General features: G+C 39.8%; 14 protein-coding genes across 24 annotated transcripts; 5 read left to right on the forward strand and 9 right to left on the reverse strand.

Moving 5' to 3' along the window:
* Positions 1-11,249: 11,249 nt before the first annotated feature.
* On the reverse strand, positions 11,250-19,379 carry spata18 (spermatogenesis associated 18). The gene is made up of 12 exons (XM_084722171.1): positions 18,928-19,379; positions 16,921-17,026; positions 16,195-16,310; positions 15,912-16,030; positions 15,629-15,724; positions 15,405-15,539; positions 14,803-15,034; positions 14,121-14,279; positions 13,844-14,019; positions 13,368-13,491; positions 12,331-12,399; positions 11,250-12,041 (listed from the first exon to the last, which is right to left on the reverse strand). Exons 1-12 carry the CDS (start codon positions 19,012-19,014, stop codon positions 11,985-11,987), a joined length of 1,476 nt encoding a protein of 491 aa, XP_084578297.1. The 5' UTR covers positions 19,015-19,379; the 3' UTR covers positions 11,250-11,984.
* Positions 19,380-20,565: 1,186 nt separating this feature from the next.
* sgcb (sarcoglycan, beta (dystrophin-associated glycoprotein)) lies at positions 20,566-26,240 on the forward strand. Its single transcript, XM_084722788.1, has 6 exons — positions 20,566-20,643; positions 21,928-22,137; positions 22,256-22,441; positions 22,977-23,168; positions 23,807-23,938; positions 24,934-26,240. Exons 1-6 carry the CDS (start codon positions 20,629-20,631, stop codon positions 25,132-25,134), a joined length of 936 nt encoding a protein of 311 aa, XP_084578914.1. The 5' UTR covers positions 20,566-20,628; the 3' UTR covers positions 25,135-26,240.
* Positions 26,241-26,488: 248 nt separating this feature from the next.
* Positions 26,489-41,572, forward strand: lrrc66 (leucine rich repeat containing 66). The gene is made up of 6 exons (XM_084722787.1): positions 26,489-26,586; positions 27,965-28,449; positions 31,425-31,594; positions 33,330-33,663; positions 33,754-40,323; positions 40,459-41,572. The coding sequence occupies exons 2-6, from the start codon at positions 28,014-28,016 to the stop codon at positions 40,719-40,721; spliced, it is 7,773 nt and encodes a 2,590-aa protein (XP_084578913.1). The 5' UTR covers positions 26,489-26,586; positions 27,965-28,013; the 3' UTR covers positions 40,722-41,572.
* dcun1d4 (DCN1, defective in cullin neddylation 1, domain containing 4 (S. cerevisiae)) lies at positions 41,173-50,271 on the reverse strand. Of its 4 annotated transcripts, none has more exons than XM_084722790.1 (11): positions 50,200-50,271; positions 48,806-48,876; positions 48,657-48,696; positions 48,385-48,472; positions 47,524-47,612; positions 46,962-47,032; positions 46,474-46,565; positions 46,197-46,305; positions 44,719-44,823; positions 43,463-43,565; positions 41,173-43,364 (listed from the first exon to the last, which is right to left on the reverse strand). In XM_084722790.1, exons 1-11 carry the CDS (start codon positions 50,216-50,218, stop codon positions 43,309-43,311), a joined length of 843 nt encoding a protein of 280 aa, XP_084578916.1. In that variant the 5' UTR covers positions 50,219-50,271; the 3' UTR covers positions 41,173-43,308. The 4 variants fall into 4 exon arrangements, with proteins under 4 accessions (XP_084578916.1, XP_084578918.1, XP_084578915.1 ...); XM_084722792.1 differs by lacking the exon at positions 50,200-50,271 and adding an exon at positions 49,584-50,178; XM_084722789.1 differs by lacking the exon at positions 50,200-50,271 and adding an exon at positions 49,203-49,528.
* Positions 50,272-50,559: 288 nt separating this feature from the next.
* On the forward strand, positions 50,560-56,730 carry ociad2 (OCIA domain containing 2). Of its 2 annotated transcripts, XM_084722795.1 has the most exons (7): positions 52,705-53,173; positions 53,256-53,340; positions 54,402-54,455; positions 54,569-54,616; positions 54,720-54,870; positions 55,829-55,900; positions 56,152-56,730. In XM_084722795.1, exons 1-6 carry the CDS (start codon positions 53,084-53,086, stop codon positions 55,896-55,898), a joined length of 498 nt encoding a protein of 165 aa, XP_084578921.1. In that variant the 5' UTR covers positions 52,705-53,083; the 3' UTR covers positions 55,899-55,900; positions 56,152-56,730. The 2 variants fall into 2 exon arrangements, with proteins under 2 accessions (XP_084578919.1, XP_084578921.1); XM_084722793.1 differs by lacking the exons at positions 55,829-55,900; positions 56,152-56,730 and adding an exon at positions 50,560-50,635 and having other exon boundaries at positions 53,063-53,173; positions 54,720-54,906.
* A 15,422-nt stretch (positions 56,731-72,152) lies between these two features.
* Positions 72,153-142,982, forward strand: fryl (furry homolog, like). 6 transcript variants are annotated; one of them, XM_084722796.1, is made up of 63 exons: positions 72,153-72,804; positions 75,323-75,388; positions 89,699-89,907; positions 90,475-90,528; positions 92,354-92,493; positions 92,646-92,742; positions 93,566-93,645; positions 94,721-94,801; positions 94,965-95,133; positions 96,106-96,198; positions 96,305-96,403; positions 97,393-97,494; positions 99,819-99,863; positions 102,166-102,269; positions 102,396-102,504; positions 102,608-102,694; positions 102,782-102,953; positions 103,328-103,460; positions 103,566-103,673; positions 103,769-104,006; positions 104,089-104,265; positions 104,388-104,474; positions 104,978-105,246; positions 105,578-105,785; positions 106,003-106,127; positions 106,315-106,372; positions 106,466-106,557; positions 106,668-106,840; positions 106,965-107,125; positions 107,235-107,345; positions 108,730-108,884; positions 108,996-109,095; positions 109,206-109,374; positions 110,428-110,696; positions 110,806-110,946; positions 111,055-111,223; positions 111,334-111,418; positions 111,807-111,919; positions 112,010-112,160; positions 112,266-112,369; positions 113,084-113,266; positions 113,450-113,651; positions 114,003-114,124; positions 114,226-114,413; positions 115,139-115,233; positions 115,354-115,949; positions 117,033-117,301; positions 117,389-117,529; positions 119,100-119,300; positions 119,420-119,581; positions 120,953-121,063; positions 121,249-121,425; positions 123,142-123,342; positions 124,857-125,048; positions 128,218-128,630; positions 131,350-131,557; positions 131,707-131,856; positions 132,895-132,993; positions 134,508-134,576; positions 136,808-136,825; positions 138,332-138,442; positions 139,558-139,751; positions 141,027-142,982. In XM_084722796.1, exons 1-63 carry the CDS (start codon positions 72,576-72,578, stop codon positions 141,265-141,267), a joined length of 9,675 nt encoding a protein of 3,224 aa, XP_084578922.1. In that variant the 5' UTR covers positions 72,153-72,575; the 3' UTR covers positions 141,268-142,982. The 6 variants fall into 6 exon arrangements, with proteins under 6 accessions (XP_084578922.1, XP_084578924.1, XP_084578923.1 ...); XM_084722798.1 differs by having other exon boundaries at positions 120,953-121,027; XM_084722797.1 differs by lacking the exon at positions 136,808-136,825.
* Positions 142,983-144,021: 1,039 nt separating this feature from the next.
* Positions 144,022-147,564, reverse strand: zar1 (zygote arrest 1). The gene is made up of 4 exons (XM_084722172.1): positions 146,117-147,564; positions 145,085-145,177; positions 144,464-144,538; positions 144,022-144,389 (listed from the first exon to the last, which is right to left on the reverse strand). Exons 1-4 carry the CDS (start codon positions 146,813-146,815, stop codon positions 144,246-144,248), a joined length of 1,011 nt encoding a protein of 336 aa, XP_084578298.1. The 5' UTR covers positions 146,816-147,564; the 3' UTR covers positions 144,022-144,245.
* A 229-nt stretch (positions 147,565-147,793) lies between these two features.
* slc10a4 (solute carrier family 10 member 4) lies at positions 147,794-150,748 on the reverse strand. The gene is made up of 3 exons (XM_084722173.1): positions 149,838-150,748; positions 149,359-149,569; positions 147,794-148,550 (listed from the first exon to the last, which is right to left on the reverse strand). Exons 1-3 carry the CDS (start codon positions 150,341-150,343, stop codon positions 148,026-148,028), a joined length of 1,242 nt encoding a protein of 413 aa, XP_084578299.1. The 5' UTR covers positions 150,344-150,748; the 3' UTR covers positions 147,794-148,025.
* A 3,707-nt stretch (positions 150,749-154,455) lies between these two features.
* On the reverse strand, positions 154,456-174,581 carry slain2 (SLAIN family member 2). Of its 2 annotated transcripts, XM_084722802.1 has the most exons (10): positions 173,858-174,581; positions 169,471-169,613; positions 162,604-162,771; positions 162,062-162,235; positions 161,624-161,977; positions 160,378-160,524; positions 158,317-158,403; positions 156,592-156,630; positions 155,873-156,083; positions 154,456-154,706 (listed from the first exon to the last, which is right to left on the reverse strand). In XM_084722802.1, the coding sequence occupies exons 1-10, from the start codon at positions 174,340-174,342 to the stop codon at positions 154,643-154,645; spliced, it is 1,872 nt and encodes a 623-aa protein (XP_084578928.1). In that variant the 5' UTR covers positions 174,343-174,581; the 3' UTR covers positions 154,456-154,642. The 2 variants fall into 2 exon arrangements, with proteins under 2 accessions (XP_084578928.1, XP_084578929.1); XM_084722803.1 differs by lacking the exons at positions 156,592-156,630; positions 158,317-158,403 and having other exon boundaries at positions 173,858-174,580.
* A 933-nt stretch (positions 174,582-175,514) lies between these two features.
* On the reverse strand, positions 175,515-185,779 carry anapc4 (anaphase promoting complex subunit 4). The gene is made up of 28 exons (XM_084722806.1): positions 185,523-185,779; positions 184,619-184,734; positions 184,438-184,543; positions 184,209-184,341; positions 184,044-184,118; positions 183,926-183,952; positions 183,774-183,818; positions 183,606-183,690; positions 182,413-182,520; positions 182,156-182,326; positions 181,685-181,749; positions 181,536-181,578; positions 181,338-181,414; positions 181,149-181,249; positions 180,698-180,749; positions 180,509-180,564; positions 180,365-180,411; positions 180,209-180,265; positions 180,064-180,120; positions 179,878-179,971; positions 178,569-178,666; positions 178,254-178,315; positions 178,113-178,151; positions 177,931-178,032; positions 177,774-177,851; positions 177,501-177,668; positions 176,366-176,489; positions 175,515-176,137 (listed from the first exon to the last, which is right to left on the reverse strand). The coding sequence occupies exons 2-28, from the start codon at positions 184,724-184,726 to the stop codon at positions 175,898-175,900; spliced, it is 2,418 nt and encodes an 805-aa protein (XP_084578932.1). The 5' UTR covers positions 184,727-184,734; positions 185,523-185,779; the 3' UTR covers positions 175,515-175,897.
* Positions 185,780-190,077: 4,298 nt separating this feature from the next.
* LOC146323709 (flavin-containing monooxygenase 5-like) lies at positions 190,078-198,642 on the reverse strand. The gene is made up of 11 exons (XM_084722805.1): positions 198,549-198,642; positions 195,643-195,786; positions 195,311-195,499; positions 194,968-195,133; positions 194,696-194,838; positions 194,316-194,515; positions 192,792-193,025; positions 190,912-191,033; positions 190,753-190,825; positions 190,585-190,654; positions 190,078-190,502 (listed from the first exon to the last, which is right to left on the reverse strand). Exons 2-11 carry the CDS (start codon positions 195,772-195,774, stop codon positions 190,140-190,142), a joined length of 1,692 nt encoding a protein of 563 aa, XP_084578931.1. The 5' UTR covers positions 195,775-195,786; positions 198,549-198,642; the 3' UTR covers positions 190,078-190,139.
* Positions 198,643-200,038: 1,396 nt separating this feature from the next.
* LOC146323710 (flavin-containing monooxygenase 5-like) lies at positions 200,039-204,191 on the reverse strand. Its single transcript, XM_084722807.1, has 10 exons — positions 204,049-204,191; positions 203,729-203,913; positions 203,457-203,622; positions 202,813-202,955; positions 202,512-202,711; positions 202,154-202,289; positions 201,839-202,058; positions 201,670-201,742; positions 200,652-200,904; positions 200,039-200,551 (listed from the first exon to the last, which is right to left on the reverse strand). The coding sequence occupies exons 1-10, from the start codon at positions 204,182-204,184 to the stop codon at positions 200,402-200,404; spliced, it is 1,662 nt and encodes a 553-aa protein (XP_084578933.1). The 5' UTR covers positions 204,185-204,191; the 3' UTR covers positions 200,039-200,401.
* Positions 204,192-210,928: 6,737 nt separating this feature from the next.
* Positions 210,929-216,336, reverse strand: plpp6 (phospholipid phosphatase 6). The gene is made up of 2 exons (XM_084722808.1): positions 215,496-216,336; positions 210,929-211,524 (listed from the first exon to the last, which is right to left on the reverse strand). Exons 1-2 carry the CDS (start codon positions 215,986-215,988, stop codon positions 211,157-211,159), a joined length of 861 nt encoding a protein of 286 aa, XP_084578934.1. The 5' UTR covers positions 215,989-216,336; the 3' UTR covers positions 210,929-211,156.
* A 1,630-nt stretch (positions 216,337-217,966) lies between these two features.
* On the forward strand, positions 217,967-226,266 carry prdx6 (peroxiredoxin 6). The gene is made up of 5 exons (XM_084722809.1): positions 217,967-218,127; positions 221,647-221,803; positions 223,261-223,404; positions 223,819-223,965; positions 225,916-226,266. The coding sequence occupies exons 1-5, from the start codon at positions 218,036-218,038 to the stop codon at positions 226,039-226,041; spliced, it is 666 nt and encodes a 221-aa protein (XP_084578935.1). The 5' UTR covers positions 217,967-218,035; the 3' UTR covers positions 226,042-226,266.
* The last annotated feature ends 62,092 nt before the right edge of the window (positions 226,267-288,358 follow it).

Raw genomic sequence — 288,358 nt, forward strand, 5'->3', positions numbered from 1 at the left:
CTCAAATCTTCTACCAGCTGGGGAGTTTGTGGCTGGGGCCTTTCTGTGTGGAGTTTGCATGTTCTCCTCGTGTCCGCGTGGGTTCTCTCCGGGTACTCCGGCTTCCTCCCACAGTCCAAAGACATGCAGCATAATAGGCTAATTGGTGACTCTAAATTGTCCATAGATGAGAATGTTTATCTGGCGATACATGAATGAATAAAAAATTAAAATATATATGCATGTGTATGAGTATGATTCACTGTTTAAAGATTCATTTTGTTTTTAATGTATGTACTAAAATAGCATTTTTTGTCTGTTGCCTCAGGGCAATATCGTGCAGTTTGTTAGTTGTTACTGAACTAAAACATATTTAATGTTATTTTTTGGGATTGTAAATGTTAAATGCATGTATTTTTTTTCTTCAACAAATCATCATGTTTTATTAGCTCTTCATGTTTTGTATGGATACATTCCAGATTATACCAGTGACCACGTTTAGGTGGGTAAACATGCTGGTAAAATAAGCAAGTGGCTAGTAGATTTGTGTCAATAATGAATCAAAAATAACCCCACATTGGTAATCTATTGTGGCTGGCAAAAAAAAAAAGAAAAATTGACTAGCTAACTGACAGGTGGACAAAAACATAAACTGTTAGTAACCAAAGCTGGCGTTGCAGTGAGATAAAGGGTACAACATTTCCCTCTGAAAGTTTCTGAATTTATAAAATAATGCGTTAGATTACTAGTTACTGCAAAAAATAACGGCGTTACAGTAAGGCGTTACTTTGTAATGCGTTAGTCCCAACACTGCGTACCACACACATGAATTACAGTGTTCTAGGAAAGCTGCCATGAAATCGGGCATTTTAAGATCAACAATCCCCCCCAAAAGCCTGTGAAATCCTGGAGGGACTGAACAGTGTAAGTTTGACGTAGATGGAAGAATGTCACAAACTCAGGACAAACAGAAAACTTCCATTACACAATGCTGTTAACAAGACATGAGGGAGGCGTTCAAACAAACACAGTAAATACAAACTCACTCTGAACGCACCAATATATGACATGATATGTCATGACTAATAAGACCCAATCAGGAAGTGTCTGCATCATCATTTCCATACTGAAAGGTAGCCAGCAGCATTTCCAAACATCTCCATTGTAGAAGTACAATGCCAGAGTGGACACGAGCTGTAAACATGAGTTTTAATACAAAAACATAGTAATGTGAATGTAGCCTTTGAAAGCTACCAATTACTTCACACCAGAAGAAGTTGAATGGCAGAAAAGATACAGTTTGGTTAACTAAAGCTACTTAGAAAAAGAAGTTCAAACTACTTTGTAAAAAAAAAAAGAAGAAGAAGAAGGAGAAGAAGACAACACACATGTGATATGAAATCCTAACAAAATATAATACAAAAAAGTCACATACCAGCAAAAATACCACTCAACTGAGTTTATTACAGAAGGTCCACAGGTTGTAAACCAGGATAATTAAAATAGCCCACTATTCTCTGGCTTTAGATTTGTGTGTGATGTCTTGAGAGTACATCCACTCTCAGCTTGCAAAGTTCACAAGTAAAAACGCAGATTTTGTCAGTTGAACTGCTCAGTGTCTTAGAGCAGTGCAGGGAAGTAGAGAAGCAAATGTAAAATAAAAATAAAAAATCATTGTGCTCCTTTTATGCTTCAAAAATGTTTGTAGTTTCCATGGTCGCCTACACAAAATGTTAATTTAATTGCATGTTGTTCATTACTCCCCGACACTGTTCTCTTGTGGACACACTTCCTACTCCACGCTGTCTCAAAGAAACCCTGAACTCTTCACAGTCTGCTTTTCACATTATTCATGATTCACCATTCAATGATTTGGTCCTAAATGCTTTTAAAAAATTAATTAATGTCTTTTAAAAAATTCTAAGAAAGAGGTAGACCTTCCAACTGCCCCCACCTCACAAGGCCTGTCACATCTGAGTACAGAGATGGTTCCTGCTCATGAAAGGCTTTTGAGATTCATATTTGCAGAAATCTTTTTTTTTTATTCATCTGTTGAGGTAGAGATGTTTCATTGGCCTGATGTCAATTATTGTTTGTAGTAGCCTGTACTAACACGTGATGATGCCCGGATTGTCTCGTTAGTTGACCTCGAATAACAGAAAAAAGATCATGAAGCTTAGAGCGGCATCCAGACTGTTAACATTCTGAATTATTGTCCCTCAGGTCCCTAACAGAGTAGGGTCTTGAATACATCCAGTTATGAATCAGTATAATTCATGTTTTCCTATTATAAAATACTGCCACGTGAACACACAAAGACCTGTATAAAAACCTCACAAAAATGAGAATACTTACATTTACATGACATGTCACGTAATGGAAAGTTTATCCCTGACGTAAACATATCTGAACATTAAGACCAGCAAATGTTTTCAACAGACTGGTACACGGAGAGAGGATTATGTTCGCAATTAAACAAATAAATGGAGTTTGTCCTCATCCTCATTTTCTCCAGTACTTGTCTTTTAGATGAAGAGGCATAAAGACATAAAGACATGGTAGTGAACTGACCTTCTGTTGCTTCATTACATAATACTTTACTGTTCATTTTCTTCATCGCACACAGGAAGAGTAGATTTCCTTCAAGCTCTTGTAACCACATTATCTTCCTTGGAACACTTCCTATTACTTTTACTACGCCACAAAATCAGCTTTGGCTCTTAGTCAGAGACGTCTAATGACCAGAGTCATGAGCAGTGACCGTGACGTCCGTTTTGGTCAAGAGGAGGAGCTACCACAGCGCTCCAACATGTCATACTCTCTCCAGCTCCTCTATTTCTTAAAACTCTGTGACAAAATAATAATTACGCCTTTTGGTAACACCTAAAGTGACGACAGTGTTTGAAAGAAGATTGTGAGTTCTGGGTGACACAGGACATTATAAAAGTGTGTTATGTGCATGATCAATGGACCTGCATCTTGTCCAGAGGTAGTCTCACATACAATTGGACCAATTAACCTCATTTGTTTAGTGCACATTTATGACTTAATTGAAAAACCTTTTTTATGACTTTTACATAATGTTCTTATGGCTACAGGCGTTATGTTTTCATCTCAAGAACACCAAGTCAAGGTCATGGTGACCACACTAAACACAGATTTTTAGCCATTACTCAGGATTTCATACTCTAATTATAACAAACTTAAACACAAATGTCTAATAGGATGAAATTAAGAGGTGATGACATTTGATATCAAATGTCAAAGGTCAACTTCACTGTGACTTCTAATACACTATGTCTACCACTTATAATAATTTATCAACCTTATTGTATGTTGTTAGAAACATTTAGAGTTTTATTAAGCCTGCATTTTAATGTCTGCCGAATGTGTTATGTGTTATTCATTAAAGACATGAATTTCATAGAAAGTGTTACCAAACTATCTTTCTACCCGTTGTTGGGCAGTGACTCTTGGGAAATACAGGGGGGCATGTAGTAAAGGTACTTAACGTCCCCAAACAGCCCTGTGTTGGTTCAGGGGCCCCGGGCAGACAGCATGCATATATCACAGGAGAGCAGCTGGAAAATGTTTGTCCCACTAGTACAATTAGCAGGTTCATGTTAAGTGAGACGTTCACCAAGAAGACAAGCTTATTGATGGAGTGGTGCTCACTGTAAACACTGCACTGTAACAACAACGCTGTTCAATTTACAGTCACTTATTTGCAGCAATTAGCTGGTAAGCTGCTGTTATACATTTCACAGAATGATAACTTTGAATCAGTATCACAGTACTGTAAATGTTATTGCAGTAATAATCAGCATGCTGTATTTTTATCACAGCACTAATTCAGCTACTGTAAAAGACATTACTGTATTCATTTTAATACAGTAAATTACTCACTGCAGCATGATTACATACTGTAAAATGAAGACACTTTTTAATCACAAAAATGTGATTTATTTCATCAATTCACTGAACTTTTAAATACAAACATTTTTATGTGTTTCAGTTTGGCCATTTCACATTAATCAGAGTTCATATTAATGCTGAATGTTCTCTGAATGAGTGTCTGTGCATATTCTGAAAAAACAAATACTATTTTGAGAGGGAAAAAAAGTGTCCATAATTAAAGATTTCCACTGGTGATGCAAATTCAGGTTCCCTCTGTCATTCATTTAATCACCTTCTTGAAAAGCACTGCAATATTTGTGCACATCCAAAACATGTTGAGATCCAAAGTTTAAAATAATGTTTGAAAGTAGCTGTGTGTCTCCTTCCAATCACAAATGTGAGATTTTCTTTTGTGCATGTATCTCTACCCCAGTTCTGCAAACTGTACAGTACTTATAATAGAGGATTTTCTTTTAGTATTACTTAATGATCTGATTTCTGTGCTCTCCTCTCTGTAAAGATACATTTAAGTGAATTATAGCGCTGAGCTGCCATCTAGTGGTAAAAATACATGATTGTATAAAAAGTATTACTGGACATATTTCTGCAAATTCTGCGGTTGAAAGGTCACATGTAAACCAATTCCCTTCTCACATTTGATCAAATACAACAAACAAACCAATCATAATGTTGTCTTATTGATGTAGTGTTGTAATTATTTTGTCCCAGTGTCTTTAATTTTCTAGTCTTTGAAGATCTCTTTTACAGAAAATACATTTAATTTTTGGCTGCTTCCCCTTGATGAGAGTTTAACCTTTTTACATCTGTTCAGTGAGACAGAAACAGACAAAAGACAGAGACAGACACATTCAAAGACATGGCAGTGTGTTCAGTCAGCGTAAGTGAGGCTGTAAAGCCTCAGCAACCCCGGAGGTCAACCCACAGCCACAAGAAAGTTTCCATATATTTAATAGTTGTACGTGTTCTCTGTGAGGCCGTTGTTATTCCAGCTCTCCACTCCACCAGATCTTTTTTTTTTTCTTTTTCTCTCCCTCATAATGTTCCTGGTCAGGGTGGGGGTGCTCAGCGCCCAGGCCAGTCGGACACCAGACCGGTGCCAGGTTTGATCGCCTGTTTCCGTGAGAGTATCAAATCTGAGAAAAGTGTAACAAGCCCCAGCGGAGTAGCAACGCTTAAAACTCACACCTGCGTCCACGGCACTCTACCCTGCCAGTGCTACTCTGTAATGTAAAAGGATGGCTGTTATTCCCATTAATCACATCATCCAGATGTGCTTTTACACGAAGCATTCCAGCATCCAGGCAGGACTCCCTTTTGAGGACATGAAGAAGGTTAAGTTCAGCACAGTGCAACCATGTAATTACAGCACAGATTGACGTCTCTGTTTAAAGAGATTCTTCGACCTGAAATGTAAATAGACCAGACCCTTCAAAACTCATTGACATGTAGTTGACCCCCCCCCTTCCTTGAGAGAGAGAAAAAGGTCATGACAGCCTCCGAGGCTTTAATGATGTGTTAAAAACAATTCTGTGGAAAACCATGAACCAGATCACCTCACTCTCGCTCTGCGTTTGTGTTGCTGCTCTTTCAAGATCATGAAAGGCAGGGCACATGATTACCAGGCCAGGACTGGTCTGGACTGCTCGTTAGAAAGCACCTATGCTGATTTCATGAGGAAAATATTACACAGCTGGATATTTTATGCACTTCAATTGATAGCATAGGCGTTTAATCTAACCCTAATGTCAGCTGATGTCAGGAAATCACATGTTCGTTAATATGGCCACCAGCCTTAGTAAGTATAACAAAACTTTACATTGTTAGTTAGCCTTGTTAGCATGATCACTCACAGTTTAAACTGGAGTTTAAAATTTGGGTGCAACTCAAAAAAAATTATCTAGAGTCAGAGTAAAGTGATCTTTCTTAATTTTAAGATAGTTTATGAGATCATTTACAGTTAAGTTATGATTTAATCAGGTTGGTGAAGCTCAGTCCAAACTAGTTGACTCATGTATTCTTAATTGACCATTGCTTGTGATAGCCCAGATGTGCAACAGATGATGGAGCAGGAAAAGGAAACAGTCTGGACAAATGTCTGCGTTGGGACAAAGAGAGTCCAAATTCTAAGTCGTTTTTCTTTATTTGATATGATTGCCGTCATAGAGAAAGGAAGGAAGTATTTATCCGTGGTATCTCTGGCAGAATATTTGGCCACTTGACTTCTGATCTCACTGGAGCTGAGAAGAAGATCAGCAGTCACGCCTTTTTGCTCCTCGGCGGCTATTGGGCCGATGCCTGCAGCCAATGACCTCACACACTCGTTGGTGCCAAGGAAATCGCCCTTTGGGTGTTCCAGCACGGCCGAGAATAGGAATAAAAAGGGTGGGGTTGAGTTGTCCATGTGGTGCACTTAGAATTATTCACATACAACATTGCACTGATGTATGAAGCCACAGTCATGAGTGCACCGTCTTCCCCTCTACCTCTGGTTTGTCCCTCCTGTCGTAAATTGTGAGGTCCTCCTGTGCAAAACCTGCATCCTGCTCCATTCCAGATGTGTTTAACGGCCCTCTGTGGGCCGCAGACAGCACTGCCTCAGAAAGCCTTGTTGACCTGGAATGACTCAACTCCTCTGTTGAAGGGTGACTCCACAATCACAGTCTAAGATGACTGGTGATACTGATTCACATTTAGTTGTTATTTGCAAACAATACGCTCCTCTGTCACATCAAAACCGGCCACATCTGTATTTTTGTATCCTCTGCCTTGATTTTCTGCTCTCTATTTTAATATTGGCTTTGATTTACACACTGCAGCCTGCTCACCCATAACCATGTCGTCATGTGCTGTGATATACAGCCCAGTTAATATTCCCCCTCTGGTCTGGCTGTGGGATCAGGGCGGGTGCTCATCAAGCTCAAGCTCCACAAACTCAACTCTTGCCAGTGTTGAGCACATTAGGAACGTCCAGAGGAAACATCACATGGTCCAGCAGCATCAAGTCAGGCTTCTTCCACCACAATAAAAACTCTGGTTGTTTTTTCAGCGCTCAGTCTGTTCAGGGTGAGCTCCAGCTACTGTCTCTGTTTGGGCCATGAATTAAGATTTCACCTCTAGCAGCACCTGCTGAAGCCTCATCACTCTGGTCACAGAGGAAACACTGGTTTCATCACTTTGCTACCAGTAGACAGCTAAATCTCAGTCTATTCGACTGAGCTGTAACTTTTCATCCATGAGCAGATGCGCTCGGAGGATACGCTTTCTCTTGCACGATGATACAGTTGTCAGGTGCAGTTCGACAAAAAACAGTTCCAACAAACTTCGCCAAAAAGTTCTGGGGAGTATCTCAGAAGAGAGACATGGTTGAATTTTTCAAATGTATTTTTTGACATTCGAAAAGTTCCATCGTATCCAAGAGAAGGTTGACGTTTCTCCATCCTCCTCTGGTGGTATGTGGAGGAAATGTCAGGAATTTTTTTTTATTAAATTAAGTATATTATATGAACTATCAAAATACTGCAGAATTTCCAAATGTGAGTTAAAATAAGTTTAGTCTTTCTTGTATTTTTATTTCAATATCAGCTTGCTATGTAGCCATCATGATGTATGTAGCTTGAACAGACATCATCCATGATTACTTGTGGTTACAAACTAAAAACTGATGGCAAGATGATGAGTGAGCAGAGATAAAATGTATAAACTGTAAATGAATGGTTCAAAAACACTGGAACTATTCAAACTGGAACTATTACAAAGAGAGGTGTGGATCAGGAGGAGAATATTTCAAACAGTCCTGCTGAAAATGGTGACAGCACAGTTGATGACAGTGAATGGAGCACAAGTGCCAGTGATGTGTCCATAGCATCTGGTTTGGATTCAGTCAGAGTGAGACTGCACGTGCACGTGTGCGTACTCGTGTGCATACATGCATGTGGGTGTGCGTGCATGTGACCCTTGCATAAGTCAGTGCCCCACTTGGGCCACCCTGGTCAAAAAAGTGTGGAAACGCCCCTGCGTAGCTGAACATGGTACAGTTACACTGCAGTAATTTAACATTGGTCACTGGTACTTTGGAGAGCTCAGTATTTTCTGAGGTGGCATGCAGTGTAAAAAGACTGAGAAACACTGATCTGAGATGGATACATAGAACAACAGGTAAGAGTAAAAACATGTATTTTTGATTTTAGGGTGAACTGTCCCTTTAATGCTCTCTCGCTGTTAAATGAAATTACATCTTCTGGTGTTTTATTCCATTTTTGTCCATAAAAGAGGCAGAACACAACTGTTTTCAATCCTCTCTCTCGTCTTCATCCGTCCACAGGCTGGGGTCACTCTGTCTATGACCACCGGTCACCACAACACACCTGAGTAAATAACTGCCCCACCAGGCTCACAGGAGGACAACATGAGCTGAGACGCACTCTGCAGGCTCCCTCCCAGTTTTATCATGGTAGCAGGACCTGGCCTGTGTCCCAGGAGCCAGGACCTCGCTGAACCGCTGCACATCAGACAAGACGCTCATTGTGTGGGAATGTGATGAGGAGGCACAGCCAAAGTTTCCATGACATGGGTTCCTGCATATTCTACACATTTCTTTTCCGAAGATGCTCTCCAAGTCTCTCAGTTTTGCTGATGCAAGAGTTAACAAAGGATATTCTGTATTTTTTGCCTCTGGTGAAATGGTATACAAGTTTGTGTGAGCTTTTTGTTTACACTGGATATTGTTACCCTCACTGTGGGTAAAAGCAGAAGATGATCTTATGTGAGCCATGCTGTCCTTAGTATTCAGGATGTTTTGTTCTTGACACAAAATCACAGTCAATGCAGCATCCTGTGATGTGGGATATTAATCCCAGCAGCTATGAACACACCATGTAATCTTTAATCAGTATCGGCACAAATACTGTTCAGCTGAGTGTTATCACAAGTAGATCAATACAATTTCCATCCAGTCTGCTGCACAAATTAATTTCTGAACTACTCATACAGACTACAAAAGCAGTGTGTGAACTTACTGTTCTTAAAGGAGGCCTGCTGGAGATCACTTTCTGCTCTACAGAGCAAATGTCTGATTTTAGATATTAGATCTGGTTTGAAGAGCTGACAGTATAATTGGTTTGTCAGGCAAAGGAAGGACTGGCTAATGCCTGGAGATAGAGAGAGCTAATTAAAGTGTATTTATGAAGGCATCATGACTGGGATGTTGCTGCTGGTGTTCCCTCAAGGATTTTATTCAAATGTACACATACTAGTGCACTCATATACATGGACGAATGTGTACGAGTGAACTAACACGATGTCTATCTGGATTATCTGGATACTTTTCAGAGTATAGTTTATATGAAAATTTGCACATACATTTTACACGTAAATATTTTGTTACTTAGAGTGCAGAAGTACATTATTTATTGGTAGTTGGTTTATTTGATAGGCAGGCCTGGGAGTAACAGATTACATATAAAGGGATTATGTAATCTGGATACAAAAAGGGTAACTGTATTCCATTACAGATGTAATCAGATTAAAGATACGTTTAGTAAAAATGGGGATCATTAGCAGGATTGCAGTTTTAAAATAAAAAATTATATACTAATATGCACAATGTATACACAGTTACCAATTCATTATCATAGCCTCTAGTTGTCTTTAAATCAATCAATCAATCAATCAATCAATCAATAAATTGGGCACAACAAAGAAAGGAACAGTTGGACAAACTAATAAACCTAACAACAAACACAAAACACTCAGAGCTGCAACAATTAATGTATTTTTGATAACTATGAAATTAATATACATCTATTCTGATAATTGATTAATTGTTTTCAAAAAATAACAATATTCTCTAATTACAGTTTCTTAAATGTTAAATTTCCTGGTTTCTAGTTAACTGAACATTTTTGAGTTGAGAAGAAAACAAGACATTTGAGGACATCATTTTGAGCTTTGATCAACATTTTCACCATATTCTGACATTTCAAAGTAATCAGGAAGCATTCTGGGACTTTGCTTCTTAAAGCTTATAAAGATGTTTACAGAATGAAACTTTACAGAAGCTGCTCTGGTGGATCTGTAATTTCTTCACAGACATTTTTATTTTTATTTTTTTTATTTTTTTGGTTTTGCACATGTGTTACTGGATGATGTATTGTTGTATATTGCATTACCATGAAACAAAAAGCAACTAACCTACTAACTATTTGGAAACTACTTTTGCTGATACTGCAGTGTTTTTACTCTTGGACTCACTTTCATGATGGAGTAGCAGCACCATCTATTGTTAAAACAAAGTAGTAGTAATACTATGAAGTAGGGAAATGTAAGTTGTGGGAATTACTGAGCCTATTGTTGTACAATAGTACAGTGGAATCATTTGAAAACCCAAAATACAAGAAAGAACAGTATTCATGACTAAACAAAGTGTTTGTTATGAATGTGTCCCTGCTGGTGTTCAATTCTAGTTGCTCTAACTGTCTTACCACGCCATTCAAACATTGGTTAAGCATTTATTTAAGTCTTAAAACTATAATTTGTCTGGTAAACATTCATGGCTTCATTTTATGGTAAATAAAGCAGACATTCTTAGCATTTTTTTTTAAATATTGCCAAGTGTTGCCACACTGCTGGCAATCCAACAGAAAAACAACTTGGAGTTGGCGAAAGCTAAAGGTTTGTGTTTATTCTTTAAAAAAGCAATCATAAAAGGCACAGTCAAGTCACACAACACAAATCAAATCATAGTGAAATCAACATGAATTTATCCTACAGCATCAACTATATTTTGTAAATTCAAGCCATTTAAGGAAAAAGTACAGTAGTATGATAAGGTAAGTGGTCGTATAGAGTACACAAGTTGCATATGAGAGAAAAATAAATAAATAGAATTGTCATATTGAATGCATACAGACATTTCTACTAAGTAACTGCTGGTCTATTCACTCTTGTACACAGTAACTAACATTAATCCAAATTTGATTTAAAAAATATTTCAACCATTTCCAATTATTAATGTCATAAGCATGTCATATTATGTAATTACACAACTTTGTTGAATACTCAGCTCTGATTGGTCAGTTACAGCATTCTAAGGTCCATTATTTTGCTGCGTTCAAATGGAATTCGTGAACTCATGTTTACGACACGGTGAAGTTGTGTACACGACGTTGTGAACTCAGACCTTTCAGAAAACTTCCAGTTCACAATGCTGTGAATACAACATGAGGGAGGGTGTTCACATGAGCTCATCTTGCCCATAATAACCAATTTTTAAATAAAAAATTGGTGTCAAATTATTCATTTTTCGGTAAGTAGCCTCATAATAAGCAGGATGATGTACAGAAAATGGATCATTATGGCAAAATAAAGCCTTTCAGGGTGATGCAGGACCCCACTGGTAAATCTGGTAATCCCAGCTCCAATATGTCTTATTTTATCTCAAAACACTTTTCAGAATATAAAACAACAGCACCAAAAAACAAAAATAAAACACACACACACACACAGCAATCACTGACACTAAAAATCATAATGACCAATATCAGTCACTCAAGTACTGCAGGAGCTGAAGTTAGCACTGACCACTAGCACCGTACACTGAGTGTCCTACAGAGAACTCTGCTACATGATGTTGACCTCTGGTGAAAAGCAAAGAGAGGAGTAAATGTTGAATGTGTTTGCTATAGTTAACTGTCAGACTAAGAAAGTGCTACTGTGCAGGTTGAGTTTTCCCCTGAAAAATGTACTTTTAAGTTTCTGATCATCACTAAAACACTGTCAGTGTTATGTTAGTATTATCTATCATTTAGTCACGGAGTAAATATAAGAAACTAAGATAACTATTTGGGTAGCTGCCAGACTAATTTACTTTACTTACAAAGTACTGACTTCTAGTTACTGTCATTGTGCCTTTAAACTACAATCCAACAATGTAAACTCTGAGCAGCCTTTGGGTGGCACAGTCTATGAAGATGTTTTGGGTTTGTTTGGTGGAAGCATAAGTGTAACAACACAGATAAAATCGGAAGTAAAAATACCTCAGACTTTATTTGACTGATATGAAGACCAGGTGTGGACAGAGAGGCCGGAGTTCACAGGTGCCGAGCTGTGAGACGTTCAGGAGACAGGCTTCTTTTGCCATTAAATGCCTGAAAAAAAGATAAGAATGTTGATTAAATTTACAACTTTTGAGTGAAATTAAAATACAATAAATCCAAATAAATAAAGCTAAGATTCTGAAGTACATACCCTTAAGAGCCAGGGATGTGCATGCATGTTGTGAAGTGGAAAAAATGATATGTCTTAGTTTGAAATGAGTCTGAAGTTTTATGAGAGCCCAAAGAAAGGACACAATCCACTTCGTGAATAAACACCAAAATGGTGCCTGTACAGCTTTCTGTGTGTTTGGTTGTACTGTCAGATATTATAGAGACTTACGAGACTGCGAGACGGGCTGAGGGAACGAGAGCGCACAGGACTGGCGCTCCTGCTCCGGCTTCTACTCCACTGCAAAAACAGACATGCCACCAGTAAACACATGAGCCTTTCCATGTTCTTAGATTATTCTCTTGATCAGTGGTTCCCAACCGTTTTCTTTAAAGAACCTCTTTTCTGAAAAATTCACATTACACTCAAGGCACAACAATGAAAGTACAGAACAACTGATAAACTGTACAATTAACACAAATGATGAACACAATAACTGCAAGAGGTGTGTGGAAAACAAGTGATTTGGATGAATTCTGAGCAGATTATTTCTTGTGAATGAATGTCACAACAGAGATGAGATCATTGTTAGGGACCAATTTACTATTAGATAATTTTTTGAGACTTTATTTTTTTCAAAAACGAAATATGTCTTTAAGTACACATAGTATTAGCCTGTTTGTTCTAAAAAAAAAAACAAATATTAAATTTAGACACTGTGTAATCTGCTGTGAAGCATCTGTGAAGCAAGTGCAAAGACGCTCCTCTGAGTCACAATGGATCATTTTGTAATTTTGCAAGCAATGACTCTAACATGCCCTCCAGCTCAGACACCAGCGGCTAAAGTGCAGAGGGTGAGGCCAAGGCGGGGAACATTAGTCATGCTACAACTGCTGATGACTTAAGAGCTACAAATAAGTGCAAACAGGAGAATGTCCGGAAATATTTAATGCAGTACGTGTGGTAGGGGGTCCCTGCTCTGTCTCTCTATCAGCTAAAGGGTCCATGCCCTGAAAAATGTTGAAGACACCTGATCTAAACTTTAAAAACAACAATTTCATTTTGTTTTCCACATAGAAATGAAAGGAATTCTGAGATATAGATGTAGTGCTTATATATGTATATTTTTTTAAGTTTTCTTGCACCCCTTTAAGTCAAGAAGGTTTCATGACCCCTATGAGGGTTTGCTGATCCCTAGGTTGGAAACCAGTGCTACAGCAACACTTGTATGAATTATGATGTTTTAAGAACTATTACACAATCCGTACCAGAGCACCTCTTCTCGTCACGGCCTCGCCCTTCACTATGACAGCATCTCCTTCCACCAGGGCTGGCCACACATGGTACATGACCAAAGGAGCGGTGAACTCAGAGTCATAGCTACGACGATACCTGTCAGACAGAGAGGAGGGAGAAAAAAGTTAGGAGAAGCTGTGACTATTTACTGCATGTGTGTGAAAGCCATATAAGTGTGGAGGGTGACATCTGCTGGTAGAAACAGCAAATAACCAATAAATTCAGTGACAGGCTGTAATAGTTCATAGAGTGGTGTTTCACAATGATTGTCTGGAAATGTAGCATCAAACGTAAACTTGAACTCTCTATTAGGACAATGCATTAAATTTACCAAATCAACTTTAACTTGTCTGACAGCTTTACTCTGAAACCTTTCATAAGACCCTTACTCCTGTAAAAATACAAACTGTGTGAAGCACTCAGACACAGAACTGCACAGATGACTGACTTGGTGTCACTGTAAAGTTCTCCATCGCTGGCAAAAGCTAAGTCAAGCGGGGGATCCAATGTCTGCATGGCAAAGGCCACCCTGCACGTGTCCCTAATCAAGGCACTGATGAGGACAAAGTCCACCTCTGGCGGGAAAGAGATCCGTGGGTTCACATTCATGGCGTTGATCACATCCTGGAGAGATGAAACGCACACTCAGCCTTCGTCAGTATCAAACTACATTCATTTGTTCATAAATGCTGCACAGGATATATGGGAGAAGTGTTAAGTCCTACATTGACACTGGCTTGAACGTCATAGAGGTCCAGGTTCCTAACGATGTAGTCCACAGCTGCATCCTCTAGACTCTCTGGCCCAAAGTGGGAAGGAGACAATGTCTTTCTCACACGCAGCTTAAACTGACGGTAAGCCAGTTTTGCTGTCTTAAAAGATTCCTGAGAAAATATGAACAAACATATCAAATAGCAGCCAATCAAATAAAACCCTGATTAAAGGACCAGTGTGAATGATTTATTGCCATCTAGTGGTAAGCTTGCAGATTATAAACATATTACCTCACCCTCCCCTTCTGAGTATGTCAGAGAACCTACGATGGCCATGAAACTCATGAAAAAATGCAAAAGCCAATCTAGAGCCAGTTTTGGTTTGTCCATTCTTGGCAAAACATGGCAGTGCAACATGGTGAAATCCATGGAAGAGGACCCCACACCCTCTAGAGATATAAGTGGCTCATTCTAAGGTAACAAGAGCACAATAATTCTTATTTTCAGGTGATTAAACACCAATTAAAACAGACTTATGAGCATTATATTTAATTTCTGCCATATTCTCCCAATAAATCCCCCTAAATCTTACACACTGGACCTTTACTGGACCTCTGCAGTTTAATTAAACAGATTTGTCGCTCATTTTCTCTGCCCATCCCTGCAGGTTGCTCTACAATAATGACAGTCATACCACGACAGCGATGAAGATGATTTTCTGGACCATCTCTAAGTCAGTGATGTAGCGTCGAAGCAAGGTCTGGGCCTCCAGACGCTCAACAGCATACAGGTCACTGAAGCGCGATACGAGGCGTGCGTGGCGGGAGGAGTTAGTGAGCTGAGCTCTGGTGGGTGACTCGCTCCTTATGGGGCTGGAGGAGCGACTGAGCCTGGGTAAGGGGCTCGGAGAACGACTTCTCACCAACCTGAGAGGGACGGAGAGAGCAACACGTAAAAGTCATCATTTGTGACACTGTTCTCTGTGGTAATGTCTGTGTGTATTTATAGTATGTGCATGTGTATATTAGGAAGGACTGAAAATAACAAATTACAACGACTGGAATTACTGTAATTAAGTCATTTTTTGGGTGAGTGATTTTGACGGAAGATTTGAAGAAACAGAAACGCCTGCTAATTGAATGTCTCCTGCTGATAATGCATTAAAAATCAATGGTTAAATAGTAACTAAACTAACTGAGTAGTTTCTGAGAGTAATACTTTGTATTTTTACTTAGAATTTTACTTGTTTATTGTAAATGAGTGATATTTCAGTAATGAAGCTGGGTGCAGGCGTACCTCTCCTGCAGCATGGCCTTCTCTGTGCTCAGGTAGGACACTTCATCTCTCAGCAGGCGAATCTGCCGCTCGTAGTCATCAAGAGCATCCAGCTTCCTCTTATAAATCTCCACCTGCTCACGTGCCGATTGCAAACTGAAGCACAGACACACCTCACATTAACATGAACATGTTGCATTTTTAAAAGTGAATATATTAAGGCTGTATTTAAGTATATCACCCACTCTGCTTTCAGTTGTAATATTTCTTCTTCTGTGGCCAGCAGAGTGGTTGCCGATTTGCTCTTTGTCTCATCCAGCTCCTGCTGAGCATGGACCAGTCTGTTAAAACAAAGTAGAAAGTTTCATGTATGTAAATACATGTACTTCAGGTGGGAGGGTATAATGGATGAACATATGCAAGCAACCTATACACCCCGCTGTGCATGTATCCATACCGTAGAATTTCTCACTTTTCTCACAAACTATATCTATACATGAGTGACGCATGCTGCGGTAAGAAACTCACTCTGTTCTGATGGAGTCCAGCTGCAGGCGAGTGGAGCACAGCTCAGTGTCCATCTTCTGCATGTTGCTATCATGGGAAGCAGAGAGCTCCCTGATCCTCCTGTCCTTTTCAACTGACTCCTGATAATAACAGATGATACACTACAGTAAATATAATATACAGTTCCACAACACCATACACACACAATGAAATGATCAGGACATTTTGTGTCAATTGCACAGTGCTTGAAGAGCTTATTAATGATTTGTTCTGCGCTATGAAGTGTAGTAACAGATGATGTCACCTGGATGAGCTGTAGACTGGTGTCACTAGTGACTGAGGGTCTTGCCATTGAGAAACAGGTTCCAAGCCACGGCAGCAGGCGCATTTTAAGTGTGTCCACTCCAGCATAGTGTCCACCTGAATGTGCATTGAACACTTGATGAGCGATTACAACCTGGTTAATTCTGGGGGTCTGAATCTCCAGAAGCCCCACGATACAATATTACTGTGATTTTAGACATCAACTGCAAAGTATGTCCCCAAAAGAAAACTTTGTAAAAATCGGTTTTATCTTGTGAGGTAAAGTTTTCAATCTGTTCATCTCCTATCAGTAAAATTGGACTTTCAAGCAGACAGACTGACAACAACTATCAGAAAAAAATCAAGTGACCTCTTCTGACTTCACCAGAAAATAACTCCACATCATCTGGTGGACTGACAAAGCAATTCAATAACAAAAAAGTTTAATCTACATTTTCTGAGCTGTAGCTCAGTCGGTAGAGCGTGTGACCCATCTACAGACAGACAGACAATTAGTCCTCCGGCTGCTGGTTTGACTCCCGCCTGCAGCACATTTACTTAGTGTTATCCCCTCTGTCTACCCCCTTTCCTGTCATATCTTCAGCTGCCACTATATTTTATATTGCCATGTAAAATATCACGACACTATGCTGTATGGGTTTTTTCCCCCATCCATAGTCAGTGCTTTGTAAATGTAAACAAAGTCCTAAAAAAGAGTAAATCTCACCTTCAGCAGCTGTGAGGTTGAGGATAGCGAACAGTTGGCCCTGGATCTTGGCAGTTAGTTCAATCAGCTCACAACATTTATTTAGATTCTGGTCACAAGATATAACCTAGGAGGGTAAATATGACAAAGAAATAGATTAATGATCAAGATGATGATGGTTTTCTGTGTGCTCTACAGCCAGTGCTGACTCTAACCAGTCTAGTCAGCCAGTTTTTACACGAATCATAACTGTTTATTCCTTTATGACATAAATCAAAAGTCAGTCTCTCGCTTCCAACTGAGTCAGAATGCAGCAATTCAGCTTCTCGTCGGATTGAATACACAACATCACATCAACCCAAATCTTGGCTTCTCTCTTGTGGTTCTCAGTTCATTTCAGAATTGATTTTAAGATTTGACTTGTCACTTTTTCAAGCCAATCTGGGTGCAGCTCCAGGCTACATAGCACAAATGTTACCCCCCCCCCCATGAGCTAATTCACAGCCTCAGATCCTCACGTTGAGGTTTAAATCTAAAGGTGACTTGGTGCAGTTCTGTGTCTGCTTTTCACATCAGGACCTCTCATCTTTGGAAAACCTGCCTGAGCAGATAAATCACTTCTTAAAACTCATAGGGTTGCATTTATGTGAGGTTGTCTGCGATGATATCTACTGTGATATTACATGGTTAATTATTTTATTTTATTATTTTGTATAAAAGGACTGCTTCTGATTGCTGCATTGGATTATTTTTTGGGCAATTGTACGTACATAATTCAAACATTTGCCAGTCAATTCACAACATTTCACGACAATTTTTTATGGGTCAAGGCTGGGTAATTTTTTAAATATTTTATTTTATTAGACGAGGAAAGCCAGAAAAAGGAAATGCAAAAAATGCTGTACACATCATGTTTAATATTTAATAAAGGACATTTTAGTAGTCATCATTTTTTTTGTTTTTAATATTGTAACAAATATTGTATCATGGTGGTATTATCGTAGCTTGAGTTTTTGGTATTGTTGCATGCATCCTGCAGTTCACTTTGTGAATGCTGTTTTTAAAGGTGATATATTAAGGTATTATTATTATTAATTTTATTATTGTTATCATTGTTTTTATTATTGTTAAGAAGTAAAATGTGACAGCCTGCATAGTGTAAGTTTATTTTTGTCCATATTTATGCAGATAATATAGCTAAATGTATAGGATATATAGGCTTAATTGTGTGGATTTCTTTTCTTTTCTTTTATTTATTTATTTTTATTCATCTATTTTTTACTTTTTTTTATACCCAAAGACAGATGAGAGCAGATTCCACTGTAACAGACCATAGGAAGAGGCTCTCCAAAAGAAGCAACAGGTGAGCCAAGTTTTGTTGCAAGACATTATGAAACCAAAAAAAAGTTTTAATTCCATTCATTGACTGTTGTGTTATTTATGGTGTGTTGATGTTTAGAACACTAAACTTCACTTCTGGTCTCTCTGCAGGGCGCTGTTGCGGTGCAGCAGCCACCCAGCGGACTTCTACAGGAAGTGATAGGAAGTAAACTATCTTGACAATAAAAGATCTTTGGAATAGTCCGACAGTAGTCATGGCGACTGGCGTCCATAGCAACCAAACTCTACCAGGAAATCAATGTAATCTAAACAAGTGCATTCTTTTGCTGTATGTTTGATATTATGTTTTAAATTATTTAATGCATTTAAAAACCTCTGTGCTTCAACTGCGTTGTCAACAACTAAAATAAAGATCGGTTTAAAAAAAAATACAGGAGATGGTGGAAAAAATCCCCAGTCTACATGAGCAAACAAAGCAATTTATCATTTAAAGAGGAGGAGGGAAATGTTATCTGCAACGCTTTGACTAAAACTTAGCTATATTTCCACTGTATGCTGCATAACTATAATATTTTGCCACTAATAAATGAAACAAATAACCGTGCAACAGATAGCCAGGCTGTCCGAGGACACTGATGAAGTGCTTTGGTCAGATTTAGGTCGCTCATCACTTATTAATGAACTTACATGGTAGTCTTTGTGCCAGCTCTCAAGCTTGTCTTGTAAGACGCTGAAGGAAGACGTGTTTGTCAGTCTCCTCAGGGTGTCGGCCATGTCCGTCCACAATAACCAGCCTAATGGGTTTAAAGTGCCCCAGGAGGAGGACAGCAGCCAGCCGGCGGTATAATCTCCGAGGGGAGTGCAGTAAAAATTCCTGTCCCGGCAGTTTTTCTCCACCTACGACGCAGATGCCAAGCACCGCCTCAGTTGTGGCAACCAAGTGAAGAGACGAGCTGACGACTCAACCACACACACACACATACACACACACGCTCACAGTGTTTTAAATAAATACCCTAACTCGTTACGGATAAACTACGAGCTCTCTCTGCTGTCGCTCCTCTGCAGGTACTGCTGTCTGGTGATGTAAATACGATTGTAATGTCATACTGTCAAACGACACCAAAGTCCCGCAGAGTTAACCCTGTGGCTCAGTAACATGCTGATGTTTCAACAAACGAGCTGGATTCAATCCGATTATAGTAATAGTATAGTAGATATAGTAGTGGCCATGCTAGTGTCCATTTCTCTAGACATATGCGTATAATAATATTACTAAGAAGAAGGAGAAGAAAAAGAAAAAGAAGAAGAAGAAGAAGAAGAAGAAAATCATTTGTGAACATTTAAAAAGGTTGAGACCAGAATCACAATAAACCATACGAATAATTAACATACCGGAATATCTGTATAATATCATTTCAAACCATACAATGTCCAGACCTGATACAGCAGCCACACACCTTTGCCTCACACTGAAAGAAAAAAGAAAGACAGAAGATAGCAAGAAAGAAAGACAGAAAGAAACTTTGTCTCATACTTTGGTATCCAAATCTGCTTTATCAGATTATTGTTAGACAATAATCCCAATAACATTAATCCATCATACAAGGATAAGAACTGAAGGAAAATTAGCCAATATACTTGAGCATACATCATCAATGTATGTGTATATTATTTTCTATATGAGGTGTTAATTAATGTGTATTTGTTTTATTTTATTTTTCGTATCTAGGTGTGTTTGTTTTAATATTAAATTTGGTATTATAACTGCCTGTAAGGATTTTTCCTTATATAAACCCGTTGTTTTGTATAGGCAGTATGAGAGGGAATGAGGTACAAAAGGGGATTATTGTTGGTGTCAAATGTACTAGAAGGCAAAATACATTTTTGATGGTACTTTGATAAAGTCTGCTTGCGCTTTGTTAAAGTCAAGACATGTTCTGACTACAGTTTGAGCTAACTGTTGAGCTTTACCATACCTGTTTAATAATTTTATATGTTACTTTAAAAAATATATATATATTGCTTAATTATTCTTTTTATAAAAACGAAATCTTGGATAAGACATTGAGTGTTATTATGGCCCGTTTAGCAGTTTACCTATGGAAAATATGAATGGGCATGTTATTCTATTTTAGGATCCATCTATCATTGGGCAGTTGAACTTGGAACGGACCATCTTTTATAATCATAGAAAACCTGACTTTGTGAACACGACCAGTGAAAAAGTGCCATTAGTTTGTTCTCATTCCTGTTAACCTGGCCTTTTTATTTATAAATAAATGTCGTCTTATCAACAAGAATTTACGACATAATCCGTTTCGCCCCTTCGACTGTGAAAAGTGGTACATCCCCTGTCAGTCCGCAAGCAGGAGAGGGAGGGTCAACATGGCGTCTGAACAGGTCCGTTACCTTCAGTATTTGTTGTTATTTATGTATTTTACTCAGTTTTCTGCGAAGATGTGCGTTAAGAGAGCAGTAATATATGATTCGTAGTAACCAAGTGTAGCAAAATAAATGTATTTGGCTTTGTTGTCGGCCCTGTGATAATATCAGTGTAATAAATACTGGCCTCCGCTTCTCATAGCGTTAAGTGGAAATAAAAATGGTTTTATCGTAGCTGGTCTACTGTTTGACAGCAAAATTATTTTGCTAATTCTAAGAGTATAAAGGTTGTATCGTAGTAGGACTGTCGGTTTTTTTTAAATGTTTTACTGTTAAAATGAGCGCAGTTTATTTTTAGTTAAGGCCACAGACAGACAGTCGCGGGCCATTTAACTGAGATGCATTCCATTGCAGTGCACTATATGGACACTATTAGTCTAGTAAGAACTAAGACCTCGAGTTTAAAGTGACTATGAAAATTAAATGTAAATTTGCTCAGAATTTCCTACACAGAGAAAGCCGTGTTTTAATTCCAGCGAAAAGCATGAAAACAATATATCAACGCTATGTGTCAAATTACACTGTGACTTTGAGCAGTGAATATGCACGGGAAAATTGATTATAAAAGAGCAATACCATTTTTCTCCTCCAGTTACCGATTCTGATGCCTGAATTTTGTATATCAACCAATACGGAGTACCGATCCGGGCTGCATGCTACTAATCCTGTATGGATGTGATATGATTGCTATCATTGTTGTATGACCTGGCTCAGGTTAAACCCTTTGTAAAGCATGAACGTATACATACAGAGAATGAATGCCATAGAACATGACTTTGAACATGACTTTTTAGTCATTGTAACTCTATATATAACTCTAGTGACAAGACTATGATAGTAATTATAAGTATTTCATATTTAAGTCATGAATTAAGTCATTACTTTGAATTAATTGCTGATTCTTTATGGTCAGTGATTATTAATTTTTAACAGGTGTTAACAGGCTCCACAGTGGGGTGGAGCTGGTTTGATTCATTCTGAAACTAGCAAACCAAGTCATGAATGACCCTTTTGGTTCTAACTTGCACACACCTCAGTCAGATAAAAGATAAAGTCACTCTAACTCAACTAAACAACCCTTCTGCCCCTGCAGTTTCTATGCCACTAAGGGAAGGGGAGGGGGGGTTGGCAGGTTAACAAGGGGGGTGACACACCCCTCAAATTACCTGCTGTTTATGCTACTTGTTACTGTAAAAAGTCTAGAATTTGCTGTCATGTCTGAGAGACTGTTTTGCCTTCCAGGAGAGTTCCAATGGGCCCGTGAAGAAGTCCATGCGAGAGAAAGCTATAGAAAGACGTAGCATCAACAAGGAACACAACAGTAACTTCAAAGCAGGCTATGTGCCCATAGAAGAAGAACGTCTTCACAAGACAGGGCTGAGAGGACGCAAAGGGAACATGGCTGTTTGCATCGTTGTCCTCCTCTTCCTCCTTGCCTTAATTAACCTCATTGTGAGTAATACCAGACTAATTGTATTTGACTCTTTCCTGAAAGTCACGGTAAAAAGTTGACACAGAATGATCATTATGTGTTATTGCATGAATCTGCAACAAATCTACTCTCTCTCAGATCACTTTGGTAATATGGACAGTGATCCGTATCGGTCCGAACGGGTGCGACAGTATGGAGTTCCACGAGACTGGCCTGTTGCGCTTCAAACAGAAGGCCGACATGGGCATCGTTCACCCACTACACAAGAGCACCGTAGGAGGCCGTAAGGATCAAGACTTGCTCCTTGTTGGCAACAATAATCCAGTGAGTAACCCATATGACATTTACAGTGAACACTGACAGTTCATCACAAAATTAGAAATACATATATTTATATTTATTTATCCATCTAGATTTTAGACTGAGTTGCAGAGTTTTGGATATATTGGCTGTAGGGGTGTCTGCACTCTCTTGATTGCTTTCTTTTTACCATACAAACGAAATAGTTCCTACATAAAACCACTCACAGCAAGGTCTGTGGATGATCTCGAGTAACCAGTCAGGATTTCTGGAAAGAGACGTTGCTGTTGAGATATTAAAATTTATTTTTTTGAGCACCACAAGCTGAGTGCCATCTACTTCCATGATATTAGAGAGAGGGCAGACATCTACAGGGATATCTCCAAAACTCCCTAACTCACACTAAAACAATCTAGACAGATTAAAAAGTACTACAAACCAGAGTAAAAACAATATGTAATTTAGATTTTTGGGCGAACTGTCCCTTTATATAAAAGAAAACGTCATATTGTGTGCACAGACAGAACTCTTCTCTTATGTTTTATGTATGTTGTTCCAGGTTGTGTTCCAGCAAGGCACTACTAAGCTGAGCGTAGAGAAGGAGAAGACGTCAGTTGTCAGTGATGTTGGCATATCCTTCACAGACCCTCGCACACAGAACACGTTCTTCAGCACGGACTTTGAAAATCACGAGTTCCATTTGCCAAAAGGAGTCAAAGTTCTCAGTGTGAAAAAGGCCTCCACAGAAAGGGTACGTGTAACACAAATGACACTGCATAACTGTTACAAAGTTTTTCACAGCTTGTGCACAAAGTACAATCAATACACAGTAGCCCATAAGGGTTAAGTGAAATGCTACTTTTAGAAATTTTACAAATGAATAAATAAGGGGTTAACAGGCGATACTGAGCTTCAACAGTGTGAACTGGAGGAAGTTTAGACTTCCTCACAATTCTTGAATATGTTCAGAATAAATATCTGAATGTCTGTAAGTGATCCGAACCATAGCTCAGATTGGAAATGTGAATATCCAGAGAGAGACGTGAAGTTTGCAGTTCACCAGTGCGCCGTGGCTGATCTGACTGAGCCTGAGAGAATCTGAAAGAGAAGCAGGTGTAAAGCTGATAAATACAGAGCCCAGAATACTCAGAGCTATTTTTACAATGGTATAGGCCTTAATCTGAGTATAGATGAGGAACATTTTATTTTATCTTTGATAAATGTGGAAAAATCATTTTCAAAACTTGGTTTCACATTGCTATTGTGCAGTATTGTGTGTGACACATTTTTACATTAAGTTAATACACATGTGGAGTCTAAATAATTTGTAGACCTCTGTACATGCTGTTTATAGTGTTTACAAATCTCATGCTTTGTCTCTGATTTTAGATCACCAGCAGTGCAGCATCTGACCTGAACATTAAAGGGGACGGCAAGGCCATCATTCGTGGAAACGAGGGTGTCAACATCATGGGTCGCACTGTAGAGTTCAAAATGGGAGGAGGCATCGAGCTCAGGGCTGTAAGTATGGAATACAGCGACATATCCTGTTAATATGGTCTGATGTGTGGTGCTGGTGTTGGGGAGTGCATGTTTTCTGACTTTGGTAAAACTCTTTCCAAATTGGGGTTGTTTGTAGATGCACTATTCAAGTAGGTATGTTGAAAATGTCATGTCACAATTATAGTGACCAAAATGATCATGGTTGTCAGTATTATTGTGGTAATGTTAAAATACACAAAAAGTACCAATAAATACTCTAAAATCATTTCACCAAGTTATATATTGAAAACCTCTCAGTGGTTTGAATTGGTATCATGTCTTTTGTGATGTCAGCATCAATGTCACGATTTCATTTACACATGTAGCTGCTGTGTGGGAGACTGTTGCTAACTTTGGTTGATGCAGGACAGTATTTACCACAAGTTTTTCAAAGTGTGGTAGTCAAACACGGTTATTATGATAACTAAAATTTGAAATGGTAATACTTGTTGTTGGAAAATGTATTGAAAAAAGTTGGCCACTCTTCCCTGCCTCAATGAACAAGAAAGAGGAAGAGAGAGATTCCAGAAAAAAAAACAGGCCCACACCTCCAGACAATGCTAGATTTTGCACGATTAAAACCCAACCGACCCTCAGTCTGCTCTGCCTGTGTGTGTGTCTCTCTCACTACAGCTCTCACAGACCGAGAGCAGAGGAAAGAAAAGAGATTGTGATCAGACTGTTGGTCATTATGTTTCCTGTTATGAGTCCTGACCTCAAAACCTGCATGCTGTATTGGCCAGGGGCGACACACCACTGCCAAACAGGCTGAAGCCCAAAAATATCCTGAGCACAGAAAAAAAAATACAGGCAAAGGGCGGGGTCTCTGCTGAAACAGCCACCACCACACACTTCTAGTGGATGGTGACTGACAACATCCATGTTGTTTTAGAAAAATCCTGCATTGTTTGAATTAAAGCTGATATAAACTAATATGTGAGGATGGATTATGGATTTCCCTTTTTTCTTTGCAGGAGAACAGCATTGTCCTCAATGGATCAGTCATGTTTAATGCAACACGCATCCCTAATTCTGCAGGAGATGTGTATTTCGATGAAGGTCTGGAGAGGTACAAGCTCTGCATGTGTGCAGATGGGACTCTGTTCCGTGTGCAGGTGAAATATCCCAACATGGGCTGTCAGACTTCAGATAACCCGTGTAGAAAAGCTCACTAGGAGACTTTGACTGGAGTCTGCTGTTACATCTCCCTACGGTCTGTCACCACTGAAGTCAGATTACAAATTTACGTGTGTAGAAGTTTCTATAGGCCAATTTTCATGACTTGCACATAATAATACCTCTGCAGTTCACCTGACTTATTCTGTATTCCTCATTTTGTTTGCCAAACAGGAGTTGTGTTACAGATTATTGCCACTTGGCCAAAGATATGAACAGACTTGTAAATGCTTAAGTATTTTTATTATTCTGCAGGTGTGCCAACTTTACCTAAAATTTATAATGCCATATTGGTGCGTAACACTCCTACATTTAACATTATACTGTGGTTTAACACTTGCCATTGACTACAGTATTTACTTTTTGCCTTACCGTCCAGTATTACTTACTTACAACCCTTGTAAGGGGGTTGTGTATGATTTTATTTGCTGTTCATTGTTTCTGGCAGCTGTGTTTGATATTGTCTTTATTCTGTTCACTGACAAGCGTGAGACACTACATGATTATAATGATTTGTGTATTGTTAAATTTGGGAAGTGTCAAACATAAGATATATTTTAAGCCATCCCGTAATGCTAAACAGAGTAGGTCTCTTTCTGCACATCGTGGACTGCCCATCATGCACGTGCCAATGGATTTACATGGGATGATGTGGAATATAATATATATGTAATATTCTAATTTTGTTGCAAAGTCTTTTTTTTTTTTTTTTACAACAAAACAATATAATATTGAAACACTATTGAAAAACAGAAAGAGTGTATGCACTAAGTTAAGCTACAGGTTGATGCAAATCTCTTTAAATGTTGATGTCCATAAATGTCAGCAACGTTTAAATCATCAGTAGCTTGGTTTGAAGCCTATATTGAGTGGTTTGAATTTTGTGCAATATGTTCTAAAAGGTTTAATTTTGATTTTGCTTTGGATTGTCTTGTCTGTTTTATAATAGTGCTGATGTTGAGAAATATCATGAAGCTTGTTGTGAGAGTGTTTCTGATCAACTAAATTAAAAACAGGAGAAAAAGGCAATGAGCCTTATTCGAAAAGCTGTCCAACATTTCATTGCTATGTTTGTTTCAATAAAGAAACATGTTGCTATGTGAAACTTGTTATCAGTGAATGTCTCAACATGGTCATTTAAAATCATAAAAGAATACTGTGCCTCGTAATGCTCTTTTACAATCTAATAGAATGTGCAGGTGCCATAAACTTCCAGGAGTGTGGTTATCGATCATACATAAAGAGGAAAACAATGACAGTAAGACATTAACCAGACACGTAAATGATTGAATGAATCACTGAATGGCATCTTTGGGGTAGGTGCATGTTAAGCTCGACACAGCAAAATATTCTTCAGACTTTGATCAGAACTGCTGGAGGGTGATATACTGACAGGCATGAAAAGACAGTCACAAGTTTTCAAGTCAGCTGAGCAAAGAGTGGATACACAGGTGAGTTTGATGTTTTTAGTTAATTTACTGTTTGTATTACAATATGTCATCATGGATTTCTTTTAATTTAATTAATTGCTGTTTGATAAGGAGTAATATATATTTTGCTTATAGCATTTTATGATTTTAATATTGATTGTGCAGACAGACTGGGTGCCACCAACAAAAAACAATTTTATCAAAGATTATTTGTAGTCAGAGCTCATCAAAACTTGGGTAAACATTAATCCATGTTTAAAATTTAGGTGCAGCTCTTACACAATGAAAAATTAATCTCTGTGTAGTAATTCAAAGTTTAGTGATGTAAACCCAAATTAGGAGCATGACTGCCTCTGTAGAGTTTTATCAACATAAAGTTGATTGCTTATCCAAAGTAAAGAAGAAATCTGTACTGTAATAAATCATAAAATGACCATGATATGTCATCAGAGATTAAGTAAACATGACATCACGACTGCAGCTTCTGTGTCCTCCTGTCACATTTCAATTCTGGGCCGAGATAACTTTTTGTACGCCTGTTTCATGTTAATTAAACTTAAAAATGAATGCTGAACGTTTCCCAGATGAGTGTCTATGAGTCATAAGAAATGATCAATAATCTTGTTGAAGGTGTAGATGTTTGTAACGGTTAATTGAGCAATATGTTAATGGAGAGTGTGTGTATTCAGAGCAGTGGGCTTTTGTTTTCAGGATAACAGGCTACTGATCAGCTTACAGTGGAGGACTTGTCTTTGCTTGTTATTGTCAGTTCACAGTGTTTCATGCATCCTGCGCTCCTGCAGAGCTCTTGCAGCTCGCCTAAGCCTCCCTGAGTCTGGGGTGGAGGAGCTGGGAGTAAACAACTCGCTTCAACAATAGACTGTATATTAAATAGGATTTCAACCTGTTTAAGAAACAGTCTAAGTTGAGCACCATTTAGCCCCATTATATCGGAGAGAAGGCAGACATCTCTATGGCTGATATCTCCAAAACTCAGCAGCTCATACCAAAAAAAATCTAGATGGATAAACAGCAGTACAGGCCAGGGGAAAATCTGTAAATATGTATTTTTGATTTGGGGTTGAAATGTCCCTTTAAAAGTTAAACCTCCTCAAGTCTAAGTATAAAGTTAATACTGGATCACATTTTAAATTGGAGTTCAAGTTTTGGTGCAACAGAATTCAACTCAATCTGGATTTAGAGTAAAAACTAATCTGAGGTTGAAAGAGATGTTTTAATCTAGTCTTAAATTTTAAGCTAGTTTAAAAGTTTGGTGCAACACAATATAAAAGTAAACCATGATTTTGAAAAATGAATCCTTGTTTGTATAACTAAGCCATAGTCTGCCTTTCTAACATATCCTAATAGTAAAAATGGATCCTATTTTTCTGTTTTTCAGTGAATCTCCTGTCATTCAGAATCTATCTGTACCCTCGGGGCAGGCTGTGATGGCAGTGGCACGGGGGCCGTTCTTGGCTGCTGTGCTGCTCCTTGTCTCCTCGGGGCTCCTTCGCTCCTCTCCCCTACCTGCCTGCACAGATCCCTGCACCTGTCAGAGAGCTCCCCTGCTAAACTGTTCCTCCTCTGGCCTCTCCCTGGTGCCACAACCCATCCAGGACTTTGTCACCGAGCTAGACTTGTCTCATAACCTCCTTGACTCTGTAACTCTCGACCGACCCCATCGTAAACTCAGAAGTGTATGGCTGGGAAACAACAATATCACACGCTTGTCTCTCTGCGTAGAGAGAGACCTGGGGGCCCGTCATGTCAGAGGTAGACATCTACATCACTTGAGACCTTGGAGCAGACAGGGGTGTGTATCTTGGGCCCCCGCCCTGCAGCTGCTATCTGTTGAGAGGAATCAGCTTGAGCAACTCCCAGAGGGTGAGTCAGTGTAATATCGTCATACACCCATATCTGTAACACTGTCACAGCACATAAACAGCTCAATAACCACTGCTTCCTGTGAGCATAAAGAAAATGTGTAAGTGTATTAAGACATATTTACTACTGTCAGTGTCACTGTTGCATGCTGGGATAGATGTCTTGTCTAACAAAGGTGCACACGCTGGGATCAAAATATCTTAAATAGATAGTTTCTCAGATATTTTGAAGTGAGGATGTATGAGGTACTTAAGTGTAGTCAGTGTATCAGTCATTGTCCGTTTAACACATTCACATCTAACACACATATTAACACTCAAAACACTTCCATGTCAGCTGTTGTTATCTATATATTCAGTGCATGAAAGTACAATGACTTCCTAAAGTCAGCAATTTTGATCTATGAAGAATTTTTCATGAGATCAAACTTAGACTGCCCATTTCAGTCAGATTATTTACTTAAGTAAAAGTTGCAAAAACGTAGTCTAAAAATACAGTAAAAGTACAGCAGTATTGGCAAAACGTAATAAAAGTATCAAAAGTAAAAGTACTCATTTGTAGGGTTGGGAGGGTTACTTTAAAAATATATTCAAATACAGTTACGTTCAACTGCTAGAAAATGTAATCAACAACCTAATGACAGCATCACAGAATTAAAGTAACTTGATCACTTTCCATTACTTTTGGATTACCTCAATACCAAATGGCGACATTGTTTGGCCTTATATAATGTTTTATGTTCATTGCTAGGTTTGTTAATTATTTGTCCAGATATTCCTTCCTCTGTTATGTATATTTATGTTAACAGAGGTAATTATGGACATTTACATGTACTTTGTTAATTATGTTTTTCAGTAAGTAGTAGTAGCATAACTGGATTTCTGTCTAGCTAACGTTAGCAGTTGATCTGTGTAGGTAATGTTTGCAGTAGGTCTGTATAGCTAATATTAGCGCTTGGCCTGTGTAGCTAACTAACGTTGTAAGTGTAATGGATTACAGTTACTTTTTTCCTAACCTGATATAGAATGTAGTCCACATCAAAGGATCACATAGAAATTGATGATGTATTCTTTATGTAATATTTTGCTGTTCAGCAGATTTAGTGGAATCTTATGATGACTTACAAACACCGTACATGTCCAAAGCCAGATGGTTACATAAAATGTCTATTGACTGGGTGGAAGCCAACATACGTATACGTTTATAACTGTATTATGAATCTTTGCCATGTGGTTTTAGTAGATCTGATGTGCATACTGTATATCTGTTTCAAACTAAAAGCCCTCGAGCATTTAATAAATGGTTGAGCCATATATTAGGTTTTGACCTAGTTTTGTTTCACTGTACAAGTGGCTCCAAAACATTTTGGCTTGTGACTCCTTAAATAAAGCATTACCTTATTTTGATCTCTTACCCCACGTATTGCATGGCTAAAGGGCATATTTTACAAAAAAAATGATGAATTATTATTAAGAATGATTTTATTGCTCCTCCAGAATGAAGGGTCAGGACTGTGTCCATAACAGTGATCTGTTATACACAGCAATGATCTGGTGTTTAGAAGTAACGGACATTAGAATGCTGTAATTAACCAATCAGAATTGAGTGTAACAAATTTTACAAATCTTTTGGGGGGAACTGTCCTTTTCCGAGTATTTGCCTCCAGACCCTTTACTTTGTGTTACTTAAATAAATGTTACAGGCCTGAAAATTGAAACTATGGAATTTATTTTTGGGATGAGCGGATTACTTTGTTTAGGACAACTTTTTGAGGTTCTTTCCTCTCCCATTTGGTGTCTTACAATCTATCTTGTAGCCTGCTTGACAGGACTGAACTCTTAGGCTGTGAATCGCTGGCCTTGACATAAATACCCCGTTTTGAAAATCATTTTTGTGTGGGTGGTTATGGATCCAATAGTGAAGTTGCAAAGTCAACATGATGAACAACTTTAATTACCCCCTGGAATGTTGTTGAGAAATGTCAATGAGTCAGGCCTGAAAGATACAGTAGCTCCACTTCGTAGACATATTGTTTGAGATATTCAAAAAGTAGTATGAGGTCTACTAAATTCAGTCATATAGTAGAGTATATCTACAAGATGTGTGCATTGCTGTTAGTGTCCTTTCATTTGATTCTCACGACTAAACAAACCCTCTTATTGATGGCCTTTATCTTTAGTACTTTGCTCCGCTCAGAAATAATTAAACCTCCCAAGATAATGACACTGTGCACCCTTCAGCCAGTCACAGTTTTTATTGACATTCCAGTAGCTCAAAGAAAGGTGTAAACATGCAGTCCAACTTTTACGCTTTCCCCTACATCGTGTTATTTCATAGAATTCCTTGAGCTTGTTTGAACATATGTGCGTTTCAGAGAAATGCATTCACCACAGTCCTTTTAAAGCCATGTGCGGACAGCCCATTTACTTAGTAAGAGCTGTGTTGACAGCCATAGACTCCTTTCCTGTTTGGTATTCAGCTCACAGAACCCTCGGTGCCTCTCTAATGAAGCACAGACCCACAGTGGCTTACTTCAGCCCAGCAGTCTCAGCGAGATTGTCTCTGGCGAGTGAAAAGGGGGAGACAGCAGGGGAGAATGAGCGCCACAGACAAATTCTTAGCCCCTAATTAGTCATATTGTAAGAATGTTCACATTGAAAATAAGCCAGAAGAATTTGGATGCATTTTATAGGTGAGGGGTAATTGAGACATTTTTACCATTCACTATATAGAAGTCCAAACAGAGAGTCAGTTTACATTATTTACTCTCCAGTGTTGAAAACTCTGCATCTTGCAAATCACAGTAAAAAAAAAAAGATAAAGCAGTACAGGTCTGAGAAGAGAAGAGACACTCTGACCTCTAATATTATAATTGAAACCCTGTAACATTCAGCACATTCCTCGCTCCCTTCAGGAGCCACCCCATTATGGTTACTGTTGAGTTCTAATTGAAGGTCTTGTTCTCTGTGATCCAGGGCTGGACGGTAGTGAGTCGTTACAGGTCCTGCAGCTGTCCTTCAACAGGATCTCAACTCTACGATCAACAGACCTCGGTCACCTTCCGCAGCTCGTAGAGCTTCACTTACAGCATAACCTAATCACAAGTCTCCATCCACAGACGTTCCAGGATTTGACCAAGCTCCAGGTAACACCGATTTTTGGATCAAGTTATTTAAAACATGCACTGAACATTCAGTATTCCAACAATAAACAGTGATGGCACATGGCATATTCATTTATTTATTTGCAGTGGCAGCTGGTAAATTTTTGGGGAGGTGGGTTGGGGGCCTATATTAAAAATAAGGCAAACATCTTAAGGTATCACATCACTGTATGTTGATATACAAAAAAAGGCCTGTAGTTGTATTTGCCAAACTAAATTAACATTTTTTAGGCTACTGGAACTTGTTTAGTTAAAGTAAGGTTGAGGTAAGTTATGGTAGTTCAATTAGTGCAAATACTTCATAATAATTACATTTCGTCTTACATATTATGCTGAAAGATTGAAGTAAGCAAAACATACCTCAACATCCCACAAACCTTCAGACAATGAAAGAAAATTATGAACACAGTAAAACCTATTAGAAAATAACAAGATTTAAATATGGTATTAGATTTGAAATTTAAAAATTGCCATGTTATGGCTTCAATTTACTTTTTGTGCATAAATTCTCCTTGGAAGATGCAAATTTCTCAGTGACTGTGGTTAAATGTTTTTGACGAGTTTCTACAAATTACCTACTTTAAGGTGAGTTGCCCACTTTTCTGTGCAATACAGTACTATTTAAAAGGACCAACACCACACATTCAGCTTCACACATCATCTCCAGTGGGTGAATGTAAATAATAATATTTACTCAAGTACTGTACTTAAGTAGAATTTCATCCAAATTATATTACTTTATTGTTCTACTCAACTATTTTGCTCCACTATTTCCCTGACAGGTTCACTTACTAGTTACTGACAGGCAGCATTTTACTGCACAATGGTTACTTTTACTTTTCATACTGATAACAGCTGATAATGCTTACATACCTTTACTCAAGTAAGGTTTTGAATGCAGGACTTTCACTTGTGGTGGAGTATTTTCACAACGCGGTATTAGTGCTTTTACTGAAGTAAAGGATCCGAATATTTTGTCCATCATAACTCACCCCTCTGCCGATCACCTGGTCCCAATGTGAGGTGATTGTTGTTCTCCACAGAGAATTTATCAGCTTCCTCAGATTGCTGTTGGTTTCTGATGTGGGGCTGATCAGGTCCAGCCTCTTTAACTCTGAGCTCTAATGTTCTCCTATCAAAAAACGTTATTTATGGTAACTTGACAGATTTTTTCTCCATTCTAGCTTGGAGATGCACTAAACTTCAACTATCAACACTTTCAATTAATTAAATTAATTGTCAAATGTAGATCGAGCTGCTCGCTCTCTGCTGCCACCTAGAGGTTGGTTGTGAGTAAACCAGCAGCATTCAAATGAATTCTGAGGGTGCAGGTAATGTGCACCCCACCAAGCTCCTATCTCTTGCATTGAGAGGATCGAACTGGGCATGCACAACTTACAGCAAGAGTCAATGGGCAATAAAACTGCAGCCCAAGTCAGAGACATGTGACCTATCCATAACAACGTAGAAAACACATTTTATTGCAGATTATACATTTTACCCACTAACTACACAATATTATCATCGCTCATTTAATAAATATACAGTATGTGTTTTCAAAGTAATTAAGTCTTCTTCTCTGAAGTTTTAGGATGTGGGGAGAGGTGGGGTGGGGCTTAGCGCACTATATTGACCAGCCACCATTATTTATTTGTTATAGCAATCATATTACATGTCTCAACATCTGCTGTATGTCCATATTGTGTCCCTCTCAAAGGTCCTTGATCTGAGCTTCAACAAGTTCACCAGTCTCCATCCTTTGATGTACCCTTCTCTGCATTACATCGGGGTTGATGTTAGGCTGGGTGGGAACAGGTGGCAGTGTGATTGCAGGATGCGCAGTCTAAGAAGGTGGATGACCTACGACAGCAGCAGAGGCCTGCAGACCTGGAGTGTGGTGTGTGCTTCCCCCTCCATCCTGTCAGGCAAAGACCTGCTGCAGTTGGAGGAAGATGACCTGAACTGTTCTGGTACAGAAAATAGGCCAGAGCTCCACCAGGATGTGACCGTTTACAGTGGCTCTGAGATACTGCTGTCTTGCTCTACAAAAGGTAATTCAGTCAAAAGAGTGTAAAATAACTTAATACATATATAACAATGTAAATCAGTCTAACTGCATGTCAATGTTGTCTTTTTTGTAGATTCAACGTGGTGGACACCCAGTGGTCAAGCATCTGCGAGCAACCCTGAGGCTGGTCTGCTCATCAGTGACATCACAGAGAGAGACACAGGACTGTATGTGTGTTTGTCTGAAGAACATGAAGTTGCGTCTGTTTTTAACCTCCAAATCAGTAAAGTAGGTGGTGCAAGAAGAAAAACAAGAAGTTTACCCAGAACCAGCCAACAAACAATCCCACAAGATGCCCAAAACAGGATAGGCGAAGAAAGGAATCAGGGAGCTACCCAGTCTCAATTGGCTCTGGCTGTGTGTCTCTCTATTTTATTCACATTTCTGATAGCCTTTATCCTTGGAGTCCTAGCAAGACCTTGTATAGATGTTCTTTGGAGAAGGATAACCAAAAAGAAAAGAACTGAAACTGAAGCCAACTCTGTCTCATCTGCAGAACAAAGACAATATGACAATGAGGCCTACTCCAATGGGGAGGAACAAGAAGAGAGGCCTGAAGGCTCTCACAGGGAAAGGAGAGTCACATTTAGCACGGTAGATTATAGAGAAAGCCCCAATGTACAATATTATGATACCGTAGCCAGTGGCGATCAGGAAAGCATTAATAGTGATTCAGAGGTTGAATGTGATGCAGCTAAGGCTGAGAGGGATACAAACACAGCTGGAGATTCAGGAAGTGAAAACAGCTTACAACAGAGTAGTCCAGACGAAAACCGGAGAGATGGCAGAAATGTCTCAGACCGCAAACATAACATAGAATTTGAACACATCCCAGATCCTGTTGAGCTGAAAAAGAAGAGAAGCTCATCTTCATCCTCAGATTCTTCACTATCTGACAAAGTATTTAATGAGGATCAAAGGCCCCAAAGAGACCACACAACACAACACAGCAAGTCTCGGCTGACAGAGGATTCTGTTCAGCAGAGAGCTGATTTCAAGGCAGCAAGAAAAGTAGAGGTGCCACAAATCTCCGTAGAGGGCAGTGAAATTCCTGGATTTACGTCTGAGCCTTTTGCAGATTGGTCACCACACAGGAAGGGCCCCAACTTAACAGACCCTGATCTGTGGCAAGAGACTGAAGAACAATTTGAATTTAGTGATCAAAGTAGTACTGTGGCACCCACCTCAGATAAACAGAAGAGGAATATGTCCAGCTCCAGCTCCTCTGTCAGTGAGGATGAAATTACAGAATACACTGTAAACTCAGACCAAGAGGAGCAGGAGAAAAATATAGACAGGAACCACAATAAACCTGACATCACTAATGCTTATCTTAAACAGGATGCTAGTTTTCAACAGAAGATCTATGGTGTAGACCCTATCATGCCTTCAGTGGGACTTAATCAGGGTGATTACAGATATGACACAGAAAGACGTGCAGAGAGACCAAAGCTCTCCTCTTCCTCTCATTCCAGTGACAGTGATGGGGAGGACTACACAGTCAAACAAGAAAAAGATAAAGGGAAGGGTAAGGAGAAGTCCCGTGGTGTATCTGACAGGCTAAGCAGCAAGATAGTAACAAGAGAGGGGGATACCATGAAGAAAGTTGAACCCATGCCACGCACAAAGTGGCCTGTACCTAATTTGGTTATTAAAAGTCAAGACAAGAGTCTGGATGCCAGAGCATCTTCACCACCAGCAGCTTATTCATCCTCTTCAAGCAGTGAGAGTGAAGCAGACATTGCAGACCTAAAAATGGAACAGAATACAAGCAGAGTGAATGCGGGGATCAAAATCAATCAGCCAGGAACGCTGTCAACTGACCTGGATCGCCAATGTATCCCCCAAATCAAGAGGTATTCGGATGTCAATGCCCCATCATCAGCATCTGATTCAACTTCTAGTGATGAGAGTGCAGATGAAATAACAAAACACATAAAAAGGCAAGAGAAAGGAGGTGTGGATATGGCAGGGCTTCCAATTAAAGAGTATCAATCTTTAAACTATGATTATTTGAACCCACCACGGCCTTCCCAAAATCTTGGCAATGTTACTCCCATCAAGAGGCATATGGATATCAGAGCCCAATCACCACCTCCTGATTCATCTTCTAGTAGTGAAGATGAAACACACCACAGAAAAAAGCAGGAGCAAGGGCAGGTGCCCATGGCAAGGCTTCCAGTTAAAGTATCTCAAACTGTAAGTCATGACCCACAAACACAGTGGCCTCTCGTAGATCTTGAACACACTACAAAAGTCAAGAGGCGTCTAGATATCAAAGCACCATCAAAAGCCTCTGAATCGTCATCTAGTAGTGACAGTGAGGACGAAACAACACACCACACAGAGAGGCCAGGAAAGATGGACATTGCAGGACTTCCATTTCAAGTATCTGAAGAAAAACATCATGATCCAGAAATATGGTGGCCTCTCATAGATCTTGAACACACTACAAAAGTCAAGAGGCATCTAGATATCAAAGCACCATCACCACCTCCTGATTCATCTTCTAGTAGTGACAGTGAGGATCAAACAACAAGCCACAAAGAAAAGCAGGAGCAAGGGCAGGTGTACATGGCAAAGCTTCCAGTTAAAGTATCTCAAACTGTAAGTCATGACCCACAAACACAGTGGCCTCTAGTGGATCTTCGAGATATAAAAGGGCCATCACAACCTTCTGAATCGTCATCTAGTAGTGACAGTGAGGGTGAAACAACACACCACACAATGAGGCCAGGAAAGGTGGGCATTGCAGGACCTCCATTTCAAGAATCTCAAGCAAGACATAATCCACAGTGGCCTGCCCTAGATCTTGAAAATACTACAAGTATCAAGAGGCGTCTAGATATCAAAGCATCATCGCCACATTCTTCTAGTAGTGACAGTGAGGATGAAATGCATCATACAAAAAAGGAGAGGCCAGAGCTGGGGACAACTGTAAGGCTTACATATCAAGAATCTCAAAAAGCAAGTCATGATCCAGATACCCATCTCAAAAGGGATGTAGATATCAAAACACCATCACCCGCTTCTGATTCGTCATCTAGTAGTGACAGTGAGGATGACGCAATATACCACATAAAGAAACAGGAGCAAGGGAAGACAGACATGGCAAGGGTTGTGGTTTCTCAAACTCTAAGTGATGTCCCACAAACACAGTGGCCTGCCCTTGATCTGGAGCATACTACACGCATCAAGAGGCGTCTAGATATCAAAGCACCATCACCTGACTCTAATTCATCTCCTAGTAGTCACAGTGAAGATGAAACATGCCATTTAGACAAGCAGAGGCCAGGAAAGGTGGGCACTGCAGGACTTCTGTTTCAAAAATCTCAAACAGAAAGTCATGATCCAGAAACACAGTGGCCTGCTGTAGATCTTGGTAATATGATTCGCATCAAGAGGCGCTTGGATATCAAAGCACCATCACCAGCTTCTGATTCATCTTCTAGTAGTGACAGTGAGGATGAAACAACACACCACACAAAGAAGAAGGCAGAGCTGGTGGGAATTGCAGGGCATCCATTTCAAGAATTTCAAACAAAAAGTCATGATCAAGAAACACAGTGGCCTGCTGTAGATCTTGGTAATATGATTCGCATCAAGAGGCGCATGGATATCAAAGTACCATCACCAGCTTCTGATTCATCTTCTAGTAGTGACAGTGAGGATGAAACAACACACCACATAAAGAAACAGGAGCAAAGGAAGATAGACATGGCAAGGGTTCCAATTAATGTCTCTCAAACTCTAAGTGATGTCCAACAAACACAATGGCCTGCCCTTGATCTTGAGCATACTACACGCATCAAGAGGCGTCTAGATATCAAAGCACCATCACCTGACTCTTATTCATCTTCTAGTAGTGACAGTGAAGATGAAACAGGCCATTTAGACAAGCAGAGGCCCGGAAAGGTGGGCACTGCAGGACTTCCGTTTAAAAAATCTCAAACAGAAAGTCGTGATCCAGACACACAGTGGCCTACCCTAGATCTTAAGCATACAACTACACACATCAAGAGGCGTCTGGATATCAAAGCACCATCACCAGCCTCTGATTCATCATCCAGTAGCGGCAGTGAGGATGAAGCAACACACCACACAAAGAAGAAGGCAGAGCTGGTGGGAATTGCAGGGCATCCATTTCAAGAATTTCAAACAAAAAGTCATGATCAAGAAACACAGTGGCCTGCTGTAGATCTTGGTAATATGATTCGCATCAAGAGGCGCATGGATATCAAAGTACCATCACCAGCTTCTGATTCATCTTCTAGTAGTGACAGTGAGGATGAAACAACACACCACATAACGAAACAGGAGCAAAGGAAGATAGACATGGCAAGGGTTCCAATTAATGTCTCTCAAACTCTAAGTGATGTCCAACAAACACAATGGCCTGCCCTTGATCTTGAGCATACTACACGCATCAAGAGGCGTCTAGATATCAAAGCACCATCACCTGACTCTAATTCATCTTCTAGTAGTCACAGTGAAGATGAAACAGGCCATTTAGACAAGCCAAGGCCAGGAAAGGTGGGCACTGCAGGACTTCCGTTTAAAAAATCTCAAACAGAAAGTCGTGATCCAGACACACAGTGGCCTACCCTAGATCTTAAGCATACAACTACACACATCAAGAGGCGTCTGGATATCAAAGCACCATCACCAGCCTCTGATTCATCATCTAGTAGCGGCAGTGAGGATGAAGCAACACACCACACAAAGAAGAAGAAGGCAGAGCTGGTGGGAATTGCAGGGCATCCATTTCAAGAATTTCAAACAAAAAGTCACGATCCAGAAACACAGTGGCCTGCTGTAGATCTTGGTAATATGACTCGCATCAAGAGGCATCTGGATATCAAAGCACCATCACCAGCCTCTGATTCATCTTCTAGTAGTGACAGTGAGGATGAAGCAACACACCACACGAAGGAGAGTCCAAAGTTGGTAGAAATTGCAGGACTTCTGTTTCAGAAATCTCAAACAGTAAGACATGATACAGAAACACAGTGGCCAGCTGTAGATCTTGGTAATAATACTCACATCAAGAGACGTTTGGACATCAAAGTCCCGTCATCATCTCCTGATTCATTATTAATTGGAGGGAGGACAATCCATACAGCGGAAAGAAAAAGTTCCTCATCAAGCAGCTCAGACGAGCAAGGGGAGGGTATGGAAGATTTAAGCAACCCGCCAACAACAGTAGAACCAGATCCAGATTCAAGATGGTTTCAGCTGGGTCTTAGCAGTGCCTTCCATGTCAAAAGACGCCTGGATATCAAAGCACCATCACCACAACCAGATCCGATTCTTAGTAGTGTATCTCCAGGCTATCAACAATCTGAATTGAACTCTTCCAGCAGTGACTGTGAAGATGAGAACAGAAACCATGCAAAACTAGGAGTATCTGCCATATCAAAGACCTCCAGATCTCCAAAGACCCCAGTGATAAACACTCCTCATAGTCTAAACACAGACTATATCAAATTAGAAAAGTATACAGTCATTACAGATGAAGTAGGGGATAAAATGACAAGTGACAACATCATGGCAACACCACTAATAAACCCAGAACTTGAGTCACGGTGGGCCACAATGAATCTTGGAATCTCCCGCTTCAGAAAGCGTCTTGAAATCACATCACATACACCACCTGAACCGCCAAATCTGCCCTCATCACCTCCACCCGACTCCTTCTCCTCTTCCAGCAGTGAAAAGGAGAATGGGAGTCAAAGCAGCAAAACAAGACAAAAGAGGAAGGGAATTGCAATGCAAGGAAACATACAAAGAGAATCATCTCTAACTCCTAAAAACAAACCAGTGGTTAAAGAGGGATTAAGGAAAGACTATAGCCTGACCAAAACTAAAGAAAAGTCAAACATCCCCAATACCAAGAGGTCTCTGGATATCAAAAGGGAAGCATCCTCTAGCAGCAGTGAGAATGAGACGATGGACCACAGTGTACCTGATCTCAGTCGTGGTGTCCCACGAGTTAAGACAAATCTGAATGTGAAAGCACCATTACCAGGTTCAAGTAATTCCTCATCTTCGAGCAGTGAAAGTGAAAATGAGGTGACAGGAGACAGCGCAAAACAAAGCAGACATGCATCAAATATGTCAGGAATGACAGAAGACTCTATGATCACATATAAGCGTGTAATTTTCAAACCTTCATCACCAACTAAAGACGATACAAACCAAAGACATACAGGGGTTGAAGTTATAACTGTTGCACACCAAAGTCCATCCCATGGTGCAGGAGGCAGCAATGCATCTCTTGCCCCAAGGAGAGTTCCCAGTATGAGCTTTGATGATGTCGTAAAGAAAAGGATCGAGGAGTCCAAAAGCACGACAGATGTGGATGTGCCACCTGAGATAATGTGGACTGGCCTTGGTTGTCAACTGCCTGACCTTTCTGTTTCCAGTCCGAGGAGACAACTGGATGTAGGGTTATTGACTCCACAGCGGGCTCCACCTAGTGATTCTCTTGCATCCATCAGAGCTCTTAACACATTTGAAAACTCATTCAGAAGCACGAATGAGGGGGCTGTGCCTGAGGATAGGAGGGAAAGGAAAGGCCTCAGTGCCCTAAAAGCTATGTCATCGGAGAGACGAAAGTGGGACACTCAAGGTGAAAATTCAGGTAAGGGTGCATCTACTCTTTTTGAAGACCATGGTCCACAAGTTGCTACCAGTTTTAACAATCAAAAGTCTGTAGAGGACATCAAGCCCCTTGCCAAACAGCCACTAACACAATTACATCTTTCTTCTATTTCAGTTACAGATTTGCTGGATGGTATTCCCCACTACAGGAGGCATGACATTGGAGGTACTGAACCACTGCAGCAGGCTCCACCTCCGATTCCAGCAACACCACCACCATTTGAGGCAGTAGAGCTTAAATGGAATTCTCCACAGAGCAATAAGAAACAAGGCTCAGATGGCACCAGATACAATCTACAACAAGAATCTGACCCTTCTTCAATTATGTCACCTGACGTATCAGTCTATTTTGAATCCTCAAACATTAGTCATGTTTGATAAATAAGTTGTTACAACCTAAATGCTGACAAAATTAGCCAATTAGTGGAATTGTTTGGTCTTAATTTGGCTAGTGTATCACACAAATAATGTGAATTATCTATTCTATATCTAAGTATTAACCTTGAAATGAAATGTAACTAAGAATTTATTGTATGGACTGTTGTGGTGTGCTGTAGAGTACACCACCTTTATCTTTCAGATTTGCCTTATTTCTGTAAATCACAAATGTCTTCCTGTAATTACGTTTGTAACAAGAATCCATATCATCTTCATAATCATGCATTATTAATACACTTTGGAGACCTTCATATAACCCTGTCTGTAAACAATATGATGCAGGGCCTTTGTTTGTAGCAGTAAGTACATTTAAGTAATGATGATTGTATTACTGACAATGTTTAATATTTTTTGTTATGGACAAACTATTAAGAACCCAATTATAAGCCAGTAAGTTAATAAACCCTTTTATTTATGTATATAGACATAGGTTATAGTGAAAACAGACATATAGACACTTACATAGTTTACATACATATATACAGTTGGGACAAGGGTGTTCATCCTCCTGCATTGTCATGGGAGAATACTAAAACATTGATTTCTACACAGTATTTGGTAAGCAATCCAACAACTACTTCAATCTTTGATGTTATGCTGATGATTGATGCATTGTAATGACAAATAGAGGCTTTCATATAATTTCAACTGCACTGGATTTCAATGACATGAGAGCTGATGTATGTTATCTTCACAACAAAGTCCAATGTGTATTTCATGTGTCATGACAGTGGAGTGTAAAAGTTGCAAAAGAAGCAATGTACTTCCAATAAATAAAATAAGATTCTGTATACTGGCTGCAGCCACTTAATGTTTGACAGCATTTGTAAGAATGTAGATGATGGGGTAAATGCAGGAGGGAACTCCTGTTCCACCGTGAGGTTACAGGTGTGTTCCAGGTCTTAATAGACACAATCATGTTGTTTATCAGAATTAAGATAACATGATCGTGACTATCAAATTAAGCACAAAACACTTGCACAAATTCCTGTACAAAACAAAAAACGCATTTGGAAAAATGTTTTCAAAAAATCTCATCCATTCACAAAAGGCTCTGTTGGAGCATGCATGCAAATATTAAATCTGACGTTTCAGCATCACACCACAGCCAAAGACAAAAATTTATACATGTGTTACAAGAACATTATACTAGGCAAAAAGAACAGCATAGCATCATCACACAGTTCCAAACTGTCAGTGTCCATTGATTTGATTAGATCCTACGGGTGGTACAAAGCAATGCTGTCAGCAAACCTACCTTTCTACTCAAGCCTTAAGGACCTCGTCCTGAGAGGGTCACTGGTCTTCCACTGTAGTTATATTAACACTGTCAGTGTTGGGAGAGATGCTACTAGTAAGAGGAGACCTGAAACTATCAGTGGACTAAGGGGGACAAAACAGATGCCACATATCAAGACAAAATGGACACCAACTAGCTCTATGTCAACTTATAACACAGCCCAAACAGTCTGAATTCATCCTGAAATAATCCCTGACCACTCAGTGTGTCTGTGTGTGCATAAGTGTGTGTGTGTGTGTTGTATGTGTTCACATGTGTATATACATTTGGGTTTATTGGTATGTGTGTGGGACACACGAAGTGATTTCCATGTTTTGAGGCACAATAATACTCTTACCTACACAACGTAGATACATAAATTGGTCATTAGACCAATAAATGCTGATCAGAGCACTAGTGGCTCACCGCTGTACTGTAATAAGAGTTAATAAGCAGCAATGCTGATTTGTTTGGTGTTATGAGGTCTGAAGCCTTTGCAGGGGGTTAGCAAACTGTTAGCATTAGTTGGAGCAAAACAGCAGGAGGGAACAAAAACTGGAGGGAGAAAAAAAAATCACTGGCACAAATCAACAGTAAACAACACAGGTATCAGAAACCTGTGATCAACCATTTGACACAGTGTGCTTCTTGAAGAACTCCTATATAACTCAAAATATGACGAACAATAGTTAGTTCCACCTGTCCAGAAAAGCTCAAGTTCAAGTTCATTGCACAGATATACTGTAGAATATTTAAATGTGCCCAGGTCAAAGTGACCCTGTTTAAGACTCAGACACAATGCATGAATGGTCACTTCTGTTGGTTTCTCTGTGCTGAAGACAAGGGGGGAGGAGTGGTTCTCCCACACAATACCATTCTGCTTCCTTCATCATCATCCACGTATGATACCATGTTATCCTAACACAGACAGCAATATGACATGTCACAGTGAGAGAGAGCAATGCCACTGGGGATTGCTGCAAGCTTGCCCACTATGCAACTTCGGTAGGGAACATAACTCCACAATGGCAGCTCTCCGCCTCCGTGCTCTGGGCAGCAGCATGCACCCAGGCTGCAAACCCAGCATCCCCACCCTAGCCCACCCACAGCCCGAACCCCTCCTCTACCAGGAAGCACCCACTGTCACTGCTTTACCATTTTTATATTGTTTACTTATTGGTTGTTGATTCTCATAGTCGTTGTTGTCACAGTTGTGTTTTTTTTCCATTTTTCCATTTCACTCTGCTCCTATGACATCTGTCTTTCCTTGTACCATTCCACAAACTCGTCCAACAAAACTGGCCCTGATGAAAGAATGAAACAGGGTATAAGAGATTATATCTGTGTGACACTCACATAAAGCTCTGTTGTCATATTTATGTGTAGATGTGTGTTCACTCACAGGCACCATCTTCATCATAGTTACTGAGGTCCAGGTTGATTGTCCTGCTGAACTCTAAAACATTGCACCATTGGTCTTTGTTGATGACTTTGTACTTGGATTGCTGAGGGATAATAAATAAGGACATTATATTACTACAGGACAAAGACATTTAAGTTTCAACTGAGGCGGCAAAATTTATCAAAATTTTATCTAAATTGCAATTTTGCTGTCTGCAAGGAGGTGCAATATTTGCTAAAGCAAAATGTGTTTTAAATGAATGTGAACGTTATGAGGCAGATATTTCCTGTCCTACACATCAGATTCTACAAACTACAAAAAAAAAAGAAAACATCTTCATTTGGTGCAGATTCCTGGGGAAAAAATCATGCAATTTCAGTCCAAATAACTGCAATTAGATATTTTTTCAAAACCACTCAGCAGTAGCTTCGACAAGCCTATTCTAGGTCAAACAGATTTCCAAACTATCTTATACAGAAGTGGTTCTTAACCTGGGGTTTTGCCCCCCCCAAGGGGTTCACAAGACTTTCAGGGGTTTGCCAATGGCTATGAAGAATAACATTTAAATACTGTAGCAAGCAACATGGAATGAGAGCCAGTAAGCAGCTCTCAGTAACATCAGCCTCTTAAAAACCAGACAAGAATTCAAAAATATGCAAAATACAACTGGCCTCAAGAAATGCAACAGCCCACTCACTAATGGTTAAATCTACGAATCAACACAAACCAAAAAGTAACATTTGTATTATGTAACATAAAACAGCAAACCCAACTACTCAGTCCAGCAGAGTAAGCATGATGGGAAATGTGGGCTGTATTTTAGAGAATGGAGTAGTTTTCACATTGCACCGTCTGTACCAGCCGTAAAATTTTGTCAAGCAACTCTAGCTAGTTTCATTAACTACCATTTGCAACAACTACTATGGAGCGATTCCTTCTCAGATAAAGTATTCCAGCACAAGACTCAAACCAGCAGGAGACTGGACAGGAAATGGAGTCTGTGTCTCAAGGTGGCTAACCTGAAAGTCAAACAGTAGCACCATCAACTGAGAAATGCAAGGCGCCGGCCTTCTCAACCAAACACAGAGCTCCCACCAAGCTTCAAAGATATCACCCGGACTTTCTGCAAATATGATATTTTGTGGGGGTCACAAACATCAGCCTGATTATTCTGGGGGATCATGACTCCAAACTGGTTAAGAACCACCGTTACAACTACTGTATGCGGTGGAGGAAACTTTGAAGATGACGCTTACCTCTAAAAACTGGTTAAACACAGGAAACAGAGGCCACGTCTTTCCCAGAAGAAGCCCCAGCATGCACTTGGCTGTGTTCAGGTCCAAACTCCTCTGATCCTTTTCCTGTCCAATCAAAACACCCAAAGCTTTGTGAAATCAATGCATCAACTTCACATTTGTCTCATAACATCATTATCATCAACATTAGTCCAACACAAAACAGGCTCCCTCCTGAAAACACTGCTGTTACTATTAATAAAATCTAACACTGTTATCACGATCACTGTGTCATGTTTTCATTCACCATTTGTATTTTCATTCACGGCATCAGAGTTGCTTTCCTTAACCCTGTAGACCCCTTGTAATGTTAAAAACATTCCCAGTGCATAAAAACACAGAAAATTAAGTTCTGAGCTTTGTATTGTAGATACTAAAAGTTGTCATCGGGTACCAGAATCATAACACAGAGATCAGTGATCTTTTTTCAAGGGTTCAATCTGGTTTCCACGTGCAAATCTATAAAAAGCACCCCTCTCTTTATAATCTTATGCATGCTATAAGATTTTGTTGTAAGACAGATCCTGGCCCACTATGCATCATGGAAAGCGATGAAGACATAAACTCAAGCTCTTTGCTCAATATCACATCACATAATCACCGTCAGTAAACAGCAGGACCTACTCGTCTCTCACTGATGGAGATGGATGATATTTTCTAGGGGAGGACTGATCGGGTCACAGTGACTTTTCCACATCTAAATTAGAAAATTTCAAATTCTCACATGATGTGCCAAAAACAATACCTACTATCCAATTACTGTTGTTTGTTGTTATAACATAGCTGTGTGGGTTAAAATGTGGGACATTTTATTGTGAAATCCTAGCGTGAGCCACTGACAGATTTGTTGCTGTCAGACTCTGAATTTTGTCTCAGGAAACAGAGAGGGAGAAATATTTCTCTTAGACTAAATTCATGTTATCATAGCTATTAGCAGTTTTAGTGCTACTTTTTGTTGCTTTTTTGAAATATGTTGAATCAGACTTGGTCTAAAAAGCCACATAGGCCACATACTTGGTATTAACTTAAAGAGGAAGTTGTGTTTTTAAATTGAAAACAACTGAGATAGAGTCGTTTGTCTGAATCAAGTATGAAAATGCTCATTTAAGTGAGGATTCTGGGGGAACTGCAGCAACATAGTTCTACTGAGGTCTAGAGGGTTAAATCATGGTTCAATATCTACATGTGGGAAAAGTCAGTTCTAAGTAAATAGGCAACACATTTGATAAGTGCGTGTCCCAGTCAAACTGGAAAACGATCTTGACCTAGTCACAACATGAAGATGAAGTCTGTCTGAGGTCTACCTTGAACAAGGCTACTCAGGAATTTCAATCAGGGTAATTTAGCACGGATTTTACATCTTAAATGAACTGAATTAAATTTGTTTAGGAATGCTGCGCATGGGAGCATTTTTGCAGAAAGGACGTTGCTTGACTCACCCGAGCAAAATCAAAGGCATATCTATAAATGAGCTTAAAACTGGTGCTGTCGTTTAGGACTGATCTCAGGTAGTCGAGCGAGTTCCTCAGCCTCTCTGTGGAGTCGCACCTGACAACAGCAGAAAAAGTGCCTTAGACATACTTGCGAGTTCAGCACATGTTCATCTGAGCACCAAGGAAATTCATTCTAGAAAGACATGACAAGAGACAGAGAAAACACAGCAGTCTTGCAAACAGCATGCCAAAATAACAGACAAAAAGTAGGTAAGTGACATACTGCAGTGAGCCCATGCCTCTCAGCCACTCCTGGAGAGTGAAATATCCCATACTCTGGGCATCCAGCTTCCAAGCCAGAACCAGCATCACCACCTGGGCACAAATGACAACCTTTATAGCCACAGACATCCTTAAATAGAAGACGTGTCAGTCCATTTTATCCATCTGTCAAATTAAATGACAAGTCTATTACATGTCAAGCACAGAAAACAACTGTCCGCAATAATAATTAAAACAGCGAACAAGAATGATTAAGTAGTGACCTTGAAGTGACACTACATCTACAATTTTTTTGTGAATAAATAATTACTGACTGTATAATTATATATGAAATGAAAAGACATTGTAATCACATAACCACAGCCAGAAGGACATCAGAAATATTTGCTTGGTCTGACTGGCAGAAAGAGAGACAAACAGTGACACCATACAGATGTAACCTCACTGCAAGACTTGTCTAAATAAGCAAAAGTCAGAAAATATGCTTACATTCTCTGGCTCCACGCCAATGTCCTCGCAAAACTTCTCCATGCCCTCTGGACCCACCACATCGTCACAACCTATTTTAGACAGACAAGCGTCAGGCCACATATAGCCTCAACTGCACAAGTGGAGCTAAAAATGTATGCCATTGATCAGCGGTTAAATGTTGGAAGGGCTGCAGACATTTTTTTTTTTATTATCGATTGATCTGTCAGTCAATTTCTCAATTAACTGATTAGTTTTTGGGTCCATAAAATGGAAGAAAATGATGGAAAATTTTGATCATTGGTTGCCAAACCCCAAGGTGACACCCTCAAATGTCTTGTTTTGTTCACAACCCAAAAATATTCCGTTTATTATCATAGAGGACTAAAGAAACCAGAAAATCTTCACATTTGAGAAGCTGTCAATCAGAGAGTCTAGACATTTTTTCAATTACACAAGATGATTAATCAATTGCCAAAATAGTTGGCAATTAGTTTAATACTTGAAAATTAAACAATTAATTGATTAATAGTTGCAGCTCTAAATGTGAATAAACCAAGACTGTAGTGACACAGAACCTCACCTGCATATTCATAGAACCACTCCAAGCATCTTTTACTGGAAAACGTCTCCTCCTCGCGGATTTGTGATGTTTCATGTTTTCTGAAAACACTGCAGATGAAAAGAAAGTTGTGGTCACAAGCTCAGGAGCAAAACTACAAGCACAGTGCAGAAGTGGTTACTGGGAACTAAAAAGGGGTTTTCTATTATAGTTAGGGATGCACAATAAATATCAAGGCTGACTACTAGCTGATAGTGGGAGATATATTATATTTTATTAGATATGTTATTATTTATTACATTTATTTATTATTATGATAACATATGATATATTTTACAGATAATGTAACCATTTAATTTTTTTCTGTGAAATGCTCTATAAAAGCCAAAGTATATCTGTGAAGTTTCTTAGTAGAAAAAAATAAATTAACATTTGAAGAGTCAGACTTGTTCTTTGTTTTTGTTGTAATCGTGATGTCAGATTTGGTTCAGTCAGAGTTATGGAATATTATATCATCCATCTTTTCTCACTAAATCGTAGCCTTTCTTATCCTCGGGTTTGCATGAACTACAGGTTATATGAAATTCTTTTTTAAAACACAAAAATGTGAAATTATTGATAATCTCACCTGTATCAACCATGAGAAGCATGTAACTCAGTTCAAATCAGTATTTTGGTGTTGGCTGATAAAACCATCCATATTGTGCATCTCTAATTATAGCGTTCCTAACAGCAAGACGAGGACTACAATCTATACGCACACATTCCTTTTTAAAACCCACAATACTGAAGTGCTCCTACAAAAATGAGACAGACACTGACTTAAAGGTATGCTACCTAAGTGGTTGTTCTAAAAAATGTTTAAAACTCTTCTTGTCACACCTGTCCTGACGACTTTTCTTGGCTGACATGTCATCTCCAGCAGAGGGTCTCCTCTTTTTCCTAGGAGGCATGGCTCTGGAGCAACAAGCTAGTGGAGGAAGTGGAAGACAGAATAAAAGTAGGGTAGTTGTAAGCAATACATTGATGATGCTTTTTTCCATCTCTTGCTAAATAGCCGACAGTCCAATTCAAAAGGACACACCATTTTGGCAGTAGTTTGATGACTGCCAGTGTTTTACTATGAAACACACAAGGCCCAGCTGAACTATTACCTGAGGGGTGGCTGTCCTGTCCAACGTCTTCTGTCAGGTTCTATCAAAACAAATACATAAAAAACACCACATGCTTGTGAGCAGCAGGACATACATGTACACAGTGCACACTCATATGTAGAATACACAAGCTGCCAATATGTATTTACCAGCCTGTGCAAGGTGTGGTGGATCTTATGGATGCTGGCCAGTGTAGTCAAGTGGGAATTCAGCTGAAAATCTATTTCCAACAAAAATAAAAATAACATCAAAAAATCAAACTAAAGCATAAGACAAAACCTCCTGCTCCTGATCAAACTTGGTACAAGGGTACAAGAAGGTTACATCATCACAGCAACATCAACAAGAACCTATGATTTTAGTTTTATGTCAGTAATCAATAAAGACTCTACGGGGATCACATTATTTCGCTCTGATTTTTAACTCAGGAGTTTAACGTTACGTTTCAGAAAGCGACAGGAAAATATATCACACGAATGCGGGAGTGACTCTCTGCATTCCTTCAAAGACATACAAACTCGAAAATACATAGATCGTGCATGCTACCTTGCCGCCAAATGTCATCTATACATTCCCGTTCAGAAGCTGTCATCAAAATCCGACGCTTTTAATTGATTTCCAGAGGCCAGAACCACGCAAAAAACACAGCCGAGCAGATAGCACTAGCTGCATACCTAAAATAGCAGTGCAGACGCGCAACTTGCACAGAGTTTACAAAGTATCTAGAGAGTTAGGTGTATGGGCGTTGTAGTCCATTTCCTTCAAAGAAGACATTGGAACCTAAGCGGTGGTTGGGATACTAAACTACAACTCCCAAGCCTTCACAAACAACTACTTCTTTCAGACCCCTCTACCCCCCAACATTTACCCCAACTGATTGAATGCATTTTACATTGTTTTTAAAAAAAATTAACATACTGTGCTTACTAGCAGATAAGCATTGCGCAGACGTTTTGCAACTGGTGGCGTCGGTGCCGCAAAGCCGGACAGCGCTGCTGCTGCACCAGGCAGGCAATGAAACATGTTTTACACAACTGCGTCACAATTTTCATTCTCTGTAATAGTCCGCAGTTGACCAGAAAATTGACCTATTTACAGTGGCATAACGTTGAACCCAAGTTTGAGGTGAAACGCACAGTGCATCCTTAGTAAAGATGAATATAAAGACCACAACGCACCGATTACCATCGAAAACCCTGTGAAATTAACTAACGTCGGCTGCATTCAACCGAGCACTGCTAACGCTACACAAAAAATAACTTCAGGAAAGCTGCCGAATCAAATATAACCTCTTGCAGTTCCAAAACAAGTGAAATTACACAAGCTATGCTTCCTTTGTTGTCGCCCAAGACAGCACTGGCAAATACAAAGAGACCAGCAAATAGCACGGAATTCATTCGTTCTCATCAAACCCTACAGCACAACGGGCTAAAAGTAGATGTAGAAACAAAAAGCGTCTGTCTGCTTCTCTACAACTAACTCTCCAGTCTTCCTCAAGGCTCGTAATTTGATGCAGAAAAGCCTCTATAACGTTACTACTTACTTGCCGCATCAGAGTGCATTTTTATGAAACATACAACTGTCTGTGGGAAGTCCGCAGACCGGCCAATAGGCGGGCCTTGTCAACGTAAACCACGCCCGAGGACGATGATTGAAACCGAACCCGCTTACTTCCCGCCCACACTCACTGTTGATTGGCCATTCAAGCTGTCATCTCATGTGAAGGAGGAAAAAGAAATAGACCCCTCCCACACTCAAATATGATTGGTCAGATTTCCCAAACAGGCTGCGCTACCTTTGTCATTCATTGGTCTAGAGATTTTTATGAGCACGTCAATCACCAGAATTTCCTCGTGCAAGCTTAAAACCAGCCCACGATGAAATCTGATTGGTCAGTTTAGTCATAAGTTGACCTCCCAGAGTAGGAGCTGTGTGTTCTCTGTCAACTCAGCCGGACGGAGGTAGCGTTTCTTTTGGAGGTGCGTTTGTTAAAGTGAATTATGTTTTATTTTTTATAGCATGGGGATACTCTTCCAGAACCTTTCTGTCCCCGTATAGTAAAGGGCGGCTAAAGTCTAGGATGTGAGCAGAGGTCCTGTCTTAAAAAAAGACTATAGAGTTAGCTACTGCGTAATGTTTGACAGGTGACTTAAATCTTAGTTAATATTGAAAAGGAATGAATGCACTCAAATGCAGCTATGGTGATGTCTCAGTCTGAAACATTGCTATGTACTATATGTGTATATCATGTCAATTGAGTAGCTAGTGACCTGTGCTGAATATTTGACGAGTAAGTTAACACAAGTTGGTCAATTTATTAAAAAAGACCTGCCCCCTGAACGCCACCATTTTTAGTAAATTCATATAACCTTTAAAGTCTGCTGCCTTGACCACTGCAATGTTTGTTGAGACCACTGTGGCAATGCTGGTAGTGCCATCTTACAGCAGTGAAATGTACTTCTACTTTTTGTTATTAGTTTTTTAGAAGTCGACTGATAGTGGGTATTTTTGTTGTTGTTGTTTGTTTGTTTGTTTTATTTTGTTTTTTTTGCAGCTATTAAAATACTATTAGCCAGGCTGATGTAAACAAAAACAAAAACAAAAACTGGATAACTACATCTACATCAAAGTAATTAATAAAGAAATATGGAAATGAACACAAATCAGTCATTAAAAATCTTGGTGGGAGCCATATTTAGTTTTTGAACTATTAAACTGAACAGTTTTCTCTCCATGCAAACACATGCAGATGGGACTTATGTACTAATTGCATTTTAATTATTTCTTTTAAATTTTAAGTTGTTGAGCGCCAGCTTCATAATTAACTGAGTGCCTCATGATTAAAATGATCTGTAGTAATCAAAGAGGCTGACCTTTGACCTGAAGGTCGAATGTGTAAGATATACAGGGATTTATTGGTAGAAATGTAAGACAGTTTATGTAATATTCATAAGCACGTTTTCATAGCTAACCACTTGAAAATAAGAATTATTGTGTTGTTGTTTCCTTAGAATGAGCTTTTTATATCTACAGAGATATAAATATGCAAGCTCACCGCTAGATGCCACTAAATAATCCACTGGTCCTTAAACATTTACTATACAGGGCATTGCTTTCACTGTGCTTGACCCTTCTCCAGAATTTGTGCTTAGTATACAAGAAAATAAGAATAGTTTGGAAATAGGAGCATTTGAATTAATAGTCTATAGAGAAAATAATAATGGAAGGTCTGCATAGTGAAATGAGAGCTTGCTCTTAAACTGAGGAACGTGGCCCGACCTGAGCAAGACAGAGAATCTATGCCAATATTAGGGCACTGACCTTTGGCTCGTAGGAGTATGCTTCAGTATTCCTTTACTGAATAATATAGGCTATAAAGATTAAGTATATATAACATATTTTCATATTTAGTTTGAATATCATTCAGTAAAATTAGATGCATCATAAAGCATGGAAATATTTATTTATTAATGGAACAACTGTCTCAGGTTTGAGGCAAATATGACAAACTGCATATACAATAGGTATGATTACAGAATGCAGTTTATATGAATGGATTTTAAGGTAGCTGTCAATACATATGTACATTGCTTGTGTGTGGTACATTATAAAATATTTTACAAAACCTGCACAAACCATGACAACTATACCATTATTATGAAACAATATATACAGTACCAGAAAGACTGATTGATTATATTTAAATTCATTCTAATGTAGGGCTGTATCCAAATTGCAGGAACTGAAATGTTATGATAAAAGTTAAATGTGTGACAAAGCGACATTATAATAAGTATAAGTAATGTAGTGCTGCAGAGATGTTCTAGCCTTAAAATCTTATCAAATCAAAATAAAAATTGTGATGCAAAAATTATTATTGCAACTAATGGTGAATTTGATTGAAATCACAATATGATATATTTTTTTTACCATAGAGTGCAGCCATAGACTAATGTTCTGCTACACGATAGCATAAAAGAAACAACTACTCCAAATAAAGGTGTGTCTTACTTGGAGGTGCACATGGGTGTACAGGGGTGAGTGTGAAACATAATGTGTGTCTTTCATTTCAAATGGAAACTGCAGTTGGAAAAACAGTTTTGTATGACAGAGCTTCTGACTTTTTTTTTTTTTTTCAAAATATGTCATATTTTAAATAGAATATATCATTCAGTTTTATTTTTCATGCACAATTCTATATCTTAAGAGTTCTTTCTTACCCAATGCCTTATTTGTTTTATTTTGAAAAGCCTGTAACGTATGTGGCCTGTTTTTTTCCCATCGGGGCGGAGATATAAACATAGTACGGGGAGGAGCAACTACAATCAGATAGATATGAGGCACCGAGAGAGGGGAAGTCCACAGTACGTACCTGAGAAATTTCAAACAGTTCGTTTCTAAACTAGAGTGCTGGGAACCTGTGAATCATGAGTTCTGAAACGACGGGACAGACTATAGTAGTGAAGACTGAGGAAGCACCAGCAGCTGGTCCAGCTGCAGGGAAAGGAGAGTGGAAGGTACGAACAAATAATTTGTACTTGACGATGCAGGCTATAGTGGGCCAGATATGACTCTTAACCTGTCCTGTGTGTCTTCTAGTGCCCCATGGGTGATCACCATATCCACCGAGATGATGTGAGAAAGGTGTGGAAAGAGTGCCAGGAGGAGAGCTTCTGGTACAGAGGTACACTGGACATTCAATAGACACATACATACACTTTGTGCTTATTTTATCATTGTAGCAAACAATGGATCTGTGAAATGACTTGTGGTGTGAGACCACACTATATGACTGACTAGGGTATATTTCAGATGATTGCACCAGTCTCATGGCACCCTATTCAACGCCCTATTCATTCAACGCTATTTGTTTACATTCCTCTCTGCTGACTTCAAACTGGGTTCTCTCAAAAAAAAAACTCCTTTGTAGTAAACTCAGAGACTTATTTCGACCACGCTCTTGTTTTAAGTTACTCTGGCGTTGAAGACTTGGTTTCAAGTCTATCTTGGGTGGAACTACTGTAGGGAGTGTCCTGAGGCTATCCAAATAAACATACAGTAACCTAACTGAATTGAATTCTGACTTTAAAAATGACCTGCTCCAACAGGTGTAGCAAAACTAACAAGAGATTTGAGGATATGTCTGTTATGCACACCCACACAGTTCTCAGGCTTACTATCAGACTAGAGTTATTGTAGCAAGGTGAGCCGCGTTGAAAAGCAAGGAGGACGAGAAATAATGTGGCATAAGCTGCTAGAATTTAGCGTGGCTAATTAGCTGCGATCAAGTTTCCACGATCTGAAAATGATCCCTGTTTTCTCTGTCAACACTTAATTGTGTTTAACCTCTATCCCTGTCCTTCCACACACTGGCAGCCATGCAGTTGCTACTTGACCAGGCGGTTACATAATCTTGCAATCATGAAATGGCAACAATCAGTACTTCCTGAATTAGGAGTCAGTCCAGTCTTTTCTCTCAAATAAGGCGTACAAATTGTCAAGTCTTACTACTTCATGGGACAAAGTTCAGTCATATTGAACTCATGCCAAGCCAGGCAGGATCAATCCATGACCAGGATTGAATGAGTCTGGATGGGAGTTGCAGTCTTTAATCAGTCAGAACCTTTGTATGTCAATTGTACGGATATTGTAATAATTTAAACTTGATTCTTATTCTTCTACAGTATAGATTTGATCAGCTCCAGAGCATTGTTTTATTTGACTTTGTTTTATTTCTTTATTTAGCTCTTCCCTTGTCTCTGGGAAGCATGGCTGTCACTGGTGGTCTTATCTACAATGGTAAAGCACTGACATTCAGACCCTTTTCTTCTATCACATCATATTTACACATGTAATGTTATCATTTTTGGAATCATCTTATTTGGTTTAAGTTCAAGTTTATTTCCATGCAGGCGTCTGGAAAGCATCAAAGCGATTTGGTCCCTTTCCAAAACTTGCAGGTGTGTACCATACACTAGTTTGGACTCCAGTTTCTAAGTAGCAACACCGTTTAACAATCCCTTTACAATCACTGGTTCCTCATTATGTTTTGCTTTTCTTCAGTTGCTGGGATCCTTGGTTATGCAGTGGGGAAAGCATCGTATGCTGGAACTTGTCGAAGCAAGTTTCAGGCACTTGGCTTTGGAGAAAAGGATGGGAGAGGATTTGGACCCTGGGCTGAGGGAGGTCGCTTTGGACCTGGTCGTGGACACAGGTGGGAAATACACTGAATTTCAAAGTTGTATATGCAGTATTGTTTGTAAATGCACCATTCATAATTGTGCCAGTGTGCCTTTAAGGATCTCACAGTTTTGATAGGGATCAAGGATCAAAGATCCTCACAAAATCCTGCTTCTTTTCATCCATTTTATCGTGGCAGAGGCTTATCCTCCAGGCATGTGATGCTGTGTTAAAGTAATAACAGTTACTAACGTGCACATATTCTGTTAAGAGCAGGGTGATAATCTGAAGAAGACAAGACTTTAGTATAACATTCTTTTTGTAGCTCCATTTTTTTTGTTGACATTTAACAGGATAAATGGCTTTTAATTAAAGCCAAAAGCCATTATTGCCTACTGCACGTCTAGTGACCAACAATATTACACCACAAACCATTCAAGCTGTATAATGTAGGCCTATTCAGTTGGCAGCCCAAGGGCTGCAAACATCAAATAACATCAATCTAGCCCTTGATCATTTATAAATAAAGCAAATCACTGTGATTTTGTTTTAAAAAAAACTGCTAAGTATGTGGGTGTATACATTGTTTATTGGACGATCATCATTTAATCAGTAGGCTAATGATTCCATTCATTGGTTATGTCTGTTGTTAAGCACAGAGACGTGTATTTTAATTTTTACCTCAGGCAGCTGAAGCAAAGAGGATTTAGGAAAGTCAAATTGAATGGAAAAAAGATGCTAAATAAATGCATTAATAAATACATTTATTAATATTAAAACAACAAGTCACTTACACATTTTAATTCCTAACTTTACAGGTCAGACATAATGTAAACCTGGACTTTACTTTTTTCATTGCCCCCTGTGAAAAAGTAATTGAATAGGCCTCGTGTAAACTGTCATCTTTGTTCTGCAACACTTCTCTTTAAATAGATTTAAAAAACATATCCTTACACCTCTGAATTTCACTGACTGGAAAGTTATGCCAACAGATGCCACCATGTGTGTGAAGAATGTAAGAAAAAGGCTCAAGCTGCACCTGCAGAGGAATTGAAAAGCTAAAGGTAAATGGATCATATTTTGACAGAGCTATTAGAAAGATACAGAGTAGCGCACAATGCAAACAACTGTGATGCTATGAAAAACACATTCTAGATAAAGTGGCTAGGTGGTAAAACAAACATGTAAAATAGCAAGTCCTAAATAAATATTTGCAATACATGGTCAAGTATTTGGCAGTGTAGAGCTTTGTATATAGACACACTCATGTTAAAATATCCTGACTGTTTTGTTTGTGTTCCATTTTGTTTTTCAGGCTCTTCTGAAAAATGAAGGACTAACTGCCAGCCTTGATGTATAAGTTGCAGCTTTTCTGTTTCTTGAATGTCAAAAATACATGCATATAATTTGTTCAAAGTGTATTAGTAAACTGTTCTGACAGTCGTTCAAGAGAAACCATGCATAGAATTGCCACTAGGTGGCACTACCATCCTTTCAGTCTTAGATAATCCTTACTGAAGTTCCAGTTTTATCTGAACAAGTGTCACTTAATTTGCAGGAGTACAAAGTTTCTTATGGGGAGTGCAACAAATGGATAAAGCACAAGTCATTTGGTTTGATTATCAGTTGTAATATACCTGTGGAAAATAACAAAACAAAAATAATATTGCCTAAAATATGAGACAAGTTAGTTTTAGTTTTCAGCATCATTTAGCAATGAGAAAGTCAGGCCATTATAAGGAATGTACAAATAGACATTCAGTAATATATGGAACATAATAAGGACAATGTGCAAATTTTAGGAAATGTAACTGACTGTGTTTGTTATAATCATCCCATTTGTTCTCACATTTGCTTGTTTTGACTAAAGAAAAAAACAGTGTATTTGACACAAGTCTCGTCTCTTTTGACATTGTTACATAGAATGAGTAGAGTGTTTTCCCTGTTTTACCAAAGATCACCATCTGTTTGGAGACGGGTATCTCCGAAGAAGGTCTCAGCAGAGTTTCATGTTTGAATGATGGAAACAAGCTTCTCTTTTTTTAGGTGTCTTATCATCCAACTTACAAAAATGAAGAAGCTTTTAATAGCCCTAAAAATTACACAACAGAGCATGGTTGAAGTACCATATAGATGATATGTCCAGGGCAAACTTCAAGATATTGTACATAGAGACTTAGAGTTGCTCCGCCATGTTTAATTTTCATTTTTTGATTAGTAAGCAAACTAGTCCCAGGTTGTAAAGTTCATAGCACAGAAGTAGATCAGAGATATATTTTTGCCCTTTGAGCTTTATAAGTAGTAAAAATATTTAAAAATCAATCTTTTGACACCAGAGCTGTGACTCAAGAAGTAGCTTTATGTGCTTAGCTTTTTTGTTTTAGTAAGAACTCAGGTAATTATTTTTTACCCCTAAATGGGCTGCAGCTATCTGACTTCTTCTTTTCTGAAAAATCTTGTAGAGACACCATTTCAGCAGACCAGCCTAAATATCAATCATATGACGTCTATGCCAAGATATATAACTTGTCTTGTAATCCTTTAGGACTCAAAGTAAGGTATTTGCTATTTGGCAGGAGCATTTTTCCTTTGTTTGGCCATTTGTTTTAGGACCATGGTCACTGTGTCATCAACATAAGGTAAGAGATGCTGCTTTGCATCCTTCCAGCTGCTGGGTTGTGTGAAGATTGAACAGAGGTCAGAGAATTGATCCTTAGGGAACTTTTTGTTCACTTAAATATATTACCAATATATTGTTCATAGGACTGGACAAAGGTAGAACTGTGACAGAAAATTCAACCCAGTATACCAGCCTGTCTAAGTAACATGATATGAATGACTGTGCTGAATGCAGCAGAAACAATCGATAACACTGCAACTGAGATTTGCCACGGTCTATGTTCAAATATATTTAATCTAAAAACGAGTATTCTCAGTGCTGAAGTCTGGTAAAAATCGAAGTCAAATTGAAAATTATTTGTTCCTAAAACCATCATTTTGGTTTGTGATAGGCCTGTAATTGTTAATTACAAAAGCAAGCTTAATAAGAGGCTTAATAACTGCACTGTCCAAACTCTTTGGGAAACACCCTGGTAGACTGGACCCTGTTGATTTGATGCCAGTACAGTTAATATAATATAAAATCTTATAAAAGCTTGGCAGCAGATTTAGATGTAAGTTCCTTGTTGGGTTTCAAAGAATGACATAAACTATTTTAATTATCTAATTTTAACAATTAGATAAAAATGAAGCAAGTGAGAGTTTATTAGCTTGCCCACAGTGGTGAATAAACAACATGTGAAATTCCCGTATTGTACACATGAATTTGATAACACTGTACTTGAACCCGCAATATTTAGCATTTATAAACAATGTTTTTAATACACTATAATGTAATTGTAATGTATATTATATATGTAATTATATATGACATAGAACTATAATTAACTATAACTGCATTATAGTGCATCATAAGCAATCAAATAATTTTTATTTACTACCTATAAATGGTAATTATTGAGTAAAAGTGTTTAAATTATAAATGTGTATTCTCTTTTTGACATTATAAATCCAAAAACTTAGATTTTCACTACTTTTTGAGAATTTTAACAATTTAATGATTAAAAGTGGTGCTGAAATAATTTTTTACTTCAACATAAGTCCTTCTTTTGGCCATGTGATGTGTCAAGGCACAAAAACTTGGTATGGCTTTGATTCATATACCTGTCACTGCAGTTCGACTCCTCCAAGTAGCCGCCTCCTCTTGCCGGTGTCGGTGTAACCCGGTTGGTATGTAAAGTGCACCCATGTAAACGTCATCGTTAGGACGTCATCCAATCAACAGGTCGTTTTCTTAGGATTGCCACGTATTTGGTGAAATAGAAAGCTGCATTTTATGTAGGCGTACACCACTTCAGCCAATCAGAATCGAGGAGGCGGGACAAACAGGCTACTGACTGCTCTGACAGTGGAGCCCTCTCAACACCGAAACAGACCGAGGAAAAAAAAAAAATCACACCACTACGCAAATCCTTCCAATGGAGGAGGGCCAGGACGTTGAAGCTTGTTCGGCAAATGAAAAGAACGTCTGCAAGCTAGCTACCTAGCTCAACTAAAGGGAGAGGAAACAAAAAGTTGTGAGTAATGTCAGCCTAACGAACATTAAAGTAATTGAGGACATGGCGGTTGCTATCTAATGTAGTTAACGTTGGCGTACGCCAAGTTCCGTGATTAACTTTGTCGTTGAGGTTAACGTTAGCTTTCCAACTGTGGTACCAAAATTGGCTGCGGTAGCATGCTAAAGAAGGAGTTTGGCTGCTCTGCTAGTGTGAGTTAATCGCCTAGCTACCTTGCAAGTTTAACCATAGGCACCGTACAGATTTGCTGTTGTCACTTGTTTTGTGGCTGCCAAACAGATAGGTTATTTGGGCTGTTATCATTGCTATGATTCAGTATGCTGAACGTTAACTTACAGTTGACAAGTAGCTGGTCAGCTAAGTTGCTGCTGCTAGCTAGCCTCCTGCTCAACATTAGCCTAGCAGTTTTCAGTTTTACAGTATCAACACCAGGCTAGTTGCTAACTAAAAGCTACCACAAACGTTACCTCACTATTTGTTAGCCAACTTTAACGTAGTTGGTTCTCTTTTTAGTCATAATTATGGCTTTGCAGGAAAAACTAGTCATGTCACACAACAAAATTGTTTGGTATGTTAACCTGCAGTTTCAAAATAACCACGCACACACAGTCAACTCAGTGAACATAGTGTATTTTAATGTACTAGACTAGATTTATCTGGGGCATAAAACAGTAAAATAAAGTTAAGTTATTTTGCTTATATCTAACAAAATACTTTGGTTTGTGTGAGGTCACACTTTAATGTGGATGCGTTTGAAGGGACTATAAGCCACAATATGTCCAAGCATGGTGGTTCCATGCATTGATACAACAGTGAGAGAACTGTCAGCTTTGCATCTAGCATTCCTCTGAGAACTTCATTCTCCTTGTTCAGCGTGCATCTGACACACAATGAAGCATTTGTTCATTTTCTGGAGAGACACAAGCAGTGGCACTTGGATACAGACAGAGAGGAATCTGGTCAGTCTGCTGTGTGGCTGAAGGTGGAGATGGCCAGACTACTTCAGAGGAAGGCACAGTGACAGAAGAAAAGTCATTTTGTGTTCACTCATGGGCCCACATGAGGGTGGACTATGGTCCAAGTAATGAGAACTTTGCTGTAGGGCTGGGAAATATGGCTTATGAATAATATAACTATTTTTAGGCAGAGCTGTAATATATGATATATGTCTTGATAAACATTTTCTCTAAAATAACATACCGTAAATTCTCTAATAGTGATAATCTTATAGAAAATTGTGCATTTTTCTGGATGAAACTATTCAGCAACATAGAAATTATGGACAAAGGGAAATGTCATACTATTGACCAAATATCTCATTTGATATTGTGACTATATTGTAGGGATTAGAGCTGTGTATTGGCAAGAATCTGACATTACAGTACGTATCACAATACAAGGGATAAGAGTCACTATATTGTAATATTCTAAGCAAGGAGATGTATAACATTTTTTTAAATCAAATTTTTAGGAAAAGTGTCACAGTATAAAGAACACACCACCGTATGGATAAATGTTAAGAGTTTAATAAAGTGTTAAAACCTTTGCTTTTTTTAATGCAATCAGAACAGAGAAGATAACAACATTGCTATTATCTAGCGGGTCAGGGTTTACACAACACAAAATGAGCCACTGCCACAAATATTTGCATGTATCATGATAGAGTGTTTTAGAGAAACAATACATGATTGAAAACATAATATTGTGATACTTAAGTGTACTGATATTTTCTTACACCTCTAGTAGGCTACAACAGTCTGGTGAGTTCAGAAATTTACATCATTTTACTGTAATGCAGCCTTACAAATCAGGAAAAGACAACACCTATGCCATATCAATTTGCAATGGTATCCAAAATCTAAGATGATATCTAGTCTCATCATTATATCGCTATACTGTACTTTGTTGTGCATTTTTGCATTAACGCTGTACGATTAATCTTTAAAAAAAAAAAAAAATCTCAACTGCTATGTCTATGTGATCTTATTTCTAAATGATGAAGATTCACTTGCGTCAATAGGAAATGCAAACCACTTCACAAAACTCCAGCTGCCAGGCCACACAAACCTCAGTAATGCAAATGTTATACAATGCATCGCCATTCAGTTTTTATATGTTCAGCATAATCACTTTGATTAAGTGTTCTAAAGTAAGAGAGGAAAAGACACTTGAGGTATTTTTTGTTACAGGAGACTTTAAAGTTTAATCCAGCACTTTGATACATGTTTATGTTGTGTATTTAAAGTCCTGTAGACAGCAAGCATCTCAGGCGAGTTTTTTTTTTTTTTTTTTTTTTTTAACTTGAGTGTTCAAGAGTGCAATAAATGATTCACATTTTAGCAAGAATAGTGCAGCCCTAATTTGTTTTTTACAGTTTAAGGATTAGTTGTATTACAAGAAGGTGAAACTAAACTAAAGTTTTGCTCCTCTTATTGTGTGTGACTTTTGCTGTGCCATGTATGCCATGTCAGATTGTTACTGCAGTGGCACTGCTGTGAAGTGGCACACACAGTTTAAGCGTTTTATACATAAGACTTTGCAGTGTTGTGCTATCCTGGGTCTACTATATCATCAGTCTTCACAACTGGCTGATCCCCCTTCAGCCCTGCCAGGATAAGCTTCTGATGGCAGTGCAGATGTGTAATTTATTCTCTTGTACATGCACAAACTAGAGGGAATCCCCCTAGATTGCAGATAGCTATCTATCTGTGATTATCTGAGGCCTAATTCCAATGAATTAGTGTGTTTGCTCTAATCTGGTAAGACATTAATGGCATTGAAGAGTATGGGGATGAAAACCCAAGCTCTGTAAAACGCCCCCACAGTGGCCCCTCACTAAGCTGCCCCTTGCAAGGATTAACTGTTAACTCAGCATTTCAGTGGTGACTACAAAAATATTATGTAATACAAAAATAATTCAATTCTTAATTTAGGGTTTTCATCTCACAATCCTATTAATCCAAAAAGTTGTGGTATGTTTAAAGTCTGTAGTAGTGAGTGATTGCTGCACAGTTTTTGGGTGTTCATATTACCAGCAGTTTATCCAACTTATTTTGTCCTTTAATTCCCCCCACCCCCAGATTTCTAACCTTTAACCTGGTTCCACTGATTGGTAAATTGTCATTTCAAGAATGATTGCACAAGTGTCCCTCTTTTAACAGGCTTGACCAAATGTCAAGGATGATTCAGTACCTGCCTCTATGCTCCTTGATCTATCTTTCATCGGAAATCCTAATTGACTCTCTATCTGAGCACTCCATGTCATAAAAAATTAGCCGTCTCTTATTTGGCCATATTACAGTAGATGGACTCTTATCTAAACCTAGTCTGACCAGTTGAATCCAGGTGTGTGTGTATGTTTGTTTGCATTTGCACATGGCTAAATTATTAACTTGACAACTGAACAAACAGTACTTTGCAGAATTGCACCTAAATTTGGCTGAACCAAATTAACCTTGCTGTTCAAGTAAATATTGTTCCCAACCAATAATTCCTCTGTATGCTGGCACCCATCTTATTGTCTCATTGCCCTGCACTGAGTTTTGAATCCAAGGCAAATTGTATCTCTAGAGCACTTACAATAGCATAGCATTGCTGTGCCCTTTCATTCTGTTTGTGGCAAATTCACACACTACAATGAAGGCTTCCTGTGAAGATAAAAATATTCATGAGTTGGTTGAAAATAGTTGAAAGTGGTGACTCTATCCCAAAATGCTTGATAAAACAAAAAATAAAATAAATTGGGTTGCATTGTAGTATGTAGTAGTCTACAGAGGTCAGGTTAACAAAATTTTTTGTTTTCATACTTATTTTTTGTGTTTGTTGGTAAAGAATGATAGTTGTGAAACTGTGTCAGAAGTTGATGATAATAATAATAATAATAATAATAATAATAATAATAATAATAATAATAATAATAATAATAATAATCATCATCATCATCATCATCATCATAATAAGCACTTGTATAGCACTTTTCAAAACGATCACAAAGTGCTCTACATAACACAGGACAAAACAATAAAATAATATAAAAATAAAGTGTCAGTTAGCAAAGCAAGTGTTACATTGGCAATTTCAAAAATAACTAAAAATGGGTAAAACCGGCATACAAGTAAATAGTGTATATAACAACCAAAATAAAATAAGGATAAAAGCATCTGAATCAAGAATTAGGAGCAACTCTCCATCTCTGCAAACAATCTCTCTCTCTAACTCACAGAAGTCTCCTTGTCTTTCTAGTGCAATGTACTTTAAAGTACAACATCACCTTCTCTGATTTACAAGGGTTAAGCATTCTTTTCATTGATTACACTGAAAGACTTTGTGTAATGTAGCACACAATAAGAACTGAGTCTAGCTAGAAATAACCTATAATTGAGCCCTGCTGAGGAAGATTATCCTTGGCTTTGGGAGCGAGGTTTTGGAGCATAATTGATGTTTGGGTCTGCCTTCGCCAAAGAAACCACCCTGTCTTTGCCCTCAAAATGGCCTCAGCTGAGTTGGTGGTGTTTTTGCCATGTTTTTAGATCCACTGGTGGGACATTAATGCTTCATATTATATGACTATACATGTCCACCAGAGCAAGATAAAGATAAGAGGAAAATGTGTTGAAACATGCAAAAATAGTGTTTGTTTATGCACTTCCCTTCTCACTCGGAAGAAGCCAGTAATGTTTCCGCTCAAGAGGTAGTGATTACGGCAGGGCAAGGCCTGTCATTTAGTGTTGGAGGGAGCTAGATATAGGCTATTCCCCCTTTGTCCAATTTACTGTAGCACACTGCCTGTTACTGAGAATGAGCAAAATGCGACAAGACATTCTTGAGTTTTTTTTTTCTTCTAAATTTTTAGATGCAACTGTGATTTATAAGATGAGTTTGAAGGACGCCAAACAGAACTGTTGCAGGCTGCTGGAAGTCGATATGTGGCAGAAATTGAAGGGAACACAGTGAAATGAGATGGGACAATCTTGCCTTTGTCAGGGATATCTCTTACTTCCTGGACAGGCTATCAGCCTCCTATTTGCAGCATCCTTACTGTGTGCTGGAAATTGCAGGGTGATATTAGATGAAGTCAAGTTAACCATTGATCAGATCAGTTCTGCTCTGCTGACCTTTATCCCTTCTCGCGCATTGCAGTTACTTTAAAATGTACAATGTTTAAACTCCCATGCAACGTTCTGTTAGAAGAATTTGCGAGGTATGTTGAGACATGAGATATGTTTTTGTGCTACCAGAGAAATGTGTGTGTTTGAGAGCATAAATATAGAGCAGGAGCTCTAGTCTGTGGCTGTGTTTGCTACAGCATTCAGGATGTGCACAGGGTTTGGCTTACCCTTTTTCTGTGGTCATACTTTTTCGTTTTTTGGAGTCGCTGAGTTGGAACAGGAAGTCAGATGTATTATTCACAGGTCTGTCAACGTGAGAAGCGAGTGATTGCGTCTGAGAATTTTTCTTGCTGTGTTTGTGGTGGGTGGGATGAAGGTACGTGCGATGGTTTGTTGCTGTGACATGACTTTTGGGCTGTCTAGGTTTTTGTTTTGTTTGGTTTTGTTTTGACTTTGTATCTTCACTGACCTGTTCTCACCATCTGTCCCCAGTGTTAGAGTGGAAGTTCTCACACCTCAACTTCTCTGTCTGGCTGCTGTGTGACTCAGTGGCTTGTTCTTCCTTCCTTTGTTTGACTATAGTTTGATAATGGTTAGAAGTTTTTAGTCTCTTGTACTTACTGTGTTTATTTATGCCAGTTGAATGTCACTGGATTATGTTTCCGTATTGTGTTTAAAAAAATGTTGTAAATACGCTACATTCTGCTCTGAGACAGACGGTAACAATGATTGTATGACTCTGTATGAGATTACCTGACTATAAAAGGAGCCCCTTTCAGCCACTATGATGATAAACTGGAAGGAAAGTACAATTTTGGAGCCACTGATCGCTTATGTAACTGCCTCTTGGATGTAGTGTGTAATCTTCAGATTATTACTCTGCTCAGGAGGAGGTTTTAATCCTGTCCCAGCAGAGAGCAAACCAGGCTGAAGCCAGCATTAGGTCGACCTATCACTTTGCTGTGACCAAGACTGGACTGTCCAACAGAAAACCGCCCTAACAGCCCTATTATTATTATTCAGGATGTTTTTTATGTCCTCATAGCAAACCATTACTGAACAACTTAAGTAAATGTAGAATTGTATTTTTGAAATGTTGTGGTGACTGAAATAAGGCACACAAAGACATTATTTCCTATGTCAACACGAAAGTTCCAAGACACAAGTATTGAATGATATGCTCTCATAGGTACTAAATATAGTACTGCTAATATTTTGTGATCTGTCAAAGGTTAATTGGATCTACCTTAAATTTCAGGTTAAATGAGGTTATTGTGTACTGAGTAGTTAGAAAAGGGTGTCTCTTTTCTTGTCAGTGTGCTGTTTTCTTGCTAAATACATGGGTCTTGTGCTGTCTGTTTCAGATTCTTGTGCACTGAACTTGTGGACCCTCCTTTCTCTCTCCAGTTGCAGCCCCTGCTCTATGGACTTAAGGTACGTCACACAGGCTAAGTGGGTAGTGTTCCACTGTGTGGTCTGGTTTAGGTTTTACAGAGTCTGTGAGCTAAGTACTGTGGGAATGAACAGGGTGTTGGATTAATCATGTTGTTTGTTTTGCTGAATTCTGTGGAAGAAAAAGTTGATTTTTCTGTCTTTTGTAACTGGCATTTAGTTTCTCCTGCTGGCTGGATAACTTCACTTGTATTCCATCAATAAATGTTGTCCATACCAAGTTGAAAAATGCCTTATTCTACTCTGTCTGCAGTTATACAGGATCTCCATATGGGCTAAAAGTTTGAAGTAATGTTCCCATCTACTGGTACTATTTGTGTGTAAATTGTGTATTTACTAGACATGCACATGGAGTGTTAACATCATGAGGCAAAGGCTGCTTGTTTGGCTCATACCCTTGTCACAGCAAAATAACAACTGTCTGTGTCATTATTACTGATTATTTTCAGCTTAAAAAAACAACAAATTAGTAAGAAAAGTAGTCACATAAAGAAAACAACTTTGTGTAGTTAAATTTCCTCACAATAAACAGTTTAACGCTTTTGTCAGAGGGAAGAAAGGGAGTGTGTTTATATCAGATTTAAAACCTCCACTGTTTATTATAAGAAAAATGTAATGAAAAAGCAGAATGCCTCACCTTTATTCACTAGTGGTTGATCAATATGTTTGTCAATGGCCAATGCTGATATTTAGAGAGTAGGGTGGCAGATAACCAATATTTAATAATATCAAAACAGAGAGAAGTCATGTATAATTTCTTTATTCCATGCACATTACAGTGTAATATATGTTTGTCTTAGCCAGTAACATATTGTTTTAGATGGAATTATTATTAATTAATAATACATTGGGTTATGCTGTAGATTTCAGAAGATGACTGGTATTTAAAAGGTCGCAGAGTACAGTATATCAGACTATGATGACTGAGAAAATTTAGGCAAATGTTTACAGTGGGCTGTGTGAGGGTTATAGTACAGGACTCAAAACTAACTTTTGCCACCTGTACCAAGCTTCAATCAATGTAGATTATCTCAGAGTGCCAGATAATTGCCCGATTACCTCTATCACTGTTTATATCACGTTATCACATTTACCAGCTGAGTTGGCAGTCCCCCTCACACATATGACCTACCATACTCTGTAGAAGTGGCAACCAGATTGAGCTGATTAATGACAACTGATGCTTCTGTCAAATTAGCACATGTAACAATGTACAAATGATACATAGAGGAAGCATATCATAGCCTATTTATATTATATTGTAAAACACAATATTTAAAAAATGATTAGTGGACAAGAAAATCAGCTTGAAAGGGCCAACAACAGTGTTATACACTGGTGCAGGGTGTGTGAAGAATATCATACTATATAGATAACGGATAAGGTTGGTGACCTAAGGTGAATTAGGCCCTTATTGCTGTATGGGTAAACTTCCAATACACATGGATGAGTAATGCACATTTGCTTATCTGTCGGCTCTCACAACAGTATTATCTAATAACATGCTGCGATTGTCAGTGTAATATGTTTAAGCCCACATGTAGAATATCTTGTTCCATGTAGCAATGTGCTAATTAAACTGTGAACTTGATTTATGTAACTGTCCTAGGCCTTATAATTTTACTATGAAATCATTAATCAAAAATGACCAATATGTTATTCTGCTAGGAATACAAGCCTTAGTTACAGATCTTGTGCTGGTAAACATCCTTTAAAAAAACAGACCAAAGTGTAAAAATGTCTGTGGTTGCATCATGTTACTTGAGCAAGGAACTGTAAAGGCTGTTAAGTTGAATTGCACTGGTGTGTTTCTCTAAATACTGTATTTGCATATTATTGCGGCCTCTGGGAGACAGGCGTCATCTCAGAATGGTAATTGGTCACTCAGGACAGAAAAGAGGATAATTTTGATGCAGGGTCTGGTCAGGTCACATTTTTGCATTCTTCAGCAGTAACAACCAAGTTCTCTGTGGGTTGTCTCACAACTGTCAGTCAAGACTGGGCAGAACCAGCTTGACGCCTTTGTCCGAGTGTCTGAATGTTGAACATTGAGTTTCTTGTTTCTAACATTGAGTTTCTTGTTTCTGTTTGCAGATGAAAGACAATGCATATTGCGTACAGACTTAACTTGTAGCAATGTGCTGTAATCAAACAGAGGCTGTGAGAAGCTTAAGATTTATTTAAGTAAGAACAGAGAGGAAAAATGTTTCCTCATACAGAACAGCTCTGGATCAATCTTGAGTGAGATTTTGTTCCTTGACATCCCATTTGCATGTAAACCTCTTTAACTAAAACTATGAGAAAGAAACTAATGATATATACTGTAGAGTTGTCGTCATACCTGAATTTTAAACTAAACTTAAAAAACAAAACCATATTTTATACCTCTTCTCTTACCATATAAAAAAATAAAAACCCTTAGGCACACAAAATAGGATAATGGTTTTGTCTTTTTTAAAATTTACAACCTGCACACAGTGCCGGTACAGAAAAAGTAATTGAGCACTGTCTGGGTTTTTCTACACGTCAAATTTCAGGCAGGACGATTAAGACTGAACTGAGATCTTGAATGAGCACTAAGATCATTTTTCTTTGATACTTTTGATACTGTCAAATCTTAGTATTTTATTGTTTTAAATATGTTTTTGATACTACCATACTTTTTTGGGGGGCTTTTTGCCTTAATTGGGATAGGACAGCTGAAGCTATGACAGGAAGGGGGGTAGAGAGCCTCAACATGTGGTGCACACGGTTTACCAATTGAGCTATAGGGGTGCCCCTGATACTATGATACTTTTGACAATCATAATTTACTTTATGTAAGCAAAGAAGCATAATATCTGTGAAACTGACAGGACACATTACTGTAGGAACTGTTAGTAGCTTTGTGCAAAAGTGTGGCACTATTTCCATGTTGAATATTGGACAGACGTATTCATGTCTTTATGATGCGATGCATACAAACATGAGCAAAAATGTATTTTTATGGCTTCATAACTTAAGGTCGCACTTGAAAGCCCTGTACAGCAAGACAGGATTGTAATTATCAGTAGTGTGTTTGCTGTTTGCACCATTAGAGGGCAGTGCAACATTATTTTGATATCCCAGTTACCTGACATGGACCTCGAACTGTTTACTGACATCAAGTGGTGAAGTAGCAGTTCAGATATACGTACATCCAGAGAGATCAGAATGTTGGGTTGTGCTGACAGTGTACTGACCAGCCCCCCCAGCTGACTGCGAAACGGACTTCTGGGCCCCAGCCCACTAGTTTTCCTGTTTTCTCCTGCTTGAAAGCAGAACAAGGCAGAGGCGGGTGGGACCCAGAATGGCATAGGAACGCTCTACATTGTTCCCAGAGCTTCCTCTTCCACATTCCTGGGTTGATTGGGATCTGGGCCTCCTGTGCAGGAGTATTGTTCTAGCTCAACTGCACGACAGACCTGGCCCCAGCAAAACCACAGCTGCCTCCACCGACCATTGTGGTGCTCAGGCCGGGTGATGGCTATCTTTGCCTCATCAGTCATCCCCTCTCTGTCTCTTTCTCTCTGACTCATTTAGTGATTCTTACCAGGATCTGCTGCCTCAGCCCCTCTGCATCTTTGCTTGGGCCTCAGTCTTGCACTATCCCAACCAATGTTCCTCCTTGCAACTTAAAGCAAAATTTCTCTTTTTCTCTGGTGCCTGATTTGACTTTTTGCCCAGATCAATTGGTCAATAACATGACAGGCCAAACACAAGTTCTCTGTTCGATTCGGTGTACATAAGGATAATAGGCAACACATACATTTGCAGAAGTGTTGTAGAAATGCTTAGATATTCTGAAGGGCAATTGCCGAACAACAAATCATTTCCACAAGTGAAAGCATAAACAGTCTCTTGTAGTGACTGAAGAGTCCTCTTGCTCTCTGTATCTAATATGACCAAAATAGTTTAAAGTATTGAACTAAGCCTGCCATCTTAGAGCACTGTGTTTTTATAAGTAAGCCTAAGATGTTGTTCCCTATGTATTAGCCACTTTCTTGTGGATTGTGAAGGTTTCTTTATTACCAATAAAGAAAAGTGATTTCATGAGTAAAAAAAAAAAGTGCATTCCACTCATCAAAATTTTGAGAGCTGTGGACCAGTGGAGTGAGTCCAACTTTTGCAGTCTAGCTCTATCAAGCCTTCTGGTGGCCTGCCATCAAATCTTGCTGAGAGTTTTCTTTTTCCAAAAAATTTGGGGCTTGTCAGTAGATTTCAGCTTTTTTTTGCTGGGTATGCATTCTGCCAGCTGGCCTCCAGGGGGCAGAGTTTTTGCCCAATGGCTGTACTGCATTTATCATTGCATTCTTCAACTTTGTGCTTACACTGCAGGCAAGGTTTTGAGCTGGATAAATGTAATAAAAAAGCATAGGTGAAATTAATAAATAACAGTTAATATTTTACACAGTACTTTCAGAAATCACCCAAGGAAAGAAACGGAGGAAGAGTGGTGTTTTAAATTTTTTTTCTTTTACTTCCCCTTTCAGGCTCTTGACATAGTTTATATCCTGAAACTGTTACATCATCTCACGGAAATTTTCACACGCTGCAGTAGAGGGTGTAAGCACTTCCTTAATGTTTCTGACCACACTTACTGGTCTTACACACAATGCATTTTTGCCATAGTATCTTTACTATTAGAAATAATTTTACACAAAAGAGATGGTCACTGGCTATACAACTTCAAAAAACAGAACAATTGAATCTTTTTGTGTTTTGAATATAACATATTCTATATTATTATATTATTTATTTGCAGACTTCAGAAAACGTCTTTGTTTACTGCAGATACCTGAAAAAAACACACACACACACACACACACACACACACACACACACACACACACACAATAATCGTTTTAATGTGTTTTTCAATGAAAATTAGAATAATGATGTAAAAATTATCCTCTAATATTGCACATCATCTTGCAATTGCAACATCAGTCAAAGTAATTACAATTAGATACTTCTTCAGAATTGTGAAGCTCTAACTTAGACATCCAGACAGAACAGCAGTGGCTCCCATTCTGCCACCTGATGAATGCAAGTCCAGATTTAATCCAACAACCCTTGTGGAAAGACATCACTTTTAAACTAGCCAAAGGCACAACTTTCTTGTTCAGCCTCTTGTATACTTTGGTTCCCTGTTGTTTTTTGTTCCAGGCAGGTAGCATACACCCACCTTGTCCTGCAAGAACCAAACTGCTATTGTTGTATGTGAGTAGGATGCTCAGACTCAGCTAAAGGGTCTATGTGTGACCACAGAACCAGAAAATGATTGAGGCCTTTTATTATCATGGCACAACACAGGGCTGCACAACAAAATGAGACTTGTAGTCCCTTCATGCTACTCACACATACAACATCTGGACAGATAATTGATTCAATTAAACTTAAAATAAATGGATTTTAAAAATATGTGAAGTTATATACATATTTACAAATACATGTATACACCCAGGAAATAATTCTGCTCTCTAATTCGAACCCCCATGCTTCCTTCTTCAATAACTACAAGTATATTTCTGTAATTGGTGATTCCCGTTTTAACAGTAAAGCCAATAAAAAATGAATAAATAATAGATAGCGATAGAGAAAAGTTGTGAAGTTTGAAGGACCTACAGTTGCAGTATCTAGATGTGCTGCCGACAGTGACATAAATGAGTGTTGAAAGTTTCAGAGCTGAGTTGGGTTCTTTAGCACTGCCAGCTCTTTTACATTACACTCAGTTGCTTAATTCAATATTTCTATCAAAATAGTTAATGGAGTCTTAATTAGAGCAGGATAAAATAAGTATTGTGCTGTTTTTTATTGCCCAATTTGCTTTATTGTGGTGCATAGTTAATGATGAATCAGCACAAAAAGGCCTGTTTTAAAGGTGTTTTAGTGTGCAGTGTGCTGCACACTGGTGCTATAGTCATGTTTAATTTTTGTGGAGTGTTACAGATTTGTGTTGCTATTATTGAGGGCTCGCTATGTTGGTGCTTGGATGGCCAATTAATTTTTGCACTCAGTCCCAAAGAACAGCAAACTGATGATTTCTTTAGGCAGCTTTTATAGGAGTCAGCACTGTATAGTCCCCCTCACTCCTCAGCTAGGGATATTTGGAAGAGTTTGAGTTTGCTGCAGGTACAAGCTGTGCAGCCAAGCAGAGCGCAGCAGTCTGTCATCACCCCGTTTCACAGACCCCATCACTTTGCTCATTCTGCTTCTCTTCATAATAGCTCAGCACAGTGGAGCAGAAGTGAAAGCAAAGGGAGGGGCGCTCTTGTTGTGTGAGTAAGTTAGCAAGAAAGCAAACAAGCATTTGTGTTTGTATATGAATGCTAACAAGTAACACCACTCTGACAACGATAAGGGCTATCAGTGAATGCAGGCGGGCAAGTGTAGCCTGCTCCACACAGCCTTCCTACTTCTTATAGTCTGTCAGTCTTCTTCCTCCTCTCTTGGACTCTTTCACTGGTGAACAACCAAGGCCGGCAGGGTGTGGCCTGTGTCGTCTCTGTTGTGATTGGCTGGTGGCCCAGGCTTGTGTTATCTCCTGTGGAACATGTTCTAGTCCCACCCCAGATAGTGCCTGGCACTCAAACATAGCCCTACCCACTCTCAATTACATCACGACCCATGAAAAGTGCCATGTCTGTTTGCTTTCTCCGTTCACTGTGAGTCGACAGGTAATGTTGCAGTGTAAGAAGTTTCTCACTCTGTCACGTTGGCTAGCGACAGTAAACAGATTCTCCTCTACTAGTTAGTCCAGAGATACAACTTAAGGAAGTGTGACAGGTGGTATCTCTTCTGGTGTGTGAGGGCAGAACTCAGGGTCCAAACATACAGGCCTTGGCAGTGACTGTGTAGTTGCTGCATGTGGGTAGCAGCTGGAGACGGGGACTGTACTCTGTCTACTTGCTTGTCTGTAAATGGGACAGATGAGGCAGGCAAGTAGTTTGTATGGAAGAATGCCATGTCACAGGCTATTGGACTACGCACCAGAGTGAAAGACAGAAAAAGTCTTTTGGAACATGGAGTTTCTGAAGAGCCTGGTTCCGACTGTCATCTCAGGGGAGGGGCCCATTGAACATGGGGGAGCTGTGCCCAGGGATACAGGTCCACGGCTCCTTCGCATGAAACGACTGGGCCTTCTAGTCATGGGACAGACCATTGATGAGAGTTTTGGAGATCCGATCATAGAAGAAGATCCAGACACCGGCTCTTCCAGGCCTGGCCGCAGTAATCATGCCCGCCTCAAAGGTACAACTGACTCAACTGCACATTGATGCAGTAGATATCTGTACTGATTTTGTGTTCATGTCTGCTGATTAACTAAGTCACTTCATAGGCATTTCTTATAATTTACATTACAAGTTCAGTGTATGTTAAGCTTCTTAACATGTAACCAAAGGTTGGCTCTATTTGCACCCCATCCCCATCCACACATGCTAACATGCACATACATACACTGTACAGATGCAATATATTGTATGCACAATAATTGGTAGTAGAGGGGCCAGCAGAGTACTAAGGCTCAACTGTCAATATGCGAGACAGAGATGGCTGTGCTGTGCTATGGCCATTTATTAGCAATATCAATTCAAATAGCTCAATTATGGCAATCTACGGTTATTCAGAAATAACAGATGTTGCTATGGATACAGATGTGATCATAGACTCTGGAGGAATTAGCAATGCCAAAAAATCATTTTAAATCAATATTTTGTATCAATTGATTATCTTTTTTTGTTAGTAGCTGTGTAATAAGAGGGATAATATACAGATAATATTGGCAAATAAACTCCTTCAGGATAATTCAAGTCTTTCATTACTCTGTCTGGGTTTATTTCACAATAATGACCCACTCACTGTACATTATCCTTTCCATATACAAGCACACGAATGGATAAGATGCAGAGCAATGGGTACTATATTACAGCCTGCAGATGACCTCAAAGTCTCAGTAACATTACAGTGATGCAGAGTCTAATTTAGTAAAAAGATCCAACATCAACTCCTCAAAGTGTGAGGAAGAAGGAGGTGTAATTGGCATGTGTGGCAGTCCTGGTCTGATAATAGTAACAACACAATATAATGAGTAGCTGAGTTTTGACTGCACAAGATTATCATTATTTAGAGCATTTCAGTGACTTTTATCTTCCTTCATAGTACAGTCCACAGAGTGTTGTTTTTGTCAGGAGAAAGAACAAAGTCATGTGATTCAAATCATACAGAGGAGTGGCTCACACTGACAAACATCATGTTCATTGTTTTTCAGCCTGGTTTGCAACCCCCTCCCCAAAATGTGACTCCATAGCTCATTTTAACAGTAGCAACCAGACAACGTTGAGTGACAGCTGGTGCTGGGAGAGCCCACTGTCAGATGTGTGAAGGTACCAACACTGTACACTGGCAGAGTTTATGTTAGATTAGCCTAGCCTAGCCCATTGTATTTTTGTTATAAATGTAAATGGATTACCACAGTAGACTGTTTAGGGTTTACACAGTCATAAATACATTTTGTCCCAAAAATATCAAACAACAAAATGTAAAGAAAAATTTCTTCCATTTGCATGCAAATAATAAATCAAGTATTTTTCTATTCTATTTAAAACAGCAGCAGCATCTGCAGTTGATGGTTATCTCTTTAATTGTCAATTGTTGATACAATTGTCAATAGGGACATCACTAACACACTAATTTATAGGCAATTTCTAATTTTAACCATTGTCTGCCTGTGGTGTGAAAAGCACTGCTTGTGGTGATGAACCTACAAAGAGTCATTACAACACTCTGTAGCTCAACAGGGCTTTTTAACTTCTTGGTTTCACAGCCCTCAGTCTTCGGTGTGATTCAGTTTCACTGCTCTGATTAACCCAGTTGCCAGCAGCAGGTAGCCATAATATTTTGTTGGGGTTTTTTTTGTACATCTTGTATCTATACACGACAAACACACCCGGAAGCGTTGTCATAGCAACGGTGTGCGTCTCTGCACTGTTTAATTGATGCAGTCTTACGCTGGCTGAAGAGAGTGTACTTGTTGCTGTTGGGTAGGTAGCCTTATGAGAAATCATCAAAGGAAATCTGTTAGGCAGGTTTTCATAATGCTGAGATATTCCACTGGCTACGTATACACTCTACAGCTAGATTAAATAAGAAAGACAAGATAAAATATAATAAAAATGACTATTAAATCAAACTCAGTATCTGCCTATAATCAATATTAGAGGACTAATTTTGGGACCTGTCCTCTCTAGGAAAAGTTCAAGAGTTGAGGTTCTAAAGTATGCGTTGTGTTGACAGTGTTAATCTTCTGAGGTAGGTCTACCATTGTGTCTATGGATACAGTAGTTAAAGGTTTAGTAGATGTGTGTACACGTATGAATTATGTGTGCGTGCAGGCCAGCCAGTTTACATCAGCAGTGGGGTGATGACTTGCCATCAGTCTCTCTGGTTTTTATGCTGTGCTACCTGTCAGAGCATGCTGGCTCCCTGTTTGCTCGTGGCTAAAGCATGTCTGAGCTCTGCCTTCTGCTCTACTCACCTACACTCACATCCTCTTACTATAGGGCTAGACAAGATAACTAGCTAAACTAAACCGCAATAACAATGATAGGCTGAGTTTTATTTGCAGCTTGACTCAGGTAACTGTTGCGTGTGTGTTTGTGTTTAGCTGGCAATATGTTGCTATTCCTATTAAAAGACTGCAAGATGATTATTCTACAGACTGGATTGGCCAAATTGTTTTCAAATCTTTCCTTTCTTTCTTTCCAACTAGGAAACATCCGTCAAATTAGAAAAATCTCCTTTTTTCATCATGCTGGTGGTGGCTTGGGTCACAATGGTGAGTTATGTAATAAAAGAAGCGCTGTTATTACTACAGTAGTTGAGGTAAGGCGATATAAAGAGGTGGCTGTCTGGTGTATTCTTACCTCAGGATGATTTGGCCTGTGTTTAAATCAGTGCCGAGTGCCACTCCCTTGTTGCAGAACTGGCAAAGCCTGAGTTGGCTTTTAAGGTGGTGCTGCTCTTTTCTTTCTGTCATTAGTCTTCCATTGCACACAGTGACAGCAGCCAGCTGCTGGATGTACAGCTGAGTTTTTGGGAAGGGTTTGATTTGGATGGTATTTGGTTAATGGGTGCAGCAGCTTTCCTGTTTGTGATTTGGGAGTGTTTTGAGCATGTGACTAAACATGAGTGTGGGCTTTACTTCTGTAATGTAAGATGTGCATGTGATTTCTGTCTGAGCAATCCATGGGGTGTGTATCCTGTCCAGACTGCCTGGACAAACGTATTCATTGAGTTTCTGAAATAGTTATTAGCCAACTGTAGTGAAACAAACCCCGTAATGGTGCAGCTCAGTGCAGACTCGGCACTTAGTGGGAATGTGGTGTCATAGCTGGGATAGACAAATACCATGAATCATTGTTAGTGCTCTTTGTCCAACCAGCTCTCCCAAGAAATGCTCCTCCATAGTGAATAACTTGAGGAAGCGCTCGAGTAATGAGCCAGCCTTTTTGTACCTGTGTTAAGATGAGTATTAATTCAGATTTGCCTGGTCATTCCACAGAGACAATATACTTCTGACCTCAGAAAGACTCTTTGCTGAAATGGGTTGCATCTCTTCATTTCCTTGGCCAATCTGAGAAATTTGTTCCAGAGAAGAAAGGTTGTGTCATTAGGTTTAAATGAGTCTGTGGTTTGTGAAATGAGTTATTTATAAAGATGTTCTTGATGATTGAGAGTCATACAGTTACAGAGCATTATACTGTGGAAGTTGGCCAGGAAAAATCTTCCCTAATCAATATGTGTGTAAAAAGGGTTGAAACCTTAGTCTGAATTTTCAAAGTCTGTGTCTTGATAATTATTGTGAGGAAAATATGTAATAACCGCTTGACTCAGGGGAGCGTGTGGACGTGAGGAGCTGTGCAGGTTGCAGAATGGTGCTGCGTACCCAGACTACTGTGATGGATCTAAATGGTGTGTCCTCTGCAGCCCAGGCACCACTGGGGAGGTCAGGGATTGAATTACAGCTCCTATCGATTATTGTTCCCACCACTGCCCTTCAGAGAGGCCAGGGCAGGAAATGCATCCTCCACTCTGTGGGCTACTGGGAGGAACAGCTCCCCTATACTGTCTGCAGTTAGAATGGCTAGCTGTCAATCACTCCCTCCACTTTGTGAATGGAGCTACTATAACTTGCCCTGGTTGTGCATTTAGTTGAGATTATTTAATCAGTGAGCTCTTTCCTGGAAGTCTGTTATGATGTTGTTTATTTGAAGTCCTCAACTTGCGTCAGCTGTGTTGGACAGTAGCTCTTAGCTCTAATGTACCCAGAGAGATGATGTTGTAAGTTATTCCTCCGCATTCCTTAAACAATGAACCGGTTTACAGAAAACAGTGTCTGCAGATGTCTGCATGTTTATGTGTCCACTGTTTTGCTGATAAGGATGATAATATGAACTCTAATTCTGTTTTTGAACATAATGTATAAACATTAGGATTCTGCCAAAGACTTCTGCCTCCAAAAGTGGAGTGTACTGTCACGTACTATCTGCTAGGAAGCCACATCATTCAGCTGCCACAGCTCCACTGTTAATGAAACAAAAATGTGCAAAGCAGTTCAAAACCAAAACCTTGGCTCTGGTGCCAACCACAAGGTTTAATGCAATGTCCATTTAAAGGAATACATTGACATTTTGGGAGATAAAATTATCAGCTTTCTGACAGACATGAAAATCATATGGACCCTCTTATTTAACTTAAGCAAGATTTCTCACATTCCTTTAAGACCAATTTTAAATAAAAATCTATCTTTAAAAGAATGAGACTTTTATTGATCACTTAGACAGTTACCCTTGAAATGTTTCTTTATACAATCTGTATATAAACAAATAAATTTTCCCTTAAGGGGAATTGATAAAGTATTTATTCTTGTTATAACTATCCAAAACCTCCAAGATGTCATCAAATTAAATAAAGCAATATGTAACTGCTTCAACTGTGCAGTTGGACTCTAAAGAATCTGTGCTTGTTTATTACAAGGCAGAGTTTCACAGTGGAAGCCTGCATCAGGGTAGCACCAGCCAGGGCTTGACAAAGCATCTGCTTGTGTTGTGTTTGTTTGCAATGAGCTCTGCCTCATTTTGCATAACTTGTGTAGTAGAGGACATGTGACGGAGACAGCGACTGAGGGCGAGGAGAGAAATGAAGACTAAACTAAAAGAAAAACAAAGAGCGTTTGTCTTTTGCAGCCTTCCCAGTGCCGTTCCCCCTCAGAATATTTTGTTAACAAACTTAATCCTGTGCTTGACTACAAATTGCTTGATGTCATGTGGATCTGTTTTCAAGTCTCTGCAAGAGCAGGAAGCAATGCCATCAACACAAGATTAAAATAATAGATGAATCAGATATGTGTGTGTTTCTCTGTCACACACATTCACATAGACACAGTGGACTGTTTTCTCTCTAATGCAATGTGTAGTGAGTTTGTTTATCATTCTGTGTGTTACTATGCTTTGTACCTTTTGGACAGAACAGTGATGTAATGCCTATGACTCCACTGGGTGTGAGCAGTTAGCTTAACAAATAGATGTGTGATCACCATCACGCCATGTTCTGACATAGGAAACTGGTACAAAATACCAGTAACAAATGCCAGGTACCCATATCCTATTGTTTGGTCATATATGAGGTCACATACCTCATATTCTTTCTGAGTACAGCTAGAGTACAGTTCACTTTGTTCTGGAGATGGGGAAAAATGGTATATCTTTTATTAATGCAATATTTTAATTATTTTGGAGAAGAGATCTGAATGGGAGTAGCCTAGTTGTGTGCACCCCCATGTGCATTTCATCCTCCCCTTTTTCTTTCCTCCTTCCATCCTCCCTTTCTTTCTTTCTCTCTTCCATCCTCCCATTCTTTCCTTTCCCTCCTACTGCAGTCAGGGATGACGCATCAGTATTGCTGTGGAGCTTACAGGAAGTGTCGTTTTGATAGGCCAGTGGAGAGGCAGCACAGTAGCAGCTCCGACATGCGTATGCATTGCTGAACCACAGCCAGGGAACACTCGCAGCATTTTGATGACATCACCCACACTCTGCTGCTCCCACCTCCCTCTGTTTGCTGTTGAAACAAGCTCACTCTCACTCAGAGAGAAAAGAGCAGGCATCAGTAAAAGAATAAGAGCTCGGCTCGGAAGAGGAGGGGCCGCTCGTGAGCGAATGGAGAGAGAGAGCTATGGGAGGAGGCGGAGGGTGGCTGACGGTGCTAGTGGGCTAGGACTGGCACACACACACACACACACACACACACACACACACACACACACAGGAAGAGAAGAGGAGAGGGAATATTGCAGTGCATTGTTAAGACTTCTACCGTGTACTATTCTGCTGCTGTTTTTTCTCACATCAGGAGCAAAAGTTCTCACGCAGTTTTGTCCTTTGCCTTTCTGGATTTTTCTCTGTTGAAATGGGGATGAGGGACTCTGTGGATTGGCAAGTGAGCAGCGGGCACCAGGATGGAATACTTCTCTAACTAGCCAGACTATGCTCTCTCTCCTCTTCTCCCAGCACAGTTGCTTCACTCGTCAGTGACCTAGGTGGCAGAGGAAACAAACTGCTAGCACTTCTTTGGGTCTCTTTTCCTCAGTGCTGCTCACACTGTCGTTCAGGATGATGCCTTTAACTAGCACCTGTGGAGGGTAGTATTCAGCTCCGGTCAGGGGAGAGGAGCTTGCAAATGTGAGAGGTGTACTTTTTTTTTTTTTTTTTGGGTGAGGGGGAGAAGAGTGGAATATTATGGTTTTGTGAAATGACACTGACAGGAACCCTGTAAAAATTTGTGCCTTCTGGTGAAGCCTAACTTTTGAGAGCCGCCATGCTGAGCCTGCAGGATTCGGTCTTCTTTGAGATCAGCATCAAATCTCTGCTCAAGTCTTGGAGTAGCAGCTGTGAGTACCTCACCAAGCTCACACTCATGTTTACATACCACACTTGGCCACCAGACTTATCTACCACACACAGCCAGCAGACCCTGTGCAGCAATGTTCATGTTTGCATGGAATCCAATCCATGCTTGGAGATTTCCTATCTCCTCCCTGTATGAGAAAAGTGGTTATTAATGGAGTTGTCAGGATGACTGATGATGTTTGGTCCAGGTTTAGCCGGCCTTGTTTGACATGTATGCAGGTTGCAGCAGTGTCTACCCTCTTCCTCCTGCTTGTCATCGTTCTACTGGCTCCTGGTTGTCCCGTAGATAATGTTTCTATTGATGAGCATCTGCTGATACAGAACACAGGTGGACTTGAAATACTCTCTAAAGGTGCTGGCAGTTGCCAGCTTTCCTTTACTCTTTCCATTTTTGTCAACTTATTTTTGTAATCTTAACATCCAAATATCTTTTTAGTTTCCTTTAGCAGCACTCAACACAATCCTCATTCCTCTTTTTTTCTCCTTCCACTTTTATAACCACACTCTCTCTTTCCTCTGGGGCAGCTAATGTTTCCCTACTATTGATCTGTCTTCTGGTTCCCTCCTATTATTAGCTTCCCATACAGCCCATATTACATCAGGAATAAAAAAGGCACTGGCTCCTCATTCTCATTGAAAAATAGTGATGGACAAAGGTGGACAACAAACAGCAGTATCCCAGCTGCTGCTGCTGCTGCTGCTGATTCATAACTCCAAATTTACCTCATTAATAATTTCATATAATAATGTTTTTCTCCTAACATATTTTCAATATAGTTCTGAAATATAACTCCTGACGTTTGATATGGATTTAATTTGCTTTTGTATGTTTGGATCATGCATTGCAGTTTTAATGGTGCTTCATGTTTTCGAAGTGTCTAATTTGACAAACATTGCTCTCCACTCAACTGTTTCATTGCACAGTGAACAACACATAGCCTGGAACACAGTTTTGCTGTAACTGCAGAACTTTAGCCACACAAATTCTGACCAAAGCCTTATTTTTTTTTTTCAAGGGACCACCTGAGTTGTCCTTATGGTCTCGGAGTCATTAAAGTGATATCATCAACTCTGAGGGTTAAGTGAGGGAAAGATTGTTCCAATCAGACTTACTGATCATAGGTTTAAGAGTAGTATAGGCTAGATGTTAATGAGAGCCTCATGTCAACTTTTCCTCTGTTTCTTTCGTTCTTGCTCTCACTCACACACACGCTAGTACAGTAGTGTTTTGGAACATGTAGTACAAGTTTGTTCTAGATATGGAGTTTTGAAAGTTTGTTCTAGATAAGTGAATTCATGATGTTTTGATTTCAGTCTGGCATCAGACCACACTTATTGATTCTACGTATAAATACTACTTATAAAGTAGTAGTAGTTTTTTAAAAATCATTTGTGAGAGAACTGTCATGATGGCCTCAGTGTTTTCATTTGCAACAAAATATGTAATTTTCATTATCAGTATATTGTTGAATTAATTGGTTCCTGCTCTGATTGCATGTTGGTAGGGTTGGGCAATATGCCAACATATCATGAGATGATAGATTTGTTATCACATGTTAGCAAATCTATGTGTATACACACACAATTTGGTTCACCAGTTATGGAGGTAAGTTGTCCCATTATTTATCAGGGTTTCCTGCAGTGTATTATAGCAGAGCCCCAGTGCCTAAAATAAAGATGAGTGCCTCTTCTAGTATGAGAAATTGAAATTGTTACTGTTCTATGAAATATATTAAGCTGCAGGGAAAATAAGCGGACATGCTACATGGGTCACATATTGAAGGAGTGAAGTGACTGTTTGGACCGTTGGTAGAAAATGAAATTTCAGTGCCATCAGCATAGCAAGAAATTGTGCTGTTCTGCATAATGTGAGTTAATGGCAGCATACGCACAGTGTAGTGGTTAGACTGATCTCTCTTTGGCTAAGACTTGAACTAAGTTAGGATTTAACAAGAAAGTCAAACAGTTTGTTAATGTCTAGCAAGTGGTCTGTGGTCAACAGTGTTGAATGCAGTACTCAGATGTAGTAACTGAAGTGTGTACATCACAGTAATGTGATGGGGTTTTAAATTGCATACATAAGAAACACTAGTTTACCCCATACTGAGCAGAAAAATTAAGATTTGGGACACTGATGAATCATCATCATTTTGTGACATCACTGACAGACACAATGTTGCATAACTGTAATTGACACAAATATCAGATGTGGTGGACTGCATTGTGGGCTGTTGAGCAAAAAGTTGTGCACTTACTTTGGACACAGTAAAGCAGAAACGTAGCTCAGTGGCGAGGATTATCACCACACATCATACAGTCCTCTGCTCTGGAAGTTTCCTTTAAAGTTTGCATGTTTTCCTTGTCTCTGCACCACGAGGTGTTCTGTTTCCTCACACAGTTTAAAGATATGTAAGTTATGCAAATAAGAACCTATTAATTGCCCATAGGTGTGACTGTGAGTTTGAACATATTTGTCTATATTTTACCCGATGTTACACAGGGGACTGCCAGGATTTTACCTGCTTCTCACACAGTGTGTGCTAGGAAAAATGTGTATTAAAAGTCTTACAGTGATATATTATCTTTATTTCTCATAAATGCATACAAACCACTGTTTGAACAACTCTAGTTTCCTTCCAAAACATAGAGCAACAGTATGCATTCCAGGATATATTGCAAGAAATCTCTAATTTCTCAATTATCTATTACCTTCAGGGAGAGAATAAAGTAATACAGAAAAGATTTGTAGTCTGGATCCCAAAAACATCTGATCCCTTACATTACAAAAGGGTCTGTATTACATAATGGTTAATTGCCTTTACCCTTACCCAATATCAAATTTACTGGGATTGTTACCATTGAACACACTTTTGGACCTTGTATTACTTTTCTTTTACAAGATATTGCATTTTAAAGTTTTTTGTTAGCTTAACTGTAAAACATCAACCTGTTGAGTAAAGAGTTTTCTTCCATTTGCCCCTCTTTCTCGGCCTAATTACCACCCCCTCACCCCTCTCTCCCTTATCCTGTTCCGGCTGCCAATTTTTCATTGGGCCTCTCAAACAAAGAGGGCCTAATTTCAGAGACCCTCTCTAAGCTGTCCTGCTACAAGTTTGATCCATCTATTCTCTCTTTGCAATGCTCTTTCCTCCATGTTGTGAATACAAAAAATGGTGTTGAATGTTTCACTTTATTGTACTTTGTCCAAAAACATTGAGATCCTAATATTTAGATGAAACACCCAGTAAGTTCAACAATTAATACATAAGGTGAGGTCACAGTTAAGCCCTTTATTGCTAAGTCAGTTTTTGATTCACAATGAAGCATGCATATTGGTTGCACAGTCTATCCCTGTGTTGCACTGATGTCTTATCAACTTCTGCTAACTGTATCTCTTAGAATCTTTTTTATTTTGAAGTACTAGGTGAAGAGTAAACTAGTAGTAACTCGTCAGAGGCTGAGCATGTTGAGACACAATAGCAGAGCTGGCGCTGCCACACCACATAAACATTGGCAGTGATTCTTTTGTCTCTGTCTAAAAAAATGGACGCACTCAGGGCCCTGCATTCCAACAGTATGTGTGTGTTTGTGCTGTTGTTGCTGGTTGTCCTGACAAGGGGAAGTGTGCAGGCGTTTGGGAGGGCTTTATTATAACTGTGACAAGGTGGAGTCACTGCTCTAATAGTTGTGCAATGCTGCAGGGTGCTCTGTTTCTTAAGCATAACCGTATAACTCTTGCAGAGTGAGGCTTAGACCTTTCATAACAAAACATAAACAGTTTCTCATACAGAATGTTAGTAGCAGTTGGTGGGTTTTTTCAATTATAACTGTACTTGCGTCCATCTTTTAGGTCAAGATGTTCTGAATTTCTTAGATATCAGTGTTGTCTTGGGCAGCAGATCTCAAATTCCAAGACTAAGACAGAACACAGAAACTGAACAGATGATGTGAAGATATATGAGGTGGAAGACCAACTCTGAACATCTGGTAAATCAGAAACCAGGGAAAACATAATTGTTTCTCATTTAAAGCCAAGTCATATTTCAGTTCTTTAAAGGGATCGTTGTATGAGGTACTCACTGATAGTCAGTGTATTACCTACAGTAGATTCTGGTCAGCATGCCCCCAGCTTGGAGAAGCAGAAAGCAGTACCAACATGGACATTAAGTAATCTACTGCTGTGGGCAGGATCAGCAGCAAAACAGATTTTAGCTACTTAAAAAGTTCCACCAAGAAAGATTTCTGAAGGGAAACATTCACAGTTCAATAAATCAAATATCACTCTATCCTCACCATCCAGACTCCATAGGTGAAATCAGTCATTCCCCTTGCAGAACATTGGAGCTCCTGGTATACTAGTCAGTTTGGCAGTTTATTTGTGCTGTTGTGTGGCTGCACTGATCTGAATTGTCCTTTCAAAAACAAAAGTCACACGATAACAGACAAACTAAAAGATTGAGGCAATGGCTGACCAGTACCACAAGTATTCTGCAATGTAAAATTGCTGATTTGGATGAACCATAGATACTGGAGGAGCGGTATTCAGCTTATATAATGTTGGTTTCCTTTCAGAAAAGGCTGTCTGATGACAAAGTAAAGCAGTGAATATATTCTGAATATAGCATACACTTTAAGTGATTTTGTTTGTTTGTTTTGTTTTTTGGGTAGGCCTTATTTTAAGTGACTAAAATATGTTTTACTATGCACTCTGTCCATAGTTTATTGCTTTGCTTCCATATATGGTCCTCTCTGTTTCCTCAAACTGCTAGGGTGCTGGGGTGTGCTGACCAGCATCAACTGTATGTAATACACTGACTATTAATAAGTATCTTATACAACCCCACATCAAATAATACAAGCTATTTTTTTTAATCTGGCCTTTTAAAAATTTCAATATTGTGAGTACAGCAGTGACAACATATGACACTAGATTTGGCCACAAAATAACATTGTACTTGAAATACAGCACAAGCTTGAAGGTTTTCCTTGAAGTCCTAAAGCATGTGACAAGGTTTCTTTTTTACATATTATTAACAAAGTATGCCTGAGCTTTTGCATTTATATTTGAATGGGAAAAGGAACATGACCTTGGGTCAGAAGTGAGTCACTAGTTTCAGTCTTTACAGTTCCTAGTTTAAAACAGTGAAGACTTCGTAAATTACTAGTTGAGGTTGCTTACAAAGATTTCTGCAGCAGGGTCAGCTTTTGGAAGGGAATCATAGTTTGGCATGCCACAAATGACTGGCATGTCTTGGGGAGAAAGAGGGGGGCCAATGCAAAGACTTGGCCCAGAAAGGATGCCTTGAGTTTTTTTTTTTTTTTCCTCGTTTGTTGTTAACTTGAAAAATACAGTGTTGGGGTATTCATTTGCTTGAATCAGTCAACAATCCAGCTGGCCCAGGGTGGGAGAGAAGAGAAGGATGGAGGGGGTAGAGCACCCAGCACTGATTGGATATTAAGAGCTGGCTATGTGACATCATTGGGGGGTGTTGGTGAAGCACAGTAAACAAAGAGGGAAATGCTTGAAAGAGTCTCTGTGCTGCTGGACAACATGACCACAACACAGCTAACACTTGTTACTACAGTGCTTCCGTCACCTCCACAGATCTACTAGCTCTAGAAAAAATAGCATGACTATTAATTTATACAATTGAATTAGCATATGCTTTATAATATTTACATATTATTTTACTTCATTTAATTTTTTTACATTGACTAGAAAGGGTAATTTTTGTTGATATTGCCACAAATGGTGGCCTAAGTTAAGGTATTCTTAAAGTATCGTCTTGGGTTTTTAATAGAAGATGTTATATTATTTAAATTGATTGATATACCACTATACAAAAAAATCTGAATTATTTTTTTAATTCACTCTATCAGTATGCACTCGTTTTCCAGTTTATAGAGGCAAATGTTATCCCCCAAACTTGCACACCAGCTCAACACTGTAGTTACCCACAATTTGCGCCAACAGCAACCTCCAGCTGTCTGACTCAGCCAAGATAACTCTCCAATGAAGGGAGGTGAGCATCTGATATGCATCCCCATGCTGGGTTTAAAAGGGTGTTCGTCTCACCACCACATGTCTGTAACTTAGTTGTGTTCAGCTTGAAACAAAATTAGCCCCACTATGGCTAGCTCACTATGATAGCTATCAGTGGGCAATGGCTGCATTGTCGATGGACAATGGCGTCTTCCATTGGCCCAATGCTAGTATAGATTACCTATTTTGATGCATCAGATCAAGTGCACTGTATTCATTAAACTCACCAACAAAGCGTTTATTTCCAAACAGAGTTTGCAGATCTTGTTGAATTTAAATGTTAGTACAAGCAGTCTGTTTAATGCAACAGTGTACTACATCACGTTGCTTGATAACTGAAACCTTATGTCTGACGTTTGGTTACCAGAGTTGGTTTGGAAAATTGGAGTAGTCCAAATACCAAGACAATCAGTATCTGTTCTAGTGACTCAGCCTATGGAGGCCCTGCTTCTTGATCAGTGTACGTAGTATGTCACAACTTGAGCAGATTTTTGCCACAGAAAAAAATTCAAATGGGAGGTATTAATGTTTTTCCTTTTCTAAAAAAAACATGTTTTTTCCTGCAATTCTCCTCCTCAATGGTATTCAGACTATTGAGAATGCATGAGTGTTTCTGTGACAACCAGGAAGAAACAGAACAAGGCTTTTCCTGGGAGGGAATGAGGTAAAGGGTCAGTTTGCTATTGGCTGTCCACTTGGCTAGACTGGAACCATTGTGGGCTGGAAGTTGTGTCCCAGCTGTAGCATAAATCTCAAGAGGACTATTGAATGTTATGAAGCCTTGCGACTTTGAATAGATGGCAACTTGGCTGTCTAAGCATGAGCCCAGACAAGCGTTCCATGATGGTTATGTAATCTTCATGCATTTCATCTCATATTATTAGGAAACAGAGCTGGTACTTAAGTGCTTTTTTTATTTTCTGTGCATGCATGTACCAATTAACTCTTTCACCACCAAAGTTCTTTAAAAAATTGCCAGCCAGCATTTTGAACAAAATTCATTGATTTTCAACATCACCAGAATGTTGAGTTCTATGAATATGTCAACATCGAACATATCAACAGTAGACAGATCTGATAGTTTAACAAACAAAATCTCCTTCTATTTGTTTTCATAAACACTTGAATGCTGGTTGGTTGCGTCAAAAAATCGATTTGCAGACAAAAAACTGAGAAGAGACATTTTAAGCAGAATATGGACCTCATGTTTTTATTTTATTTATTTATGTTTTTATCACTTCATATTATGTGTGTGACATCACAATCACCAGTGTGGGTAACGGTAGCTGTGTCTGTCCCCCACCCACGCCGAAACACTGTCCGACAGGCCAGTGGGCGGGAGTGCTCTTTGCCCCGGCTGTCGCATGAACTCATCACAGCACTCTCTACCGCCTGGCAGTGAAAACCGCAAATTCTGAAAAATCTTGTCATTGGCAACAAAGTGTTGTCTTAAATGACAGAGAATCTTGCCAGTGGAGAGTTAAAAATCCCAGATGATCAAACGGTTAAAAATTTGTGTGTTTAATAAATTAAGTTATCTTAGAGACCCGTAACACTTTTTTCACTTGCATTTAAAGTTGTACATATTCTAATTAGGTTAAGAAAAGTAAACATATGCTGCTGTGAGATGTAAATTTGTGGGTTAACTTACACATAAGGTTTTGATTTGGTCTTTACTATTCATGGCCATCATTAGAGGACTACCTGAGCAAAATGTGTCAGCACCTGAATGTTACACCCTTGTGCAATTGTTCCGAAGCTGTGGGCTCAAGCTTCTCTGTCATCTCCTGAAACACCGAAGCCCAAACACTTAAGATTTGCTTATACTATTTGAATAGCCAGGTCAAATGATCTACACCTCATGCAAATGTGGGGAGAGCTCTGGGTTCTCTTAGAGACCCAGGATGAATGTATCTCAGGAAGCTGGCTGAAGGAGCTCTGTGGACCTGCAATTTTTTACTTTCCTCACCACTGAACTTCCTTCAGTCTTTATTTTGCTTAGCTGTGTAATTTAATTAGTTAAATACCTTTTTATGGGTGCTGTAAAAATGATTCACCAGCCATTCCTGTATTTTTTACTATACTGTGTTACAAATCCGTTTGTGACCCAATTGGCTGTATATGATGTTAATGTGATAAGTCCCAGAAATGCCTGCTGCTACTGTAATAACAACACAACACTGCCCACAGTTGTGTTTTGCCCAGAATCATATAATCCTCTCTAACAACCGTGACTAATTTTAATTTGCGCCATTTTTCCTGTGGTAAAAGGAAAAAGAGAGAAATTCAGATAAACAACAAAGTCATCCTTAAGACACTGACATGCAACAGGTGGCTATCTGAAACCTTGGTTGACTTTTTTTGCATAAGAGTTGAGCCAAGGATGTCATGTTTGAATGGAACGCAACTTCTCTCTGTAATATCCCTTAATGGTCAATGGAATTGTTAGTTAAATTTTGTTATCAAATATTTCTTTACCAGCAATTAATATGTAGAGATGCCGGCTGCACCTAATTTCCTGTGAGTTCTAAGTTATTTTTACTGTTCTGCAAATATCATATCATATCATGATCAATAACATATGTATAGCACAGAGTGTGATTTGGTACCTTGTGGGTAACTCTCAGCGACAGTTTAATACTTGTATTCTCTTTAAAAACTGACATATATAACAAAAGTATAAACAATAATGCTTCAGACAAAGCAGTTTTTCAACTTATGTAATTTCTTTAATACCCAGTGATAAAAAATTGACAACAAATTTTCAGATGAGCCTGAAGACTAAAAAGCAAAAAGCACTGCACATTTGTCACAACTAGGTCAATGTCTTAATGCAGAAGTAGTGCAAGAATAAGTGCAACATTTTTAACACCCTGTCCGTCTTGTCAGCTTCTACATTCTTAGTAAGGGCAGCTGGGTTCACCAGAAGTTTGATGACCTAAGCTGACGGTTGGTAGCACTGTGCTCCAAAATCAGAACGGCATTTCTGGATAATATTTTTGATAAATGGTATCACAGCTGAAGTGGCCATTTTTCAACAATTTATAGCAGCATCATGCACATTATGATAATTTGGACTGGAGAATGTTAGAGAGTACGAAACAGCTTCTTCTTATTAGCATTTAGTGATTTAATTGTTTAATATGTATGGTTATATGTTGAATATATTTTTAGTTTCAGTTTTTTTGTAGATTTGAATGTTACTAGTTGGACATCTTGAGAAATACATATATTCACTTTCTTGGTGACTGCTGAGAAGATTGATATGACTTTTGGGTCTATATGACATATGAAGCTACCACCAACAGCTGGTTATCTTAGATTAGCAGAAAATTGAAATGTCAACTATCCTGTCTCTGTCCAAAGAACCACCAAAAAGACAACATTTTTACACACTTGGATTAAGCAAAGGAGACATAATTTGTAAATTAGTGAGTCTTAGAGATTCTAGTTTGTGGATTTTGTTACCTTTGGAGTGGACAGATAGGGGCTAACTGTTTCCCCCTGTTTCTGGTGTTTGTGTTAAGCTGAGCTAACCAGCTGTTCACTTTATATTTAGTTTACAGACGTGCAAGTTGTTTCTTTCTTTCTGGCAAAGTACTCCTTAAACTGTTTTCCTTCCATGTTTAATTGAGCTTGCTTTTCTTCCACATTGGTTTTACAAGAACTGCAGTGTAATAATTTAAGGCTAACTTTGTTAAAAGAGTTGGTTGTGATATTTACTTAATCTAGATTTAGTCATGAACACAAATATTAATAATTTTGACAGATTGATTATTAATGACATAGCTCTAATAGGAGTTATGATTATCTTTATATTTGTTTTTAAGGTGATTTGAGCCCATTATTGGTGATATGAGTTTAGAAAATTGGTTTATAATTGGAGGCTTGGAATCAAAATTGGAAGTTGTATGTTTGCTCTGGTCAGCACTGAAATATCTCCTCTTGCTCTTTCTCATCAAGTCAGTCAATTTACCTCTTTAGGAAATGTCTGTGCGCCTATTTGGATTATAACTAGAGCATGACATTGCATACTTTGGAAGAGTGTTGTTCATAGTTAAACCCTGCTGCCTTCGACTCCCACTGTACTCCCACTGTATTATTTCCTAACCTCTACCCTATGTCTCCTCTGCAGCTTCTGCACCAGTCAGCAGCAGCGTGAGTAGACGCCGTGCCCCCTCCTCGGTGACTCCCCTCTCGTGGGAGAAACACAACATCGCCGCCATGTCGAGCATCACCATCGACCCCGAGCTGAAGCCCGGGGAGTTTGTCATCAAGAGTCTATTTGCTGAGTTTGCTGTGCTAGCTGAGAAGAAGATCGAGATGGTGATGGCTGAACCGCTGGTGAGTCCACAGGGGGTGAAAGCTGGTGTCAAGAAACATAGGAAATGAAATTTGATACGTGTCGTGACGTGGTACACACTGCTGAGTGAACCTCCTCTCTTTTGCAACTAACTGTCAGAAAGAAACTGAGAGAGGAACTGGCAGGGGAAGCACAATCTCTATGTGTACATACACAAATTCAGAAAAATCAAATCAGTCAATCAATCAATCAATGGATCCTGGCAGGGTTAATGACCTCAGGTTGATACAAGTCTTACCTCACTCTCATTCAGACCCTCATTTAGCTTATGTACCACAGGAAAAACCATTTCTTTCTCACTTGCTTACTCATTAACATGCCAGCTGCTTTGACTGACAGCAGCCTGTTATCTTGCAAATACTAACAGCATCTTATAACCAGTTTTCTGCTGGAACACTTGAATTTTAATGTAAAACTTTTGAAGGTATATATTTACCAAAGCAGGAAGGTACTGGAAAAGCTTGAGAAATGCTTGAATTTGCTTGAGCCAACAGGTGTGTGTGTTTGTTATTCTTAATCTCTTTCCCTCTTTCTCACCCGTCTAACAGGAGAAACCCCTGTCCCGATCCCTCCAGAGAGGGGAAGATGCACAATTTGACCAGGTCAGTATAGCCATGGTTGTGACCAGTGTGGGTGTATGAATTTGACATAGTCATTTCATGGGACCACCAGCAGTCCTTTCCGTACCCTCTGTATGAGTGTGCAGTGTTTGAATCCCCAGCCCCACCCACTCAATGGCCCGTCTGTCCCTCATCTGTAGCTGGTGCAGAACTCTATACAATGGGCCTGCCTGCTGCAGAATGCTTTGTTCAGCACAACACAAAGCCAACGAGGATATGGTGCTATAGATCCAGCTGTCCCCATTGTGAGTGAGGGAGCGAAAATGGGTATAGAGAGCGCAAAAGTGAGAGTGTAGAATTGCTGTGTCATCCTCAGCTACTAAATCAGCATTGGGTGCTGGAGTGCATCTGCCCGATACCATAAGGGCAGAGGGAGCAGTTGCATAACTCCTGCCTAGCATCCATCATCCACCTCCCTCATCATGCTGCATTGGATCTTAACCACACACACACACACACACACACACACACACACACACACACACACATACACACACACTTGAATAGTTTATGCATACTGACTACCTTGTCTCATGTTTTATGTATTGTCTGGCCTTATTCACTGTAATCTTGAGTTGGGAAAGTGCTGATTTGTTGCTTTCTGTATTTACTCGCTAATAAAAAAAAACAACAACACTTTTTTCTCATTAGAATACAGCTATTATTATACATCAGCATGTAGCTAATTATAGGTCATCTCTATCTGATGACCTCATTATTGACAAGCTTACATATGAACACCACAGAGCCACATGTACAATAGTGTACATGCTCAATAGTATAGCAGCACTTTCATGTGCTCAACATGTGATTCAACACCACACTCCCAATTGCAATCAATAGCAACAGTATGTCATCCACTAGTTGAGAAAACTGGTCTATACTCACTCTATATGCTACTCAGTTATTGAATGTCCACTTAATTATTGCTTGTGGGACACCCATGTGTTTGGTGTATGTGTAGAGCAGAGTGATGATACTAGTGTCATATAAAACTAGATGACCTAAGGCATCCATTGGCATCTCTGCTGGCTTGTTCCAGTTCAGCTACATTTTTTGGAGGGAAAAACTGGCATAGCCATTTTCAAGTGGGTCCTTTGATCTCTCCAGAGACGGAAGTTTCTAAGTTTATATTATGAAGAATTGTAAAACATCACTTCCACAAGGCTGTTCAGTCAGGCAGTGACAGATGACGGCCAATAAACTCGGCAGCTGCAGCGGAGTTGAAACTGCTGTGCAGGTTATGTCCATTCTAAATTGATTAACATAAATGTTGTACTTCTGCCTCAACAACTATTAAAACCACTAAATAACTCACTGAAGGTCAGGTTGGGAGCCCACAGTTCCTGTTGCATTTAGTGTTGCTGGAAATATGACCAATGCGTGCTTCTGTTCAGGGGTAGAAAATGACTCATTTTTGTGAAGAATATTGATCCCTAGTGCCCTTTACCCTGTACCTGCATGCTACAGTAAAATATGTTAACTTGAATATATTAAAACATTTATCAAGGTAATGATGCTATAGCAATATCTGTGTTGTGAACAAGTGTGGCACCGTTGATGTCACTGGTATACCACTCACCCTTACTGCACACTATACCATATTGGATTTTTTTTTTTTGCAAATCTCTACTGATTCCATCATCCTTCACCCTCTGTTGCCTGGTGAAGATCTCTACCATTCTAGTTACCATATATGACAGCTAGAAGTATTTGACCTTTGTGTTAAATTTCAAAGCATGAGGTGGAGACTAGGTTAACTTGTAATAAGGAGTGAATCTAATGTTTGTATGTTATTGTTTTGCAGTTAATAAGCTCTATGAGCTCAATAGCAGAACACTGTTTGCCCTCCCTACTGCGCACACTGTTCGACTGGTACCGGCGGCAGAGTGGCACTGAAGACGAGTCTTATGAGTACAGGCCTCGCTCCAGTACTAAGTCCAAAGGGTGAGATGTTAATCTTCGTTTCCTTTATACTCACCTGTGTGATTACATTTATTGCTAGTTCTAACATGTACTTTGTTCAAAACTACCTTGTTTACAATTATTATTACTTTTTTTTTTCTACAATTGATTAATGTTTTTGTCCCTCTTTGTAGAGATGAACAGCACCGGGATAAAGATTACCTTCTGGAACGGAGGGACTTAGCCATAGATTTCATTTTTTGTTTAGTTTCAGTGGAAGTCCTAAAACAGGTGAGCTGTCTGACACTCTGCTTTTTGTTTACTGATTTACAGTACCAATTAAAAGTATTCATCAGTTGGATTACTGGGTTGTGTGAAAACTGAACGTTTGAGTAGCAAAGAGGAAATACAGTGCACCTGTCTGACCTGTCTTATCCAAGCACCTAGCATTACTGGGTCTGCTTTACTGTCGATATGACCTCTGCTGTAGATCGGTAAAGTTATAAGGAGTACTCAGTTAAACATAAAATTGTTATAACTTTACCTCGTGTAACAGATACAGGATTTCTCACTATATGTCATTTCTGATTTCATTTCAAACAGAGTAATTTTTTCTTATAAATTTGTTGAAGACTTTGTCCACCTTTTTACTGCTAGCATTTTATTGCTGTCATGATGATGATGATGAGATATCTTTAACTGTCAGTACATTGTTCACCACTGATGAGAGAGTTGACTTTACTGTGCTTTTTTTATTGTCTCACTAGTGATTTGCAGACTAGAAGGATAAGAGTGTTATTTAATAGGTTTGAACTTTTTTTACTTATCTTCTGTGGTACAGAAATGAACAGCAGTGTTGTTAGTGAGGTCTTTCCCTGCAGGGGTCACAGTAAATAAACACAATGGCAACAGACCAACTCTCAGCTGAGTGTGTTTCTAAAGTGGACTGTCCAAATCTAAGCAACATTCTGAACTAAAAGCCAATCCCTGGAGACCAGAGCTAACTTGTCCTTGGCACTGCTCCTGTAGGGAGGGCTGTGAATGGTAGCAAAGAGAAAGAATGAAGACTATCAGTGCTTGTAATAAGACCAATGATTCCATGTTTCCGTCACAGATTCCTCTTCATCCAGTGCCAGATGTTTTAGTACATGAAGTTCTAAACCTGGCATTCAAGCACTTTAAACACAAAGAAGGGTAAGTAAGCATCAACACACATGAATATTAAGTGCTTATGATATACACGTTACTGTGGTGTTCTCACTTTTGCTTTGCAGTAGGGAGTCAGTCATTATTTGTTTATTTATGTCTATTTCAACAGAATGACTATGGATCGTTGTGTCACTTTGTAACAGGGTGGCTACAAGTCCTTAAGTCTTAAAATGCCTTGAATGCTCATTTACTGATAAAAGGTCTTAAAAGTATGAGATGGTCTCAAATTCTGTTTGGAAATATCTTAAAGCTACTACAAGAAACTCTTATATCTTGTTGAGTTTGGAGGCCCCTATGGACAACAGCTATTGTTTTTCCATCATTCATAACCACAAAATATAACAGTAAGAAAGTAAAATGATACAAATAAAAATCTCTGGCTGTGGCAAAATTACTACTCACTGTAACTTTGCCATAGGCAAATTTCAGCTGATTTCAATCTAAATGAATCTAACCCAGTGGCAGACATTAAGAGTGATTAAACAGAAATAGACAGTTACTCTCGTGTGCTTATGTAAGTCATATATAGGCATCAGTAATAAATTGAGACTGTTTCACAGCCAGTGGGCTTCTTGTAGTGGCTTTAAATATTTATTTGATGAATGTTCTAAGGGTGCTCTAAAATTCACTCCAAGCACAAGAATTGAATTGGAATGCCTCTGCTGTCCTGTTACAGTATTTTAGGTTTTTGCTAATGAACATTAATGTTCTTTAATTCAACCACTTATTTTCATTTTGCCACATAATTTTCAACTGACGAAATATGTATTTTTTTTTTTTTAGAAGAGAACGCCTATATTTTCACATTGGAAGTTCAGTTTTATACCAAAATTGGCATTAAATTTAGTTGAATGCTTGTATTAAAAAGTGGACACCCTGTTCAAGCTGCATCATTAATGACACTTAAACAAAGCACACTTAGCCTCAAGTAAGCACAATTGCAAAGTTCTTCTGCATTTTTGTGCATTGTTATTTGACATATGACAAATACACAATGTCTTGATGTCAAAAATGGATGTCTGTTTTTTAAAGAAATACCGACTTATGCTTCAATTGACAGGTACTGCGGCCCCAACACTGGCAATGTGCACATCATCGCAGACCTGTATGCAGAGGTCATTGGAGTCCTTACGCAGTCAAAGTAAGTGCGCTTAATGCTGACTCTTAGCTGAATACCATCTAAATTGTTTACAACGTATCATCTTTTCACATGTCACCTCATTGCCTCTCCCATCTGTGTGGAGGGGAAGGGTTTTTTTGTGAGTGCATATGTATAGATCTTCTGTCTATGTTTGTGTGCTCAGGTTTCAGGCAGTGAGGAAGAAATTCATCACAGAACTGAAAGAGCTCAGGCAAAAAGAGCAGAGTCCCTATGTAGTCCAGAGCATCATCAGTCTCATCATGGGCATGAAGTTCTTCCGGGTCAAAATGTATCCCGTGGAGGATTTTGAGGCTTCCTTTCAGTTCATGCAGGTAAATTATAGTCGTTTATTTATGCATGTTTGCCAGAGTGTACCTACAGTAAGCGTGGCTGATATGTGCGTTTGCTAAATTGCTCCAAACATTTTGCTTTACTGCTCCCCCTTTGTTCGAACTCAGCAGCTCTCCGTAGCAATGGCTCATAAAGCCAGATGAGTAACGATCAAAGGTGAAGTTTGCCAAGAAGTGAGTGTATGTGTGTTTCAGACTGTGTAGAGAGCTGTGAATGGAGCAGTGGCTTTTTCATTAATCTTTCTACAGCAGTAAAAACACTCTGTTCCCTGCGACTTCCTAATGTGTTAATGGAACATACTGTAGTTTACATCCTCTACTCTGTTTCAGTATATATCATGATTTTTACCCATACAGTGAACTTTTAGAGCTTGACCGATATATGATACGTACATTTTGTATTGATATTTTGAAACAAAATCCATTACAATTAAGTTTGTCTCCTATTAAAGTCAATAATCCAATTAAAACAGTGTGTGTTAGCCTCAGTGGCTCAGCTTATGGAGGAAAAATAACAACAACAGGATGGTGTATGGGTCTTTTCTTGTTATGTGAGCAGCAGTCTTTGGTTCTGCATCAGTTATTGTCATAATGTAATGAATACATCACAGATTGGTCAATATTTACCATGCAGTTTGTTTTTTGGAGTCGAGACATTTGTTTGTACAGATGTTTGGTTGTCAAAAACAGATGCAGTTTCTCTTTTTTGCACTCTTGTTCTCTCATAGTAACAGCACAGAGTGCTTCAAAACAAAGGTAAATGATATGAAAAAAGGATGAGGCAAAGAAGATGCTGCTAAAATGGGGATACGCATCCTAATTCAAGTTCATATCATAAACTTTGGTCATGGCGGGCATTATTATTTTCCTAAAAGTGTGTGTTTATGTCGAACTGTACAATCTCCTGTCAATTAGTATCCGATTATGTATGCATCCTTTGGTTCCCTTTCCTAGGAGTGTGCCCAGTATTTCTTGGAAGTCAAGGATAAGGACATAAAACATGCTCTAGCAGGCCTTTTTGTTGAGATCCTCATCCCTGTCGCAGCTGTAAGTAACATTTGATATAAATTCCACTGTTTCGCCCTACATTGATGATTCTTTGTATGTTATTTTGTTAATCTGAGTTATACTGTAATGACTTGTTCATCCTCAGGCGGTGAAAAATGAAGTCAATGTGCCCTGCCTGAAGAACTTTGTGGAGATGCTGTACCAGACAACATTTGACCTTAGTTCCAGAAAGAAGCACTCTTTGGTAAAAAAAATAAATAAATAATAAATAAATACCATCCCAGTTTTTTTCTCTCTTCCTCCCCACCCCTATCAGTATTCACTCTGCATCTTTAGTACTTCCTTTGTCAATTGTGGTTCACTCTTCATGTATAATGCCAACATTTCTATTGGGCCCTAGCATGCCCAGTCTGTTCATTGTTGCACAAATATGTTTGACTTTATAATACAGCTTCACTGTCCATTGTGTTTACTGACCAGCTCCAAAATAGTTTTTTTCATATCTATATCTAATATGTTGGGTTTTTTTAATGTATACTTACAACATTTTTAGTAATATAGCTGAGATTTTGATGTTGTACAAGAGATCTTAAAGCAGTGTAACCTTCCCAAGTCCCACCCCCTTCTGCAACCTTGGTCAAATTTCTCTTTTCCTGTTTTATGCACTTTATGCTATGTGTTAGGCTTGTCAATGGTGAAAAGGAACCAAATGTTGAAAATGGCTAAAAGATGGTACTAGGGGACCTGTAAAGCTAGCTAACTAGCTTGCTCAGGATTGATGTAGATTAGGTAACTAATTAGCTAGCATTTTGCTAACTTAAGGTGGCACTACCTGAAGCTTTTACAAGTCTCCCAGCAGCACTTTTTTCCTAGAAAGGCATAGTCATGACTGGCCTTACTATGACTCTGATTTGGGTAGATTTAGAAATGAGGAATGGTATTGGGTAGGGTTAGGCTAAGAATATCAATATCAAACAGGAAAGGAGAAGGTTGACTGTTGTTTTACCAGGTACTAAGCTTGTTGTTTTGTATTTGGAGCACAGTGCAAAAAAGGGGTGGGACTTAAGAATGGTCAAATGTGCAATTATAGTCATAGTCAGTGAGACTTTTATTGCACTATTGTCTATCAGGCTGCTGAATTACAAAAAGTGCTTACAGAACGTTTAGGCTTTGTAAGTAAACAACTTTATCCATTTGTTTTTTATGCTTACGCTGTTCTATCTCTCTCCCTAGGCTCTTTATCCCCTGGTGACATGCTTACTGTGTGTTAGTCAGAAGCAGTTCTTCCTCAACAACTGGCACATCTTCCTCCAGAACTGCCTCTCGCACCTGAAGGTACTGCCTGCCTGAGCCTGTACACCCAATCTATTTCAGAAAGTGTGTACTCTTGTGCTCTAAAGAGTAGCACAATGGCTGCATTCTTCAAATGAAAGTATTTTTAGGGCTTGAGGTCTTATGACTTGTGTTAGGACACCTAAATTGAAATTTTGGTGTTCTTGGTAGCAGTATAAAGTCCCATTAGTCACCTTAAATTCAGGCTCATAGCTTTGTGTTCATGAATGATTACAATGTGAAGGCATCAACATTTATTACTGTTAAAAAATGAATGGTATCATAATGCTCTAGTGTTCATATGTGCTGTAATGCCACTGATTGAAAAAGTAGTCTTGGTTGTGAAGGGTGTGCTCTGTGGTTCTGTCTAAAGATCATAATGTACTTTTCCCTTCATTATCAACAACCAGATCTGGACAGGAATAGCACTTGATTTGATAATAGTGTCTTTATTTTGCTTTGTTTTTTTTTATTTTTTTTTAAAGGCTGGATATAACACAGACATGAAATAAACGATTATTAGGTGTCACTCACAATCACTAGTGCAACTACAACTAATCTCATAGAGAATAAAATAAACCTATGAGTAACATCTTTAAACTATGGTTTACATCTTAGCTTATGCAGTTTGCATATTATATATTATTTCAAGTGCTGTTTTAACTCAGGTCTGTCAATGACTCCTTGTAAACCAATTACAAACAGATCAAACCTACTTTCTTCCTGTCCCTGATGATCCTGGAACCAGTTCAACCCAGAACCTCATTGACCAAATTACAGACTGACTGACTCTATGACTTTTTTCCATTCTACACTGATTGCCCTCTGTGATTGAGATTGTTTAATCTTGTGGTGGATAGATTTGTGTTTGCGTCTTTGTGATGATGATTTCCGATGGTTTGATTGGCTGTCTGTCTTCTCAGTGATTCCATCCCAGCATTCTCTTTCACCATTGTGATTGTTTTAGATTTAATTGATTTTGAAAATCGTAATCAGTTTTGTGAGTGGCGACACTGAATCTGTGATTGAGATGATTTTATGGGTTTGTGTGGTGACTCGAGTGTAGTGATGATTTTAGTGATTTAGGGCTTCTTGGCAAAACTGTGATTTTAACCCTGTGGATCAAAATGCTCAAAGACCAATACATTATTTAAAATTACTGAAGTCTTTTAGTTTAGAGTTTAGAGCTTCACAATTTAAAGTCTTTCACAGTTATTCAGCAAAATTGACACCTTATTATTTTTTTATTTCCCAGAAAGCCCTAAATACCTAGTGTGTACACACGTGACAAGGGCAGTATTTGTCATTTTGTTATAATGTGATTTGAAAACCAAATTACAACAGAAAAATGTCCAAATGTGACTTAATCTTGTTGCTAAAACAGCTTTATTATGATTTGTTTACTTTTCTTAATACATGTATGCAGTATGTTATACATGCATGTTCTCAGATCCATTAGTTTTATTTATTTGACTTATACATGAACTACAGCAGTGGTTCCAAGCAAAGCAAAATGCATCGATTTTATAGGTCCCCCAGCAATGTTTTCTTTTCAACATAGACGAGCCTAGCACAATGCATATCTGAGTACAGGACAGGAGAAACTTGACCGATGTTCCGCTGGGTACCAAGTTTGCTCAACTATTACAGGAACACAGAGCAAAAAGAGGTGGAATGTAGGAAGAGTCAGCTGGGCAGCCCTACGTTCAAGTATGATCCTTACAGGGTTAAAATACAAGTTTACATTTTGGGTGTGCTTGACATTGATTTGAATGGACGGCTGATTTGGGTGGCCCTGCTTGTTGGCTTTTTAGGCGAAATAGAAATTTTGTTTGCATTTTTAAATCTTGAAAATCATTTTCCATTCCCATCTTTAAATTTCCTTTTCTTCATCCTTGTGTGTTCCTCTTAAAACCACACCTCTGTTTATGTGTACTTTCTGTGTCCCACTGTGTGATTTCTAGACCACAGCACACCTTATTTTACTTTGCTTTTGCACTTTTACATTAAGATTTGACTCACTCTGTGTTGAAATATGTAATACCACATCAAATACAAATGGACTGTTATTTTTTATCAATAGCATGCTACTAATAACTCCACTAAAAATTCCACAAGTGGCATGTTAAACAGTTCATTGTGTTTGAATAGTGTCGATTTATGTACTTATAGTCACACTGACAAGAGTAAAGATTCTTTGGACTGCTCTTGTCATGTTTGTTTAGGTTATGTTTTGTTTTTGCCTTTAACTTGCATGTGTCCCTCCCCAAACCCCACATTCTTTGTCTCCTGTCATTTGATCTTTTTCTCACACTGACTCGCTCCAGATGCCGTCTAACAACAGCATCCGAAAGCAGATTGAGACGCTGCAGGTGAGTTATCTGGCGTCTGTGACCTGCCTGGTGCTCCCATTCCTTATTAATGATCCAGGTCCTGAGCAGGATTTGGGAATAGTACAGTTCTGCCTGCTTGGTTAATGGGGTAGTGAGTTGTTTTCTGTAGTGACAGTGACATTTAAAGCAGAGAAGGAGGCGGAACATGTGATGTTGCCTTAGGCTTTGTTGTTGAGCTGGTTTATGTTACTGAGTAGTGGTGATGACTTGTCTCATATCTTGTTACATTATTAGATTTCTACTGTAGACACATGTTAATGTATGATATATTAGTGCAATATATTTGTCAACTTATCGGACACTAATTGCTTTAAAATATGTTGTCTATGTGTATGAGGGCTGATGGCAACATTATGTCCATGATAGCAGGCATATTTTATTTACAGATGATTCAGCTGTAAATACAAGTGCATTACTGCATGAACCACATAATATTACAGATCTGATGTTGAAAATGGTCTATTTTTAGTCATCCCCATCTAAATCAAGCAAAACAGTGAATGCCTTGAATATAAAATTTAATTAGTGCAGTATTGTTTTCAATTGCACCATCATCCTTAGTATTTATTACCATATGCTTAGGGAAGGTGCTAGAAGCATAAAAAGATCAGCTGTCATGGAATTTAGTGTTTGTGAAGTGTGTTCTGGCAGTGCTATATGTAGTTTTCTGTTGGAGTTGGTAATAGGCTGGCTGGCAGCCACCATGCTGTGCTTTGTTTTCTTGTTGCACAATGCAGTACCTGCCACGTTAGTTGTTGACATTATGGCTGAGGGTTATTTTTATTATATCGTTAACTGACAGTGTGTGACAGACATACGTAATGTGCACAGCACTGAGGTGAGAGGTGGATTTTCTTAGCAGTTTATCTACCATCAGTCTACCTCTGTTATGTAGATCACTGCAGACCAAACTGACCAGTTAAATAAATGCATGAAAACACAGTGATAGTCAAATCAGGATTCAGTGTTCAGTACTGGATGTAAAGCTTAACCCTGGATGAAAAAAATAAGCCTATTATTACTTTATACCTACTTAATAAAATCTGAATTTATGAACAGTGGTTGAGAAAGTTTCAAGACTTGGTTAAATTCCTTAAATATAAACTTAATTTTTTTTTACCTAGCTAATGACAGATGAATAAATTTTACATAATCAGTTTTGTTTGTGATTTTAAAAACTTCTAACAGCCCTTGTTGGAAAAGAAGACTACATTTGTTTGTGCTCAGTCATCTGCTGTTCTGTGCAACTCTGATTTGTTGAGTTGCAGATGGAAAGATTAGACATTTGAATTGAAGTGCATAGCACTTAATCTTAAAATGTCATTTCACCCAAATGACAGAAGACATTCCTCACTTTTATTTGGTTTGATTTAATCTCATTTTGAGTAATCTACCTCTGACATATCTTCCACTCGCCATCTGTTTTTATGGTATAGCATGTTTAAGCCAAGCCATGGCATGCCATAAGCATTTCCAGTGTGCCCTCCCAGTAGGGGATATCTGTGCAAATCTTGGGGCAGGGACAGGCTTTGATGGTATCGGTTATACAACTGTCTTCACTGTGAGTAACTAGATTGACAGCATGGTTTTATACACTCCTTTTAATTTTTTTCTACATACATATAAAGTAATGATTAAAGGGAGATACAGTGACATTAAAGTGGCTGGATAGAAGGTGGAGAGGTTTAGGCCATAGGCTGTTAATGCAGGTTTTGGCAAACCACACACCTCCATCATGCCAGTAAGGAGAAGTTGACATATGGAAATCCTTGCACCATGCCCTCCTCACACTGTCTGACCATGGTTGCTCACAGTATTGGCCCGTGCATGCATGTCAACAATATGGGTATTTATCATAACAAGTAGCTTGGTCGGTCAATCCAAAAAAATTATTAAATGTTAACTGGATGTCTCCTATTCCAGGACTAAAATATTGATTATTAGTGTTAAAGTAGTTGCGATGACCAATGTTATTTTCCTAAAGACATTTTCCTCCTGCAGTATTTTCTTCTTAAAGCCCATGAAATAGTTTTGCTGATGACCACATCTTAAAAATTGTCTGTCTTAAGCTTTGTGATCATCAGAACATGTGGACTTTAACTGTTGAGACATCGGTCAGTGACTAAATGAGCCCATCATTAGTTTCTACATGCAGTTGCCTGGTTTTGCGTTTGATCTGAGTTTCTCAAGAAAACCATGAGCTGATCTCACAAATTTCACAGGTGAGTAATGAAAACTGCCCTAAGTCAATCCAGTGGCTCATATTTTTTTCCATCCACAGAACAAAGACCCCAAAATGTCCCGCGTGGCGCTGGAGTCGCTCTACAGACTGCTCTGGGTTTACATTATCAGGATCAAGTGTGAAAGTAATACTGTCACACAGAGGTCAGTTGATGCTCACAGACACACACACGCCCACACAATCATCACACAATTTAAATCTATCAAGTAGACATTTAAATATTGGCCTTGGTTGTTCAGCACTAAAGTTTAAAATATCTCCCCCACCAGTCGACTACTCAGCATCGTTTCAGCACTTTTCCCCAAAGGCTCCCGGAGTGTGGTGCCCAGGGACACACCCCTCAACATCTTTGTCAAGATCATCCAGTTCATAGCTCAGGTAACTTGGAGCATGAATTAACATACCTGAATTTGAGCCAAACCTTAAGATAAACCATGCAGTTGCTGCGATTGAGTGATTGTTGCTCTGTTGCTTCTTACAGGAAAGACTGGACTTTGCTATGAAGGAGATAATCTATGACCTTCTGTGTGTGGGCAAGTCTCACAAAACCTTTGCCATCAATCCTGAGGTAAAGTAGAGACAAGACATAGGGTTCTGATGTTGTTGGAGTGTTGGTGGATTCTCTCTTATCCTCTCCCTGTGTTCGCTCTTCCAGAGGATGAATATTGGTTTGCGAGCCTTCTTGGTGATTGCTGACAGCCTACAGCAAAAAGATGGGGAGCCTCCTATGCCTACGACAGGGATCATCATGCCCTCTGGCAACACCCTGCGTGTCAAAAAGATCTTCCTCAACACCACCCTCACTGATGAAGAAGCCAAGGTCATAGGTAGGTTGGATTATAGTCCACCCCAAGTTTTGGTGACATCAGATGTAAAGATGTCTACCTGAAAGAAAATAGTTACAACACGAAACTGCTCACAACAAGGTCTATGGATTATCTTGTGTAAGCGGGTCATTATTTCTGGAAAAAACATTGCTGTTACAACACTGCTGTTTTAAAATGTATGTTTTTTGGTGCTTTGAGTACCACAAGCTGTGTGCCATCTAGTTCCATTATATTCGAGAGAGCAGATATCTCTATGGCCAATAGCTCCAAAACCTTTACTTTTGGAAAAAAAATTTCAATGAGGAAAATTTTAGCCCCTTTTATACTAACTTTTGATTTCCTGTGAGTGTAATGACTCTTCTGGTCATTTCCAGGCATGTCACTTTACTACCCGCAAGTAAGAAAGGCCTTAGATAACATCCTGCGGCACCTGGACAAGGAAGTGGGACGCTCCATGAGCATGACCAACGTACAGATGTCCAACAAGGAGCCTGAGGACATGATTACGTACGTAACCACACCCTGGATTTATACAATTACTTTTGTGTTACTGTCCATTGTTCGGTGTGCATCTGACCTGTAGCAGGTTCTCATAAGCTGTTTGTCCCACAGGGGCGAAAGGAAGCCAAAGATTGATCTGTTCCGTACGTGTGTGGCTGCAATCCCAAGACTGATACCAGACGGAATGAGCAGACAAGACCTAATAGAGCTTCTAGCCAAGTAAATGTTAATGCAGACACATCACTACACATTCTACTTTGGCTGAGGTGGCCATACACAGGTCTTTTAATGTGTTTCTCCCTCTCTTTCTCCAGACTGACCATCCACATGGATGAGGAGCTTCGTGGCCTTGCCTTCACTACTCTTCAGGCCCTGATGGTGGATTTCCCAGAGTGGCGGGAGGATGTTCTCTCAGGCTTTGCCTACTTCATTGTCCGAGAGGTAACCGATGTCCACCCCACACTGCTGGACAACGCTGTCAAGATGCTCCTGCAGCTCATCAGCCAGTGGAGGCAGGCAGTGCAGAGCAGCAATAAGAGTCATGACGTGCAGGTTGGTCGATGAAGTTTCAGATCTATTTAGTTAATAACAGTGAAAAGTTCAGTGTGATTTTAACTCCAGTTTCTTATTATAGAGCTCAAGCAGCGGCCATTCTCTGTCCCTGGACCGCACTCCTCCGCTAGGTGTATTGCATGTGGTGGAGGGTTTAGCACTCGTGGTACTTTGTAGCTGCCGCCCCGCCACGCGCAGACTGGCTGTTAACGTCCTCAAGGAGGTCCGAGCGCTGCACACAGCACTGGGCATTGGCAAGGTAATTACTTTAGACTCCCAGTGTATTTTGTTGTGAACAATCAAATGTGTCTGCAGGGACCTTTGTTTTGTTACTAGTACTCTGTTTTCTGACATTTGCTTCATCTCCCACCATCTTTTCAGGGGGATGAGGAATTGGCCATTGATGTAATGGACAGATTAAGTGCATCGGTGTTGGAGAGCTTCATTCATCTAACAGGAGCTGACCAGGTACAAATGCCATTTCTTATTGGTATCTTATGATTTATGTCAAAAACACTAACAGTTATACACTAGACACGTAGTTTCCCATCTCCTTAATCCTTTCCCCATCCAGTTCTTACCTCCAAATTCCCACAAACAGAACAAATAACACTCTTAAACACCAAAGATGCACATTTAGGCATTTGGTTGAAGATTTAGATTGAGATTTCAATATTGTATTCCTGTTATCCACTACATTTGAGTACATTTTCCAAAAGTTTGCGTTTAGAATAGAGCAAGCCATGCAGTACCTTGACTTTTATGAATTTACTGTGTGCACAAACTTTTATTAATCCTAATTAGGGACTGATTCAATCTTTAATATGGTATGCTCATGTTCATTTCCTTTTCTCAATCCACAATTTTGGACAATTTTGGTCTCAGTAACTCTTCCTTTTCTTGCTTACAGAATCATAAACTTGTACAAATACTCTAAGACTCAACTAGTCTCCCTCTGTGTTTCTGTGTAGACAAACCTGCTGTACTGTCCCAGTGGGATTGACCTTCAGACGTTAGCAGAGTGGAGCTCCTCTCCCATCAGCCACCAGTTCGACGTGGTGAGCCCCTCACATATCTGGGTGTTTGCCCATGTTACTCAGGGCCAGGACCCCTGGGTCATCAGCTTCTCCAGCTACCTGCGGCAGGAGCACCTGCCCAAACATTGCCCCACTGCCCTCAACTATGCCTGGATGTTTGCCTACACCCGCCTGCAGCTCCTGTCGCCACAAGTTGACATCAAGTATGTTTCATCTGTCTCTTGTGTTCTGTCTGTTTGTGTTTGTTTCTGTCATTGTGAGTGTTATTATAGACTTACAGTCTTTGAAAGGGCCAGGTGATGGTGTCTTTGTGCTGACATCATGTGTTAGGATTGCAGACTGGACCAAGTAAAACTAGCTTAATGGGATTTGACACAACATAAATACACAACGAAGACTGATAAAGCCTGTGAGGTTTTAACATAACCAGACAGAAAGCAACTACTTTGCCCTTGGGGCCCACAGTTTGGTTGTGTTCTGCCCTTTTGATGTCATGTCAATAATCTCTGACCTTTCCTGCGTGTCCACTCACAGTAGCCCCATCAATGCCAAGAAAGTGAATAGTTTGAACAGCAGTGACTCCTACATTGGTCTCTGGAGGAACTACCTGATTCTCTGCTGCAGCTCCGCCTCCTCCTCCCCCTCCATGTGTTCCTCATCCTCCACCTCTGGCTCCGTCCGCTGCTCCCCGCCTGAGACGCTGGCGTCCACGCCGGACAGCGGCTACAGTTATGATTCAAAGGTCAGGAGCACATGCACAGACAAACACATCTTTAAAATGTAATAAAAAAGAAATATATATATATATATAGCTAAATTTCCAGTTGTGAAAAGTTTGGAAATTGTTCAGAAGGCCATACAGGACTCATGTAACATGATTGCAGCTAACAATGAATAGTTAGAAGACATTTATTTTTACATTTTCGCCACCGCTTTGCTCTTTCTGTGTCTGTTAATAGATTGTTGGCACTCCGTCCCCCTCCTCCCTGTTCAAACACATTGTTCCGATGATGCGCTCTGAGAGCATGGACATCACAGAGTCTCTTGTTTTGGGGCTTGGCAGGACCAACCCCGTGGCCTTCAGGTATAAAACACTCAACATTTTTATATATTGGTGTACTTTTTACTTCTGTGTGTGTGTGTGTGTGTGTGTGTGTGTGTGTGTGTGTGTGTGTGTATATATATATATATATATATATATATATGTATATATATATGGTGTACCTTTTTATATGCTTTGTTTTCACATGTAACTTTTCCTCATCCTTCAGAGAGTTGATAGAGGAACTAAATCCCATCATAAAAGAAGCTCTAGAAAGAAGACCTGAAGTAAGTGCAGTTAGTTGAAGCCTTTTTCTCTCAGTTCTGTGTTAAGCAAAAGACAATATACTGAGTTAGAATGCTGCTCTTTTTACTCCACAGAACATGAAGCGACGCAGGCGTCGAGACATCCTCAGGGTCCAGCTGGTCCGGATATTTGAGCTGCTGGCTGATGCTGGTGTCATCAGTCAGATGTGTGTAATCGACAACAAATTTGGACAACGTGATTAAAAATTTGCATTTTTCCTATAACATGTCTCTAAACATGATCATCATTTTTTTTTTGTTACTTTTCTTCATGCAGAGCCAGTGGAGGGTTAGATGGAGAGAGCCACTCTCTGAACAGCACACTGCTTGAGTATGTTGATCTGACCAGGCAGTTGCTGGAGGCTGAAAATGACAAGGACTCTGACACACTGAAGGACATTCGCTGTCACTTCAGTGCACTTGTGGCCAATATCATTCAGAATGTTCCAGGTATATCTCTGAAATTTGTACATTTTAGTCAGTTGAAGACATTATTGACACTCGATGTCTAAAGTTAAAGTAAAAAAAAAATAAACATGTCTTGCGTATTAATTCCGTTACTTGTTGTGTTCAGTACACCAGAGGAGGACCATCTTTCCCCAGCAGTCACTGAGACACAGTCTGTTCATGCTGTTCAGTCACTGGGCTGGGCCCTTCAGCATCATGTTCACTCCTCTGGACCGCTACAGTGACAGAAATATGCAGATCAACCGCCATCAGTACTGTGCACTAAAGGTACACAAAGCCACATATACAGATGAATGTATATGAATGTTGAAATCTGTTTTCTGCATTCAGTCTAACCGACGGTCAGTGTTAACTAACTGCTTTGTTAATGTGCCAGGCCATGTCTGCGGTGTTGTGTTGTGGACCTGTAGCTGACAATGTTGGCCTGTCCTCTGATGGCTACCTCTACAAGTGGCTGGACAACATCCTGGATTCTCAGGACAAGAAGGTAAGAGAAATTCTATCATTTCATTTTTTTCTCATTTTGATTATAACTAAAATGTCTTTGATTGTCTTGCCAGGGTGTGTGGATGAGTACTGGATATTAAGTTGAGGGAGGAGTGTGTATAGCCAAAGAAATGCCTTGAATTCTCAACCAAATATTGTAGAAGAAGAAGGTAGCATGTCCAAAGTTTAAACAGAAATGGCAAAGTACTCACTTTTCACTTGGATATATGGGCTTACAGACTAAGGCAACTCCTCTATGTTTCAACCTGTCCTATAAAACCTTTAACAATGTCATGAAATGTATCCTGTACCAGTTCATCTCAATGGCTGAATGTAATGGTGGCAGTCAACACAAGATGACTCAAGTATATAATTGTAATGTTACTTGTGAAAAGTGTCATGTATGTTTTTATAAGGACTGACTGGTTGAGTCTGGTTGTATTGTAAGACATAGGACAAAGTTGTACCACACAAGTTCACGTACCATGACACTGGCGCTACACAGTGGTGTTCACAAGTACTACAAGATGTCAGTGCTAAACAGTTTTATTCAGATAAAGAACTAGACAATTAAATCAGTGAAGATTGAAATCATCTTTCCACCTTCAATCCATTTTAAAATATGGTCTTTAGTGGCTAAATCAAAACTTTCCTTTCAGTGTTTTTAAGGTATTACTTGTTTTGAGTGATTCTGCAAACAAAATGTAGGATATGACTTGTGATGATGTGTATGTAGATTCTGCAAAATGTTTTTGTAAATGCGTAGTACATATTATTAGTAAAGATTCTGATTTTCAGTACTGGTTCCAAAACTTGAACTTTACGTACCAATCAGATACCGTGTGTTTGGGTAAGAAAAAAAAAGAATCTCAGAGTTCAATTCACTCTGTAAAGAGTCTGTTTTCTTTACCCAACAACCCCAAAACAGTTCAGTCCAATCCAGGTCACAATCACAAAAGAAAGACAACTCAAAAAGCTGCTTAACACAAGCTGACTACAATAACCCAGACTTTGCAATACATTGTGATGCTGAGGTAAATCTGGCATTTCTCTCCTCCACTGATCATAAAATTTGGCATAAGAGATGCTGCTGGGAAGTAGCAGGGTCCTACTTTGGGGCTAATACATCACATGGTATTGGCTTGGTGCATACTCACAGATACATGCTGCTGCATTTTAAGCAGTGTTGGATGCATTTTCAATACTCAGACTGGTACAACACTAATTTGGTGTAGTCATGTCAGCTTTGTGTTTTAAAAAACAGCAATTTGGAGCATATTTTTGTGCCCCTGGTCATTTTCGGTGGGTTAAAATGAGCTGTATTGTGTTAGACTGCTGGAAGAAGAGAACCCATGGTTCTAACAGTGGCTCTGTGTTCTCTTTAGGTTCACCAGCTGGGTTGTGAGGCTGTGATGCTGCTGCTGGAGCTGAATCCAGACCAGAGCAACCTCATGTTTTGGGCTGTGGACCGCTGCTACACCGGCTCTCGTCGGGTGGCTGCGGGGTGCTTCAGGGCCATCGCCAATGTTTTTCATAACAGGTACCACACATTTCCACATTCAGCTTGAACTCAGTTTTGTAGGTTTGTTTGTCCCTTTGCAACCAGTAAACTGCTAATCGAATGCTGTGTGTGTTTTATATTTTCTAACAGGGATTACCAATTTGACACTGTGGTGCTGCTGAACCTGATTCTGTTCAAGGCGGCTGATTCTTCCAGGGACATCTATGAGGTGGCCATGCAACTGTTACAGGTCCGAATTTATGTTTTCTTCAGAAAGTACACTTTTACACAGCTACACATAATGCTGCTACATATGTGTTAATATTATTAGTAAAATATAATATGTTGTGATGTGTTTAGATCCTGGAACCCAAGCTCTTCCGTTACGCCCACAAATTGGAGATCCTGCGAACAGATGGTATCTTGACGCCTCCCTCGCCGCTGCCACACCTCTACTCTGTGTCTTATTACCAGCTGTCTGAGGAACTTGCAAGGACTTACCCAGAGCTCACGCTACCCATCTTCTCAGGTTTGCTACATTACAATTTGTTAACAGCTACAGGGGTAGCAGGGTGCTGTAATGTGTGGAATAATTCCCTAAACTCAAAGTTTTATTTGCCTGTGACAGCAGAGATCAGCCCTTTGTCTGTGAGAGCAAACCAAAGTCCCAATAAAGCACACATCTGCCCAGCTGGCCATGATCACAAGCATTTCCAGCCTCACAGCATCCTTTTTGTTTTAAGAACCAGCCAGTATCATACCTGCTTAATACTGCAGATGTAAGTTGTAGGAACTGAATTAATTTCTCACAAAATGTAAATAGCTCATAGGCTCACCATCCTGCTTGCCAGATGGCAGCACTCTCAGCCCCTTGGGTGCTTTCACACCTGTGGTTTGGTTGTAGTTGGTACCAACCAAGAGAAAAAAAATTCTGAATTGCTGAATTTTAATGTGTGTTCACACTGACTTTTTAGAAAGAACTAAAAGAAGTAAACATAAATCCATATAGACTACAGTTAGAGATAGGATCAAAAAGAGAGATCTTGTAGAGCAATATTCTCAGCCATATTACAGAATCACAGTGTCACTTGTTTTTAATTGGACTTGAACTTTGGTCTTCTTTTGATTGTCAGATCAGTATTATACTATTATAAGGTGGCTTCCTGAATAGGTCACCATCAGAGGGTGGATTTAATTGTAGTTTAGCTTTTGAAGTCATCTTAAAATGACATATCTACAATTAAATTGGCAGCAGCCTCGGCTTGGTCTTTTAGTCTGCACCAGAGTTGAGTCGACAGCTTTCTCACCAGCCTAAATGAACTGCACTAACTGGGCAAAGTTAACTAAATAAAACCGATTAGGTGTGAAAGAACCTTTAACCTCTCTTTTGTGTCTCTTGGTGTAGTTCCTCATCTGCCCAACACATTATAAAAGTAAAAAATATACTAGAATGAGGACTGACAGCCTCAGCACACGCTCCACCAACTGAGCCACAGGAGCACCTCACTTTCAGAAGTATAATTAACGGATATTGTATTGTAATCATTCCTGTATTATGTATCTCTCACTCTCCCCACTCCAGAGGTGAGCCAGCGTATCCAGACAGCACACCCTGGTGGTCGTCAGGTCATGTTGCACTACCTCCTACCTTGGATGAACAATGTGGAACTGGTTGATTTCAAACCAGCTGCACGACGACCAGAGGATTGCGGCAGTGGTGAGGAGGACGAGGACGTACACGAGCGGGAGATCATGATGGTCAACAGCCGGCGCTGGCTCCGTGGAGAGGGATGGGGCTCCCCTCGAGCAACAACCATGGTGCTAAATAACCTCATGTTCATGACCGCCAAGGTGAGACAGCTGATGGAACGTATGCACTCTGTCATGTTCAGATTAACGTGAACAGGATGGATTTGGAAATGTTGATTGCGATAATTAATAAGTGATTTTATTTTTACAGTACGGGGATGAGTTTGCTTGGTCAGAGATAGAGAATGTATGGACCACTTTAGCAGACAGCTGGCCAAAGAACCTCAAAATCATTCTGCACTTCCTCATCAGTATGTCAGGAGTCAACAGTGACCCAAGCCTCTTGCCCTACGTAAGTCACAGGATATTTACTTTGTGCACCGTATCCGTCATATCCCCATGTTCACTGTCCACCACCACTTATACCTAATGTCTGACTGTCTTACATGTGTGTCCTCAGGTGAAACGAGTCGTGGTTTACTTGGGCAGAGATAAGACTATGCAGCTGCTGGAGGAGTTGATGTGTGAGCTTGAGTTGACTGATCCCGTTAACTCAGCAGTCACTCACATGGACAACCCCCCCTATTACCGCATCACCTCCAGTTACAAGATCCCCTCAGTCACCTCAGGTTAATCAGCAGTGTGCATGCCAACAGTTCACAGCTCAGGCCACGTTTTCAATACTAAAATCACGGGTTTTCAATGCTAGATGGTCAATGTGTCGTGTCTGCTCTCGCAGGAACAACCTCCAGCAGCAATACCATGGTGCCAGGAAACGACGGTCATCATGACAGCAAGATCAAAGACTCTAACATGGAGGACAGGTACAAGCTGAAAAACAGTACTGTAACAAAGAATGTGATGAGAGGAGTGTGGGGTGTGTACCTGAATGATGTACAGTATATTGACACCAGTGACAGAGTAAAAATATTTATTTTGAAGAGTTTGTGTTTTTACTTAGTGGCTCCCCCATAAAAATATCTGTGGTCTAACTAAATTAGAATGGCTACTTGATTATATATTTTAATTAATTCATATTAAGCACTCACCTTTATTTTAGACACATTTTAGAGACTTTGAGATTTATGAGGTGAGCTGTTTTTAATTTAAAAAAATGCTGATGCAATGAGTAGGGTTCTAGTTATTGGCTGTAAGGGGAAAATAATTAAATGCTGGCACTATCTTTTTAAATCAAGCGTTTCTTTTCTGCAGTTACACCCATCTGGATATCTACAGCGGTCTGAACAGTAACCTGAACCGCCAGCACCACCGCCTGGAATCTCGTTACAGCAGCAGCTCTGGAGGCTCTTACGAAGAAGAGAAGAGTAAGAGTAAACTCTTCGCACCACTAAATTACACACTGCTCAGAATTATTTCCCACCAACAGTCATCTGGTCATCTTCTCCTTCCTTCAGGTGACTCCATGCCACTTTATGCTAACTGGCGTTTGAAAGTGATGGATCATAACCGGCCAGAGCCTCTCCCGTTCCCTCCTACGGGAGGCTGTTGGTCTCCTCTTGTGGACTACCTGCCGGAGACAAATGCCCCTGCTGTACCACTCCACAGGTATGCCACGCATCACTTTTACGCTCCCTCTGTGTTATACTACTGTGTTCTTTGCCTAAATCACCCAGTATTTTCTGTTTTGTTTTTTTTGTTTTTTTCTTTCAGATGTAACATTGCAGTCATTCTACTGACAGACCTCATTGTGGACCACGGGGTCAAAGTGGAGTGGAGTGCCTACCTGCACCTTTTGCTACATGCAATTTTTATAGGTAATTCACTTTCCTAACTGTTAATATTTTTTGGATGGCTGTATGTGCCAAGGGCAGATTTTTGTTATCTTCTTCTGAATCAGAATCAGATCTATTGCCAAGTAGAGTACGACAAAATTGAGTAGCAGTCCTACCATAACAAACGCACATGCAATAAATAAGAAGAGGGAAAAATAAATAAGAGACGAATATCTGTATTTGCTGTAACAACAGTGAGATAGCCATTTTGGTTATTATTAGATATTGCATTTTGGTGCATAACAATAAACCTAGTAAGAAAAATATAAAGAGAGGTTTAAAAAAAAGGGTACTGCAAGTCAGTAAGCACAAATAGAAAAATTTGTGCATGGAAAAATATTAGTAAAATTATACAAATGCATACAATATGTTATTTACATTGAAATGTTTGGGTAGTTTTATGCAGGAATGGCAAAATGTTCACCAAAGAAAGGGCAAAAGTTCAAAGTATACAGTATAAGAATATTTGAAATGTGAAAGGTAGTAATCTGAAAAAGATGCAGTCAAAATGATGTGCATTAATGTAATGCATTTACATCTGGGGCCCCTGGGTCCTGTGTCTTCTATTCAATGAGCAAATTCAGAAGTATTTAAAAAGTACCTTGTAGAGAAATGTGTTTAATTGACCTCTCATACTTCATCACACCTCTTCTTGCTAAATGTGACATAATCTAACATCTCTCCCTCTTCTTCCAGGGTTTGATCACCAGCACCCAGAAGTCTACGAGCACTGCAAGCGTCTGCTGCTTCACCTGCTTGTCGTCCAGGGAGCGAATAGCAATGTCCAGTCTGTGGCTATGGTGCTTTTACGCAACAGAGACTACAATGAACCGAGGGTCTTGACTGTGAAGCCAGCAGCTCCAGAGTTGAACCTCACAGGTCAGTTCTCCTGGAAAGCTTGGAATCAGAAGAGAAAAAGAAAATAAAGAGACTCATTTGTTATAACACCAAAGTAGATCATTGGATGGCAGCAACAATCTAGATATTAGCAAAAGAATATTTCTTTGGGTTGCACCCAAAGCATGCCATGCACCTGATTGTGTATGTCAATCATCCCCACAGGAGTGCAGGAGCTTTTGCCAGACTGTCAGCCATCACCCATGACAGATTCAGGCCTCAGCTCCAGTTCCACATCATCCAGTATAAGTCTTGGGACAGGGGGAAGTGCTCTGTCTCACCTTTCCCCGACACTTCTCAGTGAGGTCGACGTCACTGCTGAACAGGACGAAAAGGTCAAGGCCCTCATTGAGTTCATTACCTCAAGGTGAGAAGACACCGCTTCATCAGAATAAATATACATTAACATTTACCACCTAACTGCTGCTACACTGCTACTTGTGGCTTGGCCTAATGTATAATTTCATGTTAGTATACATCAGTTTGAATCATGTAGCTATTAACATGTTATTCATTCTTTTCAATCATTTGCTTTCATGCTCCCAGCTGTGTCTGAAAGGACTGGGTATTTTTACATTGCATGGGTTTGATTTTTGGGGTTGATGATATTGGCTCCTTTTGCCTGGTGTGATTACACAACCAATGTTTTGAGGTGTGGTACAATTTCATAGTTTTATCCAATCACGTTCCCTGATGTGATTTGCTCATTGCCTTGTAGAAAGCGGGGCCCACTCTGGAACCTCGAGGATGTTTCTCCCAAGAACCCCAACATAAAGAGCGCTGACCAGCTAAGTGTTTTTGTCAGACACGTAGTGGCTGTCTTCAAACATTCCCAGTCAGGTGTGTATTTTTCATAACTGCTTGTTGCCTCATTTGACTGTTTTCATCCAGGTGTGATTTGATTATTTTTATCATATTTACCTGTGTCTGTATCCCCACAGGTTTCCAGCTGGAGTCACTGCTGAGTGAAGTAGCACTTCAGACAGCTCTGTCTTGCTCCTCTCGCCACTATGCTGGTCGTTCATTCCAGATTTTCAGGGCGCTCAAGCAACCTCTGACTCCTGCCTTACTGTCTGACATTCTGTCTCGACTGGTGGAGACTGTAGGAGACCCAGGAGAGGAGGCTCAGGTCTGAACGTTAAACAGTTACATGGTCCTGCTCTACACTGGTCTAAACACACAACACTAGTGGAGCTTGCACTGAAATGTTGCATATTCTTTAAGTGGAAATAGACAGTTGTTTTGTTTTGAATTATCATTATGAAGTAAATGTTTACTGTACAGTGTAATGGCTATAGAATAATGACACCATCTGTGTTTAGATTTGTTCCCTATGTGCCTCACTTTCTTCTGTCTGCCACTGGGCATGATGTTTTTTTCTGCGGGAATTATGAGTATGAGTAAGAGTATAGAGTAAATTAATGAACAAAGTTTCTTTTTCATTTCTTTTTTTTCTTTTTAATTTACACCACCCCAACCACAACCCCTGTTGGTACAAAGCAGATGGCTTGACAGTGGCACAATAATAATACCATTTGGAAATGCCAAGGACTGAAAAGTCATTTGTTTCCACCATAACATTAGTTTAATCTCTACAGTATTGCTCAACCTATTGAAAATTGTATTTAGAGTTATTCATACTTCAAATTTGTTGGTAGTTGCTGCAGTCAAAAACTGCTACAACCATTGTAAAGGAGTAATGCACTGATACAAATTGTAATATCAGATGAAACATTAACCCACACTCCTGTATGTGCAAAAGATTCAGATGTTTTACAAGTACAATATTTTAATTCACTGGTATCCAAAGTCATCAGCTTCCTACTTACAGGTTGATGTGTTTTTTGTCCTCAGGGCTTTGTCATTGAACTACTCCTGACACTGGAGTCGGGCATCGACACGTTAGCAGACACAGTTAAAAACTATGACCTCCTCGCTGCCGTAGCACAGTAAGTCCTCCTACTGATAATCTTTGTTTCACTGTTTAACCCCTTACTTTGAATCAGATATTCCCTGACATGTTTTTTACAGAAGTCATTTACAAAAAGATTTGTTGTTTTTCTCCACAGAGCCTCTACCCGTGATCACCTCCTGGGGCCCAAGTTTGCTGCCAACAGGAAAAGCACAGGCCAGCTGAACCTGAACAGTGGTTGTCGGTTTCATTATGTCCACACTCGCAGCAACTCCCTTCGTGCCAGCCTGATGGGTGAACGAAAAGCCGACAGACGTAGGAGTAACACCCTGGATGTAGCCGACCGACTTGGTGGTAGCCATGGAAACTTGGCACGCACACGGAGTTTATCATCGCTAGGTGGCGGAGGTGGTCAAGGAGGGGAGGCCAACCCCCCTGTGGACCCGTCGAACCTGATGGCCACTGTGTTCTGGATCGCTGCCTCGCTGCTAGAGTCAGACTATGAGTTTGAGTATCTCTTGGCCCTGCGGCTGCTCAACAAGCTGCTGGGCCAGCTGCCTCTGGAGCGAGCGGACAGCAGAGAACGTCTGGAGAAGGTCCAGGCCAAGCTGAAGTGGTACAGCTACCCCGGCCTGCTGCAGCTCTTCTTGAAGGGCTTCACCTCTGCTTCTACTCAGGAGCTCACCATCCACCTGCTCAGCAAGCTCATCAGTGTGTCCAGACATACGCTAATAGACCCGTCACAAGTGGCAGGTCAGTGTGTCAGACTGAGAATGTGTCTACTAAATGATGGATTTGTTTTTTTGTTTTTTTTTTGTTTTTTTTAGGTGATTGTTTTTGAATAGATTTGTTTCCATAATTTGTAATGTGTTTAAAAGAATTTGTAAGAACCCTGTTGACATATTAACCGATAGTGAACATAAATGTTAGTTGCAGCCCCACAACAAACTAGTTATCAGCACAAAACTAAGTCTAAAGTTTAAGTCTAAAATCCAATTATCTGAATTGTAGGCCTTAAAATGTCTTAACTACCATTGTGACAGGTCTTAATATTTGGTATCATTATGAAGATAATGGCACTTTTATAAAGTTGCATGAACTGCAGTCTTGCTTTTAGAAGTGTTTGGGGGGAAAAATGTATTGAGTACACTTTAACAACTACAAAATGAAAACCATCATGGAACCAATAACCACTGATGCAACCTGTGCAGCCCAGTCAGAATTTATAGGAGCGCACTCAGCTATTGTGTCACTATGTGGGGTCGTATGTATGAAGGCATTAGAGCGGCATGATAAGTCACAAAACCATAAAGCTGTTGTAAAAAGCCATCAGCAAATGCCTTTCATCACCCAGTACTGTTTTGTATTCACATCTGGAGCATCTCCATGTCTAGCTCTTGTATGTCTTCATATCTTTTGAACTTTTTTGCCAGTATGTACATCAAATAGGTCAAATATTTACATTCATAGTGATCTTAAAAAAGTCTTCAATTTATAACTTCTTGAAACCTGCAGAAACCGTGATCATTTTCTCAATTTGATCAATCAAATTGATTAGTTGGCAGAAAACAGTAATTAAAAAAAAAAAAAAAAAAAAAATGTTGATCGCTGTTTCCCAAGGCCCAAGGTGACATTCTCGAATATTTTTATGGCCATGAAATACTTTTCTGAAAAAAAAAAAAAATACTCAAAACAATTATTCAATTATCAAAATAATGCTAACAATTTGATCATCAGTTGCACTGATGTCAGTACTTAATAGCTTGTTTTTGCTTTTAGACTCCTTTGCTAATTCTGTCTCTTTGTGTTTACTGTCATTCTGGCACGTGTCTGCAGGTTTTCCTTTGAATATCCTGTGCCTACTACCACATCTCATCCAGCACTTTGACAGCCCCACTCCTTTCTGTAAGGAGACGGCTGATAAGATAGCTAAGGTGTGCGCAGACGAGAAGTCGGCCACGCTCTCTAACCTGGCCCACATGATGAGCCTGTACAGCACACACAGCTACTCCCGCGACTGCACCAACTGGATCAACGTGGTCTGTCGCTACCTCCATGATGCCTTCGCTGAGATAACCTTGAACCTGGTGACTTATTTGGCTGAGGTAACCCAACTAAACATCAAACTTGTTGCTGTTGAGTCATATTTGGTGAGATCAAACCAGTAATATATGCATCTCTGCCTCTTTCAGTTGCTGGAGAAGGGCCTTCCCAGCATGCAACAGTCCTTGTTGCAGATCATCTACAGCCTGCTGAGTCATATTGACCTATCAGCAGCCCCTGTCAAACAGTTCAACCTGGAGATCATGAAGATCATTGGCAAATATGTTCAGGTGAACTGTCACCACGCTTCCTGTGTAGTTTTGATCAAATATCGCAAAATGCTCCATTAAAAAAAAAGTATTTTTCTGATGATTTTTGACAAAAAAAAAGAGCTTTGGGTCATATTATTTTTAAATAGAAAAAATATGAAATTATTGGTTATCTTATTGGTATCAACCATGAGAAGGAGGCAATAATAGTTATTGATATTGGCTGAAAAAATCCATATTGTGCATGCCTATGTATTTTCCTATTTATTACATATGTATTTCTTTTTTTATGGCTTGTATTTTTTATTTTTCAATATGGCCTCAGTCATATTCTATTTCTCAACTAACTACCCATCCTACTCAACAAGAAAAAGAAGGGAGGGGTATCTAGAGTGGCTTGTGTATAAAGCCATTGCCACAAAGACAATACAATTCTGAAAAAAAAGTTAGATGAATTAATTTAAAAAAAAAGGTTTCCAAAAAAACAAAAACATAACTGAAATAAATCATTAGAATCAAAAGATAGCCATGTATCTCGAACAGCAATCTAAAACATTGTGCCTCCATCTTGTATTTACACTGTCGCTTTTATGGAAGACATATACATGCCCCACTTGAAGATATATTTTTCTGTCCTGTTCTACACCGTATACAACATTCTTCATTTGCAGCTACTATTCCTAGTTCGTACTCCCTGTTCTGAAAAGGAATTTCTCCAGGCGTCTTCTGGTTTCTGATAATTATTTGCTATTCATTCACTGTATCAGTCTGAATCCAATACTGCTGTGGTTTTGGAAAGGCAAATAACACCTTGCAGTCTCCTCATATATAAAGCTTTGGACAGAATACAAACTGTATTTTTATTACGGTAACAGTGTATCAATGACTCTTCCTCCAGAACTGATAGATGCATTGATACATTGATTCTTATTTATTAACATTACGTGTTATGTTTTTTTCTGCTAGTAGCAGTACTGGGAATTGAACCCCTGGTCTCTGCAGGGGTAGGTGAGAACTTTAGCTATGTCTGGACACAGCCTATTTTTACTGATGTATGTGCGTACAGGGATGATCTGGTCTATAAATAGGAGCACAACTGAGAATAAAAAAGAATAACATATCTTACAGGCTCATTGTTTAGAGGCCTTTTGGATGCAGCTACAGCTCTTTATGGAAGCCTTTTATGAGGCCTGACCCAGGGCACTTTATGCATCCCACTCACAACTACATCTCACAGCTGTTAGAACATTATTCCCCCCGGCTGATTCTGTACTGACTTACTACCAGTGTTGCCTTTTGTAGAAGGCATTGTGTTTGTGCGTATGCAGTATACCCCAGCATTTTGTATACTGGTATATAGGTGCATTGTGAGTCCTTTTAAGGTTTTCTGACATTAACGCAGGCCATACATTGTTCAATAATGCTATAAGATACAAATGGCTCCAGAGATTTAGTCTATAGCAGCTGTGGTTAGGGGGTGATTTGGTCATCTGAGGGGAAAAAATGTCCATTCACATTCATACATTTTCCAGAAACTCCCACACAGCCTGCTATTTCACAATGGGCTCATTATATTTCTGTTTTTTTACAGAGCCCACATTGGAAGGAGGCCCAAAACATTCTGAAGTTGGTGGTGTCTCGCTCAGCCAGCCTTGTTGTTCCAGAAGATGTTCAGCGCTCTTACAGCACAGAATCATGCGGCTCTCCAGAAATTGCCTTTACACGCATATTCAACAACTCCTCGAAGGAGTTGCCTGGCAAAACTCTAGATTTCCACTTTGACATCTCAGAGGTTAGTGTCCTTTCAGTGTGCTCCCACTGCAGTTTTTCCTTAGTACAATTGCTTCAGTGTTTTCACATGGCATGCTCTTGCAGTATTGTCTCACTAACTGGCATTATTTCACTCCATAGACACCAATCATAGGGCATAAATATGGTGACCAGCGTACAGCAGCAGGCCGAAATGGAAAGCCACAGGTGATTGCTGTAACTAGAAGTACCTCTTCCACATCATCCGGCTCCAACTCCAATGGACTGGTGCCAGTAAGCTGGAAGAGACCTCAACTCTCTCAGGTACCTTTTGAAACATGCAACATCCAACACTAATTCAAACCAGGTGGCAGCAGCCAAGTTTCGATCCAAATGTGCTACATTCTCTCTGAAATCAAATTTTCACTGAAATTTCAGAGAATCTGCAAAAGCATTTGGGTCAGGTTCCATCCACTATTCTTATGCTGTGCTAATATTTTTGCCCCAAAATAAGCAATACAGCCAGTTAAACTGGTTATGTTTACAGCAACTTGACAGGTCTGAAACAGACAAAGAATTAGAACAAAATACTTAACTCATAGTTTTCTTTTAATCATAATATCTAGAGCTCTCTGTTTTGAACCCATACAAACATAGTGATTTTAATAAAACCCTTTGTCAAAACATGAATATAAATTAATTTTTTCTTCCATCTAGAATATTATGGAGTGCACATGATATTTGGCAGTGGTGGAAGAAGTATTCAGATCTTTTACTTCAGTAAACTTCTTTTACAAGTAAAAGTCCTGTAATCAAAATTTTACTTATGTAAAGGTGCATAAACATTTGCTTCAAAATGTATTTGAAATACCAAAAGTACAAGTACTCTTTATACAAAATGGCCCATTTCTGAATGATACTTATTATATTATTGAATTATAATTATTGATCACTGAGCATCATTAATGTTGCAGCTGGTAAAGGCGTAGCTGAACTACTTCATGTACTGCTGGCAAACATAATCCATGATAATACATCATAATTATTAGCTGGTTATACTTTGTATTAATAATCTGAATATGCAATGTGACCAATAACTAAATCTGTCCGATAAATGAAGTAAAAAAAAAAAAACTTATTTCCCACTGAAATGTAGTGGAGTAGAAATATAAATTAGCAGAAAATGGAAATACTAAAGTTAAGTGCAAGTATCTGAATGTATGTTACTAGTATGAACTATTACAGTACTTGAGTAAAAGTACCTAAATGTGGTTTAATTCCACCACTGGTATTTGGTAATTGGTTGTTTGACAAGTCAACTAATACATTCACAGATTATGTTGCCCAGCAAAAGCCATCAAAACCAAATTAAGTAATGATAAATAACTGCCATAATGTCACTCTTAAGAACTATAATGATACCAACAGGTGTAACTATAAAAATGTTAATAAACATTCTAACAAGCAGATAAAGGAGTTCATACCACAACTATGAAACTGCAGTCTGGATGCCTACATCCACTTGAGTTAGAACAATTTTTACAGTGATATTTCTATAGTTCTTGGTTTGGACAGCCCTTTACTCTCTCATTCCTAATTGCTTGTGACCCGGTGTCAGAGTGTGTCAAATGTTATACAGATATTAAAACACTGTTAGACAAGTTTTCTCTTCATCTTTATGTGTTCTTGTTGCAGAGGAGAACCAGAGAGAGGCTGATGAATGTCCTGTCTTTATGTGGCCCGGAGTCTGGCATTCCCAAAAATCCATCTGTAAGACTCCTCTCCTACTCTAAAGCCTCAGACAAGGTCTCTGTAAATTCCCTGTTAAGATTACTGCTGTTGTTACCATATTGTCTTTTTGTCATTGTTGATTTTCATTTATTTTATTTTTGTGTGTGAATAGTTTTTTTTTTATATTATCTTTATATTATTTGACATACAACAATTGTATTTTTATATTGGACAATAAGAGTCCCTATCTGTCTATGCAGGTGGTATTCTCATCCAATGAGGATCTGGACTCTGCGGACCAGCAGACCAGTCTCATACCCACAGTGGAGGAGGTGGTCAGAGAAGAGGAGGTGCAGGGAGAGGATACAGGCAGTGAGCAGCAGTTTGGTGTCTTCAAGGACTTTGACTTCTTGGATGTGGAGTTGGAGGATGCCGAGGTGAGAAATTGCAGTTGCTGTGACACACACACAAGGCTTAATTGTGTGTGTCAAATTGCTAAGTGGGTGACGACATAGCTATTTGCATAAATGATATTTAAAGGATCACATTCCACTCAAATGTATGGACTTCAGGGACCCTGATGCAGAGGTTGCATTTTGACACACGAGGTTGTAAAAATTCTTTTGTAATCTATATTTACCCATTATTATAATTTTACTTCTCATTGATGAGATTTAGCCTATTTAGAAGCGATTTATTTTCAAAAACAAAATACAAAGCAAACAGATTATACATCTATAAAGGCATAGAATGAAAAGATGAACGGAGTCTCTGACCATGTGGTCACTGTTCATGTCAACATTGGAAGTCAACAGACAACACAAAGTGCTGCAGCTGGCTGAAATCGTAGTTTTACCTTCTTGCTTGTTCTTTATCCTCTGCCATATCAATCCTTCTTTTATTCACCTCATTTAACAACCACATAATTATTGCACTCAAGATTGTCAAGTAGACGACTTCCTTGCTAGATTTAGCGACTTCTCGGGGCACACTTGATGTCTTGATTTCTGAAAAGCAACTAATGGCAAATTTAGCATCTTATTTAGACCATCAGGGAAAAAGTGAAAAATATCTTCAATTATATTGTTCAGTCAGAGTAATCAGTCCAGGACTCCTCTACCAAAAGCGCTCTCTCTTTTTCTGTGTCCTCTTGTGCTGTGCCCAGGCAGTCAGGTGTTGTGTGTGGGGCAGGCAGCTTCACTCTCAGCCTTTCTCTCCAAATCTCTAGATATGTAAATCGTTAGTTTAATCTTCTCTGTCCCTATGTGGATTTTTAAAAAACTTTACTTGGAATATATGATGTCTCTCTAGTGAGTGTGATCATTTGGCTAAATGTTTTTTCTATAATTTATATGGCTTAAGGGGATCTCTCCCTTGCTGCAACCAACACGACCAATTGTTACGGTAGATTGCCCTCAGTATTTTAATTTGTCAAAATGACAGATGGCCTTCAGATTTTCTGTCACTACTTAAAAATGTCATCAATCACAGAAAATATTTGCTTAATGTGACCTGTGCCCTGATGCAAGTACAGCTGCACAGAATTTTCACTTTCTCACACTTGCACTTGGTCTTTTTTTGGTCAACACTGCCTTTGTACCATACTGTATTTAGTTGTGTTGTTCTAGATTCATAACAATGTCTTGTTTGTCCAGTTTGCGTCTTATTTGTCCTGCCTGCTGTTGTAGGAACATTTCTGTTTCATAACTGTCTTAAGTCTACTAACACACTTATTCCTTCTCTTCTCCTGCCACAAGGAGTTGCAGGTAAGTCTGTGGACCAGAGCGCTTTTTAGAGATACCGTTGTCTGCAGTGTCCTGCTGTCTCTCTGTGTTGTTGCCAGATAAAGTCCTGTAGTGCTTTTTGATTTCACATTGTGGCTACTGTGGTTGTTAACCCTTTACTTTAGTAGTTTTAGACCATTGCATCATTCATCATCTCAAAATGAGAAAATCACCCATTCGTGCAGTCATACATTATCATTATTATTGTTGTTGTTGTTGTTGTTATTATTTTGTTATTATAATTATTATTTCTAAGTTGTTGGACATTGACATTTTGTATTTGTTTTTACGCTCTGTTTCCTCATTGTAAAATCTTCCCCAAACATTTCTACTGTGTGTCTCACTGCTGTTGTCTTGGTTGTCCTGCAGGGGGAGAGCATGGACAACTTCAACTGGGGGGTGCGTCGCCGCTCCCTGGAGAGCATGGACAAAGGGGACACACCGTCTTTGCAGGAGTGCCAGTACACGGGCAGCACGCCAAGCCTCAACCTCACAAACCACGAGGACACGGACGAATCGTCTGAGGAGGAGGTACTGAGCGCTAGCCAGATTCTCACCCGCTCTGGCCTTGTAAGTCTCACTCTAATCAGGGTCCCCCTCAACCCCCCGAACCACCCCACCATGCTCCTCACACAGCCCCTGCTGGCATGGTGTGCGTGTGTGTGTTTGCGTACTGAGCTGGATCTGCAGTTGCCAGTGTGGACAGGGGCTAGATGCTTGCTTCTTCGCTGGTGGTAGATTCCCCCTTCAAACCTCAGCCCAGCCCCTCTACCTCTGACTGCTAGATTAATGCTATTGCCCCTTCACATAATTGTTTTTATTTTTCTGGTAAGTACAGTTTAGGAAAATTCAAATAAATTGGGTCAACTCACATTATCTAATTGATAGTTTTAACAAGAAGAGAAGATAAGTTTTTTATTTATGTTTGAATAAGATTCTCTAATGTGATCAAGTATAAAATAAGTGTTAAAATTCTGAATAACAGCATGTACCTTGGCATTTTTTAACAGGCTGCTTCACTCTAACTTCTATTTGCTTTGTTTTGCTTCGCAAGCCAGATCTTATTCAAAGCTGCCATTAATATAAATGCTTTACCTCAGTCTAATGGGGATGTTTTCTTTCTCTCTTCTTCTGCTCTTCTTGATCTTGGTAGTGCACGGTGAGAGAATGAGCTTTTGCCTCCGGAAGATATTTGCCCCAAAACTGTCTGTAGTCATCCAGTATTATTCTGTACCGTTAGAACACTAGCATGCAGCATTTATGTGTGTGCTTAAACAGAATTTTGAATGAGTTTAGTGTAATATATAATTAATATTATTGATGTTGGCATGATCTTACTTTTTGCCTGAGGCAGTTGTAAAGTGCTGATGTTAGCTGAATGGAAGACTAAAATGACTAAACATGCTCTGCTTGATACAGAAACATGTATAATTGTCATTTTATTGCTCAAGTGCAAATAATAAGAAACAGAAATCATTTCTGTTTAAACCCCTTTGACGCAGCAGGTAGTGTAAAGACCCATAGGATAAAAAAATGAATTCAGTATTGCAGTAGCTCTGCAAGATAACAAGCATATAATCAACAAAGTGACTCTGAAGAAACAGTTTGCTGAAGTGTAGCAACATGCGTCAGTGCATTAAAGGGATAGTTCAGATTATTTGAAGTTGGGCTATATGAATAGTCAGTGTATTACCTACAGTAGATTGTGGTCAGCTTGTCCCCCAGTTTGGAGAAGCAGAGAGGCCTACCAGCACCAAGGATGTATTAATGCTTCTCCAAACTGGGTGGCATACCAACTCACATCTACTGCAGATAATGCACTGACTATTGAAATAATCTTCGGATAATACGAACTATCCCTTACAAGGTTTAGTGATTTGGCAGCCTATTGCCTATTTGGCAGCAGAATGCTTTAAATTCCATTTTAACATAACTTTGAAATAAATGACACATCAACAACCTTCAGAAGGCCTCCTAAAGTAGGAATTGTTGAGTCTCTGTGTTGACGTAGTGACAGTCTGTATTGTGTTTGTGTTGTGTCTCAACATAGAAGCTTAACCGTTCTGTATGTGTTTCTTCTCCAGCTTAACAGTGACTCTGCTACCGATGACACTGCATCCAACCATGTGGACTCGTTGCAGCAGTCTCAAGAATCATCCAGCAGTGCCCTGACTGAAGAGGCGACTGTCCTTCCCTCTGTGCCCTCCCTCCCTCGACTGGATAGCCCCACTTTGGGAATGGTCCACTCAGACAGCACCAGCAGCCAGCTGCCTGAGGTGCGATCAATCAGGAGCAACAATAAACTGTGGTGCTCGGGTGCTTTCTAGCTTGCCTTTTTCTTTCTGTTCTATCTGCTGCTTTGCTCTGCCTCTTGTCTTGTCTGTCACTGAGACGAAAGATCAGCTACTTTCAGGGAGTCTTGGATGGGGTAAAAGTGTTGATTCTGTAACCTGTCGCGTGAAGGCATTATGTGCTACTTTTGCTGGTTCTGACTTCCTTTACCAGTGCTTGCTTTGTTGCCTTGCTCTGGGTGTGGTGCTGAAGGCTCGCACTTGCTCCTTTTCTAATGTTTGATATCTATGTGGTGGGGCTTGCTTCCATGTGTGATTTGGGGAGAGATGAAAACAAAAGCTCACCTCAGGTTAGCTGTTACTGCTCATCTCCCATAACACAGCAACTGACCATTCCAACTAAAACCTCCATTAAAAACTTGTGAAATGGACACCAGCTCCTTTATCTTCGGCAGAAGCATGTGTGAGTATAAGTCCATTACAAGTGGTGTGTTAACCTTGAAAAAGCAGCTATGGGGATAGTTTGGATTTTTTGAAGTGAGGTTGAATGAGGTTCTTATTGATAGTCAGTGTATTCCCTACAGTAAGTGGCAGTCAACATGCCCTCAGTTTGGAGAAGTGGAGAGGAGAACCAGCACGGAAGCTGAAGAATGTACTGCTGCAAACAGAATCAACAGTACAACATAAATCAGCCATTTAAAAAAGGTCCACCTAAAGAAACAAAAACAAAGTAGGATATATTTAGAGTATTTTCACTACTTAACCTTGCCGTCAGACAGCCTTTTCTGACAGAAAACCAGTGTTATATGAGTCGAATATAGCTCTCTCAGTCATCCAGACTAATTTGGAAAAAGTAATTTTCATCAAAATCATCAAAGTCACACATGAACACAAATTAAATAACCGATCAAGGCAGTGGAAGATCAGCAACTCCTGTGTTTGTGATGTAAAATTATTGTTTTTGTCAATGGAGTCTGGTGGCTTAGAAGAGAGCAATGTTAGGCTTATAAAACGCCCGTTTCCAGTCAGGAAAGACACAGCAGTACATTGTTAAGCTTCCACACTGGTACACCTACTGCTTGTCCAGACTGGGGCATGCTGACCACCATCTGCGGTAAGTTATGCACTGCCTATCGATAAATACAAGCCCTCTTCAAATAATCCAAACTATTCCTTTAAGTGAAAACCATTGGCGCTTAAGCCAATAAAACTCCCTTTTTTTGCTACCATATTAACATGCTGTAGCCTTCTTGTGATGAAAAGCTTTGCTGTCTATTGCTACTGACATTTATTACTTATACTAACAACGCTCAGTATGTTATGTTGTCCTGACTTGCATTTGCAAACACTGTGGGAATTTTGCAGAATTACAGTCAAATAGCCCAATCTTTTCCATTCACATGTAGGAATATAGGAATAGTCAAAGCTCATACATATTTATTGTCAGTAGGTGTTCCTGCCCCTGAGTGACGGTGTTTTCTACGCAGAACTGAATGTAACTTTCGAGGAACTCGATCTAGCCAGTGGTCTCAATATCATCCCAAGGACATCTCCCCCATCACAGCCCCAGCTCTTAGTGTAATGAGCCCTAGATAAAACCATCAATACTCTTACTCATTCCCTCCAGGATGGCCACGACCACTTCTAAAAGCTTTCTGTAATATAGCTGCTGTCTCTGTGATGTACTGGCTGCCTGCCACACTCAGCCTTCCCAGTGCATTAGACTTTTAAATTAAAAAAAAAGGCAAAAAAAAAACAACAAATGGTTTTAATTAGAAGTCATTCTCTGTGCCATTTAAACAGCATATACCTCCTCAGTGCATGTACTTTACATCAACATGGTTACTTTACATATGGTATGTATCTGGTGTTTCCTTTGTCTGAGACTGATTGACTGTAGCTGGTTTTGTGCTAATGTAATCAAATCTAAATTTATTCAGTTGTGGATCGTGAAAGTGTAGCCACACTTAGAGTGTGTTGATTACTGCTGTTTGGTGAATTTGTGATGTCACCAACACAGTCCATCATTTATGTGTAAAGAACAGGTCATAAATCAGTCCATACTGATGAACGTACATCAGAGTATGTCCAGTACGTCTCATTCATCTGCTGTCCTGTTGGCTCTCACTCCCCGTCAGTTCACAACGATGCTGCTATTTTATTAGCAACGAGGTTGGGTTTTTAATGGCGTTTCAGTGATATATTGATATTGGCTTCTGTTTATTGATTCTTTTCTTTTTTTCATGAGGGATGTAAGCCTATAGAGTGACATAAAGGGAAACCTCCAAGGAAGTGAATGTCGTACAAAGCGCTGACATAAGTCCCTCTTGTACAATTGAAGCTAATATATGTTCTTACAGATAGGCTATATCAGTCTTAATTCAACCTATAATAGATGTTGAGCACTTGATTTGTGTTCTCAACTTGATGTTAAATGGATACTATGGGTTATTTGAAGTGGGTTTGTGTATGAGGTATTCATCCACAGTCAGTGTATTATGCCTCCAGTTTGTAGAGGCAGGATTGCTGGTATAGGAAGCTAAGCAATGTACGACTATGGACATCAAAATGTGTTTTAGCCACCTAAAACAGGGCCTGTCTAAAAAGATCAGTGTCAGTCATGCTATATTTAGAATATTTTCACTGCTTTACCTTGCTGCCAGACAGCCTTTTCTGGTAGGAAATAGCTGTTAAATAACCCAATCATCGCTCTGTCCACACCTACAAGGTCCCATTGTCAGAAATTTTCAGTCATTTTACCTTGCAGAACATGGACGCTGCTGGTATAACACACCTCAAAGTCTTGGTTTGTGTTATTGTGTGACTTTGATGTTTTCAAAGGATAATTCAGATACACCAGTCACACAAATACACTAACAGGTCAAGGCAGCAGCTGACCAGTAAGGAGTGTGGTTGAAAGAGTAAGAGTGATATTTGGCTTCTTCTCTCTTGTGTAGGCAATACACTGACTATGAATAAGTACCTCATACAACCCCACTTCAGAAAACTTTTAGAAAACTTTAAGGGCCACTGTTGCCATGACAAACAGTCAATCTAATATTAAAAAATAAGATAATTTTAATGTACAGTATGTTTTTATGTTCTGTAATCAGCCAAACTGCACCTGAGCGCCCCCCTCTGGCTCGTGTTACAGGATGCTGTAAGCATGACGGCAGCAGACGAGCTCAGCAGCAGTGTGAGTGAGGACACGGGGTTTTGCAGCGCCCCCCCGCTGCCCTCTGACCCACAGGAGCTGTGCGACCTCCCAGACTCGCAGGACCCTCAGGATACTCAGGAACCACATGAGACCCAGGACCCTCAGGAAGACCTGGATCCAGCCCCCCCTCCACCGCCAGCCATAGACACACCACCGGGGTCCCTCTGTGAGGAGGAACCCCAAACGGTCCTGCCTCTGTCGCTGTCCCTGCCACCAGAGACAAAGCCAGATCCAGACCCATACCCGGACAGCACCTGTGGCTCTGTGTGGGATGAAGATGTGACGCAGGCCCTGAAGGAGCTTGATGAGCGCTGTGAGGAGGAGGGGGCTGATTTCTCTGGCATGTCCAGGTAAGTGGACTATTTTGGATCAAGACCACACCACAAAGTTTTAAGGCCCAAACACTTTGAATCCATGTGCCTCGTGCATTTTAAAGTACACCTTTTGTTTTAAGTGGCTGAACATGCACCAAAGGCATGATGATGTGTGTCAAACTGCCTTGATGCGCCTATTCTGACCTCCAGCTTTGGAGCACCAAATGAGATGTGTCATTTATCACTTTCAGTGTGTTTGGGCCTTTACAGAGAATGATTGCCTGCCCCAGCAGTGATCTGTGAAGAACATCTTATAATTGTGACTCATTAAGCCTGATCTCTGTTTTAACACACTTTAATACTGCTGGGATAACAGAAACAGTTTTACATGCATATGCTTTGAACCTGCAGACAAACAAAGCAAGACATATGCACCTTCATTCAGAAAGATCTCATAAAGATCTCATAACCAGAAAATGTACAGTTAATGTACATTTATTATTTATTATTTTTATGAAATATAATCTCAGGCTTATTAAGTTTCAAGGTTAACAAGCAGTGCTGCTACATCAAATAGCAAAAGCCACATATTTAATTAGTCAAGTGTTGTCCAGTAACTTAGTATGAAGATGAGACACAACAAAATCTGTAGATTTAGCTCAGCAAGTTCTTCACATTGATCACATGTTGACTTTGAAAAACCCTGATTGGGACTGGGACTGGTCACCTAAAAATCAGTACAAGTTTAAAGGGACGGTTCACCCAAAGATGAAAATTCAGCCATTATCTACTCACCGTCATGCCGATTGAGGGTTTTGTTAGTCTACAAAACACTGCTGGAGTTTCACAGGAAAGCAGTGATCTCCCAAACAATGGAAATGGAAAAAGTTTTTAAATGTAAAAAAGAACTGAAAAAAACCCCAAAATGTTTCCATACTGCTTGTCTGGCATAATCCAAGTCTCCTTAAATCCCTGCATGTTGTTTGCACACTGTCACACCACACACTCAGTTCAGTAGGTGTGCATGTACAGGTAAACGTGTTTCCAAGCTAAGGATCTACAGTGAAGATTCATGCTAAATTCATGGTGTAAATTACATTTTTTGTTTTTTAGTAAACTTGACATGGCCTTTAAGAGGCTTGGATTACACCAGACGAGCACTATGGAGGCATTTGATATTTTTTATTCTTTTGTTTTATTACAACAAAAAGCATTTCCCGTCCATTATATATCAAATCTGTGAATCTTTAAAACAATGATATCACACAATAACAATAAGTATATAATATTGTAATTACATGATGGTGGTTTCTTGCTGGAAAAGGCTGTCTGATATATTGATATATTAATTTCTAGGACCATTTTTTAGGTGTCTTAATATGTTTGGCTGCTGCCCGGGTCCACAGGAGTACAGTACATGCAGGCACTCCTGCAGCTTCACCAAACTGGGGATGTGCCAACCACCATCTACTGTACATAATAATGCTAACTATGGATAAGTACCTCATACAACCCAACCTCAAAACTATCCCTTTCAGAAAGCAATCCCTACACTTCCTCGATGCAGTACAGTTTACACTGATTGATTTTTAATTGAAACTACAAGCTTTTACATGATCATTTTTAGTGTTTTTATTTTTATAAAAAGTCCAAAACTATAGTTCAACTATGACTTCTTATGAATGTACATGTATCACAGTATGTGGCTAGGTGAGGCTTCTGTGAGATAAAGACTTCTGAGATGGTATGAAAAGTGATTTTGTTTTGTTTTTTTCCCTGGCATTGGTCCCATGTGGGTTGGAATGATGAGTGAGGGCCAGAGCAGCCTGGCTCCAATCCACATCTAAACATTCCCTCTTCAAGGTGGGCCAATTCTGGCTGGAGGACGGCTGTAAAGTCGGGGTTTTAAAACTACACTGGGGCAATATGAAGAGGCAGTGCTGAGCAAACATGCACACATACACACAGTCGCTTATCTTCTTACTAGCATACATCACTTCACTCAAGGTCTTTCACTTAGCTAAGTCACGCATGATTGATAGGCAAGTGTGTGAGTGGGGTGTACTCTTAGTGATTGTCTGAAAACATCAGGTCACTAACCAGTTTAGTGTTTTTCTGTGGAGGAGGATTTATGTGAGTGGGAGAGAGCCAGATAAAAACAACTCTGCAATGTTCTACCTCTATGAGGATAGGAGCTGGCTCTGTTTGGCAGAAGTGTGAGTGTGTGTGTGTGTGTGTGTGTACCCAGCTCATACAGAGCTCTCTGCAGTCCTGTGTGGGATGGGAGTGCAGTGCGCTAGTGCTGTTAGCAGTTGCAGCACAGCCGAGCTGCAGAGAAGGGGAGAGAGTGAGAGAAAGAGAAAAGAGAAGCGGTAGTTGGGGTGAGGATGAGGACAGAGACTGTGTCCGCTGCAGCGCTTGGCAGCGCAGGCTTTAGATACTTATATTCTGTCTGCTTCTTCAGGCTGTTTGGTCCTACAGGCCTGTGAGTATCTGTGTGTTTGAGGGGGAGAGTGAGAGATGTTTGCATGATGCTAAAATGCTAACAGCTCATATGTTGTTATTATGCTTGAACACTGCAGCAGATTAGAATATACTGCAGTGAGGGAGGCAGAGATACAGCGATGTGTGCTTGTTTACATGCAGCGAGTGAGGATGAGCATGTGTGTGTGTTTACAATTTGTCCTTCAGTTCAGACTGAGGGGAGTGTAGAACATGTCGGATCGTAGCTTATTGGCCCCCGTGTGTGTTTCAGTCAAGATGAAGGTGACGCAGACTGCTTCCCAGAGATTCAGGCCTCTCCGCCCCCTTCGCCCTTCCTCTCTGCTATCCTGGCAGCATTCCAGCCTGTTGCCTATGACAATGAGGAAGATGCTTGGCGTTTCCATGTCAACCAGATGTTGTCAGACACAGATGGTTCCTCTGCTGTTAACACATTCCACGTGTTCTCCCGACTCTTTCAGGTAAGTGACTTCTAAATGCTTTATTTAGGAACAGTCAACCTGCCAACTTTTGGTTGGCAGCGCTGCATTTACAAATGTTGTTTACCAGTGAGCCTTCTGATCAAGAATATTTCTGTCCTCTTTTAATTCCTTGTCCTTGTTTAATACAGAGCATTCAGAGGAAATTTGGCTGCATTACACATTCGTCTGTTCGCTTTCTTGGGGAAAGGCTCCAGCGAATGGGTAATCAGTTCCTCAGCTCCTTGGAGGTCATGACGTCTCGCTCACAGTGCCCCACTGTGCTGCTGGATGCAGAGACGGTGAGGCTGTTCTGCATGCTCATCTGCAAGAGGGTCATATCAATATGTTGAATATCACAAAAAAAATCTCTCAATATTGTGCGGGACTGTGACAATATTTACTGTGATATTATATGGTTAATTATTTTATTTTGTTATTTTTAGTTTATTTTGTAAAAACTGACTGCTGCATTGTTTTTGTTTTGCAATTGGACATTCTTAATTCAAACGCAATTAATGCTCAGGTCATAGTTGGATACATTTTATTATTAAAGCTACTGCAAGGAATTTTTTAACAGGTTATGAACCAATCTCAATTTAATACTGATGTCTCTATATGACCTACATAAGCAAACAAGGCTGTAACTGAGGAGATTGGCTATTTCTCTGTAGATATTCATAATGGCTACCACCGGGTTGGATTATCCATGAAATCAGATGAAATGAGCTCGTGTTTACACTTTCCCATGCAGTGTGTGTGAGTGAGTAGTACATTAGCCAGTTAAAATGGAAAACACACAATTTTTATTTAGATAACTTAATATTTTGATGTTATATTTTGTGTTTATTATGTTGGGAACTATACCACTTTGGTCCACAAGAGCCTCCAAAATGAACTAATTATGAAAGTTCCTTGTAGTAGCTTCAAAGAGGGAAAGCAGGAGCAGTTAGAGGGGAAAAAATAATTTTATACCAAAAGGCAATACACTTCAGATTTCATCTAAGTGAAGTGAAGCGAAGCCATCTAAGTTCAAGTGTTGTATTTTGATATTGCGATAAATATCCTGTTGTGGATTTTATTATCATGGTATTGACATATGTTGAGTTTTTGGTGTCAATATATCACTAGTCTGCAATTATTTTGCTGATGTAGCTAAAATAGAGTAAGGTGGTTGCAGTAACATATACCTATAATTTTTGGAAAAATAGTGCTGCATGTTATGCATATTCCTTAATGTGTATGTTTGTCCGGCTGTAGATATTTTTGTGTCATGTACAGTGTATGTACTGGCTGGTGTTGTGGGTTAATGTATGTGGTGTCCTGTCTTGCTGTTGTAGCTGGTCTCTTGTGGACTGTTGGAGACTCTGAAGTTTAGTGTGCTGGAGTTGCAGGAACACCTGGACACCTACAACGCCAAGAGAGAGGCAGCAGAACTTGTAAGTCACAATATATACTGTTTTTATACACAAAACCCCCCCACAGCTAAATCCACCAAAAATAGGTGATTGACACTTTTCCGTGAACAATAGACCAGTTTGCCTTTCCTTTTTTCTGTCCGGAAAGCTGGGACTCAACTGTTGTGTGTAGGAGAGCAGATAGAAAAACATTGTTAAAGTGTCTGCGTTAAGCTTTCAGTACTTTTGTAGCTTCTAACTAAATCTCCATTAGGTTACTGCTGATGAAAATCCAACATTTCCTGGTTTTGCTGCCTCATAATAAAAGCTTTTACATAATAATTAAAGCGTTTTGACAAAACAACAGGGGACTTGTGGAGATTATCTTGAGGAATTTATGGGAAATATAATTCAGACGGTCGACTAAAGATGAGCATTTATCAGTTGCACCTACAAGCAGGTGTGAACTGCTTGTCAAACTGAGTCAATCCAAGCAGTATGTGTATGAAGAAGGAGCAAAAGAGTCGCCAAAGTTACTGACAGAAGTGACGACCCTTTATTCAAAATTAGCATGTCCACCCAGGTGTGACGCTTCCATCACTCCGTATCAGAGCTGGAGCTGAAAAATACCCATGACTACCAGAGAGTTATTTGACCCAGGCATGAATGCCATTTGTACCCTTTCCCATTGACGAGAAAAGCCAGATGTTAGAGGGGTTTTGGCCAGTGTAAAAAAGGCTTTATAGTATGTTCCTTACTCACAATATCTACATTCCCATTCTCTTTGAACCTTATTGCCTCAGGACATGTTGCCTCACATCATCCGTGAGTCTTAAGATTGCCATAACTGCAGTTTAAGTTGCTGTGTCAGGATATCTGTGTGTGTATGACTCCAAGGAACTGTCTCATAATGGCCTCTCATCTCAAGAGAGATTGGTTTAGGAAGCATGTGTCAATTGCCCTCTATGCTTATGCCATTGCCCCATGGAAGACCAAGAGGACATGGAGACAGATAGCTGATGCTGTACAAGATAAGCCCTGGTCTGTCTCATCAGCAGAGCACACATTGAATCAGTGTTGGATATGAGTAGATTTAGCTGCCGTTAGTGCCTGCATCACTAGTGACATCCCCTGCTGAGGGGATAAAAATAACCCGCTGCACTCCTAAATCAGTTATAGAAGGCCAGGCAGCAGAAACTGTGAGGGAGTGGGAGGAGGAACGAAGGGGGGAGGGGATGAGATGAGATTGCAGAAGGTTCTGGGATGCAGGGGCGCTAATTGAATGAGACGGCAATGGTCCCTAGAGGGCTAGATACTATCCCGTGCTCTGGAACAGGCCTTCTTTAATTCGCTAAGTACAACACACTTATTAAATCTCCTCCCTGACCAACCTTTATTACTGTATATACGCACACAAATGTAGATGCAGCCGTCCAAGGGAGAAAAAACAAAGCACGTTATTGCCTTTGTTACCAATCGTCCACTCCCTCTCCTAATCCTGTTTTTTTGTTCTCATGTCTTGTCTGTTACCCACTTTTGTTCTCCCAACTCTGTAGTGGCTGGAGAACTGCAGGAAAACATTTGGGGACAAAGACAGCAGCCAACGACCCAATACTCATGCACAGGTATGAATGAACACTTTACTTTGACATTTGAAGGCTGGGAATTGTATTTGCAATTTATGTTGCTCAATATGACTTTTAGGATTCCAGTAGGAAAATAAAGATTGAATGATGAATGGATGAATTTTGTAACTAGCGAGGTCTAAGGTCCAACTCTGCATGTTTTTTTGTCTGTTACAGCATACTTACTGTTTCTGCTCTGTAAATCATGTGTCCTGTGTTCTCCTTTGATAAATTAATCTGAAACCATGAGGGAGAAATTTCTATTTTAGCTCTTGGTTTCATGATTACACCCCCTATTTATTGTCAGAATACCGTTGGGTTTCCATCTATGGAGATGGTAAGATTGTTTTTATACAGCTAATCGAATTGTTTCATTTTAATGGACCAGCGTGTGGGATTTAGTGGCATCTAGCAGTGATCTTGCGCCTACCTTCACGCTCCCCTCCCAAGTGTGTCTGGTGGTTGCAAAAGATACAAAAGGCCCCATTTAGAGCCAGTGTTTGGTTTGTCCGTTCTGGGCTACTGTAAAAGCATAGTAGTGCAATATGGCAGCCTCTGTGGAAGAGGACCCACACCCTCTATAGATAAAAAAATCTAATTCTAAGGTAATGAAAACAAGTCTTATTTTCAGGTAATCATACACAAATGAAAATATACTTATGGAATATTTTATCCAGTTTCTGCTATAATCTGCCAATAAATCCCTCTGAAGCCTACACATTGGTCCTTTAGAAAAATATTTTTGCATAAAGCAGTAATGTCAGCGTTCTACCAAGCAGAACAGATGGTCACACTGAGTCAGACAGCAGCTACACAACACAAGAGCCACAGACTTTGAACAGCAACCCACATTAGCTTTTCTGCGAAAGTCTCCTTCTTATCGAACACACAGACATGAACACACATCTTGTCCCACACCTTAACAAGAAATTGAACAAACATACACCAAATAAAAGTGTACGTCTAACTTCATTTTACAGACTATATGGCTAAAAAACATACCTGCAAATGTCAGTTTGGTTCAGTTAGATGCTGCTGTGGTTCTGACTCTTCAGTACCACTAACTAACCGTTGTTTACTTTGTCTCTCAGTCCCCTGCTGGGACACAGACTGTCAGCTGTTGTAAATCAAACAGACACTGACTCACCTCCAGTCACTGAGAGGAAAAGGAGAATTTGATATTTTCCAAAAACCTTTTAAGTGTAAATTTAAAAATTAATAAACAATTACATTATTTTTTTTACTCCAAATGGAATGTCAAAGTTTGACTACAGTTCAACTTTAAAGAACAATCTTGTATGATTTTTTTCTTAGGATTTTTTTTATTATCTTAAAATTTATATATCAGGTATATCTGGATTCTATACAGTATAGTTATATATTCACTTTTAAAGCTATTACAAAGAAGTTGCATATTGTGTTGATTTTGAAGGCCCTGGTGGGCAAAAGCAGTAGTAATCCCACCATTATAACCACAAGATATTATGTCAAAATTGAAATTACCTAAAGAAGATCCCTCTCCTGCTGCTTTTAATTGACTGACGTACTTGTCGGTGTAACTTTCCCTGAGAAAATGTAAACACAGGCTTGTTTCATTTGATTTCAAGGAGAGTCCAACCCAATGACAGGTATTAAGACCTATACAGAATTAACCAGTCTTCTTGCTGATGGTCTTGTTTGCTTATGTAGGTCATTTAAAAGCATCAGTGTTGAAGTGAGGTTGTTTCATAACTAGTTAAAAACTCCTTGTAGTATGTTTAAGTTGCATGGAGTCTCCACATCCTAGAATTGTTGACATTTTGACTTAGCTTGAGCTTCTTGCACAGATCTGTGGACGTCTTGCTCACAGCTTCCCTCTGTTTTCCACCCACACAAATGCTGTCAAAGCTTAAAACTGATGTGCTGGTTTCAGTCGCAAGGGCAACACATTTGGAGGTCTTTTATTACTCTCTCTACTCTCTCCTTCCTCCTGCTGTAGCCTCTACCATATCTTTTCTCTCCCTCATCTCACATGCTGTTATTCAACCTCTCAGAATAAAGGTTTCTGTTCCTCCTGAAGTGAGCTCGTTTGTGTTTTCGGCACTGAGATGAAGATGATAAACTACTGCTCCTTGCCCGTCAGGTCACTGTGTCGCCGCTACCATGTTAAAGCTCACTAATTCTTGGTCTTTCTCTCCTTCTGTTTTGTTTTTTGTTTTTTTTTTGTGTGACCTGCTCACCTTCTTGCTTAGCAAATGGAAAATCTAGCAGTAAGTGGTTCTCATATTATAGCCTCTCAATAATAATCATGACATCTGGACAAAAACACTGATCATCTCATCTCTCTCTGTACATACCTGCGCTGCTGACAACCACAGACTGTGCTCTGCCACCACCCCCACCCACCTCTGTATCTCTCTCTGCCTTGGTCGGCCATGTAACCCAGCTTGACATCTCCCATCCACCTGATCATTATTTATCCTGTATTGCAATATATGCTTTTTTTATTCTGTTGCAGCCTGGATAATCAATGTTTAACTGCTTTGTACTGCACACTGATCCTGTCTGCAGATAGCTGAAGTTAAGGGAGTGTATTCAGTGTAGAGTTACTGATGATTTCAGAGGGGGTGCCTGTGTTGGTAGAGATTATATGTTTTTCAGGATAAGATTACTTTCATATTGCATGTGTATTATTCCATCTCATATCTGTTCAAATTACCTTTTTTTTCTCCCTCCGTGTTTTCCTGGATTAGGGTGTGTCTAAAGGATAGTTTGGATTATTTGAAGTGGGATTGTATGAGGGATTTAGCGATAGTACCAGCACTGAAGCTAAGCAATGAATTGCTGTGCATGGGGTCAGCAACAAAAGTTGTTCTAGCCACTTACAAAAAAATCAGCGTCGGTTTTTAAGTGTATGCCATATTTAGAATATTTTCACAATTTAGTCTTCCATTCGACTGCTTTTTTGATGGGAGCTGTCATTATATAAGCTAAATATTGCTATCGCTCCAACCAAACCCAACAGGCAAAATCAGTCATTTTACCTTGCAATGTTTGAGTTGCTGGTCTGCTGCCACCTCTGTTTGTTTGTTTGTGTTTTGTGTGACTTCACTGAATCCAAACTAGGCTTTTAAAACCCAAGTCACTCACTAACACATATATTAACTAACAGATGAGGCAGTTGTAGTCCAGCACATCCTGTGTAAAATTATTGATTTTCCCTATGGAGTCTGGTTGGTTTGGAGAGAGCGTTTTTTGGCTTGTGTAACAGCTTTTTCCCAGTCGGAGAGGGTTGTCTAATATTAGCTTATTGGCTTAGCTGCCGTTCTGGTTCTCCTCTCTGCCTCTCCAAACCGGGGAGTGTCAACAGGCATCTTCTGTAGGTGATATACTGACTGTGGATAAGTACCCCATACAACCCCACTCGAAATAATCTGAACTGTGCCTTTAACTCATCTGTAATTACCCACTTCTCTGGGTTGTTCATCAAGTAGGCCGTACTGCTCACAGTGACCCATAGAGAGCGTCACAGGAGGCGGTGATGGATAGTTTTCTAATTGAGATCTCATGACTAATTTTACTAGTGGTAGACTCACCTCTGGCCCACACCGGATGACACTTTGCTCTAGCGGCCATGTTAACCCTTTCATCTACTCCCACGTCTCTAACCCAGGATCCCCATCTGTCTAATCATATGATCCATCAGAGTTAATTTCAGTGCAGGCTGTAGATCATTAAGCCAGCACGTGACTCTGAGTATGTTTCTGTCTCTGTAGGAGCTGGAGTTATGTCGCAGGCTCTATAAGTTGCACTTTCAGCTGCTGCTGCTCTTCCAGGCCTACTGTAAGCTCATCAGCAGGGTGGACACCATCAAGAGAGAGGCAGAGGTGAGACCAACACCACACTGGATTCATTGCGGACTGCTTGAATGAATTTGTTGCTTATGTTTCTGACATGATCATAAAACACGTCTGAAATGCATTTTAGATCCAGCTTGAGTTTGTTTGCCTTAGAAAGTCACTGACAGTGGCAGCTTGCATGTTTTCCATTTCTTTTGTCAGAGAATCAAGAACAGACAAATTTCATTATTACATCATCCTGTGGGAGCACTGTTTCCTAAAGATTGATATCTCAATGTCTCTTTTTGTATAGCTGTTTGTCATATGTCTAAAGGCAAAGTCCAAAGTATTCCAAGTTGGTTGTATGACGTATTTGTCCATAGTCAGAGTATTACCTACAGTAGATGGCAATCGGCACGCCCAATGTTTGGAGAAGCATAGAGGAGTCTTGAAGCTAAATGCCGAACTGCTGTGGACAGGTTCCACAGCAAAATGTATTTTAGCCACATAAAAATGGCCCATCTAACAAAACCAATATTATATTTAGAATATTTTCAGCGTTTTACCTTGCCCTCAGATAGCTTTTTCAGACAGGAAAATGCAGTGTTATAAGCCAAATGTTGCTCTTTCTTTCTCAGTCAGAATCGTTCTGCAAAGGTAGTAATTTTACTTCACAGAACAGAAGTTGCTGGTCTTCCACTACCTCAAACTTTGAGTTTTAGTTAAGCTGCAATAAATTGCTTAGATTCCTTTAGCGGTACTCCTGCTGCCATCTATTGAAGGTAATACCTAAAATAATACAAACTATCAATTTAAAGTAGTTTTGTTTTAAATTTAAATCATATTAAGCATTAATTATCAGTAGATTCTGTTGTAAAACTCAACAGGCATTGGGTCTTTTAACCACAGAGGAGTTAAAGCAGTCATAGCTGAATGCAGACTGCAGTCGATCCCTCTCTGTGTTGCATCTTGGTGGAGCTTTGATTAGATCAAAGTAATGAAATTAAATAATTTCTCCTATTGTGCTGAGTGATGGGGTCAGCTTTTCCAGTTTATAATCAGTCAAGAGGTTTGTGCTGCTGACATCCCCAGTAGATTTTGCACATGAATGCTGTGATATGAAGTGGTATGATGTTAACGGTTTCATGTTTTCTTTTTCTAAGGTGACCAACATGTCAGAAGAGCTCACTATCCTGGAAAGCTGTCTGAAGGAGGCCGAAACAGGAAATGATGGTCAGGAGGATGTGTGTATGTCAGATACTGCCCAGGCCAACACAGAGACGGCCATCCACTCTCTGATTGAAAATTTGAGAGCCAGAGACTTCAGCTCTGCCATCACACAGGTCAAAGTCTTTAGGTAAGGTGAACATGACATATCATTTCACAGCACAGACTCAAATCAATCTTTTGTGATATGGCAAACCAATTAAATCAACTGATTTAAAAAAAAAATCTAATAAGGGAGGAGTAATCATGGTTCAGGTCATTCATATCATTACAATTTGAATATGTGGGGATTTTTAATATGACAGTAACCATGAGCTGCAACAGTAAAATGCAGTGCCATGATAAGTTCCCATCACACTGCCTCGCAGAGTTGAGAACATGAGCACTGCTGTCACTGAAGTGCTGGCATCTTTTTGATGTCACCAGGTAACTTCATCATCATCAGCTGCTGTCAGTCACCTTCTGTACCAAGTGTAACTAATGCTACTGGCTAACTGAAGGCAAAACCCTACTATCCATTTCAGTCACCAAGTCTGATGGTCTGTTGACATACTGTCTACATGTATCAGCTAAATATAAAACTTTTTCAGTGCCACCATTTAATTAAAGTTAAGGTAAACTTTGCAATAAAAGTAAATATCCAATATGAAAATGTAAGCATACTTTTCTGAGTAAATACATATTTCATTATTATTATTATATTCAAAATTATTAGGAAGGAAAAATTACAATAACAGTTAAATACATCTGTCTGAATACTTTAATTTGTGTGAAAAATATAAATTTGCCTGTAATAATATTAATCATCTATTGCTAGAATCTGAAATGAGGCCATAAAGGTTAAATGACGGCATCTATGCTGAGTCATTCAGACCTCTGTATTATTATTGTGGTTCTCTGTTTTATGGTTTAGACATGGATTTTAAATAAATAAGTAAATGCCATCCTGTCTTATTTAGTTTGTTGTCATAATGAATCTAATCACCTTCCTTGTGTAAATTAATTTAATGATTTTCCCAATAGCTAGCTCCTTAATGCCATCCAGACACTATGGTGGTCAGCAACAGACAACGTTTGCACACATGAATAACAAAAATCTAAAAGACTCTTAAGCAGAAAGATTTTCTTCACTCAACAGCCTAAAAACGATGGTATTCAATTGAGTGTCTGGTAAAATTTGAACATTCACTAGCCATTTGGCCAGTGGACAAAAAAGGTAAATTTGGACACTGGGTACTTACCATAAACTGCAGTGCCTGCTGCAACAGACTTAAAACAAAATGGCTAGTGTGCACAAACAGAACAGAAATGCTTCACACCAAAAAACATGTTTTGCATGATTGCAATTTTTGATCAAACTTCCCTTCGCTGAACGTCCTCACCCCCCACCCTCCTTTATCTTCAGGTCTTTGTGGCCCAATGACATCTTCGGCAATGAGACCGACAACGCAGTCCAGACCCTTCTGCACATCTACTTCCGTCACCAGACGCTGGGCCAGACGGGCTGCTTGGCGGTGGTGGGCCCCAGCAGGGACCTGTCTCAGGCGAGCACCCGCCTCATGGAGCTCAACCTGCAGATCCGTGAGGCTCTGAGTCAGGCGCAGGCCTGCCAGCCCCACGCTACCATGGTCAGCACCGGACTGTGAACCCCATGGTACTGTAGGCCGCGAGCCTGGACTAGACTGGACAAAAACAACCCCCCACCCCCACCCCCCCTGCTCTACACAGACCTCACCTCAGCTGTAGAGAGAGGGTAGACAGTGAGGGGCTTCAGAGGAGGACGAGAGAGACTCCACCTACAAAGGGCTAAGGGATGCGTGGGAATAACTGTGACTCTTAATATATATTATTACATGTATGAATGCTTAAAGCTAACATCTTTTCCCAGACTAAGCCAACTTGCAAAATTCAGTTGCAATAAGTCATGTGGTGGTGTGCCTCAGAGAGAGTAGGAGAGGACACAGTGGGATGATAACTTTTTTCCTCCTTTTTTGTTTTCTTTTTATTTTCTTTTTGCTGGATCCCATCGTACCGATCGCTGGCCTCCTCAGGGCCTGGGCTGAAAGATGGTGTTGAAGCATGTATGACGGTCCAGAGGAGGTGTCGTATGTGTGAGGGCACACCGTCACGATTCATAAGCAAACACAGAAAAATCTTGTTTAAAAAAAAAAAAAAAAAGTTTTCAAAAGCATGCTTGAAAGAGAAAAGCACTGCAAGAATATTTTTTTGAGAAATGTATTTTTTATTAGAGCTAACATCCTAGGTTGTAAATGTTAGGATATTTAACATGTAATTGTAACCCTGTGGGAAGCCTTCAGGGAGTGTAAAAAGAGAAATATATCTGTTTATTGATCTGCTTTGAGAGGAGAGTCCCCTTCAACAGGTCTTCACGCAAAACTCACTCTTTAACCAAATAAGTAGCTGCCTTTAGAGACTCTCGACTGTGTGATATATATTGGATATTCTGGTATACGCTCACACACACATGCATATAATTGCACACGAGTGCAGACTGGCTACAACTCATTATGGAAACATAACTTATTTTACTCTGTATATATTTTAGAAAATGTATAGTGTAAAACCAGTATTTTTCCCTTGTACTTTTGTGTAATGCACTGTTCATCCGAATAGGATGTCTGTATAAAGCTAATGTGATGAGAGAAAGCCAAGACCAGATTTGAGTCATTAATGATCCGCTCCACCTTCGTCATCTAATCACACAAACTTCAAAACTTCCCAAAGGCTGCCTCGGTTGTCGGTTGTGGTCTTGCAAAAGGGGGTCAGTGCTCATTTGGGGACAAGCCGCCCGTCTTGCCTTTGTGACGGTGTCGGCATGGGAGATCTGATGTAGCCTCCATCTCCTGTCGGACCAAGCCGATCCAGCCGAGTCATATGCATTCCTTCTCTCCACTGTGATCTTTTTCGTTAGCACGTCACCCCAGCATGGGCAGGGGAGACTACTGAGGTTTGTGTTTGTCTGCGTAGGGTGATCACGTTGCAAAGCAGAGATCATCCTTCGGCTCCATTTTTGATCCTGTTCTCAGAGGGGAAATGGCTTGTCATTGAAGCTGCGCTACGCTTTCAGAATGGCCCAACTTGCTGCTGTGACTGCAGGACATGAACCATTACCTAAATGCTTTCTGGAAATCTTGTCATGGCACATTGTAACAGTCACTGTACTCATTCCTCAGAGAGCTTTTTTTCCTGCTTGTCTGGTACATTTGAATGCTGTTCTTATTATTTAATGAATATATTATTTACCTGGAAGATGTTTTAATGTAGAGGTGCATTATACATTTTTTCTTGTTCACTCACATACCAGCCTTCTCTCTGGATAAATAAAAACCTAATCATACAATACAGCCTTTGTCTTATGTTTTAATCTGGTTTCCACAGTTTTGATTATTAAAGTACTTAATTGAAAGTTTGGCAGTATTTGCATTTGAACTAGCAGTAGTGTTAGTCTTCGTGATGCATACCAACTGGTAGCTGGCTCATAGTTGTACACGTCTCCCAAAGTGCACCTAGTTTCTGTAATGGAAGTCCATAAATTTAAAAGGACTTTGATTCAAATTAGATCAGAATAGAATCTAGCATTTAGACCCACAGAAGCATGAATTCTCTTGTCATAGTTACTTGCCTCCCACCACAGCCAGGGGCATTCAGTCTCAACCCTCCAGCTGAAATAAAACCAGTCTTTAATATTGAGCTTTTTCATTTGAAATTAGTTTTCAACTCCAGGAGGTAGGTACTGATTTGATGAAGCTATATTAGGCACAACTTTCCAAGCAACTCTTCATTAGTGTGCACTATATTTAGAACATTTTCACTGGTTTATCTTGCCAGACAGCCTCTCCGCAATGAGAAACCATTAGCACATAAGACAAACCTCTCTCCAAAAACAGACTCATTTGGCAAAAACAGCAATTTCACTAGGAATTGCTTATCTACCATTGCCTCAGTTAGCTAGTTTTTAGTTATTGTGCAATTTCTGTTTAAAAGTTCAGGTTCAACACAAAGTAAAAGATCAAGGCCGCTGGGTCTTCTGGGAGATTAGAATTACTAATTTATTTATATCATAGTGGTTTCTTGTCTTTTTTTTTTTGTTTTACCACTTTACCGTGCTGTACATTTCAAATTATTTTTCCCCTGGTGGCTTAAATAGGTTTTGCTGTTGACTGCAGGACACTGCTTAACCTCCACTGGCAGTCTTCTCTAAACAGGGTGTTTCAACGGCCCTGTACTGTAATATTACTATGGAAAGAACTTCATACAACCCCATGTCAAAAAAAAGCTGAACTATCCCTTTAAGACTGCAAATTACTTGAATCCTTGACATTGTATATTTACACCACTGACAGTGTACAGGGGTTTTGCATGAAAAGAATGATTCAGTACAGGGTGCACAGTAGCCATTTATTACATTGTAAAGTGTGTGGTGCATATCATTAATTTCATCAACACAAAACAGGCATTTAACTAAGATTTGAAACATCAAATTTATGTTTGCATCCAAGATGCCATTATTGCATATGCAAATATACTGCCATGGGATGAAGATGCCCATCCACAGGACATGTACTGATGTGTTGACAGGGCAAAGTTCAGTTCAATAAACCTCCTAGACTATGTATTTGAAGCTGAAAGTGCTCTCGCATGAGAGCCGCTTGCCTTTGCATCTGCCGCACAAGTCCTGTCTGTGGGGCCGCTTGGGGTCAACGTGGCGTTGTGTTATTGCACAGGTGCAACGTGCTTTATTGCATGTCTGGGAAGAAAGAGGGGCATGGGTTTAGTCATGGCTCATTTTAATTTACAGAGCAAGTTAGAAAAAGAGCTTACATGACATGTGATGTCCTCAACACGGTATGGGTTGAAGTCCTTTTGGCATTTCCTACAGTACTGTTTGAAGTAAACCTGGAACACAACATTTAAATTAGGACAGGTTTGAAACATAATGCCACGGCCCATTCACATTTTGGGCACCAATGAGATACAGTTTTATAGCAGGACCCAAATCTGAAAACTACAGATGATCCAGGTGCAAAAGTGAACACCTATCCACTCACAGCCCTTTTCCACCAACATGGAACTGACAATTTCCAATTTTGCACACCTAATTTTTCAAAAATAATTTGTCAGAACTCAAAAGTTGGGTCCTGGCTGAAACCAAAAAGTCATAGGTTTTCCTTGGGAACCAAAGTGGACGTGTCACATTCTATAGGTTGTTGTGCAATGTCATCTATTGTTGATAGATAACACCAAGGTTCCAATAACTGACTGAAGAACCCGAGCTAAGGGCCTTCAGGAGTTATTGCTTTAAAAAAACAAAACAACTTACAGGTGTCCAGGCTTCGGATGAAGTAACAATTAACTCTTCATTTGCTGACCCTTGATTTGGTGCAGTTCTCTGGAAATTACTTGAATTTGCTTGGTTTACATACAGAAAAATAAAGTGCTCACCTTGTTGGTGCCCTGAACACACCAAACGTAAGCACTCTCCCATCGTAGATTGCATTCTCTGCAGTGATAATATCCATACTTCTGCTCCAGAAACTGATGAACAAAACGCAAGTCAGTTAGTCCGTTTAATCCTCCTTCAACCCAACCTTTACATTAATGAACGAATCTGTTGAACATGTCTCTTAGCTGGTTTCTTTACAGTCCTCACACCAATCTTGCAGACAAGTCAGAAGTTGACTATAGCTGATCAACATCATCCTGATAAGATGTTGCCTGGCTTTATTGTCCCAACTTCTGGGAGATCCAGCTTAAATTCTTAATTAGAACAATGCAGATGAGAACAACAGCACCAATACTGGAATTTATCACACATTTTCTGGAGGTGGCAGCGAATTACTGCCAGGCATGATTTTTAAGACATTATCCAAATTACATTTATACCAAAGTGAGTTTTATTTGAAGACAAGGTTTATATATGTGAATCATGATCATTCATATCCTGGTAAATCCACCATAACCCCAGAGTCCAAGGGTTGTTTTATTGTATTCAGCAACTTCAGGAAGTGTGATTTCAAATTTAAAAATTTAGTTACCATATTTGCTTTGAAACAGGAAGTCAATTTTTGACAGTTAAACAGTTTGACAGAGGGAGAATCTGAATTCACATTCTCTCTAAACGTAAAGAGCACTCCAGAAAAGTTTTTTTATTTGGTAGTTTTACTTTGAAGGTTGCCACATCCTACCTACCGTCAGTCGTTTCTAGAAAGGAAACCCAGACCCGCGAAAGATCTCGCGAGAGTGAGAAATTTAACTTAAACCGTGTTATTTCCCTAAACCTAACCAAGTAATTTTCATTCGTAACCCCATCCAGATTTTAACCACAGCGCTGTTACATTATAAAACTATTAGTTTTGAACAACGCGAAACAGTGAATCAGTAAACAGTAAATCTCGCGAGAGTTTTGCAAATTAAGGGTTCCCTTCTAAACACGGCTCTTGCATGAAGCACCCCAAGTGTTGTAGATTAACTCACCTGGAAGCGAACTCTCGCTCTGCTCTTTGAGTCCTCTGTAGCTGGCTGCTGCTCATCTTCACTCTTCACCTGTTCTTGTTGTTGTTGTTTAGACTTGGGCTTTTTGCGCTGCTCTGGGGGCTTTGCGGTCTTTCCCTCCTCTCCAGCCTGGTCATCTTCACTCTTCTTCCCGTCGCTTTTCCCCGGCGGGTCACCGGGCGGTTCTGCGGTTTCTCCACCGGAGACCTCCTCATTGTTGTTGTCGTCGACCAGGAAGGAGGTGACGCTCCTGTAGGCGATGGGTGAGTACACGGCGAGGGTGCGGGGGTAACGCACACCACCCGCTCCCATGGGGCTGCCGCCGGGCGTCGTGTTCTCCTCCTGCCCCCGTCTGCGCCCGGGGTCCCGCTTCATGGCCAGGAGGGTCCGCGGGCCGATGGAGCACTGCACCGAGGCGTCTCTCCTCGGGTTGACCTGCACCGCCACATCTTTAGTGTTGGCCTTCCTGAGCCTCGGGGTGAGTTTGGGGTTGATTTGAGATAAGATGGACTTGAGCTGGGCGCGCTGGTGGTTGTTGAACGCCTCTGAAGTGTCCCCATAATGGGAAAGATAATTTTTATATTTCCACCCCGCGTCCTTAGGCCGGGGGTATCTGCCCGTGTAAGGGTTGTAAGACGAATAGAAATAGCTGTCGACTGGCTCGTCACCATACGTTGCCATTTTGTTCAAACAACAAAGCTGCCCAGGTGTAACTATTTAAATAGATTAGGCAGCGCGAGCGCTCCATCAGGCCTGATCGTGATCAGGTGTGTGGGACTGCTTTCCCTTTGTCTCACCAGAAACAGCGGACACGTGACGAAGGTATACAAGTTTTAATTGTTTCTATACACATTTTATTTTTCCTGATACAGATGTTTATAATATACACATATTGTACATTTTGTTCAGACTCTTAGTTTTGTCTATGGAGCACAGATACTGGAATGGCACTGCAATGAATAACTCTGATATGTTTGTCTCGTGTCTTTAACTCTCACACACGCAGCCTCGCGCACAGTTTTATAGCACAGTTCATTTGTGAAACTAAATGCTGATTAATGTTACTTTCTCAGATTGAAGTTATGCTTAGTTATGATGAAAAGTGCTTCACATGTAATACAGCAGTTATTTAAAACATGATATTTTTTCATCCCATATAAGATATGAGTTGAGCATGGTCAAATAGACCTTTATCACAGCAGCCATATTGATATGTACGAGTAAACACAGGTGCTACCAGTGATACTAATTAAGGTCCTGTTCCATTTAGTGTAGCAGAGCCTTTCCAGTGAGCCAACATGCACAATAGCAGCACCCTGACTCTGTTTGATCTGAGTGGAATGGACCTTAATTAGAATCATTAAGGACAACACAATTAATTGAAATGTTATTGAAATTACAGTTTGGCCAAGTGCAATATCAAAATTGCAGAAGGAGCTATTTTTTGATGAATGGAAAATATTATAAAAAACATTGTAATGTTGTGCTGCAGAGATTCCCTGGCTGACAAATCTTCTTTTCCAGATGTAAGAAAACATGATTGTTTGGTACGACCCCAACAAATGTCACACCATCACTATTTTAATGTTGTTGTTGTTGTTGTTTTGATAAAACATAGTGATTAAAAAAAAGTCATTCCCACTAATTGTGAATCAGTTGCAATATCTATCAAAATAATTGCAATATGGCTGCTGTGACAAAAGTCTGTTGAATGAATGAAGCTTATGACATAAAGCACCTTTTTCAGCAGTCATGTCAGTGTTAACATTCTGGATTTCCCTGCACAGTCTTCCTGTTCTCCAGGTTTTTCTTTATGATGAGTTATGAATCCACTTGCGGGTCTTATTCTGCTCCCCTGTTGTAGAGAACTGATTTTTTTAAACTTTGCACATTAAACAGGAGTTGGATCAGGAGGACAGGGGTCCAACATGATGGTGTTTGGGTCACTCACTGTCACGGCACCATAAGATGAGTCAAAGTCCTCATCGTGAAACCTTTGGTATGTTATATCAGTGTCCTCGCCGTCCCCCATAGGGTCTGGTTTGTGCAGGACATTCCTCCTGTACATCCTGTAGGCCAGGATGAAAATGCCTGCCTCGGCTGCTTGGAACAGGGCATACAGCAGAGGGAACATGTACATCCCTCCCATCAGTTGAGGGGGGAAGGCCAGCTTGAGGATGGCAGTGCACAGCTGCACGTTCTGGCATCCCGTCTCCAGAGAAACAGACCTGCAGCTGTTGGGCGGCAGCTCAAAGAGCACGGCCAGGCCGTAACCTGCAGCGTAGCCGCACAGAGGCATCAGGACAGCCACCACGTAGACAGAGGGTGGGATAGTGGACAGGAGCTCTGGCCCCAGCATCGCTCCGGTGAGAATGAACAGCATCACAAGGGTGACCAGCAGAGACCACAGTGAAGCCTGAAAACACACATTATTTTAAGATGAAGGTGATTTTCTATACATACACCACCTCTTTTTCTAGTAGAGTTGAATCTAATCTCAGGGTGGGAATCTGTTTTGTACAGAATATGATTAAGGTCAGATGTAAAGAGGTTTTAAGTCAGAATTCTGAGTTTAAAGTCAGAATTTTGAGAAAAAAGTTAGAATTTGACGTTAATCTCAAATTAATTAATGGATTTTATTCTGACTTTAAAATCAGAATTCTGATTTTCAGCGTAGAATTACAACTTTAAACTCAGAATTACAACTTAATACTCAAATAAATTTGTCACATGTGGCCTGGCTCATCTTCTGTATAGTTTTGCTTTTCCTGAGGCACTTCTTTTTTCCTGATGAGAAATTGAGGGTCTATGAGGATAAAGGGTGTCATGTTGTCCAGATTGTACCATCTGAGGAAAACCACGGATTTTCAACAATATAATCAAAAGTGACATGACTTTTTTTAACACGTCTAGAATCTCCATCATGGCATCTCTGCTGCCTAACGTCAGGGGCTATTGTAAGTTATGTGTCCCTCCTTCATGTGTGGCTTTTATCAGAAATGGGAGGGAGGGGCTTTTCCTGACATAGCGCCTCTGATGTCACTGTTCCTGCGGTCAGCATCTAAGAAAGGCACGGAAAATTACGCAGTGCGCTTTTGTACAAAGAAGAGGTGCTCTTTAACAGAAAGTCCTGGGGGTCTAAATGACACAACAATTAATTATTTAACTAATTCAACTTATTCATTAATTGGAAAGGTAACTTTGAGTAATTGCCCTTAAATTACCTTTAAAACAATGTCGGCCCACCGCGTGTAGCGGTACCTCAGCATAACTCCTAAACCAATGGGAATGAGGGTGCTGCACAGGGTCAGGATGATTGCCCCGAAGGGCATGAGGTTGACCACAGGTGTGTTGATCCAGGCCCGGCTGTAGATCCACAGACACAGCGGCATCAGCACCAGCGCCAGCAGAGTGGAGGATATGGTCATGATGATGCTGGGAAGGAGAACAAAGACGCACCGTTATAGCCGCTCACACACCGCTGACATGTTGGATCACTTTACTCATATTTGACAGAAATAGATGTTTGAATTTAGGGAAGCATGTAGAACTACAGAGTCATGCGTAAAGTTTTTCAAAGTCGCTACTTCAGTGCGTAATTTGCTGACTAATGCGCGCACAACATAGTTCAACCGCGTGAAACCTTTTCACAGGTTCACTTGATGATTTTATGTTGTTTTCTAGATGAATAGAGTGTATGTACCTGAGATTCATCTCCCCGTGCACCAGCAGAGACATGATGTTAGATAAGTTTCCTCCCGGGCAGCAGCCACACAGGAGAACAGCCATCGCCGCCACATCTTCCAGAGAGAAGGCTAAAGCCAACAGAAAGGCCACCAAGGGCATGATCACAAACTGACACACCAGTGCCAGCAGCACCCCGATGGGTCTGCGGATATGTTCTCCGAGCTGGCTGACGTCCACCGTGCAGCCCAGTCCCAGCATAGTGAAGCAAAGCACAAGTCCCACAAACACATTGATTCCGTGACTGAGCGGGGAATCCCAGAAGGCAGGCATCAGGTGAGGGGATTCCGTCGGCGGAGCGGCCATAAAGTCAGCCCCGCCGGCAGTCCTGAATTTAAAGATGGAACCACCGGCCACTAATCCAGCCATGGAAGAGTCCTCCGGAGAATCCACAACTTGCTTTAAAGTGTCCGATAGAAGAAAGCCTATCAAACCAGAGCCACCCAACAGGCTGGAGTTGTCCATGGCGCAACAGGAGGACGGAGGCTCGCCACAGTCGGTGTTCGTGCGTAAAATGATTCCCCTAGTGGCGCACTGTCACTAACAGGATCCAGCGGTCGAAGGATGTGATGGTGCCATGGCACTGATAGTCTTAAAGCGACTCACAGAGTCAGACTGGTGCCACGGATTGGCTCCCCGACAGACGCACATAGCTGGAGGGAGTCTGCACACGGTCTGAAGCCTCAGTCAGAGTGGATGGACCAATCAATAACGCCTAGGCTGCCCTTTTATACTGCGTTCCGCTCCGTAGAAGGGGAAAGGTCCCCAAATATCAATCTAATGATGACATATCGACAGTTTTCCATTTAGGAAACTACACCCAGTCCAACAGAGGTTGTTCTGTCTCATATTTTCTGTAGCTTTAAAAAGGGCGCATGCAGCTGTATTTAAGACAGCTGTTTGTTGAGGTTGAGTAAGCACAAGCGACATGAATGAAAACTGCGCTCATCTTTATACTAGTGCAGCAAACTGTGAAAATCTGCCTGCCCGGTTCTTTTGTTGGAGCTGCTGTTTCTTTCACTAAGTGTGCGCGTTACGCCTCAGCCCTCATCTCAAACTTCATGTTGCGCAAGTCTCATGTTTGGTTTAATAGATGTGAGTTATTGTTGCCCATCAGTCTGCAGACTGTCAGATATTATGAAGCTGTCAGTGTGAGATCAACTAAATCAGGTGGAATTAGACGAGATTCTATAAATCACTGCAGATTTATCTGAAAATAAGGATTTAGTAAAATCAGTAAAGGTGAACCCTGGTGCCTTTAAGAATTTTACTGTACATTATTGATGCACTCACCTCAAAGTATGTTGTTGCTGAAGCTGGTCCTGGTGAGTCTGACTGCTCTATATGTGAGCCCGACCAGTATATCGGGCGGCAATATTATGATATGATATTGGTTTACTACAGCTATATCGGTCTAAATGGGTATTAGTATATACTTTATCTGATATGATTTTTTATTTTAACAAAATAAATTTTTGCAGATTGCTGTTATTTACTAGCTTTACAGGCTGGTTTCGTTGAATACCTTGTTTGTGTTACAAACCTTTATGTTTGGGGTTTTAGCTGAACATATTTACTGTATCTGTGTGTGTGTGTGTGTGTGTGTGTGTGTGTGTGTGTGTGTGTGTGTGTGTGTAGCCCACAGAATATGATGCTCCCAGTATGAAACTCCCGCACATCAGACCATGGTGCCACATGCAGAGGAAGCACAGTGTCCAGAGAAAATAAAAGCACTGACACTACATGTCTTCAGGGCACTGAGGCTGGAGTGGGATGGGACAGTTTGCACCAGTCGGTGACTCAGGCTTTTATCTGTCTCCTCCCCTTCCCGGAGACACACCGTGTCCCCCATTAACCAACGGGTGACTCCAGGTACGTAACAACAGCTTTGTGTGCGCAGAATACATAATGTGTCACCTTCCCTTTAAAGCCTGCTAAATGTACAGACACTTTATGGGTGATGCTGCACTATAAATGAAACCAAGGTTGGGAATTCTGTTCAACATCCATTTTATCACTAAATCCCACTAAGGAAAATGTAATTTCTTGTATATCATGTGTATTAAGTTCCTGTTACAGTCTGCACACTGCCATTCTGCTTTTTCTACTCATCTAAATGAAAGATAGGTTTGAGTAGTTTAAAAAGTACTTTGAGTACAACTAACCTATGAATGACTCTGATTTTTGAGTCTATTTGAAATACTGAGCACAAAGAAATTTTTAGCAGGTATCATTCTGAAACTAGAGAGCACCGGTACTGATTAATAAACTCAGAACAAACATTTTGAAATAGTATAATCCTGAATGTATTTGATGTTTGAAGTTCACAACACGCCAATGTTGTGAATTCTCAATTTCTCAATTTGGGGTTATTTCCCCACGTTAGCATTTGTCCACAGACATAACAGAAAAATAATTGACCCTCAGAGATTTGGACATTCCCTTTTGATAAAAAAATGTGAGTATTGATCCGCTCTTTCGTGTTGTCAAGTACTGAGATTCTTCCAAGATAGCTGGAAACAAAATAGTGAGTGCAGTGAGCCCAGTGTACAAAAAGTCAGGATTGTGCAGCCAAATATATGGCAGTGTGTTGCTGTCTTACCAAAGAAATGCATCAGGAACACATTATATTGTGAAAAGTTGATTGTTAAAACATGTTTTTCACATAAGATATTTTCACATTGTTATGACATACAGACCTATCACATTATAACAAGAAACTTCTTGTTATAATGAAATGTTTCATGTCATAACGTGATAAGTTATACTGTTGTCACATTATTACAATATAAATTATGAGGTTGTTACATGAAGGGATTGTGTTATAACAGTATTAATGTCACAAGAATATCTTATGTGAAAAACATCTTGTGTAACAAACTTTTCACATTAAAATGTGATACTGATCCAGTTTTCATCTGTACAGATGTTCAGCACATAATTTGGACCCAAATCCTGACCTGCAAAATGATAACAACTTGAGTTTTCTTTGTGGTCGCTCAAATGTTTAGTTGTTTTATCACTGTCACTTTGTTAACTGGCACAGATGGCTTCTTGTTGTCTCAAGATAATCTAAACCTTTTCTTGTTCATAAACATGCAGAGGATACAAAAGTGCAAGAAGAGAGAGAACAACTTTTCAGCTTTTATTTGAAATGTGAATTTACACAGGGAAACTGAATGTCATGTTTGTGGATATAAAAAAAAGTTCAATAACAAAAACTTTCACACAAAAGGTGTGGTATGTCTTTTTGCAACATTCGTTGTAGCTTCCCACTGAATCTGAGCTTTGACAGAGGCACCTCTCTCTTTAATAAATAGTTTCATTTACAGAATGAGTAATTAGTTATAAATATGAAGGCGCATTTTAAACATTTTTTTAAAGCAATTATAAATGTATTTGTTCAATTACAAAAACACAAAAAGGCAAGCAAATCAACCAAGCAGAAATGCAGAATTGCAAATAATATTGGCAAAACCAGAAATTGGCACAAAATGAATTACAAACAAACAAAAACATGATGTTCAAACTCAAGTGAAACTTTAAATTATAGGCACTAGTTTCATAACACCCACCACACCAATTACCATACAGCTTCCCTAACACTGGCACACCGTTTGCTTCATTTCCATAACACAAGAGGTAAAAGCCAGAAAAACTTATTCCACTTGTCATCTTATTCAAGACATTTTTCTATTTTTTATGGCGTGAATGATATACACTGACAGAAATCAGATATGGGAATTTAATGATATTTTTTCCATTGGTGTCATTGGCTGACTGGGGGAAAACATTTGAGTTTTTTTTCCAATAGATAAGAGGTTTTTTTTTTCAGACATCAGATATGAGTCAGACCTAATGTTAACCTGTTTTTAAATGGACCAATCTCAGCACTTCAAAGGAAACATGATCTTGGCAAAGGTACAAATCAGAACTGAGGCTTTGGCCGAGGTGTCATTATTCACCCAGGTTTCTCACAAGTCCCGATTTGACTCTTTAAAAACAATAAAACACTTTGGAGAGTTAGCTTGCAGTTGAGGTTCAAAATGTACATTTTAAAGTATTTGAAATCTTAAAACAAAAATACTGATATGGATGTTTGGACATACATTTCTTAAATTATTTGAATAAATAATTTCCCCAAAAAAAAAAAACTTGTGCATACATTCTGGCTGATTTTACAAGAGGAAAGATTCTTAAATGTCATACCCACACACAGAGGTGCTTTCACTGTTGCAAGACATCCACAATTCTGTAACATTACGGGACATTTTCACCTGCACAGCATCATCATAGAGATCGCTCACCTACATCTGTTAAACACAGACCATAAAGACAGAAATGCATGGAAACATTTCAACCTGAGGGAGGTGAGAAAAGAACAGGGAGGAGGAGTGGGAGGAAAGCCAGGCAATGAAGTGATATGGACTGTCAGACAGATGATTGCAGTCAAACCAAAGGCAGATAACGTGTCCTCTGCTGGCGGAGCTGGAGTCGGCCTGGTTTCTTTGGCATTTTCTTGGCTGTCTGCACTACATGCCTGACCCTTCCAGAGCCGGAGCCCACAGAGAAACACAATGGGAGGTCCTCTTTGACGCGATGTGGACACTGTCCTCTCCTTTTTTAAAACTTAATTCTATATATTTTTGGGACATAGTCTTACTCTCTTCACTGTAAAAGGTTTCTAGGTAGATAAAGTGCCATGTTGTAATGTCTGCCTCCTTGTGTTGATAGTTTGATTGGAGAGCCCCCTGCTGGCCCATTTCAGTAACAACCTTCTCTCCAGTTGTCACCGGTGCCGCTGTAAGTCCGAGGAGCAGGAAGAGATCTGAGAAGGAAAAGAGGGGAGAACTATTTGGTAAGTTTTATCTATACTAACAAAAAAAAAAGCTGAGAAAACTTTAAATAAAGCAGGGGAAAAAACAAATAAAAAGAGATGCTGAATCTTAGTACAATAAAAGTCAGCACAAATTCAATCTGCAAACTCATTTGTTTATTTTCTCTACATAAAGCATATTCATTCAGCTTCAGTTCACTCCTCCATGCCCCACAGTTTGAATTAGTTTAAGAAGTTCACTCGACAGGTTATTCTAAGTTTGTCAAACTTATCATTACTACTCAGATCTACTTATGTACTAGGAAGAAAACTTAAATCATTCTATCTGATGAAATGGTAATGGTGCTTTTTTTTGTTTTTTTTTTATTGAAAACATACATCAGATCTTTTCAACAAGGGGCCCATAGACCAAATCCAGATTCAACAACCTCATTCTGATCATTTATAAATATGAAAAAAGAGAAAAAATGAGTAATTTCTTCAAATGAGTGAGAGGACATTCATTTGGTATGACTGTTGTTAAGCACAGAGACATGTATTATACAAAGTTTTACTCAGGCTCTTTAAGCAGAAGGACTTCAGGGCAGTCAAACTGAATGAAAAATACTGCAACATTGGTTACGAACGTGCTTTGTTTTTTCTTGTACTTGTGTAGATAATGTTTCCTCAATCCTGAAAAATAATTAAGTGAAGAAGAAAATAAACAGGGGCATTGCTTTACGCATTTTAATTCCTAACTTTTCATGTCAGACATAGGAAATGTAAACATCCAGCCCCTTGACACTTAACTTTTTTCAAATCTAGCCCTTCTAAATAAGTACATACATCAACAGCACTGCATAAAAATGCATTTGAGGGGGTATTTGCATTGAATTATACTGTAGTATACAGTGTAAGTAAAATATGATCACATAGTTTACAGTTAATCAAATAATTTAAGTTTTCTTAAGTACATGAGTAGATTACATGCGTGCACATGCACATAGTAATGTTAAGTTTGACCAATTTTGAGTTTACACAACAAATTAGTCCTTTATTGAATATACTCAAAAAAAAGGCTTTGCAGCTGGTTACTTTACTTTTACAAGTTTTCTCAACTAGTAGTAGTTTTTTAGGAGTTATCCGTTTGTATCTATGTGTGTGTGTGGTGTACATACCTGCGCACAGGTTGGGCCAGTTTGCTGCGAGGCAGGGGGATCCCCCCTCCTCCAGAAGAAGCACTGGGGCGGGGCAGGCCGCTGCGTGGAGGAGCCAGGGAGCGGGTAGGGGTAGAGTTGGCAGACCCAGGGTTGGATGTGGCCTTTACTGGCTGCCTCAAGGCCAGTGGGGATGGGGTGGCTGGAGTTCGCAGCTTACTGGGAGAGGGGACTGAAGACAGGCAGAGCGGGAATAGAGTCAGGTATAACTGGATTGTGTTCAACAGTCTTGATAGATAATATGCTTTCACAGGTTTCAGTCTGTCAGTAGTTTAACAATGAAGTAATGATCAAGAGCACAATGGGGTGATACAGATCTAATATGATGCTAATTCACATACCTTTAACACACAAAACATCTATCAAACAGAAACGTATGTCGGTCTTTCTGAACCACATTCATCACAAATTCACAAATGAAGTCGAACCTGTAATGATGCAAGTTTAAAACTACAAAAGAAACTTTATTAAAATCATTATAAATGAACAGAAAAGGCTAATTCATTAACTCAGCTGCCTACTATGATTCTAGATGCGTTGACAGAATGAGGTGATGCACACATACAGTCTACTTGTGAAAACCTAAAGCATATTCTACCATAGCACAACATCAATACAACCACAGCGTGAAACCACAATCACAATATTTAAAAAGGTGGAAACCCTCAGTGAATACTCACTGAAATCACCTTCTTCTCCAAAGCAACAGGAGAGTGGGACTAGACAAAGACGAAGACAACAGAGACAGGCCTTAATTCAGAGCTGGGAGGAAGGTGCTGCTGAGGATCGGCTTCAATGGAGCGTCTTTCACTGCTTGTTTGTTTTCAAACAAACTGTGATGTTACATAGCCCATGAGTAATACGAACAACAATACTACTATGTGGCAGGGGATTGGCCTCTTGAGGTCATGTGAGAGCATGTGTAGCAGTGGATAGTGATGGGACAGTGAGGGAGCTGAAGGACATTCTGTGGTTGCTAATGTAATGTACACTTTGAATGTACAGGTTTATCAGTGATGGTAGAGGTATTGCTAAATCACACAATGTATAACGGGCGTCACTGCAACTGATTTTGTGCTGCTACCTGGAATTCATCAGGTACCATATGTATATATCTATGTATCTCAACTCAGTTGCCAGTTTATTAGGAACCCGCTACGAGTATGGGTACAGATACAGATAACAGTGTGCTTGCTTACCCCCAAGTCTTATACACATTCCTGCATTAAATCCTTTGTGAAGGCTATAAAATTCAACTTTAGGATCATTTTGGAGGTTGCAGTTTGTGGTGCTGTTGAACTATACTCGGGTATTTCTGGAACTGTATAAAGGATGTTGCTACACAGGCTTGCAAACACTTCCTAAAACTGCTGCCAGTAAACAGTTCCTTTGCAAGTGCTTGAATTATGTTTTAATTTAGGTTTTACACAGCGTCACAACTTTTTTCGAATCAGGGGTGTAAAATGTTAACTGTGGTCACTCTTATGCTGCAAATCCAACTGGAGTGACTGCTTGGTCTGTCACACTAAACCAATTTATTTGCCTAACAAAACAGATTGTGTAGAGGAAACTGGTTGTTGTTAAAGGTTGTCCTTTACCGTCATTGTCAGCCAAATATGCTCCTCATATCACTGTGTGGAATGGCTGACCAACAGTGAAAAGCATTTTATATGGTTGAAGAATATCAACTCAGTGTTAATTTCTGAGAAAACATAATGAAAAAAATAGAAATAATGTGTATTAACACAAGGGGGTCAATAGGGCTGGATTTGTAACATGTAAACATATAGGTAAAGAGGACAATAAGAATGTGTAGGTGTGTGCTATTAACTAAAAGCAAGAAGCACAAAAAAGTTCATGTGATTGAATCCGAGATAAGATGGCCGCCATGGATGAACATATGAATGACACGTTTCTCTTTCAGTAACCAGACAGATCTGAGCAGCAGTCATGTTACTCTGATCATCAACCATGGAACAGCAGCAGCACACAATCACTGTTTTGACATTTCTGAGCCAAAATGACCAGTTTCATATTATTACAGTAACAGCTCGACACAGTCCTCATGTAAAACTGTTGTCCTTTTAGGGTGCAAAGGTTAAATCCTTTCAGTACGGTGCCATATCCGAGGGAGATAAAAACTCAAGCTCATTGCTCCCAACAACCACCCTGTACTCCACCGCTTTCTTTTTCCAACAACAGAAGCTAAAGCTGCAGTCAGTTACCTCAATGTACCTTCCTCAGATCCATTTCAGCTCCGCACGACACAGCTTTTTTTTTTTTATCATTTACATTCTACACCTTCAGTGCCAAGGCAGCTGACATTAGTAACTCGTAAATTGTGCACATGTCTGGGTGTGAGATCAATCCCACAGCCTCCAGCTGGTTTAGGAGCAGGCTGTTACCTCGCAGGGCAGTTGGGCTTTGAAGGTGCTGTTTGGGTTTCGGGGAGGAGCGAGAAGGGGTCGAGTATCTCGGGAGCTGAGCTGCTGCTGGAAAACAGGGACATTTCAGCACGGGAGTCAGACTTTATTCTACCTGATATTCACAGTATTACTGGAGAAAAAGGGGGCAGTAGAGGCAATGAAGGCCAGAGAAGCCTGAAGTGCAGTTTGAGGCCACTAGGGGGCCCTAGAACCAAACATCCACAGGCAGCTGCATTCAGGTGGAGGAGCAGCCCGCTGTCAGAGCAAAGTGTCGGTGCCTTGCGCAGGCTCAACACCCAATCCACACCAGTCTCAGCATAGACGGAGAGATGGGGGCTGGTTTTGGTTACACATGCTTTACAGTGAAGAGAAGTCGGTGACAGATGCAGAAATTTAGGTGTCTCACATGCCAACCACAGCCAAAGCTCAGATAGAAAAATGCATACACAGGGTTCCTGCACATTTTCCATTTCAAAACACCATACTTTCCCAGACTCAAATTTCCAAACCTCTCAGTGGATTTTTCAGACAATACTTGACATCTAGATTTCTTTTCCCATTTCAAATCCTTAGCTAACTAGGCTTTATATTTGGGATTTGGGATTACCCATTATGGCTGTTGTCTACTACACAGAAAGTTGGATGATGTTCCACTGGCAAACATCTCCCTTAACATATTGAAGAAATAATATTCCATTGTCCCCCCTATATTTTTAGTCTCTTTTATAGATAAAAACTGAAAAAGCTGAAAAAAAGTTTTTGAAAAAAATCAGTGTCTCTGCAGCCTTGTTTATTCACAGTGAAAGGCCATAGGCCTAATGGTATGGCTTCTTTATACAAAAAAAGTAGTCCATTTAATTTTGTGATGACTACATCACCGCATAACTCATAAACAAGGCTTTCCACAAGGATATGGAACAGCCAGCTGTGGGGGTCTGTGGACAGGGGGCATCTGACATTAGCTTGCATAACTGGTCAACGGCAAAAAATACACAAGCACTGCAGGACATTTTAAATGGTAAAATTATAGTTTGAGGCTGAGGTATACTTTTAGAAATTCTGAATTTTATATTTTTGAAAAGCGAGTAAGAGCAATCATTTTCCATACTTTTTTCATTTTTTTCTATACTAATCCAGACCTAGAAATAGCTCAAATCAAACTGCATACTGCATAGGAACCCTGCATACAACTATCAGAACCTTTCAAGCACAGAATGACATCTTTTTAATCTTAAGTATACAAATAAAAAAAAAATTAAATAAAAAAATCAGCAGATGTAAATGTAAAGACCCAGGCCACATGAACACCCTGTCCCTCAGTGGAGCTGCTAAAGACAGGATAAAGGCAGTCAGTACACGTTTAACCAGCTGAAACCTGCCCTTTGACCCCTGTCCTCTCTGTCTTTACTAACAGAGTATGAACAGAGAGGGATTACTGTTTCTGGATTAAGGACAACACCATTACCTTGATCTTCCATTACAGGATTACATCAAATGGATACTCTTATCTAAGCTCTACAACACAAAATGTAAAACAATGTCAGTGTTGCTGTTTCCCGGAGTCGCTCTGGATTCTCAGTGTTGGTGGTGCCATGCTCTGATGCTGCAGGATGAGGGTGTTTCTTTTGAAGTGAAAGTTATGCCAAGGCAATAAGAGGAAGGATGCGTGTGAATAAAAGATATTAGAACTGAAAATGATCAAAGACAAGGAGGATCCCCAAACACCAAAGCCATGGCACTACAAAGCAGCACAGTCGTCATACTGTAGGTGCAGCCAGAAGGAGTAATAGAATCCCCAAGTCATACAATGACTAACAACAGATTACACAGCCTGTCATGTTTCTGAATGTTTGCTATACTTGGAGAGTAACACAAATATTAATATGTCAGTTGACAACAGTGACATCAGTAATGAATGCGATAAACTGAATCTTATAGCTACTGCAGTGTAAAGATTCATTTACAGCTGTGTGTTTTGCAATAAAACGGATTCAAATAAAATGGCTTGTTGTTTATTCCCATGTCTGTCACAATACTCACTAGCAGACTGGTTCTGGTGTCGGGGAGAGCCGCCGTTTGGCACTTGCAGGTTGGACTCGCAGCTGCGGCTGTTCTTAACAGGCTCCGGGCCTTGGGTCGTCGCTGCTGAAGAGCGTGTGAGGTTGGGAAGACTGCGACGCAGCTTTTCTACAATAGCAACAACAGCAGAGGGTTAGCTCCGACAAAAATAGGTGTATCCAGAATTGCAGGATGAAAGCACTGACGCCCCCCATCTCTGCTGGTATTTAGCACAATAAAATGTTTAATTTCACTCTATATCTATCATTGTTAATAATTCTCAATGATCTATTTTAATAAAGAGTAAAAGGTTGAATTTAACTACTTCATTTATCAAGTCACACGTGTAATAGATTTAAACAAAATCTGCTAAACTGGCAATCTGATCTGTCCTTTTATATTAAAAATTCCTTTTCCTGTTTTTCCTTTTCATTGTATCAGTTCACACTGTTTCACTAGTCACAAGTTGATGCTGCAACTGAACAATAAAATTAATTAAATGATTGGTTTGCATGTCACTCGTAGCACACTCCACCATCTAGGGATATAATAAGGATGATCCAGGGTGTATGGTGTATTCACAGCGCTCAAAAATAAGGATTGCTCTCACGCTCAAAAAATGCTGTGTCAGGCTTGTAAATCTAGCAACTCACTTGCCTGACCACACCAAGTTGTAAAAATTAATTAAAGTATTAGACTATTTTGATTATTAATTAATTGTGTAAGTAATTTTTCTTGCAGCCTCTCAAATATTTCCTGCTTTATTTTCATATCAAACTGCTTATCTTTGGTTTTGCACTGACAAAATAAGACATTTAAAGATATTACCTTGGACTTTGAGAAGCTGAGATGGACATTTTTCACTATTTTCTGACATTTCATAGACGTTGAAGCCCTAAATTAAACATGACAATTAACTTTAGCCTTTGTTGCTATTTGATAACCGCTAGTAAATAAGCCAATTTGTACAGGGGCAAGAGTAAAAACTGACTTCAAGCAAGTAGTTTCCTGACCCACTTGCCTGACCCAGCAAGTGAAAAAGAAAAAAAAGAAAAAAGAAAAAAACAATAATGAACCCTGATTCCATACGTGTTCTCATGGTGGTTTGCATTTAGCGCATTTAAGTGAAACTACTGAACTTTTTATTGAACAATTTTCTTATTACTATTGATGATTTATTGATCGTATCACTGTTGTTTGCCTAGGCACATCTACTAGCTCCACGTACCTTCATTTTTCACCACGTTGGTCTGCAGGTCATGCCCGTGGCCCTGCAGCGAGTGGCGAGGCTGCTGCAGGCGGCTGATAATGGGCTGAGGCGAGCCGCGGCTGTGACTGTAGTCAATAGAGCGGGCCGGGGAACGAGAGCGGGGTGAATTCCTGGGGGAGGCGCGGGGGGAGTGTCGAGGTGAGGGACTGAAGCGGTTGGAGGGCAGGTGGAAGGCCGGGTGTACTGCCTCCTCTTCGTCCTCCAAGCTGTGTGCGTCTAACTCCTGGTCACTGAAGGTGCTGCGCCGCAACGAGTGGCAGGATGAACCTGAGCTCCGCCTGGATGCTGTTGCAGCATAATCTTGTCTCAAACCTGACAAACATGGAGACACTCACAGTCACAACACACTATAAAAAGGCTGAAAAACTGAACAGCACTGCTGATACGGGTACGTACTCTCTTCCTGCATGCGTGCCAGTATCTGGACGTCAGTGACGTCATTGAGTTTGTAGGTCGTTGAGGAGCCCACTGAGTCCTCGTCCATCTCCGACGTGCTCAGCTCACTGTCCACTGATGACTGAGGACTCACAGCCGGAGGATTTCTCTCTGCTGCTGTGTTTCTCTGGTGTGCTGCCAAGGAAATCAGTTTTAAAAAATATTTGTTTATTGAAAGATGCTTGCATTACAGTGCCTTTACAGTATATAAAATATATAAACATTTCCAATCAGGTGGACAGATTTTAAAGGAAGGAAAAGTAAAGATACACATAGGTATACAATTACATGCAAATATACTTGTAATAAAATTATTACTTCTAAACATAATTATGATATATCAAGAAAAACAATGAGAACATATTGACATATTCCTAATAATAAACCTGACCTATTATAGTGTAATGAAAGCAGAAATTAAATTAAATACAAAATAACAATAAAGAATATTCAAAAACAACAGATATTCTGTGGTTGTTAGTGAACTTTACAGAGATCCATACCTGCGTTCCCAGGCATTAGTTGCTGTCTGACGATGGGCACTCTGCTGGGGGTTGAGGAAGGGGAGTTGAAGCCACTGCTATAAGGGCTGTTGGCTGCGTTTGTGCTATACGGACTTCCATAACCCTGCTGGTTGTAGGGGCTTCCATACAGGCTCCGGCGCTTGTTGGCTGTAGAGTCACAGGACAGAGAAAAATATCAGTCAGGCCACATTATATCAGGGAAGATCAAAAGCAGTACATCAAGTTTTTTATGCCTGCAAGTGCTCAGTCACTCTTTGATATTACTCTGCATTAGAACACACATGAGAATGTTATAGAGTCAGAGGACCCACAAACATGTTTGTACAAAGTTAGAGTTGTGAGTTAGAGGACTTTAAGGTGCAGTTATGAAGAAAATGTGACAAAGAAAGTGAGCAGTGAATAAACCAAAATTCTGGGTTACACTGTTAACTCTAAATATGATCAGTAGTTGTCCATCCACTAATACTCATAGTGGATGTGTTGAGTCATTCCAGATTGGGCAGAAATGCCACATCATTTCTTTATTTATGCTACTTTTGCTCTACTTTATTACAGTTGAGTGTGATACTCTGGTAAGAAGTGAAAGCTGTCAGTAAAATGTGGAAATCTAAGGATGTTCTCAACTAATATTCTTCCCTTATTGAAAAATTACTGAAAAATCAGTCAAATCATTTGTCCAATTTTATCATCTTTCCACAGATGGAGTCAGTCATGCATGCTTCTCTGATGGGATGCCAGAAATTATACTTCTTCTGTCTTCCAGTAATAACTAATAAGCAACAGTTATACCCATCAGACAAAAACGTGATATAACAGTACATGGGGGAAATCAACTACTGAAACTTTCATTGTTTCCCTCACCCTTTATGTTAACATAATTGCATTAATGCACTGTAACCCATAAAAGACCCTGAGAAAGCCTGCTGACTACAACACCAGCTGTGTCTGCTGCTGAAAGCTGGCACCTCTATGAAAGCTCCACAGTGTACTGGAAGTCTGGTCGAGTCTCTCAGACCGTATGCTGAGTGTGGGCCTGATAGAGTTCCTGCATCATCAGCCGGGAGAACCACTTAACAATGCATGCCATTCAATCCATACACACAGAGCACAGTGGTATTCTCTGTAAAACCCAACGATGCATCAGTCAAAGGCTCCAGTCCACAGAGTCCCTTGTCTCTGCCATGAGATCAGATTCTGGACAGGCTGCTGGTCACGGATAGAGTTTGATGGTTTGGATGGTTAATGTCTCAGAGTCTTCATCATCCATTTGATTTCTCTCTCTGTCTCTGACTGGATGTGTTTACACATCAGCGTCCTCCTCCTTCCACATTCTCCCTCTCCTAGTGCTCTGCACTCTGTCCCCCTGCATTATTTAGAAAATACCATCATGTCCACTCTGCTGCCATCTGCATGGATCAGCTACTGAGGAATGTCAGCAACTCTGAAACATGCAGATCTGTGATGCTGTGCACTTTAACAACAATGGAGGCTTTGTTTTCCATTTAGGAAGAGTCCAGTCAACAGATCAAAACAGTGAAACAAACCTCCAATATCAGAGTCAGGATAACATCGTGGAGCTGCAACAATTAGTCAATTAAATAGTTGTCAACTATTACATAATCACTAACTATTTTGGGAATCGATTAATCATTTGGAGTCATTTGGAGACAAAATATCCAAATTCTAAACTGAATGTCTTTGTATTGTGGACAAAACATGAGGATGTCAACCTTCGGCTTTGCAAAACAGTCATCAAAATATTTCACACTTTTCTGACATTTTTTGTACCAAACAATGTATCGATTAATCCATAAAATCCATAAAATGATGATGAATGATAGATTAATCGATAATTGCTGCAGCCCTGTTAAATTGAAAACATCCTCTGTGTCTTCTGGCTAAAAAATATGCAAGAACACACTACTGAAACACAATGACAGTTTTGAGAGTGCTTACTCAAACATGAATCGTATCTTGTGCACTATGAAATAGAGCATTCACACTAACTATGATTTGGAAAATCTGCCTCTTGACACAACAGAGTCTTTACTTGCTGGTCTAAGCTACCAAGTCATGGGGGAAAGTCTGATGAACAGTTTGTACTATCACAGCAACTCCAGCAGCACATCGTCAGTGGAAAGAGACACATACCAATCTAAAGGGATCTGCAGCACAGGGACCAAACCAAAATAGAGTGTCCTCAAATCCTCATGTCCTAAAACAAGAAAAGAAGTCGGAAGAAATGCTGTTTCTAATCGCTGGGATTGATGCCATTTTGATTTACTGTGATATGAATTTTTTACTGGAGGATTTTCCGTCTTGGCTTTTCAGCTGTGGAAACTTTGGGGTAGTTTCCACAGGCAAAAAAAAAAAAAAAAAAAAACACCACAAGAGCCTGATATAAAATGAAGGCCTGGAGGGCTTAAATGGTCAGGACGAAATGGAAGACAACACTTAGCACTGAGGTAGAAAAAAATAAAAGAAGCCTGTGAACATATCACAAGAGGAAAACAAACAGAGGAGCCTTTGTAAATGAAAGAGACAAATACCACAAAGGGAAAAGGGATAAAACTGGCAGAGACATGTTAACTGTACAGTATGAGGTTTAAAGTCAAAGGTTTTATGAGCAGGAACAGGGCAGGTCAGTTATGCGACTGTGGCTGGGACCTCTTGAGTTTTGTATGTGCACTGGATCAGCAGCGTAGGGCAGCTGTCAAAGCAGCACGATGGAAAAAACTGTTGAATTGTTCAGCTCCGGCAACACATGTTGTGACTGTGTATCAGGACCGTCCAACGTGAAGAAAGTAACGCTGTCTGACTCAGTCGACTCACAGCCGTCTCCTCCCTGTTGTTAGTTATGTAACTGAGGCACGTCATGTGGGGTTATGAATTTAACAGGGTGTACACAGACAAAAGGCTTGGTCACTACTGACACTCTAAACTAAAGTTCATGTTAAAAATATGTGAACGCCTTGTATGAGTGTACATAGGCTGGCACAGATGTAATGTTTAGTCAAGTCAAGACAATTTTATTTATATAGCATATTTCATGTGACTGGCATAGACTCAAGCACTTCAAAATAAGTAATAAGTAAAAACTAACTTCAATAAAGAAGTTCACATTGACAAATATTATCAACAATAGGCTGAGTCCATCACTGGATGTTTTTTGGGGGGCAGTTTATGTTTCTCACTGTGAATGAAGGATTTATTCAGGCCAACCCAATTTGGTCATTGTTATAAACAGTGGTAAGACTGTGTTTAAATGTGTGTTTTGTGGCATTAACAAGGCAATTAAAGCTTGTCTTAGTTAGGTAAGAGAGAAACTTGAATTGAGAAGGTGAACAATTGTATTTTTCTCTTTAATAAGAAAAATAGGTATGAGAATATTCCCTTTCTTGACATTTTATGAGTTCATTTTGTTTATTTTGTCATAGCTCACACACATCTCTCTACTTTTGTTTACACTGTAGTATCTTTTTGTTTGTTTGTTTGTTTTTTTGACTGGCAGTGGCAGCTGGTATGTGATAAAACTTACATTGCAAGACTTAGATTCTAGTGCTCACACAACACAAGATGATGACACTGACATAATCATGACATCAGCCCAAAAAGGGAGTATAAGATAAGAAGGTATTACTTATATAAAGAAAAGATTAAACCATATGAGATAATAAGGTGTTATTAATATTATTATAAGGGGAATAATTACAATAATAATACAGATTCTACAATATATTTTACCTATTATCTATTACCCATAGACTTTAAACCTAATTAAAAACTTGCAAAATGAGATGATGTTTTCGGTCTGCTTTTCAAAGAATTTATCTGGTGGAGAATTACAGAGAGTAGGACCATAATGACTGAAAGCACCATAAGCTGATTTAGAATTTATTGGAGACCTTTATTTGATAATCTATGGGATCTGTCCAGTGTGTATTCAGTGAACATGTCAACAACATAGGAAGGAACAAAGCCATTCATAGATGTAAAAGCAATCAGTATTTATTGCAGGAGCCGGTGAACAAAAGATAAAATAGTAGTGATGTGTTCTGACTATTTGGTTTTTGTTAAGCTGTTTAGACTGATACAAATGTTTTATGACAAAAGGAAGCCATCACTTTGACTTCAATGTGCCTCTGGTGAAGCTAACTTTTTTTTCCCTTTGCAATTCCTTTGACACTAACTCAAACCAACACCATGGCAACAGGGTTTCCATGCTCCTGTTAGAGATCGGGTGTGAAGGAAAGTAGCCAGGAGCCATGAGGGTGTGTCTGTGGTGAGTCTCCCTTTCACTCACAGACACTCCCAGAATGCATTGCTTAAGATCTGCTCAAGTCTTGTGTGCAGGAAAATGAAACAAAAACTAATGGCTCTGTGTTCAATTTATTTGATTCGAGTGTTTTAATCACATACCCAGTGAATCATAAGACTCTACAGAATTTTTTTGTTGTTCTGTCTCTATTCTTAAGGAGGTGGTGACATCAGTGTTCTCATCAGTGAGGACAGAAGTGGAATGAGTGGGCTGGGTTGTGACAGTGGGGATATTTTCAGTCCCAAGCAGGATGACGTTATCCCCCTTCCACACCTACAGTGATGATATCACCACTATCATGCTTCCTAAACCCTAGTGGCTAGTTATTTGTAGTATTAGTCATCTGATACATAGCATGCTTTGTTCACTAGGGGTCCTCTAAGGCTACATTTACACAGATCCTGACAGCAAATTTTGAGTTTTTAGCTCAGAAATATGCCTTAGCTCTAAACACAGACACAGCCCAGAGTGGTCACAATAAAGGGACAAGAGAAAAAAATGATTATTTGTGCATTTTGAAAGATGCACTGCAGGTTCCTGATTTCAAAGAGTTATTAATTAAGAAAGTATCCCAAAAACAGCTCTAATGCCAGAATCCATGTGCTTTACATATCTATAACCATCATCTGACCTGTGAAATGTGTGAGGGGGAAAAAGCTGTGCAGGTTGGATCCACAAAACAACTCCATTTCATTTAGCAGCCAGTAAAAACAAATCTCAGTATCCTCCGGCGACACAGAGGCTGTGTGTCCAGGTGCTGTCCAGATTCTTGCACAACAGAGCAGAGAAGATCACAGTGAACAACCTTCAGCGGCCTATTGCTCAACATGATCTGTCACATGGGCATACCGCTGTCAAAATGGAAACGACCCCCTCTCAGTTTAGCTGTGAGGATTTGAGGTCGGTCTTCCTCACTAAGGGACTAACTATAATTAGTGGCAGCCAAAAGCTCACATAACAGGCATAGACCAAGGACAAACTAATAAGGTAGACGTGGGTGATGTATAACAGAATAAATTACTATTACAATGTTTTGTTAATGTATGATTGATAGGGTATTCAATTTCAAACAACTTTGAATTCTTAGTGTGGAGGGTACAAGGACAATGAATTAAAATCGTAACACTTGAACAGCAGCACTACACAGCTCCCTGACTTTCAGTAAAGCACTAGTTTACAGTCACTCGAGTGCTATGTAATCCCTTCAACAGAGGCCAGTTTAAGATTCCTGGTGCCACCATTTCTATGTACCTTGATTTCATGAGGAGAGTGATTCACCAGACAGATGTAAATATAAATAAATAAATACTGTGCCTGCCCTAAGAGACTAGGTGCAATCATATGGCACATAACAATAAATATTTTGCATACCTTTTGGGGAAATATAAATTAAACATTATTTTTTCACACACATTACTGCCATTGAATAACAAAAGAGGAAAACCAAAACCTATTTACACCATCACCACTCCAAACACCTGGTGATGGGCATAGTTTTTCATTTGCTGTACTCTCAATCCCATATCCAAAGAAGAAGAGACTCCCAAAACACACACACACACACACACACACACACACATTATCACACCAGGTCATAAACCTACAGCCTCTGCCACTCAATGACTGATCATACAGGCACATACGTACTTCATCTTCCCCTTAGAACAAGGGAAGCTTAACTACACAAGGGAACGTGTATGATGATGCATCCATTTGTCCTCTGTTTATAACTGTGTGTAGTAGCTGTAACAGTAGTGGCTGTAGAGATATATGAGTACAACATGGAGTCATTTATTTTGTGTTTTCTTTAGATTCAAAAATCAATAATAGGAAATAGTGAAATTATTACAGAGACTCACTCCCATGAATTAAAGCTCACAGCAACAAGACCAGTCACAACATTCATGCCCATCTCTTATCTAGCCAGTAGTTCTGCATTTATAAACAAGCTCTACCTTGCTGAATCAATAATTCTACATTTGCCTTACAAACAACAACGAATTACAATCGTCTCTTCAAAAAATGTTACCATTTGAGTTAAAATTCTGGTAGCAATCACTGAAGGCACGGCTGTGGAAAAAAATCACTGCTGTTTCACTACATTTTTTTGCCTTTAAGTGCACAGTGTACACTTTTGTTAGTCAGGATGACAGAACTACATTTTTTTTTCTTATAATCAATCTCTCACTCTGATTACAAGCAGATTCAAATAACCTTTATGATAAAGATGAAGAGCTCTAAAGACAGAAAAAAATGGCTCGATATACAAACTAACAGCACAGACAAACAGACACAAGGAGATGAAACAACCAAAACAAAGTCTTTGTCTCACTGAAGATCTGTCCTGTTTAAGTGTCATTAGTAAGACAGTGAATCCCTCCTAACACCAGTGGTGCTGTTTTGTAGCTGAGCCGTAAAGAGGGATTAATTAGGTGTATAAGTGATGCTATTACTGTTTCTACTACTACTGCTACTGCTGCTGTGGCTAAGTTTTGACTACATGTTTCATGTTCACTGGTGGTGTTTACCTGACAGGGTGAGGTCCAGTCTGTGGATGAGGGAGCGCTTGGCTGATTCCATCTCAGGACTCGGGTTGTCAAGAGCTTTGCGGCACCACACAATAGGACTTAAGGTTTTCTGCAGGGGACTGTTGAGTTTCGTCTCATAGAGCCTGGAAAAACGTGAACAGCATACACAATTGGGCAAGGTGAATTGCATGTAATGGTGTCATGATGCCAGAATTTTAAACTTTGATACAATACAGGTATTAAAGAAAACTCTTTTGATAGCACGGCAAAAAGAATAAAAATCCTAGCCACGCAAAATAAGATGATTTTTCCTTCTTTTAAAGTTAACCTGCACTAAACACTGTCTAGTTTTGCTATGCAGCAAGCCAAATGTCAGTAATGATATTAATGCCTGAACTGAAGTCTTCAGTGAACACTTACAGTAGATCATTTATAGTAGCTTTGGTACTTTCCGAATGTATAACTAACAGAAACTGTATTATTTTACACACGGTATCAAAGAAGCAGCAATACTTTTAACAACTGTAACTGCATGTTCATAAAAGCAATACAAGCTATGATTACACACACACAGACTGTCGTCTCTTCGTAATGATGACCGACCATGACAGCTCACACCTTATATGTGATGTGACCCAGCAGCTCTCAGAGGAAATGAGATCGAGGGGATAACGAGTGTCTGGACAGTGTTTTATCTGCGAACACTGCAGTGGCAATGACAGGCAAGGTGGACAGGCAACAAGGCATTGACGTGACCATGCTCGCTGATACTGAAAATTACTATTTAGTTTTAATTCAGATCTATTCATACTTAAATATTTGAGATCTCTGGATCCATTAATTATTTACAATGCAGCCAGTATAAAACTTACACAGGGGTGGCTTGCAGGAATCTTTTAGAACTGTCAATATTATCTAACAGTTCACATGTTTCATGTGCACAAAACAGTGTTTCAGCTCATAATGAAGCACTGTCACTTGCTCAAATCTTTTCTAAAAGTCGCTGGGTTCAGCGCTCAGTCCGCTGTATTGATCGAAACTGTCAAACCCTCTTAATACTGATGGGAAGATGTACAGGTATGAAATAACTGAATTGGCCCCTAGTTTTTGTTTGTCGGATAAAGAAGTAGGCTAATAGAAATGTGTGTGTACCCTTAAGAAGAGAAGAGAAGAGAAGAGAAGAGAAGAGAAGAGAAGAGAAGAGAAGAGAAGAGAAGAGAAGAGAAGAGAAGAGTTTCCACTCAGAGAGAAGTCTGAGTCAGCAGTTGTCAGCTCTGTTGCAGCCATAAAAGAAGAAGCCTTTTATGATGAAAGTAGAAACATTACAGGTAAAGGCAGGCTTGTGCTTGAGGAATACAAGCCTGAAATCTGGGGCTGCACATTTTCAATGTTTATCAACACAACAGCCACCATTCATATTTGGTACAGCACATAGTAAATCTACCACTAACAGACCAAACACTTCATACATGACCTCCACGCTCTGAGACAATGACATGTGTCATGTCCACATGCGTTTAGCAGTAGTGTGACAAGCATCTATTGATAGGTGAGAGTGCTACAGGAGAACACTGCATTTTAAATCCAGTCTGAGGCTAATTCAGGGATTACAGGAGTCTATGACAGGAGCTGGTGAGAGCTAGGCACTACACGGTAATCCCAGATATCAATCTGATCCAGAGGGCAGACAAACAGCCAGGGCATAATGAGACTGGCTCTGCTGAGCATGAGTGAGCAATGTCTGAAAGTGGTCCGATGGCGAAGCTGAGTGGCTGGCACTGCTGCAAGCAACGGAGGGAAGACTGTGAGTTGGCTTTCAACCAAATAGATCATCTACCTTTGTAGTAGTTTTTAGGGACTGTCATTTAGTTGCATCAGACTCTTCGCCCTAATGTTGTCTATTACAGTGTTATTACCACAAATGACGCCAATCAGACAAACCCTTCCTGACAAGACAGATAAACAAGGACCTTCTTCTGAGGATGGCCCATCATTATATTCATATCTAGTCAGTAGCTGATGTCATCTAGACCTGTCATGATCATTACATTACTGACTTATCGAAGTCAGCAAAAGTTATTGAGGTCAACTACATACACATAAGAAGGCTGCCAAAACGATGCCAGAGTAAACAGTAGGGTATTCCATACCATTATAGGATTTGGATGCAGCGCATAAGTATTTTTCAACAGTGCTTTAGATGAATGAACAGAAAAAAACTACACAGAGTTGTTGTGCTGCCATTTCAGGTCACGCTTGATGTTTGCTGTCTGTATTAACAGTTCCTCGCTCTTTGAATGGGTGTTCAAAGCTTCACCCAATCTGTTGCAAGCTGACCCCCACCAGGCCTAAGCATCTGGGAATTTTGTTTTGGGGGGCGGCGTTTTTAAGATGCTTTTTAATGTAGGAACCTGTGAAATCTATGTTACGCTTAGCTTTTCTCAGTTCTGCAATTCCAGCCACCATTATGTTGTCACAGAAACATCAGTCTGTCATGGGCCCAGGCCAGGCCTCCATAAAAAAAGACACTAGGCCCCCATTACGAGATACTTTCCACAGGCTCTAACAACTTGGCTGGGGGAAACCCTAGTGTTGCATTACCATGCTATTATATTATCATTAGACAAATGGCATAAAATAGACCTAAAGAGATATTAATATCATTTATTGCAGTTGTTTCTGTGACAACATATTGCCCAACAAAAGTAGTTATCTTGATAGTACTCTTATTATCCTTGATAGGCCATATGTAAACTCCTCCTCCAAGTCATGTCTGAGATGAGCCGTCTAACGAAAACTCATCTCAGTGTGTAACTCTGCCACTTCAACGTATTTCCCTGAGATGGGATGAGAGGAGAGATTTAGACAGAGCAGCACAAATCCAATCTTACTCCGGAGTTTCACGGATTACACCTCTAAAGTGTGTCTATGCAAAGCCACCTGACCTTAAACACCATAAATACTCAGCGCTAGAGGAAATATTACAAGCACAATGTATTGGTAGAGGATTAAAAGGACAGTTCACTGCAAAATCAGAAATACATATTTTTCTTCTGTTGTGCTTTCTAGCCATCTAGATTGTTTTGGTGTTAGTTGCCAAGTTTTGGAGATACTGGCTATTGGGATGTCTGCCCTCTCTCAAAATAATGACACTCACCTAGAAACCATTTTCTTTTTACAGTAGGCAGAAAATAGTTTGCACCAGGAGCTAGAGCTGCAATGATTAATAAATTAGTTGTCAACTACTGAATTAATCGCAAACTCTTTTGATAATTGATTCATTATTTTGAGTAATTTAAAAAAAAAAAAAGCTGTACACAAAACAAGACATTTGAGGAGGTAATCTTTGGTTCTGGGAAACACAGATTCACATTTTTCACAATTTTAATCGGCAATGAAAGTATCCATTAGTGTCGGCTCTACAGCTACATGAAAGTGCTCACAACAGGGTCTGTGGGATACCTTGAGTAACTGGGTCATGATTGCTGGAAAGAGACATAGCTTTTGAATTTTTCCAATTATAGTTTTGCCCTCTATAGGCAATATCCCCGTATCTCTGTAACTCACACCATAGAAGTCAAGATGGCTAAATGACAGAGAGGAAAAATACGTGTTTTTGATTCTGGGGTGAATGCTCATCCTTGTCCACAAGACTCTCCATGTGACCCTTATATTAATACCCATTGTTTATAATCCCTGTAAACACAATACTCGTGATCAGCCTCTTGACACTGACATAATGTTTATTCCTACATGATGAGATGATAGTCCTATTTCAGATCTCTTGCCCTCCTCACTTGGTGCTGCAGAGCACTTGTGGCTGTGTGCCAACTGTTGGTGCTAAAGGGAATTGAGAGGAGGACTATAACCATGGCTACCTCTCCCACATGGCTGCTGGGAAGAGGAAAACAACTTTAATTTTCACTGCACACACACACTGATCTCCTGCCACCACTGCCATGACAAGCCAAGCAATCTGCCACATCACAACAGTAAAACTGTTCAACAGATGATCAGGGACTGTAGGGTCCTCTTCAGAGGCCTACTGATCATCAGCCTCAGACACACAGGCTGGAGGCGAAGTATGAGATGACAGATAAAGATTTGGTATTGATTGCATGACAAAGCATGTCTATTATGATCAGAGTCATGGAAGGGGCTTGGCATCGCCCACATGACTTGCCATACAACATCCTTCATTCAGTCAGTGATCCACAATGAGTCCCCTTCAGTACATATGACTTCAGATTTCAGGCAAGCTACTCAGATTGTTTATGCCAGACGTTTTGTCATGGTAGTTAATGTGTAGAGCAGCTGTCACCCAGCACTGAAGACACTGACACGGTTGTAAAGGCAAGATACCTCCCAAGACAGGCCTGTCACTCACCAGCTGTCCTCGTCTTCGTGTAGACAATCCATGTCTTCGAGATCTAAGATTTCCACTTCGTCCAGAATTGATGTTTCCCCTTCATCTGTGAAAGCCCCGGTGCTGTCTGAATAAAGTGAGTTCATACTCGACACAGAGGCGGCAGCCGATGCCCCCTCATAATCATACGCCCTCCTGAAGCTTATACCGTCGTACGACAGTCTGGGGCTCAAACAGCGGTTGTTCTCCAGAAGCCCACCGTACCCACTCGTTCCGACGAACCCCACCCCAGGGAAGCCGGCCAGACCGGCTGCCATCCCCGCTGACAGGGACGACGAGTCGTATCCAGCGCTGAGGGGTCTGTGGTTCCCTGACATCGCTCCGGACGAGGACAACATGGTAGACCGACTCCGAAGCTGCTCGTTTTGCTGTTCGAGCTTCTTCACCAAGTCCTGGAGCTTCCGCACCTCCAAGTCCGCGTTGATATTTGAGTTGATATCCTCCATGGTGGCTCCTCCTCAGCCCGACGAAAATATGCGGTGGTCTGTTGTGTCTTTAGTCGTTTCTCTGCCGATAGTCTCCTTCTTTCTCTTTACTTCGCTGTTATCTACGTATTCAAAGAAGACACTTTGGTGTTCAACCGACTTAAAAAGCTCAACACCGTCATCTTCTCCTCCGGATAACCGTGCTCACGGGCAGGGTCGAAGCCATTTTCATAAATACTCGTCACCAACTGTGAAAGACCAACAGGCGGTGGATAACACACGTCACCGCGTTCAGTATCGGGAACGAGCACGTAACCAACACCTATTTGCACGTGCCCAGATAACTACTACTGTACAAACGCGTTCAGCATTATTTTGCCAAAATTTAGTGCCATATTAAACATGTAATATTTTGGTAACACAATAATTTAATTATTAATTTACCTGACTAATTTATTTATTTTTCATGTAGCAATGTCTTCACTGACAACATGATATATCAAACTACAATTAAATAGATATATTAGAAAAAAGTAGGCAACTCAAATAGCACAAACCTGTTTATTTTCATTGATAAACAGCAAATACATCAGAATGTTGTAGAAAAAAAAATATTTTTGCAACAAGCAAAATATAGAGTTAGGTCTATATTGACTATGTTTACATGCACACTAATCTTCCACTATTATTCTGAATCAAAATATGACAATATTCTGAAATTTGATAAAGGCCACGTAAACAGCATTTTCTGTTCGGATATTCTGAATTGGGCCTTAAACAGGATATAGCATTTTCCAAATAAAGCTATGATATGATATTTTTTTCCCCAAATAATGTTCAAATGCAGAGAAACCCCTAATTCATTCAACGTAACAGTGCGTTAACTGTTAGTAGCTGCTGTAATGAAATGTCTAATTACACTAGCGATGTCATATATTTTGTTGAGTTGTGTTAAACCAAATGTTCTGACAGTTTTCAAACGCAGAGAAATCTTGTTATTCAGTCAAGGTAACAGTACCTTTCTTTGGAAGCGTGTACAGCACATTTCAGATATGTATCTCAACTGGGGTTTGAGGACACAGATCCTCTTGCCTGTTTATGGTCAGCTCTTGCATTGTAAACAAACCAACTACTTCCAGGGCAGGTATAGAGATGTATGTACAATAAAAGCCCACATTTCCGGTCAGAGGGAGAAAATCTGCTTTAAAATATAATGAAACACCTGGATAGCAACGGGATTTTGGATATGTACAACTATCGTAACACTTCCGACCACCTTCTCAAGAAGGCAGTTAAACAAATAAAAGAGGGAAGCTCAAAAAAGTCTGACACTAGTGGAAAAGTTTGGAAAGATAGATTTTGATGCAAATAAGCAAAATGGCTCAGTTGTTCCACTTTTCCAAGATCAGAATTTGAATGGCTGCATGTGAACGGGAATATTTGTGAAATATTACTTTTCATTAGCCATGTAAACAGCTCAATAGAAACATTGTCTTTTTCAGAATAAAGGCACAAAACTGAACATTTTGTGCATGTAAACATAGTCTATAATGTTTGTTGTTTCTGTGTCTCAGTCTTAAGGGAGTTCCAGAGCTTCCTCTGACTCCAGCTGCTCCTCAGTTTTTTGAAACACTTCTCCTCTTCGCTCTCCTGCTTCATCTTCAGCCTCCACACTCTCCTCTCCCTGCCCCTGGCTGGTCATAGAGGTTTCCAGCCCATCCTGGTCGGCGCTGGCGTTCTGCGAGTCTGCTCCCTCGTCGTCTTCATCCTCTACGTCCATCTCAAAAACACGAATGTGTCTCAGATTGGCACTTAGCTGCCAGGAGAGAAAAAGTTAATGTAAGGAAATAGTCCATTACATTCATTCACCGCCACACTGAGAAATAAGAGACCACCAATATGAATCATGTCAACTTATTGATCCCAAATATAGAAATAGAACAAATATAGAAATACTGCAGTACATTTCATTCACACATGATATCCCAAACTAAAACTCTCTATTCCCTAATTATAACAGGTCTTAAAGGTAAATTTAACATACCACACAGGCCACTTTTCGGATTCCATTGACAGCAACAAATTGGGCCTTCATGCTTTCCAGTTCACGCCACTGATTCCCCAACACCAGTTCTTGGCACGGGATGTCACCGCTCTGCTGGTCCAACCTGACCGCACAGAGCACACAGGCAGCATCTTACAGCTCATCTCTCACAACTTATGAGGTAAATTAAATTTGAAACAATGTCGTTTTCGCACCACTCTAAAAAGTATGCGCATATCAATTTGTGGGGTGATTTTGTGGAACGCACTGGGTGAAGAAATCAAACAAAGTAAAGATATGAGACAGTTTAAAAGAGGTATAAAGACAGTATATTCACAAGGTACAAAAATGATTACAGGGAATGTAAAACACGCTCAGGGTGATACTGATGTTGGTTTTCTTTTCTCTTCTTCTTGTATTTTCGAATTTGTTTTATACATGGGGTAAAATTGGTTATCTAGTATAAAGAAGTGCAGTGATGTAAATGTGGTGTTGATCGATGGAAAATTAAAACATAAATTCTCCTTTAGAAGGAGTACATGTTTACTGTGAGCTCAGCTCTGTTAAATTTAACTAAGTGTTAATGGAGCATGGCAACATGCCCTGAATCCACAAAGAACTTGGAGCTAAATGTAGTCTTAAAGGGGAATTAACATACATATTATCAAATCAATTAACTTTTGTGACCGTTATTTCCTTTGGCAGTCAGACACTGCGGGACAGTGTGTTTTCGGGTGTCTTTTCTAATTGGCTCTGCTTTTTTCTGTACATCTTTTATCCACAGGGTGTTAAAAAAGAATGACACTCAGTCTTTCTTTCGGCTTGAATACAGGAGAAAAGTGCCCCTAAGTCATCTCTTCTCTTTCTTCCCACCTTACAGGCAGCTGCTTAATGTGACGTCCGTACTTTTCACACTAGCTAGATTTATTAGTCCTTTGAAATGGTAATGGTAATCACTGTGTTCTAACTTGTGTTATCCGCCAACACTCAGCCAAGTATTTTGTCTTGTCTTAAGTTTTCAGGGCATAATGAACAGACTTCGTGGTTAATATTTATTTCATTCATGTTGTCACATTTTAAAATCACCCCTGTGTGAAAGTAAGATATTTCCAATAATGCCTGCAGACAAACACACCTAAGGTTCGGCTCCCAGTTGAATTCAGTCTCACAGCTCAGGGTGGAAGCAAGAGGAAGCTGAGCCAGGACATGCCTCCTGTTCTCTTCTTCTGATCCTTGCAAGACCACAGTTAGCATTTCATCGTCATAGAAACGAGCATCCAGGCAGCTGTACGAATAATTAGGCCTGAAAAATAAAATCATATAAAAACTTTCATTAGCTGAGTGTTTACTTTGCATTTATGTCTGTTTAACACAATTCATTGGTATGAATGACATGAGAAGCACTAACTGGGCTGCAGCATTGTCATCATCTGCGCTGTCAAGATGGTGGCTGAGGTCAATGGACATGACGCTGCTGGGGATGTGTCTGTGCGAGCAAAATAAAAATAATTATAAACACACACAAAGAAACTCACACATACACATTCACCTACAATTACACAAACCTGTTTGGGTCTGTTCCTTTGCGTAATAGGTAGAGTTTTGAGAGTGAAATCTCCGGCATGCAGAACAAAACGTAGTGCATCTTGGCTTTCTTGTCATTCCACCTGTTGGACGACAAAGAAATATCATTAATACAAAGCCTTGTCTTACTGCACAGCAATTATCATGTTTGTGTTTCACCTACAAAGATGGAAGCTCAAAAAGTCGTGGAGTGTTTTCAGAGCTGGAAAGACAACAGACATAAACAAATAAATACTACTTTAACCACATTAATTTAGTTATATACCAAATAATAGAGATTATTAACAGACACATTAGATCATACCTCTCTGGTACAGTGTACAGGGGCAAAAAGACAGCCTGTTTTACAGACTTCCCAATCACTTCCTGCATACACATAGACAAACAATAAATGAACAACATGTAAATTAAAGAATAAGTTAAAATTTTCATTAAAATAAATCTGATGTTCATGTTTAAAAAGTATGTTCAGTTGTCTTTTATGAAACAGAGTTTATCTACAAGCTACATTTACAGAGTTAAATTCCAGACTTTGTGTTTGACAGTCACTGATATTTCTAACTAAATGATTACATCATACAAGTGAAAAAGAGGACAACAGACTCTACACAGTACTCACTGCAGGTTTCTGCAGACACTGCTCGATCACATTCTCCATCATCCTTTTGACGAAGTGTAGAGACTTTTGGGGATATGAAGGAAACAGCAAAGGGCTCTCTAGACAAACCAAACATTTCATCTGTAAGTTCTGGCTGTTGTATTTAAAGCAAAACTGAGACACAGTAGTTTCTCACCACAAACCATTTAACATCATTCCAAAACACACAAATTAGTTATAAAACCAGTATTATTAAAGCCTCTGGAAATATGGTTTCAAGTAGTAAAAATGCATATAAGATGCCAAAGTTGAGTCTCATTAAGCATCCACAAAACTGAAAAAAATCTAAGCTCATTTTGTTGTTTAGACTATCTGTCAAGACTTCTCCCTCATGGGCACCAGCACAGTAGCTAAGCAATGTCCTGCTGTGGACAGAAGTACCAGCTAAACATACAGGGTGTCCACAAAGTCTCTTTACAATTTAAAAAAAAATATTACAAAAGCAATTGATGAAATATGTTAATCAGATTTGTTCTATGTACTCAGTGATTATCAATCACATTCATGTTTCACACATGAAGCAAAAGATCACGGATGCCATTGCCATCATTGATGAGGCTATGCTACAGCGAACATGGCAAGAAATCGAGTACTGTCTTGATGTGCTTTGTGCAACTAATGCTGCCCATATAGGGGTGTATTTAATGAGGCAATAACTTCAATATCTACTTTTCGTTTTGTAATAATTTCCACAGATTTGTCTATTCATTTGCTTTTGTAATAAATTTGTTAAACTGTAAAGATACTTTACGGGCACCCTGTATTTTAGCAACAGTCAACAGCAGTATACGCTTGATTCAGAATATTTTCATCCTCTTTGACATGGAACTGAAGCCACGATCTACGCTGCCTTCAAAGTCACCAGACTTCTCTGACAAAAATAATTTTACCAAACAGAACAGAAGAATTACTGGACTATCACTGCCTCAATCTGTTTGTTTGTTTGTTTTTTTGCATCTGATCATGGCAGCAATAGAGCAGCAACTCCTCTGTTCTGTATGGTAAAATTAGAGAGTTAATTTACATATTTTTGTAATAAATGTTCAAGCATAAGAACACCCAATTTAATTACAATATCAGGAAACTATATAAAAAACCTTAGATGACAATATTTCGCATCATAATTAAAACTAATTTCTAATATTTTTAGATACTTACTATTATGTACACAAGACCCTAAATTATATAGTTAAAAGGTTATTTTGGATTTGGGTTTCCAGTGGCTTTAATAATAATTTTCTGCACTTCTAAAGTCACACTCATAGTTCACCCTTGAGGTGTGTGCTGTCCTGTAGAAACTTCAGCCACTGATTCCCCTTTGTGTTGGGTGGAGACACAAGGTCCTCATCCTCATCCTTCAGGTACTGCACATGTCCGCATGAAAGAGAAACCAGACTGTTGTAAGACAGCAACTCCACTCGACAATACTCAAGCTATGCAACAGAAAACCACTTACCTGACCAACTCGTTCTACATGGAAGTACTTCCCTTTACGATCAAAGAGTTCTTCATTCTGTTAAACCAGAGAACAAAACAGCTATAAATATGCTGAACAAATGTACTTAAATGTCATCATCACAGGGTCATTATGATGACCTCACCTCACTGAAATGCTCAGACAGGAAGTCAGCAACAAAGGCGATGTCCTTCTGAGTCATCTAAGGAATCAACCAAACATATTACAATTCCACAATCACTCTAGGATCACTTCATTTAAAATGACAAATCCGTTTCTGTTAGCACCTTTAATAACTCACCTTGTTGAGTTCTGGTGGTACATGCTCCTCACACATTCTTAGCATAGCTGGGGGAAAACAGAGTTTGAGCATAAAAACGATTGTAATATTACAAACTACTACATGTCAAATTGCATGAATTTAATTGATGATATTTATTCTTACCTACATACAACCACCGAAAAAAGGCCTTAAAATTCTTCATGCTTTTGTCAATCACCCTAAACGACCGAATAAAAGCAGTGATTGCATGAAGAGCAGTGACAACATGGAAAACAACGGCAAGTACATAATTTAGACAAAAATCACTTGAACTAAATGCTCATTCATTCATTTTAAAATCATTGAACTCACTGCAGAAGTTCATTGGCTTTAAGAGAGAATGATCCCACTGCTGTGATCGCACCTGAAAACATAAAACACATGAGGATTATGGCTGCAGCGATTAGTTGATTAATCAGTTAGTTGATCATGAATAAAAATCAACTGGAAATTTTTTTGATAATTGGTATCGGTTTCATTTTTCAATCAAAAATGTTAAACATTGGCTGGTTCCAGCTTCTTAAATGTAAGTATTTGCAGCATGTCTTGTCAGTCATGATAGTAAATAAAGAGTTTTTGGGTTCTGGACTGTTGGATGGACAAAAGAAGCAGTTTGAAGACATCACTTTGGTCTCTGGAAGGCCATTTACACAGTTTTACATTTCATAGACTAATCAATAATGAAAATAATTGCAGCTCTATTGTGGATGCTAGTGATTAAAAAGCAGATTTTTACTAATCATGCAGGATAGGGACACGGTACCTTCTATAGCTGCTGAATTCAGGCCGAGAGGCTCAAACTTCTGCTTCCACAGGGACATGCCTTTCACCTCGCTGAGGTGATACAACAGAGCCTCGGAGCCACTACAGCCAGAGAAAGGAAGGGAGAGATTTTAACTGAGAGATCTCAGGTAGCAGGCAGTGTTAGGGAGAAGTTAAAGGCTGAAATTACCTCTGCAGATGGCTGATCACCAGCTTCTGGATGCTGGAGTAAGAGGACTCGATGGAGTGACCAAGCTTCTTCAGGCCCTGAGATGAAAGCAGAATATACAGACCACAAAAAGATGAGCGTTTCAGTTACAGGAAATATCATCTGCACTGCATTTAAATTCAAGTTAGAACAAGAAGAGGTGCATTTACACCACCTCACCTTGACAGTCAGCTGGTTCATGAGAAGAGCCTGTAGTTCAGGACTACATGAAAGCAAACCAGTGGTAAGAAAAAATGAACTTTTTGTCACCATCTGCAGGACACTCCAAACATTGCAACATGATGATGAGCAAATAGCTCTTTCCTCACCTTGACTGTCCCCACAGCAAAAGCTCCAGGAACTCATCTTGAACTTGAGTGCTTGTATTCTTTTCCTACAAAGAGAGAGAGGGTAAATTAGACATTTGTTGGTCTCTCTCATTAAAGCCAGTTAATAGCATTGGAACGGATTCAATCCAATATGCCAATAATGATGTAATTCACTTCTCGGATATTGGATTGATGTCAGTGATGCATGTACTGATCCAGATTTCGTAGTCTGGTGATTTTATGAATTCTAAATATGATTATAATGTAGTTTTAAGCCCATAGCCAAAATGGGCTTAAATTAATTAAGTAATTAATAATTAAACAATTCTACAAAGATGTTCAGTAGTACCCATATTTTTTGTCTTCTAAAACACAATGAGTTAGACATAGAGATGGAGCTTGCACTGGACTGTGAACCCACCATAATGCAAGACAGACAGTCTGCTACCAATTTAGACTACAACTACTGACCTGAACAAACTTAGTGAGTCGAAGATCCATCTGCATGAGGATGTCTTCCCAGGCTTCACACATACATGTGAGCGACAGGTGCACGTACTGCAGCAGGGTGGAGATGTGGGTGAACTTGCGTGCCATCCTGGTGACCTCAGGCAGACAGTCTGACAACAACCCCGTGTCCAGCTGGAAGACAAAGATGGCGGTTAAATCACATGAAGAAAAAGAAAGTTCACAAAAACTGGGAAATGAAGCCAAACCATCCATCTCACCTGAATGTAGCAGATCTCTGGGTTGTTGTCAGCAGACCTGACTTCTGTGATGACTGACAAAGACTTGAGATCACTGGACAGACACAGGCTGCGACAGGTTCCTGATACCTACAGAGTGTCATTAAATGAAAAGAAGTGAGAGACAAATCACTAAATGTATTGTTGTATTCTTCAAATATCGGTTTTAGATCTTTAAATTTCCGTCCGTTTGGTGCCACAGGGACAATGCTTTGGTGTTTACTTCAAAATTGTTATCTAATCCATTATAATTGCTTTGTGATTAATTTAATTGATGTGAAATTTACAATGTTAATATTATGTTGTTCTAAAGCAACTGTTGAGGCTAAAATTTGTCGTTGAGAAGTGCATTTTATTGTAAGCAGGGCGTATTTAAAAAAAAAAAAGTTTCGCACTTTTCCAGATTCAAAGTTCCAGACTTCTCAGTTGATTTTTCAGACCAGATTTGACATTAGAGTGCAAATAGCTATATATTAATTATGTATGTAAATGGTTTCAACTGTAAACTGTAAATTGTATATTATATTCTGCCTGTGTATGCTGAATGATTTTACTCAAAGTTAGTCTCTTATAAATAAGAACCAAACACTAGTTCAAAGATATTGCCACATTTTCTTCCAACCTAATTTGGTCACAGATGTCTGGATCTGGTTCAGTTCTGAACTGTTATATGAGCTGCGTTGCAGGCTTTGACATAGAGGCAGCTCTGCATTGGAGTGTGGTTTCAGCTGCAAGCATACTTCTTGCCTTGTTTGTGAAAACATCAAGCTTGTAAAAAATTTTGGCTGCACTGGCTGTCTGATCCAAACACCATGAAAAACTTTCTGCTTGTATAACCAGTTTGTTTTTAGAAAATTATGACTTTCATATTTTATAAAACAGGAAAGGCCAGAAAGTCTGGAAACAGAAATATGTTTCCATACTCATCCAGACATGGAAATGGCTAAAATCAAATTCCCTACTTTTCCATACGGCGTAGGAACCCAGTGTAAGATGTTTAGGCGGTACGATCTAATTTAACTTAGACTTCAGTTTTGCTGTTTAATGACATAATTCAGCACTTCAGATCAGATTAAATATTTTTTCAGTGACCAATATATCAGCTGATAAATTAATTCTTTTGAAAGATGTAACAGACAACTCTTACTCTTACGAATGAATGAAAGAGGCTTTACCCCTGTTAGAGTGGCAATCTTGTACATCCCATAGGCATAAAGCTCCACAAAGCCAGCATCTCCTCCAAGAACAAGTATATTCAGCCTAGATGGAAACCAGATAGGGTGATTAAATCATGTCCAACCCTACCGAAAAAAAAAAAAACATTAATAAGAAGCTTAATTTACCTGACTTCTCCCAGGAGATTCATTATCTCATCAGACTTTTCTTCACTGTAACACAGACAGATAAAATACACATAATAGATCAATCACGAGCAAAACATATAGCAGACAACTGGTATCAGACTAATGTGTTATGCATTAAAATACTGCCCCACCTGAAGATCTTTGAAGTTGTGCTATAGCTGTGGAAAAACAAAAGTTTGAGCAAATGTTATTCAATCGAACCAGGAGCTAGTGTCTTATAATCTGGTGTGCAGTGAATGCTGGTATTACCTCTTGGGGAGTGTTGGTAATTTGGGAAGAAAAAGTTTGGATTCGTCCTCCGAGTTGTAGAAAGAGCTGAGGGCACTGAAACACACCAAAAGACCAAACACTCATATTATTTTGGAAAATCTGACCCTTTGTGTGGCTGCTTTGATCCCCGAGCCTCATGCATACCTGCTCTCCTCCATCACCTCCATCCAATGCATGCAGGTCACAGGGTTCTGCATCGGAAACACATGCAGGATCTCTGCTTTCTCAACACCACACAGGACCACCTGCTTGGTGTCTCCGAGGCTGAAGGCCAATACTGAGGAATAAAGAGAGGATAAAAGTCTAACAGCTTCATGTTTCCATCAGCGATCACCTGATTCAAATCAGAAAGATGCACACAGTCATTCCTTACTTTTGCCATCAGGTCGCCAGGCAAGTGCAGTGATTTCCTTCCCAGTATACTCACTGGGTGGCAGGCTCCAAACACGCTGGAAACTAGCTAAGCGGTGTAGCAGTAACTATGGACAAATATCAAACATAAAATTACAAAACTGTAAACTGTAACAGGATACATAAGTGATTTTTAAGCTTACCTCTCCAGTTGTGTTGGCGAGAGCAATAAGATCCCTTTTAGGAGACCATGCCATACACAGTATGGGGTTAGGAAGTTGCTTCTCTCCCACTTGCCGGAAGGCAGGCATGTTGTGTGCTGGGAAATAAACAGAAAAGAACTGGGATAGCTTGACTTCAGCAAAAATCAAGAAATGTTTTAATGTGATAATGTAGTCATATTATTGGGACTTGAGGAGGACAAGACAGTTGAGCCTTTGTTGTTAGGTGTACAATTGTGCTTTTGTCTTCAAAGTGTAGTGCAGCTTTTTCTCCCTTGACAGAAAAACAGCAACTATTTAAGATAAAATAAAACTCTGTTTATCCCCTAAATAAAATTCAGGTGTCACAGCAGCAACAGCAATGAGAATAAAACACAGGAGAGGTCCACACCAATTAATAATAACAACAACAACAATCTGCACTGGATCTCTGAATGAGTGAACATGAATATGGATATGTACAGTTTATCAATAAATAACAAGATAAACATACGTGTTAAATCTGCCAATAACGACTGTCAATAGAATTTCGATGAGTCCATGTTCAAGTGCACCAGAGTCCATGCAGGATTTAGCAGGGTCCGCAGTAAGTAGCATTGGGTCAAGTAACAGATTTTTACCATTTATTAATCGTTTGAGTCGTTTTTTCCAAGCACAAATAACAGAAGTTAACCAGCTGTCTGTGTCTTGTGCAATTCTAAATGGACTGAACAAAACAAAACACTGAAGATGTCACACTGACATCTGGGACATGCAGCTGGCATGAACAGGTTACGTGCAGCTGGTGAGTGACATTAGCGCTATCCACGACGTAACAGCACAGTGCTAGAAAGCTAAACTAACTAAATAACATTCAATTATAACGATCAATTAGCTGGAGTCTTACCTTTAAGAGCTGACAGATGCAGATCTTAGACTTCTGTTCAACGTCAGATACTATGCTATCTGGATGTTAGCAAATCGACGAAATTAATGTAGAGAAAACGTCATGGCTAATTTCACCAAGCTGACAAGCGGTGAAATCACGACTGCAACGAGATAAACGTATAAAACACTTCCTGTTGTGCCCTGCAAAACGCTAAATTTAAGATTTCTTCATGACGTTTTTACAATTACGCGGACAGCGCCATATTTTTCCTGTGACCAATCACTGTAGAGCAACGGTAGCCGCGAGAAGACAGACTTCCTCAGAGGGAAAACGCAATTCGTAAATATTACCTGAACTGGTTAGTAAAACAATTTGATTGGGTGAACTAATAATATGTGAAACGACGTTTCTAAAACTACTGAAGCCCACATTAAAGCTAATGTGGTTGTAATGTTTTATTTTTGGAATGGAGACCTCCTCCTCCTCCTTCTTCTTCTTCTTCTTCTTCTTGGTGTTTTATGGTGGTTGGAAAACAACATGGTGCATTACCAACCCACTGGACTGCTGATAATACAGCCATCATCTCCCTTGTATATACAGATAACTCATTACTGATTCTCTTGCAAACTTTAATGTTAAATTATGTAATTATAAATGAAATATTCATTCTGTTATTTGAACTCTTTGAAGCATCTGCATATATCTGAATGTAATCATAATAGTTATTTTCTATATAATCTTTTATTAACTGTGGATGTAAAATAAATCCCTTATCTGTGTTCTTTTTATTGAGCAGCGTGAGGTCAACACTAGGTTCAGGAAGTATCCAAGGCTGTATTACTGAGAGTGGAACTGTTGGACTGATATTTATTTCTGTTATGTCTAGTTCTTTTTCTTTTTCATCTGTTGTCCGCCCAAAACTTTTTGTTTCTCTCCTCTCCTTTTCCCAGCAGGGCTTCAGTGTATCTTGTGCTGGATGATCTTCATTATGTCCTTTCAAATGAACACAGTAGCTTAGAGCTGGCTGTACTCTCCTTAGTTCCAATGGCATTTCTGTCATTTCTATGTGCAATGCTGATGTTGGAGTTGTTCTACCTGTTCACAATCTTCCCTCCTCTCTTCCAAATTGCCCCATCATCCACAAAAAGAGAAAATCCTATCCCATTATCCAAACTAAAAAAACAACAACAAAAAAACAAAACAAAAAAACAAACAAACATAATTTATCATGATAGAAAATAACAAAGGACTTACCATACTGCCTTGAAGTGTTCCATTTTCAACAACAAAATTTCTTAAAAAACATTTGCCTATTCTTACTTGGATCAACCATGCAAATACAAAGTCCTTGATCCACCTATACATCGGGTCATTGACCCCCAATTTACTCAATAATCCCTCTTTCCACATCATATCATATGTTTTTTGTATATATATATACATATATATATATATATATATATATATATATATATATATATATATATATATATATATATATATATATATATATATATATATATATATACATATAAAAACAGCTACAACACTTTCCCTACTTTCCTTATTTCATGTTCCAGACGTAAAACCGGGTCCATGGTATTTCTGCCTTAATCTTTCATTTATCATCCTCTCTATTACTTTGCAAATATTAGATGTTAGGGCAACAGGCCTATAATTTCCTGGGTTTGCACTGGTCTTTTCCTGGTTTAGGTATTGGCACAACCTCTGCTTCTTTCCATATCTGTGGTAATTTTCCATTCTCGAACACTTTGTTATATAACTCCAATAAGATGTTCTTAGATGATTCACTGAGCTTATTTATCAGTAACTTGAAGTGCTTCATTGATTACTGTACAAAAACAAAGTTTTATTTGCTGATTTGAGGGAAAAAAAATATTTTTTGGAGAAAATATTTTCTGGTTTTCCCTCTGATAACTGCTCTGCCACAACTTTTGACAAGTTCTCTCGCTTCACTTAAGATAGCTTTACTTGTTGTTAGTGGTTTGATACTTTAACTGCTTTAACTGCGTTACCTAGTAACTTGACCATGTAGCTAGCCGTCCTGTTAACTTACTCTGCTCAGACTGGATTTTGGTATACTGGCAATATTGGTGTCATCTTTTCCAGTTTTAAATACTGTATGATCATATCAAAGTATACCTCTGTCATAAGTAGTTGCCCACGTACACACAAGCTGTCTTGCACATGCACGAGCATATCTCAAGAAATTAGCCCTTTTTTTTCTCAAGTTAGTGAGATACATTAACCCCTTATCACAAGAAAAATAGTTTTGTTTTTTTTTTATCTCAAGATGAAGAAATAATTAACCTGCATTGAGCATTAAATAACATTGTAAACAAGGCCGTTCTTGGCTTCCATAAAAGAGAAGGTGTATGTATGTGGTCTGCGAAACAATATTAGTAGCGACTGATATGCTTGCTTGCAATTTTCCTGCATCCTTCATCTCCATCCTTGGACATGGAATAGCTGATGTGCGGCCCGAAAATGATTTGTAAATTAGAATTCTTTCTTGTATCATGGTATAATGTTTATCTTCTTAGGAACGTTTATTGAGGGATGTTTAAGCTGTATAACATGTTTTTGATTGTCCTGTGCTCTCACTGTATCTGGCGAAACTAAAGTGATTTTGACAATTCAGCATCCTATGAGGAACTGGTGGCACTTCGGGGTGTGTTTTAGGTTTGTCACTAGCAAAAACAACAGAAAACATCTCCTGTGAAAGAAGAGCAAGGAACAGCACTGAAGGGTTTTCTCAATCGAAAATATGTTTTTGCTTTTCTCCCAGCTGGCTTCAGCAAGAGTTTAGCTACTTCAAAAGATTAATGGATCTGATTGATTGAATTATCGATAGATGGTTCATCTAATCAGTGGCAAACTGTTTTTTGAAAGTGTCTGCCAAACAGTTCCCAAGGACGACTTCCCAAATTGTCATTGCAACAAACCATCTGGCACGTCAGGTTATATTTATGAAACAAACTGTTTTATTCAAGGTTGTAGAGTAAAAATGTACTCGCATTATACCTTTACTGTTTTCAAGTTAAGTTAATTAATTTGCTTTAATAAAATGTACTAAAATGTTTTTTTAAATATAATTTAAAAACTACTACTCATTTTGGTACACATTGGTATTAATATATTTATAACACATGAAACATTTAATTAATTGACAATGTGCTTACACAGAGTAAAACTAGTAGTATAAGTAAGAGTGCATAATTAAGCTTATATTAATTACTCCAGTATTTAAAGTATACTGTTGAATAGTATGGTAAAGTGCAAGAGATTGTTTTAAATGCACTTCAAATAAGGAACACAATTGTACTGCAAACATACTATGTGAATTTTTATTATTTTAAGTGCAATTTAGAGCTCCTCTTTTCAACCAGGGTTGAACGATGTTAAAATCTTGTGTGAAGAATGAAATGTGACACTTTAGAAATGAGTGCTGTCAGAGTGCTTATCCAACATCAGGTTAATTTGGGTTAATTGGACTTTGAGTATATTGGGCAGTACAGTCAAAAGGAAATATTCTTCAACTGTAATTGTTGCTTTTAGTCAAATATTGTCCTGCACATGGAAATGAATGGAAAGCATAGAAAATAGGAAATAATCAAGTAAGACGCTGTGGAACTTGAGTGGCTGTAGAGTGAAAAAACACAGAAACACTACTGTTGTCTTTAAAAATATGTAACTCAAAATAGAACAAATGTATTTTATAGCCACACTGGTTAAAGTCGATGTTATACAAAGAATACCAAAAAGTAGTAGACAAAAAAAGAAACAAAGATGTAGATGGTCTTTTACGTAAATCTGAACACAAGCTTGTGATCACTGATGGGTGGGTTTCTGAGTTACAGTAACACAAGCGGCCACAAGATGGTGCTGATTTGCAGGTAATTGACACTGTCTCTAGACTGGCCTATTGTCACAGAGTCACCACTTCAGGACCATTTTCTTCAAAGTTACACTGAGGTCTTTCACTTATTTTGCAAATTCTGGATACATGTTTTATTTCTAGTTTCTGAATAGAACACATGAAGTCAGTTAACTTGATATTATTAAATAAGAAACATAATGTGTGTTTAAGTAAAGGCGAGTGTTTCTTCCTTATAAAAGGATTGTTTTCTACAGTTGTGATACAGTGTATCACAACCGTAGAAAACAATCTCTGTGACACACATGAATGAGAGTGAAGTCAAAAGTAACCGAGTGAGCTGACAAACTCCTGGACTGACCATGTTTCTCGTTAGACTCTTTTCTCTTTATTATAATCTTGTTTTATAGTGACTTTCCCTGCTGTAGTTAGGAACGTGCATGTGCAAAAACAATATATCAAAATGAAAAAATTTTAGACCCTTTAATATGGAAATGTTCCATCGGTTGTACCTTGGAGACATTTGACATATAATCAAATGGGAGGCTCACTAACATTCCATCACTTCAGAAATTTATTTTTATATTTTACACCATAATGAGAGTTTGTGTTTACATTTTTCCACAGCAAAGTTACACTAAGTAGTACAAATCAAAAGGAAGCAGCAAACAAGCATTATCATTTTTGTCCACACATTTGGCTCCAAAATCACAGTATGAAGGTCCCTTGCAATAGCTTTAAACAGTGAACCAAGAGTCCCTCAGGAAAGTCTTGCACTTGTCCAGAAAATGAGCCGCACCCTGCAGCACTGGAACAATCTCATTTTTAGACAGAAGTGCAGTTGTTATCACAGTTGCTCCAAACATGAGCAGCCAGGGAGAAAAGAGGAATGACGGCCTGCTCTCCGGTTCTGCTACCACTCTGGTTCTGAAGGGCTGAGCTACCCGCTCCCACTGAGTGAGGATAGCCTGACGGGCTCCGGCCCACTGCCCAGGCCCAGTCAGACGATACTGATACGGAGTGCAGGGACCAAAGAAGACCTTCGCCCAGAGCACAGGATCTGTCAGGAGCAGTCTCAGGAGGTTTGGTCGAACCCCTACCTGTGATTGGAAGTCTATCATGATTCTTGTGTCTTACAAACAAATAGTAACACAGTTTTATATAATGTTGAACTGAACTCACCTGCTCAGCCATGAAATCCAGGTAAGAGATGTAATCTACATGGAGAGCAGCCTGTCGTCGGCATGGATAGCTGAGAAAACAAAATTAAGGGATGGAATAGTTTGAGTTTCCTGATTTTCAAGACAGATTTTAACCAAAAGTCTGCTTTCATCAGTAGATACTGTCTACCTTTTCAAGCTTCTTTTTATATCAGACTCAATGACCTCCAGCATTTTCTCCTTAGATGGAAGACGGCTCAGACCTTAAAGATAAAAATGCACCAACTGACATGTCTGTCTCCGTAATGTTGAATGTGTCTGTGTTAATACATAAGTGCTCAATTTTTACCCGTAAAGACCTTAACAGCCCACCGTGCCTGCATCTCCACAGTAGGCATAATTGGTCCTTTTGCCTGGATAAGACCCATGATGGCCAATGTGGGATGTGATAGAGAAGTAGGAAACACTCTCCTGAAATTTGAAAAAGAAACTGCAAAGTTATCCTTTAAAATGACAATATAATTTGAATAATACACAATAATTAATTAATCAAGAAAGACATGATGCATCACTCAAAATGGCAAAATTCATACAAGTTCCAGTCTATCAGCCCTTCTGTGCCAGGCTTACCATTACAAATAGTGTAAGAACAAATTATGATTGGTTATCACACCTTGAATCTTCTGTTGTTGTTTTTTTTAACTCAATACTTAATCAATAATAATCATAAGTCTGCATATGAAGTATTATCACACCAACATAAGAGTGACATCTACAGTTTCTTCTTATCTAACTGTTCTTGTGACATAAAAAAAACCCTTCAAAATAGGCCAAAATGTTTGCCAAAACATGCCAAAACACTCATCAAAACTCTGAAAATCAAGTCAGCTGCAAAGAGTTTATTGTGTTCTCCAAGACAGCAACACCAACAAACTGGGGTCGATCCCAGGATCAGACTGAACACAGACACTCGATACACTTTCTTATATACTGTTTGGATCCTCTGCAGAGTCTCCTCCTTCATTTGACTTTTCCCCTTACACCTAAACATACTGGTGTATGTGGTTTTAGGAGCTTTCCAAATAGGCTAGATCTGGTTATATCTGCCACTCTTAGCTTTGGGCCTGTTCATTGAGTGTTTTTTCAAAACAGCTGCATAGTGATGAACAGAATTCACACACACGCACATATGCACACGACTATAGTCCAGTGTTTTGGTTGGGCCAGCATTCCTGTGCATAACCATAATCCAGTGTTTTTCACTTGTATTAATGCAGCTGGGCTGCTTGGCTGCGCGTTAAGAAGAGCTGGTACTTGGCTGAACACATACATGACACTTATTATGATCAGTCACACTATATGTAGTTGGAGGATGTTTTTAACACACATCCAACGGGAATACTGACACATCCAGAAAATATGACAACACAACACTATCTCTAAGTTAGATAATCTAACTCAGGGGTGTCAAACTCATTTTCACCGAGGGCCACATCAGCATAATGGTTGCCCTCAAAGGGCCAGATGTAACTGTAAGACAGTATAAATGTAGCTAAATGTAACTAAATGTAATGTAAAATAAATGCAACTACTCCTTAATGTTAAACTCTGAATATTACAAATATTACATATATATATTTGCATAGATGCTTGTTGCTCTGTTATAACATAAATCCTTTTAATTTGTCAGGTTATGAAACCCACATTACTCCATCAATCAACGATCAAACTATCCAAGTGAATAAGGAAAAATAACAAGTTATGACATGTTATTCGCCTTCCCATCTTTCTTGAAACAGCCTTCCATCTGCATCAGTTTTTCTCTTCCTGGACATTTTGGGATCATTGTTTGTATTTCTCAATTCCACTTGCTTGGAAAATGGCATTGATGTGGAAACACTGCAATCTATTGGCGGGATGCCATCACTTCGCAGGTAACATAATCGGCATGCATTATGGGAAATGTAGTTTATGGTCAATGCAACCTTTCGACTTATTTATTATAAGACAATCAGACCTTTTAAGCTCTCGCGGGCCACATAAAATGACGTGGCAGGCCACATTTGGCCCGCGGGCCTTGAGTTTGACACATGTGATCTAAATAAAGTTTACAACCTCAGTAAAACAGGGCTTGGCTTTCTAATTGTGTAATATTGAGTTTCAATCTACCTCCACAATAAACGTTATCAGACTGATTGTCATACAAAAGTCGAACCAACACATACTTACTTGTACAATAACAAGTCTCCGTCAGGCCCCTCAGATAAAGCTGGAGGCAGGAATGGGAAGGTTCCCTTGTAACCTGTACAGAAGACCACAGCATCAATGTTCTTCTCCACAGTATCGTCTTCAAATACAACTCCAGAGTCCTTGAAGCTTTTCAGATTTGGTTTCATTATGATCCTTCCGTGAAGGATTTGACCTGGAAGGTCATCATTGATCAAAGGCCTCTGGTCAAAAGGTCTGGGAAAGACAGGAAATGATCAGGGTCAACCAAACCTATCTTGCTACGAAGATTATGTCACATACAAAATGACACCGGTGTATTGGCTAATTGTCCACACAGGTGACACCATGATATTACTAACGTCAAATCCCAGAACGTGTGATTACTGTTGCTGCATATTTCTGTTTTGGGACTCACTGTACTACGCCAGCACGTTTTCTCTTCTGCTGAAACAAACTACAACAAACTGCAATAAATGACCACCGTTACCGACGAAGATACTCATAACGGTCAGCTGGTACAACTTTGGTCAGTCAGTCAGTCCAACTTTGACTGAAATATCTCAATAACTACTAGATGAAATGTCATGAAATTTGGTACAGACACTGATATTTTCCTCAGGATTAATTATAATGATGGACTGATCCCATGACATTTCATCAAGCACCACAATCAGGTCAACATTTTACTTTGTTCAATACTTTGGTTTAACACTAAATACTTGTAAAAACTAATGACATATCCATCAACCACCACTGTATTTCCTGCTCAGGGCAAACTTAGATGGTGAACACATGGTTAACAATTCAGGTAAACATCAACACATTAGCATTCTCACTATGAGCATGTCAGCCTGCTGCCATGACCATTTACAATACAATATCAAAATCCTGCCACTAGAGGTCCTCTCACATTAAAACGCTAACAAGGGACGTAGTTTGATGTTGTCCTGAACTAGCGTGAGATCATGGGAGTTCCTCATTCTTAAACAACTTACAGTAATATTAAAGTCTTATTCACGTTATGTTTAGTCACGTTTGCCAGTTACCTTCCTCACTCTTTGATGTATTTGATGTATTCCATGTTTTCCTGGAAGTTGTAGCAATTAGCAAGAAGCTAGCAACAGCTAGCAGGAAACGCACTGTTACCCCAAATCATTTGTGGATTTCACTGCAGTTGAGGACTGTTGGAAATATTTGGGATAATGTAAATGTTTGATGTGGAAATGTTATGTCTTAGAGCTTTAAAGCAGCACGGTGCCTGATAATCTTAGAGAGCGGTTAGCACAGCTGTAGACTTCTGTTAAAAATTAAAATCCTGTTTTAGTTTTTAACTTTGGTCAGACTAATCATTTCTCTTTGGTCATAAAATATAAATTGAGGCTTCAAAGGTGAATTGATAAAACAGACACTGAAATAAAAGAGACATTTCAAGCCGTTTGACTGAATTGCACAACAAACTCCAGTGACCTGGGATCATCGGGCAGAGAAGAACAAGTTAAATATTAAAATATTAAAATGTTTCACCTGTGTCTGGGCTGCAGGCCATACAGTCTGTGGTCATATTTTTGATTCAGTGCTCTCTCTGTTGCCCAGTTGACCAGAGCGCTGGGAAGAAGCAGTGTGAGGATGTTGTTGAGCCTGGTGATAGCTGTCATGTCCAGAGGAAGACCTTTACTGGACATCCTGCCGATCACCCACGCCCCCTTGCGTGTGCTGAGAAATGTCTGTCAGAGAGATTATAGATAGTACAGCGAGAAGCTCATAAAGTAAAAAAACAATAAAAATAAAAAAAATTGATGCATGCATAAATCCATGGACTGTCTGAAACCACACATTTTTGTCATTTGTCTTAGGACCTTGGTTCTCTGCCAAACAGTGTTAAAGGATTTCTATTCCTCTCTTACCTTCTTTGCAGATCTGCTAATCTCTACTGCAATATCACCTCCAGAATTGCCAATGCCAACCACCACCACCCTCTTTCCTCTGTAGGGATCTGCATCTTTATAGTCCAAGCTGTGAAGACACCTGCCAGGAAAAGTCTCATGTCCTGAAAATACAGATCGAAGAAAAAACAATTCTTGCGAGAATGTGCGCATGTGAAGTTAATCAACCTTGTTTACTCCTTCATCAGCTTCTATAAAAATGTTTGAGAAATGACATCTATTTGTTTGCACACCTGGAAAGTCTGACAGGGGTAAGACTGGATGGGTGTAGTGACCTGAACACACCAGAACTGCATCAAAGACGTGTCTCTCTTCCTCTCCATCCTTGTTAATGGTCAAGATGTCCCACTGACCGGACAGGGAGAAATCCTGCCTTTGACTGACACTCCTTACTATGGTCTGAAGCATGTTCACATTCACACAAACACACACAGACACGCACACACACACACACACACACACACACACACACACACACACACACACATATTAATAACTTTGATTTTACACAATCAGTTGTAGAAACTGAAAAGAGACAGTGACACCCCCCCAGCGGCATGATTAAACTGGAATAACCTGGAAATGGATGTATCTGAGCAGGTCAAAGTGTTCAGCATAGAGTCTGAAGTACTGCAACAGCTCAGAGTTGTGCATGTAGTTTGGATAGTCAGCGGGCATGGGGAAATCACTGAAACACATGATCTCTTTGGAGGTGTTGACCATCAACGACTGATAGATGCTGGATCGCTCTGGCTCAGATGACTCCTGTGGACGAAAAGATAAAACAATATTGTTATAATGTTGTTATAATCATTGTTCATAATCTTTTCTAGTTAAGGTAGAAAGCTGTTCAGCCATACAGAACTGTAAGACAAATCTTGAACTGGTAAAACGGTGGCACCACTCACCTTAAATTTCCACAGACCGCCAATGTCATCACTGCTTTCAAAGCAGACAGGCTCTAGGCCCTCATCAACACAGATCTTGATACAGGCCAGACCAGAACTGCCTGCTCCGATCACTGCCACACGTTGAACCATTGCTGAGCACTCCTGTAGGGAGGGACACAAACAATCTTGTCTAAAAACAAGATCAGGCATCTGTAGGCCTGCTAGTGGCTCTGTGATGTTCTACTTAGGGGAGTCTATAGGTTCCCAGGGTCCTATGTTCCAAAAGTTCTGCACCTTGTTAACATGAAAATGTTTGCTAATTACGCTTAAAGACAAAGTACAGCATAAGATGATGGAAATGTTAGTTTTGCAGATATCCTGTTAAAAACCAAAGTATGGGACAATGATTATAGTGCCAGATGAAAATCAGAGCATCACTATTGATTTATCGTCTAGAGAATTTGAATTTCTATATAAAGTTTCATGACAGTCTAGCCATTAGTTGTTCAGATATTTAATTCAAGACCAAAAGTGTCAGTCAGTACAGTTATTATGACCCTTAGCTCGTGATGGGAAGAGGGACGGAACATAAACCAGTTGGAATTGGTAAAGTTATTTATTTACACCGGAAATCAAATTAACAATTAACGCAAGTGACAGAAATTAAACTAAGAGGCGACAGGGCCGGTGGGTGCTGCTCAACTCAAAAAAGAAATAAAACAAAGTGGGAGCTTAATAATTACCTAAAGAGGCTAAAAATTAATGAAGCAAAAGAACAACCTGTAGCAATCTACCTTATCAAACTTTAAAAACATAAACACAAAGAGCCACAACCCCTGTGCCTAGTGTAGTCTAATACAGTTAACAACCTAGCAAGTGTGCATCGACTTCAATCAGTTTTTGAAACTGTTCCCTGGCCCAGTAACAACAGTCATGAGGATATCTTCTAGGAACCAGAACATTTTGGGCTAAATCAAAACACCTTGATCTCCCAGTGGTGGCCGGCTGCAGTACAAGTCATAAACTCTGTTCTTATCATGCTGATGTATAGTCAAGTGTTAATATTCCTGATCAGTTTGGTATTAATTAGGCATTTGATGCTACAAAAAGGAGGTCTCACAACATGACTGACAGCTGAGCCCTGCTCACGACTGAGTTGGTAGACTGTATGGCAGGAACTCACAAATGCGGTTGTAACCCAAAACAAGAGATATTTTGGCCTAATTTTTGTACAATGGAAGGAAGTTGAGACACATTGTCCAGCTTTATTCATGTCAATGTCCAGTAGGCTACATGTCAAGCTAGTTTCCTGCATGAGTGAAAAAAGACCTGCTGGTGGACCAACAAAGAAGTCAGAGGATCACAAAGACATTGGAATTTACCCTCTGGGGACCTTGAATATACACAGAACGTTACATCAAAATCCATCTGATAGTTGATAAAATATTTAACTCTAAAGAACAGATGTCAGTGTTATGGTGACACTACATGAAAAGTTAATCAAGTCAGCAGGGTTCATCCTGTGGGGAACATGAACCAAAGCGGTGGACCAATCGACATCGCCATCTATAAGCCCAAGAGTGTTTTACAAATCCACCAGACATGAATTAACTAAATGTTATTGGTTTTGGCATTTTGTTGAGACCACCATTATTTCTGTTACCAAAACGAGGCAAATCCACTAAATAGTCTCAACATTATGTATGCATAGTCTACAATTATAATCAAGCTTGGGGAGTAACGGATACCAGGATCTGATGTAATCAAATTAAAGGTAACTGTATTTCATCACAGTTACAGATTAAAAAAAAAAAAAAAAATCAGATTACAGATACATTTAGAAAAATGTAGATTATTAGTACACAATACACTGCACATTTGCCTCAAGTGAAAAAATGCTACACTGGATGGAAATTTTTGCCATTTGTTTTTTTTTTTTAAATTATGCACAACAAAGAAAGGACTGATTATGAAATTAATCTGCATGTATTCTGATCATTGATTAATCATTTTGAGTATTTTTTTTAAAGAAAAAAGTGAGTTGTGGACAAAACAAGACATTTCAGGATGTCACCTTGAGCTTAGATCAACATTTTTCACCATGACATTTTATGGACAAAACAAGTAATCGATTAATTGAGTAAATAATCAACCAATTAATTGATGTGAATAACTGTTACTTGCAGCTCTACAAACGCTATAATAAGCTAAACAATTACACCACATTTTATATTGAGGTAGTCCAAACATAATGGAAAGTAATCAGTTTACATCATTTTAATACTGTGATACTTAGATTATGTTACTGACTACATTTTTTAAACAGGCAATTAGTAACTGTTGGTAAAACATTTTTAAAGTAACGTTCCCAAGCCTGGTGATAATAAACTCTGCTAATATTTCTCAGTATTATTAACATGGGTAATCTAAGGCATTCCTTCCTGCAGTGCCTACATATTTCTACATATTTGATTTTGTAGGCCTGCCAATTGTATACAACTATACTGTTTATAATCCACAATGTTTCATGAAACACAGATTCTTGAATAGGAACAAGAATCACTGGAACATGCAGCAGCATTTCAGTGTCAAACCACTCAGATACATCAAACGAGTATCTCTTCATTTCTACACTGTAGCACAGAGTAAAATTTATTTGCAGTTTGAATCCTTTATAACTTAGAACAGGTAACTCTCTTTAGAAACACAGTGTCAATTATCTCATATCATTAAGTTGTTTAAAACTCTGAGAAATATTGGTCAAAGTTTGAGGAAGTAAATCAGTTTGCAGAATGTGCCTGCATGTCAGGGAATCCATTTTTGTCAGGGGGGAAACAACAGAACACCACTGGCACAAAAATAGTTCTCCTAATTGTTATTTTTGAATAACAATACTCTTATTGTTGAGATCTGAAAGTTCTCACCTTCCCCAGTAAGCTGATTGTAAATCCTGTGCAGCTGCGATCAGATGTTAAACAGCCTCTGAACTCCGATGAACTGAGCAGCTGCTTATTATGTAATCAGTTACACAGAACTGCAGGGGAGGGACTTTAGACTTTGCTGTACTGCTGGTCTCACTCTAAATTAACTTGTGTTTTGAGCAGTCATGCTGTCCACCCTTAACCCATCATATTTGCATAAAAAGTAGAAAAACTACATACAAAAAGTTTTCAGACTGCAACTAAGTGCAGGTACTGGGTAAAAAATGCCACCCTGTGGTCAGACGACTCATGACACTCATGTCATCTTAATAGCTAGTTCAATCAGTTTTTTATCATTATCAATTTTAGATAGTAACGATTTGAGTTTTTTAATAATTATTTTAAAATCTTGTTGGGACAATATATGTATATATTTTTACATCGTTGATATTGTGTGGTGACTTTAAAGACATTCACACAATTAAAATGCTTAGTCTTTCTAGTATTAAATTTGCTTTGTGTTTCATCTGACAGTGTTTTTCTTTAATAATTGTTTTCTTCTTATTTTTTTTAATGATGGTACTGAAGTCAATCTGGACCAGAGGGCAACCCAGTCTCCCCCTGTAGTGTAATCCTGAAATGTGACTGACGTTGATTAAGTGATGTTGTTACTGACAGAAATCACACAATGTTTAGGCCATACACAGTATGATCATACATGGAGTTGAATTTTTTCTCATCAAGCCAGTTGAGAAAAATCATCATGAATATATTGAATAAACAGAACAAAACAGAAGAATCTTACCTGCGTTTGGGAGGCAATTTGAACAGGACATGGACAATGTGTATTGAACCGGACTCAAAGGCTTTGAGCTTAATCCTTTTCATCTGATGCTATATGAATGGTCTCGGCCCAAAACATTCTTGACGGCAGTTTTTCCAGAGCAAAGTCTTTGCCTTGAACTTTTAGTTACCATGGTAATTATGTATTATTATATTATGTTATCTTTGATAATTATGACTGGCAACATTTAGTACAATGAGAGATAAAGACAGAATGTTAGGTATATAAAAAATATTAATATATAAATAAATATTAAAATAATATTCAATAAATTAAAGTTCATATATTTTGTTGTTGTCATTCAAGCAGTTTATTATTAAATACTTTTAAGACTTTGATTAGGTATAACATGAAGAACTGAGAACAAAGTTGGTGTATATTAAGAGGAACTTTTAATTGACCCCCACTGGCCCAAGGGCAAAAAATAAAGGATAGTTCACTGAAAAATGAGAATTCAGTCATTATCTACTCACCCTCATGCTGACTGAGGGTCAGGTTTATTTTGTTAGTCCACAAAATACACACAGGAAAACACTGTTGTAGAGTGTCCCAAACAATCTAAATGAATGGTAACCAGTTTTCAAACAGGAAACAACAAAAAAAGTGTTATTATAGTTTTAATAGAGCTTGACAAAAGATGACACTCAGATGAGAGGTCTAAGATATTTGTTTATTCACACAGGAACAACACTCCACATTCATTGTGACTTCAAGTCAAATATGATGTAAATGCATCTGGTGAGTTTAGATGTGCTTGACCTTTAACAGTCCACTAAACCTCAAATACGTTTCCCCTAAATCATATATATGTCTTTAAATAAATTAAATATATATGTAGATACAGTATCTCAGCAGCTCAAACAGTGACCCCGATTAATATTCCCATAATCACAACCCAAACAGAAGTATCCTGAAATAGATTGCTCAAGGAATCTAGAAACAGCAGACATGGTATTTGTTTTGTGTGTTTAAGAGTTTTTTTTTCCACATATTTTGATTGATGGGGCACATTTTAGATTGTTTGTGGACGGATCTTGGACAGGAGGGTGGGGATGGTGTTGGGGTTGCGCTCATGGATGTAGTAGACGGTAGCTCCTGCAGCCATGAGAGTCAGGCTCCATTTCATCAGGCGGCTGGTGATGGAGGCCTCCTGCTCCTTCACCTGGAAGAAACGGGAGGGAAAAATTATCTTTTTGATACATTCAGTTACTGAGGTATACATTGAGGCTTGCAGAACGTAAAAGAAACTGTTCATTTCAGACCTGTCTGGTTTTTAGGGCCTGGTACATGCGGTCAAACTGGGTGAAGATTGCTCTGCGGGCTCCCTCCCATTTCCCTGGTCCCATCAGCCGGTACTGGTAAGCTGTGACAGGACCCCACAGAACCTTCTTGAACAGTGGATAGTCTGTGAAGAAGAGCCACAGGAGACTTGGCCGCACTCCAACCTCTCCAGCTATGTCATCCATGTAGGACACAAAGTCCACCTGCAGGGGTGTCAACTTCGACACGATGTAGCTGTGAAGAGGACAAATCAGAAATGAACTTAAGAATCTCACACTAACATGAATACAGTGACTCAATATTAGAATAAAAATGTTATATGAATAGAAAATATTGCATTGTTTGCCCGGACTGTGTTAACTAAACATGAATTTATTGCTGCCAAAAAGCACTAAAAGTTACATAAACCTTGAAGCTGCAAGAATCAATACTTTAATTCTAACAATGTATCAAATTAATATGTTTGTTATGAAAGCATTTTACGACATAGCCAGATATTTCCCTCAGGGACTGTCTAAACCACACCTTTATATGGTTGTAATGTGTCAGTGGATGCCCCCAAGTGGCCAAAACACATTAATGCATGGGTCTTCAACAGGGGTCCAGCTAACCTACTAGATCACCATGTAGCAACAATCCATGATGGCAAACTAGTTAGCTCTAGGAGCAGGCATTTTCAAACTTTAAATAAATGGGGAGTTCCAAGCATTTAACCTCTTGACACCTTGAGTTTCAGCTGAGGATCCCCATAAGAGGTTAAATGCCAAGAACTGCCCATTCATCAGTTAGAATTTAACCGGCCTTTTGGATAAGAGGTTAAAAAGTCTCCAGAACCTCAAACAATGTCCATTTGCCTTCACACAGCTCTTAGAGAAGAATATGACCTGGATGACTAAGAACTTCACATACATCATCAAATATTATCACTCTATGCGGATAGAACAGAAAAGAGAAAGATTTCCAACAAATTATCAGGCAAAGAAACATTGGGAGCTTTACTTTTTGTCCATGTCCTTGCTGTCGTTCTCAACAGCCTTGATCATGGCCTGGTTTGAAGGCAGTTTTTTATATCCTGCAGAGAAAAGTACAGAAGGGAGAGAGAGGTAAAAAGACTGACATCATTGAAAAGTACCCAGTAATAGATGATAAACTGGACATGCAGCCTCACCTTTAAAGACACGTGAGACCCAGCGGGCCTGCATCTCAGCCTGGGGCATGATGGCTCCAAGTGCATGGATGAAACCGACAACAGCCAGAGTGGGATGCTCCAGGTTGGGAGGGAAAACGTGCTTGTACAGACCCACACGGTGCCCTGACTTGTACATAGCATTACTTGGCAAGAATGGAAAATCATAGTTGTAACCTGTGGCGAACACAATGATATCCACCTGTAACGGGGAAGAGATAAGTTAGACATGAGCTTAAATTGTGATTGAAATAAATAAAGGGTATGAGTGAATCCTTTTAAACAAAGTCCTCTAACCTTCTCCACGGTGCTGCCATCATCAAACACCACGGTGGAGCCACAGATCTCCTTCACATTTGGTTTGATAATGACCGACCCAGACAGAATCTTCAAAGGCAGATCATCGTTGATCACTGGGATCTGACTGAAGAGTCTTATGAGACAGCAGAAGAAGCGAGACAATAAGTTATTTTGATGATAATGACAGAGGGAACATGACTCAAATACCATGCACCCACAGATTCAACACGTTTTTTATTGATTATGCTATAAAGCTTAAATGTGGTTGACGTTATTGTCTCCACATTTCAACAACCACAGGAGGAGGTCAGGCTTTATGCACAGAAATGATCTGTTTGGTTCTAACACCACCTACCTGTGCGTGGGTTTGAGGGCATACATCGTGTGGTCATACATGGCGTTGAGTTTCTTCTCACCGATCCAGTTGAGAATGTTGATTGGCAACAGCTGGAACAAGATGTGGACAAAGCGCGTGTTGTACTTCATGTCCACTGGCAGGCCATTGTCAGAAACCTGACGGATGACCCAGGCACCCCGACGAGTGCTCATGTAGACCTTCAGAACAAGAGCAAGAGACAGACATTAACGAATGAATTATCTTGAGTCAATGTCTTATATCAAAGGAAGACAAGAGCAATCAGTAAAGACTTTCCAACCTGCTCTGCCACTCTGCTGCCCTCCACAGCAATGTCACCTCCTGAGTTACCGATGCCGATGACCACCACCCTTTTCCCGTGCATGTCTTCAGGCCCCTTGTAGTCCCAGCTGTGGAAGTATTTCCCTTCAAATGTCTCAATTCCTACAATACAGCAGAATTATGCATTCATAAATTACGTTACTCTTGTGTTAAGAGCAAAAAAAAAGTAGATACCATCTTGTGATGGGATCACACCAGCTGCAACACCAGTCAACATATTGATATTCCAATCCTTAAGTACTCAGTAGTCATTACTACATTAATAAATGGGTACTAAGTAATCCTGGGTCAGACCACACTCATCTTCAAACTCAGCTTTCATTTTGATCTCAGCTATAAACCTTTGTGACTACATCTTGCATGGTTGTGACACTACTGCATTGACAAAATCTCTTCAAGGACAGACATAAAAACACCTGAAAAAATACTAAAAGCTGTTTCTGTGGTAGTTCCCGCTACAGCAAGTGTCTCCAGGACCATATTTTTTCACAGTGTGAAACCAATGTTGCAGCTGGTTACTATATCTTTCAGAAATGTCACCATGGTTTCAGCTTAGGGTCTAAAAATCAGTTTGGGCAAGCTGTACGTGAAACGTGTCTTTACCTGGGAAATCTCTGAGTGGCAGGTTAGGGTAGGTGTAGTGACCTGAGCAGCAGATTACTGCATCAAAGACATGTCTCTCCTCCAGTCCATCTCTGTTCTCAGTCACCACTTCCCATTGACCAGTGCGAGAATAGTCTGGTCTCTGTCTGACACTCTTCACTGTGGTCTAAATTATATACAAGAAATACAGTAAATTAGTTTATTGTTAAAATCTGCAGGGATATATATCGAATGAATCACATGTTCCTTTCTGCTCATGTAGATGTTGTTACCTGGAAGCGTATGTGTTGCAGGAGTTTGAAATGTTCTGCATACATCCTGAAGTATTTCAGGATTTTAGAGTGATGCATGTAGTTGGGGTAATCAGCAGGGATGGGGAAGTCACTGTAGCACATCATCTCCTTGGAGATATTGATGGTGAGTGAACGGTAGATACTGGCCCTGTTGGGCTCGGACACTTCCTGCAGAGAAGAGGTTTCAAATGACAGAAAGCATAGGAAAAGAAAAATAGTGGTAAGATTGGCAGTTTCACACGAATCGCCTGGGGGGATAAACATAAAATCTTTGTCAGCACATTTCCTGGAGTGTTGACCTGCCTTGAACTTCCAAAGTCCGCCCATGTCATCGCTGCTTTCAAAGCAGGTTGGCACCATGCCCTCATCCAGACAAGCCTTCATGCTGGTCAGACCTGAGGGGCCTGCCCCGATCACTGCTACTCTGTGCACCATGATGGAGCTGCATGAAGCAAAGGGAAAGGAAAATTATTATTTTTTACTCATTACTGTCATCAGATTTAATTAGGCTGATATCTGCATGTGTAATATATGTGTGTAACTTCTAAAGATATCTTCAGCACTAATGTTCCTGCTGGAACATCCCACTGTGGACCTTTCTCTTGATAGCGATGTGATGAAACACATCTATGATCGTGTTAATATTGACACTATTTTAAAAGATCTTGAACTTTGCAGGCCAATCCTGACAAAGAGTCAACTGTTTGGGACCAGTTCACGTCGTGACATTTATATGAAAGGATTTTGATGTGGGTCGCCCACCTCACTGAAGCCCCACCCCCTCCCTGCAGCTCCTTTGTCCACTTATGTTGCATTTTTCAAAATTATGCAGCGGGTGATGTTAGGCTCAGACCTGGGGGTGAAGTTACTCTGTAAACTCAATAATTCGGCATCATGAAAAATGGTGAAATGTAATGTAAAACTAATGAAAAGAGAAAATAGAGCCATTCAGCCTCAATACCATCACCTGTTGAGCCTGACATGATGGGTGGGGACAAAAAGGGGTTTATGAGCGTTGCTGAAGAGAGATACCTTTTCATCTCATTTTCAGCCCTCATATCTAGTTAAACATATTAAATCCAGCTATGACCATTTTCAGGAAATGAAAAGTAATATTTAGTTTAAAAAAAAGACTTTGAAGTTGCTCTTTAACTATCTAGGTTGTAATGCACCAATGAGCTGTGTTTTGATGAAGGAGCTTTCCAAGTCTAGAAGACTCTGACCTTAAAAGTTGTTTGAGCTTTATTCATAAGGTGACCGAGTCCAACACTGTTCACGCAGTGCATGCACAGTCTTACAAGACAAAATGTTCTAAGATTGACTTTAAAGAAGATCATGCACAACAGAGCTCTGCAAAATAATATGGAAAGGGACTGAAATGCATGATGGTAATTGTCCTGCAAGAGACTGAGAGGGATTTGGAAAATGTTACATTAATTTTTTAAATTTTAAATTAATAATTTAATATCATGGTATCATAATTATTTTTTTGGGAAAATGTTTCAAGCAAATAAAATATGCTCAACTGAAAATGTACCTGCTGTAATAAGTAATAAGTACACCAGATTACAAGTTTTTAGTGCTCAGATTGCTTGTAACTCCTTCCATTGAGTGTGATATTGTCAGAAATGCACCAGTGATGGTTAAATGTTAATAACACTTGTGAAAAGCAGTGTTAGACTGAGTAAGTTTTGAAAAAAATATTTTCCTGTTCAAAATAATAATTTTTCTACAACTACACTTGTGTTAATTATGTAAGCTTTACAACAACCAAGCAGTAAAAACAATTTATTACTACATTAAAACACAGTTGACACAATTATGTTTAGAATGAATCATCAAAGTGTATTTGCATGAATTCTACCTGCACTGTATTAAAGTTTAAATGAATTCTTATGATTTAATAAAAGTATATTAGAATATTGTTAAAAATATGAGTTAAAAATCATGCTTCTCAAAAGCATGCTCAAACACACATTGAGGCAAAAAATATATAAAGATATAAATATGTAATGATAGAAATATATTTACCCCAGCCTAAAAGTTGAATTATTTGTCAATGTACTTACTCAAAGTAAAACTAAATAGTACTGCAAGAACTGAATTGTTTAGTGTTCTGGGTAAATACACTTAAATATTACAAATTATATGCTTTATATATATATATGCTATATCTATATTTCATCACGTTTTAGCATAATTAAGCATTTATTACTATCTGACTTTTTTGCGATTAAAAACACTTCTTTTTGACTTGGGATGCACTATTTTATAATCTTGTGCCAATAATTAAATGTGAAACTCCAGGGGATATTGGCAGAAAAAGCCAAATCTGTGCAATACTTTCAGCTCTGCTGAAAACTTTTTCCCCCCCCAAACTTAAACTGTTGAGTGTTGTATTGGTTATGCCAAATGTGGAAATCAGCCTGTCTGCAATTAACTACTCATGGTGCAGTTAAACTTCTTGCACTTGAATAGTCCAGATCACTCATCTCACAATATTACCCACTAACTGCAATAAAATATAACACACCAACAAGTGTATCAGCTCTCCTTCTTACCTTGATTCCTGTGTGTTGGTTTTTTGTGCCTTTCAAGTGGGACGAGCAGCACCTGAGCACCAACTTTTATACTGACATGGTGACCTTCTTTTCTCTATCATCCTCCCCCAAAAAAGTCACTATCAAGTTGAATCGAATTTACGTAAATGCAAAGGGTTTAACTTTGACTAAAGTTCAATTTGTGCCCTCAGAGTTCAATCAATGATATTTGGACCAGTGCTGGCGAGTAATCAAGTAATGTGATTGTACACGTTGCTTCTGTCGGTCTGACTATCATGAGATGAGACAGTTTCAGATTTGTTCCCTGTTTATTTAAAAATCATTACAATCAAATCATTCAGGAATAACCCCTCAGGGAATGTGGAACAGCACACTCACATCCACTGAACATGACACAGTGTAATCACATGACCATACAGGCAATTATTTATATATACACACATTAAGAATAAGGTCTATACAGGAAACACACTCTATAATTTATAGTATTTAGCAGGCAAAACAGAGTGCAGTGAAATATAGTGGAGCTGGCCTCATTGATAATGTGCAAGAACAGAGGTAACATTTGCTGAAAAAAAACACAAAATGCATCTTTCTTTAAGGTGGTCTTTCTCAACCTGAAGGTAAACAGATGAAATGTGGAATGTGCAAAATCGAATCTGTTAATCACTGCGATCAATATATTTTTCTTAGGCTTCTGCATCAACATACTGATGTAAAGCAACACAAAAAATCAATCATAAAAATCATTTGGTCACAAAGTTCACTGTCCAGCATATTTAGATTTGCGACGGCAAGAAAAAGGATGGAAGCTACCACCTCAGTTCAGTGGTCGTCTTATCGCTCACACTGGGAAGATCGTTGGGCAATTATTGCAGAGAGGACACAGCATGTAAGAGGTCAATGAAACAGTCTACAGAGGGGCACCAGTGTACCAGGGAACAGTTGGGTACACTCATGTTGGTTCATACCAGATATCTGGATCTGCTTTGGACCAACTGGCACAAGCCACGTTAAGTAGCTCACAGTCAAAAAAGCACAGTTTTTATAAAAACTGAACAAAAACTAAACATTCTTTCTGTCAAAAAGAAATTTTTAACAATAGTTGGTACATCATACATTTACATCTGATCGTGTTCCTAATCAATAAACAAATTAAAACAGTCCAACAAACATAGACATTACAATGCAATGCACCTTTACTTAAGTTGTTTTTTTTCTGGCAGTGCAAAGAAATGTGTGTAAATGTAAAATAAGCGAGACAGAGCTGGCTGCTGTGCAACCTGATGGAGCGGTCACATCCTGCACACCAACACAGCAGCAAAAGTCCCTCAATGAGGAGAACTGCGTGTATGTAGTGGATGAATGGAAGACATGCACGGCACAAATCTCTTTAACAGAGCTGCTCATTTTGGGCCCTGCAGGCCAGTTTTGGCTCACGTTCCCTTTGTTGTGGTCCGCCATAGCATTTGACCAGCTCATGCTTTCATTCTCACTATGCACTTTCAGTCAGAATTAATGCTCGAAAAAACAAAGCATATGGATGTTTTCCCCTGCAAATAAATACAGTTGCTGTTAAGAAGACTAAAGAGTAGTGTTTTAATCATTCTGAATAACACATTTTAGTGTAATATAATTTTACATACCATCTGTATTTATTTGAGTCCCACGGCCCTCCATCAAGATTAATTTTTGGCTCTTCATAGGAAAGAACTTCCAATAACTTCCACTGTTTAACCAATTAAAAACTCCAACAACCCCTTTTAAATAAGCAATTCAACAGGTACAATTTTTGTTAAGTATCTGATGATTAAAAAAAAATAAATCAGATGAGAAAATGTCCTTCAACTTCCACTTAACTTGAACTGAAAAATAAAAAAGGCTGATGATGTTTATGTAGGTTAACCGTCATATTTCATAACTAAATGCAAATAAGCAAAATTGTTGCATGAATGACACATCATCCTTTCCCAAAAAAGTCAATTTGCTTTTCAGAGCATGACAGTCACATCAGTTAACCACAACTTTTCACATGCTGTGTCACCCAGTGGCTTGTGTACGAGTCAACAGTCTTCGTCACAGTGTTGCAACATCTACACCACTGGTGCCATTTAAAGTTCAATATTAAAGTTGGATCTCAGCCTCAACCCAGAATCAGTGGGTCAGTGCATGGACATGGATTAATCATCAACCATGCTGCTTCTGAGAAAGAGTATGTGCACCAAAATTAATTGCCAGACTACATACATACTGTGCACCCAAGCATACAAGGCCATGTATGTGCCTAAATATTAAGATTCGAGATGAGTTCAGTAGGTCAAAGTGTCAATTCAGCATCAGATATGAACTGCAGGAAGACCTGTAACAGTTCAACACTCATGCATTTACAGGTTATTGCCTTTGTGAATCTTCAACTGAGAATTAGTTGGAAGTTTTAAACATTATGAAAAAACAAGATTCAAGTCACGAGAAATCTATCCAACCATTGTTTGTCGTACACAGTGCCATGTGATATCCCATTAGTTATTAGAGGAGATACTATGGCAAGGATTTTCTTTATGTTCACGTAAAATTTGACAAAACTGTCTCCAAGTTGAATCACGAGAGTATGTTGCTCAGAACTCACATTGACGGGTGCTATGTCAAGGGCTTTGAACTTCTGCAAGGCACCCTCTTGTCGTCATGTAGCAGATTACAAAACTTTGCTTTCTAATCTGATCACTGATCCATGAACCTGGAGGCACACTAGGACAACATGGTTGGAGGGAAAAAAAAAATAGAGTACAATGCCAGTGTCTTTAGGAAAAATTTCACAGTGCATAACTCTCGTAATCTGTCGTTTTTGTGAACAAGATTTTAAGTGACAGAAAACCATTTTAAAATCTGGTGCATTCTGCTACCACAATGAATACTATGTGTCCATCCCTTGAGCTGCAGGTAGAGCTCAGCTACACCTTGTTCCATTTTATAAAGGCGTTATGATCAGTGACACACTGCCAAAAACCTCATCAAAAGATGGAATAATCTAAGTTTTCAGCTAGTGTCAAATTTGCTTATGTCACACACCACAAAAAAGCTTAGTCTGTACTAGAAAAGCTACACAATATGGAAAAAAAAGAATCATATTGCAATTATTTTGACATATATTGTTATTGTGATATGATTCACAATTGGTGGGGATGATCATTTTTTCATTACAGTTTTCATTTTCATTGATAAAACTATTAAAACATGCAGATGTGACATTTGTTGGGGTCTGTACCAAACAAATGATGTTGTTTTGTCACACATTTTACCCTTGTCAAAAGATTGCAGCTTCTGTGATTTGGATATTGCACTTGGCCAAACTGAGTTCTAATAATATTATGATTAAATGTGCTGCCCTGGTCAAAAGCTAAATTAAACTCAGACTTGTCATATTCTTTAACATTTTGTGTTGTTTTGAGTAAACAAAAACAGTTTTGTCAGATAAAAGAGATGACAAGGTAAAAAGACGTGCTGCTCTCTGTGACTACAACTATACTTTTTGCCCTTCCTTCCAAATAAAGCTCTTTGTTTAACTTCTAACAGGAGGTGAAAGTGACTGAAAAGACCTTTCCATGTTTCAGAATTTATAGTCTTCCATTTTCCCCAGTAAAACAGCAACTCTGTGAGTCCTCTGCCATCAACCAACCAAATCTGGGCTATTGTTCTTCAGTTTGCTTATTTTTGGGGAATGGATGGTCCATTACTTTACAGTGAAGATGTGAAGATATTGTATGCACCATCCTACAAGACTAAAGCCCATTAAATATGCAGCTTTCCTTCTTCATCTTAAATGTCTTGTAGAGTATGTCAGTCTTCAGTCTTGTTACACCCTATGAAACTGTCAATGTCTAGAGAAGAGGGCTTCTGAATCTTAATAAATCATGAGAAAAATAACTAATAAGACTAATAAGACTCACAAGTCAGCTAAATGTTGTTTTCCCTGTATAGAGTGCTGCAGGAATTGGCTTTTTGTGGTTCCTTCCACAAAAAGCAAATAGGATTTTTCGATTTGATTTTGGATTAATGCAGAAAATAAGTTTACAATGCTTACATGTTCCATTTTGCAAGATAATCTTCACAAAAGAACCCCACTTTCATGATTTATGATGCGTAAATGCAATCACCAGGTGTAAAAAGCTACCTTTAGGCAATACACAAAGTACTCCACTGTCACAAGTCAATCTCACCACCACTAAGTGTCTTGTGATGACATTAAATTTCCACAACAACCGCTGTAGTCTCTTTCAGCCACTTGTAATCAACTGCCTTTTTTAAGACACATAAAAGCATCAAAATTATCAAATGGAGTTTACATACGTATTTAATCTAGTGGAACAAAATGTGAAAAGCTCTCAAGCTTGTATTAACCACAGACCTTATTTCAGACAAATAATGAAAAACTCATTCAAAAAACCCTCTGACTTTGTGACGAGGGAACAGGAACTCACTTTTGGATTTTAGGATTCACTCCTGGAGCACTCTATAAGGAGAAACATTTTAAAAATTAAAAAAGCAATTGTTGAAATACAAAGTTCATACATATCTGATATTACAACTATAATTCTACTCTATTACCTGTAAGTGATTGTACTATTTATTACAGGCATGATACTCATTGCAACCTTAAAGCGAGGGCTGAAAGTGGGCTTTTGAATCTCGGTGTCAGAAATCAGCAGAACAAAACTGTGTTTGATAAACCTCTCTTCTCTGGACAAAAGACAATTTCTCTTGTATATCGCTCTACAAGACAAAAAGTGTGCAGGCTCTCTTACAAGTTTTAAACCACCAGCCACATCTCCTTCTCCCTCAGTCCTTAATATTAAACTAACTGCCCCAGCAGCCCTTGCAGGGTTTGAGGTGAGAGCCACAGCATCTCCACTACGTTATACTGGCAGTAGCCCATCCAGAACCCAAACATCACGTCAGTCACGTTGTGTCTTCCCAGCAGCACCCGACTCAGCCCCACCAGGCCGGCCCACAGCAGGACGAGGACCCTCAGTGGGGCGGCCAGCACCAGGTGAGCAAGCAGGAACCTCCCACACATGGCGGCACGGGTAGCGTGGCCTGAAGGAAAGGAGTAGCGGTCCACGGAAAAGGTGGCAAACATGTCCATACGGTTGTGTGCTGGCCGACGCCGACGCACTACTGCCTTAACAATGGCGACCAGAACCAGGTCCAACAGCAGGCCTGGAGGGGATGAAGGGGAGAGGAAGAAGGAGATGAGTTCTACTGTAATGTAATCACATTAATGCAAAAGCCAATGGCAAACAGATATGAGACACTTGAATTATTTAGAGACGTTAAGAGACAATAAACGGAACAGCAGTTATATTTGCAGCCTTGGCACAGACTTGCATCACAACAACAGAAAGAGATTTGTAAACAAAATGATGTCACTGAACAGTTTAGTTTCCTTTATTGTGATGATACATGTCTCTCCTATGATGCAGCAGATTTACACAGCCTGATGTTTGCCATGGTATTTACACGTAGGGCTGAGCAGTTTATCTAAATATTAGTGAAATCGCAATAAGGTCAAGTGCAATATCCAAATTCCAGGAGCTTCAAGTTTTTGATGAAAGGAAAATGTGTCACAACATACCATTGTAAATGAAGCATTGCGGTGCTTCAGAGATGTCAGGCCTATAAATCATATTCAGATGTAAAGAAACATGCCTGTTTTAGACACCAGCAAAAATCACATCAACATTTATTTGTATTTTTTTCACTGAAAATAAAATGCAAAAATAATCATTCCCACTAAAATTGTGACTTGTCATCATATCTGTCAAAATATTCCCAACACATTTTTTGGAATATTGTTCAGCTCTATTGATGTCCATGATTAGCCAACTGATACATACAGAACACATTATAACCAGATTTATGATTTGAGAATTTGTTGTTTAGCACCATCTGGTGGTAGACTGACACCATGACAGACACAAAATCATGCTATTACTCATGCACTGCTCAGAGCATATGCTAGCTGGTCTTTTTCATTGTTAGCCAGTACACCAAAGATGAAATATCTAAGTCCCTAGCATTCAGAAATGAGTACTGCAGTCAAAATAGTGAGTTGGAGACACAGACTGTATATTAAATAGGTTGAATGCCTTTTTAATATATAATCTATGGTTGAAGCAAGCTGGCCTACACTCCATTTACATGTTATTTTCAGGGCCCTGTTATAAACCTTTTTAGTAGGAAAAGCAGATTACTAAGATGTTACTAATAATATTAATGATAGCACTGTTTTAGATTTAAATAATGAGCAAATCTTTATCACTTTATTTAAAACCGTATCTATTAAATACTCAGGCATAGATAACTAACTGTGGCAGCCTTTTACCATGAAGAAATATGAACAACTGGATACAGAGCTGATGATCATATCTAGAGGAAAACTGCAGCTGATATTTAAAAACATCAGTTGCTGATCTTTGTTTAAGCCTAGTGGACTTTTTTTTTATGTTGTGTCATTGCATTGAGCATATATAAAAAAAGATTTTTTTAATGAACAGTTCAGTTGCTTCCAGGGCTGCAGTGCTGAAAAATTAATGAAGCAGTCAGGTGGCACTGAGCCATCGCTGCTGGGAGTTCGATGAAAGGATTTCAGCAAAATGACTATGCAACAGTACATATATTTGATTCATTATTGATAACTCAATAGTCAAATAACCATTGCTGTAACTAGAGTGGGAGACTGGCTCAGAAATGTAACTGCAGCCTTGGTATCAGTGCATTTAAATACATCTTCTGATGCTTAAACGGCTCTATCTTCATGCAGAGGACCAGAGGCTGTGACTTATTGTATAAGATCAGGTGGTCACTAGTAAATATTAAATGACCACTGAAAGATGTTTGGTGCTAAATCAAAGTCTTTATCCAATATGATTAACCTTCATGTACCCTTGGAAAATTCCTGCTTATAACATGACTTTTAAAAAAAGTGCCATATATTAAGCCTAATGATAGTTTCAGTGCTACCTAATATTGCCACGCATTCCAGCTGTCAACAAACCACAGACGGATGCAGAAAGTGTTCTTCCCAGTTTCTCTAACCTGAGAAATGGGCACATACAGTACTATATAAAGACTGACTTGCCTCTACCTGCCTCATACTGAAATGCCATCTGTCTCTTCAGTTATTACACAAACAGGAAAAACAAGACAAAGGTTCATGAGGTAAACCAACATGAAGTACACACAGTAAAGTGCAATTTGTGGGCTTGTTTTAGCAGACCATTAAGAACATATCTGGGAACATAATGTGAACACTCTCAAACACTGTGGCACTGAACACATAGTGTAAAGGGGGGAGACACACATTTACTCTTCCTCTAACATAAAGTAATTTCTCTCGCCTAACCACACTTTTCATCATTGTATACAGACAGATAGACTCATGAATGTTTGGAGGAGGCTACAGCTGCAGCTATTTTACCCAGTGTATTGCAAGCCTGGTGGCCCTCTGTGCCTGGGTTGACCCCCTCCCCACTGGGACTAAGCATCAGGGAATTTTATTTTCAGGGGAGGTATTTTTAGTTACAGTGAAGCATCTTGGAAACAGAGAGATAATGGTTGGAAAGCTCACCAGCAACATGTGTTAGTTAAAACATAAATGCATTATAGAGAAGCAAAGTCTGTCTCCTTCTGGTGTTCTTCTGTGTTATGGCTTTTTTAAAGTCTCAATTCTACAATTCTATCTGTGATTATGTTATAATAGAAACTATAGGGCCCTACCCTTATATTGTCATCAGTCTGGCTGGTCCCCTGTAAAAAAAACACCCTTGCAACAAAAACACAGTCGCCACCCCCGCATCAAAAGATACTTGCCACTGGACCAAACAACCTTGCTGGGGGAAACCCTGAGCAGATGACCGTACTCTATCCTCTTATAGGATCCTCTTAGGTACAGAGAAGTCACAGCACAGGACACACACTATCCTCTTCTTCTTCCATGGTGGGAGAGGAGGTTGTATGGTTGAGGTCCCACTGGCAACACCTGAAGTTGGTGGTGGGGGTGTTCCTGTCCATAGGACAGGGGGTGTCTTACACTGTACAGATTGTACAGCCCCCTGAGGCAAATTGTGATTTGTGATATTGGCCAATAAAAATTAAAATTTGACTTGACTTTAGGACACAAATGGTACTTTGTTCTACGCTTCACACAACATAAAACTTTGCATGTTTAGGCAACATTTCGCTAAATCAGGAGCCTTCCCCTTATCACTTCTCTGCAGTGTAAGCTGTATTTTGACTGACTGATTTTTATTTATTTCAGTGTCCTCTACCATATGGTGCCCAACCCACATGGGCTTACAAGACACTAAGCAAGAACAACAAGGATGGCCAAATGACTAATCAATAACAATTCCACAAATTCAAAAAAAGGAACATTTCAAAACAGTCAATATACATGACAGAAACATCTTATAATGTTGGACACAATGTCCTCTGTCTTAACTGCCATGCAATTTCTAATTATCCTGCCAAGACAAAAGTCATTAAAGAGCCAACGCAACATATCACCTCCAGAAAAGGACTTTCAACTGATTTTTTTCAAACAGATGGTTCCTTAAATCACTGTATACTGTGAAACAGGAAATAAAAATCCATTCTCAGCAACACTAAGATCACAAAGAACACATGTACGCTGCTCTTCAGGGATACCTTTATATTTGCCTGCCTCAATTGCCAGTGGTAGGGTACCAGTTCTCAACTGTTGCACATACTGTACTCTTTTCAAATTAAAAGTTATGTAAGTTGCTGTAAGCTGTAAGTATGTAAAGAGACATACTGTATTAGAGGAGATAACATGTAGGTTACAACTAAAACTGTGGAGGGCACAGAAAACAGATAGAGGAAGGCCTCAATGAACAACAGATCTACAGGTGAGAACCTGCCAGCTGTGGTGGAGGAAAATGTAAAATGGGTCAGAAACATAATAACATGAATTGCCATGGGAGGTGGGACCACCGGTGAGCTCTGACAGAGAAGCTGCGCATGACAGATGAGAACAAGAGAGGACCACAGGGACTGTGACACAAATACTGCTCCTCAGCCCAGAAACACGTCTGCATAGACACAAGTTAAGATTTCTGTGTCTAAGCGAAAGACAACACATGTAGGAAGACAATGGCAGAGTGTTTTACCCATGAGGAGGTTGAGCATGACTTCTTGTCCTGCAGCACTGTCACTCTTGTACAGGCAGTAGGCGGTACCAGCCAGCCAGGGTATGCCATGTCCCGATATCTCTATCAGTTTCATAAGAGGACGCACGCTGCCCCAGGAGGAGTCCTCGCAGGCACACACCCCCAGCCGCTTGGACAGCCACAGGTCGATGGCGAGCAGCGAGCTGAGCGCTACGCGGATGAAGGAAGGGTTGAGCCGTATGCCGTCCTCTTCGGACAGCCCCTGGCCGCTCGCCGAGCCCGTGGAGGAGCTGGAGCCCCGGCGCCGAGTGGGGCTCTCGGAGGCTCGGAGGCGGGCGGTTGTCGGGTCGGAGCCCTGCCGCTGGAGCAGGTGCGGCGGAGAGGAGCGGTTCAGCGGCTTCGTCAGAGACATGAAGTCGTAGCGGCCGTTGGAGCTGCCGAGCACCGGGCTTCCGCCGCTGCGACCCGGGTTTTTAGCTTTAGGAGACGGCATTGTGTCTGTGAGTCTACCAACGTGGACAGTTAGGTGTGATGTAGTTTCACTGCAGTGGATAATTTTCTGCAGTGCCGCGCGGGTTGTCGCTTCTTTAGCTCATCTGTTGTACGTCTCACAATTCTTATCACGTCCAGATACACTGAGCTGAATCGCCATCTTTGTTGTTCTATTTGCAAGGCTTCCTGGGAAATTGTGTTTTTCTAGAAACGTACACGTGACAGGTCCTCCGTGTGGACAAGTTGCTATGACAACGTACTGCATCGGCCCTAAAATAGAGATAAGATGAAATCAAATGAAATAAAAGAGTTGGAGAAGTTTTGTGGTTGATGTTTTTCTGATGTATGACTTTAGTACCATTATCAGACCTAATCCTTAGACTGGGACTTCCTGGAAAGGATCTCTCAGATTGATGTTGTAGCAATCTCATTTTCTTATCAGAAATATTTCAAAAGATAATGGTGGAGTTATTCCATGTCTGTCTTTCTGTCAGCAAACCATCACCAATACTTAGCCCACTGACTTTTCACTCCTTTCTTGAAAACATATATTATCAACAACAGATCACAAATATTTAATTAAAATTTTTCGTAGGCTTCATACATTTCTTAAATAGCTGGGCACTGTAGATTTCAGTAAATGTTAAACAGGGGTTAATTGTGCCTTTGTTGGAGACTACTTAGAGTTGCAGAAGTGTACTAACGAGATTTAATCAGATTTTGGGTATACAGGTAATTGTTAGGATCACTTAAAGCTGGGGTAGGGAGTTTATTGTCAGGCAAAAGATCCTTCATAACCTTTCAGCATATTTAAATTTAAGTGGTCAGAGAGTGGTCTCTTGGATCTGTTTTCTGGCTGAAGAAAATCTAGTCCATGATGGGAAACTTTGGCAGATCACAGGTCATTTCAGAGAGAGGGTCGTCGTATTTGCTGTTCTACAAATATAGATGAGCGCACACATCTCCTCAGATGATGAAAGTCTGATTCGATGTCAGACAATCCTGCAACTTGTGATACATTTCTAAGACTACCTTCAGTGGTGCATAGTAGACTTAAAAACATGTGTGTGAACATGTCCCAGAACTTCAGGCTCATTATGTTCGCCGCAATGGAACTTGTATTGACAAGTGGTAAAGAGGCATGATGAAAAACAGTGGGGAATAACTATTGAGGAGGGTGTACCAGGCTGTCACCCCACTACTTGACAGTATATAAGCTGCCTCTGGAGCCTGGGGCGCTCTGTTCTGAGGCCACTGGTGCTGAAGGGCCATCTCTGAGAAGACATGTTGTGGCAGGAGGGGCGTAGGTCTTGGCGTGGGTAACACTATGGAGAGCAGAGAGAGGTTTTGCAAGGCAGCCTTCTCCATCTGCTACCGTTCAAACTTGTGGATTTGGTGGGACAGAGAGGTGGAGGGTTTTGCTTTGTGTTCAGTTGTTGTCTGCTGCAGCTTTAATTAGTGGTTCTATCTTTTCACTGGATTTGTTAACAATAACAAAAAACTGAATATTTTACTTTTAACTTGTGTTCAGAGTCAGTCATAAAATGAAGATTTTTTTTCATCCTAACAAATAAATATTAGGACTTTTGGACTCAAATGGCCTTTGTAAATCTGGGAGAGTTATGATGGTTTTATTCCTGTTATTGAAAGTCATCTATTTTGTCTCTTGGGCAAACATCACATCCCCACAGTTCTTTAATTTCTGCCAAATATTTCCTTGTTTTATACTGAAATTCAGACTGGCTATAATTCTGTCTGTAAAAACAAAACAAAACAAAACAAAAAAACATTTTCTTTATATATCTTTTACTTTTCTATTGAATGCATTTGTTATGTTGTTGTTCGTTTAATAAAGTTGTTAAAAAATGAGGGGAAAAAAACATCTCTCATGTGTTTTTACGACTCGTCTCTGGTTGGTCAATGACCTACGTAACAGCATTTAGCCCCGCCCCCCACCCATTCATGCAGTGGGTCCTGATCACTACAGGGCAGGCAGGCAGGTTGTTTCGTCTTTTCTGTCGTGTGTGAGCTGTAGAGAGGAGCCCATCATGCCTGCACTTCTGCTGGGAGACGAGTTTCCTAACTTCGAGGCCGACACCACCATCGGCAGGATCAAGTTTCACGACTTCCTGGGAAACTCGTAAGTGCGCAGGCTTCCGCGCAGACATCACACTGTGCCTCGTGCTTTATTCTGAGTTTTGGCATTAATGCTTGTAACGCCGCTCCTTTTGATTAAATCATGGCTGCAGGTTACGTGCGGGCTTGTTGTCAGACTGAGAAGCTGCAGTCTGACACCAGCAGCGACCTGATGGAGGATTAATCCTGAATTCAAAAGCTAAAGCTCATGATTTGATAGTTTTCCGACTGAGACTGCGACACCTGCTGGCTGACACAACAGTGTTACACAAGCATGACTGGTTGGATTGGAAAATGTTAATATACTACTCTAAATGTGATAAAAAAATACGCATGTAAAGAGAGCAATGATAGCAAATCCTTTGTGTATATATATTTTATTATTTTTTCTGGCCAGTTTATTAGTGAGGTGTAAGCAGGGTCAGGACAAAGCCTGTATTGTTTGTGTGAACTTGGAACTGAAGTGACTGCTGGCATCCATTCAAATGTCCAACCATGTTAGGCTCCTCTTTTGTATTACAGCCCAGAGACAGACAGAAATACTATTACTTCTGCCTGCATTACATGGGCAGAGTATATGATGCACTAACAACTTAATACAATTACTATCTGAATGATTTTCACAAGGATGAATTTAGCTGTTCTGATCTATTGGGGTTAACAACATGAACATTTTAGCATTTCCTTAAAAATGTGTAATCTAGAGCTGCAACAATTATTTGTTTAATTCATTTGTCACCTTAAATTAGTTGCCAACCTTTTTGATCATTTTGATTTATCATTTCAATCATTTTTCAAGCAAAAATGTCGAACATTTGCTGGTTCCAACTTCTTAATGTGTAGATTTGCTGCTTTTCTTTTCATTTTTAATAGTAACTGTAGAGTTTTTAGGTTTTGGACTGTTTAATGAGTAAAAGAAGCATCAGCCAATTAAGTGACAATGAAAATATTTTTGTGTTTGTTGCAGCCCTAATATAATCTATCTAGCACTTTCTACTTGTTTAACAATGGATCTTCTATTCTCTTGTAATTATTTTGGCCCTCATTTCCATGTCTATGGAGATTAGAGACACAGTGAATGAACAGTGTAACTGGTGTAACTGACAGAGCTTGCTGAAACTCTGACAGAGCTTGCTGAAACTCTATACTTATCATCCAGTTATATTGATTTCATAATAACTTCCTTCTTTCCTTCATGGGAATAGATGTTGGACTGTGAGGAGTCACCATCTGTTGCAACTCTGTCCTAGTTTTAAGGCCTGTTATGTTTTTCAGGAATGTCTGACTGAGGTCTTTTGTGAAAGTGGTTGCCAAGTGGAAATGTTGCAACCACACAATCCCAGCAGAGCAAAAACAAACTTTTTACAGTGACCCTTTGAATCCTGCGAGTGGTGTTTGTGTCATAGAGTTGTCCTGACACAAGCAGTTTAAACTTTGACACAATATGAAACACAATCTTTGATACCTCATTTTATTCCACAGCAAAAGGGGAAAAAATTCATAGGCACACAAAAAAGATTTAAAAAAAAATTATTAACAATCTGCACACAATGCCGGTATAGTAAAAGTTACTGAGCACTGTCTGGTTTTGCTGCAAGTCATATTTCAGGCAGGACAATCGACTGAAGTGAACTGAGGTCTTGAATGAACACTTAGATTTTTATAGCTTCAGTACTTTTGATACTATAATAAACAAATGTTATGTTATTTCAAACATGTGGTATTGAAAGAACTGATCCTTTAGATAGCCTTATTTCATAGGAAAAAATATAGTTTTGGTGAAGAATCATATGTCTTAGAATTAGAAAATGTTTTGCAATAGAAATTCATTGCAAAGGATTTTGCAACCAAACGTCAAATGATTAATTTTTCACTTCCTGTTCGTGTTTAAATCTGCACCAGCTTCTGAACACATTCCTCTTAGAAACTGCATCACCGTTCAGGGTTTGTTCTACTTGAATACATTTGTGCTGTTCTACTCTAATCTGAGCTTCTGGTCGCTCCATAATCAGGTGATCACAATGCCTGTGAGGAGCAAAGCTTTCTTGTTGCCTCTGCCTCATGTGACCGAACGCTGTAACATATGGAAGAATAAATCCACACAAATGGTGATGCAGAAAACTTTTGATTTATACTTTTTAAAAGATCAACAGGCTTGTCCACTGATGCTTTTACAGGAAAACTCATGTCTGTCTCATCCTTTATCCCCTCCTTACAGTATACATGGGATTGACTCCATACATTGTAAATTTCCAGCTCAACACAGCTGGATGTAATGTCTTGAGCGTGAGTGTGCTCGATTCACAGACACCTGTTGCTTCAATCTGGGGCTGGAATTTCCTCTACTGGGACATTATGTGCTCTGTCTTTCTCTATTCATTGCCATTTCTCCCTCCTCTGTTGTCTCATTGTCCACTGCTTAAGCTCTTACTCATATCAGTCTTTTTGCAAATTCTTAAATTCTAAGTTGCGTGACTCAGGGCATGAATGCACAACCCCAGCAGACACAGCTGCAGAAAACCCAGGAAAGAGAATAAATATCCACATTAAAACACCTCCAATTAGTTTTGTAGTGTGAATTGAATGCTAAGTTGTTTGGAAGGAAATAGTCCCACAAGGAGACAAAAATGACTACCTGAACACAAAACTACCCCAAAGACACAAATATACCACAAAGAGACATAAAACTGGAAAGAGGCACAAAACTACCAAAAGAGAAATAAACCTACGAAGAACCGATACAAAACTACCACAAACATAAAACATTAAGAGACATGTAAATACCACAAGGAGACATGAAACTACCACAGAGAGACACAAAACTACTATAAAGAGACGTAAAACGACCACAAGGAGACACAAAATGACTACACAGAGACAAAAAATACTACAGAAAAATAAACCTACCACTTAGACAGAAAACTACAACAAGGAGACACACACAAATACTAGAAAGGCATAAAACTACCACAAAGAGACACAGACCTACAACAAAAGGACATAATGTCTTATTCAATCTGGGTACGCTCCTATGAAGGGTAGGTGGAGGACATTTTACACGTCCTGTTGTCTGATTATCCATCAGTGTATCTGCTGATCAAAGGATTGGCACTTTGATCTCCACCTCCTTCCCACCACATGTTAAAGGGTCCTCGGGCAAGGCCCTGAATCCCGGTTTTCACCTCGGCCACTGGAGACGCACAAGCCAGTGCATTCCTGATTGCTGGTCCCAAGCCCAGATAAATTGGGAGGGTTACATCAGGAAGAGTATCCGGCATGCCTATGTCAAATCAAATATGTGGATCAAAAACAGTTTCATGGCGACTTGGCCGGCAAAATGGAAACCGATAAACCGCTGTGATGACCTCTAACAGGAGCAGCCAAAAGAAGAAGGAGACTTGAACTTGTGCCTAGAATTGTGTAACATGGCCAGTCCATAAACGCCGAGCTCACAAAAGAATAAATGAGTGTAATGATGAGTAGAACAAAGTGCTCATTGCTTTGTGTGTGTGTTCCTCTGTAGATGGGGTATCCTGTTCTCCCACCCAAGGGACTTCACGCCTGTCTGCACCACCGAGCTCGCCTGTGCCGCCAGGATCAGCGATGAGTTCAAGAAACGGGGCGTGAAGATGATCGCCTTGTCTATTGACAGTGTTCAGGACCACTGCAACTGGAGCAAGGTTGTGGATTCATATACACACACACACACACACACACACACACACACACACACACACACACACACACACACACACACACACACACACTGTATACCTTTACTACCTCTGTTTAATTGCAGTGATTTGAGGTGAAAGGATAACCTCATCAAATAGGTGAGGCAACCATGGGTGGAGTGACACTTTATGGGGGTAATTAAAGCTCACAAACTCCTGTTGTGTTCCTGCATAAAACTGATATTTTAAATCTTGCAGTTGGCAACTATCTGGATCATAAGTCACTGTAATTATATGTGTTATCTTCCAACTCCACCTGATGAACTTAAGATCCACATCTGTTTGGTAATTCAGTAAGAGTGCATTAAATATTCACAGTTCTACCCATCTGTCCATTTCAACTGAAATTTAATGTATAGTTTAATTCAATTTAATTTATTTTTCCAGTTATTTACTTATATTAATCTAAATAAAATTTCATAAAATAAAATATATTCTTAATTGTATTAATATGATAATAATAATAATAATAATAATAATAATAATAATAATAATAATAATAATAATAATAATATTTCTATTCAGATTTCAATATGATTCATTTAATTTATTTTAATACAGTTATTTTTTTATTTAAATTAAATTACATGTCATTTACAATTTGGGTTGATACAATATTTAGAGAGTTATCTGTAGAGCTTTCATTCAAATTAAATTACATGTAATTAAATTAAATGTCATATCTAATTTAATATAATTCATTTCAATTTTTTAATTATAAATTAATATATATTTTTCAATGTACTACTAAATTTACTTAACATTTTGAATTTATTAATTTTTTATTGAATTTTAACTGTAGAATACTTTCTAATTATGAAACTTCCCTCTTGGTTGCCTCTAACTCTTCACAGCACTGTAACTGTGCACGTGCCCCTGTGAAGTCAGAGGTTCGTGGGTTAAACTTCAACACAGACATGCGTTCACTGTGATTGGCTTTTAACTGGGTTGTCACATTACAACAACACAACGCCTCCTTAGAAAGGCCAGCGATTGGTCCAGATGGGTATGTTCTCTGGACAAGTGTCAGTTAGATGGACTGTGTGGTTTGATTTTAGAACGGTAACACCACCTGACCCCCTGCCAAAAACAATAGAAAACTACGTTCTTGTGTTCTGTCTTTGCCCTCCCAGATGATCCATGAGGCAACAGTGTGGCTCTACAGTCGTTATGTCAGATCACTTAGTTGTTGGCGTCCATAGGGACTTGTAACACGCTATTATGTCACTGATTATAGCTCACATAAGTCAATGATTAAATATGTCTGGTCACTCATCAAACCTGTGCTGCAATGATGTAGGTGTCTATCAGGATAGAGAGAATGTTTAACGCACGATAACGACCTACACACGTTGACAAAGGTGTAAATGCTGACCATGTCCCTTCCCTCTGTCTCTTTCTAGGATGTGATGGCATTTAATGATAAGACTGACAGCACCCTGCCCTTCCCCATCATCGCTGACGACAAGAGAGAGCTGTCCGTCCAGCTGGGAATGCTGGACCCTGATGAGAGAGACAAGGATGGAGTTCCACTCACCGCTCGCTGCGTAAGAAACTTGTCCTCTGCAGATCATCTTCCAACATTAACAGATGCCAAACACCAGTAAACCTGTCTTGCACGGACCTTCTTCCCTGTGAAAGGTTTTGGTCTTTGTTCTCAAATGTTGTTGCAGCTGGGAGCCAATCATATCAGAGCAAAATAATGGCAGACAATGCTCAGTGTTGGCAATGAAACAAATGCTGTCTCTGCAAGCTTAGGCTAAATCTCTCCCACATTACCTGTTTCTATATGTATAAATAGATAGAATGGCTTTTTCTTCTTTTTTAAAAAAAACATATTTATGTCAAGAAATTCCTTATCTTTACATTGAAAAGTTTTTGTGGACGTTTTTATCACCAGAGTAAAAAAGACCCATATACCTGGTGTAATGTTGATCCTGTGTCATCTTAACTGTGTTTAGGTTTTTGTGATTGGCCCTGACAAGAAGCTGAAGCTGTCCATCCTCTACCCTGCCACCACCGGAAGGAACTTTGATGAGATACTCAGAGTTATCGACTCCCTGCAGCTCACCGCACAGAAAAAGGTCGCCACACCAGTCGACTGGAAGGTAAACAGTTAAACAGTGCAGTTAAACAGCACAACATTCAAGCTTTTAGTACCGTTTAGTGACTGTAGATAAAACATGCATGCTGTGACACACTGCAGTGTGCTATATATTATTATTAGAACAAATAATCATCTGATCAAGAGAACTCAGCATCCACTTTAATCTAATGGAGGCAGCTTTATCAGCAATGGTATTTTTATTGATAGTGGGGTAACATAGCTCAAAATATCATTACAGTTGTTCATACTGTGAGAAAAGTACAAAACAAAAGTACAAAATAGAACTGGTCATTTTTCAAAATGGGATAGCACTTCTCTTAATGCTTCTATTGCCTCGACTGTTTCTGTAGACCGCTTACCTCTGGGTCCAACATCCACGCCAGCTGCTCTCATGAGCCCACTTTTAATGTAGACCCCTTTGTCCGCTTCGCATGACTCATCAAACAGCAGCTTTAAAGTAGCTCGGCACAGTTGTCGCCAATGATATTAACACCACTTCAGTATTCTTCAGCTGTTGTTGTCTCTCTCTCTGTCACACTGACACGCTCACAGCAGGTAAACCTCAGTGATACAGCCACTGCTAGTCACACTAAGTACTGGTAATATTGGTTAAATTAATTAAAGGTTCATTCATTCATGTTTTTTGGACACACACCAGGCACACTCAGAATTTAATGAGAAAATTTGTATTTTTTTATCATTAGAACTAAGCATTGGTTTTTTTTAAGTAATATTTAAAATAATTGGAAAATATGCACATCTGTCTTGCTGAGAATAAGATGAGAAGATTGATACCACTCTCATATCTGTAAGTTAAATATGAAGCTATAGCCAGCAGTCAGTTAGCTTAGCTTAGCACTGCTGAATGCAGAGAAAAACAGTAGCCTGACTCTGTTTGAACACCTGTAAAACTCACTAATTAACACGTTATATTTAAGGCCTTTTCACACCAGATGCTTTTCTTTTCTCTGTGCGATTAACTGGCATGTTAATAGTAATTTTTTAACATGTACCCAGTCAATGCAAGCTTTCACATCAACATTGGGAATTCACAGAGTGACATTGCAGCTTTTATTTTTTTTGGGGGCCGATGATCAAAAAATACATGTACAGACCTGACCATGTTCTTCACACACTTCATTTGACTCTGTTTTATTTGATGAAATGGAGGAAAAGTTACATTAATGATTCCAAAGACACGTGTAGAGTAAAAGTGAAGTGCATTCCTCAGATCTCTGAGCCACTGATGGATCCAGCTTCATATTTACCATTTTTATTTACAGTTATGAGAGTGGTGTCACAACTCTATATATGTGAGGAAGCATATTTTCCAGAATGTCAAACTATTCCTTCAGGTTTCTGCAGTTGCCTTTCCTATCTTATTGCTTTCTCTCTGCCTTTCTTTCTTTTTCTCTTACATTTAACACAAACACAAATATCCCCCCTGGGCGATCAATAAAGTATTATCTTATCTTTTATCTTATTTTTGCACAGTTGGATAAAGTGAAAATGGTTGAAAACAAAGTAACTGGACATCTCCAGAGAGACAATATAGGTCTCACAGTTACTCCAAACTTTCGACACAACAGTTCTGGACTCACTTCTTCACTGTAGTAGGCAATTTAGGAAACAGTCTTGTCAGTAGAGAACTGAAGAACTAAAATATATCACTTCATATACATTTTAAATGTTACATTAATTTAGCAGACACATTTGTGCAAAGCAACTTACAGCAAGTTTATTGAACCACAGGAACAAGAGCTAAATATCATAAATTTCTAAATGCAATGTCTATGTGACCTCGTTTTAATGGGAACACTTCAGCAAATGACAAAAAAAGCCTCATGACACAGGAGCCACATGGGACTGCTGCATAATAATCATCACATCCTCTGATCAAAACTGGACCGTGCTTCTCACGCACGCTTCTCTGTTCTTGTGTCCTTTTTAGCCTGGTGAGAACGTCATGGTCATTCCCTCGCTCTCTGAGGCCGAAGCTGCTGCGCTCTTCCCCAGCGGTGTGACCACTAAAGAGCTGCCTTCTGGGAAGAATTACTTGCGCTACACCCAGCCCTGAAGAGACAGTAACATCTGCTGACATCCTGCTCTAGTTTGCTGCTCTTTGACCTGGAAATTTTTGTGATAATTCACACATAGAGCTGACCAAAAGCATAGAAGCACTTACCTGGTTTGATGACTAGTATATTTAGTCATGTAATGTGTCCACCAGTGAACCAAGACTTTTTATAGTGTCAATGTACAGTGCCTTGTTTACCTTCCTTCATTAAACACAATTTTCACACGTCCTCTGATTCTTTGAGTCTTTCCACACTGCTCACAATTTGGGACACACTCTGCAATGACTTGCTGTACCACTAGATGTCCTTCTACAACCTTAAATAGACATGTCACTGTTCTGCAGTAGTGGGTTTTTATCAATAGGGGGCAGTATATGCACTGTGATGGACTCACTGATGTCTCCTCAGACAGCAGCAGTCTGTTGTAACAGTTGCAGTGACAGGGAGTGGTACCACATGGACTGAAATTACTGGTTTATTTACATTTCCATTAATTAAAAAAAAGAGTACTGGCCACATTAAGTTGATATTTACTTTCAGCAGTGTTGTTTAGGCAGATCTTTCAAGTACACAGAGAGTCTTACTCAACTTTTACTCTCCATTTTTAACCATTTTGCCAACTCAGCATTACAGGCTAATGCCCTCGCTGTCTAAATGTCTTAATGCACCATTGATTAGTCTTTTAAATTGATAGTTCTGTTTGTTCTACGCTGCATGTCAAGGCCTTTTAAATGCCATTATCCAGATGAAATTTAGCAGCTGCACAGCATAAGAGAATACAGTGGTGGATAGTAACTATGTACATTTAGTCAAGTGCTGTGCTTAAGTACAATTTTAGGGTACTTTGAGTGTATCTGTTTTACTTGCATATATGTCTGCTCCTGCTGTGTCTAGTTGCAGCTCTGATTTCAGGTGTCTGAGTCATTAACAGTTCCTCCAAAAAAAAATTTCCCCTCCAAACTTAAGATAAGATACTGAATTGTCCCTGAAGGGAGAGGCAATAGGCTGCAATTAATATGAGAACTGTAGAAAATCACAGTACAATAACATACAATAAGAAACTGTTGTTAGTAGTAAGTTAGGTCAGGGTAAGGGACACCAAAACACAATAACTATATATACCACCACATGAGAAAGTATAAAATACAATAGAAAAAAGTGTGAAGTACCATAAAAGATATGTAAAATATTGCACAAGCCCTAAGAGATAAAAATATAACTTCTCAGATGCTTTATTTCAATAACAGTTTGAGATGCAAAGAGATAAAACTAAACAATATTTGAAAAAGAGCTAAGATTAGAGAAGAGTTCAGAAGAGTTCAACAACTTAATTTTTTCTTCTCTCCCATTAATGACCTCTCAGATTGATCTTTGAAGGGTCCCGACCCCTAGGTTGAGTACCCCTGGACTAGACTACTTAAATCTATATAAAGTAGTTAACACTAGTTACACATTAATCAGCTACAACAGTAAAATGATACACATTGATGCATCAGAATATATATATATATATATATATATGTGTGTGTGTGTGTGTGTGTGTGTGCCACCATGACTGAAGTTCTTTTAGCTTTCTTGCATAATGCATTAGGATTAAAGGAGCAGTGTGTGGAATTTAGTGGCATCTAGCAGAGAGCTTGCTGGCTGCAAACACCTCATCTCTCTCTCCTCTTCCAAGCATGTAGGAGAAGTTATGGTGACTGAAAAAATTGTGCAAAATGCCAAAGGCCAAAACTAGTGCCGCTGTTAAGTTTGTGTGTTCTGTGCTTCTGTAGAAACATGGTGGTGCAACAATATGATGCGATATAAATGAGCTGAGCTAATGAAAACACGACAGTTCTTATTTTCAGGTTATAATACACTGATGAAAACACACTTATGAATATAATATTCAATGTATTTTATATTCTGCCAGTAAATCACCTAAATTTTTACACACTGGACCTTTAATTGCACAAACAGCACAGGCAATAACAGAGTTTTCACTGTCAAGCATGTATTTGTAAGAATAATAAATGTATCTAATTTTTTTCTGCATATAAAACTATAAAGCACCACATCACAGTATCACACACGCACAGATGAAAGACTTTTTCAGCCACAGTGAACTCATCTCAGCAGGTCGGCCTCAACTGTAGACGAGACACTGAAGCCAGGACTGAGGTGTAGGTTTCCCCTTTGAGTTATTCAACCCTCAAAATGGTATGGCTGAGGCTCGTATTAATTACTTGAAGTAGTCTGACGGCTTACACTGATCTCACACACACACACACACATACACACACACACACACACTGGCCTTGTATTCACTCTGAGTCAGAGAGGAATGCTGAGGTCAAAGAGAAAAGATGGGATTCCCTTTGAGTGAGGTGGGAGGCAGCGAGTGTGCAGGGCCAGATAAAATATCTCTGGGCCCTCCTCCTTTTCACTCCTGTCATCCACACAATGTGAACTGGAATGTTATTCTTCCTTTTCCCCCCTTTTAATCAGTTGCTCACTTAACAGAATCACCCCATAAAAGTTAAAGAAACAGTGCAATATTGCGTCTTTTAGTGTCTGTCCGTGCCTCTGTGTAGAGACAGGGAGGGCCTACATTCTTCTTGACAAAAAGGCTGGATGCTAGCTCCTCAAATGTGCGATGAAAGTACATGTATTCATCAGGTAACCCTTGCCCTCCACCTCCTCTGCCTCCTCTCTCTTTCCCTTCTCTGGTGGCTGTTTTGTCCCCAGGAGTCGTTCAAAATAACACCCACACAGACACACCGAACCGATCAAATGCATTTCTCGAATTCCAGACTACAATAGCCCGTGCCAGAGCATGAGAAGCGCTTTGGGTGTCAGACGCTGGCTTAATTGCCCAGTACCAACCCTCCTCCCCCTCCTCATGTTCATCTGTCACCCCTCACTTCTGCGCTATCGAGCCAACTCACCCCGCCTCACCTCGGCAACACTAGTACATGTAACACAACACCGGCCGGGGCCAGGTCTCACAGGGCAAAACACAACACACCAGCTGCTGGCCTTTCTCTCTTTCTCCTTCTACCGTTCTCTCTAACACACACACACACACACACACACACGCACGCACACGCACTGCTGATCAAAGACATAAACACTGCTCTGAAAGGAGCGGCCTCCCGCCAAACTTGTCTTATCTCAGAAAAAAAAGCTGTTTTTCTTTCAGATGAAAAAGGGTTGAGTTTTCCTGAGAAATGAGTGGATACATACCAGCTTAACAAGCTCTGTGTGAGTAACTCCTACATTTACATTATTCAGTCTGAAGATCCAGAGAGTTAGATGAGAAGAGTGGTACCATCCTCATGTCGCTATGCTAAATATGAAGCTACAGCCAGTTAGCTTAGTTTAGCAATAAGACTTGAAACAGAGAAAACAGAACAGAAAAAATCAGCCTGGCTCTCTTTAAAAGTAACACAATACAACTATCAGTGACCGGAAATATTTATTTTTTATCTGTACAAAAACCAAAGTATAAAGTTGTACATTGGCATGGCAATATCACAGTGACAACAAGATGTTACTAAGCTCAGCCAAGAAATAGCAAAACAGAGAATTTGCATTTGTCATTAAAAAGCTTTTATTATGAAGCAGCAGAACCAACTCCAACTCAGATCTCTGAACCAACGACTCCTGTGCCGCTGAAAGCAGACCTGAGCGTAAAAACAGCAACACAGGAGAGAATCTAAACTTTAAACCACAAAGATTATATTCTAAAGAACTGAGAGCTGAACACACAGTCACAGACACTTTTAGGAATGTCTTTCTTTCTGCTCTCCTGCACACACACGAGCCGAGTATCACTGCACAGCTTGTTTGATGGGGAGAAAAGGGGGTTTGACACAGGTTGGTGAGACGCAGGCTCGGGGTGGCCATAGGGAGTACCGGGGAAATCACCGAACGGCCGCTGCGCTCTCGGGCCGCTGTAAAAACCAAGCCATTATTCTAGTAAAAATGCCGTATCGGAGAAACGTAAAAACGCTTTTTTACGCGCGTGCATGAGGGCTGGTCTGGTGAAATCCCCGGGCTGAAAATGAGTCCCACCCCGACCTTGATGAGACGTCACCTGCCCTGCTCCAGAGTGGGTCCATCTCGGATATGACTCGACACAGCTCGGTGCGATGAAAGCAGTAATGGAAATGCAAATCACAGCACTGTTTGACTTGGTGCAGCCAAAAGTGCCAGTGTAAAAGCCCCATACTAAAATATGTAGGCCTACTATCTGTACCAAAACCAAAAATAAGAACAAGTTTGTCATGGCGTCACAATGACAAGACTCCAGGGAGTCAATGTTATGCTTTTAAGTGTGGTGAATTTTGATGCCGCTTAACAGAACAAGGCCAACTGCTTTCAGTCTTTATACTAGGGCAACAGGGTAACAGAAAGAGAATAAACATATTTCCCAAAATGTCTAACTATTCCTTTAACAGGCTTGCATGTAAGATTCAGGTGATTTTGTTGGCAGAATATGACAGAAATGGAATATAATAGTCCTATGTATGTTTTGATTCATGTATAATACCTTAGAATGAGCTGTTTATAACTGCAGAGAGGGTGGGTCCTCATCCACGGAAGCCACCATGTTGCACCTCCTTGTTTCCTTGTCTCCTTGTAGCACAAAATGGACAAACTGAACACTGGCTCTAGATTGAACCTTTCTGCATTTTTCATAGGAACCATAGTTTCTCCCACAGACTTGGAAGAGGTCGTGAGACAAGGTATTCTGTAATCTCACAGCTGGATGCCTCTAAATCCTACATACTGGTCCTTTAAAGGTGTTGTGGCCGTTTGACGTAGCGAGGTAACGGCATAAAAATGCCATGACCACAGTCAATATGTACGTTTCTGTGTATGTGTGTTTATTCATGAGCCTGTGCTTTGCTATGGAAGAGGTCATTATTCCCATGCTGTGTGCCAGGCATTGAAGCTGCCCGTGACCTGCAGGTTAACAAGCCAGAGACCAGAGGAGCAACAAAACGCACACATGCACATGTACTCGCACATATGCCGAGCTATGGCTTGATGCTTTCCAGACGCGCCCTCTCCTTCTCTCCCTCCTGCATCGCCTGGCACTCTCACCCTCCCCACTCTCCACACACACACACACACACACACACACTTGCACCTCCCCCATCCCACTCAACTCTGCTTATCAAAGTTTTTGCTTCTCCAGCTTCACTTTCCCATGCACAGACAAAACACTGCAAAGTCAAGTTCTTCTCTGTATTTCTTTCTCATTCATGCTACTGTTTAAATGTGCAATATGTAAAAAATTAGCCAACTGTCCACAGGAAGCTAGCTGGTGCTAACTTCAGCAGCTCTCTGCAACACAAAACATAGACGTCTTTGACATAATTTCAAAACTGTTGCATTATATCAATTCATTGTCACATTTTTGAACATTTTTTAAAAGTTTCAAACTTTTGACTTGTGAGGTATGTAAGGTTACATGAATATTTAAGATTTATTGTGAATTTTTGGGTTTGTTTTTTTTTTAACTCTACTGTCTGGATGGTGATGCAGTTTCAGGTGTTGATCAATCTCAGCAGTCCTCTGACTGAATGATAGAAAAGTGAGTGTTTGGATGCTGCAACATACCTGATGAAGGTGGTTCAGACCGAAACGTCGATATTAAATAAACATGTCATCACAAAGCAAGACAGTGAGTTTCTCTCATTGTCTGGAAGTTTCAAACTAAAATTATAACATATTGCTCCTTTAATCCTCTTTATGATCCACTTTGGTTGCAATCTGAAACTGTTGCGTGATAAAAATGGCGGACACTTCTATGTAACAACTTACCAAGTACGACTAAGATAGAGGTACAGACAGTAAGACAGATGAGCGGATTGAAGGTCACACAGGCAAACAGAGACACGCGTGTTGACCTCAGGATTTGGCTGAACTTTAAGGAACATTACGCACTTCGCAGTCGACACTCACCCTTGAGCTTTCCTCACTCCTGCTGAAGCATGGGTCAATGGGCCTTTCAGCAGACTCGCTCACACACACACACACACACACACACACACACACACACCTGCACACAGAGGCAAAGACATAATGATAAAAGTGATGAAAGTGTATGATCCGAGTGCATAGATAAATGCCATTGTTTTGATGGCACCTCGTAAATACAGCATGCAGACAGGCTATTACTGCAGAGCAGGTTGGGGCCAGTTAGTGCTCTATGAACAACGTGATGAATGAGAAGGTAAAAGTGCAATCACTCTCTGTGCTTATCTTTATCTCTCTCTATCAATATCGCTGTCTTTCTCTCGCTTTTTGCTCCCCCCGTTCTCTCTATTAGAGACACATTGATCACCAGCCGCTGGCATATCACCTGAGTAATGGCTAAGGGTGTCTGGGCTTTAAAACAACCACAGCAGAGCGCCAAGAGCTTTATCACAGCGACAAGGCAAATGGCTGCTCTCATAATAAAGTGTCCTTCTGTGTGTGTGTGTGTGTGTGTGTGTGTGTGTGTGTGTGTGTGTGTGTGTGTGTGTGTGTGTGTGTGATCATAACGCAGGGGACTTTGCCATTAAGAGGAGACATCAAACACAAGCCAATAAGGATCACAGACCACCAGATCTGCCACAAAGCGCAGCGCTACTAGACCACTTTAGGTCATTAATAATGTTTTAAGCGTGCGTGTGTGTGTGTGTGTGTGTGTGTGTGTGTATGTGTGTGTGTGTGTGTGTGTGTGTGTGTGTGTGTGTGTGTGTGTGTGTGTTTTAGGTTCCATGAGCCACACTCAGTTATTCTTAGGGGATATTTATACTTGAACCCTTTAACCTACAGTTTCTCACATTCTTCTCTAACTTTCAGAGAATAGTTTGCCATTTTTGGAAATATATATATATTTATTTACTTTCTTGCGAGTTGTATGTGTTTTGAAAGGGCAGTTTGGATTTATCAAAGTCACACAATAATACAAACAAACTAACAGATTGAAGCAATCATAGATCTTTTGGGTGGACCTTTTTTAAATGGCTAAACTATTGCTGACGCTGTCCACAGTGATTCATTGTTCAGCTTCTGTGCTGGTCCTCCCCTCTGCTTCTCCAAACTGGAGCCATGCTGACTGCCATCCACTTTACTCTGACTATCAATAATCATGCAACCCCACTTGAAAAAATTCCCTCTTCCTTTGAAATTCAAACAAAGCCTCAATTATCTCATCTAATTCTTAGTAAGAAAGCGAACAAATGTATTTCCCTAAAGTACAGTATATTCTGTATCTTCTTGTTCCATCTCTTCATTGAAGCTACATGAGTGGAATGACTGCACTATTTAATCAAACGTCATTTTATGTGCATTTTTCCAAAATTCAATCAGACAAGCATACTTTGTACCTTTGGAAACTTTAGGATTTAAACTAATGTTCTGTGAGTTAGAGCAAAGTTCGGCTCTGCAACATGACTTTGACCAGATGGTCAATGAGAGTAACAGTCTTACAGCAAGTATTTTATTAAGGAAAAGTAGAGATGATCAACTCAAAGTTACATTTCTTTTGTATAATGATCTGATTAAAACTGGCCGTCAAGAGGATCTGATCCTGTTTCTCCTCATGCTGTTGTCCTCTGCACAGAATCCTGACTTGGACTTTACAGAAAAGGAAGTGGACAGGCCAAACATGTGTGTGTAACAAGAACCTTCGAACAAAATAAATCACAGAGGAAAAAGATAGAGACCCTGCAATTCCAAAAGCCTGTTGCTGTTTTTTATCCTCTGTGTTCTTTTCCACTGGTTTATTTTTCTTTAAGCAGAGGGCAGTCAGTGTGAGAGGGCAGGGGGAAGGTGGCTGCGAAGCTCAGTCAGTCACTGGGGGAAGAGAGAGTCAGTGCCACGTTTGTGTGTGTGTGTGTGTGTGTGTGAGCGCGCGTGCGTCTTGCAGCTTGCATGTCGAGTGTGATGTGGTGGAGAGAGTAGAGGAGGAGGGGGAAAAGAATGGGTGGAGGCCGCGGAGGTGAGGGACGAGAAGAAACTGGAAGAGAGCGAACGAGGCGAGTGAGGGTGACATGGTGTTGCTGTAGCAACTGTTTAGGGTTTGGATGATTTTCCCTAACCATAATGGGCTAGTTTGGAGCATAATGAAACCAGTCTGGCTTTCCTGGCTCTCACACCCCGGGTCATGTACACACACACACACATTCATACACACAGAGCTGAGAGAGTAACACATGTTTTGCTTTAGTACTTGTTTATGTTCATCCAACAGTGGGAGAGCAGAGCCATGGTTAACTATCAATTAAAGCGATGATCATAAAACAAGCACTTGTAAATAAACACTGCCAAGCTAACAGAGGCAAGAGAGGCAGGGAGAGACAAAAACAAAACACTGTAATATCTGTATAATAACACACATATAGCTGCCTGTTCCTGTAAAAATACATCTTAAAACTACTACAAAGAGTTTTTAACTGGCTATGAAACAGTTTTGGTTTAATATTGTCTTTATATGACCTACATAAGTAAAGAAGACCATCCATGAGAAGATCGGCTATTTCTGTATGGTTGTTCTTCTCGTCTGCCCCCGGGTCCGAGCCTCTGTGAAATCAGATGAAATGACCCTGTGTTTACATTTTCCCAGGCAAAGCTACAGTCATTAGCCAATTAAAGAAAACCAGGAAGAGACATTATATTTTGTGGTTACTATGGTGGAAACTACTATTTTTGTCCACTAGGTTTTCCAAATTCAACAAAATATGAAAGTTCTTTCTAAGCCAAGTGGGAAAAGTAGTATAGTTTGGTGTATTAGAAATATAATTTATAATGACAATATATAATATTTTATAATATTTTCAGTAAATTTAAAGTATATTTACATATTATACATTTAAAAAGTACATTTCAAAATAGATGTCATCAATGCACTAAAAATAAATATAGCCTACTTATTCTGAAATAGTAAAAGTGGTATTTCAGTGTGAACTTGAAGTGCAGTAAATTTATAAATACTAATCGTGGCAAGTTAATTTACTTTTGAAAAGTAAAATTATTTTCAAGTCCTTTGCAATACACTACGAGTATGCCTTAATAAAGCATACTTTAATTTCACTTCATTAGTATTATAGTGAATATATTTACAAAAAGAATACTTCTATAGACATTTATTTAAAGCTCTACTTCAGTGTACTTTCAAAAAGTAGGACAAACAAGGATAAACTTTAATTTTATTAATCAAGTACTTTAACCTTAAAGTACTTTAAAGGAGAAATCTGTAATATATTTACTTTAACCTAAGTTGAAATGCAGGCTTCTCTGACAACAGAAATTTCTTTTCCAGTCCATAACTTGTGCTATTTTTTGTCCATTTCAGGTTAATTAGAGTTTCTGTTTATTAGTTGTAAGAAATCATTAATAGTCTTTTAAAAGGAGTAGATGTTTTTAACAGATAAATTAAACAGTATGTTAATGGAGTCTGGCAGACAGTGAGACAGAGTCACTGAACTCCAACCTCTTGAATTTTCAGGATAACAGGTTTGACAACTGACAGTTATACAGTTACAGTGTACGACTCATCCTTGCTTGTTACTGTCAAATTACAACGATGCGCTCAAATCACGCTCCTGCAGTGTTCTGGCAGCCTGCTTCTCCATGTCGGGGTTTCACATTAGCAAATAAAAATACATTAACTTAGAATTGTGCTTTTCTATAGTTGCATTACAACTAATATATATTTGGGACAAGATTAGTTGTTCCAAAATAGCAAACTTTAAGTTAAATTATCATTAACACACTTGACTGATAATTAGTCTGACTACAAGCACACTATTTATTATATCTATTTTTCACCAGGAAATATTCAAGTCCTTGAAGATATTAAAGTTCTCTTAAACCTCAGACAAAATCCAAACCCTCACATGACAGATATAAGACACCATGCCTTTGCTACACACAGTTTAATATCCTGTAGAGCAGCAGACATATATTCCTTTCTCATGTTATAATGTGGCCTGCAGGCTTCACCCCACCAGGAACCAGTGAGTTTTCTGGGTTACTGCTTTCAATAAGTACGCTTATAAAACTTTGTGTGTTAATGGGGCTTTAAGCCAGCGTATGTTACACATGGAGAGTAATAAGTCTCTGTGTGTGTGTTAAAAAAGTTTTGAGGTGTGTGTCAGTGTGTGTATGTGAGTTAATGTCTCCTCTGTCTGAGCATAATGAGCTCCCCTGGGCCTCCCTCACCTTCACCCCCTCCTTCGAATGCCCTGATCGCTCCCTGCCTTCTCCTCCTTTTCCCTAAACTTGGCCCTATTAACCTCTCGCTTCCCCCCATGTGTTTATTTAAGTAGGGAATGGTTGGGAGGAAAGGTGAGTCCAGCGCCTGTACACATGTTTATTTATACATAGGTAGGGCAAAGGATTTGAGGAGGAGGAAATGAGGACTGCGACTTTGATTTTCGTGTTTGGGCTCCAACAAAAAGCCACATTTGTCTGCTGGGAGCAAAAAGACAAAGAGACAACAGCTTAGACATCGGGTCAGTGGCTTCACACCTTGGACTGACCCGGTGGCCATGATGCTGAGCTGATCATTAAGCTGCTGAGGGTGGCTGCTCATCACCTCCAGTCTGACCTGAAACTTTACAGGATCAAGGGTCAGGAGCTGCCCTTTACTGGTGTGGGTGTATCCCACCTGAGGGCGCAGCTGAACACAAACTTTGTCACATGACCTAAACTGGTGTCAGCAAATCACGTTGCAAACTAACATATTCATGTGTAAACTAGAAAGTGCATTCTCTCTCCTGGCCAGTATTTCACTTCGCTTTCAGTTGACATTTGATTTTATTTCACACATAAAAATGCTAAAAGACTCCTGATGTGATTGTAAAATGAATAGTAAGAACTGTGGCCACTGACTTATATTTATCAGATCTGAGAGAAATGTAAGCCAGATTGAACAACTGCCATGTTTTCATCAATGTATAATCACCTGACAATAAAAAATGTTGTGCTCTTGTTACTGTATAATGAGCTGTTTACATCTACAGAGGGTCTTCCTCCATGGAGTCCATCATGTTGAACAGCCATGTTCTACAGTAGCTCAGAACAGACAAACCAAACTCTTGCTCTAGGCACGGCCTTTCATATTTACATATTTACATATTGACACTGCATGCTTGGTTAGAGAGGTAGAAAAGAGGTGTTTGCAATCTGCAAGCTCATCGCTACATGACACTAAATCTTACACCCTGGCCTTTCAAATATAAATTTCAAAATTTTATGAAATATGCTATTTGCTTTCTTATTGGAAGTCAAATGTCAAGATTGATACCAGTCTCATGACTGTACTGTAAATATGAAGTTAGGACCAGTAGATGGTTAGCTTAGCTTAGCATAAAGGCTGGAAACAGTCCAGCATATAACCCCTGTAAAATGACAAAATGAGGTTTATGATAAAGACACACTGAAGGCAGTGCAACACAATGAAGGGTTGACAGTTGAACATTTTCAACTTTATGGAAGTGAGTGCAAAAATTGCAGAATCTCTGTCAGAACTGTACATATGGTGATGTGTAGACAAATTGTTAAGTGAGTGAATTCAGTCATTCAGCACAAGGCCTGATCACTGAAAACAAACACGAAAAAAAAAAAAACTGTGCTGAAACTTGTCTGGTCAAACAAAGGACCAAGGCCAGCTCTGGTCATACAGAGAGATATGCCATTGGTCATATGTGGCTACCAGGTGTGGACCACCTCTGGCCCATAATTCATTGCTGTATTTGGAATGAGTGGGGTGGGCTATGTGGCCTGCGATTGGGTCAGACCAACTTTGTATGTGGGATTTTGCTGAAAAACTGGCAACAAAAAAGCAATACAGTAGTTGTTTAAGAAGCTTAGTCGTTACCTGCTATGGAGACATGTGTCTTGAAGAGAGGATCATTATTGTAGTTTGTATGTCCCTGGCCGTCAGGATCACAGATACAAACCAAAATAAAGTGCTACTTGGCACAATGTCACATAAATTGACAAATGAACAAGCTTTTCCTCTGACTTTCAGTATATATGCCAAAATGTTAAAATAGTGCTTTAAACACACTATATGTAAGTTCTGCCACTAGGGATCTCTCACATTAAAACAATAACAAAAGACATACTTTGATGACTTTGTGAGGTGGTGTAGGATGATGGGAGTTGTTGTCTGCATTGTTAAACAACCGCCATAGCTGATGAAAATCAGCAGAAATCACATTCATCGATGAGGCAATGTATTGAAGTTTTATTCATGTTTAGTTACATTTGCTGTTTGCCTTTCTCACTCTCTGACGTATCTGACATACATATGTGTTTTCCAAAAAGGTATGGCCAATAGTGGATAGCAGAAAACGCACTGACCTTGAATAAATTAGTGATTTCTCTGGGTCTGAACACTGTTGGAAGCATTTGGGATAATGTAAAAACACAACCAAAAATGTATATAACACAGGTCAAGTGTTTTCAGACATTTCAATGTAGAAATGTTACACATCATAGCTTTATATGTTAATATAATCTCACAACACTATAGCTTCCAAACAACAGCTGCTTCTTAAAACAGTGGCATGGGGAGAGAAACACACACAAACACATTATGGTTGCAGCTTCAATGGTGGCAGTCACTCGATATCGAGATGACTTGTGGCATTTGAGCTTATCTGTGACAGAAAGTCAAATATTTGCTGTTTGTTCTTGGATTATGGACAAGCCTACTCAATTCAGTGGCAATGGGTGCAAGAATAATCAAAAAAATGTGACTTGTTTGAGTAACCCTGGATATTTATAGTCCTCTCAAAGGCCTCAGTCGTATTAATGCTTGTTGTGGTACAGTATTTGTATAAGGGTGTTTGGGACAGTAGCGATGCGGTCACAAGCAGGGATAAAGTGATTAGACCCGGAGCTCAGTCCAAGACATTCCTTGGCCTCTCTGTCTTTACTCCTGATTTATTAAACTGAAATAGAGTATCACAAATCCTGCTAAATGTCACAGATATCCCACAGGGTTACACATGCATTTTTCTTTTTTTAGAATAACGGGAAAAGTGATTTAAATTAAACCGATTAAAGAGAATGCAGCTAATTTAGCCACGTGAGAGACAGAGACTGCAGGTGTTCACAGAGTGGGATAAGTGAGGTAGGTTGCATCAGGTGGGGTATTGGCCCTCTGACAGCTTTTTGGTGGGGATTATTTTTTGAACAGCTTTAGTTTGGCCCAGTTTTAAGTAGAGCCGACGGGGACTCAGGCCTCAGAATAGGAACGTGACCTCAGCAGGGATTTCCCCACTGCTCGACTCTCTCTGCCTGCCCTGTTATCACCTGCACCCAATACTTTATCCCTCCTCCCTGCTGCTTGTTAGTGGGTGCCATTTAGGCCTCTTATAGCGGGATTAGTGCCATGCTTCCACCTCAGTGCACCTGATCTCACCCCAGCAGTCTCGCGATGATGACCTCACAGCCATGTTGTCGAGGGATTTGAAACAAGAACTTGTACAAACACTGCAAGAAAATCTCTAAGACTTTCTTTCTGTCACTCTCTCTTTTGAAAAAACAATGCTGCCAGTGGATTACTGTGTGAAAGGGTAAGCTATTTTAGAAAGTGATAATCTGATACTGAGAGAGGGAGTGAGAAAGGAAAAGAGAAACAGAAACAGAGAGAGAAGTTCAATTCAATTCAAAATTAATTTGTATACAATCTTAGAAATACAAGTGCTAAGCAGAACCATAACAAGTTCTTTGGCTTGTCCCCATAGGAGAGGGCTTTTTTGGCTCCTGGCAGAGGCTTTTATAAAGGTTATAAGGGTTGTGGTCATTTAAGGAAACATACGAGGCAAAAGGAAGGTATTTAGTTTAGTTTTAAAGAACACAGTGTGGTAACAAGTCTAAGATTTCCACCTTGTGACCAGAGAGATCTGCTGGCGTGATAAACTAACAGCATGGCACTTTACCAATGAGTGCCTTTTAAGCTAAGAGTAGCGTTTTAAATTTAATTCTGAACTCAACTGGCAACTACTGGAGGTTTCTGAGGACTGGAGTTATATGATCTGATCTTCTCATCCTGGTTACGACCTGAGCGACTTTCTTATATGTGTTGTAATCTATGGAGTGTGAGTGAACACAGAGTTGCAATAATCTAGCCTGCTCATAATAAACCCGTGCATAGGTTTCTCTGAGTTGGTTTGGGGAAAAAAGGAAATAAAAAGGAAATATTTCTGAGGCAACTGATGACACCAGTGATGTGATCCTTAAAGCTGGGTTCACTCTCCATGGTGATCACGGTGGCCAGCTGTCACTGGGCTTCAGCACCCACAACCAAAATCTCTGTTCATTAAACCTGCTCAGATGATGGGAAGTTGCTGCCATCCAACCATTTACTTGTTCCAAGCAACTGAATCTGTGTCTGTCAGAGTGGAAGTCCCCAAATTTGACAAAGAAATTTTGTTTTTGCAGATGTGATTCAGACCTCTGAAGAACTATGACAGACAGACCCACCCAGCTTCTTCACCTCTGAGACCATCAGAGCTGAGACTTTTTCATTATCACTGTTCATCCTTTTGTCATTAACAACTTTTAAAATAGATGTTTCTGTACTATGGGTTGTGCGAAAACTATTTATAATAACTATTATTATCTGAGATATAACAGTTCTTAATGATCTTGTTCTTGAAGGCGAGGTTGGAGATTGGCTTATAGCTGTTGAGTGTATTTGGGTCCAGATTGTATTTTATAGAGGTGTTGTAACGACAGCAGTTTTCATGCAATGGGGAAACAGGTTGAGTCATTCAGCATTCCCAAATCCACCCATGAAAATGTATTTTATGGACAAACAGGGACACCGGGGGACAGGCAGACAGAGACAGACAGCAAAGCTAAGACAGGGCGACGCCAGTAGGAAATAGAACGAGGTGGATGGAGGTGAATAGCAGACAGAAAAATCTCAGGTCTTTTCAAGTGTTGCCCAGCGTTGGTTGAGTCTCAGAGCTGCTGCCAGGGTGCAGTTCTCAGTGCCACTCCAGCACAGTGAGCCTTTGTAACTCTGGTTCTCAGAGGAGCTCAGGGCCGCTCCAGCTGGCCCCTTCCCAGCCAGGTTTTCTCATGTCGGGGCACTGACAATCAGGCATGGTGGGGTATAGTGGCACAGGGGAATTTTGAGCATGTTTTTTTCTTTCTTTTTCTTTTTTCCCCTCCAAAATAGCAACTAAAATCTACTTGATACCCTTTACAGAACACACTGGGCAAAAGCTGCAGATCACTGCTCCAGCATTTTAACAGCAAACAGAGCCCTTTTTAAATAGAGGTCTTTGTTTTATTGCATTCACTGTGGTTACTACTCTGCTGGGAGCTCTAAATACAGGAGGAACAATACTTATACTGTACCACTTTGAATAGTGTTTAATACCAGTACTACCACACTGTGTTGAAAAGCTCATGTTTGGCAGCTTGAAGTGCTTAACATTTTAACATGGATGGAAAATAACAATCTAATCACAACTGCCCTCTTTACTGTGATTGAACAGTTTGTTTCATACACTTATACTTTTTTGACATTGTGACATAAGTTATTCTACTTACACTATAGAGATTTGATGAATATAATCCATTCAAAGCCATAATTTGTAAATGAACAATGGACCACATAACTTGTATGTAAAAGAAGTAACTTCTGGTGATGAAGAACTATCATCCTGTTCTGCAGTTCCCCTTTTAGTGTCTTTCGGCACATTGTTTCAGTCAATCTTAACTTTACTGTTTTGGTTCAGTCTCAACCCTCTTATTAGCCTAATTTTCCTCCTTAGCACACAGCTGTTTTCCCTAAAAACCAACAGCAGGATACCTGTCCAACGCCAAACAGCAGACAGACAAAATAAGCAACTATACTCGATTACACTACAGTACATAGTGTGACAACGTGTTGACAACAATTAAGCATTAATCCATTTTCTCCCTTATTTATTGCTTGGATTATGGTGGTGGACAGCCATCTCTAATACAGTGGTTCTTAAACAGGGGGGCAGGTCACTACTCTGATACATCACTCTTAGCTTGGTTTCACACAACCCTTGTTAAGTTTGGTTGAACCAAACTCTCGAGTGTTTACCCTGTTGATGTGGTTCATTTGGGTTGGTGTGAACAGCAAACTCCAACTCTGGCATGGACCAAACAACCATTCTCTGGTCTGCCCCAAGGGAGTGGTCTCGGACCGCTGTCAAGTGAACTCTGCAGCTGAGAACTGCACCATTTTATGTGTCATTTAATTGGTTAAATTTTTTCTCTCCTTGTTTTGGTGATCTAGTAGTGCGTTTGATACCAGAACAAACCTGGACTCGAGGCAGTAGATTCATATCTGTGGTCCTCTAAAGTCTGCTGATATGCACTCCAAATCAACAGCAGGTAGAAATTGGACTGTTTGTCATCTTTTTTTGGGCAAAATTGAAATGATGTATCATCCTTGCACTGGTTCGATTCAGGAACCAGACCATTAGGCGTGAATCAACTCTAAAATCTCCTATAGGTGTTCAGTTGAGATGCGATCCTGTGACTGTGAAGACCACAGCAAATGATTCACATCATTTTCATAGTCATCAAACCAGTCAGTGACTATGCAAGCCCTGTATCAAAGCGTCATTTCTCTACTCATCTATTCAGGGTTTCTTTCAATTTGTCACCTGTCAGTAGCTTCTGACTGACTGAAGAAAAGCAGAACTGTTTTAAAAGTCTGAGATGACCCCGGCTTCCCCATCAATAGCGACATTCATCTTTCAGTAATATCCCTCTGTCTGTGTCTGTTTTGTCAGAGTTGAGAGGTGAATATAAATCACAGCTAAAAAGCAGGGAGGCACCAGGAGGTTTAACTACAACCTTGCGGCTCCTCCTCTCCTCCTTCTGCACAGATGCACAGATAAGAGTAGACAATACACTTCTTTGAATGCAGACAGGGAAGAGAGGAGTTTGACTGATGAGCACGCTTACAGGCACACACACACACAAGAGGCTTGTGACAGGCACATCTCCATGAGTGTGTTATCATCTCTCTTTATGAGTCTGACAGGAAGTGAGGCTCTAAATTACATGTCTCTCTGTCCCCAATCCTGCACGCTGAACAAAATAGTTGCTTCTTAACCGTCCCTCTGTGAAACAAAGCCTTTCACATTTTATGGTCAAAGGAACAAGTTATTGCAGGTACACACAGAGGCTTGTCCTCAGTGATGAGATGTTTGTGATGGAGGAGTGTGTATAAAACAAGCAGACAGCTGAAAGGGCACTTTGCCACTTGGCACACGGCCATTTTCCATTTAACGTCCCCTCCTTTCTCCTCCATTTCACCCTGCGTGCATCAACCTGGACTTATTTCCACCTTTCCTTCTCTCTTTCTTTGGAATGCACACTTTTAAGATTTCACAACATATCAATCCATCAAACCGGATAGAGGTACCCTTATGTCAGTGTGTGGCCAGATTTTTTAGGACTAAGAAAGCTTCTCTGTTTTGGTGATCAGATCGGCATCAGAGGAGGAATGAGGACAGATGTGGAGGGGGAACAAGCGGTGGGAAAGATTACCAGGACAGCTGCAGGCGGAGCATCTACTCTTACAATAGTTTGGCAGGAGTTCAGATTTCAGCTTTGTACCACCCTTCTTTTCTCCTTCCTCTCCGTTGTGCTTTTCTCTGCCTGCCTGCATCTGCCTGAATGCCGTCAAATCAAGTATTTTTAACCATCTTTTCTTTCGCTTGAATGCGTGCCTTTCTTTCTCCGTCTCCCTCCTACATATCCCCCCTTTGCCATTTGCCAAAACCACAACACACTCTTAAAGCGGGCCTGCAGTCGGTTTCTGAAGGTCAGGTTTGATGTGACAGCGAGTGGGAGGGGGGGAGGCTGGGAAGAGAGGGGGAGCTGTTTAAGCTGGCCGTGATCCACCAGCACTCCACAACACCACGTCATGATGAAAGAGGGAGAGAGTTGGAGCGAGGCGGTGTGGTGAGTTGAGACTCTATTATCATGATGTAAACATGAACACAGGCCCCACAGATGTGGTTACCTGGCACAGAGATAAACGATCACTTTTCTCAATCACCTCCATGGCCAAGATGTGCGTCAGTGTGTGTTTCACTTTTAACTCAAACACATGTCTCGAGCAAACCAATTAGTGGATGCAGCTTTGATGATAATTTCTGATAAGGAGTTTGAGATCAGATTAAAATGTATAGTTTATCTAAGATTTTACTCTTTCGGCAGAACTGTAGCTTCAAACTTAATTCACTTTTTTTCCTCCCAACGTTGGCACACTTAAAATGTTTTAATGTTTTAAACATGAATTCAAAGAGAACACAGTGCAATTGCATGTGTAAGTCAATAGTCAAATGTCCATTCAAATGTGGCCCAAATTTGAATAGAATTTCCATAAAAATTGTCAAAAGAAACTATAATTTGGTTCTTGTTTTTATTCTGTTAAACTGTCTTCACATGATAATAAATTGCTCTTAATGCAAATTAGAGACTTGCAGAGGTCTGCCTGCCATACAAACAGCTAAGCTAACTTTAGCAATGGATTCAGCTAAGTTCATAAACTATATCCTTATTCACAAATCTCATAGCCCCATCTGACTGCTGACATTTTGCCATGCATTACTTTTCCTGATGGGAGGAGTATGTTTTATTTATTTTAAATGTTGTGTTTTAGAGTTCAAGAAACTTTTCTTCCATCTGTCTTTCATCAGCCAGATGAAGAATGGTTTTAGTACTGATAATGTCTGGGCATGTTTATGCAAATATTAGCTGATGGGAGCACTGTGATTAACAGTTGATAGTGTTAATCCTCCAGTCAGATGCCATAAACCATTGCAGAAGAAGAGGGTACAATGAGCTTAAGTCAGACCTCAAATGGTAGAATGCCATGTAGAAAAAGTGATGGAAAAATCACATTGATGTTTGCTTCATGTATGTATTTGACCAATGTCATAGTCTGTTACAGTAATGTTGTATACAGTAGGTACATTATAGTAGTAGTTTTTTTATGCAAAAATTGAAAATTTCCATAAAAACAGGTGGCTCGAAATGCACTTTGGGGAAAGATGCAAACACATGAATTTGAGGTGAAGATGCATCTGTATAAACAGAAAATCTTTCAACTAGAGCTAAAAATTCATGCTTATTTACAGGATCTATAATTTACAAAAATAAGATGAAAAGGAGAAGGACTGAGTTTGTGGTGAGCTTGGAGTTCAGTCAGAGGCTGACCTGAACACAGACAGAAACACCCCCACATACACACAGTCACCTAGCTAGCTTACAGCTAATGTCTATACAGTTGATAAGCTGACTGTCTGGGGTGAATAAACAGACTGCACAGTAGTTACAAAAACAAGCCCCTAGTTTTGTAATTTGAGAAAGATTATCTGCCTTTACAGGCACATAGAGCTGAGTGTCATCAGCATAACAGTGGAAATTTATTCCATAATTGTGTACAATTTGGCTAAGAGATGAAAAGCAATGGGCCAAGAACAGTTCCTTGAGGTACTCCATATTTCAAATCAATAAATATTTGAATTATTATTATAGGAAAGCCACTGTTCTTTCAGTTAAGTCTATAACCAAGCAAGAGCCATACCAGAGATGCTAAATGCTGCTTTTGAGAATGACAGACCGGTAAGCAGACTAAAAATGTTGAAAGATTTGGGCAGAAGGTTACTGAGACAACTACTTCCTGGTACTTTTGAAATGAATGGAAGGTTACAGGCTGGTCTGTAGTTGTTTAGAGACCCAGGATCGAGATGTAGTTTCTTAATTAAAGGTTTAATCACAGCAGTTCCAGTGGTAAGTGTTAAATTTGCAATATTCAGCAGTGTACCTCCCAGGGACGGCTAGATATCTGCAAAAAAGCTGATCAGGTTTACCAAACTGGCAACAGCAAAAAATTTAACTCTGAGTGCAAAATCTCAGCCACTCCATGCCTCGCCATATGTGTGTGGAGCATCTGTCTGTCCACAAAGGAGTCTCACAAAGGATGATGAACCTCCATTTCACCACACACACACACACACACACACACACACACACACACACACACACACACACACACACACACACACTCACCAATTCCCCTCAGTGGAAACCTGATCCCCTTCATATTTCCAGTTCAAACGCTGAGAGAAATGCCTGAGAAATGCAATTTGGTGGAGAGGCTTGGCAACTCAAACAACAACGGCAGCAAAAGCTAATGAACTTTGTGGGAAAAGATGAAAAGAAATTAGCTGCATGGCAGATATAATGTATGTGTGTGAGCATGAATGAAGACAGGTTCCCATAGTGTGGTTTTACTGGCAGAAGTAAAACTGCTGCTTTGACTATTTAAGGAAGAAAAAAGTACACACGACTATCTTGAAGTACTGATAATGTGTGTGTGTGTGTGTGTGTGTGTGTGTGTGTGTGTGTGTGTGTCAAACATTTGCTTATCTTAAATGGGCAGTTACCATTGATTATAATGTCCAAATAATGGGCTTCATTTGATGGTGAACCACTGTATACTGGAACTTTTACCTTGCTGGTTGGAGAAAAACTGTGATTTGCTCCCACTCAACAGAAACTTGTGTCCACTGCTCAGGTCGTCAGTGCACAGCTTTTGCAGCGTAATATCAGGGTGGAGAAAAAACTCATCAGTGTTTGTTTTCCTTTTCAAACGGCCACATTTCACCATGAACCTTTAATAGTCCAAAAGAGCCTGGAGGAAAAGGATGATGGAGAGAGCAGGGGACAAAGAAGTGTAGCAAAGAAAAGACAAAAGGGTAAGGACATGGGAGCAGCCCTGACCGTTTATCCCAACTAATCTCTTTTCAAGGCGTAGGATCTTGCTGCTTTTTAATATTCCAAATGTAGAATAAAGTTCAGGACATAAGTCATGTTTATTCCTCTCCATCAGCTGAATGGCCGTGCACTGGCAGGTAGGCAGGCACTCTCTCATTGGAGCAGTTTGAGCTTGCCAAAGCTATAAAAGCAGCTATAAAAATCACCTCCAGAACCAGCTCAGATGCCGGCCATATGGCTGCGAGTTTAACAAGGACAAACTGCACCTCCTCACAGCTGCCTGCTCTCTCGGGTTCAATCCTTCCCTGTTTCTGCCTTTTTCTTCTTTAATACTCTTCCCATGTATCTGAGCTCTTTGTCCCCTTTCCTGACTGGCCCACAGTATCTGCTTTACCAGTTAGGTTTTTTTTTCTGTATGCGTTGGTCAATAAATTAGTTCAATTTGTTGCCATTGTCTCCCAGTGTGATGCAGAGATCCAAGTAAATAGCTGACAGCTATGCAGTATAAAAGAGATCCACTTCAACATGTGCCGCTGCGCTCCTGTGACAGTCTAAACCAAAAAAGTTCAGGCCATTTATTTAAAAAATGTTCTTTTACTCGAGGTTATTGGAGCCATATTGAGCCAATGATACTAGTTCAAGACTTTTTTAAATTTAGTTCTCATTTTTCTGGCTAGTGTTGTAGTACTCGCAATTACTCTCAAGACCACCTTATCTTAATTTCAGACAAACAGGACTCTGGATTTTAGGTCAAGATCATTCAAGACCACAACTACAAAGATATCACTAAATTGCCTGTACCTTGTCTGATTTATTTTTTTTAAAAGTGTTGCTGTGATTGGATGTAAAACTTCCTGCATCCTCATTTATAATTTTAAAAATTTGTCACCATGACCAGCTGTCAGCGCTCTTCAGCTCCCATCACATAAACTCCAAGAAAGTAAATGTAGGAGATTGTAGTAGAAACTGTAGCTGTCTGGGAGGAGATGCCAGTCAAATCTTTTGTAATAAAATGTGTGTACCTAAACCACAAAGACCTCATCCGCAAAACAGCGTCCAAAAGAGAACACACAGCAGTGTGAAAATTCTGCAATGCAACACTTCCAAGGTGACTGGAACCACAGCAAACTTTTTTCTGCATGTAGAAAGGATGCTTAAAGTGTCCCACTTCAAACGTGTGCACGCGGATCAGGTCTTAGAGGCTACAGTTGACATTTAAGCTACATGGTGTAAATGGTGTCTTTTTGGGTCAAATTTCAATGTAGCGGCTCACGGACACTTGGATTAGTAGTAATCAGCAGTATGGAGACATTTTGTGGGTTTTTTTTGTGTTCTTTTTTTTACATTTTAAAACTGGTCAACATGCACTTCAATTGTACTGGATTTGGCTGCAAAGCTGCTTTACGCTGAAGCTCTGGGAGTGTTTTGTGAACTGCAGATCTTCACCCATCCTCACATCAGCACAGGGATGAGTAGATATTGAGTGAAATTTCATTTTTGGGAGAACTATTGCTTTAAGGGAAAGGTAGGCTAAGTGTAACATACATAAATGTTAGCTAATGTCAGCTCCAAAATAACTGCTTCACACTGTGGTACCACTTCCTCAAATATACAGAGATGGCTTCACATCATGATTGACAGCTCAGATGTGCTCGTGATTGAGGTGGCTGTATGGGCTGGAACTCAAAAGTGCAACTTAGCCACTGATTAATCCTGCTCCAAATTACAACACCAGTGTAAAGCAGTAGCACTCGTGTCCAGAATATTTTGGCTTCAATTTTGTACACTCGGAGGAAGTGAAGACGTGTCGTCCATCTTCATTTATGTCAGTGTTCCCTCACTTGGGTGAGAGAGCTGGAGATGTGACAGCACTTGGTCTTGGTTTTCTTTTCTTAAGTCTGGGTCTCTCCTTAATACACTCTAGTCTGACTTGGTCTTAGGTGGTCTTAACTACAACAGTGCCTCTGGCAGGCATGTCTTCCTGTTCCTTCAGATTTGAAAAATACCTCGACAAGCAGTTTCTGTGACAACAACCACATTTAACTTTGTTTTGCTTTAGTTAATTAAAAGCATTTAATTGAATTTAAGATGAAGAAAAAAATCACAAGCTCCCTTTTCTTCAACGTTTTAGTCATTTGTCAACAATGAGAACTTCGGTCTACAAGTGTACTCGTGCTGGCAATTCTCCATCCCCTGGGCCCCTTTTCTTTTCAGCCAGGCTTCAGGTCTGCCGCCCTGTCATTAGCTGTGAGCTTTAATTAACGGACACACCTGTCACCACGCTGCACACACACACAGCAGGTCATACTGGGGACGCTGGGGAATTCCCGCTAAAACTGTTACCCACCAGATCACGTAGTTGTTGATTTGCTCTGAAGAAAACTGCGCTGTCGGGAATCTTCCCACCCCACAGGTGTTGCGGTTGGAGTAGGACTCGTCTCATCCAGTGTGTTTGTGTGTGTTTGTACATCAAGTGTAGAGACCTGGATGAACGGGTGGGTGGGGCGCAATGCTAATGGGGACATCTGTGGGATTGGGACTGGGCGCGCAGAGAGTGAGGGGCAGCGGGTTTGTTGGTTGTCTGCCATGCTAACAAGCAGAGTTAAAAGCCCAGAGTGACAGCCCTATTAGAGACTAATGGAGGTTGAGACAGCTGAGACCCTCACACACACACACACACACACACACACACACACACACACACACACACACACACACACTAAAAGACCACCACACCCAAGAGCAACCGAGTGACTCCCCCCTGAGCTCCACCGCCTGTCTTTACCTTCCATCCCTCCTGTCCTCCCTCCCTGTAGTTAAAGATCTTTATGGGTGAGGGAGTGGCATGAGGACGGGCCGATTGGATGGGCTCTCATGCTATCAGCCGTCCCTGGAGGTAACAAAAGGTCAAGGACTCTCATTTTTCATCTCAGCCAATTACCCTCCCATTCCAACCTGGCTTTCCTCTGTCTCTCCATCTCACCCTCTTACCCTGCTGTGCTCAATCCAGTCCTCTAATCGCATTCATTCTGCTTCACATGAGTGCACACACACACACATCCATGTCATTCCTCACACACATGGACACACAGTCTCACAATGTCCTTCATATAAGAAGCTGACATGGGATGACAAAATACAACTATTCAAGAAAATAAGAGTCAAGCTTGATTTGAAAAAAAAAAGCAGAAAATTCCTCTTCAATTAACATTCCTCTTCCTACAGAAATCTTCCCTATAGCAGGCAACATTCATGTGTGTCTCAAGCTATACTAGATGGCGCGGGGTCCCTGCTGAATTCACGGATGTTTGAATTTCTGAGACTATGGCCTGGTTGTGTGTTTGGGTGACCCAGGGCTCCAATCCCCATCAGATCCCGCGGGGGAGACGCTTGGGCAAGGCTTGACCTTCTAGCGCTCTGTGGTATGCTAAATATGCAGCAGGAAACAAGCTGAACATCTATCTGTCTACATAAAAAGGCGGACTGTTTGCCTGCAGGCCAGGATATGAAGGGACACTGCAGAGGACAGAGAGCTGGACCGCTGTTGAAGCTGTCAAATGTGTGTGTGAATGTGTGTTTGTGTGTGTGCTGGGAGGCAGTGGGAGGGTACTAGGCGTGGGTGATGTTGGCGATTACTTCTAAGGGGGACTACAATTAACCCTTAGCTTCTCTGTGACCCTCTCATTCCCATACTTAACCCCTCCCAGAGGTCAGAGGGCAACAGGCTCTAAGTGGCCCGTGGGTCTCTAACAGGGCAATTCACAAATGAATCTGTGACAGTGAGACGACAACAGAAGCCCACAGAGGAGAGGAAACAGAGCTGCATCGTAGATTGGCTCACATTGTTAGCACTCATAGACAGTGAGTGAAAGTGCCAGCCGTTGATATTTTATTAATAATGCACCTTAACAGGTACCATTTAATATACCTGTTGTACTGTATGTTGTGTAGTCAGGTGGATTCATGTGCTGAGTGGAAGGTGATGAACTCCCATGAGATGACAGCTGACAAAAATATCAGTCAAATGAGCAGGTCTCATCTGAAAACTTTTTCCACTGAAAAGATTATTTATGACAGTGCTTCCACCTCGAAATGCAATACCGAGTTTTATATTGAGTTATTTCCATATTACATTATTAATGATTGCTGGAGCTTGTGATGCAAGATGAATTTTTTGTGCGAACAGACAATAAAGTGTTATCTTATATATTATCTTATATATTTGTATGGGTGAAACTTTTCAACCAGAAGAGATCAAAATCAATCAGTCAATTGCAAAACACTAAATTTGTCATATCAAATAAAAAAAGCAAAAGTTTTCAGACAAAAGTTTAAGTGTGCTTGAAGTGCTGAAGATACTAACATGTTAATGTTTGCAGGTTTAATGTTTATGATGTTCACTTTCAGAATGTTCAGAGGTTTTTGCCAATTAGGACAAATGACAAAATCGAAACCAAACCAAAGTACTGGAAAAATGTTGACCTGGTAATTGCTCGAGATGAAAAGTCAGGGAATCACTAAAGTTACTACAATTAACCTTGAGGGGGGAGTGAATGAGGTAATGAATGCCATTGTTATCCATCCTATAGGGGATCATCAAAGTCATAATGGTTCATTGTTTGGGATCCATGAACGTCTGTATAAAATGTGTCAATCCGTCCAGTAGATGTTTAGATATTTCACAACAGTGAAAACTTGTCCTGCTTGTGGCACTAGCAGAAAGGTCAGAGGATCACCATCATCAGATGATTAATCCTCTGGATGGACCATGAATGTCTGTATAAACTTTCATGGTAAACAAAAGGTTTTTGAAATATTTCACTCTGGATCAAAGTGGTGGACTGACCAACCAACAGTCTGACATTGTCCTCTCTCAGTGCCATGCAGCTAGGAGCAGAGAAATGTCTATAAACTGTTGCAATAAACATCAGACTTTCCATTTCTTGTAATGATACAGCCATATAAAATGTAAATCTTTCACTCATTACAGCTAATTAATGTATAACAGCTATCTGCAGCTTGGCAGACATAGCAGAGATAGTTTTGAAGACAATATTTGATCTAATTTTGAAACCACTTAAGGGAAAAGATTGTGCATTTAGAATAAAGGTTTCATGGGAATGGATTCTGGCTCACTTATGCTAAACATTAGGTACACACACAAATACAGATACAGAGCCTTCTGCCTCTTCCTTTCGTTTCGTTCTGAAAGCTTATGGACGAGGACAAAATGAAGCAGTACGTCCAGGAGTCATGAGAGGCAGAGTGACAGTGTCACCAGTAGTTCAAGAGAGACACTATTATTATGAATAAGTATTAAAAATGTTTTGGAAATTGTTTGTTGTCATTCAGTGAAACTAATTCTCTGTCCACATGTCAAAATGTATTTAAAGGCTACACAGACCACCCATCTACATTGCTGCCTCCAGTTTTTGCTTCTTTCATTGAAGTACAGTATTACAACTTCCTCAAGAGTCATCATGATAGTTGTTGTCAGAAACCTGTGACTCTTCCTCTTCTTCTTTGGTGCAACTTTTGACCCTGAGTAGCATCCACTGGTAGATGTATGGCTTAATATGTATGCCAATGTAAAGAACACATGGAAGTGTGTGGGCAGTGACATTATTAGAAATACAACTTTTGTTGTATTAATGTTACAGTAATTTTTGTGAGTCACACTGCTTGAACTTCAATCTTTTTTCCTTGACTAATTTCTTTGTAAGTTCAGCTAAGGTGCTTATTATTGCAGGTCAGGTTTATGTAGATTTATAAGAGGCATAGAGAGTGCAGAGAGATAATGATTGAGTCAAGAAGTGAAGAGGGAGACATTTCCTCCCACTCTTCACAATATCTTTCCTGCCTAAATTTCCACCAAACAACACAGAAAGTCAGCCAAGATCAGGGATTTACTGTGACTCATTAACTGTGCTCGTACGGTGTTTATGACCACACGTGACCCTCCTCCTCCGCTGTGATTCCAGGGTGATGAGTGTACCTGTGCCCCCAGGAGGGACTCACAGTTTGGATATGCCCTCCATGGAGACCCCCTGGCTCTCAGTGCAGAACACTGGAGCCAGGCTGCCTGAAGTGGTTCCCCAGAGAGGCTGAGGGGGTGTTATGGGGAGGTCTAGAGTTTAGGGCGTGGGGGGGAGTGTTGGGGGGGAGGGGTTGGGGGGGTGATTTGTCAAGCAGATATGTGCAGGTTTTGAACCAGTGTGGACACATCTGCACAATAGATTTCGCTCAATTAGTCACACAACATTGTTTATTTTACATGACGTGGATACACACAATCCAAACCAGAGCAAAGAATGGAGCGTGGCTTGACTTTTTACAGAGTGTAAGGTCTTAAACATGGTCCGTGTATGTATTGTCTGGACATAAAGGCTTTGACAGTTGAAGTCACAGTGAACAATAGTCAGAGGGTCTGAAGAAAGAGAAGTCTCTACAGTGTTTGAAAGACCCTGTCAGCACTTATTCTGAAATGAAAAGAAAGACAGAAAATGAGGGAAAGACAACAAAAACACAGCTGGTAGTGCGAGATGAGAGGAAAAAGTCTCAGCTTCGAGTTGTGAAAACACACTCTCGGCCTACTTTGAATACCCCAGTCCCCTCCTGTGAGGGGAACTACGGCCAGCCATTGCTTCAGTGCATTTACACAGGCATTTTTACTCCCACTATGATTTACTGTTAATTCAATAGTAAAGGTGGGTAAAGGTTAAGTTTAGGTAAGGTTGCACTTTTACATTCAGTTCAAATTCTTTGTACTAACTTTACTCATTGATGCAGCAACTTGTACACTGAATAACTGAATGGGCATAGTGAGACCCACACACTCTTCCAGTAAGCAGATATCAGTGATTCATTAGAATTTCACAACAGCACATATTACAGAAGCTTCATGACTCTCGCCGATTTCAGAAAAAGCCATTTCAGAATAACAGTTCCTAAGACAATGTTTCTGTCCTCTCTTAAGAATCTTTCCTAACCTTAGGATAACTGTTAAGCTGTCCTAATTTTCACATTTCCACCTTAAGTTGTAGCTAATTTACTAAGTAGTTAATGGTAGTGTTCACTTATAGTAGCTAACAGGCATGTTAGCAAACTTGTCTAATCCGTATGGCTGCTCTTTTATTGATTTACACAATAGATGCAAGATATGCTGAACACTGTGTCTGCTATCATAGCCTACTTTCTTTTTTATTTCAAAAGTTAGCATTGTTGTAAAATGAATAAAATTCCCCAAAAGGACATCTTTGGATTGTTACCAAAAGTTAATTTGCTTCCTCTCAATTTTGTTTTGTGTCAGAATGTTTCAATAATAATAAAAAAAAATGGTTAGAAAGAAGTTAAGCTTGAGTTTAGCTGAGAAAAAAATGCTAGGTAAAATACACACAAGTTGATAAGCAATGCTGGCTTGAGTAATTTGCTTCTGTAATACCAAATTGAGAAAAATCCTATCTTAGACTCTCCCTATCTTGACTTCAGATAGGAAGTTTCTGTAACATGACCCTAGTTCAGAAAATTACAAATATTTTCCAGAGAACTTGTACCTTATTTACGCCACAATTCTCCCATGTTTCGGCTTCTCCTTTTTAGAACTCTGCCTTTTTCCAATGTAGGACAAAAATATCTCACTAAAACAACCGTTTGTCAGTTACTTCCTCTGCCAGCTGAAACCGTAGACTTTGGTCAGTTTGAGCATGTTTGGTTTCCTGGATTGTTATTCCATGGTTTTGATCCTTGCTGGCGCTGAAGGGCTGCTGACAGAGACAAATACACGGCTGTCCACAGAGCTGACATTCACACTCGTATGTCAGAGGAAGACGTTAAAATATTGCACACTCTGTACTTGTAGAGATGGCTCTGCTGGTTTATAGGCGTACAGAATGAGAATTACAGAAACACTGCCTTGCCTCAGTTAGGGTCTGTTTGACTCCACATAAAAGCAATATAAAATGTTTAAATAAGCCTGGGTGTCAGGACAAGTGATAAATTTATACATTTGATTCAGATTTGTCACATACTCAAAGACTGAGAGACCCTGTTATAAAGGGTTTAATGTATTATTAATGAAGGGTATAAAAGGTTGGTGGAAGACAGGAATTGTTGCTCTTGTCTTCAGTCCAAACGTGAGCAGTGTGATTACAGAGAAGATGCCCGGCTTGGCAGGATCAGCGAGTCCACAGCAGATTATTGTTTGAATTACACGAACATAAGAACAGTCTTTATCTCTGCAGGTCTGTCATTTGCCTGACGTGCAATTCTGCTGGGGGGTCATTATGTTGTACACAACCACATGCACATGTTTGCACATGCGCACAGGCTGAAGATGCATGTGCAGGGTACGACCACAAACATTCACGCAGTGTCTGTCTCTCCCTAAATACAAGCATATCTATTACATTTCTTCTTGACAACTTTATGCTGAGCTGGATTTTGAATTGTCCTTGCTGCTGCTATGATGCATATTTTTTTAAAACACTTTCCATGTAAATTGCCATCAGTGTGTGTGCATTTTGTCCTGGTCTTTCTCCCCTGTGTGTCCGTTCTACTGTTTATGTGAATGGTGTGCTTGAGTTTTGCATCTTGTGTGCTTGTGTAGTCTGTCCTTTTGGTGGAGAGGAAGTTGTGTGACTTTAATTTGTGGGCGAAACCTGGAAGCTGCTTCCTCTCAGATCCATATTCACCATACATGTCTATGATTTTGTCGTCCTGATTGTCTATGTGGTAATTTTACTATGTTGGTCTAATCAGTACACGCAACATCTCTTGCATGTCTGTCCATCCTGGAAGAGGGACCCCTCCTCTGCTGGTCTTCTTGAGGTTTCTTCCACTTCTTCAATGTTAAAGGGTAGAGAGAGGGTGTCATATGTCATAGAAATTTGTCAGGCCCTTTGAGTAAAATTTTTTGATTTGCATGATATGTCAGTTCTGTTGCTGGCAAAATGACCAAAATGCATCCCCCTTATTAACCTGCCATCCCACCTATTCATCCTCTAGTAGCAGATAGAGTGCAGTGACAGTCTGTTAGTTAGTCTAGTCTGCCTGACTCATTGATTTTTTTTATCTGACTGAGGTTTGTGTCAGTTAGAATCTATGGTCCTAACCATAGCTCTGACATATCAGTATCCTAACTGTGCTTTGTATCAACTTTTTTATCCCTTAAACTATATAGTTACAAGGGTATTAAAAAATTTGGATCCAAAACAGTCATTCTGTTCACTCATTGCTGATCAGTGAAGCAAACCAGGTCCTGTTAAATATTAACAAATCACCCACTAGCTATGTAAATGAAACTGACTTGACCTGACTGTGGAAAGGAACGTGGCAAGCCAGGATTAACTGCCTCTCTTTTCTGGGTCTAATTGTGAGGATGACAAAAACCAAAACACCAGAATAACAAAACTCAAACCAACATATAGTCCTTTTACTTCTTCAATCAAATCACCACACGGAGTAACTGTCACGTGGTGTCATGGAATAACTGCTCAAATCACAAATGATACCATGTCCCACGCCGGTCAACACCATGGACGTTCATTATTATGGAAGCTGCTCAGTGGCGCACGGAGCTGACTTGTCATTTTGGGTCACTGTGCATCACGTGGCTGTGTCATTACACGGTTTGGCCACTTTGTTAAACTTGCTTCAAAGCTCAAGGTCAACTCCTTGTGTGGCTGTCAAACTATTTCTAGCGCCCACCCATACAGACGTTGCACCAGTCAAATTATCAATATACACAGTGTATACTGGTAACAAATATGAACGAAAACAATAATAATAATACACTTTCTCCTCTTTGGTAACCGGACACCAAAGCTTTTCCTCTAGCAAATATATAACTTAATGTTTAAATTTGCATATGGGCACAACTTTGAACTCACTGAAACACCATAATCTGTCTGCATCACTCACATATCAGTACAAAAATGTTCATCACACAGTCACCTTCCACAGATCCAACCATCAGACCTGAAGAAAAGTGATATAGCAGATTCACCTCTGCCTATTTAATTGCCACCTTCTCTGTCCAGCTGTCTCGCTTTCATCCCTCTCTTGGAGCGCCGTGGCTGAGGTCTAGTTTCACGGGCTTAAATTGAATCAGGAAAATCAACTTCGTCTTCATCCTCATCTTTAATGAGGGAGGTGGAGGGATTTCCAAGGTGCTGCTCTGCCCTGTTTTCTTTAGAAAGGTCTCACTGTTCTGGGAAGGAAGCCTAGAGAGGTGGATTAGCTAAAACCCAAAGGAAGGAAGAAACAGATACGCTGGACCACATCACACTACGCACACATTAGAAACGAACCTACACGGCGGGACGGAGAGGTGTTATAAGAGCTCTGTGGAGGTTACTCCCTTCCAGCTCGGAATCAAAAGGGACCAGCGAGAAGAGGGAAGGAGGAAAATCTAAAACACATTTTCACCCTTCGCCCTGACATGTGGAACCTGTACAGGGAGTGTTTTCTTTTCATCTGGCTGTGATGGGGGCCGAGGGGTTTCTACAGTGTCCCCTCTGCCCTCTCCTCCCAGGAGGGCCGTGCTGACCTAATTATCAACCAGGACACCCGCTCGCCGAGAACAACAGCACCTTCACAGCTTCATGCTAAGGCTCCATATCTTTCGCTAGCTTAAGTCCAACGCCGTGTCACCACCTCGCTAAGTGGTATTGTATCCTATTGTGCTATGGCCTGGATGTCTGACTGAACCCGTGGTCATTCATAGGAAGCTGTGACTTCCAGTAAGGATATCTCCTCACATGAGAGTGAAGTCACCCTTTGTGTTTTAATTAACTGGAATATCACAATAAGAGAAGTGGGTTCAACAGTGCATCTGGACTGACACAAGATGGCTAGAGAGATTTGTAGGTGGGAAGCTGCTGATGGATCCTATTTACATTGCTATATGTTAAACAACCAAAAACAAGGAAAACTGCACCCCCAAACCCTATTTTAACACCCTCATTCATCTTGCTCCACCTGATCAATGAGGTCTGTCACTTTAAAGATCATTTTTTAAGGAATAGATAGAACACATCTCAAAAAAAGATCCTTATAGACATTTTTTTTGCAGGCAGCCATATACTGTTGATATGAAATAGTATAGGGTAAAGACAAGTGTTACTAATTGTACTAATTAGGGTCCCATTCCATTTAGTGTAGCAGAGCCTCTCCAGCGAGCTAGAAGCACTTCAGTTTGCTTCGGTGAATAGATGTATTTTCGTTTCACGCTCCGGTGGCATCATAAGTGAGTAAGTATTTCACTGGACACAAATTAGTGTACACTCCAGAATGCAGCATGGGTCATCAACAGGTTTTAATCATTCTCTAGGAAAAGACAAACTCTGAAATAACATTAAAAAAAAACCCTACAAACTTTTTTTTGTCATTGTTGGGCCAGATACTGGCATATGGATGATGTATAGGCCTATTGCAAGACATATGTGATAGAAACACTTAAACATTAGTCATTTATTGGCAGTGTATAGGCAGTGGGGGAAATTGAAGAGTGTGATAACATTACAGAGATAAAGTTAAGGCCTGAAGGAGAGGATGTGTGGGTGTGATAAAGACCACCAACCTCCATCCTGTGCCAGTGCGCCATGTACCTGTAACCTCAAGTCTGTTGTCAACTGCCGTTACTCGCTCACACACACACACACACACACACTTTGAAACAAGGGCTTTCCTTCCCCCCTGCAGTTTCAGAATCCCCCCCACAGCTGAGGAGATGACGAGCAGCAGGCCGCCTACACGCTGCGTGGGGTCTATGTTAACACACCGTGGTGCATCAGTGACGCTCTGCTGGGTTGTGTCTCAACGATGGGATCCCCTCTCCCACGCTGCTCACACATTTTATACATAAGTTAATGCTCTATATAATGACCTTCAAATAAAATGTGTGGTCTCATAAGAAGTTTGACGGGTTTCAGTAAGTCTTTCTTGCAGTGCGCTCTCAGCTGTCGAAGAACAGTGGACATTACTGAAGTATAAAATTAGGTCTCTGATTCAGTGTTTTTATCTGATGTAAAAATGAAACTATTCACACCAAGCAACTGCAGATCCTTGTTCAATTTTAATTGCTGAAATCTGCTCAGGAACATTGCTAGAGACAGCACAACAAACACAAACTGTCAAACAATCAGACTTTGATCTAGCTTAAGATATATCAATAATTCTTGGATTACCATAAAAATAGTACAGACATTCATATTCTCCTCAGGATAAACTGTATCTACTTTCAATGTAGCGCCATCATAAGGTTAAATTTTAAATTTGTCCAGTTCTTTCATGACCATACTTGACCATCAGTCTCAGTTGGACTTTGTATTTAGTGCCACTAAGCGAATTTTAGAATTCTAACACACCAAGCTAAGATGGTGACCATGCTTAACACCAGCATGTTTGCACTGTCATTGTGGGCACATTAGCATGCTGGTGTTAACATTTACTTTAAAGCACAACCATGCCTAATGCTGCCTTCAAATGGAACTTGTGAGCGTGTGGTTACGACATTTAGGTCATGTACCCGATATGTTTGGTGTTCAAGTGGTTTAGTCGTGAGAAAAATGCTGCTAATGCCAGACCTGTCTGTGTCTAGAAGCAGCTGAAGCTAATGAATTTCCTGCACATAGTGCAGGAAATGAAAATATTTTTCTCAAACGTACCCCCCCAAAAGATCCTTTTTCACAACTAAAATTACAATTATCTTACCATCCAGTAAAAAATTAATAATCATGGCCTGCACAATTTCTGAAAACATCAGCAAACACATCACAACTCGTGAACTTGGGGCTTTCAGAAAATTTAAGAATAAGAGAAGGGCGTTCATATGATCTGTTCTCGTGTTCGTGAAAAACGTGACCTCATTTAAAGGCAGCATTAATGCAGCCTAATTCATGTGCTAGCACGACTGTAGATTCTCTCTTGTTAAACAAATCTCCGGGTCAGACAGAATTATGTGGAAGAGATAACACATGAAGATGTCAAAATTATCACCCAAACTGTCCACTGCAAATGTATCACAGTTTACAGAAAAAGTTGTGCGATGACTTACCATAACTATTTGGTTTGTTTTTTACCCGTAAATAAATCATTTCAATAAGTGTTGACTTGTTTACAGCCTACACAACTACTAATTTTCTTGGTCTGTAAAGTCATGTTGCCAGTTTCCAGATGTCAGCATTTACATTGGTGAGTAAAATATTATTTTAACTTCTTGTTATAGGTGCAATTTTACAAATGATGAGTTATCATTTTGCTTTGTTTTAATCTAATAACCAGCATATTGTAGGTTAAAGAATTATGATGACACACATTTTTCAGAATGACGATAAACAAATTAAGCTGTCATTAGTTTCATTTCTGCATAAATGGGAGATTGCACGTAAATTTGCATTTATTGGTGTGTCCTGGCGTGGTTACGAGTGAGGCATCATGGGGGTCTCTTTCTTAAGGATTCTCATCAGGGAGACCTTAAAGATCAGCTAACCACAGCATGTCTACTATAACGCTGGGGTGACTCATGAGTAATGACAGGCTCAGCACAGCGTAGGCAGGAGAAACCACAGGGGAGGTGGGAGGTGACAGCGATGCAGGGGGGGTAAACTAACCATGAACGAGCTGGGAATCCCTCTCTGTCTGATCCGAAGAGGTGTGGTGAGTTACAGGGGATACAGTTGAGTGCATGAAGTGAGCTTCAGCAGAGCAGAGATTCAGAGCTCTGCAGGTGGTGCAGAGGTGGACAGAAAGTGCAAACCTAAAGGTCAAAGGTTTCTCCACATGTTTACACTTTATCGGTTGTAAACTACAGCAAAAATCCCAGTGAGAAAGACTCAGAGAGTAGTGGAATTTTTTTAAAAAGTATTCTTATTGGGAAAAACAATTCCTGTCATTACAGGTAAATCAGTTACCATAACCACCCCGAAACACTTTAAGATGATGAGCACCTGATATTTAAAGATGCAATAGGGAAATTATACGAGCAACCAAACCAGACATAAACATACATCTTGATAACCAATTTCACATTGAAGGAGATAAAAACCAACACTTTGTAAACAAAACCACACAGCCCAAAGTGGGCTTGGTAGTTTCACTAGGAGTCATACTGAAAATACAAACGTGCCCCTTCTACTTCCAGTAAAACTCACTTGAAGTAACGGGCTTGGCGGGCCTGTGGTCAATGACCAGCCATTTTGACTGTTTGTTTTTTGTCTTCTGGGAAAACAGAACTTTTGCCTCCCTGAATGTGTAGGTGACGTTCGCCAGAGCAGATTTGGAAATGACGACAGGTTGCTGCCGTTGTTTGTGGCAACTCAGAACGAAAACACACGCATCCGGAAAAACCTTTGAACGGATGCAGCAATTATATGCATGGTAGCCTACATATGAGTCCAACCATATATTTCAATTTTTGATATATTGCATGATATATTCAAACATATGTAATGTTTTCTTCATTCCTCCTAAGTTAGTTGGTGGGGGTTTTGCATGTCTCCCAGTGTGAGTGGTGACAGGCAGGTTACTGGTGTCGTATGTCTTAGTGTTACGGCCTCAGGGAACTTCTGAACCTGTAAAATGGGGTGAAATGTCTTAAAGGCAGTTTGGGGTGAACCTCACATTCTAAGGTGAGAGGGTGCATTAGAGCAGCAGTGCAAGTGCTAATGTGTTTGGGTAGAAAGACACTGGCAAGTTATTGGAAACCTACCTTCTGAAAACAGAGCTTCCTGCTGACATGTGAAACCTGTGAAAGTGCAGATTCACTGTAAAAAAAAATCATATATACATAATTAAATTAATGTAAATGAGCAAACTCTATTTTTTCAAGTTATTCTGTAACCGCTTATCCTTGATGGGTCACGGGGGGCTGTAGCCTATCCCAGCTGACATTGGGACAAATCGTTCATCGCAGGGCTGACACATAGAAACAGACAACCACTCACACTCACATTCACACCTATGGACAATTTACAGTCACCAATGAACCTAATCAATGCATGTCTTTGGACTGTGGGAGGAAGATGGAGTACCCAGAGAGAACCCACATGGACACAGGGAGAACATGCAAACTCTGCACAGAAAGACCCCGCCCCAGCCACAAACTCCCCAGCCGGCTGAGGGATTTGAACTCAAGACTTTCTTGCTGTGTAAAACATCAAAGAGGATTTATCAGTTAATATTTTGTATTTAGCATAACATATAACATTAACATATATGTGTTGGTTTGAGTAATTTCAAGATAATTCAGCTTCAGTTGTCAGTGTGTCTGTTTTGTCCAGAAATGATGAGTTTAATAAATTCACTAATGCAAGTTCACTCAACATGTCAAATTAAATTTTAAAAGAATATGACATTACTTTGAACAAACTGTATAAGCTAAGTCAACTCATATTTTTAAGGCAGCAGGGGAACTTATGTTCAACTTGAAGTCTTTTGACTTGAAATGATGAGTTGAGTGGATCTACTGTACAACAACAAGTTCAATCAACTAATTAAATTAAGTCTCTACATAAACATGATCAGCAAATACATTGTTGATGTCCAAAATTATATTAAGTTTTTACATTTGTTCAGATTCACAGACTTCCTTCCTCATTCTCTGACATATCGGATGTAGCCCGCATTTCTCCCAGAAGTTGTTGTAACTAAACTCACTGTTACTTTGAATAAATTACATATTTCTTTGTGTTCAAACGTTTTTGAAAACACCAATTGTGTACTTTTAAAGCAGATGTGGAAATGTCACATTTTGTGTGAAATGAAGAGCTGACTCTTCAAATCAAAAAGTGTAAAAGGAATTTTTTTTTTTGTATTGTTCATCAGTGTGACTGAAGAATTCTTGGTTTAACATAATATCTTAAGCTTCTTGAATGTGTTTTCTTTATTACAAATAAATCAATATTAAGTGTATTTGATCCAAATTACCTAAACTTGTCTTTTCAATTTCAGTCCACTTAAAATTTTAAGGTAGCCCAAAAACATTTTTTTTTTTATTTAAAACAAATAGATCAATCAAATGAACACATGCACAGACAGACAGAGAGAAAATGAAGAGAGTTACCATGAGTCAACCAGGCTGTTATAATTTCCACAACTGCAGAGGAGACAACCTCCTCTAGTCAGAATTCTGTGTGTTGTTGCACAGTTTGTCCATTTGGAGCAAACTCCTTCCTGATAAAGCTTGCTCAGACGTCTGGTTTTCAGCGTTCCAATGGAAAATCTTGAAGCCCGTGCTGTACTGTACCACAGGCGCTCTTTCTTCCCAGCCTCAGAGCTCCTCCCAGCTGCGCTCCACCTGACGGGTTTTCCTTCTCCTCAGCGCCCAGACGGACCACGCCACGAGCCAGACTGGAGCACAAACACAGGCGGGAGAGTAAAGGTTGGCAGGTGTATAGAGAGACAGTAGGGTGGAGCAAAAGTGAGGAAAGGATAGAGGGCTGACTTGAATTGTACTTAAGTGTGGAAGGGGGTGGGACAGGTAGCGAGAAAGGGAGAAAGATGGAGGGAGCGACTGAAGCCGCTTGCTGTTGTGGGTATGAGGGGAAAAGAGAGATGGAAACCCAGACACAAACATAAACATTGGCTAGCACTTCAATGATTCCTCTCTCTGGCTCCCTGCCTCCCCCCTCGCCTCCCCCCACTCACAAGCCGAGCATAAATAAATATAACATGGAAAGCATCAGACAGGCCCCATACATCTCAGCAGTCTGAAGTCAGTGAGAGAAGGGAAAATCGTCATGTCGAGTTTTGTCGTGTGTCGTATCCGTCATAAAAAGACCAATTGGATTAGAGCGTCAGCCTGTCGCTGCCTCTCCTCCAACATCCAAATCACGTCTGCTGTAAACTTGAGCGGCCACTGAGAAATGCCTTAGAGTCAGATTTGTCCCTATAAAGTCATAAAATCTGAAATAGAAAAGAGAAAACAGCAAGACGGTCTCATATTTCAACTCCAAGGCAGAGAGAGACACATAAAAACACACTCACACTTAAAAAATCTGGAAAAAAGGGACCTCTGAGGGTCATCTGAGGGAGAAGAGACTGAAGGAGGAGTGTGACTGATGGACACCAGGCACAGAAAACTGACAATAACCATGTCCTGTACCACACACACACACACACACGAACTGTCCAAAAAGCCTTGTGAAATATGACTTTAAATAATAAAAATGCATATATGACATCACAGCTTAGTTTCTCATTGATCACTATTAGAAATGCTGTTTTTTTTTACTGTTTTACTGTTCAGGACATTTCACTAGACTGTGTGGGCGTGGCAGATCACGTTTTGATTGACAGTTCCCTCTGGAGTGAAAGTGAAGCAAGACGTTGTTGTAGCCGGGGGCAGCAGCAAAATGTATTTTAGCCACCTAAAAAATGACCACCTCAAAAGTCAGTTTTGATTTAATTGGTTTATATTTACTTCTTTTCCAATGGAGAACTTCAGCTGCCCTTCACGGCCACCAGGCTCCTTGGACAAAAACGTTCATTTTTACCTCACAGGACATGGGAGATGCTGGAATACCGCTTCCTCGATCTGTTAGTTAGTTTGTGCTGCTCTGGTGTTTTAACACATTAGTTCAGATCTGAATAACGTTACTTGCTACAGATCGAGGTAGCAGTAGATGGGAACTCACATGTTCCGTAAGACAAAACTACTGCTTTTGTCCGAGGATTCTGGTGGTGCTGAAGACAGCACACAGTGGCTTCAGTTCTCTGTCGAAAAGGGCTCTCGGACTGCAAAGTGTAGCAGTGAAAATGTTTTAAATAAAGCGTACGGTTAAGTGGTATTGCTCTCTGTCTGAAGCATTATAACAGCTTTACTTCCCCTTTGTTGCATTGGCTCGGACTCAGAGAGCAGAGAGCGCAGCAGCAGGAGCAGACAAGTTTTGTTGCACCTGCTTTGCAAAAGAATTGCGATTTTTTTTTTTTTATGATTGCTCCAAGCACAAGAATGCCCAATATGAATACAATACAGGAAGCCTAAATGACTGAATTTCTAACTTTTAGATGCTTATTATTATGTATATGAGACCCTCTAACATGGTTAGGAGGCTATTGTGGATTTGAGTTTCCAGAGGCTTTAACACACACACACACACACACACTGGGTGCATGGCTCTCCCTTTCGAAGACACAGTGTCACAGATTACTGCAGCTCCTTGGTCTGGCTGGTAATGACATCATGCCTGGGTCTGCTCCCAGAGATCCCTGCTGCTGGCACACAGCCAGCCCTACATCTGCAAAGAGCCCCACGCATACACACAAACACACAGATGCATACACGCCACAATGTTAAGACCCAAATCACTCTCTCTCTCTCTTGCATTGTCTTTCACAGTGAGAATAAAGTGAAGATGGTTCCACTTAAAACAACTTCAGAGCTGCAGTGAAATAACATGAACACTTTCAGGCATCAAATAAAGTTATTATCTCACTCAACACCCTCACAGAGACTTAATCACAGCCTCATTAAAAGCAGCAAGAGCAATATTTTTTCTTTTTCATTTGCCTCCAAATGTGACTTTGCCTTATGACAACAACATATATCAGCAAAGGAAAAGTGACAATATGTGAAAGCAAATGAAAATGCAAAAGAGTGTAAATTAATCTGGCTATAGGTTTTATTAGAGGAACATTTTGGCATTTTGGAAGATATATTTATTTGTTTTCTTGTGATGTGTCAGCTAGGCAGATTGATACTCTCATGTATACAAGATGAATATGAAACTATAGCAGCAAGTTAGCTTAGTTTAGCAGAAAGACTAAAACAGGGGACGTTAGCCCGACTCTGGCAAATCAAAATCAACTGATCAGTATCTCTAAAGCTCGATAATTAAAGGAGAAATATGTAATATATTTACTGTATGTTTAATGTTTGCCTGTTTAATGTGAATTAAATTTCAAATTAACACCAAATGTTCAGCATATGAGTTGGTGTCTTGTGTCTAGTGTCTTGTAAAAGGAAAAGATGTTTATATGGGTGTCAGTGCATACTGTAGAGTGCAAAACCAGAATCACTGTGTGATGCCAAAATGTTTGAAGAGTCTTAAACACTTCTCTAGTGCCAAACCAGTCCAAGGAATTAAAATGTCAACCGCCTACAAAAATCAATTTTAAATGCTGCCTTAAAGGCCAGCAGTCCTTATGATAGTGATCAGCGGTGCTTTAATCATGCAGGAAAAGCAATGGCAGGAGATGAGAGTTGGTTAAAAACAGTTGCGGAATAGGAATGAGAGTCCAATGCTAACACGGTTTATAATCCAGTCCTGTTGATCTTCAATCATTGCCTCTTTTAAGAAGTCCTTCCACCCAATAATTTAGTGTCCGTGTGTTCTTCATCTACAAAAAGGAGCAGTGAACCACTCAGCTACGTGGTTCACACACAGTGGAAGTGTATCAGACGCTCTGCATGGGGCCTGATTTGCACAATACCACACAGACAGACAGTGTGTGTGTGTGTGTCGTCCATGTTTTCTGGTTTGTTTTAAACTGCTGACTGTAGTTTGTGTGAGTATGTGCACCAGTGCACCATACCACACGAGTCTGTTCCAGCTGCTTAGAGCTGATGGAGTGAGCCACACACATGCTGATCCGTGACCTTAAGACAGAGGAGACGAGACAAGGGAGTGAGGAAGGGAAAAGGACAGGGAGCAGCACACCAGCTTTCCTCTTGTAAAGGTCAATTTGATCTTAAGCTGCTGCAGACACTGATACACATTAAACTACTCCGAACATTTAAGACTGAGCTTTATTATATTACAGCTAGGGCTCACTGCTTTCAATCTTTACCGATTTTTACCAAATTTAATTTGTTTTAAAAGTTGCAGATCACCTTTTAGCTGGAATTTTAAGTCCTCACACAGCCAAAAGTTGTTTACTTAACAGTAAACTTGTGATTTTGACAGCTCACAAGAAAGACTCAATAAACAATAAATGGGGAAATAAGGGGGGGAAGCACAAATGAGCTGCTGATATATGATAGAACCAATACGTTTATGATATTTTTGAAAATGAAACTAAAAAATAAAACAATGCTGAAAATAATTACCCTTACTGTACATACATGTTTCTTCTTTTGTCCGTCACTACATCCTATAACATTACTTGAGCAAACTTTAAAGTCATAATAATTGAAAAATTGTTTTTATGAAATCACAGCCCATATATGATACTGATCTCTACTTTTTCCGCAATGCATTTACTAGGGATGCACCCAAATTTGAAAACATTTCGCAGGAAAGCACAAAAGGTTGCATCAGCCTTAATTAATGATTTAATGCACCAAATTATTCCCTTGAAGTGAAATATATTTTTATTAACATGTATTTAATGGAGAGTTTCTATTTCCACTGCAAAACAGAATCAACATTTAGGTTTAACTCACTGATAGCAGCTTCACTTTGGAAGTGTTTTAGTCTGTGGCAGACTAAACTCACAGTTTAATCTGTGATGGAACAAGAAGGAGCAGCCACAGTGAGCTGTTAGATCTAAGGACAAACTTGAAGACACCTCCAAAAAAATGGTGTCTTGCTGTTGTTTGATGAGCAACTTGTACCATGAGTGGCATGACATCAAATTGCAGTTGTGTTTTTTTTTTTCATCATTAGGGTGAACCTACTTTATTTTTTTTACTGTCCAAACCTGTAAACTCAATGAACCAGTGCGGAGGAGTGTGTGCGTCACCGTCACCTTCCAAAGGGTGCAACCTGGTGAACTCCGAGGAAGAGGAACTGCTCCCTCTGTAGATATTAACAGCTCAGTCTAAGATAATTTTGTTCATTTTTTCCACAATGGATCCGTTATAAATATTGCAAGGGAGTAATAGAACAAAAAGGAGGAGCCACAGTGAGCTGTCAGACAAAGAGACACAGTCGGACACAACTTCCCCGCAAAGTCACAAACTACTGTTACTGTGTCCTGCTGTTGTGTGTAAAACTGCTTTCAACATGTGTAGCATGAAATCAGAGTGGAGCTGGTCATGGTATGATAGAATAACTGACTAAATTCTGTATTAAAGCAACATGAGTTTGTTCGGTTGCTCTGTAAACAGATACACCAGTTGCTCTTCTGTTGTACTTTGACAGAGAAGCTGCTTAATCTTCAGGATTATAACCTTAATAAATAATGCTACAAAACTAATACCAAAAATGACAGAGTGATACTGATGCCTTTATTATTCTTCATCAGCTGTTCCTGTTGTTCCATGTTAGATGAAGATGGACTGACCTCCACTGTTCACACAGATTGTAATTGGGCTTCAATCTCATGACTGTCTACAGAGCGTATAGAGAGTGTAAGTATATACAGTCTATTTTTACATCAAGAGGACTGCGGTGTTCCAGCTCCTAAAGTCCATAAAGGCCTCACACAGAGAAAGACACCATCTCGCTTCACACACACGCAAAACACACACAGTCTCACCACCCACTGGTTGGTGTTTGTTTAATATGGCATTTCAGTATGAGAACAGCATATCCTGCTCTCGTCTTTATAAGGGCACAGCTAATGCAACACTGAGACAACCCCCCTCCCCCCTTTGCAATTATACTCACTTCACGCACACACACACATATACACACTTAGTCCCGTGCCAATGGCTGCTGCCTCTTGGCACAGTCCAGACCTAACGTTGCCCCAACTGAGAGAAATGGCATCTGCTTCCTCTCTCTTTTCACCCAACTGCTCTGCTCCTCCAAACTCACTAACACCCTCCATGTCTTGTCCAAAAAATGCACACATGCTGACACAGACACTCACACACATGCACGTGCACACAGCCGTTAAAAGCACTCTCACATACTCACGTTATTGGGACTGGCACCAGCGCTGGAATCTTGTCTGTCTGTGATGGTGAGAAGTGCGCAGAGAAGCGCTGAAAGAACAGATTTAGACTTTTGTGTTCTTGGCGTAAGTAGGCCAACTCTTCGAAAGACAAATCCCTGCTTACCGTTGGCCTGGTGTTTTCACCGTGGGGCAAATAAATGCTGGAAAACCAAGCAGAAAAAGGGGTGGTTCGGACTATCACCTGCTTGGAACCCTTGTATAAACAGTTCACATGGCCAGTTCGCCTCCTCAGAACGCCACGGGTCGTTTTTCAAATAATCCTAAGCGGCTGCTAAATTCAACTCAAACAAATCGTGACAAACACTGATATATACTGCTGATATTCTTAACAGACATTAAGATGTGACTGTTGGCAGCAGATGTGTACTAAATTTGGTCGACTCTGTAATTTAAAAGCGGGGAGGCAGAAGTTTATCTTACTTTTACAGACACGCTGCTGACTGTCTTTAAAAGACATTTGATCTAAATAATCCTTCCCTTTTTAGCCGTGCTAGCAGCAGGGCTCTAGAAATGACTGTCTGTCTGTTGGTCAGCTAGTCAACAACTGTTAGTTGAGATAAAATTTTGTGGAGTCACATGATATGGATTGGCATCACAAATGTGATCACGTTACACTTGACTTTTGAGCCTTTGGACTTCAAAATACTTCATACCAAAACCCAAAGGTGTTATTTAAAAAGTGTGCCCCGAATCAATTTATTTCCCCTCATTTCCAGAATCAATGAACCAATCTGACAGCATCCAACCAAGTTGCAAGAGAGCCGTGAAAAACTAATGTTCCATTACACTGCAGTTGGAGAAAAAAATGACACCATAATTAATTTTGTTTGCATAAAAAATTATGCGGTGGTCATTAAAAAACAAATTGGAAAATCAATCTTTGAAGCTGCACAAAGAACAGTAAGTTGAGGCTCTATTGTTAAAATCACATAACAGTGAAGAGCACATTATGAATTGTTTACGACTCAAAGTTTAGGACTTGGAATTTGTCAGTCTTGACTTGGCACTTGAGTACAATGACTTGAGACTTAATTGTGTCTTGCAAAAAATGAATTGATCCCACCCCTGCAAGGAACAAACAGCTGCCAAGCTAATGATATGCCTACTCTTAGCTATACTTTGTGACTACTGCTAATTTTCACGTTAGCCTGCTACGCTGCTAAAATAAGATAGTAAGCATCATCATGTGCATTTGAGGTTGCAGATTGCAAACACCTTGCCTCACTCTCCCCTTCCAAGGGGAGCAACATGGAAGATTTCATGGAAGAGGACCTGCTCCCTGTAAATATAAACAGCTCATTCTAAGGTGATGGTAACACAATGATTCCTATTTTTAGGTGATTATACACTAATGAAAAATACTTAAGAATATTGTGTTCAGTTTCTGCCATATTCTGCCAACGTGCTGCATCTTTAAACAAAATGCCAAACTACAACATTTAAAGGAAGTAATTTGCCTGTCTTGCACATGCAGTTGTAGTCTGAGTAGTACAGTCTGCAACAACAAATCGAAATCATGATAGAAAAAAGGAAGTAAACAACACTGCCGTGTGCATCCGTCTCAGAAACATGACAATTTACAGGAATAAAAAAAACAACTTTATATGTATTTTGCTTGCAGTTGTTATTTTATAGATAAAACACTGAGCACAGTTATGGCAACAGCGTCTCTTGTGATTCTTGTCCAGCTGAACAAAAAACAACATGATGACAACGATCATTACTCATATGAAAGTGTGATAGTGTTGGAACGACATTGCCTGGGAGTCGAGCATTTTGTTTTCAAGTGTCGGGGCTGCTGTTTTTGGCCCCCCTCCCGCTGCATCTTACGCAGGACACACAGTCTGCACACACTGAAAAAGAAAACAGAGAAAACACAGCACATTCAGTCAGAGACACACTGGGGCAGCGGGGACGTCAAAAGCTGAATACGGTAACAGCACCTATGAGGAAGAGAGAGTAAATGAAGAAGAAACTCTTTACAGTGAGAGGAGCCAGACAGAAAGCAAATGTCCACTGAAGCATACAAAACAGAGGTGAGCGTCTCCCTTTTTGCATATGGAAGTGAAAAACAGTAAATCTCAAACACTGAGGAACAGGAAAAGACAGTATGAAGGCGCTGTTGTTGTGTCCTTTTACAGAGCTTACTGCCTTTGTGAGAAGACGCAGAAAGACAGAAGGGGGGAATCCTGTCTGACGGAGGGAAACTGAAGGGAGAGGGGAGATAATGCTGCTGCTTCTTCAGTTTCTACTTGACCACGGACATGCAACCCTGAGAAATAACCGATTCTAGCGCAGATTTCTGTTGAAGCCCACATGGGAAATTGCATACAGATTTCTGAGTAGAACACACATTCAGCTCAGATTTAGTGACGTACCGATTGAATGAAAAGGCCTCATTGTATATCAGCAACATCCTAAACTGTACAAAATGCCAAAACTGAAAGGGCATCCCAACAGCTTAGCGATTATCATGCCATGCTTAGATTCTCTGACAAATCATAAACAATCCAGGCTTACAGCTGACTAGTCTAATGATAAGGCACGCTATGCTATGCTAATGTCCCACAAACACTGGCAAGGCGATTACTGTTCTCTGAGGGCTCGCAGGGGGACAAACGCCCTCACAATGGGACACGTCACAAGCCTAAGCAGAGCTAAGCCGCATGGCATTTCTCAGCTATTTCAAGTCAACTTTAATGCAAATTCCTGTTGGCACGATGTTTGTTAAGTCTATTTTTACCAGGACGAGGGACTGATCTTTGTTTACGTCACACAGTATAATCCCCGCTGCTTCAGGGGGCTTTCTTGTGGCCAAACCCTCTAGCCAAAATTGTTGTCTTTAAAATCTCCCATTTATGCACAACGTGTTGGAAAAAGTGCTGTAGATCCTCCAATTTCTCTGACACTTCAGCCACATCAATCCTGAAATATTTATTTTACAAGGTAGCTTGTTTTTTATGTTACCCAGCACAGTGTAATTCCCTCGAGCGCAGTCTGTTTCATTTCTAAACCATGTGAAATACACAGCCACAATATTATACTATCCAGAGAGCTTCTTTCTATAAAGCAGGGGCTTTGAATAAACTCTGAATACAAGCCTGAGATATTTAAGTTCTGCGCTACACCGTATACAATAAGATGAGATTTTAAAGGGATAGTTTGGTTTGTTTGAAGTAAAGTTGCATGAGGTATTTATCAGTGGCCACTGTATTAGCTTATATGCCAGTCAGCAGCAACAAACTGCTTCGGACAGGGTCAACAACACAAGTTACTGTAGCTTCTTAAAAAAGGTCCATCTAAAAAAAAAATCCTTATCATTTTAAGGGAAACCCCCATTATATGAGCCAAACATTGCTTTCTCCAAAGCAACCAACCTCCAGGCGAAATCACTAATCATCACTAATCACTCATTTAACTTCACAGAACACAGTTTAACGCTGCCTTGATCTGTTAGTTTGTTTATGATTTTGTGTGACTTCAGTGTTTTAAAAGGATATTTCACCTAAGTCATACAAAAACACAAACAAACTAACAGATCGAGGTAGTGGAGGACCAGCAATTCTGGTTTTCTGTGAGGTAAAATAACTTAAAACGATTTTGGCCGTGGTTGGTTGGTTTGGAGAGAGTGATATTTGTCTGTTTCCCGTCAGAAAAAGCAGCCTGATGGCAATGTAAAGCAGTGAAAATATTCTGAATAGTGTATAACTGATATACATTATAAGCTATTGATTTTTGAGTGGATAAAACACCTTTTGTTGCTGAACCTGTACATTACTTAGTTTCCATGCTGGTGCCCGTCTCTGTCTCTCCAACATGGGAGCTTGCCGTCTGCCATCTACTGTAGGTACCCATGTACTCATGTGCTCATACAAATCCAGAACAAATAATCTGAACTCTCCATTTAAATGTTCCCTGAATTGGGGATTAAGAGGTCACACAGTGTAGTCCAACATGTAAATATTGCACTGAGCTCTCAGACATACAAAGTATATCTAAAGTGGATTAACTTGCTCTGCAATTACGATACTTCCGATAATCCAAACAGCCATGTTCAGCTCTGTTCTGTTAAGCCTTTCAGTTCAGACTGTGGGTCAAACAAAAATACTAGAGATTTTGGTGGAGTGCCGCCATACGTCATGATAAGGATCATGTTCGTCCAGTCTGATTTACTCCTAAAGCCTCTATTTGTTTATAATAATCCATCCATGTGATGTATTCAGGCTGCTAAACCATTCAGTACTGTGTCTTTGGGGCTAAATGGGGTAATTTGTTTTGTTTTAATAAAGCAGGTGTTTTTCTTGGGTCAGATTGTCAAGGAGCAAATTGCTTTCTAATCACATCACACATGGAAAGTCCAGATGATGGCGGACAGAGCGCAGCGCTGCATCACCACTGACCTAGTGTGCTATACGAGCCCCTGCTCCAACACTCACACAACTCCACATGCAAGTATTAACACAGCGCTGTTTTCATTGCAAAGCAAAACATGTCACTTCATTTGCCCCAGTTTAGCCCCTAATCATAGTGACGGACAGGAGAGAGGGGGGCTCTGTGACGGCGAGTGGCATGAAACTAACTGCAAGACGACAAGTGGACTCAGACCCTTGTATTTTCAGTACAGTACACTAATAAGATATAACAAGCTCTACTTCACATGCAAATATGTTCTTTATTGGACAGTATTAGACACTTATTAGACTATTAGAGCGTAACAACAGACGCATTACAACAGAACTGTACTGTGAACTAAAGTGAAACCACAAGTTTAATAAAGGTCTAACAGTGAGAAATGATACACTTTAGTCTACAGTACAGTTCTATTGTAATGTGTCCATAATTACCCTCAAAGAAAATCTACTAAGGGTCTAATAAAGGGTTTATTACTGTCTAATAAAGAACACATTATTTCTATTATGTGTCTGATTTGATAAATCTAAATCTTACCATAAAAGGAAGTACAACTGTAGTTTCTGGGTTTGGAGTCATGAAACAGCTGGTTTAGGTGGAACACACACACACAGAGATGGGAGCAGACATTATTTTTTTGGGGGGGGTATTATGAGGACACAGCATTGTAAAACGCTGCCAAAATAAAGACAGAGAATAACATAAAAACTGGGAACAATTTGTGCCCGTTCTCTTGAACAATGCTCCACAAATGTGCGTCCACATAGCAGCACAAACAGTAAAAGCAGTCTTCAGGAAAGAGGCGGGCAGCAGAAGGGGGCCTGCGTGGCCATTCAAACAAGCAGCATGTGGCTGTGGGCCTAGAACAGCCAGCAGTACATTTCCATAACAGGAAAGGTCAGTGTTGTGGCTCCAGGGGCTTTAGAGACGCTAACACAATCCATTCTGGGAGCTCCCTGCTCTGCTGCTCTACCTGTTGACTGGATTCCATTTGGTGCTAAAGTCTCATATTACACACTGTGTTGTATATCATCGCTCTCAGCAAGAATAATTTTCGCTATATTACATATATAGCACAATTTATTCTTTAGGGATTTTGTCTTCTGGGAATTACTTTCTAATGTTGCTGTATCTTCATAGGATAGAGTAAGAGGTCATATACATATTATATTATATTTTTATAAATTAATCTTCTCACTTCAATTTAGTATGAAAATTCTGCGTAAAATTATAATCCAATAACATGAAATTCTCATATTGAAACAAAATAAATAGTATATTGTCATAACAAGGAGAGTTTGTATGTCATAATAACGTGAAATGTCTTGTTATAATTTGATGCTGATCCCATTTTCACTTGACTGGCGTGGCAGCCATATAAGGCCTATTCAGCTTTTATTTTACTTTACTTTTGTATACATTGTCCATACTTCTAGAGTTTAAGGTAGAAAATTTTATCTTTATATCGCTGCTCATTTCCCATCACTGGGAGATGACACACCACTAACATAATCTGGGACAGTACCTCAACCGCACACACACACTAATAATCATAAACATGCACCCTACAACCCAACAAACCAGCCACTTTCAAAAACCAAACACTTTGTTAGCTATCACTACCAAACTATATTTCAGACATATATAGAAAGCAGCAAGAGGTTTTAATTTTTGGGTCCAGCTTGTCTAATAAAAAGAGAGAAACACATAGTACGTACAGCATGTTTTGTGTGTGCGTGTGTGTGTGTGTGTGTGTGTGTGTGTGTGTGTGTGTGTAGCTGTGGTTGGCTGTGTGCTCTGACGTACAGTGTTTGAAGTTGTGTTCCATACAAAACAACAGTAGAGGAAGTCGAAACAGCTTCTGGTCTTTCTCTTGGACCAGGCCTCGGGGCCTCAGGGGGCCCATAGGAATAAAACACTCCTTAGCACGGCCTCATATACCTCAACACCTGCAGCACACAAAAGCCCTCTGTGAGTGAAACAGTCCCTCAAAAGTCAGAAACGCTCATGTACGACAAGGAAACGAGGAATGTTCTGTAACAATGTGTCTTTAGTAATAAGAAAAAACACAGATGTGATTTTCTTTTATGCCATAGTGGATTAAAGTCTATAGACTGGCATATAAATATATGATGGCGTTACTTAAGTATATGTGCTTTGACAATTAATTGATACCAAATCTTGTTGTTAGATGTTTTTTTTAATGTCCTGGTTCTTTTCAATACTGAATTGAAATTCTGATTTTTTAATTTAATTTTTTTATTTTCTTGTTCATATAAATAAAATTATTGTGTTTTTAATTATTATTGTTAGACCTTTAATACAGAAATAAACAAAATCATATGTCACGGTCACCTCACACCCTCTCTTTATCCGACCCATGGTATTTTCCCATGGGGTCCTGCGCCATAAGGACTAAGAATGAAATAATATTGACATTGGAGTGGCTGAAAAGACACAACATAGCTAATAGATATAATTATCTGACATAATTATCTCCAATAATAACAGCAGATAATACCTCTCTGTCTGAGTGTATGTTTGTTGTTGTGTCTGAACGGATCCTCCCTGGAAAGACGGGCAGTGCCACTTCACCCGCCCTCCAAACCCAGCCAGGCCTCACCTTCCGTGGGTGTGGGAGAGTCAGATTGCAGTCTGTCAGGAGCAGGTAAGACTGAGGTTTGAGGTTGCCCACTGCGTGGGTGAATTCCCCTTTTGGCATGAGCATCCGTCGACTCTGCTCTTTGGAAACTGTGGAGTGTTCACCTTGTCAGAGGCTGAGAGCAAAAAACCAAGGAAACCCAAAACAAAAACATCATGTGGGTGAAAGTGTGCACAACCCTCTGCACGGCAAGATTTTTAATAACATTTAGCTGAAGTCATTAATTTAAGAAATCGTTATGACACTGCTGGAGTCCGGAGAGTGATTTCTCTGTCTGGTCCAGCAGACTCGAGTCCATTTACCTAATTAAAACAACAAACCGGCGGTCTCTGTGACTCTTGTGTTTACTGCTGTGTGATGGAGGGCATAAAACACAAGCAGCAGTAGAAATGCAAATAGAAGACAGAGTGTCATGGAGAAGCTGGAGGAACAGAGGCAGAGGACAAAGGAAGGAGAAATGAACCGATGACAGACGAGTCAGCTATTGATCAAGGCCTGAGACGAAACTGAACTCTAATGTGATTACTTATCAATTTATAAAAGTAAGGTTTGATATTTTGGGGAAAAAAGAGGAAAGAAAGAAGGAATTGTTTTCTTTCTGAGAGTTAGCTAAGACTGACGCCACTCTTATGTCTTTAAGGTCAACAGTCAGTTAGCGTAGCTTAAAACAAACAGCTAGTCTGACTCTGTCCAGAGGTATCTGAATCTGTCTGCAGTCACCTCTGAAGCTCACTAAACATAATGGTGTTGTCACCCATGCAAATTTGCAACCATTCTTTGTTAAACTTTGGTGATGGGTGGAGCCATTAGCAGAAATGTATGTGTGTGTTTTGCCTTCTGTGGTGCTCAAAGTGCAAAAAAAAAATTGGAAAAACTCAACAGTGATATATGTTTCCAAAAATCATGACCCCCGTCACTCAAAAATAATCCACAGACCTTGTTGTGATCTGTTTCATGTGAAGTGTTTCATGTTTCATGTTTCATGAAGAGGTACTGTAAGATCTACCAGGACTACTTTCTTTTTAATAGAAATCATCTAGATGGATAACTATCACTACAAGCCAAGGGAAAAATCTTGTTTTGATTTTGGGGTGAACTGTCCCTTTAATTCATGCAAAAAAAAGAGAAACATTGTTTTATTTAATTCTATTTCTTACAGAACCAGTACCAGAAAATATAGTCCATAATTTATCTTTCCTAATTCCCGCCTCTTTTTGCTCTGTGCTCCAATAACAGTTGAGAAAACTTTGTATGTCTGTCAGCTTTCTCCTTTTCCTCGTCACATCTTAAGTTAATGTTAGCAGAATTCTAACTAGCGAGCTAATGTTAGAAAAACACTAGCTAACTAGCTAGATTGATGTAGATTAGCTGGCTAGTTGGCCCACACATAGCCGACATTGGCCTGTAAATTCATATTTGACTATGGGCCCGATCTTACGCTGATCTAAAGCACAAGAAAGCACAAGGCGCAGTGGATTTTATTTATTCAAGGTGTAGCCAAATCCACCTGTGTTGGCTTGCGCCATGGGTGCAGGGATATCCTGTCCTGTCCTGCCCTTTTTGCCGCCAGCGCACAGCGGGATACAGCTGCACCCAAGTTCCCAGATTAATTTGCAGGCAAGTTTAGGCCGAGCATACAATAAACCAATCAGAAAGTCAGCTCACATCATCTTTAAGAAGCTGGTGGCAGCATGGCAGTGGACTTACCAGGAGAAAACAAAGAGAAAAGGTTTTTAAGGCGAGGAGACAGATCTTTTTGTGTACGGAGACAGCAGGATGCTTCCAAGGCAGCTTTGTGTATGAATAGTTTATTTTACATTAATGCCTGCAAAAAGTGATAGAACATCTGAACCCTAAATGTCATGCAGATATGTATCTGGTTATGCTTTACACTAAAGCACCTTGAAATGGTCAACATTATTACGCAGCTCTGCGGGCTGAAACTCCTGAAGAAGGAGCCAGTGGGCAGGAGCGGGGGAGGTGAGTGAGGAACGGCCGCACAGACCAGGCATAAGTGCACTGGCTATATTAGCAGATCCACCTGAGCCACCAGCATAATGGATTTGCTCTGGGTATAAGACAGACACATAGAACATAGACTATCTAAGGAAAGGAAACAGCAAAAGAGTAAGAAGGAGAAAAAGTAAAAACTTCCACAAGAAGGTGACTGAAAATAGGTGAGAGAGAAGGACAGAACAGTGCTGGAGGACTGTGGTGAGAGCAGAGAGTGAGGAGGAAAGTGAGACGATGAGGCTGTATGATCAGGGGGAGGGAGGAGGATGGGGTGATGATGCAGCAGTAAGTACAGCAGCAGATGAAAGCTGCAGGGGAGATGATCTGAGCGTGTCTTTGTTCCCGTAAGAAGCTCACAGCATCATCTGATGACTCACCTGCCGTTAAGACTGCATCACCCACAGCATGAGATCATCAGGTTAATCTCATCCCCAACAGACGCAGCAGCACGGGCAGACTGACAGACAGACAGTGAGAACAACTGACACACACACACACAGACAAACTCAAGCATCAAGGAAAAGCATTACTGTCTTAACATGCTGATCCACTTGGGTAGCATCAACCCATTATCCTAATATCAGCCACACTAAACATCACCTGCATCAATTATTAAAGATCAATAATTGATGACGATAGCTAACACCAGCCTCACCTTAATTCACTTTAATATGTTGACATCCATTATTATATATTATGTAAATGGATCAGAGACAGGAGAGAGAGATAAAATCGTCCAGACCGAGAGGATCTTCTCTGCCAAACTTAATGCTCTTTTCCAACATTTTTATACAAGACTGCCAACATCATGGACATAACACACACACACACACACACACACACACACGCATGGATAAATCTCGATCCAGATGTGCTGACTTGTTCTTGAGTCCTGAGGGGCACAATGAAGTTGTCACCACATTACCTAGCTAGAAAAACTTGGTTTCCAAAACATTCTGGGAATGTTGTCTGTTTTGGTTATGAGAACATTTACAGAACATTCCTGTATAACGTCCTCTAGATGTTAAAAAGTGTTTCTCTCTAAAATTAATGTTATTGTTACATTCCTAGATTGATCTATGACAGTTAGCCGAAAGTTCTAGGAAGGTTACTTGAATGTTTCGCCAACATTTACACAATGTTGTTGGAACATTGTGGGAAGTTTACCAAATAGAAACTCGGAAGGAATGTTTCATTAATGTTACGGGAAATTTACATGTTAGCTGGGTTCATCCTAGAGGGAGAAAGAGAGACAAAGCTAAGAAAAAAAAAACTAACCCTTTTCATACATTTCACTGGCACGTGCTTTGAACAGTTTTTAAACATCATGTTGGTCACAGCAGGTCATCACAGTGAAATGAACGGGGTCAGAAGTCTAATAGGATTTATAACTGTCTTTTACCACAAACTGCATTTAAGTCAATAAGCTGAATTATTCATCTGTCTAATCTGGGTTTCTGCTGATCTGTAAGAGTTAGAGCGCAGCACAGAGCGCAGCACAGAGTACTTAAGCTGCGGCCCAAACGACACTTTAGTGCTGTGGGATGAGCATTGGGTTACATAGGAGAGGAGAGGCTCACTTCAATTATGTTAGAGGGAAAGAAAGAGGGATAGAGCTGAAGAAAGATGGAGAAGGAGAAAGAGGAAAGCAGGCATAAGCTGATTGATGGTGGACACAACAGAGCTATTCTGTTTTTTTAGGGGAGACCAGGGATAGTACACTAGTATACACTTTTTGCTCGAGCGTGTCAGAACTCTCAAACTTTGATAAAAGGTACCCATATTTGTCCATTTAAAATAAAACTTAGTTGGATGTCTACTACACAATCATAGATTAAGTAAATTAATGTGAAATACAAAGAGTCCCGTTGTTACACTAGCTGAAGACAGATGGAGCAATGAGAGGTCATTTTCTGAATTATGATCGACATTAGACAATTTATGAAAGATCGTAGAGAACTTGTAAAACTGATATCAACACAACTAGCCTGATGTTACAACACTCCCCAGTCTCCCCCTGTTGAGCTCACTGCAGTGATGTCAGCCCACATTTGTTCACAGCAGGTTGGTGTTTAGAGGTCTGCTTGTGTGGAGTGACTCTCTATTATTGATGCTCTGAAACAAGAGTGGGCACTCTGAAACCAACACTGGTTTTACGTATGTCAGTAAGCCACAAAGAATTCTGCATATTTGCCTCACCTACACTTACCTGGAACCAGGAGACACTTTTTCATAACTCTCATTCTTTTACAGAAACATTTTGGAGATGAGAGCAACAACAGCTACATGGCTTCCTTTTAAAAACACAGAAGTCCTGCCTGGTCCTGTTTCTGCAGCTACTGGCCTGAAAACACCGACCCACAAACCCAGAGCGTAACCCACCCGGAACTAAAGCAAACACCAGATTCCCACCGGGGACATATAAACTAACGTGTGGACGTCCTCCAGGGAACACAAACCAACGTGTGTGCATGGAAAGTATTTAACGTCTTTTCATGCCGAGTGCATTTTTCATTCCCTGCTACAAAGCCTGAAGGCGCTGCGCTCAGAGAAGGGCCATAAAGTCCATCAACGAACTGTGTAGTTATGGTTGCAATGTGTTTATTTAGTCACAGTCCCAGAATGCACAGGGCTTTGAATGCTGCTCAACCAGCCTTAGCATGAACTGTGTCTGCTGGGTATGAGCAAGACACAAAACTTCCCATTAAGTATGACTAAGGTTCATGTACAGCCCTCATGCTATTGTTACATCGTCCTTACCAGTAAACTTGATATGAACAAGTGGTATGATCTAAGATAACGGGACTATGTTACATACATTCATCAAGGTATTTTCCAAAGTTCTCCAATACCGATAATACTGACAGTTAGCACGTGACAATTATAATCACCTCACCTACATCTAAGGATCCTAAAAGACGATACCCATCCCGTCCACAGCCTGTTCACCCTGCTGCCATCATGTACCACCATATGTCAAAACAGCTTCTTCCCACAGACTCAGCACCATGTACAACAGTTTTAATTTTATATATTCTTATTACAGTTCTTATTTTGTGAGTAGCAAAAAAGGGTCTACGACTACACAACCCTATGGTGTTAAATGAAGAATAAATCTATCTTTTATCTTGTCCTGTGACATTTTAGCTGCTGATAATAGAAAACATTTTTGAGCAAGACAGTTCATTCTTAATTGTTTGACAAAACATCTTAAACTGCCGCAGGGTTTCCCCTATTTTCTTGGTAATGTTTATATTATTTCAGCAGAAGTCATTCAGTGTATTTACATTTAGTATTTAAGGTGCAGGTTATATGTTTATTTATTTATTGAGGGTTTATATCATTATGTAGCTTCCTAGAATAGTTCCTTATCTATTCAAATATGAATAATCAAATTCTGATCAAAGTACATTTGTGTCAAAACTATACTTTCCCAGGCGTTGTCAAAATGTTTTCTTGTATGACCTGGTAGGTTTCTGCATGATAATGTTGCTACACATAGCCTAAACCTCTAGGCTGAGGGAGGGGAGGGCATCAGCGCTCTATCTTACATTACCACTTTTTGCTAACAGCTGAAAAATCTTAGAAAAAAATGGAGATAGAGTGGTCCTTCAAACCTCGTTACAGTAATTTTTGTTGGTAGTGGCGGAGTCCGCCACAACCAGTGGCACTATAAATAGGATGTCAGGCTTCTTGATCTTTCTCCACGTGTCCACTTGTCAATCACCAAATTTCCTCACTTAGATGAGAAGATGATTAATGAGCAAACTGGGGGAGATGTGGGTCTCTTAAGATGAAGATGAAGGATTTTAAAAACTTAATCTCTGGACTTTTGATGCCACTTGCATTCATTCATTCATTGTCTGTAACCGCTTGTCTTTGAAGGGTCCCAGGGGGGCTGGAGCCTATCCCAGCTGACATTGGGCAAGAGGCGGGGTACACCCTGGACAACGCGCCAGTTCATTGCAGGGCTGACACACAGAGACAGACAACCATTCACACTCACATTCACACCTATGGACAATTTAGAGTCAGCGATTAACCTGTTCCTCCTGTGGGAGGAAGCTGGAGTGCCCGGAGAGAACCCACACAGTCACGAGCAAAGTCTGCACAGAAAGGCCCAGCCACAAACTCCCCAACCAGGTGGGAGATTTGAACTCAAGACGTTCTTGCTGTGAGGCAGCAGTGTTAACCACTGCACCACCATGCTGCCAATGTTACTTTCAACCACCTGATATAACCCCCAAAATGAAGAATTTTCATTCATCCTTTTTTTTATTTTTTATTATTTTTCAAACACAAAGGTAACAAAACAGTCTCATGTTTTGTCCAATAAAGATATTCTAATCACACTATGAATGTGGCATCTTTGGACTTCTGGGGGGTTTACATAAAATATGAGAGTGAGAACAACCTGCTTTTTTTTAAATCATCAGAATAAAAAGATTTAGGCTACAAAATACTACATAAACACATGAAACTGGAATGATGAGCCCTCTTGATCCTACACCCACATGTAACCACTGAATAGTTAGTCACTCACCACTGTGGCTTTGGCCTACAGACCATCATATACCATTCAAGAGTAACCACTTAGTAGAATCAAGCAAAGCAATAAGCTTGATCTCAGAGCTGCTTTCTTCAGATTTTAAAGCAATAAAATTTCTAAGAAAGATACCTGATCAAATCCCCCTGACTTTCTGAACAATGAGCATGTTGAGCTGTAAGTGACGTTCTGGTTGTTTTGGTGTGTGATATTGTGCATCCATGTGTGACCGAGTGGGCGTCAGACAGCTGGCCCAAAAGTCCAGCAGCGGCAACAGAAGAAGAAAGAGAATTACCCTGGTTTAGACTCTGATCAGTCACACTAACTCACCCCTGGTGTTTACACACAGCTTTGTTTCAGCAAAATGCTCTTTTAATCAACACTGATACACAGATAGACATTTGAGGGGCATCTTGCACTTTGTTTCTGCATTGTTAAGGATTAATTGATTACACTTTTGATTACAAATATGATTTATATGCCAAATATGTTCTACTATATATCAAATTAAGATACTCTTTTCATGTTACCAGATCGCCAGTTTTTTAATGATGATTTAGGGACAGTGGAGGTTTTATTAATTTTTATTTACTTTGGAAATGGAAGATGAACATTTTGAATGCTCCTCTTACTGTCTTTGTAAGGGTAACTTGATTTGACCAACTGTAAATGTTATATGTGCAAAATACATTTTATTTGCATTGAAAGTGTTTAAAGAGAAAAATACTGTAATATTTGTAGGACTTTCTGTGGCTTCATCATTTAGTTTTAGTGTAAGGTACAATATTTTCAATGTTTGAATTTGACGTAATCCAAAAATATCAGATCAGGTTAAATTTTTTGTGGTCCAGTGGATTACTTTACTCATTAACCACCATGTCATATAATTTATATTCAGTAACTTTACATGTGTGTGTCGAAATGATGTATTAATGTCACACACTTTCACAACAATCTCAGCTGCTATATTCTGTTATCTGTATTAGGGACAAGGACAGGAGGCATAGTTTCACACACAGACGTAACTTCTGGGAATCGTTCTCAGGCAACAGGGCACATTTCCAGTCAATCATGTGACCAGCTCTGCTCAGGGATCTCCCGATGGTCATGTGACAGGCTGCTCACTCTCTCGCCCTTGTCTTTTTCTCTTCTGACAGCATCCCGTCTTTCTACCCGTCTGCCCACCCTGTTGCCTCGCCTATGAATTTCCCCTCCACTCCTTGTGTCTCATGGGGTAAAATCTGCTCTGTCCTCCCTCTTCGTCTATCTCCCTCCACCACCACCTCCTCCTCCTCCTCCTCCTCCTCTTCCTCCTCCTCCTCCTCTTTAGGGACTTAATCCACTGTCTGTTCCTGCTGGCTCTTTGAATTATTCAGTGGAGCGCTGCTGCTCGCCACAAAGAGCCATCTCTGAGACATTGAGACAGAAAGAGGGCAGAAAGCAGATAGACAGCGTGAGGAGGGTGAGGGAGGGAGGGAGTGGGAGGGTGATGGAGTGATGGCAGCAGATGTCTGACTGGGAGCTTCCCAGGAAACCCCACACTCATCTTCCTCATCCTCCTCCTCAGCTCTGGCAGCCCTAATCACATAACCCGGGTATATAACTAGCTGTCACGGCGGGTCAACTGGAAATAGACGACATTCTTGGCGGCAGACTTGACCCGATACAGACACCGGCAGGGTGGATGCATGCTGTGGAGGGGATCGTGTGTCCTGGGCAGCCATCATGACATAGCAAATCTGCCCACAGCCTCGTGCTGAACTGAAAGTCAGCTTGGACTGGCGATAACAGGGGAATGCCACTCATATCAGCTAAGCTGTTATTGTGTGTGGAACAGTCAAAGGAATAGTTCCACTTATTGTGGCACTTGCATATTTGCTTTCTTGTCAAGAGTTAGATGAGAAGATCGATACCACTCCCTTATCTGTGTGGTAAATATGAAGATCAAGCAGGGAGAGTGTTAGCTTAGCTTGGTATAAAGACCAGAAATGGGCGATACAGCTAGCCTGGCCCTGTACAAAGGTCAGAAAAATCTGCCTTTCAGTCGCTCATTTATGAACCTTTTATGTATGAAAATCAATATGTGTTTCAAACAATATAACCATCACTGCTCTGAAACACTGAGCAATGCTGCTCACATACTTCCATGCATACTTCAGGGCAGTAATATGGCTCCGTCTATATAGCCATATACGTATCTAACGTTTAACATAAATAAGCTTAACTAGCACACTGAATGTTGTTTCGTACTAAAACCAAAGTGTGGAAAATTGACTGTTTTAGAAGTTCCTTTACTGGATTATTTCTTGGCCTCAAGCAGTAACTTTCTGGGTTCTCTGAACTTGGAAGCTACTCCCTGCCAAGACATAGTCTGGCACACAATCCTATGTAAAACAGCAACTGTCTTTCCTACACAAATGATAATGTATTCATTATTAAACTTTAGACGTGCAGGAGGGATGGTTTTGTGACCTTCTCACAGAGCCACGTTAGCTGTTCACTGCTATTTTCAGTCTTCATGCTAAGCTAGCTAAACTTCTCTCTGTTGTAGATTTATATTTATCATTTAGATATGAGAGTGGTATCGACCTGATTGTCTAACTCTGCCCAAGAAAGTGAGTGCTCACATGTCCCAAAATGTTGAACTTTTCTGTTTCTCCCTGTTTCCAGTCCTTAGCGCAGTATTCTTTTTCCTCATCTTTTTCTCATAAATTGCCCCAAATATGAAAACAAAGGAGAAATGTTCTTCCCCAAAATTAATCAGAAGATCCCAGACTTTCCAACCCTCCCAAAAAAGAGACACATTCAAATCCTTCTGAGAGAGGATAGCACTACAGTGGAACTGGCAGGAAAATATGTTACTGAATCTCACAAAAAAGGTCAAATTTCAAAGTAAGAGTAAGATTTTTCTTTTCGTTTATTTCATTTTATGATTTACTATTCTACTCTATATTCTGTGGTACATATTGTGTATATGTGACTTTTTGCTTTGGCAACATCCAAAATGTCATGCCAGGAAAGCTGATTAAATTAAATTCCTCTCTGCGAGAAAGTGAAAGAGCGCATTTCTCAAAATGTCATACTGTTGCTTTTTTAATTTAACGGCTTTCCTTGTGTTTCTGATCACAATATCATGTTTTGTTAGCACCATCCGATATCTACTGAATGCAGCAGTTTCATAGCTACAAAACACTGCTCTTCAATGCTTGAGCAACTGTGTACTGATCGAAACCACTGAATCATCCTACATGTAGACACCTCAGCTTGCTGCAGTTATGAAACAACTTTTTACAATGTACCAAATGCACGAAAAGATATCAGATTAGATTCAGCAGATATTCTAGTCCAATGAAATCTGTAGGTCAACTCATTGTAAATTAAAAGCAAAATCTAGACAGTAAAAGTTTTTAAAAATGAGTTTACTCTCCTCTCCTCTGTATAAAAGAGTCCTGAAGGGGATAATGATGTCTTGAGACCAGCCACATTCACAGCAGTGGACACCTGGATACAGCAGTTATGAATTATCATGGGGATTACTTGGGAACTTGGGTACCTTCTTATCATCCTTTTTCTGTTAAAGTGTTGAATCCTAAACCAGGAAATACATGCAGAAGAAACTCCTACAGGTGTTTTCCCAAAGAGGCTAGACCCTGTCCCCCTGATCAGCGCCTGTGAAGACACTTGAGACTCGTAGTACTCCTGTCTCTGGCTGTGAGAGACCATACGTTTCCTCTGCGTGTCAGCTTATGTTCTCTGTTTGAGGGAAAACCCAAATAGTGAGAGCCATGCAAATGTTGAGTTGAAAGGGTGGAAGAAAGCCCCTCCTTGTTGTTGTGGCGCCTCACTGAACACTGAGGGGAACCAAACCACACTGGCGATGCTGTGGGAGGTGATTCAATGTCAGGAACCAGAGGCTGAGGAACTCCTGACCTTTCCTCTCATCTGCAACTTTCTGTCACTCACACATCTGTGCATCATCTAGTATCAACGTGAACTGTGGGAGGGCTGGGAGAAGGTAAACTAGTGAAATACAAAGTCAGAAAAGTGCTTTCAGGAAATGTAGACTGTATTAACATATGGATTTGTAAGTAAAATGGTTTTATGTTGGGTTTTATTGTTGTGTGAATGAGTTTTTCCTGATTGATACATGTTCATTTTGGTCACTGCTATTACAGTTTTTTACAATTGCTTACATACTAAAATTAAAAATAACACAAAGTTAGTAAAACCTCACATTCAAGGAGCCAAACCTCGGCCCTGATCTGCACTATTATAAGCACATTCTCAGCTTGCACTTTTTGCAACATGCTGCACACAATGTTTTGTGAAACACTACACACTTTTCCACATTACACACAGAAATCTAACACAATGTCACTTCTTTGCTCCTTTAATGCTCTGTCTTTCAAAATACTACACAGTTCGGTAAAATGTAGTGCAGAGCCTTAGTGTAATTCATACTTTCTTTTTTGTCCCCACATATGTTGTTTTTATGTGCTATTATGTTCTGTTCTGAGTTTCACTGCAAAATGCAAACTTTGGAAAATGCATCAATTGTAGTGACTGATTTTACAATGTGGAGAGAAATATTTATTTTCATCAGTGTGCAGGACTGTTTATGTTGTGTTTGATCCATATATCCATGTACTTTACCCTAACAATAGTTCTAAAAAAAAAACCCAGACTATTCAATTTAAAAAAGCAGAACTGTTAAATGTGTTTGAGACTGAGCACATTAGTGTCTATCTAATTCAAACAAAATCAGATCATGTGAAGCACGTGTGTGTTGTATAGTGACAAAGTTGGGTTTCAACTAATTATTGTACAGATTTGAATGAACGGTTTCATTTTGCGAAGGATCTGACGTGCTCTGCTACTTGTGTGTGAGGATGGGTGAATGTGTGTAGTGTTTTGACAAAATGAAAAAAAAATTCAGTTGTTAAATTTAAATTTAAATTACATTATTTAGACTCTGGTAGTGAGAATGAGGTTATTATTAATTATTATCCATTACTTAAGCTAATGATTTCAGTGTTTTACTTTACTTACCTTACTTTACTCTACTTACCTGACAAATTTAAACTTTTTATCATTATTAGGGATGCACCGATACCAGCATCGGTCCGATACTGTCCTCATGTACTCATACTCATACTCATAAAACTTCTCTGATACCCCACACCCGATACCACGTCATGAACTGTGAACTGCTTGACACAAGCAAACATCTGAAGAACCGCCACAACGCAGAGTTCAAGGCATTTGTTTAATCTTACCCTTTTTTTTTTGGTTGTGTTGTAATCATCAGCGAGAGACTCGCTGTCCTCAACATCATCTACTAATGACTGCAGTGACTTTGGAAAATGTCTGTAAATTTCCATGTAAGTCCATGTAAAACTGAAGTAAACACACAGAGCACACCTGTAGACCGCAGCCAACCACTGTCCAATAAGTCCCGGCGGGTGTAAACTAGTTGATGCCTCGACTAATTAATCCGAAGACGAAGAAAAAACACCGCCACCAGTCTGTAACCTGATTTTCTTGGTCATAAGCTGCTACAACTTCTATTTGAGTACTTAATCTTCACCAAAACGGCCAGACAGCACACCCAAGTGCACATGACACCACACTCATACCTGTCCTCTATAAACAATGGTAGGTAGGAACTAATTAGCTCTTCAACAAGATGGACATGAAGAAGAAACTTAAATACTACACATGTAAATGTAAATGTAAAATACAAATTAAATTGCTGTAAATGATAATGAAACATTTATCATATCTAACACCATTTGTAACAGTAAACTTAATTCTTCAAGTCCATAATAACTAATAAGTGAAATTATTATACTGAAATATATCATGTACAATAAGGAACACAAAATTAGTGAAGTAACTTACTACAAATAACCCAAAAATTTAATGTGTACAGTAACTACAGTTACACTTGTAGCACAAAACAGCAACAATTATTTGTTACATTTTGAAAGTGATCATCTAATGAAAATAAAATTGTTATTGTAAGAACTTTAATGGCAATATTAAGTACTTG

Source organism: Lutjanus erythropterus, chromosome 7 (assembly GCF_056507025.1).
Source record: "Lutjanus erythropterus isolate fLutEry1 chromosome 7, fLutEry1.hap2, whole genome shotgun sequence".
In the NCBI taxonomy this organism is placed as follows: Eukaryota; Metazoa; Chordata; class Actinopteri; order Lutjaniformes; family Lutjanidae; genus Lutjanus; species Lutjanus erythropterus.

Bases quoted from the DNA above. Each gene is read 5' to 3' on its own strand.
- spata18 (XM_084722171.1), bottom strand. From the start codon at position 19,014: ATGGCCGACACCCTGAGGAGACTGACAAACACGTCTTCCTTCAGCGTC. The intron at 16,031-16,194 runs GTGACATCATCT...TGTTATTATCAG, and splicing joins CCAGTCTACAGCTCATCCAG to GAGTCAGTTGAAAAGGACAG. The intron at 15,540-15,628 runs GTGGGTGATATA...TCTGTGCTTCAG, and splicing joins ATATTACAACTGAAAGCAGA to TTTGCAATCGGCACGTGAGC.
- sgcb (XM_084722788.1), top strand. The intron at 22,138-22,255 runs GTGAGTAATACC...ACTCTCTCTCAG, and splicing joins TTGCCTTAATTAACCTCATT to ATCACTTTGGTAATATGGAC. The intron at 23,169-23,806 runs GTACGTGTAACA...CTCTGATTTTAG, and splicing joins AAAAGGCCTCCACAGAAAGG to ATCACCAGCAGTGCAGCATC.
- lrrc66 (XM_084722787.1), top strand. From the start codon at position 28,014: ATGGCAGTGGCACGGGGGCCGTTCTTGGCTGCTGTGCTGCTCCTTGTC. The intron at 31,595-33,329 runs GTAACACCGATT...TCCCTCTCAAAG, and splicing joins AGGATTTGACCAAGCTCCAG to GTCCTTGATCTGAGCTTCAA. The intron at 33,664-33,753 runs GTAATTCAGTCA...TCTTTTTTGTAG, and splicing joins GCTGTCTTGCTCTACAAAAG to ATTCAACGTGGTGGACACCC.
- dcun1d4 (XM_084722789.1), bottom strand. From the start codon at position 49,248: ATGACAGCTTCTGAACGGGAATGTATAGATGACATTTGGCGGCAAG. The intron at 47,033-47,523 runs GTGAGGTTCTGT...TGTCTAAAATAG, and splicing joins GTGGTTCTATGAATATGCAG to GTTGTGACGATGTGGTGGGT. The intron at 44,824-46,196 runs GTGAGTCAAGCA...TTGATTGGACAG, and splicing joins ATGCCTTTGATTTTGCTCGG to GAAAAGGATCAGAGGAGTTT.
- ociad2 (XM_084722795.1), top strand. From the start codon at position 53,084: ATGAGTTCTGAAACGACGGGACAGACTATAGTAGTGAAGACTGAGGAA. The intron at 54,456-54,568 runs GTAAAGCACTGA...ATTTCCATGCAG, and splicing joins TGGTGGTCTTATCTACAATG to GCGTCTGGAAAGCATCAAAG. The intron at 54,871-55,828 runs GTGGGAAATACA...TTATGCCAACAG, and splicing joins GGACCTGGTCGTGGACACAG to ATGCCACCATGTGTGTGAAG.
- fryl (XM_084722796.1), top strand. From the start codon at position 72,576: ATGGAGTTTCTGAAGAGCCTGGTTCCGACTGTCATCTCAGGGGAGGGG. The intron at 102,695-102,781 runs GTAAAGTAGAGA...TCGCTCTTCCAG, and splicing joins CCTTTGCCATCAATCCTGAG to AGGATGAATATTGGTTTGCG. The intron at 117,530-119,099 runs GTGAACTGTCAC...GTTTTTTTACAG, and splicing joins TCATTGGCAAATATGTTCAG to AGCCCACATTGGAAGGAGGC.
- zar1 (XM_084722172.1), bottom strand. From the start codon at position 146,815: ATGGCAACGTATGGTGACGAGCCAGTCGACAGCTATTTCTATTCGTCT. The intron at 145,178-146,116 runs GTGAGTTAATCT...TTTGTTCATCAG, and splicing joins GAGCGAGAGTTCGCTTCCAG to TTTCTGGAGCAGAAGTATGG. The intron at 144,539-145,084 runs GTGAGCACTTTA...GTTGTGTTCCAG, and splicing joins GTGTTCAGGGCACCAACAAG to GTTTACTTCAAACAGTACTG.
- slc10a4 (XM_084722173.1), bottom strand. From the start codon at position 150,343: ATGGACAACTCCAGCCTGTTGGGTGGCTCTGGTTTGATAGGCTTTCTT. The intron at 149,570-149,837 runs GTACATACACTC...TCTCCTTCCCAG, and splicing joins CACGGGGAGATGAATCTCAG to CATCATCATGACCATATCCT. The intron at 148,551-149,358 runs GTAATTTAAGGG...GTGTGTTTTCAG, and splicing joins GGGCCGACATTGTTTTAAAG to GCTTCACTGTGGTCTCTGCT.
- slain2 (XM_084722802.1), bottom strand. From the start codon at position 174,342: ATGGAGGATATCAACTCAAATATCAACGCGGACTTGGAGGTGCGGAAG. The intron at 162,772-169,470 runs GTAAACACCACC...GTGACTCTACAG, and splicing joins ACTGGACCTCACCCTGTCAG to CCAACAAGCGCCGGAGCCTG. The intron at 160,525-161,623 runs GTACGTGGAGCT...TTGCTATTGTAG, and splicing joins CAACGTGGTGAAAAATGAAG to AAAAGCTGCGTCGCAGTCTT.
- anapc4 (XM_084722806.1), bottom strand. From the start codon at position 184,726: ATGCCTGCCTTCCGGCAAGTGGGAGAGAAGCAACTTCCTAACCCCATA. The intron at 183,819-183,925 runs GTGGGGCAGTAT...TCTGTGTTACAG, and splicing joins ACAACTTCAAAGATCTTCAG to TGAAGAAAAGTCTGATGAGA. The intron at 180,750-181,148 runs GTACCGTGTCCC...TTATGTTTTCAG, and splicing joins GAATTCAGCAGCTATAGAAG to GTGCGATCACAGCAGTGGGA.
- LOC146323709 (XM_084722805.1), bottom strand. From the start codon at position 195,774: ATGGTTCAACGTGTGGCAGTGATCGGAGCAGGCAGTTCTGGTCTGGCC. The intron at 190,655-190,752 runs GTAGACAGTATC...TTGTTTTCTCAG, and splicing joins ATAAAAAGAAGCTTGAAAAG to CTATCCATGCCGACGACAGG. The intron at 190,503-190,584 runs GTGAGTTCAGTT...TTCCAATCACAG, and splicing joins TGGATTTCATGGCTGAGCAG to GTAGGGGTTCGACCAAACCT.
- LOC146323710 (XM_084722807.1), bottom strand. From the start codon at position 204,184: ATGGTGCACAGAGTAGCAGTGATCGGGGCAGGCCCCTCAGGTCTGACC. The intron at 203,914-204,048 runs GTCAACACTCCA...CTCTGCAGGAAG, and splicing joins ACTTTGGAAGTTCAAGGCAG to TGTCCGAGCCCAACAGGGCC. The intron at 202,059-202,153 runs GTTAGAGGACTT...TCCCCGTTACAG, and splicing joins ATGGCAGCACCGTGGAGAAG to GTGGATATCATTGTGTTCGC.
- plpp6 (XM_084722808.1), bottom strand. From the start codon at position 215,988: ATGCCGTCTCCTAAAGCTAAAAACCCGGGTCGCAGCGGCGGAAGCCCG. The intron at 211,525-215,495 runs GTAAAACACTCT...CATCCCCTCCAG, and splicing joins CATGCTCAACCTCCTCATGG to GCCTGCTGTTGGACCTGGTT.
- prdx6 (XM_084722809.1), top strand. From the start codon at position 218,036: ATGCCTGCACTTCTGCTGGGAGACGAGTTTCCTAACTTCGAGGCCGAC. The intron at 218,128-221,646 runs GTAAGTGCGCAG...GTTCCTCTGTAG, and splicing joins CACGACTTCCTGGGAAACTC to ATGGGGTATCCTGTTCTCCC. The intron at 223,966-225,915 runs GTAAACAGTTAA...TGTCCTTTTTAG, and splicing joins CCACACCAGTCGACTGGAAG to CCTGGTGAGAACGTCATGGT.